The sequence below is a fragment of the Pseudopipra pipra genome, chromosome Z (assembly GCF_036250125.1).
Source record: "Pseudopipra pipra isolate bDixPip1 chromosome Z, bDixPip1.hap1, whole genome shotgun sequence".
Lineage (NCBI taxonomy): Eukaryota > Metazoa > Chordata > Aves > Passeriformes > Pipridae > Pseudopipra > Pseudopipra pipra.
The window spans coordinates 38,088,007-38,336,276 of NC_087581.1; the positions used below are offsets into that span (position 1 = coordinate 38,088,007).

A 248,270-nucleotide genomic window follows, 5' to 3' on the forward strand; every position below is an offset into this window, starting at 1 on the left:
ACACAGTTCCAGTACAGACCCCTGAGGGACACCACTGATATCCATTGGGACTCTGAGCTATTGACCACTACCCTCTGGATGCAACCATCCAACCATTTTCTTATCCATTGAACAGTCCACACCCATCAAATTTATCTCTCTCCGGTCCAGAGAGAAGGATGTTGTGGGGGACCATGTCAAAAACTTTACAGAAGTCCAGATAAATGACATCTGTAGCCCTTTCCTTGTCCACTGATGTTGTCACTCCATCATAGAAGGCCACTAGGTTGGTCAGGCAGGACTGGTCATTGTGAAGCTGTGTTGGCTGTCTTGAATCATCTCCCCATCCTCCCTGGCAACAGATGTCATGAGGTCTATGCTGCATGGGCTTGTTTATAGGTTGAGGTATCTGGTTGCTTGGACTATAGATTTCTAAGCCCACTAGTAGTAGCTGCAGGCATCAGTGCTGTGGATACAAAGTACAGATAATATTGCTTAAAACACATTGCAGTCTATGGGAAGGAAGGAGATCAGCTGGGTGATGTGCAGAAGCTTGAAAAGTCCTTTTGTTGGAATTAAGTGCATGTGCAACAGTTAAGACAAGACTTGCTCTTGGCAAGGCAATCAGCCTAGCTTTTTATTTTCTCAGGACTGACTAAATGAAAATACTGAGTACATCTTACTGTACTTACCTTTACCACTCCCAGTACTGCAAGGCATAGTCTGTGATTTGGCTCAAAAGCTTGCTTGCTGATGTCACTTGAATGATTTATAAGCTGAAGGTAAAGCAAATCATTGACTCTATTCTTGTTTTTCTTTCTTTGCAATAGTGGCTGGATTTCCCAGCTATGACCTGAACCAAAGCATCTTTGTCAGCCTCTTTGAATCCTCAAGTCTGCTCTTTGTGTTTCTCTTCTTTTGCTTCTCTCTAGTAAGGTATTTTCCATGATGCTTTCTGTAGCTGCTTATTCATTTTAATAATTTCTTAAAAATCAGCCAAACCTGAGAATACTTGATTTTACCATTGGTAAACAATCTTGGGTCTGGCTTCACAAGTATTATCCTTCTGAGCTGATTCACTCTATGTTCATAACAAAGGAATTGAACACAGTTTCTTATGCTAGTTACATCTGCACTAACAATGTTAGCAGATATTAAATGTCAATGTTAATCACTTAGAGTCTAATCCACAAACTCAGTGTAGCCCCTGTGGATGACATCTTGTACAAGGCTATATTTTATGGCTTCTCCCTGGAGACCTCTCAGGTTAGGCAAAAAAACCCATTGTTGATGTTTAATAGCTTAGACATTATTGTGGAGCTTGTAAAACCTCAACCCTGCTGTTATGTGGGTTCTTCAGCAACTGTACAATCAGCAAGTTATAGCTGCAAAATGTTTTCCTCAGTGAAGGGAGTCGTAATCTAAAATAAATATTTTAAACAAATATTAAGAAGGACTTATGTCTGCAGATGTTCACTTGTGTCATTGCAACAGTAAAATTACTTTAACTGAAGGTTTTTTGGCTGACTACTTATAGCTATACAAATGACAAAGTGAAAATAGTGACTTTTGATAGATATGTTCATTTAATAATTTGAAAACTGCTCATTCTTGTGTAGCTCAGAGCTGTAGCATGTCAGCAAAGGAAAAGCATTTCAGTGTTAACCGTGTCCCTTGTAATGCTACAGATAGTTACTGTGAGTGGAGTACTGCTGACCCTTTTGCAATTAGTGGTTATCATGACTTTGACCATAGGTTATGTGCACAAAATTATTATTAGATTACAAAGAATTAATTTCTGCCTCAGAACATGCTCCTTTCTGCTCTTAACCAAAAACAGGAGTAACTATAGAAATGTACCATATTTTAGTAGTGCTCTGCAAAGGAAACAACTGGCTTTGGTCTGGCAAACTTTCCCTCTGTAGAAATAGAGATGACAGTTTTTTATCACAACTGCATGGTTTACATATTAATGCAGTCTACCAACACAATAGGAAGATCTGTACTGAAGCAAAAGTAAACTGACATAATATCTGTTAATTTGATCCAAACCCAACATTAAATACACCTTACCCCCAGCAAAATGTGATTGCCAAAGCAATAGAAAATAGTTAAAATGGGGGGCACTAGAAATAAGCACTTTTATGTAGTATGTCCCTGTCTGTATAGGATTATGTGCATATTCCATGTAGATACACTTTTTGAATAGTACAGGGCAGAAAGAAAAGTCATGTATGAATATAAAATTTACATGAACAAATATATGTACATTTATACATGTTGTATACATATATGCACACATACATATACACATATGCCAAAATCACTCCAATTTTCATAAGAATGTATAATGCTGAAACATGGCCAGCAGAATACAGCAGAAAATAGGGTAAGGCTTCAGAAAGATTGCCCCAGTAAATGCTAAGTACTACACTCTGACTTAGACAGCCAGAGTAATTCTGTTGTGTGTAGTTACAGGTGTGTTCATTGACACTCAGTGGTGGGTTTGTAACTGATGACTGAAACTGCTTAATTTAAACTGGCAATCTGAAAGAAACAGATGAAAGTAGAGATGCGTCTGAGCTTCTTGAAGTCTGCTGCAGAGCATGAGCTTTATGTTTTACAAAATGCTCACCGATGTGACTTAGCAGATATTTCTTCTAAATAGACTCAACGCGGAAACCAATGTTTTGACGACTACTACAGTCTCAGACACTGAAATCCTCAAAAAAGAGGCAAATTGCTTGATTCCTCACAATTCCACTGTCGTGGGAAAGCATGTATAGAAAGAAAATGAAAAAGCCAACATGGCTCGGTAATACAGCCCAGCTCAGTAATACAGGCTGTATATGATACAACACCATCTCAGGAAGACACAAGACTGCAAATAAAATCAGTGGAAGCAGCATGAAGCAGCTATCCAGCAGGACTGGGTTAGCAGAGAAAAAAAAATCATCAGTACATTTAACTGCAATTTCTTCATATTATTTTTTTCTGATGGCTTCCACTAAAAAGACAAAAATATAATAGTGTTGCCGTATAAGTAGATCTACATGTGTCCTTCATCAGAGTATAGTACCGGCATCGCATTTAATACAGAGAAAATGAAGGTTAGGAGTGAACTCCTGGCCCAAGAAAGGTCAGTGGGAGCTTTGCCATGGCCTTTAGAGGACCAGCTTGTTACCACAGGTATTCAGCCTGGGTCAGTATAACCCATTCTTATTTACGGACTTTATTTGTGAGCACATTCTTTCTTTAGTAGTTAGAGTGTGTTGAAAATACTGACCTTCTGAGCTAAAGAAAAACGAAAAAAGGAAGAGGAAAAAAAAGAAGTAAAGTGATTTGTGTGCTTGATAAAAGTGTTTCTCTGCAATAACACAGCATGTGGTCAAGAATTACACAGGTTGCATTTGCCACTTTATATCTCCTGCCAGATGAATACAATTCAGGGCCTGTTACCCCTGCCTGCAGTACTGTTTCATAGTTATGAAGTCATGACAGCTGTGATTGCTGGTGTGGAGAATAAAGTCTGTGGAAAAAGCCTGGATAGCTTCCCACTGTACGCCAGCCAAAAATAAGTTAGCTGGAATTAAAACAGAAGAGGAGAAAGCTGGTAGGGGGAGAAAAGCAAGGAAACCAATCGACATTTTATATCGGGGCACAAGCTGATGCAAAGAGGCTCCAGGACAGATCCTGGCTCCATTCCCATCTCAGCAGGATCCTTGAACTGATAAAAAGTCTGAGGTGTAACCAAGAACCCATTTTTGGCGAAGTGCGCACTACCTCATGGAAATTGGTCCTTCCCATTTCCTGCCTCCCCGGAGATTCGCAAGTCATTTGAATTAATTTCATTCCCAGCTTAACAATAACTGTTCAAATACACCACCTCAGACCTTGCACCTGAGGAAACATTGTGATCTATAAACTCACAATGTCCCACTTGAATGTGGGGAGCAGGTGCTAATCAATAGTGTGTTGCTGACACTTAAACAAGGGGTCTCCATAGGCATAGTCTCCCATAGCTGTGACAAACACCATACCTCCCTCCCCCTGCAGGTTCAGGGCTGTATGCATTTGCAAAGCAGGATCTGATTTTCTCTTCCTTCATCTACCACCTGTGGAAAAGTCTTCTCATATCACCAAAGCAACAATGTTTTGCAAATGAATATCAATGGAAAATGTTTCAGTTATGTTTGTAAAAAACAACGCCAGGGTATCCGGAACAGTATAATGATCAGTACATACAGTTTGGTTCTGCATGTTGCTGTGTAAGTACCAGGGAGAAGAATGCCAATATTTTTTCTCTTTTGCAACTCTGTAACTGATACTTGCTACAACAAGAGATTTATCATGGGAGTGAGATGTGTGTTCTTCAGAATGCCGTAGAGGAATCTTGCAGAGAGGCTGTTTCTTCTAGGGATCACAATGAAATGCCTAGAGAGGGTGATGTGTTGGATACACAGAGATGAAAGTTGATTGCAGACCTTTTATGGGCCATGAAGAACCTCTCTGATGCATCTGCATCTCTGACTGATCTAGGTTGACATTATATTTGAATATTTGAATATTTTAATTCAATCAGGTTATGTTGATTGCAATGGCATTTAACAGGATCTTCCCACTCACACCAGGAGGCAGCAAGTACAGTGACGCAAGATACATGGCAAAAGCTCCTGAGAAAAAGGTTTAGTTAAGAAAGAACAAAAGGAGGACAAAAAAGATGACCAGCTGTTACATTTTAAATTCAACTAAGATGTCCATGACCGTAATCAAAGGTAGGGATGTACTTCTGCCTGATATGTGGAGGAGAGCATTTACTCATTCTCACAAGGACAATTTACAGGGGCTTAACATTATGCTGATGACCTATTTCACTTGCATGATTCAGAAACTGTCTTTTGCCTCAAACCTCTGCAAGACAGTGATCAAGTTCACTAGCACATATTGGTGACAACAGCAATGATGATTTTTTTCTTTTTGTTGCTCCAGTTTATGTGGTCAGAACTCCTCTTTGCCTTATTTAGAAATAAACTTTTATATTATGAAAGTATCTACTATGTTAAACACAGAAGCAGACTCAGACTGTTTGACTTTTCTAATCTTTATTTGTTTATGATTTTAAAATATTTAAAGCCAGAAAAAAAAATAGATTAGAAAATTAAACACTGTGAAAGCCACATACAAGGGAAAGATTAGAGAAATAAGCATTCCCCTTCTGTATGTCCTCCCTCAGTGATTACATCATCACTATAGCACCTCCTTCTTGCAAGTCCATCAGCTTTTGGGAAATAGCTAGCAGCCACCAAAGTAAACAGATTAATGGGTAATTTTAAATACTTGTTAAAAGCTTTTTCTTCAATGCCACATAAAACTAGGGGCTCATTCAGGGCTAAAGGACATGTAAGAAAACAAGAACTGTTTGCACTTTGAAATTGGCTGTAGACAGGACAACTAAGAGTCAGTAGCAAAGCTGGAGAAATATCTCCAAGGGTAAATCTTGACTCATTCTGTAGCTGTAACTACACAACAGCCAACAACAAGTAATGCTAGAGACAAAGCCAACCTTTACTGTGTCAGGAAGCTGACAGATATTTCCACTCCCAAATCTGCCATCTAAACAATGCATTAAATATAAATACCTAAACCTCTTTTCCTTGCTGTTTTCCTTCACTTTTTTTTCATTTGCATTTGGTTTCTCCCTCTATCTTATCTTGAGCTTTTGGAAGAGAAACGAAGTCTCTGAAGTAAAAATACTTTCCCATCTCATCCAGAGGACAGCACCAGGGCTGCATTTGATCAGCGCTCGACACCTAAGTCAGCAGCCTAAAGCCAGAGTGTGATTGTTTCCAGCTCTGGACAAAGCTCTCAACCATCAGAGTTGGTCACTGTTCCCAGGTTAGTCCCTGCTATAAATGGCATAGCATAGGAGGAGAACAAAGAATTGAATTGAAGTGAAAGGAATTGAAGCAGTGGATTTTAAGACAATGAACATATGCAGCCTTATTTCAAAATGAACACCAGCACACTTGAGCAATTGGATGGGGAAAGGCAAGAAAGTAACATAATGAGGAGTATTCAGATGGTAGAAGTAGAATTGCATTACCCTGACACTGCATCTACAGGCTGAGATGTTTTATTTATTTGCAATTATGCTGATCCCCAGTCTGCTAGATCAGACTAAGAGAAAAGCTAGAACATCACTTGCTCTGCAACCTCTTTCTGTTAATCACAGAGACGTCCTTGGACTATTTTTCATTTTAAAGATTGTTAGTAGTCTGAATATCTTTGATTTATGTGAGACTACCGCTTGCTTCTCTGAACCCTTAGGATTACAGCAGAAGGAAGTTGGGTTGTACAAAGGTATTTTTCCCTAAGGCAGTTGACAGGGCATCAGGGTTGAATGAAGACGGGGAAGGATAGACTTGGTGCTTGTCAAGCCCACAGGGCAGCACTTTGCTTTTTCCTGTCTTAAGGGTTTTGTTCTGTATCATGGCTTCTCCTCTGCTTCTGGGACTGGCATTTTCAGAGGCAATTTCTGTACAGGCACTGTAAATAGAAATGGATGTGATTGTTTGCTATATGGGACATGGTCCATTTGTATTTGCTTAAATTACAAATCATAGGCAGGCTTCCTTTCCCTTCCTGTTTTCCCATTGATCTTGCTTTCATGCATTGTATTTGCTGTGCATTGCACAGCTGCCTTAGCTTTAGTCTGGAGTCTGCAGCTGATCAGTGATCAGTGTGCCCTTTCCCCTGCTTGATCTTGGTTAGGATTTGGTTGAACTAATTAATGCAGCCGAAGTCAACAGGTGGGCACAAAAGGTAATATAAACCTCATGTATTTTCCCTATATGCTGTTTTCTACCCATATACAAAAGCATTAGATCTCCATCTCCCTTGTTACGCATTATGTTCTGTGGGCCTGGAGTCTCTGGTATTTGTGAATGACTGTACACAAAGAAACACTGGGTAAGATCAATGCTGACTTCTTCTCATAAACACGAGTTCTCAAATTCTCATGTTTCACATAATCTATAATCCCTTGAAATAGTAATCCAGGGAAGGCCAATTAAATAAAAAGCAAAAATGCTGCCTTTTTTTTTCTGAGGAGAAAAGAAATTAAATTAACGAAACAATTTTCCCATTCCTTGTCCACCAGAAGAAGTTTCCAAACTGACTAGGTTTCTATTTTGAGCAAGAAATACCCACACTTACTTATTAATTGTTTTGGAAAGTCTAGGCAAATTTTCTCCACTTTTGTTACCCAACACTATGAAGGATGACTGGAGCAGAGGACAGGTCACAAGCTGTTGTGATTGACAATTTCTGTGTCATTTTACTTACACAACCAAACAAAAGAAATGCCAAAACACTGAAAAACAGTACGACGTCAACAAGCAGAGCTGGATCTCCATTTGCTATGTTTCTCTATAGGCTACTGGTTTTATGTATGTTTGTCCACAAGTACAGGGCAGGTCAATGTACTGTCCTTATCAATGTCCATGTGACTCTCACTTCAAGAGTCATGACATAAAACCCCTTTAAAAATCATGTTTCCCTTCTGTGCAAAACACTAGTTCACTGGAGGAAGACCTCAGTCTTTTCCTTTAAAACTGCTAGACAGCGGAGAAGAAAAAGATCCCTGCAGTGTGCTGTGAGCTGTATGAGCTGTATACTGTACTCATTAGTGACTTCATCCTGTGAGCTGCCTTCTCTGGCCGACATCCAGGAAAACACAAAGTATATATTTAATTTTCAGCATGTGTGTAGAGTCATTAATTTCAAGCACATTCTTACATGCCTTTCTCATGGCTTCTTTTCATTCTGTTATTGAATATAAAAGGCAGCAGTGGCTTTTAGGGGTTGAGAGTGCTCTGGAGGGGACTTAAATGAAAGTACTGAAGGCTCCTCACTGTATATAAGAATAGCAAGACAGTAATATTTTTCTGATTGACATGATATTCCTACCTTGAATACTGTATTTTGTTTAAGCTTTGTCGGGCAACATTCTATCTGTTTGAATACATGCTGACTCACGCAACCAAACTGGGCCATGTGCGGAGAAGGCAAAAACTAACTGGTGTATTTTCAGACACAGCCTGAAAAACAGAGACTGTCCCTTCTGGCATATGTGTATCATGTGAAAGCCAGTAATTTTTTATTATCTTGGTATTCCTAGAAATGACATTAAGCTGAAACACAGATTCAGCTAACATAAGCATCAAGTATATACTCAAACCTTTTAATGCTAGAACAATAAGCTAGCTTATTACACTGATTATTGATAATATGAGGGTTGTTCTGGAATTTAGTCATAACTACATAAAATTATTGGTTTTCTGTCATAATTGTTGGCTACACAATTACAAGGGACCAGTAATAAGTTTGCAAGTAATTAGTGACAAAGATTTCCTTTGTTGTATATAAATGTGGTAAAGCCTCAGGCTAATTTTACCAGCATGTTCATATGATATCACTTCCTGAAAACACATGAAAGTTAAAAAAATAAGTTTATACACAAAGCAGAGGCTGTACAAGTCCTGCAGAAAATAAGTGACCTCAAGAAATATTCTGGGTTTCTACCCCAGAAACCTGTTTTAACATTGAGGTCATTGCAAGAATTCAAGTAAAAACCCTGTTTCTATATTGCTGCAAGGCTAGAGAACATTTCTTTTGCAATGACTAGCCTGCTTAGAGGATCATAATTCAACAGCAATATTTTCTGAGTCACATTATTGATTTGGCGAGACTTTTTTCCCCCATTTTTCCACACTGTCTCTTTGGTGATATTAGGTCGAAGCCAACTGCATTCAACCTCTGCTCTAAATTACCAGTAGGCAAATCTGAATCACTTCAGCTGATTTTATAGGTTATCTACTGAGTTTACAGGCTTCACTCTGAATTTATCCCAACAAAGCCAGGTGCAGAGTTTGGCCAGTTTTATATTTGTAAGAAAATGTAATTAAGCATGTTTATCCTAGAAAATATTACTATACAGTAAAAAAGATGGCAAAGACATTTAAACCGCTCCTTTAAATCCACAAAGCCTTTTTATCATGTCCTAAAATCTAACTTTTTTCTTATCCAGATACACCACAAATTTTTTAAAGGATTTCTAAACTCTGGATGACTTAGGCTTGTGATTGAACTGAAAAGCTTTTTTTAATTTTTTTTTTCTGGCAGAAATATCTCATATCTAGTCTTTGGCCAAAAGCGTCTATTTTCCTTGGATGGAAATGCCACTAAATTGCTTTTTGCATGGGAAACTCATTTTATTCTTGCATCTTTGTGCAGAATAGTGTCAAATTTCCTGTAAACCCTTGAGCTATTCAGAAGAATGTAAGAACCAGCCCTGATCCAACCTCAAAATCAGTGATTCCATTGAAACTAGCTAGAGTGAACTTATTTGTTATTTCCATTTCTTCTCTACTCTCTGGATTTGGCTAGCAACAGAGCTTCTGTAGTGCTGTGAAGAATGTTGAGGTCAAAAAAACTCAGATGAGATTTTCCATCAGTTCACCTTTAAGTATATGGTCTTTTCATGAATGCTACTGGCTAAAATGAACTAGAGTAAAGGTGTGAAAACTCCCAACTTTTAAGTGTGACTCCCTGTTAATTATGAGAACCTAGTTTTTCTTCACATGGGTCATAAAAGTATTATTTTTAAATATTTCCCAAGAAAACAAAATGCCGAATGCTTTCTGTCAAAGCACTAGCAATAAGGTAAAATGTTGTGGCATTTTTGGGTCATTCAGGCATTCTTCTAATGAGGGTTGCAAAACTGAGACATTTTTGTGACTCTTTTGATAAAGAAAATGAGAATGATACTGGTGTTTGCTCTAAGGAAATCTCTTTTCAGATTAATAGCTGAATATTTAACTTCAAATTTAAACACTATGAAGATAATATTTCCCCTCTGGACATACACTACAGGTCTGTAAACTACAAGGGGTCTGTAGAATGGTATCAAGAAACTGTTGTTCCAGAGATTTGATGTACCCAGGTAGCCTGGGACACATTTTAGCAACATACCATGTGCATCTTCGGTTTCTTGTAGATCTCTTAATACAGAGCCATGACGTAATACAGCAAAACCATGCTTCTCAACCTGGGTACTTTTTTATCCTCATTGTCTGAGCTATACTTCCGCTTTCTGTCCAGAAAGGAAAATATAGCATAATGTATTACAATACAATAAAATAAATGCAGACAACACTATATACAAAGAAGGCCCCACTCTAATGTGTCACTCTGAGCACTCACTATTGTAATTGCACAGGTCTACAAAAAATACTGGAAGCAGTTTCACAGAAAATGACATTAGGAATTCATTACCAGCATGAGTGGAAGTATACTAAATCATGCCCAACACAGACACAATTGCTATGTTTGTCAAGATGTGGCAAAAACATATTTTGATTAAAGGAACAGTTCTGACAGGTGCACCAATTTTCTGACATAAAGCACATCTTCTCCTAAGGACATTGACCAGAAAAGTGCTGCCAGTCAGAGCTTGCACCCTGACATCACACCTGTACCCTGACTGACACAGTTATTTTGGTATATGTTCGTGATGGTGAGCATCACAGAAGGAAATTTTTCATACTCTTTTACAGACCTCGATGGTTGCTGAGTAGTGCAGAATTTAAAACAGTCAAATGATCATAAAAGCAGTAGATCCCAGAAACACAGTATCTCAAAATTGTTATGGTTGGAAGGAACCTCTGGAGATAACCCAGTCCAAACCCTCTGCAAAAGCAGGGTCGGCTAAAGCAGGTTATGTAGGAATGTGTCCACGTGGGTTTTGAATATCACTAGAGAGGGAGACTCCATGGCCTCTCTCGGCAGCACGTTCCAGTGCTCTACCATCCTCACTGTAAAGAAGTTTCCTCTCATGTTGAGATGGAACTTCCTGTCATTTTGTTTATGTCTGTTACTCTTTGTTCTGCCACTGAACACTGCTGAAAAGAGCCTGGCACCATCCTCTTGACATCCACCTTTGAGATATTTGTATGCATTAATGAGATTCCCTCTCAGTCTTGTCTTCTCCAGACTAAACAGGCCCAGCTCCTGCAGTCTCTCCTCATAGGAGAGACATTTCAGACCCCAAACCATTTTTGTGGCCCTCCACTGGACCTCCTCCAGTAGTTCCTTGTCTTTCTTGTACTGAGAAGCCCAGAACTGGACACAGTACTCAGGATGTGGCCTCACTAGGGCTGTCAGTAAACTTGTTCAGGGTACATTCCATCCATTCATCCACATCATTGATTAAACAAGTTGAATAAGGCTGGACCCAGTATTGATTCCTGTGGAATGCCACTGACTGTAGACCTCCAGCTGGATTTTACTTGTCTGATCACAACCCTCTGAGTTCTGTCATTCAGGCAGTTCTTGATCCACTTCACTGTCCATTCATCTAACTCACATTCCCTGACCTTACCTACAAGGATGTTACAGGAGTCAGTGTCCAAAGCCTTGCTGAAGTCAAGCTAGACAACATTCACTGCTTTCCCCTCATCGACCCATCCTGCCATGTCAACCAGATATACGACCATGTTCATGACTCTGTTTTATTCCTTTAAATCTCTGTAGATATGAATTTTAAAATAGGAATAAATTAAATATTCATACAATTTATTCACTGCTTTCCTGGATATATTGGAAGGTGTTGTGCAATGCCAAAATCAGGTCTCTTTTGGGCTCACAAATAAATGAGTATCCTTGCCATTAAGATTCCTGCACACTGATAGCCAGGATGTGTAGGATATCAAGCCTTGCCAGTTTGCTTCACAGCCAGTTATGCAGTCAAATGCTTTCCGGGGGGTTCTGCAGCTGAAGCACAGGCTTCGCTCTTCAGAAACTTGACCTAGTGCTCAATTAAAGTCACATGTAGTTGTCAAACTGGTATTCATATGCTAGCTCTCAAGTGAGTTCTCACTTCTTATACTCTTCTGCATTTCTTTCTGCAGCACTTTCCCAGTGGCTGAGAGCAGAGCCCCTGACGTGTCCAGCAAAGGGCTGGATAGGAGGGTGCCGCAGTTAGCTCAGCAGCCAGGGCACAGCGCCACAGTACCTGCACCAGCCCCACACCAGTGTGTGCAACTACTGTTTTCCATTACAGTTGGTGCAGCAATGCTGGGCTCTGGCATTCCAGTGGAGATTGGTACCTATATTAAATTAAACACACATGCACAAAAAATGAAAGTTAAATAACTTAGAGGGTCTGAGCAAAACCAACACAAGCCAGCCATCTCTGCTCTCTGCTGTCTGTGCTGGGGAAGAAACACCATGAGCATCAACAACAGAGAACTGGTTAGTGTTACAGTACTTGGCCAGCACAGTAGGGTCAGGAAACTTCTTGCTCTAGTTCCCCCAGTGCACTGGAGGCTGCTCAGGCTGCCTGTCTGATTTCTCAGAGAGAAACAAGAGTTAAGTATTAGGAACTACATTTTAGGAACTTTCACAAATGATTAGAAAGAGTATTAATTACGATGCTTATTTGTACTGTATCAAGTATCACAGTGGCTTCTTGAAACTTTAAAACCCTACTTACTATCAAACGTTACCAGAGCAACAAGAGTTGAAGGACGTTTAGGGTTTGCCACCAGCTGCTGTTCTATTGAATTTCTATTCGAAATTGCTTTGGCTTCCAGCTTTCTAAAGTCTACAAAAAACCCCACCCCCTCAAAAAAACCAGCATCTGAACAGGAGGATTTACAAACATAGTGAATGTTTTCTACCAATTCTGAAAGGGCTTTGAGTAGAGACTTCTGGAGTACTACTTTAATTTTTTAAATTTTTTTTAAAATGTTTTGTTGGTGTGAAGAAAAAAAAGAGACAGAAAATTAAAGTGAATTTGTCCCCTTTGGCTGAAATATTGCAGTGAATGCTGGTGTTCACTTAACTAATCTTCCATAACAAACATTATTAATGTTGTATGCTTTATTTAAGTATATTAAAGAGCCTAGACAGCTTTTTGTGCATGATGAGTAATAATACCAGAACTGTAGGTTTTTCTATGAAAAAAACCCTTCTCCTTTTTATGTAAAGACAAAAATGCAAGATAAAATAAAATATACGATAAATTAGCAAGGAAGAGGTCATTATGGAAGAAAGATTGGCTAACACTTTCAGAAATTCTGCTGTCATCCCAGGTGAATCGAGTTTACAGGTCACTCAATGGAAGCATATGATCAAAGCAATTTTAGTCTTGCATAATTTCTACTATCTCTCTAGGCTTGCAAATGAACTGGAAGGTTTTGGGATATAATTAGATGTCCTGAACATTTTTTAGGAAAACCAGCATTTTTGAACTGTTGTCACAGGACATTCTAGTTCATTTGTCCAAGGAACATTTTTTTGAAGTCTGACTGAATAAAAAAAAATAAAATCCGTTGTAGATCTTAGCCAAATGTAGCCACTTAGAAACCTATCCATAACTATTCCACACCACTATTAATTTTTATATGAAATCTAGTCAATTACCAGGTATGCAAGAACCACAGTACAGCTGCCAGCAGAAGTACAGGACTTGCTGCAGCTATAAAAGCAGCCTGGACACATTCAAATAGAAAATTGCAGTGTTGAACCTTTCAAAAATTGAGTGCAAACCACCCTGTAGAGGGACCTATGGAAACACTTTTAGCACTAGACTCATATAGAGCTCAGGGGCAAGAGAGGCTTTGTCTGACCAAAGACCTTCTGCATCTGCATTTGCTGGTTGGAAAAATGGAATCCCCTGAGCATTTTAAGTGCATCAACCAATTTTGTATTTCATCTATGATCTAATGAGTAGTTTAGACCTGCTGCTTCCAATGTATTATTCTGCAAGGTGCTATATTTTTTGACCTAACGATGAATATTGCATGCATAAGGCCAGACAAAGACCCTCTTGGTTGTCTCACATGCTGACTGCAGAAACTACATCCTAGAAGCTCTACAAATCTTATCATTCCTTTCAGTGAGGGAGATTAGGTAAGTACACCAAGAACAAATCAATCCAAGGGGAGGACTGGACTATTTGCCAGGGATAGTAGAGGGTGCATATTCCTCATTTCACCTCATTTTGAGGTGATCAACTGGAGCCAGATCTCCCTGTTACAGCTACGTACAACTTGGCAGACAAGTAACTCTGAAACCTCCTCTGCCTGCAGCATGGAAGAGGGATGTGTCTTACCAGCTAGAAGGGTCTTCAGAGACGGTGGTGGAGAGAAATGTAAGCAACATGCCTTCTCACAGCCTCCCTGCTCTCATCACTCTCTCTAGTCTCATGGGCCACTATCCAGTGCATGTCTGTCTGCTGCTCAACAAGCTCTAGCTGTGGTTTCCAGGTAGATAAACAATTATGCTAATTAACAGGTTGAAGGAAAATGTGATGTTGTTTCTGTGGAATGTTCTGAGAGACTGGAAACACTTAACTGCCAAAATGACATGTGGTGAAATAACCAATAATTTGCTTAAGAAACCCACATCTGGTATGCTTGCTAGAAACAGGGGTTAATAGTCTGTCAGGGGCAGGCAGTGGCAGTGAGTAGCCCTAGGATAAACAAAAAAGCCTTAACAGCAGGAAATGGGCTTGTTCTTCTAGCATAAGCATTTACATTGGCTGCTGGCCAGCAAGAGATATAAAAGGAGTTGTTTAGTTTACACTTGGAAAAAAAAATAAAGAGAGACGGAAACAAACAGACTTTTGCATTTTGTGTATCTGTGAAAAAAAAATAAACCCCACCAAATACAGCTAAAAATGGCAATAATATATATGCTGCACAGTCTTGGAAGAAGCCATAGATTCAGCTCAAGATTTCAGTCATAGAAAGGGAGAGGCATTATTGAACTTATATTTGTATTATTGAAATAACTGTCAGAGAATTACATGCATGACTTTAAGGGATACTCATGCAGAAAAGGGGGAAGGGCAAGAGAAGACAGAATCATAGAATCAATTAGGTTGGAAAAGACCTCTGAGATCATCAAGTTCAACGTATGACCCAACACCACCTTGTCAACTAGATCATGGCACTGAGTGCCACATCCAGTCTTTTCTTAAGCACCTTCAGGGATGGTGACTCCACCACTTCCCTGGGCAGCCCATTCCAATGCCCAATCACCCTTTCTGTGAACAAACTCTTCCTAATGTCCAACCTAAACCTCCCCTGGCACAGCTTAAGACTGTGTCCTCCTGTTCTATTTCTCATTTCCTGGGAGAAGAGACCAATACCCACCTGGCTACAGCCTTCTTTTAGGTAGTTGTAGAGAGTGATGAGGTCTCCCCTGAGCCTCCTCTTCTCCATGCTAAACAGTCCTAGATCCCTCAGCCTCTCCTCATAGGACTTGTGCTCCAAATTGTTCACCAGCTTCGCTGCCCTTCTCTGGACACTCTCCAGCACCTCAATATCCTTCCTGAACTGAGGGGCCCAGAACAGGACACAGCACTCGAGGTGAGGCCTCACCAGTGCTGAGTACAGGGGAAGAATCACTTCCCTGGTCCTGCTGGCCACACTGTTCCTGATCCAGGCCAGGATGCCATTGGCCTTCTTGGCCACCTGGGCACACTGCTGGCTCATGTTCAGCTTCCTGTCAATCCAAACTCCCAGGTCCCTTTCTGCCTGGCTGCTCTCCAGCCACTCTGCCCAGCCTGTAGCACTGCAGGGGGTTGTTGTGGCCAAAGTGCAGGACCCGGCACTTGGCCTTGTTGAGCCTCATCCTGTTGGATTCAGCCCATCTATCCAGCCTGTCCAGGTCCCTCTGCAGAGCCCTCCTGCCTTCCAGCAGACTGACACTCCCCTCCAGCTTGGTGTCATCTGCAAACTTACTAATGGTAGACTTGATCCCCTTATCCAGATCATCAATAAATATTTAAACAGGACTGGGCCCAAAGTGATTCCTTGGGGACACCACTACTGCCAACTAGATGCAACACCATTTGTCACCACTATGACAAATGAGGAAACTTGGTTAACTGATGTAGTTTGAGATTTTGATTTTTTTTTTTTTAATAAAAAGATTGATCCTGAGGTTTGTTTTGAGAATGGAAATACAACTTGATAAGGAAGGCATTTGCATTTAACAACACAGTAGTTGATAAAGGATATGGTGTGCAATGTAGTAACCCACACTTGGGTTGGCGTAGCATTGCCACAGCACTTAAAAGCTCAAAAGAGAAAGCCACATTTTAAGATGGGATGAAATGTAAATAATGTATTCATTTGACAAGATTCAGATGAAGTGCTCTGTGTGTGGCAAGCTGAATCTGTATTTATAGCAGTTAAAGAAACACACGAGATTCTCTGGATACACTGAAGACCATGAATAATACATTGTTGGTTCCTAATTTTGTTTTAAATAAACAGACAATGTTCTACCTTAGTTGGTGTTTTTCTGCAGAAATGGTGCAACCCTTGCAAAGATTGCTGCTATATCTGAGTTGTAATTTTCACGCAAGAAAGCATGACACCTCAGCAGATGTTAGAGGCTTTCTGTTGCATGTTGGACTGCTTGACATCTCAAGCTAAATTTTCTTTCATGATCACTCTCAAAGATATATATTATCCCTTGTCAAAATAAAGAGTTGTGGCTCTTTCCAGACTAGAGAAATACAGTAAGTGCACATTACCGCCATAGCATCTAAGTTACTCTTTCACTACATTAGTGCATATTACAGTCTTGCAAATGACAGGCTTTCACAGCCTCATATTTTAGTATCACATCTTGTTCTATAATGACAGTGTGTTTTTTCTAGTGATCCTAGCACACAGCAATCAACGTGACCCCGCAGCTTTGCAACCTTTCTCAAAACAGCAAGATCTCCAGGCCACATGTTGATACCTGAGGTGGGAAGCAACAGCAATGAAATGACTCAAAAGTCTCATCTGTCACCAAAACCAACTAGTATGGCTCAGCTAATATGGATGTAGGCAGCGCTACCCATCTTCCACCGTGTGATGTGTTCTGGTCTGAGGCTGAAGCCTCCAGTGCAAAAGTTGAATCAATTCTGGTGCTTTTTCAAGCTTTCAGTAGGCATCTAAGGCACTCAGCTGCAGAAGGAGTTTGTCCTCTAGCACTGCTCTCCTATGAAACAGTAGATCAGAGGAGCTTGCTCCTTGTAAACAGGAGATGTCAGGGAGAGGCCATCTCAGACAGTGGTGCTTCCATTTTTTCACCATGCTGTTCTTACACTAGGCTGTGACCACACAGCCCTCAGTGTGCAATATGTACTCATGGGCTCATATGTACCTGAGTTGTCTCTGAATCCTCACTTAAACAGCATGAGGAGACAATAAATGCAGCCTTCCAGGAACAGAAGGGGAGAAGGGAAACATGAAATCTATGCTTGATATTTTGTTCCTCTGTGTTCTGGTTCAGACATGTAAATAAAAGTGAGACAGTCCATTTTTGAAACCAAAACTACATCTTATTTGTGAATGTATAAATGCGGTAATTCCAATAAGGACAAAGCTGCTAATGCTGAGAATTTCTGTTCACCAGAGACTGATATCCTGGATCTAAATGGCTAGCAACAACATGAAAGTGCAGGTGACAAAAATAAAGTAAGTTTTAGGAATGGCAATTAGTTCTTAAATTTATTTTTTTAACTTCAATAAGCTCTTCTTATATCAAATTCTGCTGAGTTGTGGATACTGTTTTGCCTTTTGCATATTCCCAGTCTGAGCACATCCATCATACTTTTACTCATAAGAAAAATTCTGTGTGATGGAGAGGGCAAGAAAAGAATGGAAAATGAACAGGAAAAATACGGAAAATGAACATTAGCATGGCAGCAAAGATCAATCATTAAAAATTGTAAATCTAGCTGCATACTTTTCTCTGAAAGGATTACTCAAGGAATTCACCACAGAAAAAAAAATACTCACCAAATAGCTGTACCTGTCTTTATTTTTCATAGTACTTCCATCAGCCATCAAAGTGCTATCAAAATGGTGTTCTAGTATGATTTGGTAGATTTGCATAATTTCATATGGTTTATGCATAACTTGGATAAATTATGAGTTAACTAATCTGTGAAACTTTTGGGAATCTACCACAAGCAGCCCCAGTGCTTGAGAAGGGAAGCAAAAACAGTCCTCATGCTTCACTAAAGACCTTTGGGGAGAGGACCACAAGGAGAGGCAAGGGCAGCATTTCTTTTCTCCTGTCAACCAGTGTGGGGGTGTTTTATTTAGGCTGGCATGCAGTGAAGGCAGAGAGTAGCAAGCAAGGACTCACTACCAGCCCATGGCACCCTCAAAGCTCACGGAGCTTATAGCCAGGCCCTCAACCTCTTAATGCTCACAGTGCCCATTTCTCCCCACCAGCCCTAGAGGGAAGCTAAGTTTTGATATATGATGAGGTATTTAGTCTTAGGATCTAAACGGAAGTGTTTTAAATGTTTTCCCTTCTCTCCCAAAATGTCTTGGACTGCAGATAATATTTGGATCTAAATATGTGGTGTTCATATTCATAAACATCTAATACTTTCAATAACCTTTTCAAAAAGGTTATTTTCATTAATATTGAACCATGTCAAACACCATCTTCTAATCTTGACATTTAAAATTAATGTCCTTACATATGTGCAAAGTGTAATAGCATTTGTTAGAACACTCTACCTCTTTCTTCTCCAGAAGACTGGTTTTAAATTTTAATAATTTTTAAATGGTAGTCTTCCCCTTTATTTAGAGTTTACAGTATATATTTCTTGGTCCTGTTGAAACAGGATCAAGAGAAATAATTCATTATTCTACATTTTAATTAAAATATTGATAGCAGTATCGGACATATTCTGGTAAAGATAATACCACAAATTTTCTTTTATATTTCTAAGTCAGTCAGGGCCATTCTGAAGTGGACATATTTGGAGAAATTATCAGGAACACAAAGAAGCTCAAATCAAAATCAGAAATCATCCCTGAACATGTTTAGGTTGGAAAGGCAGTCTTTACACATACCACATCCCTAGTATCCCATCTGAGTTTTGGCACATCTGGGCAGATCAGAGCTCTCTGACATCAGGATGTGACCCTGTGCAGAAAAAACCTCCTTTAGGGCTGGGGATAGTTCAGTCCATCAATCATCCCGCCTTGCCCTCTGCGCACTGTGACTGCTAACAGCTTTGCCAGGTATCCAATCCTATGGTCAGTTGTCTTCCTGAAAATGGGCTGAAACTCTTTGAAAGAGAATAAAACACCTTGCTGCTATTCAGTCTAACCTGGGAAGTCAGTGAGGCCTTTCTTCCATGTCTGGGCAAAGATGAGCCTCACTGATGGGGGATCCCAAAGCTGATGAGGTATGCTCTCACACCTGCAGGGCTTGCTTTCTTTCTTGGCCATCTGCTTCCATCTATACTGCCATGACATTATTGAAACAGCAGTAAAGATTTGAATGCAGTAAAGAACATGTTTTGTTTTGTTTTGTTTTGTTCTGTTTTCCCCCTGGAACTCCAAAAGTCATGAAAAATGCAGGTTTTGTGGGGGAGAGTGGGAGAGGGACTAAATCTCTTCCCAGAACTAATCTTTTCACTAGCCCCTTGCAGCTCAGACTAAGAGTAGCTGTTGAAAAGTGTAACTGTCTTTTCCATACGTGATTAAATATAGTCAAATATCAAGTGCTATCCTCAAGGGGTCATTTAATCGTAATTTCTTTCCATTCTGCATATATGCACAGAGGGAGCTCAAGGCCTTTCTCATCTGGTTTCTTCATCCTTAAAAAAACCAAAAGCGCACTGTACAGTATTTTCTAATTTGATAGTATCTTTATAGGATTTTAATATCCTCCTCCTCCTTGCCAGCTACAAATGCAGCTACAGTTATGAGCTGCAGCTGTTTGGAGCCTGTAAAGGTCTATCCACAGCCTGGAAATTTCCAATCAGTGGAAACACAGGACAGGCTCCAGCACTATTAGCAAAAGTTTCAATTTTTGCAGGCAAAACATTTGCTACCACAAGCAAAGTCCTGTCAAAATTGAACCTGCTTAAGCAAGCAGTCTAGCATTGAAAGAGTAGGGACAGCCAGCTGCCAGGGTGGAGCAGGGATCCTGGCAGTATTAAACACATAAACTGTGTTGTAAGCCAGGGAAAATCCCATCTGCAAAAACTGCTCTGAATGGCAATTGTAATGGTTGTCATGCAGCACGATGCACTTGAAGAATATGAAGGATTTGGGTTGCTCATCCACTGAGCAGGCCTATTTCCTCTTTCCGTTCTTCTTGAGGTCAGGAAGGGTTTGCAATAGCAATGACAACAGACTTGGGAGAGTGCGACTGAGTCTTAAAAGATTCAGCCATTATCTTTTTTGTATCGCTTATAATATGCATAATACTTGCATAGAATTTTCATTACCATAGGTAATACAATTCCCTGTGAGAAGTTTCAGTTGCTTTAAGAAACAACCTATATAAAAACCCTCAAGTTAACTGAACCGTGTGGTATACCACACTCTTATTTTGTGATCCTGCTGCAGCTCAAATGTTTCTCACCATCCTTGACATGACAGTTACAACATCTTCCCACATTCCCAAACCTGCACAGGAAAAAAAGCACTCTTCTTCCTGGTTCTAAATAAATAAATAAATAAATAAATAAATAAAATAAAAAAAAATCTAATCATCTTCAAGCTCACTTTTATCCTGGGGGTGGTTTTTTTTCTCTCTTGGCTGAGCTGTTCATTTCATGGAGCTTTATTACCCTATGCAAACCCTGCTCAACTTATTCAGCATGCTGGAAACGCTGGCAAAGGGATTAGCTGCTGAGGCTGGCACAATGAAACCTAGGGAAATACAGAAGTTTTAGCCACTTGCTCAGATGGCTAAAATGTTTATCAATCCCCAGGATTTAGCTTAGCCCACAACTGCTACCTCAATATGTTATTGACAGCACAGGGTAGTGCAGTAATACCGGTTGTGTCACTGTAGAGACAGATCCATCCTCCCTCACCTTGGCTGGTAGCATCTGTACACACAGTTTCACTGAAGAATTTGAATACCTGTCTTCTGCTGATGGCTTTCACTTCAGAGAGGAATCAGTTGGAAAAGGATTCAGGTAACACAAGATATGAAGACAAACTTGCAGCATGAGGATGAAGAATTCTCAACACTTCCTCAGGTTTGATGCACTTTCTATAGAATATAATCTATACCCACTCAAAGGGACAAAAGAGAAATTTTTTGGCTTTTTATTATGTCTGAAAAATACAAATTAATTTTAATTCCATAATACCATTCTGCAGCTATTGTTAAAGTTGAAAGAGAGATTATTGAAACAAAAATTCGCCATTCTGTAAGCCAAAGACCTCAGTCATAGTATTTTACAATTAAATCTCTGCTTATTCAATGTATTAGTGGTAATATCTCTGTCAAACAAGCTCTTTTTGCCTGAAGGTTCAGCATTAATTCTCCCTTAAGTCTCTTTTAAATGCAGGTAGCTCAGTGCCCTCATCCATAATAGCTTCGATAGTTGCTTGGCTTCACACAACAAACTGTGCCTGTATTTCTGCCCTTAACTGTTCTTTCATTAGCTGCTGATGTGCACATTAGACAGAACATGTGAGTGCAGACAGACTGGAAAAGTGGTTTGTAAAAGTATTTTGAGACAGCTGCTTTTAAGGGTCAAAAACACTAAATCATATGTTATAAAATCCTTTTTTAAATTACTAAAATCATTTAAATAGAGCAAGTTTAGGATATGGTTTTGGACACAAATATTTGTGAGCCAATACTTTTTGTTGATCATCATCTAAAAACAGGAGTACAAGCACACTGGCAGATCAGACATGAAGGCTTGTATCAAACTGACATTCCTTTAAGAGAAATCAGATGTTTTCTTTGGCAGAAAAGAAACAAAATATCTCCTTTAAACCATAACTAGATAGGTTTATCTGGGTTCTTAACATGAGTAAACTAAGGATTATGGGAATTTAGTTCCAAAACTGTCATAAAAAACTTATCCTAATAAGAAAAGTAGCTGAAATAGATATCTAAAATAACAGCACATGTCAACGTACCATAATGAGACAAATTATTTTGATTTATACCTTTGATTTCTGCATCATTAGACACAGTGGAGCATTAAAAAGGCTTTTCTGATTTCTATTGCCAATGAAATTGTTTAACAAAATTTATAAAACATTTAAAATATTTCTTTTAGCAATTGTTATCAGTTATTGCTCATGCATACTCTTGGAAGTTTATGAGAGTTACATGCCAGAGTGTTTTTGGAGGGAGAAAATTATTTTTCTGTTATTTATACATAATGTAATTTTTGTAAAAATAGAAAATAATGAATTTGGAATATAATCTGTTTAATGGCTGACAAAACAGCCTTTCGTCACTAGTTTCAGCCTAAGATCATCTTCCCCATTTTTTTTTCTGAGTAAAAAAGAAAAATTATGTAAACTAATGCCAAAAGGTAGATATTTTGGTCAGAAATATATTTTATTTTATTATCTATTGAGTGTTAGCAGATATATATGCATTTCAACTTCTGTATTTCAAGCCATCAACAAATCTCATTCAACCTATTATAACCCTGCCACATCACTTGGAACTATCAGTAGATAGTTAACTGTTATAGGTTAGAAATCTGAGAGAGGGAATTTTTTCTTCCCCCTGCCCCCCACTGTAGGAAAGACAGAGTTTGAATGGAAAGATGGAAAGGAGGGCGATTAGCGTTACAAAGGACCTACGGCAAAGCTGAATTCCTAGCTAATGGCCCATCAAGGCTGGAGGGGGGGGAGGAGTTTTTGAGATTTTGGTAGCTGGCCCAGGCTCACGGGCAGGGGGCTGGGGGGGCGTGGGGAGGAGGGTTGCCGGGGAGGGGGGGGGGGGGGGGGGAAAGTTGCTGGCCACCTCACACAGGACAGGTCAGTTTTGCTGGGTGCTCTCTCTCTGGAACAGAGACAGGGTCCGTGTGCAGGCATTTTTAGAGAAAAAGCCTGGAAGCCAGGCTTTCTGGCTTCTCGCCCTGGTGAAGCCGGATCACTGGTCTCGGCTGGCTTTGCACACTGCCTCGTGACTCCAGCCAGAGCCTACTGTGTTTTCATCGGAGAGCTCTGTGCCCACTGAGGGAGAGAGAAGAGGAGCCTTGAGACACCGTCATCTGGGAACAACAGTGAGTTCTGTTGGGGGTGGACTGCTTTCCTTTTCCCCTTTTCTTCCACTGGGGGAAGGGTCCCCATTTTCTCTTCAGTTTCTCCCTTGATCCCAGACCCCCCCCAGACCCCTTCCCGCGCGGTGACCGCCAGAGCCCGACAGCGCCCCCTGCAGGCCAACACAGAGCACTGCAGGCTCTGCACCTCCAGTGACCCAACAGCGCCCCCTGCCGGCCGTGATTGGAACTGCGCTGAAGGACAGAGAAGTGTTCAGACTTTTTCTTTTGTTTGAAGGGGACTTTTTGGGTATAAGACTATTGTCTAGTTTTTTTGTGTTCTGTTACTGTTCTTGCCAACATACATGTATCTTTTAATAAGGGGTTGTTATTTCTTCTGTTTTTTCCACACTTCCTCGATTAAAGCCCCCTTAATTTTGAATTCACAATTGCTGAGAGAGAAGAGTTTGGTTTGTCTCATAACTCATCCTCTTTAGCAAACTTTCCAGTCTCTTCAAATTGAGACATTAACTAGTTAATCAAAAGCAGTCAAGATAATATTGTGTGTAAAAAAATCTGAAATAATTTAAAAAGCTAACAGAATATGTGTACATTAATTTTCAGGGAAATTAGGATATAGGTTTTTTTCATAACAAAACTTTTAACAAGTGTATGAAAATAAACCAGTTCAGTTTCTAAGCTCAGCCCCTTGCAATGACTCCAGCTAGTCCCTCTCATTGCTTTCTCCAGCACTCTGCCTTTGGGGCCACATTTCTATGGTGCTCTACGCTGCAGCTGCGTTACGTGATCCTGCAGTGCACCAATGCTAACGTGCAAACTCTGGTGCAGAGCATTGTGCCAGAGTCTGGAACTCATGACTCCAGGGATGTTCCAGGTACCTCATACAAGGCACCTAATCTGTCTGTCCAAAGTGCCCGGAATAAGATAGCAGGAGGTACCTGGTTTCTCTTCCAATAGTTCCTCCTGGGATATGCTGGTGTGACCCCAGAGATATCCCCTAAGCTGGTGCAGTGGGCCAGTGAGATGAGAGGTCCTGATCCTGGCTCCAGGGCTTCATTTACACATCAGAGGCATAACCATGGTGTCATTGCATGGAACAGAAGCAATAGTGGCAGAGGTTCCTGAAGGACAGTTGAGAGGATGAGGGTGCTGAAGTTGATAATGTGCTCAGTGGCTGTGATCACAAGGTTCATGAGCCCTAACCATAAGATATGATGATTTCTCAGCATGCCACCAACCTGCAGCCTTCAAAACCTGCTGGATAATACTTTTTTCAGTGCTGGTCTCAAGACTGTCACAGTTCAGTGATGGCACCCAGAAGGCATATCCCAAGTCCCCCCTCTCGGAGGAACTGCAAGAGAAGTGTTTTGCTGGTTTTGTTTTTGAGGATTACAGTGGCTCCTCAGGCATCTCCACCATGTATGCAGTGGGATTTGAGCTGCATGGTGGATGTACTTCCTGTGTTCATTGCTCTGGTCCAGTGGGACAGCACAGACAGGGAAATACACATATATTTGTGATCTTTGGCAAGGGTTTCTGTGATTTTTAAATTGGTACAGTCATCACACTGTTTGGTGAGTTAACTCAAGAGACACTGCTCTTATTCAAAAAGTAATTGGAAAAGAAAAGCATTTAGAAAATTACTCCACTTGGCTGGATGGTGCTAGCTAACATCCTCTTCTTATAAATATGCCCTAGGTCAAAGTTGTTTCCCTAATGATAAGAGGCAACGTGTTGCTGCAACAGACATGAAAAAAGGAGCTCATCACTCTCCTGGAGCTGATGGTTACCGCACTATCCTCTCACACTGCTTAATATCTGCCCTATCCCTACAATGTTGCTGCTCACTGTCTGCAGAGCGTACAAGAAATCAGCAGCAAAAAAAGCACATACTGCGGTCACGTAAACACATAAACACTTTGACTCACAGTAGTGCTCTCGTTATCTGGCCATCGGAGGCAGCTAAGGCTGAGACAGGAGAGATGTTACAGGATCCTGTCTGGCTAGTGTGTTCACGGTCCACTCCAGCCAGGAATGACTTCCAGATGTTGGTGCACTGCAAATGTGCCTCAAGCCCACAGTCTGACCCCTTATCAATCACACTGGACAATATTGGCACTGAGCAGGAGAAGACGTGGATCATTCAGCCCAAAAGGTGTTGGTAGACTTGATCAGGGGAAGGACAAGCTCTTCAGGGAAGTTGGCTGTGGAAAACCTCTATTTCTGCTGCACGAGAAAGGTTTCTTTTATTACAAAATTAACCATAAAAATGAAACACAGAAACAAAAACACCCTAAAAGCCCAAGAGTGTATGCGATCTACCTTGAAGCCTTTGTATGAATTCTGGCTTACATAAGTGCCTTTCTGAAAGAAACTGCTATTAGAAGGTTACCTGTTAAAGAAAGGAAATGGTTGGGTGTTTTTGTGTTGGTTTGCTTCTTTATGATGGCTCAGTTGTCAGAGACAGAAAAGTCTGAATAGTTACTCATTTTGATTTTAAATGGCATGGCCCAGGTTACCTTAACTGCACGCCAAAGATTAGCTGAAGCAATGCGGAAATAATCAGAATCTGCACCACAAACAACTGTTTCTGTGTGCAGCCAACTCCTGTTAAGTATTATGTAGGATTTTCTGAAGAAATTATGTTCTTGAGGTCTTTCTGTTTGTGAACAACTTTTTAACACTAATGTCTAAAATAAACACTGAAACAAATTCACTGTAAGAAATGTTGCTTTCTTTCCAAGGTGGATCAGGCTCCACTTACTGAAGGAAATAATTTATTCTTCTAGTGACGATCTTTATTTTTTTTCCCCCTTTTTAAAATGAACAGCATACAAAACCTTTTCCTTTTTTTTTCCTAATGTATTTCAAGACCTGCTGTAATTTCAAGACCTCTCTATGCAATATTGCAAAGCATAAAGGGTTACAGATTCCCTTCTTAATTCACATCTCCAGTGATGTTTTGGAGGGATTGATTTATAATTTTCTGGCAAGACATTTTTAATCATTTACTGTGGTCTTTTTATAACTGTACGGATTCTGCTCCAGAATGTGTGTCACATTGCAGCCCACACCTGCACGGACTCACAAAAATTATACATCTATACACTCAGCCAAGTCAATTCCTTTGTGGCAAATGTGTACCTATTTTGAAACTAAGACCAAAGTGTACAAGTATTTAGCAACCTAAAGTTGTAAATTGGACACCTTTTGGGTTTTTCAAAAGAACACAGGCATAAATCTCCCACTAGATGCTTATCTGCATCATTAAGCCCCTAAACTGCATTATAAACTTGTTGCTTAGCCTCTTTCTTTTTCCTCAGCAAATTACTTAGAAACCAGATGTGCCTTTACCTGAATGTATTATTTGCAAGTATACTTAGGCAGAATTATGTTCATGCTTCAAGCTATTTGGGAAATGTTGATTTAATCTACTCTCTTTTTGTTATTCATGTGGGCAGCCAGTCACCTAAATCACATTATCATTTCTGCCTTCTCACTGGTTGCCTAAATGTTTTTACTAGGAGAATTATGAGTATTGAAGGCAGTAAGAGGCAAAGCCCAGGTGATTTGCTGCTGATAGGAATTTGAAGATAATAGTTATCCCTGTTTAAATTCATTAAACTTGTAGTTGATCTAGGCATATTTGTGGCTTCCACCTCTTTACATCTAATATAAACTCTGTCACCACAAATCACAGTTACCGCATGCTTATCCACAGGAGTGTTTGCCAGACACTTTTCTTTTACTGTTGGTTGCTTCACCTGGCAGATGGTCCAATAAAGCATGCATTGACAAAGCTGGACTCTTAACATTAGTGCCTTATCCTGTGCTTTGGAATTAAAAGTAATATTTAGATGCGATACATACATTTAGGGGTTTAATGACAGACTTATGAGCCTACTAGTAACTCAGTGTTGAAGACTAGTGTGTGCTGTCTGGACATATGTGTCCATTAATTCATTTTTATTACCAAATTGAATTTTAAATTGTGGTAATTTCTTACTTTTTAAAATTGATCAAGATAATAAAAATGAACTAACATCCAGGTAACAGTAAGGCCCAAAGCAGTGTTGACACTTTGTGGTAAGAAAGGTAAATATTTACTTCATGAAAGACCTGCCAACCACACAATTTCTGTGGAAACTTTAGATTTTAGTTAAGTAAGGAACAGACTTACTTTCACAAAAAGAGCGTTCTGGCAACATTTTATTTTCATGGGCACTTTTCAGCAGAATTGCAGCATTCTATTTCACAGAGAAAAGGAATATGTTTGAAGAAGTGCTTGGAATGACTTGTCTCTTTTGATCAGATTGGAAGATAAGCACGTACATTTTTGTCTGTTCTGTAGTTTTTCCAAAGATTACATCTATTTTTCAAATGTTCCAACCTTGGTGCATCATTAAGATAACAAGTACTCAGTCTCCACAGCATCACTCCCTGTGTCCTCTGGCACAATATTTCCCTGTAAATGCATCTGAAGCCTTGTTTCTCTGGATAAGGAGGCTAGGCCAAGAAGAAAGGTGCTGCTCTTTTTACACATGTCTGTTGTAAAGAATTGTGCATCATTCAAGTTTGTTTGCTCTTTACCAAAATTCGGGGTGTGAGTTGTCTGGGGACTTTTTTGTATTTTATGACTTTTACCTCCAGACACAGAATTACTGAATTCCCTTACAGAAGAGAATTGCCACATTTGAACAGATGTGCTTAAGAAAGTGAAAAAACCCACAGAATTCTGTTTTCTTATCCATTTGTGATTGTCTGGGTGAAAATGCCATCTTCTTTTTGACAGAATAATACCAACTTATAGAGAAAGCCAAGAGTGGTCATACAGAGGTAAAACAGAGCCACTAAGGCAGGTTAGGGGAGCAGAGGGGGATTTCACTTGTGCATATTCCTAATTTCCTGTTTCAAATGTGTTTTAGTACTTTAAAATTACCAGGCAGACCGATTCTGCAGACTGGTCAGTTCAGAGCCTCTCTGTAAATCAGCTCCTTCGTGACCACAGCAAAAAACCTCACTTCAGCCTAATTCAACAGAAGAAGGTTTGGCAAGTGCATGCACAGCCCCCTTGCCAAGGGTCTGTGGTTCTCATCAAATCAATCACCACCACTGCTGGCAACGTGAAGACGATCCCACTCACAAGTCAGCTGTGTTTCAGAAGTGCAAAATCTGGGCTGTATATTTAACTCAAGTGAGACGGGTCAGGTTGGAAGTGGAGTAGAAGAGCAGCATGACTTTCCACTGGTGCTTCTGCTGTGGTTTGGGGATTTAAAGAGGACTTCAGTCTCTCACCCTCCCTGTGCCACAGTACAGACTCTAATGTTACCACTAGGAAAGGATAGGAAACATTTTTATGACTTTGGAGTGAGAGCAGAAAGGAAAAAAGAAACTCTGCAGCTCTATGTCTCTGCAAAGCACAGTATCTTCCAGTACTGGTACAAACCGTGGTTACCTTCATCATTCCTCACCAGCCCTGAGGAAGAAGACCTTCCTGTTCCTGTAAAGCGGTGCTCTTGTCAGACTAGCCAGGCACATGAAAAAAGCTACATTTGGGCAAGCAGAAGTGCAAATTTCATATTGCACTGGCTACTCAATGGTACCTTAGTTTACCAGCTTGTCAGACCTATGGTAAATGTGAGGTACATGATCCTTTCTTGCCTGAGGAGAAAAACACCACAAATCACAGAGGAATAGAACAGGTAGCAGGGTACAAAATAGGCAGCTGTGTCTAGGAGCCTGCAGGCTGAGTGCAGAGTATCCTAAAGGCTTTTCTGTATTTATCTGCTAACACTAGGTCCCTTCAGTGTAGCTGCACACTGCACTGTGAAACATAACACAGCAGAAAAACAGAACACTAGCAATGCATATAGAAATGGTTTGGTTTGGTTTCCCTGTCTTTTCTTTACCTACCTCAGTTCAAATTAGATGATCTCTACAGCTATTGGCTTCATTCCATACCATACTACTGACCAGCTCCCAGGAGATTTAGTTTCCAAACCTCAAGTTATTTCCTTTAAATTTAAAATAAATTAAAGAGCCAGAAGAGGGAAAAGTGAGTGGTGGTCTCTTAGATAAAAAGGTGTCCACATTCCAAATTTCCCAAGAGGTTGTATTTCAATTAAAGAACAGCAGTTCTGGAGAGGAGAGGGGAGACACATGATGAAAGGCCTTCCCAAAGCCAGTACCTCAGTTCTTTTGCCTCTTTATGAATTTGCAATTGTAGAAAAGTCTCTGTTGCATGCTAACTGTCCTGACTAACACCTGCACAGTGGGTTTAGGTTTTTTCCCTCCAGAGCCTGGCTTTTGGGGAGTGATCAGGCTAGCTAAAAGGACAAAGCAACTGAGGAATAGAATTTTACAGAAATTTGGCAAAAAGGTGAGCGCATTCCTGCCAGGTTCCTCGCAAGTTGGATGTCTGCAACAGATGCAGGGTGAGCCTGGAAAGGCAGTCAGCTCACTCTTTTCAGCCCTACTGAAAGGGATTTTTCCCAGGCTTTCTGCCCAAAGCCCTAACCCCATGAGACATCTCAAGAGTGATCCATGAAAGACACCCACTTTCCCTACTGAAGCACTGAGCAGCATGAAGGTGGAGGCAAGTGAAAGTGGTCACTCCTGCCCACCATCACCACATCCAGGAAGAATGAAGGAAGAGCCTTTCTCCCTGTGCTCTTAATGCACTGCTAGGCAGACAACTTTGATGTCTTTACTTAGTTGCCCACTTCCCTCCTGCTTCTCCCTGGCTTGTTTTGCCATCTGTAATAAATATAAGCCTCAGGAGAAGGACAGCTTGCCATATACATGTACCTAAATTGCTGTTATCATCTACAGAGCCCTTTCTCTGATTTCATGTCTCCATAGTTTGCCCCTTTAGTGACTACAGCCTTTATTTTCACTGTGCTTTAATTCCGCCCCACAGACCAAACATTTACCATGTTTGGAATACCAATGTATTCCAACCACAATTTCCACTGCCCAGTGCATACTGGGAAAATGTCCCCCTCCCTAGCATGTTTTAAGGTCACTTGCATCAGTTCAAACACGGATTATTCATCGTATCAGGTATCTGAGCTGATAGCTGATGACAGCCAGGAAACCATAAGCTGCCTTGAGGATTGTTTTCCTATCAGTTCCTGCAGCTGGGAGATGAGGGACTTTTTTTTCTGCTATTGAAACTATTAGGTTGCTGCATTTTGTTTGGTTTCAGCTTACCATAATTGCTGCCATTTCCATGGTTGATTTGAGCTATGTTTGAAGTTGACATACAATACAAAGTGTGCTGCATGTGTAGCTGCTCTCCATGTGCCAAGAAACTAGAGAGAGTGAGTGTGTGTATATGTGTACGTCTGCATACATATAAACATCTGCCATGTAGCTGTATTCTACTTACACGTCTCTGAGGGGTTTACTCTACCAAAGGCAACTGAGTGTCTTAGCTGTTCTCACAGTGATAATCATTCAGGTTCCTGCTACTGGGGAGATTAACTTTGGTTGAGTGGGAGCAGACACTGCAAGAAGGGGAGAAGTGGGATAACTTGCAGGGAGTAATGTATATAGTGTTACAGACCACAAATCTCATTAACAGGGAGCTATACACGGTTGTAAGGCCATGTTTGTTCATCATCCTTGGGCTCCTGTCCCTCTTTGAGGAACTGTAACTCAGTGTAGTCCCAGAGCTAGTCTTTCCATAGGCGGCAAGGCCAATGGATATTTATGGCCCATAGACCTGGAGAGAGCCCTAGCCCATGAAAGAACAGGCAACAGCTAGCATGGGAGAAAGGGCTTCTTTGGAGCTGCTGCCACAAGACTTCAGGACAATGAGATAAAAACCCTTTCTTGGGTAACTCTTGCTGTGTCTCAGGTTCTCATTTGCAACTGAAGGATAATAAAGGTGCTTCCCACCACCTTCTGACACATTTGTGCCTCAAGTTCCTTCAGGAGAGAACTGTCCTCAACTGTAATGTTGAAGCATTACCCAGTGTGATGGCAAAAAGGCACTGACCACAAGTGTGTTACATAGGCACCAGAAGAGTACCTGATGAAAAGGAGAATAGCAAAACATGTGGGAGTGCATTTTCATTAACAGAAACAAGACAAATAATCATAAGGTGGACTAGGTTTCTTATTATCCATTAATAAAAATATATACACTCTTTCTATGAATCTTACTTGCCCTGTGCTGACCTATGCTGACGACAATCAGTTTGTCCCTCTGAATCTCCAGGAAGTACTTATATGAGGTGAAGAGGATGGAGGAAGCCAGGGGCTTTTTTGAAACCATACGAGGACCAGAGGAGAAGGAAAAAGTGCTCATGGGTGGGAGGACAACTCTTCACTAAATCTCATTCTTTTCTGCAGTCGTTTGCAGCTTGTAGCACGTCTGGGATGCATAGTAGTGTATCATCAGGCAAAAATAAATACAACTAGGTAGGCAATATGAGAGACATGTAGAAACACAATATGTTGAACTAGCTGTAGTGATTATACTAGAAGCGGTGTTTCATGTGTGTCTGAAAGCCCTGCCCATGACAGTTAACTGGATGCAGGCTGCCATGTTTTGCTTCACACCCTCGTATTCCTTGATGGTGTTGAGGAATACATTTAGTGCAGATAGCTCGGTGTGCAACTGGAGTGCAATGTGAAGGCTGAGCCTGAAGCCAAAGGTCATGAATTGGTGCCAACCCTTTGTATAACAAAGGGCATGGGGACCTGTGGCCCAGTCAGGTGAACGGACACTCAGAGACACAGCCATGTGACCAGACACTTGGAGACATAGCAGGAACCATGCACTTGGGAGGAAGAGCCAGAACTTTTACATGCTTAGACTCTGAGCTTATAAAAGCCCAGGGTTTCCTTTGTTTGGGTCCCTTCTTGGAGGCAGCACCTGAAGTTGCTTCTGTATTACTGCACGGTAAATAAATGGTTTTATGGAACAAGACGTCTGAGACTCTGCCATAGGAAACCTGGGCTTAAACAGGTAAGAAAACCTAGTGTGGCATCAGTGAGAGTGGGATGTGCAGGGCGTCAAGCAGGGTACGCATTGTGTCACTGGAGCCACCTGCTGCAAAGGGGCTTTGGTGCCAGAAGTTACATCTCTGGTAGTGGGAGTGTGACTGCTAGAGTGCCTCCTGAATTGTCAGACAAGAAAGTTTCCTAAACAGATGGGAAGAAACAGATATTTCAGGGCAAATCTCTTGCTGAAGAAAACAGGGGTTCCACTGTCACATGTGTAAGGGGGGTGCTTTTGAATTAGATGATCAATGGAGCATAGAGGTGTGAGAAAGGAATCATATTAGGATGTGAAACCGGTTAGAGTATGGTACAATGTAACTTCATGGCACAAGGTAATTGTAAGGTCCATTGTGCCTTTTAGCAAGTCAGCTTGATATCCCCTATTATCAGAGCTGAGTTCTTCCTTGGTTTTGCTACATACTGCAAGACAGATACATCTACCCTTGAAACACAATGGTAGAGGTCATACATAGGGGTGAGAAAGATGATGATGGGAGGAAGATTATGTGGGCAGGAGTTGCTCCCCCCTTGCCCCACAAGTAGGGCATGCGCAGACTGTCGCCATGAGGTAATGATTAGGCGGTGTTTGGCTGCCATTCAGGCATCACCTTATACTGCGTACTGGCCCTACGTAGTGTAATGTGGAACTGATAAAAATGGGGTGTCGGGACTGCTGAGTTGAGCGATACTCATCCTGCCACCAAGACTGTGTTGCTCCGCAGGGACGCCCGCTAAGCATGGATACCGACCAGCTGCTGCAGATCCTGACAGCCCTGGCCTGTCTGTGTGGGTAAGCACAGGTTATTGATAGGAAGCAACCGAGAGAACAAACTTTTTAATATCCCTTTAGTAGTCCCTTTAATTCTCCTTTTATGTTCATAGTATTTTTCCTTTAATTTCCCTTTTTACTAACCAATATCGTGTTAATAGTTATCCATAATATTGTGTTAAGATCCCTTTTTGGTATCCTTTTAAACTCCCTTTTTACTAGATAATATCGTATTATAAATGCTGTTCATAGTATTTGTTTTTAAGGCCACACAATAAGGTAGTTATTTTGTATCCTTTTTTAGTTTTTTATTCTCTTTGCTAAGTTTATTATTATTATTATTCTCACTGTAATAAAAGATATTTTGCGTGTTTGAATATTTCTGGCACTTGTCTTTATTCCGGACATGTATCCAAACGAACTGTTACACAATGTCACTGGTGGAATATGCTGAGTGCAATTCCTTGTGCCTGGCACCCCCCAGCCTCACAGAGTGCACCGAGGCAGGACTTCAGGAGGTGCACATGGCAAGCAACAGACCTCCTTAAGCTGACAGCAGTTGTACATATGTCTCCTCTGTGACTGTAACTAAATTACTTATGAAGACTCAAGGACACATCTCCTGAGTGTGTGTTGCACTAGCCCAACACCCTGCCTCCAGCTCTGTCCAAGAGCAGATGCAAGCCGAGGAGCGGAGGAACAGGACATGAGAACAAGAATCAAATGGTTACAGCTCTGAAGGCTGCTCTTGGGGCTCTCAGTGACCATGGCCACAGAGCTGCGCCTTGATGTGGCTCAGGCAGAAGGAGGCCGGAGGCTGAACCTTAGCTCTGCTCCAGAGGTGAGCTGTTTTGCCTCCCTTCATCTCTCTTTGGATAATTGGGATAACTGGACCTCGGTACCTCAGTCAAGTGTGTGCTTTCAGATCCATAGTTTCAATACCACACAGGGACTGAACATCAGTGTTTAACATGGTGTAGCATAGTACAGGGATGTGAAAACTCAGTGCCTGGCTTCAGAATAATTCAGGTCTCCCAGATGAATCCATGTGCTTTGTCATCCACCATCTTTTGTGTGCAAGCCTGCAGTCCTGCTCCCACAGACGCTGATCCACCTTTCCTGTCCCCTCTCTCACCACCTAGCCCTCTGTCCCTTCTCATCTCCTCCCTGTTTACTGACGTCTACTTCTCCCAAATGCCCTGCCTCCCTCCTACACAAGCTACCTCTGTCCCTTGCAGCCTATCTTGTTGTGCTGGCCTGAGACAGCAAGTGAGCTGATTACAGACTGCTTTTTTGTGTATGAAACCTGAACCATGTCTAAGCAGCATCTAATGTAACTCTGCAAGTTTATATTTATTTTCACCTGCACTCTTACTTTCAGGATTCGCTGGGTTGAGGAAGTTCCACTGATGAAAAGCTGTCTTTGGTAGAGCAAGAATTTGAGCCCTAATCCCCCTGGGGTGGGACCAGTGCTCTCTTGCCTGTCTTCCCCACTCTGAGATCTCTGCTGATACAGCAGGGACCAGCAGCACCTACCTGCCTATTCAAAAAATACCATAGGAGCCAAATGCAGGTGACAGTTTCAGTTATGCTGCAAAATCATGGTGGCTAGCTAACACAAACTCTCCTTGCCAGTATCACCTTTACCAGAGCCTCCTTTCCTCCCCACTCAGTGAATGGTTCATGTCAGCGTCTTATGACACACGATCTGTAGCCCTCCCTATGACCACAACTGCAGGGGCAGGCAGGAGTGTGATCCATTGCTAAGGATGTATTTTCAAAGCACAATAACAAAGCACAGTCTATAAAGAGAAACAATTCAGTCCCTTACTGTGAGCAGTGTTTGCTGAGACAAATGAAAAAGCAGGTTGCAAAGCCTTTTGTTCCTCAGATTGACATTCAGACATTTTTGCATTTTGATCTGGTAGTCCTCTGTTCAGGCTAACAAATTTTTGGAAACTACAGAGGGGCTGCAGACACTGTATTTGCTGACACCAACTATAATCAGGAGCATTTCACATGAACAACTGCTAGCAGCTGCAATGCTGACTGTGGAAAAGGGCTGTGAATGTAAAAAAGTTGCAGTAACAAAAACCAGTTTAAAACAACGGCTAATGCCCCACACACATATGCAACTGTTTTTCCATTCACATGAGGCTCTGTTTCAAGCAGTCTTTTTCCTCCATCATGTCCTCCCAGAGGACCTTCTGAGCCCCCAGCTTGGACCTGACACTTCAGCTCAGGACAGGGTGCCCCAGCCAGACCTGCAGTCACACTAAAGAAGGCAAGGAGTGACCACCAGCCTACCATGCAGTTGTCCTGTAACAAGCCATATTACATTTCCTCACATCACAAAAAAACAGTCATCTCCAGAAGTGTGTCATCTGCAGTTTCTCTGTTTTTTTGCTCCTGCTGCTGCTGTTTGGCCCTGTGCTCATCCGTGTCCTGAAATGGAGTGTGTGGACCTTGCTCCTCCAGCAGCACAGGAGATGGTTCTTGGTAGTCATAGCCAGACCAAGCTGAGCAGAGCAACCAGGTCTACAATAGCACAATAATTTTGATTTCCTGCGTTTTTTTAAAAAAGGGAAATATTTCATTTGTTGGAGAGGGAAGAGATCTTTTCTTTGGCTTAGCAGGAAGTGGGTGCAAAATCAAATGAAGATTAAGGAGATTAAACTGGAGTGGATGTCAAGCAACGAAAAGGTGAAATACTTAAGTATGCCTCTGAAATACTTTTTTCCAGAGAGAGTAAAGGATAAGAAAGTCAGTTCCCCATTTAAATTTATCTCACTGTTCGTGACTCTGAAGTTTCTGTGTTCAGGGGATAAAAAGAAGAAATAATGAAGAGAAATAGACTTTACAAAGTCCTAATCTGAAGAAACCAAAACCCACATGTCGAATGGAGGATAACTCATTTTCACATTCAAATAATTGTTCAAGGGAAATATGCTTCTTCCTACATGCCCATACATTCACAAAGTGTTCTCTCTAAGCATCAGAAATGACGTAAAATCCACCAAAGCATCAGGATTTTACAGCAAAAGCATGGTTCAAAGCAACAGTCCCAATGACCCATCTCAGAAGGACCTACACATTATTTGTTGATGAATTAATGGGGGGTTTTATGAACATCATGTAGTTTTACATGCACCTTCATTAAGAAATGGGCATAATGGGCCCAAAGGAGTGTAAATATAAAGCAGACTGGAGTTTCATGTTAGGAGCTAAAAGGAAATCTAGAGCTTACCTCAACCTGATAACTCATGTTAAAACTAATTGCAACACTGGCATTATGATGTTGTGTTATGCACAAGTTACATGGTACAGGCAGACCAACCTGGAGCAGAGCGCTTTAAACAGGAGCTACTGGGGCTTGTTGACAGAGCTTTAAACTAGCTTGGAAAGAGGAAAGGGACAAAAGCAGGCCTGCCAGGGATGAGTGACGTGATGGTGTGCCAAAACTCGAAGAAAAGAGCACTGGTGGGATTTCTCAATCTGCTTCACAAGGTATTGGCTACAATGTACCACACCTGAAATATTTCTACACCAGTGCACACAGCACGAAGAAAAAGGGGAGCTCAAAGCTTTGGCCCAGCCCCAGAGATTCAACATCATTAGCATAAGGGAAACCTGACGGGATGAGACCTGTGACTGGAGTGCCCTATTGGATGGTTCCAGCTCTTCAGGAGGAATAGCCAAGGCAGAAGAGGTGGAGGGGTGGCACTGTATGTAATAGAGGGGCTAGAATGTATGGAGCTCACAGTGGGCAATCGCACAGTTGAGAGCCTCTGGGTAAGAATCAAGGAGCAAAAAATAATGCAGGTGTCATTGTGGGATTCTGCTATAGACCTTCGAGCTAGGACAACTGTGTCAATGAATTATTCTTTGAGGAACTGAGGGACATTTCCAAGCCAACTGCTTGTTCTTATGGAGGACTTTACCAGAAATCAACTGGGAGCATCACACAGATGGTACAACTCAGGTCAGAAGATTCCTAAAAACCTGGATGACAACTCTATTGAACAGGACCTAAGGGAGCCGACTCAGAAAGATGCTCCCTTGATCTGCTGCTTCTCAACAGAGTGGACCTCATGAGCAAAGTGGAGATTAGTGACTGTCTTGGCCACAGCGTCCAGGAAGCGATAATGCCAGTTGATATAATCTTTTTGGATTTCAGTAAAGCTTTTGACACTTTCTCTCCCAGGATCCTTCTGGACAAAATGCCCAGTACAGAGCTGGATAAACACATCATGTACTGGGTGAGCAATTGGCTCACAGGTCGAGCACAGAGGGTAATAGTGAATGGGGTAACATCAGGCTGGTGACCTGTCAGTACTGGGGTTCCACAGGGCTCCACCTTGGGCCCTCTGCTCTTCAACATCTTCATAAATGACTTGGACACAGGACTGGAAGGGACACTAAGCAAATTCGCAGATGACACAAAACTGGGAGGAGCTGCTGACTCCCTCAAAGGCAGGGAGGCCCTGCAGAGAGACCTCAACAAATGAGAGGACTGGGCAATCACCAACCAGATGAAGTTCAACAAGGGAAAGTGCCAGATTCTGCATCTGGGATGGGGCAACCCAGGATGTATGGACAGACTGGGGAAAGAGATGCTGCAAAGCAGTGCCACAGAAAGGGACCCGGGGGTCCTGGTCGATGGTAAGTTGAATAGGAGTCAGTAGTGCCCTGGCAGCCAGGAGGGCCAACCATGTCCTGGCAGGGAACAGGTAAAGCATCACCAGCCAGTCGAGGAAGGTGATTATCCCGCTCTTCTCTGCACTGGTGAGGCCTCACCTTAAATATTATGTGCCGTTTTGGGCACTGCAATATAAGAAAGATACACAATCCAGCAAATAGTTAATAAATTAGGATTAGAAAATTAACCAGTTTGGGCAATGTTGTCATTTTGTCAGCTATTTCTGCCTACTAATGAAGAGGCAGATGAGATCTTCTTTTTTTAACAGGAAGAAACCTCTCTTCAGGAAGTTGTCCTCATGGGGAACTTCAACCACTCTAATAATATTTGAAAGAGTAGTGCAGTGGGGCACAGACAATCCAGGAGGTTTCTGGAATGTGTTGATGTCAACTTCTTGGCTCGGTGTTGAAAGCTGGAGATACTCTGCTGAACTCATACTTTGAGGAAGGAAGACTTGTTTGGGAATGTGAAGGTCAGCAGCAGCCTAGGCCACAGTAACCATGAGGAGTGAAGTGCAGGTTCCTGACAGTAGCCAGTTCCACAAAAAGCATGAATAAATGATGAGTCAATTGGATTTAGCCACATCCTGAAGTGAGGAATTAAAGGAGATGGACCTCAATAGTGCCTAGAGACAGGATAAGAGGAAATGGATGCAAACTGAAATGAAGGCAATTCCACTTAAAATTAAAAAAAACCCCAACATAATGCCCCTAAAAAAAACAAACACCCCCACACCTTCTTTAGCATTACAGTGATCAAACCATTGGCACAGGTTTCCCACATCTCCATCCTGGGAATACCAAAATCTGTCACAAGGAGGCATGGAGCAGCTTGATGTGCCTGATTCTGTGCCAGCAGAGGGGGTTGGACAAGATAATCTCCATAAATGCCTGCCTAGCCTCAGCTTCTCTGTGACTGTAACACAACGAAGGAAAGTTTTTCTATAGTAAAACAAGACACTTCCTGGAAATCAAAAGTTGCCTTAAGCAGATCTGACCTATATCACTTTAAATATAATTTGTTAAAAGAACACACTTCTTTAGTTTTAAAGGAGAGCAAGAATACAATCTTTACTCACTAATAATTTCTAATGAATTCCCATAAACCAGCATGGAAAATTGCTCCCTAACAATGACAGAACTATTAATGTATGAAATAATAAGGTTCTCCTTGAGGCAGAGTGGTTAAAAATTACTGAGGAAGGGATCCCCTAATGGCTGTACTCCTAATCTCTTCCATTTGTATCTAGGTTGCACATTCTCCCTTGAGTAATGTCTATGGGCATAGACTGAGCTGTGGAAAAAAAATATATTTTTAGTATGACTGTCTCAACATTAATAGAGCTAAAGGTTTCTGAATTCAGCATGAAAATACATTATGTCAGGAACTAGTGACAAATCCTACTCCAATGTCAGGTGGATTGAGTAATGTCTGGAAAGACTGTACTTCTAAAATGAGCATCTGGACATGTCAAAACAAGTTAAATATCCTTTCCAGAGTGTGCAAAATGAAGTTAAGTATTCATTTAAAATATTCTTCATATTCCCATGAAACTATTACTTACCATATTGTAAATATTTCCATTTTATGAATGCTCCCAGCAGCCAAAACTTGTTTAATACAACAAGAACTTAGGGGAAGAGGTGTGAAGTAAACACTTTTTTTTTACCTGCTTTCATAGTGGAATAGAGATTTTTTTTAACATTGAAATCAGGACACTCTTTCTTAATTTGCATTTGTTATATGCTAACAAGAGCATTACTAATTATTTGCACAGATCAGTAGAATTTGGATAACAAATATGGTTTATCTCTCTCAAAGTACCCGTACATGGATGAAAGCTAAGTTATCTTTGATCAAGTGGAGCCTAAGCTGAAATAAAGGCAATAAGAATGTGTGGAATTTCAGTTCACACAAGTACAAACACCATGGAGAAAACCAATTACAGGCTTCTAGGAGTGCAATTCAATTTCCAGATTTCAAATGTCCTTGTTTGACATATCAGATGGTCAGCACCTTCAGAGATCTCTCCTTTCTCATTTCTGTTTCAAAAAGCCGTGTTGGCATATGCCTGGATGGCTTCACCATGAGTCCAGGAGACCCATGATGCAGCTAGTGCCCTTGGGAGTATGCATCATTCAAATTAACCTTAATATTAACCAAAGTGTTAATAACAAAATTTTGAAGCAATCTAAGGTTTTAGTTATTCAGTTCTGTCTTGTTGACTGTTTTTCTTTTGTTACTTTTCCAAATTTCTTTGCTCTTCTCTCCACTGGAAAGGCATCCTGGGAAAAATTAAAATCTCCAACCTCCCTTCCTCTTCCTGTAACAACAAAAACACATTTTCAAGCCACAGGAGTTGTAAGCATTATAATTTAACTGTATGTGGCAGTGACAATTCCTCAAACAGATATGCTTTAAACATCTCGATGCTCTAGAAATAATTTTCAAGTGCATCAAGAACACTTCTGCTATGTGAAAAGTTCTGCAAACATCTCATTCTCTCTTCACTTTTTCCCATTCTCTCATGTGTATATTTGGGTAAGGCACATTAAACAACCTCCAAGCACATAAAAATGTGCTCCAAGCACTGATTTTGGCTCCCCCACCAAAACCTATTTTTCATTCTGAAAAAATGTGAAAGATCCAATACTAACATTCCTTTTAATGAAATATCAAACATTCTGGTCTACAGTAATCCTTCTCCCCTCCAAAATCAAGTTCTTTTGCATTTTTGACATATGAAACAAAGATGAAACAAAATGTTATTGCTATCAAGTTTTAATCAAGAAGATTTTTACTGCATTGTCAGATTCTCAGGTATGTAAATACAAAATCCAAGCCAAATTTTTATAATTTTAAGACTGCTACTGAGCAAAGACTCACATTTTTGTAATTCACTTTTACTGATTTAAGCTCTGTTCTAGAAGAATACATAAATATTTGTCTGTGTGCTTCAAATGGTTCAACCCAGTAAAAATATGAGCAATTTTCCCCTCCTGAATCTTCTTTTTTTCTCTTCTAGTTTTAGAGTTGAGAGTTTTCATCTCATAGCAGTGAACAAAAAGCAGGACATTATGAAATGTACATAGAATGCTGGCTTATGGGAAGATATTATGTGAAAAGCTTCTGTTCTTTACCTTCCCTCACAAGAAGGTTTATATGAAACTGAATGAAAATAAGCATTCTGATAAAAAAATTTTCATGCAAGATAGAATTAAACCTTGGGATTTGTTCCCATAGTCAGACCCCAAGGTCTGACAAAGGGCTAGATGCTTATATAAACTTTGAAAACATCAAGGACAAGTATTTTGGAAGATGTATTAAAACATACTCTCCAGAGCTTAAGCAAAATTATAACTATCAGTAATCAAGACAAGTTTTTTACACTTTGATCTGAAGCAGCTGGCACTGACAGCTCTTAGATGTGGGATGCCAGACTAGATGGATGATGTACATAATCCAGTCTAAGAGTCTCTACATTCCTGTTTCACTGTATAGAGGCAACGAGGGCCTTTTCTCCTCCATGCAGAACTTGAAATTTTCCCTTGCAGCCTTCTGCACTGCCTTGTCCCATAACAGATACAACACAAAGCAGATTTTACAAGCATAATGTTATGAAGCACAAAGGTGCGATGCTATCGCTTAAGTCAATTATTATGCCCTTTATACATTTTTCTTCTTTAAAAGAGATTCTCAGTATGAAAAGCAACTGTGAAAAGCAAGGGTTAACCAATCAAGATTTATTCACCAATACTATGTTAAAAATAATAGAAAAATGAAATTATTTTCTAGAGCTCTTCTAGAATCTGTGCTTGCAACAAATGTTCTTTCACAAAAAACTCTTTTTTTCTTTTTTTTTAATAATAAATATTTTAAAATCAGCATTTTAACCCAGTATCTATTTCTAAACTTTAGGCTCCAGTTTTAACTGATGTGACTCCACATGTCTGTATCTACGTCACTAGAGCCATCACAAACCCAAAGGATCAGTAAGAAACTCCAAAGGCGTCTAGTCCCTGTCCCACCTGAATGGTAAGAACGACTGAAGGACATTCCCAACATGTGCTTGTCTATGCTCTTTCTAAAGGTGAAATGCCAGCTTGTCACTTCATCCTCACACATCAGCTGTCATGGTGAGTATTCCATTGCTTCACAGTCCTTGACAGTCCCTTGAATTACAGGAAAGCAGTGTCTGCGAGAGAGCAAAAGTGGATTTTCCTAATCTGTTGAGGTGGTGGTGGAAGCCCCAGGTGGTAAGAAAAGCCTCTTGTGGTGAGGGAAAAAAATCCAGCATAGACTGAAATCTGTGTGTGGTATTTTATTGGGCTTAGGCTAGGTGGGAATGCCCCTGACACATCCCTTGGGTCTCTCACAGATTCCTTCTGGACAGAACGCCCAGCACACAGCTGGATAAACACATCATGTGGTGGGTGAGCAATTGGCTCATGGGTCAAGCACAGAGGGTAACAGTGAATGGGGTAACATCAGGCTGGTGACCTGTCAGTACTGGGGTTCCACAGGGCTCCACCTTGGGCCCTCTGCTCTTCAACATCTTCATAAATGACTTGGACACAGGACTAGAAGGGACACTAAGCAAATTCGCAGATGACACAAAACTGGGAGGAGCTGCTGACTCCCTCGAAGGCAGGGAGGCCCTGCAGAGAGACCTCAACAAATGAGAGGACTGGGCAATCACCAACCAGATGAAGTTCAACAAGGGAAAGTACCGGATTCTGCATCTGGGATGGGGCAACCCGGGAAGTATGGACAGATTGGGTGTAGCAGGGTGAATTTATGCTGATACTTTTGGGTTGTGTTTGGCCCCAGTCACCTGTAGTAGTTTATATTCTCCCTGCCAAGTTCACTGATAAAACAGTGAATTCGTCCTTGGAGGGAGAACTTCTGTATAAACCATTTTAATTGGTGTTCTACTATTGGTTCATTGTCTGCCAAGGGCATTTGAAGGAGAAATCGAAGAGGAAGGGAGGAAGGCTCGACCCCCAACTCAGTTAAGAAAGACCCCAAAGCATACTGCGCGTGCGTCGGGGGATTTCCGATGTTCTCACGCATGTGCTGAAGGGATGAACTTACATAACTGGGAGGTGGGACTGAGGGCCTCGGGCTGGGCGGTGCTGGCCACACCTGGGAGGTTGTGGTCACTCAATTAATTGTATGAAAAGCAGATAGTACTTTCTTGGAGGGAGCTAACTTCACAACAAGGACAACATTGCCTTTGGCAGGGCCGCCTGCCAGTTTGTGAACTTACTGACTCTCCAAGGATGCAGCTTCTGCTATGGGTAATTATAGGTATGCTAGGTCGGTAAGATAACTTTATGGGCAACAGTTGGGTAACTGAGGAGGTCGTGCTGGGGGCTTATTTCTCTCCTCCTTCCTCCTTTTTGGGTTTGTTTGTTTTGTTGGCCACCTCTTAGTAATAAATATCTGTTTTGTTGAGCTTTCAACGGTGTTGTGGTTTTCAAGATTCAGTATGGTCCGAATCCTCCTTGATACACTGGGGAAAGAGATGCTGCAAAGCAGTGCCACAGAAAGAGACCTGGGGGTCCTGGTCGATGGCAAGTTGAATAGGAGTCAGCAGTGCCCTGGCAGCCAGGAGGGCCAACCTGTTCCTGGCGGGGAACAGGTAAAGCATCACCAGCCAGTCGAGGAAGTGGATTGTCCCACTCTGCATTGGTGAGGCCTCACCTTGAATATTGTGTGCAGTTTTGGGCACTGTAATATAAGAAAGATATTATCTCTTAGAGAGCATCCAAAGGAGGGCAACAAAGATGGTGAAGGGCCTTGAGGGGAAGCCATATGAGGAGAGGCTGAGGTCACTTGGTCTGTTCAGCCTGGAGGAGACTGAGGGGAGATTTCATTGGAGCCTACAACTTCCTTGTGAGGGGAAGAGGAGGGACAGGCACTGATCTCTTCTTTGTGGTAACCAGTGACAGCACCCAAGGGAACGGCCTGAAGTTGTGCCAGGGGAGGTTTAGGTTAGGTATTAGAAGAAGGTTTTTCACCCAGAGGGTGATTGGGCACTGGAACAGGCTCCCCAGGGAAGTGGTCACAGCACCAAGCCTGACAGAGTTCAAGAAGCATTTGGATGACACCCTCAGGCACATGATCTGACTCTTGGAGATGGTTCTGTGCAGTGTTAAGGATTCGATGATCCTTGTGGGTCCATTCCAACTCAGCATACTCTGTGATTCCGTGACTTATCTGAGGCTGCAATCCTTTTTGACAGCCTACTAAAGGCTTCCTTGCCTATTTTAATGATGCCAACATTTTCTAATCCCTTAATAGAACTCTTTAAAAAAAGCCCCTTAATATTCAATTTTCTGAAGCATATCTGGTATGATCCTAAAATTGAAATACGCACTTGGTGAACTTAATTGAAAGCATTGTCTTCTCCAGTGACATGCACTTTCTGTCTGCAGCAAAAGAAAAGGTGGAAGTCTCTCACAATACAGTATTATTCAGAGACATCCAGATTTGGCTTATCCTGTCCTTAGTAATATTAGACACATCAGGACACAGATCAACTATAAAGCATTCCTTAGGACAACTGCTGAGACAAGCAGCTGCTTTTCAGATAGAAAATTAAGGTTATTCCAGACTTTCCCTCAGTCATACAGTAACAAGTTGCTTAGCACTGTGTGGCAGGGAGGCACAGAGTTATGTGAGATGCCTGGGAGAGCAAGAGAGCATGCTACAATGCTGGGAATTTTAAAAATGCCTCAGAGATAAGGAGTAGGCTGCATATATACAGCAACAAGCAATTGTGAAATAAATGTCACTATTTTTCACCAAGGGCAAAACATTTCTCCTCAGGCTCTGGGGATGGGCTCTGCAGCATACAAATGCTAGGATCTTATGGGGGACAGGGTGGCACAGGGATTGCTGTAAGGCATGGACCCCTATGTCCTTGGGACCAATTGCTCAAGTCCCATTAAGTTGAACATCCGGTGTCTTTTACATTAGTGCTCTAGGTAGGGCCAGGAGAGCATCGCCACCTCCCACCCATTAATTCTCCATGGCAAGAGCACTCCTAGAGGGCATCAGCTGGTTTCTTTGGGGAAAGACCAACAAAGGCATTCCAGGAAGTCAACTTATGCAGTCCAGCTACTCCTCTACACCTTGTCCCAAAGAAAATCCCTCAAGCATATCGTCAGTGGGCCTCTGCACTACCACTTTCACTATGCTGGTCTGCTCTTCCTATGTCGCACTTCTTGCAGCTGATGGAAGCTTGTCACCCTGCAACAGTCCAGGCAGGTAGTATTAATTTACAGAAGACTTGGCTAGTCCTCATTCACCATTATCAGTTCTGATTGCTACATTTTCAGTAGCATCAGCAACCGAGGCACAAAATATATGAGCAATTACTTATTTTTGCTAGTTATGAGTGGTCCATACCAGCCCATTGACTGTCCTCCAAGGGGGGCTTGTGCTGCTCCACAGCCTGAAGTGTCATGCTGTTTAAAACCCAATTTTAGCCACCATCTGAAAATGTACCCTTTAGATCTTATAGATGAATGGCGTGATTGGGCCAAATGAACGTGGTGGAGCCTGCTTAGAGCAGAGGCTGCACTGTGTGATAACCTGCAGTCTCCTTACCCTTTCTGCAGGGCAATGCAGAAAGTTTTATTTCTGTTTCTCTCCAGCATCACTTCAGTAGGCCTTGTGCAACAGCATGATGTTGTTGGTATAGTTTCCCAAAATTGCAAGGAGATGTTTAAATTTTAAAACAATGTGGTCATTTATGAAAACAAGTGTTCCTTTTATATTTTGCCATAATATTTTTCACATTTTCTTTTTCACATATGTCCCTTCAAAAACAATCAGTACCAAGCATAAATCAGCTGTCAGTATCCATTTAAAGATATTCTACTTGAGAATATCAGGATGTTTATGGTGCAGCATATTTAGACAAAAAACATCTTTATCCTTCACACAATATTAATTTTTTCCCTTCTCTTTTTTTTCCTTTTCCTCTTTCATCATAAAATACAGACCATAAAGTGCATATAGGGCTTCAGTTGAAAGCAATCGGGGAAAAGCTGAATAAACCAATTACAGCAGAAAATAATAAAGAGGAAGCCCACGTTAATTGTAAGGGGGTTGTTTTTAGGAGAGGAAACTGATGAGCTGGATGAAGAGCAGCATGGCAGTGCAGGCAGCTGCCAAGGGCCTGGCCAGCAATCAGCAAAGCCCTACAATCGGAAAGTAGAGTATGGGGAAGGACAGCCTCTGACTCCAGGGAAGCACAGTGACTGATGACGGCACCCCTATTCTTTCCTAACTGTGAATACTGTAGCTCACCATCATCACTATATCCCGATGTCTGGCATGTATACCTCCGGCTTTTGTCAGTAAAGTGCCAACATACATCCTCCCTTCCAAGGCCTCCCCACCCAGCAGAAAAAGCGATCAGAAATATCTCTTCCACAATTGGACTGATTTATACCTCTCCTTTTCAAACTTGCAGTAAACCACAGGAATAGAGAGGGCCTTCTGTAATTTTTTACTCTGCATCCTCCAGGAGACAGTGCCACAAGAGCCTGTACCAGTCCCCATCTTGCTGCAAGATGGTCACCCACTCTGTACAGAGCTGGTGCTTGGCGCCAGATGAAGGCACCAGCAGGTGCATGAACACCAAGGAAGTGGGCAGAGAGAAACTAATTCCAATTACAGCTGACCCACGCCTGGCTGAAAGGAGACAATAACAAAAATGGGGTTGAGACCCAGCCCAAATCACTGTCAGGGAAAAATGCAGTCCAGATGGTGCATCTTGCTGGAACAGGATGAGGATGGTGTGCTCTTTCTTCAATCAGCACTGTGAAACCATTCAACCCAAAATGAGAAGAATCTTTACCCTCCTTTAATAGATCTGTGTTTCCATGGTTGCATCTTTTAAACTATAAACACTTCATGCTTTAAAGATTTAAGGAATGATCGTGTTACATGGACAGTTTTCTTTTACAGAAACCCCATAAAATACCAACATGTTTAGTTCTGCCTAGCTGTCCTGCTGCTACTTTGAAATAGCCAGTAATCTCCACTAAACAGTCATCTTCTCTCCCACAGGGTCTGACATGAAAATGGGTTCATCAGAAAAACAAATTACAGATTATTTTTGCAGAAAAAAATGTTAGTTATGTATCCTTGCAATCGGCTCCATTAGGTTTTCACACTCCCTCTACCCTCTTGCTTTCTCCCTGCCTCCCTCCCTCTTTTCAAGAGCAATTTTTAAAGCAGCAAATGGCAGGATTCCAGGGGTTATGTTACTGCCAAAAATTAATTTAAAAAACAAGAGGGAGGCTGTGAGCTGAAAAAAAAAGGAGTGGGAAATGCATTCTCTCTGCATGTGGGACCTTCGATCTTGGCCACATAACTGGCATTTTACCTTGGAAATGGCTCCCCATCCTCTGTCTCCCCTGTCCACCTGAGATGGCTGATTGCACTAAGATTCTCCCTTTTTCTGCTACAGGGGCATAAAACTTCACTTCTGCAATGCACCTTGCTGGTTTACATGGAGGTGATGAAGTCTAGTGTAAAAGGTGGTTCACAAACTATTCCTAGGTTTTACATGCTATTTGTTTACAGTAGTGAGACTGTGGCTGAGAAGGATATGGAAAACTAGCTTTTAAGAAAAAGATTTTGGAAAAAAAGAAACTGGATGTGTTTACAAAAGAGTTGATTCTGCCACTACGTAGTGGAGTGGATACTTTCAACAAAATTACTCCTGTTTATTTTTACAGCTCTGTCCTCACGTCCACTAAAAATGAGTGCCTTTCACGGCAGCTCTCTGGGGCAAGTCTGAAACAAATTAGGCAGAAGTTAGCTCCAGTCATAGCCTCAGCAGACCCTGGGAAAGGCCTGGCACACCACTCCACTGACCTCGTAGGGTGTCCCTGACATCATTAGTGACAACTCATTAGGAAGATGCTCTGTACCCTTGCTGACCTTCTCTGGCTCTTTTGCAGTTCTGCTGCACCCTGCATAATATGAAATAACTAAAACATTGACAGATTTATGGTTGGTTTTTCTCCAGTAATAACTGCCACCATTTTATATGCTTCCTCGACCTGTGTTGAGCTGATATGGTCTTAGATCTGTTGTATCCACAATCTTAATCCTGAGTTGTAATGGTCAGCTCAGAAATTGCTGTTTAACAGATTAATTTAAGACCATTTCCCCCCTATTTGTATCATTTTTATCTATCTTGAATACCATCCTGTAGATCCGTCTACAACTCTTCACAGAGGTGCCTCAGCTGGTTTGAGTAATTCCATTTCATGAGCAAATTTTCTTATGTTGCTGCTCACTGAATGTAAAACGTCCCCCCACAGATCACCATTCAATCCACCTGCTGACATGACCGTGCTCCAAGAATTGGTGATTTATTCATACATCTCATTTTTTACCCTTTACCAAGTATTTATCCATTCAAGGATCTTCTTTGTCATGTTATGTTCCTTACAAGTTTTTGGTGAAAACAGTCTGTCAAAAGTCTCTGGAAGAAACTAACATTAGTTGGTCAACAGAATGCCTCTTTTCCACGTGCCTCTAAGCCTCTTTTGAGAGTGTTATCAGGTTTGTGCGGATGAGCTTCCTTTTACAAAGGCAATGTTGAACCTCACTAGAATGGGCATTATTCAAGCATCCACCAGTTTTATTGAGTGTGCCCCACTTGCAAATCTTTCTATGGTCTTGACAGGCTAAGAAATCAACAGGCCTTTGAACACATTTAAGTTCAGTAAATTAGTCTTCCAAATCCAGAGTTTGGAACAAGGACCAAAGTTGGTATCCTAATGGCAAAGTACTTTTAGTTTAATGTCTTTTGTACTTCCAGATGAGTCTTAAAACCCTTCGTACCTCTGCCATGGCGTTCCAGAACAGAAAGGAGGGATGGCTGGCCAAGAGACAGGTCCCAGGCAGTGTAAAGGATAAACTCTACCCAGTAACCTGCAGAATGAACTGCAAGTATTTACATCATGAGCTCCTTGAGAAATGCAGCTTGGAAAAAAAAACAAAATCAAGCTGCCAAATGTGACATTGGTACTTTCCAGATAAGTTTAGAATGTAGCCTCATGTTGCATTATCGAAATAGTATTGCAACAGTCTAATCACCAGTGACACTTGCAAAGGTTGCAGCACAATACACTCATTGTAACTTAGCGATAATTAAATGCAAAACAGGGAACCTGGCTTTCCACTTGAACTTTTTGGAGCACAACCAGATGTCTAGATTGACCACAGATGGCCAGCAAATCTTCTCTGAAGTCAGATTTCTGTGCAAAGTTCTTCACATAGCAACAAGCAAATATTTTTCTGTCAGGAAGAAAGATGGATACAAGATGGATACAAAATGAGTGAAAGCTGAGTCCTGAGTCCACCAGCATGAGGATTTCTTCCCTCAATCTACCTACTAACAAGAAAGAACCAGAGTAGTTTGTTGCCTCCAAAGAGACAAATGGCTCCAAATTGCATTTACAAATAGCACTAGCTGAGCTACGGAATTTGAGTAAGATTGAGCTTTTCCAAAGGGTGTGCCTGATGATAAACTTTTAATGTTTGAGGTCATTGTAGCAACTCTAACCTTTTAGCACTTCTGAAAATCAGATGCTTTTCTAGATAACAAATACAGAGAAGTGGCATAAACTGTAGATACTCATCTTTCATAAACATTTGAATTCTTTCTTTTTTCTTGAATTGTCTATGCCACTTCCTTTCCCCTCTATATCCAACACACCGCTTCCCTTTCCCCTGGTGAGCTGAATCTGTGAGTCAGGAGATCTGTGCTGCAGAGTGCAAGGTCCCATCATTTTCTAACCTTCCTACTTAAGATCCAGGACATCTCAAAAGCCACAAAGGCCCCACTCTCCAAATCACTTTCACTCTCAGCCTCCAAAGTGACATCCTCATGATTTCTGGGATAAGCAGCTCTTCCAGGACATCACTCCCATGAGAGAGGTGCTGCCTCAGCTGACACTGCCAAGTCCTGAGGATCCTGAAGATTACCACTGAGACCTTGAATACAACTTTGTATTTCACGGGGAGCCAATGTAACAAGTAACAAATCAAGATGACAGTTACTTGGCAAAAGGGACACTTACTTAGCCCAAATGGAGGGCTGCTCCACACAAAAGCTTCCTCCATGCAGCAATGCTTATTTCTAGGTGTAATTCATACTGCTACCTGGGGGTGCAGACCTGTTGCACAGCACCAACCTCTGGGTAAAAGGAGACACCAGCAATCACAAATGGAGAAAATATCGGAGAATTTTCCTGCTGTTGCTGTCCTGAGTCCCTTAGGAGGTGGCTGTGTTTCAAAGACAGAAATTGGGGCAAAAAATGTAAATAAGGTCATAGCATCTGGAATGTCTTCACAGTGTTCTCTTTTTTCCATCTGTGTTACCTTCCTTTCTCCACTGTAACTAACAGCCAGGTGCTAGTTCCAAGTGTGTGAGAGGAAATGGTAGGAACTCATGTGTCCTCTATTTTAAGAACATGGTTGGCCAGACATGGCAAAGCATTTTCCTAAATGTAACTGTAATGGAGTACACTGGATTTTAGCTATTCCTCCACTTCCTTTTGAAGAGCATTTGGGCTACAATTTGTGCTCTAACTACTGATTACTGAGTATTTTAAGAGATAGTGATTACATTACACAGCATTTTCTGTATACATGCCCAGGCTTACAGTGAAAGGACCCTTGAAAATTACTTTTCTTGCCATCCTCCCTTGAATTTGCAGCATTCTTCTTTAAAACAAGTGACAAACCTATTTATTCATGGTCACACTGATAGAGAGGGGAGGAAAATTAGCCACAGCATAACTGTTTTTCTTTGAAACTTATTTCAGTGGTACTGAAATACCACTGTCCTGTTACATGTACCTGTACCTAAGAACACTATAAAATAGGGGACTCACAGGATTCCTAACAAAATTTTTCTAGTATAAATCAAACCAGAATTGTGGACTTTTACAACATTTTCTTTTAAACAACAAACAAACAAAAAATCACAAAGGCATAAAGGGAAGATGGATAATGAAGTATACAAAAAAGTGAAAAAGAGCATGTACAAACAGTGATGTCACCCACATCCACGACAAAGAAAAGTATGTCTGTAATCCTGAAGAACAAATGCCACACACTTTTGTTTTCAGACCTGGCCTGTTCCTGTATAGGAGTGTGCAGAATTCTAAGAAATAAGAAAAAAATATAAAAATTAACCACAGTAGACATCAGCACCTAGAAAAAAAAGAGAGAGCAGACAGACTGACAGTCTAAAAAGCCACATCAGGACTGGCTCTCTGTCCCGAACACAATAAGATCGAAAGGGAGAAGTGGTCCTAAAGAGAAGATGACCTGGGATGACTCATATTTCATTTTATATGCCTTATGCCCCAGGCATTTCAAAACAACTCAGACACTGCTAGCAGCATGTCTTTAATCCTGCCAGCAATAGTTTTGCCTGCTTACTATTTGCTTTAATAGAAAATGAAGTATGTTACTAATGCTCCTCTCCATGTTTGCTCCTATGAGTTTTTTTCTAATGCCATAAAAGCCTCCTGCAGGTCTGTAGCACAAAGAGATAGAAGTAGCAAAAAGGTGTGGTGTAACCATCTTAAAAGCACTTTCTTTTTATATAGTTTTCTATTTTCCTGTGATATTGCCAACCAAGCATCAAAGAGCAGAGAGAAATACTTATGCTCCTTGAATTCCCAGCATGTTCCTCCCTGCGTCATTACAGACATTGTTGAAGGACATGATAAAGCTGAGCTGACCTGCTTCAATCTCATCCATCAGCACAGGCACAACTGGAAACAAGCCCTTCTGGAGTAATGTCAGCACTTTCATTGACAGCAAATGTAAACTACACAAGGGCAGAAGGCAAAACACCAGAAAATCCTATTTGGTGTACAAGAAAACCCTATTTGGTACCCAAGAAACCCCTCTGTCTCTCTCTTTCGGCCCCCTTTACCACATGTGATGTAGTTGTTAGCAGTGCACATCAGTGCACACTGAAAACAGGACTTGCCCATACACTCATTACAGCAGGAACGTGTAATTGCAAACAGTGTTTGCAGAAAAGTTATTTTATGCACTGGTGGTGGAAATGCGCAAAAGGTTTGAGAGCTGGGTTGGATTCTTAGCTGGCATTAGTGTTTGAGGTCAACAGGAAGGCACCACTGAGCATCAACTGAGTCCAGGATGTAGCAGTACTTCAGATGAGGGATGTCAACAGCAATGCTGTCTTTCCTACACACATGCAAATATACAGAAGCACTCATGCCTTTAATTTTCACCTGTTTAATACTCTTTCTTAAAAGCCATAACATCCATCCTATACAGCCCTTCACAGCAAGCCAAGTCTCAAGAGAAAAGGGTTTTTAGCAGAGGTTTTGACACCCTGTACAGGCTTTTCTGAGGCACAGGAAACCATGCAGAGACCCAGAAGCTGGGATCCCAAAGGCATTGATCTGCAGCCAAGCAGTAAGGATTAAGGCAGGAAGAAAGCAAAACTAAAGGACACATTTGAGGGTTTGGAGGTTCAGGCTTCTCAGGACAGGTTTTGTCCCTGTAACCCATGAACCCTGATGCGGGATCCAACTCATAACATCTCCACTGTCCTTGTCCAGATGAATTTGTGAGGGGGCTAGGTGCGTGAGGGGTAGATATGGTTTTTTCACCATGGTTTTTTCCAGGCTTACTCCCCAGATTGGCTGGGAAACCCACAGCACCAGAATCAGCCCTGTATCACGACCTGGAAGAGGATGCCATCACCCCCATTGCATCCTCCTGTGGAATGAGGCAGAAGAAAACTACCCACTGAGAGGCAGATTTCCTTTGGTGTAAAATCTTCATTGTGTTTGTCTTAATGGACATCATTTCATTCCAGATGAAATTTCTTCCTTTATGCTCAAACATGATATGGTGTGATCAATAGAAATTAGCTGCATAGATCTTCTTAAATCTCATCACCAGCATGCATAAAAATCGGTTAGGGCAAAGCTAGGTTGTTTTCACCTGATATGAACTGATAACTCAGCAAGTTTTCAGTGTCAGCTTTGAGGCCCTGTAGAGGGCCTTGGCCAGATTTCCAAACACTATCATTTGGAAGCACACAGTGCATTTTTCAGTTGGGTGAGGCTGACAGCAAGGCAAATGTCAGCAGAAATTATGAAGATGTCCAGTTGCAACTGTGGCTGTGCTGCATAGTATCTATATGTCATAGATAGCAAAATACATATAAAACCAGCATGCAAACACATAGAAAGCATGCGAAAGTGTACACTTCAAAGGCGTATGCTCTGGGTAGGCAACCAGTGTAAGCAATAACTGACTTCTGAATTTGTTAAACAAAATGAACCACAAGTGATAAATGGGGAGAAATCCACAATTTTACTTAATCACACTCAACAGTACTCAGAGTCTGTTACCATGACTCCATCTCTTTTAATTCTGACAGCCATGTTTTATTTATTATAGGCACTGACTGCAGATTTGAATGGAGGACTATTTCTGACTTTGGGAGATATAATGAGTTGCAACTGTTTCACTAAAATCATAGCCACTTGCATGGCAATTCTAATTCCAGGGAGAAGGCAGTACTTAAACCAGTGTGTGCATGCTTGTAAACAGCAAATCCAGTGCAAATTACACAGCAAAGTTTGCAGAGGGGCATAATTTTGTTCACAAGTAAATAAACAAACAACATTTGGTTCTCTCTGTGGCTACTAGAGTTATTATGAAAGTCCAAAACCAACAGTAATGCTTTTTATCATAAAATCATAAGGCAAGAAAAAGGATTTAGATAATAGTAAGGATCTTAATTGTATGTTTGTAAACTTACAGGCAAGCTTTTCTTTATTTACAGCTTTAAATACTATAGCTCATATAAAGCCCATATTCTCTTTTCCCTTGTCTCCTTCCATTCCTCTCCCGGTGACATACCATCAGATAATGCTGTGCTTGCCAGAAGGGCTGAAACACATAGCAAAGTTTTACAAAAGCCATCACTCCACACTGAATTTCAACACTTGGGTCATTTACTAGGATGATAATGTGTCAAAGTACCATGGCAGTACTCCAGCACTGTCCTCATACAGTCACAAGACTTCCAATAACAGAATTTCCTCCAACTTCTCCTTTAAGAAGGAACCTTAAAAAAGAGATAACAAAAAAGGTAATTTGGGTGAACAAAATAATGTATTGTAAATTTCATCTCATATACTAAAGTAATTTCTTTCTTTTAAAGATGTTTCTACAACTGTTTACCTATGGGAAACCTAACAGATCTTCTTCACCTTCTCCAGGCCACTCTATCAGTTCAAAAGAAGACAAAATTTGTCTGGCTTATGAAAAAAAAAAAAATCAAAAATTCCTTCATCTTGGCATTTTGTATAAATATTACCAGTCTCTGTCCTCTGTTAACCTGCATTTTAGGCTGAAAAAACCTTCAATTCCTTTGGAAACTTCAATAGAACCAGAAGTTGACCATCAACTGCTGAGTGCATGTTTGTTTTCCAAGTGTTTGTTGCATAGCATCTGGCTATTGACAATATGTTTCCTCTGTAATACTTTTCAACTACACAGATTTTCATAAATCAAGCTCTGAGACATTTGAGAGAGCAGCATGACTTACGATGAAAGAAAGCCTTTCTGAATGTGAGCAGACTATGAAAGGTAGAAAGCTGATGTTAGTTGATGTTAGATCTCAATGTTTAGTTTGATTCAAGCTGTCTTCCACAATTTAGGTGAAAACAGGTAATATTAGAGTGCCTGTGTTGGACACCAGCAGCTTAGCAATGATAAAGAAACATTTCATCTATCTGCATGATAAAAAAAAAAGAAGGTGAAAAGATAATTACATGAGGAAAAATAAGAGAGGAAAAGTCAGAAGTGGGAATAGAGGATTCATCTTCACAGTCAGATTAAATAATATCAGACCATGGTGGGAACTCTTTTATCCCATCAGGCATCAAAAGTGTCTTTTTCCATTAAGGTAGTGGATGGTAGATCTTATCAAAGATTTGGAGAGGACACAGGAGTCCCATATGTTTCTAGAAGGCTCACATGTGTATTCTCAAATAATATAAGATAGTCTCCAAGATCATCATCGCAAGTCCTATCAAAGAAAATTACTATTCATCACCTTAAGAGCAATGGCTACCCAGGCAAAGGTTGATGGCTGGTATCCAGAATAATATAGTGGTTTGCGTAGCTGCAAAATGCTCTTTCAGAGCTTCATCTCCTAGAATGACTGGAAGGTACCTTCATTTTCCTGCAGGTAAATGTCTGGAAACATATGGTTGGTGGGCATGAAAGCAAGATTCGGGCGCAAATTTCATAGTCTAAGGAAAATGGTACTTTGAGTTTGCAACTCAGTAAAGCACTTTGAAATTTTGGGCCATTTGGTAGGAATGCAGCTTGGTCAGCTAGATTCTTTTGTAAGGCTAATTGACTTTTTTTCCATTCAGATTCTGTCTTTCTTACAGTGGAGGGCAGGGGGAATAAAATTCTCCTGGATTTCTAACCTATAACAATGGCCTACATCCATGTTTTACTTCTATATCTACATAGATGACAGCGTTTTCTGGGAGTAACTGATAAACAAGACAGCTAAATATGATGTGTACTTGTGGTATTTTATGCTTCCCATGGCTGATGATAACCTGGAAACTGAGAAAGCCAGCCAACCTAGTCAAACAAGCAAAATTTTAGACAAAAGTAATAGAAATACTTTTCTCCACAACACTGAAATGCAAATGTCACAAGTCTGAGTTTTTTCACAGCATCCTAGATATTGCCTACTGCCATTTTTAACTGTGTGTGAAACTCCAAAACAGTCTGAGCCCACATCACTTTATGGTAATACTCAGTCCCATCCATCTCTAACTCTGAAACCTACCAATAGCTCACTGCTGCTCCTGGCTACTTGGTGCAAGGGAAGAACCAACTTCTCTCTGATTACTCCTGGTCTCGGATCCAGGCTCTGAGTGCAGCCTGGGAGGGGCAAATGGGCTGTGAGGGACAGATCTAGATCCAAGTTCTCATGTCATTTTCACAATTTTTTTGTAACTACCAACACACACAGAGATACACATACACCCCCAAAAAACCACAAGCATAAATACAGTGGCACAACTGCAAAGAGCATCTCCTAATTATCATCAGTCAGTATGGTAACACATGCTTTTGTTATTAGTATACTCAAAGCTATGACCTAACCACTGGGAAATTTGGGGTCTCCCTTCCTACAGGAAAGAAAACCACTTGAGCCAAGGAGGTCTGAATAGCTAATCTCAGGACAATGCTTTAAGCAAAACAATTCAGTTCTTCAAAATCATGATTTTTTCCCCCACCTCATGGCAACCTCTGACCTCATGTCTGGAGGTGACGGATGAGGTGAGACAGAGCCATGAGAGAAGACCTGAGGATAGTTGCAGTCATGCTTCAGCTAGCAGTCATTAACAGGCAAGTTTTACTCACAGGGAAATAAGAATTATTTCAAATCAAGAAAAATAAACACCAGAAGAATCAGTTATGCAGAATGGCTCACATAAAATATGAATGTGATCAAGGTTTGCAAGTCTGAAGGGAATCCAACCTTGTGAGCTTACTGCAGAAGAATGCAGGCCCCAGCCCCGAGGTCTTATAAAAGCGCTGAAAGGAAAGAGTAAAGTCCTTTCCAAACATAGAGAGAACATTGCATTAAGGATTGCAGCCCACAACTTTTCAGGCAGTCCTCCAGTACCAACATGCTCACTGATTGTTGCTATCTGCAGTGCTCTTTATTTGTCCACTATAGGCAGAAGACTGGAGAAGTGAAAAGTGTTCCCCGGCAAGTACTAAAGTGAGACTTCAGGATACGGAAAAGAAATCTCTCCTGGTGTTTGTTTTGGCAGGAATAGTTTCAGCAGACACTATTACAGTCCTGCCTGCTTGCAAAGCAAAACTACAGCTCACATATTATTAAAAACTCCAGGACTGATTGCTTTCCACCCAGCAGTGTTATTGGAGCTAACAGAACGCAAGCAAACCTGTTTGGTCAGCAAAGACTTTTTTCATTAAAAGATACAATAACATTTTCTTAGAATACAGCAAGTTGGTTGGCTAAAAGCAAGGGGGAAAACAGGGTCTCTCTAAATGACAGTGCTGGGCATCAAAGTTGAAGCCCCATATCTATCCTTTCCAGCATTGGAATTTCCAGCAGCTGCGCTACCTCATTGCCAGACCTTGCACAAGTGAGTAGGGAGCCCGGGAGAGGCAGATGATCCCGGTATACCATGCACTTCATGGTAAGGCTGCTCCAAAATGTTGCTGAACCACGGCCAGTTAATTCCCTGCACATCCAGGGGAGCTACAGGGGTTGAGAGTACCTTATACACTCTAACCCAGTTTTGTGCCTATTAGAATGAAATGGCAACAGAGGCCCATGTTTCTGCAGCTTCCTAGTGGCTGGAATCTCTGGTTATCCATCCTACTTCCAGTCCTAAGTAGCAGGTCGTGGATGCTGTTGTAGGCTATTCCAATGCAGGCCTGCCTAGTTCTTGGCAAATCTCTCTGGGATCTCACCCTGGACCTCTAAGCTTCCCCATGCTCTGATGGAGATGGGGCAGAGAAGTTTCTAGGACTGGAGGAAAGTGCCCTTTCCGTTTCGCACAAGCCACCTGCCCCATGCCTCCTCTCAGACACAAGTAGCTCTCTTAGGAGACAGTTTTCCCTCCAAGTCCTCCAGCATGCAGCGTCCTCTGCTCACAGACTAAGCTGCTGAGCTTAGGATCCAGAAATAGCCATTCCACATAAAGCATACAGCTCACTTACCAGCTCTTGTATATACGCTGCTACATTGCCTTTATTTCACATCAGTTAAAATATGCCTCACTGGCCGATTATCCTGGAGTATCATACAGGGTGTAGTGTTAGTGAAACAGTGACATAAAAGAATAATATTCATCACATGTGAATGAAAAAATCACAGTCTTTCTTGGTCAAACTTATCACAATGTTTATTTACCAATGTCAAATACTGAAGTGCTGCCTTTCTCCTGAAACATGTTCTTCACTCCATGGCCTTGAAGCCAGAGCGTTTTGTGTTATTTTACTTTTCGATAGTCTGTAGAGCTAAAGTGAGAGTAAATAATTGGTTTCCATTAGTTAGTATATCCTCAGAGAGATCAGCCTTTCTCTTATGAATGCAAAGGTCAAAATCAGAACCAGTGACCCAGAGTTTTTTTACACTTTAGGCCTATAACTGGTAAGAACTCAAAACATCCATCTCTCACTTGTGCAAATAAAAGCCACTTCTGGAAAATGTATTTACCCATGTCTGTTCCAAACAGTTTTCTATGCAGGGATCAGATTCAGCATTTTTTCAGACTGCATTACTGGACCATTACTTGCTTCCGAGATTTCTCCCTTTCTAGTGCACCAATAGCTGCCTCACTTTAGGAAATATTTTGCAGGTTTCACTGAAAGCCAAGATCCTCTTTGCACAGAAAGTCTGGGAGTAGCTGTATAAACCTGATAAAAACATCTCTGCACTCAGTGTATGCTGTGATTTACTGTCATTTTCTTGCCTATGAGAACTTCAAAAGACAAAGTAAGAAAAGGCTGACCGATATTAATCATTGAACAGAACCAAATCTTTTAAAAATCATACCACTACAAAACCATGAACTTTTTTGGCGAACTAGTGGAAAAGTTGCTGAAGAGTTATTTGCATTGATGGTTTAAACTCAGTACACCTCCCAGTCCTCTATTAATAAAAAAACCAAAACCCCAAGAAAACCAAACAGAACCCAGCAAGTCACGTGATCTCAAGTCCCTGAAGTCGAGGAACAGGGATGCAAAGACTTTTAGGCATGCTAGAAACAATTATACAAGCACTACTTCAGCCCAGTATTTCTTTTTTTCCAGTACAATTACAGAGTTTCCAAATGAATACAGCAACAAAAATATTTACATATATTAGGATTCACAGAAGTACAAATTTCCTGTACTACCTACCCACATTAAAAGTAAAACCAGACAATTTTTTTGCAGATGGCAAATGAACTGGTTTATGCTTGTACAAACCTGCTAAAATACATGTTGTAAATATTTATTTAAAAATATCAATAATTTTTATTTTTCATTGGCCCTTCCTACTCCCATCTGTTTATGCAAAAGCATTCCCTCTAAGAGAAGAAAATTTTTTTCTTTCCCACCAGTGTTCCTCTTGTAATACTTTATAATAAAAGACATGTCACCCATATGACCTCACTTCAAGCTACATAGAAGCATTTGGAAAGCTTTATGTCCTTAACTCTCCTGAGGTGCCTGGTTTGGCAAAGAGGGGCCCACGTGAGAAAAAGAATTCTTTTTACAAATTTAAAATTAAAATGGTTTTGTACTTTAGAGAGCTAAAAAAAGCAGAGCTGTTCATTTCCATATTTCTCACTTTAAAAAAAGCCTTAAATGGATCACGTATTTTACAAAGAAGTTGGTCTGATCATAAAGTGGCTGAACCTGTAATAATATTTAATAATACAATTAAAATAGCCAGGTTGGAAGAGTATAGAGCTTTCCTCGACTGAAAATTAAACAGGGACACATCCAAGAATTTTTATTTTCCACTTCTGCATATGCCAAAACAAATAATGATAGGACACTACTAATCCTTCTTGTTGAGCTGTCCCTGACTCTTGGAAGTGCCCCTATTCCAGTTCTCAACAAAAAAGACACAATTAACCTGTGCTTAATAACAACACCTTCCAGTATATGGCTCCCAGGATAGCCTATGCTGTTGTACAGTGGCACAGGGAATGAAACTACCAGAGGCACTTTCTGGGTAAATCACTGCACATCCTGACCCCAGCATGGGCTCTCCTTACACAGAGACCCTCCAAGATTAGCACATCAGAAAAACGACCAGGGCTAATCATGTCTACATCTCCTAGAGGGCCTCTTGAAGCTTTATTTCCTGACAGGGCTTCCCAGTATTTGGATTTCTCCTTGATACTACCTCAGCCCTGCAAAGTGCCACTCATCTACACTGCCCACCTATGTGAAGATCTAAATGAAATCACAATTCACAGGGAGGATGGCCACTGCTGTCACAGTGTAGATTTTTTGAGCCTTGTGCCATGATGGCACTACATATGCCCCCCATAAGGACAACTTTAGGAAAGTAGAAACCTGTACCAATTACAATAGGACTGAAAATGAAGAAATTAAATGAGAGGAGTTTATTATGGAAAGAAAATGTAGAAATTACAGCTGCAGATACCAATAAAGGAAGCTAGGAGGAGGGAAGAAGAATAGAGGTCAAATACCTCCATGTACCAAGCACATTCAAGATAAGGAAGTGAAATAATACCCAAGGCGATAAGAAGAGTATGTAAACATCATAGGAAAATCAAGTCTGCTGACTCTGGACTTCCAGAAAGTATTGGTGTAACCCGCAAATGATGTATGAGAGAAGCAACCATCAGGCATGATACTTCAGGAAACAGAGCTCAGCAAATGGAATATTCCATCTTCTAGGGCAGACCCTGATCTCCCTGCCAACCCAGAAGCTGCTCAGCAAAGCTCCCCTCACAAAGGCTCTCTGGTGGCTTTGCTGGAAAACACAAGGCTGCCGAGCCTCTGCATACATAGAGTTGTCATGTCAGGAGTGGAGTCCCTTGTGGACATCAGCAATAAAGTACTGAGCCTGCAGCAAATTGACTGAATGCTAATCCCCATTCTGGGGCACGTTCTCAGTGCTAGATGCTTTTAAGACCTCCAGTTCATTAAGAAGAAGATTTTTTTACTCAACTGGATTCTCCTTGTGCTCCAGAAGGCAGCATTTCATTGTCATGAGGACAGTTTTTGTGGGATGAAGAGAACAGGGAAAAGGTCTAGTGATGTACTGCCTGTATCAGGTAAAAAAGGACAGAGCAGGAGGAAGAACCTTCTCTCTGAAGCCTGAGTAGACACTGACAGTCACAGCACAAAGACAGTCATCTTGGGTGCTGTTGATATTGAGTCCAAATTAAGATGCTGCCTTACAGTACAGAAGTTGACACATCTGTCTGCATGACCATGGTTTCTCTAAAGTCCTTGGGAGATTTGCTGTGAGGGTCAAGAATTTACTGTGTCATTTCCAAATGCCCAGATTGCCTCTTCACTGTCAGGGAATGATTAATGTAGAATAACCATTACCCTTCCTAATGTTGTCCAGAGGTTAAAAATGAGGTAAAACACAAGCCAAGTAGAGTCATCAGCCACTGAACAATACAAAAGTTTGCATAAAATTTACTCCTTGGGGCTGTGGTGTCTCAAATAGTTCTGGGTTAAGCCACAGCAAACAGACATCCCTGAATCATCATTTTTCTTAATGGTTTCCCAAGTAGCTTTATTAAATCTCTTCTACAAAATGACATATATTGCACAAGTTTTTCCAAATCTTGATACCCTTATTTCAAAAAACAGAACCTATCATCTCTGCTGATAGAGCAAATTGAAAGCTGTGAACCTTCCTAAAAAGGAATTTCTGGTCCAATTTCTACTGTCAAAGATTTGTAGTATATTAACCATTGCCCAGCTATGCAAACATTCTCAAAAATAATGTCAAAAGCAAGATGTTCAAAAGTATTTAGTTTTCTCTGAAGTCAATGGCCAATCTTCTAATCCTACAATTATCATATATTCACTTCCCTATAATTTATTTAATCTTCTCATTTATGGATGAACAGGTTATGTGCAAAGACTCTTCACAAAACACACTGTATGTAATTTTGCAATTAACACCCCTCATCAGTATTAAATGGTCCAAACAGGCCAAATTGGATCCAAAATCTCTTTCACTAGAAACACAGTACTCCCAAGTCTGCATTTCAAACAGTGGAGCCACTTATACCTTTGCAGAGAAATAGCTAAATATTACCCATGATGGATGATCAGTCCAGAAGAAATACAAAAGCAGAGTTTTTCCTATGAACCATGTGTCATTTGTCTGTCATTCAGTATACTCCCTACTGTAACACACACAAAAATGTAAGAACTTATATTTTCAATTAAAAATATTAATTACACATAACTTTTGTGATAAGATATTAAATAATTCTAGCCTGTCTGGCATGATGAATGATTGAACTTCAAACAAAAAAATTGAATTTATGAATGCAATTATATAGTAAACTGAAGAACATAAATAGCCACTGAAAGTTGTTCCATTTAAAGAGAAATGAGCATGCTTAAAATGGTTGAGTTTGCAGGGCATGTATTACTCCAAAATAACTTTCAGAGTCATTACACACTATCTGCAAAATGGACAAAAGATGGGCAACAGCTTTAACATTTTGCAAAGTTTCACAAGTAAATTAACCAAAAAAAATGCAGAGCAGCACACAGAGGGAATGAAGGAGGGAAATATTAAAGCATACCAAATGGAAAGCTGGAATTTGAAGAAAGGCAGAGAAATCCAGAAAGGGAGAAAAAAAACCCCAGTTGTCCCAATGCTATCTGAGCCAAAAAAATCCATAAAGGCAGAAATCAGGATACTGAGCTGGAACGAGAAATTTCAGTAAAGACAAAACATCCAAAGCACTGTATGAAGATATGCCTCAAAAAAAGCACCAGCCCCACTATAAGAAAAAAAAACAGTAATGAGCTCAGAATGCTGAACAACCCAAAACCATGGGACCAAATGTAATAAAAAAATCTTCCCCACTATAGAAAATCCACAACCTATAAAGTGTCTTACACCAAAAAATGCTATAGATTTCATTAAAGAAGGCCTTTCTTCCCTAGGAATAACCAAACACAGGTTAAGTGTCTTGAACTAAAGTAGATGCATCACTCATGCAAGTCAAACAGCTGTTTAACATTGAGTTTTAATAGAAAAGAAGGCAGAACAAAGACCAAAGCATAGTAAAATTACTCAATTCACTTGTGTGAAACTGAAGAATAATTCATACCACAGTTTCCATATCTCTTAGATTATTTGCACGGGCAGAAGGAGAAAAACAAAATGCCAGCTGAAAAAGTTTATTCACAAAATAACAAAAAAATACCCACATGGACAGCTAAGAGCACATCAGAACTTTATGGCACCAACATTCCTGCAAAGCAAATTAGAATTTACTAACTTGATTTCTACACACAGAAAACCAAAATTCCTCCAGCTGATTGGCCTTTTCCTCTGGGGAAGAAATTAATTTCAATTAATACCAATTCATCTTAAAGGGTCTCATAGTTTAACTTGTTTTTTGGAATACAGAAGACGTCTCTGTGAAAAAAACTGTTTCTCTTTTATTTGAAATCTCCCCAAATGAAATGGAGATGCAGGCAACATGTAATTCCTGGGAAGATTCCACCAAAAAAGTACAGGAAGAACTTGAAAGTCATCACTCTCAGTAGCAAGAGGTGAAGCTGAGCAGCCTGAAGACTTGAAGATTTCAGGGAAGGAAAGGATGGATGAAAGAACGCAGCTGTCTCTACCATAAAGACTCTCAGTATAACATCATGCCTATGAAGATAGTCACCCTACTATGGGGAACAGGTCTTCGTAAGAAACCTCTCAGCCTTTTACTTATCAATTCATTGGCATGAGCAGCCTTATTACAGACTTTCTCTAGGCTGTAATACCAGAAAAATTTCTGGGAGAAAGCAGAAAAAGAAGGAGGGTAACCCCAGAGCTCAGGGAAGCAAAGGGTTTTATTTTAAACAAACCACATTTAGTAAAGTCAGATTTTCAAAAACAGATGCATAAAGACCATGTCTGAGAACTGAGATGTGTAGCCCAGTTTTTAAAAGAGTTAAGAGTCCTCTAGTAGGCATTAACACAAAAGCGGACATACTGGGTGTTCGGCCATTCAGAAATTTGATCAATGTTGGATATTCAACTAACCCTACAGGCTGGCAAATAGTTGGTATTCTGTTTAATGATACTGGCTGTCCTTTCTTGGTTTTGTATCACAATGCCAGAATAGGTAGGTTGGGTTAACTACACATGCACAAGTACACTGTGGAGCTTGCACCTGAATATGCCGTTTATGCTTGGAAATACTTTGTGAACAGCCAAGCAATAGGACAATGATGCCAGCTCAGGCAAAAACAACTCGTCTTCCTTCGCAGTATTCTGGTTTCTGCATTTGAACAAGGAAAAAAGGGGTATCGTGGACCTCTCACGGCAGATAAACTTATGATGATTGCAAATAACAGCAGTGTCAAGGCTGTTATCTCTTCATATATAGGTGGGACAAGAAGCAGAGAAAAGATCCTCCACTTTCAGACACCATGGCCAGATAGTATATCAGGGCAGTTGATCACACTGAACCTGACTGTGGAATTATCACTTTTGGCTAAATTACACACACTCAGTGGCATCCCTAGGCACAGGATGGGAATGAACAGCCCTCTTCTGCAACAGTCAAGCTCATATGAACAGCCTATTAGAAATGATCCCTGGGCCTTTTGATCTGCCAAGTTTTGTCCAGGAACAGCTTGGCTAGAACCCTAGTTGGAGTGGGCCAAATCCACAGCAAGGAAGGCTCTAAGACTCTCAACACAAGCAACCCCCCTCAGTAGCTGATGCTCCAGCTGAATTTCATAGCTTAGCTATAACTACAGTCATTCTAGGCTGCTCTTTGAGTAGGGCAATTTGGTAAGAGCAGGTATACATGGACACAAAAGCTCATATAGGCTGTAAAGGCAGCTTATGGCTCAGGAACAGTAAGCAAGTTCATTTGGAGTCAGACAGAACGGCAATTCTTGTCCACCTTCATCAGTAATAAGAGAAACCTCCAGACACTTCAGTTGCCTCTCTGTACTCTCTCCCTTTTGGCCTTATCCTTAAAAAGTCTTCTTAATACTTTTGAGAAAAAAATGTCTAGTGTTATAGGCAAGTCAAAGACTCTCCTGAAGGAAATCTGTCTTGATCATAATCTGTGGCACAAGATCATGCCGAACATATTATTCACATCAATCAAAGACATCATTAAAACTAGAAATAACAGCAGGGTCAACAAAGCGTTCTCATTTGCTGCTGATAAAAACTGTGTGTTACATGGTAGCGAAAAGGCATAACAGTGATTAAAAATAAAAAGGATTCAAACTTGTGCAAATGGGCTTTGATGACTGGAAAATCCCAGTTTCATACTGAAAAATGCTCCCTGCACTGAGTCCACAACCTAATATCCAGGGTAAATACTGTCTGAAGTATACGATCTTTTAGGATGCTCCATCTGCCCAAGACTACAAACAGTGCTCTCAGCTCTCTTCCTAATACTAATGACTGTTATGTAGACTGCCCTGAGCACACGCTGGCAACAGCACACCAGAGATATAGAGGTAGTTCTCCACTAATGACACAAGGATGTCTCATTTATTATTTGTTAATCAACTTGTAGGGAAAGATTTGGAATCCCACACAGTTTCCACAGCTCTCTATAGATATTCCTCAGGAGAATGAATAGTAGACATGGCACCATCTTTTCCTTCTCAGGGTCTGTGCCTCTATGATATGTGGTATACTTTTTTCGAAGTCAGGTAAGAGATTTGTTAGAGATAAAGGATAGATGTATCAAGCAGACTTGTAAAGATGATTCATGTGAATGCTTTCAAATGTCAATGCAAGTTGACAAAGAGAGAAATAACTCTCACAAATGCATTTCTTCTGCCTGAACTTTGTAAATAAGATTTTAGCCCTGTTCTGTGAGTACACACACCACACACAAACATGCTTAATACTGTCACTACAATCACTTCTATTCTATTTCAATATTTATCAGCATTTAAATTGTCATCTAATTCCAAACTACTTTGTTTTTATGATTGATATTGATAAAGCAGGCAGAAAAAATACTACAGGCTCTCCAGCAATCTGCTTGAGTTGGCAGAGCTTCCAGTACAGGAGAAACTCTTCTTGAGTCGTTGAGAAGATCTGTGACCCAGCCATTGCTGGAGATTCCAGTTTTTTAATTCCATGCTAAGGAAGGCTTTCAGACCTTTAAACACATTCTAAGAGTTGTCAAACATTTGTGCTGGAATACGCTTGCTCTGGACTACATGACCTCCTCCAGCAACATTAAAAACCTTAGTTTCCTCACACAGAGGGAGCCACTCTGACCCCTTTCAATCTAAGCCTAGGCCTCACAGCCCACACTTTTGTTCTTTAGTGTACAACCAGAAATGCAAACCTCTTCTGATATTGGAAGTTAAACCTCAGTAATCAATATGGAGTTAGAGGGAAGCAGGAGACCACTTCCAAAATAAACCAATCTTTATTGGCTCTTTGGATACTAAAAGTCAACTCTGGAGTAAGCTGCCCGACATTTCCAAAATCTGAAGCATGTCCTAGGTGTCCATTCAGTTGAGCCATGGTATTCACTGGTGATTGAGAAAATCACAATGCAAAGATTATATGAATTTAGACATAATCTCTTTTATCATACCCACCTCAATGAAGGGTCATCAAGTTGCAGGGAACAAAAGAAGCTTCAGATTATAATCATTACCATTGAAGCTAAACACCATGAGTCTAACTGCCTGCCTGAGAGGCCAGTTTGCACATGGCCACTACAGTGTGGCAATGCAGGAGTCTGGCCCTATGTATAACAACAACAGTAGCAACAACAACAGCAGCAGCAGCAACAACAACAAACCACCAAAAAAATGCTTCTTTTCTATCAAACAGATAAATGTTTTGGATATCAAAACTGATAAGACCTACAGAAACATCTTCAACCATAAGTACATTGTTCTGTGACATACTGCAGCCATATCCCATATCCACAAAAGCCTAAAGATTGCCTCAAAGAGAAGAGATTCAAAAATGATGAGGTGAACAAAGGCAATGGTTGCTTAGCTGAGTACCCCTTGCCCATAAGCTACCCTCTCCTGCATGTTGGAGATGATGGTGGGGCAGCACTGAAAGGTAAAAAGGACCTATCTCCTATTTGTGACATGTATTCCTTATATTAAAAAATCTTGTCTCCTTTGAAAGCCTGGGGGAAGATGACCTCTCATTGATCCACTCAGTTGCCCACTATTAAGTGGCTTTTCTCCAGCTGCAGCTTTTGCCTTGCTCTTTATCTCCTCTCGCAGGGCCTTTCTACTTACAAGAACCCAGTCTCCAGGTTTGGTTGGATTATTGACAAATTATCCACCACACTGGGAGGAGTTGATGAATGAATAGGATCATATCACTCAGATGTATAAGATCCTATGAGTGAAGAAACAGTACTCAAAATCTGTATCTTAAATTGTCCTTAAACTGGCTTGCATTCTTAACTGACTTTAGCATTTATACACACACACAACAGACAGAATGCACCACGGTAAGGACTTTAGCAGTAAATGACTACATTCATAACTCGATAGGTCTTTGCTCTGCTTGATCTAATAAAATAATCAGATTTGGATATTTGCCTGTGCAGAATCCAGAGACAAATGCTTTACCGTCATCTCTGTTACCAAGGCACAGCTGTCAGGGATTCAGCTTCTGAATAACATCATCTAGAAGAATGAATCTATACGCCCACTGTTGGCATAAGCACCCCATTTAACCTTTCCTGTGCAGAATGTAGCATTTTATATAGCAATGATTTCAGTGAACAACTGGGCTATGGGTTAGCATAGATATGCATTTACTCATCTTTTAGACTTTTCCGCATTGGGCTAGAAAGTCACAAATGCCTATGTCATTAATGTTTTTGACTCTGACAAAGCCAAGATACTATGGCATTTTTCTTATTTCTATCAATATAAAACATTTCCTTAGAACTGCAAAGGGACATGGCACATTACAGTCCTAGAAAAAAACCTGTTCCCTGCTCTGGGAGAACTAGAAATTGAAGTCATGCACGAAACATTTTGACCAGTATTGGACAACTTCTCAGAGCACTCCAGAAACTCTGTTTATGAGTTCTCTGATTACTTCTTTAAACATCTTCTCAGGCAGCAGCAAAACTTAATTCAAGACTCAGAGACCACGTTCATCTCTACAGCAAAGTCTTCCTATATCGATGGCTTTCAGTCATCAGAACAAAGTCACACATCCTCTGGTCATGAAATAGAAGTTTCAGGATCATGTGAGTATATGCTATCCAACTACACTGGAGCACCCATCTCAGTCTTATGTATTTTAGATTTTAAGATTCTTCTCCTCAGTTCTACCCTTCTGGTACAAGAAGACTAACCTATAAGATGGAAGACAAACAATTGGGCTACTTCTTTCCTATTTATTTTCAGAATCTAAGTTTTTGCTTTTGACTTAGAGGATGGATTCTTCAGACTATGAAATGCCTGCCAAATTTAACATGAATGGCATTTAGCTGGCAAAGAGTGCATTACTGCCGAATGCCTAACACACTGGGCATATTGTATTTATACCATCTGGGAGAGTAAACAGTGACAGGAAATAACCACAAACAGGTGTTAATGTTAGCCCCTTAAGGGTCATTAATGAAGTACGGCAACTGACAGCATTGAAAGAGCCCACACACAAGTCCTGACAACTGGAGAAAGTGGGATTCCAGGGACTGTAAGAGTGTATTAATTTGTCACACATGAAAAATCTGTTCTTGATTGCATCTCCTCTACATGACCTCCTTTATCCTCTTGCCATACCACATCCTTCAGCTGAGCTCCTGTTGAATAGTCCTTCCTTTTTCCCTTTTAGACACCAAGCTCTATCCTTACCCCAGCCAGCCAAGACAAACACAATCCTGAAACACTGATCTTTCTCAGAAGCCTATCATCCTCTGAAGACAACTACATGCTTTCATGCATTCTTCAGAAAAGAAATACTGTCTCAATTCCCCTTTAGACATTCTCAGAGACATTTCCACCTTCACTAAAATAAAAGGACTCTGGCTTCTACAAACTGTGACCCAAATCGCACATCAGTATTTCCCCAGTGCATCTCCAAGGCTAATTCCCCTGTCCCAGAAGAGACCTGAAAAAGGATGTGTGACAGTAACACCACCTGCCTTTACAACAGTATCACACAAATCCAGAGTAGAGAAGGTCCAGACTACCACAGGGGAATGCAATGGGTACTGTGAGACAGTCTCATAGGTGAATTGAGCCTGATTAACATAACTAGTCAAATTCTTCTGAAAACTTCAAAGCAGAATATATGGAGTATTGTCCTTCATCTTCACAGAAGCTTACTAGATTTCCAAAGCAAATGTTAATACTTAGGCAAAGTCATCAAAAAAAAAAAAATTAACATTTTATAATAAACTATGAAGCAAAACAGACTAATCTCCAGCCAGTTCCCTACTCTCTGTCCCATCCTATGCAAAAAGATGAACTTTCCCAAAATGATGCTGTTTTCAGACAAACGTTACCTGGCTAATATGAAGTGTTAATGCTGCCTCAAGGGAACGTGAGAGACAGAAAAGACACACAAGGAAGGAGAGGCCAATGGAGCCTTTCCCTTTAGACAGTGGACACTAAACCATCAGTTTCACATTGCAAAACTTCAGACTCTCTCTAATTCAGGCCACTAGTGTCACAAAGAATACTGGTGGGCATGTGAATTTAGCCATTCACTAATAACAAAGCCTAACTGCTGAATAGATTAAATGTTTCCAAAGATACTCTCATTGATTCTGGCTAGCGTTTAGGAATGGGAAAGAACAATATTTTAAAGGCCAGAATATAGTTTCCTTTCTTTACATCTTTGTTAAAAGACTACATGAAACACAGTCATAGATACACTTACCAATTCAAGAGGTGACCATAAAATTAAGAAATGTAACAACTGCTAACAGAGAATTACTGTCACTGTTTAACTCTGCACAGCTGTGTACAATACTCCCCACCTGCAATCCTGGGGCTTTCCACCAGTATGTGTCAGAGCCCTGCAGGATCAGAGATGCAGCCATGCCAAATTCCATTTTGAAAGAAAAGAAAGTAAAAACAGCTGGAATGTATTTGGGCTTATTCAGGGGAGTCAATGGAGTTGTGTCTGCAAAGACCGTACCCCCAGGAACCGGCCAGTGCCAAATACCTTGTTGTCACTTGAACTGAAACAGATGCACGCTTTTTTGCACCAGTCATTTTCTAAACTTAGGTACTTACAAAAATTAGGTCCTCACCTTTCTGTAAAATTGCAGTTCACCTTTCAGTTCTCCATGAATTATAACCAGAGAGGAAAGGAAACAAAATGGAATTTAAAGGATATTGGATAAACATTTAAAGGGAGAAACCTGCTCAAATTTCACTGTTCCTTTAGCTCTGATACTTCCTTTACTTCCACTTCAAACAGGATGATAATTATATTGTATCACTACTTCGGTTTTCTTCAGTTATCTTACAACCTCTTCTTTATCTCTCAAGCTACATTAAACTAAGGAAAAACAAACACCCTGCAGTATAAAACTTCAGATAGAAGCTAAGAATACTAAGGTTGCTGAAACTTGGCCCCTTTGTGCATATGCTATTCTGCTGTTTTAAAGTACATGTGCGCATTCTGTTTTTCCAAACAGCCTCTGCAAAATTCTGGGAAGAGGACAGAGAGTTTGGGAATGTAGGAAAGCTATCCAACAAATAAAGCTGCTCTCTTCAGAAAATAAGGCAAGAGGAAGAATCACAAATCTGTAGTGCTTAACTTTGGAGTGTTACATTTCTTTTAATGTTATTAACTTCACTCTTTTGCTGCAAAAATAGAATACCAGACCATATAGATTCTAATTCTGGGCTAAAACGGCAATTCATTATGCACGTGAATTGTTAACCTTAAACTAGATAAACCAGTGGAAGAAAATACGAAACATATTTTGCCTGTGTATTTCAAGGTTGTTTTCTGGCCATGAAGAAAGGTAGAGATTGGAAATCCCACATTCAACTCTCAAGTTCTGGCAGAAACCATTTTCTACCTGGGGAAATGGTCCTTCAACAAGCTCTTTATGCTCCTTTGAACAATAGTGGTGAGAGCTTTCCTGCCCCAGTTTACTACCTGTTCTAGTATCTAATCTGGAAGAGGCCCTCCACATACCCAGTGAGAGCAAGTACTGAACAGTGCTCATCTTGGAAGTAAGCACAGTCTGCCATTTTGTGGGCCTGGTACTGGTATACAGGGCAGCTGAAAAGAAGTGACAGAGGATGCAGCACCCTCATTGCAAGTTGAAATCTCTAGGCTAAATTTAGCCCTGGGCTCTGAAAAAGGTTTTATTGAGTAAGTACAAATCAAGGGTTTTTGAAAGTGATGATTTATCTGACAAGGTAAAAAGAACTTGATTCTTGCGAACTTGCAGCTGATAAGTCAGCAATTCAGGTAAAGGCAGCATAATTCTCCACATTGTGTGCCCTGGCAGCCAGGAGGGCCAACTGCGTCCTGGGAGGCATCACCAGCCAGTCGAGGGAGGGGATTGTCCCGCTCTACTTGGCACTGGTGCGGCCTCGCCTTGAATATTGTGTGCAGTTTTGGGCACTGCAATATAGGAAAGATATTAAGCCATTAGAGAGTGTCCAAAGGAGGGCAATGAAGATGAGAAGCAGCTGAGGTCACTTGGTCTGTTCAGCCTGGAGAAGAGGAGACTGCAGGGACACCTCATTGCAGTCTACAAGTTCCTTGTGAGGGGAAGAGGCGGGGCAGACACTGATCTCTGTGGTGACCAGTGACAGGACCCAAGGGAATGGCTGAAGTTGTGTCAGGGGAGGCTTACATTGGATAGTAGAAAAAGGATCCACACCCAGGGGGTGGTTGGGTACTGGGACAAGCTCCCCAGGGAAGTGGTCACAGCACCAAGCGTGACAGAGTTGAAGATGTGTTTGGATGATACCCTCAGGCACATGGTGTGACCTTTTAGGATGGCCCTGTGCAGGGCTAAGGGTTGGACTTGATGATCCTCATGGGTCCCTTCCAACTCAGCATATTCTGTGACTCTGTGAATAACTAAAACAGCAGTAAATTTTAAAGGAGTAAGAGTAATTTTAGTAGGGTGGTACAGAATGGTATAAACAGAATTCATTGGCAATCACCTCAGAAAAGCCAGGAGTTTATGGGCATCAGAATCAAAATATTCTCTTATTCTCAGAGAGTTACACTGTCATGGCAGAATTTAGGTAAGAGCATGTGGTGGCATATGTAGAGGAATTTGACCCAGTATCAACTGTGTTGTTTCTGCACAGTCAGGAAGTAGAGAACAGAGAACAGCAATGACTATCACACACAACCTTGGCGAGCAAGAGGTGTTACCCTGGCTTCTGCACTTGGCTTCCCTGCATGCAGAACCTCACACTGAAGGAAGCCTTTCCAGACTGCAGAGTCCCCAGCTGTCATCTAAAACCCTCAGGTCACGTCATTTCATACACTGAGTGACAAAAGACATGACAAGGACAGACAGACCTCTCCAGTCCTGCACTGTGTCGAAGAACACTAACTTCACTTATAAACAACAATAATATGACATAAGCATGGTGGAAAAAAAACAAAAACTGATCTGGATACATGGAATTGCAATTAGAAAAGAACCCTTATTTTTCAGAGAGACTGAGTGCATGGAGAAGTAAAGTATTTTGTTTAAATTCTGTCCTTAGTTACAATGCCACCTGGACAAAAATTTAGCTAAATTAAACAGTCTTAAGACATTTCTATATTCTGCTGCAGTACATCCAGAATACACCAACAGCACCACTCTGTGGATTAACAGTGAATGTTCTGTAAACTCACAAGTTGGCTTCCCAAGCCTCAGACCAATCACACTAAAGAAAAATACAAATACATTTTTAAATATATTCTTAAATTAGACTAAATTACTGTATCAGTGGTATAAACCTGGCACCACTAGAATTTAATGAAGTACCTTACCTTTACAGGAGTATAATTGAGAATATAAATTGCTTGCTTAGTTCACGTATGTGGCATGCCTTCTAGTCGTTCACATAACTTAGTATCAGTGAGAGAGGTTGCATGTGCTGAATTCATAACAGATGCTATACACTGCACCAAAATGAGAACTTGACTCTCTGAATCATATCCTAGATTTACACTTGTAGCTCTCATTAGTGGTAGCTGCAGCACAATCCACGAGATTGTAGATCAAAGTACTATAATTTAAATACTTTAGCTAATCTTCAACTTAATTTCTTGAGTCTGCAAAAATGGCCTAGGAGCTTTGCTTCCTGCTCTGGGAAGAAATCAGGGCTGAGGCCAGGAGAAGAAACTGCAACATGAGCAACTACAAAATTTTCCATGCAGACTGACTGTCCCCCACATTGGACACTTCAGCTTGACAGTCAGCTGTCAACTCAATATTGAGTTGAGCTGTAGATGTCAGCCAGTAACCCCTGATGGAGCTCAGTGGGATATAAGAAATATTTCCTACTTTGCCATCTCCAGCTACCGCAGCTTCAAGTGGTGAGTCCACACACCAAGTGGTGGTGTGGCAGATCACTGCAGGACTGCATGCTGGCCTTCTGTAGTCCTTGTGAATCCCATGGAGCCTTTCACACATAAAAAAAGGGGGTGGTTACAGGCATTACAAGGCCGTGCTTTTGCACATAAATCTTACCACTTGTGCCATGCAAAACTCAAGTTCGTAGCATCATAGAATATCCTGAGTTGGAAGGGACTCACAAGGATCATCGAGTCCAACTCCTGGCCCTACACAGGACAGTCACAAGAGTCACACCATGTGCCCAAAAGCATTGTCCAAATGCTTCTTGTACTCCATCAGGCTTAGTGCTGTGACCACTTCCCTGGGGAGTTACCAGCCATGCTCTGGGTGTAGAACCTTTTTCTACTATCCAGTCTAAATCTCCTCTGACGCAGCTTCATGCTATTCCCTTAGGACGTGTTGCTGGTCACCAGAGCAGTTCAAGTCCTTTGAGAAACCAGGGCAAAAATAAGGGTTCTTGAGGATCTCAAAATTCCTGTTATCAAGTGCAAGGCATAGTCATATCATTTGAGGAGCAGTTACCTTCTGGGGTCCCAAAATCATAGATAAAAATGACAGGAAGGAAAAGCCGTTGTACCACTAGGTTATATGTGGCATATTAGTTTCTGTCTGTAAATCTGAAGGAAATAAGAAAACAAACAAACAAACAAACAAACAAACAAACCACCCCAAACCATGTTTGAGTCTAGTTTTGGTTTGGATTAGAGTGGCCACCTCTATTTCAGCTTGTCTCTGCTCCTCCAATACAAAAGCATCCAACACATAAGCATCTCTCCTGCTGTTATGTATCTGAAAGCTTGGGCATTATATTAGAGACAATATGCCTTTCTTCGAGTGGATGCACAGAACATGAATAACTCTCATCAAGGTTAGCATTTTTATCAGTCAAGCAGATAATTCTGCTACCTGGTCTGTTTACTATTTTCCAAAGTGTAAATACAAGGCTCAACTTACAGGAAAACCTGAAGGCAGCATCTTTTACACTAGAATAGAGCGGACTTCTTTCTGCTCCAAGATGCACTACAGTGCAAAGGCGGTGCACGGCCCCCACCACTGCCAAAGGAGCAGTTTGAGAGCACACGCCTTTTTTAGAGGCCAGGCCAAACTCGGTCACCGATTCTTAGCCGGTACTTTGTTGAAATTGTTAATAACTATTCTCTCGGCTGCGCCTTTCCCCAACACAAGCGAGATTCCCAAGCTGGCTCTGCCACCCGCTGCTCCGGGTGGAGAGGGAGGGAAGGCTGCAACGGCCGCATGCCCCTGCTCTCCCCCTTCGCGCCCTCCGCAGGGTGGTAGGTGCTTGGCAGCTACTCAGCACGGCCTCAGCTCCCCCCTTCACGTCAACGCAGTCTACATGCCTGTCGGGAGGGTCCGTGGGCGCCCATGCAAGGACAGCTCTCACCCTCCTCGCGGCTCGCCCGTCGCCATTCTAAGGCCCTTGAGGTGCTGAGAAAAGCCGCCGCCGCCGCGCCCTCGCCCTCACAGGGAGAGCGGAAGCGTCACCGGCTGTGACGGCCGGCTTTTTGTTCCCGCGTTGTGTCATGGTTGTTAAAATTACATAGAGTTATTTCTTGTAGTGGAACCTCTCCTGAGTTAGTGGCTGGTCTCAAAGCAGCAGTGAGCTCCTCAAGGCAGGTTGCCTGAGGAGGGCAGCACGCTCTTCCCAAGTGCTGCTGTGATCTTTGCCGTTCCCTTCAGGTTTTGCCGTTTCTTAATAAAACAGTCACCAGGGGGAAGAGCACAGGGAAGTAGCAGCTTTCTGAATTTCTCCATGTAAATGATTCTCTAGGTTATTTCTAGATCTCCTTTGAACTCCTAGTTCAAGATCAGAACAAGATCAGTACTACTCAGTTTCAAGAGAGAAAAAAAAATGTCCAAATGTAGCCAGATGCTATTTACCTTTTTGTCTTTCCATGAAATGGACAACTCAAAACTGAACATATGTTTCTGCATATTTGTTGTAAACAGCAATGTGTACAGTTATGTTTGGAGAGATCTGTGAAGCGCAGTGCGGCAGAGGGCCTCCCCCAAGCTCCTGAGGTAAATGGATTTTTTTAATGGGGCTTCCTCATATTGACAAGCAATTTTTCATTAACTTGGCCAACTCTAAATGCAGTGTCTAGCTGTTCTTTGGTATCTAAGGAAGGAGGGCTAATAAGTCTGTGAAACTCATCTTGTCTAAGATTTTTTTTTCCTGGGGAGTTTTAGACTCTGTACATATATATATATATGTACGCATATCTGAGTTGCAAACTTAACGAATTATGACTCCTGAACTTAACATTGCTAGTAAAGTTTGGCATCTCTTAGCCATTAGCAAAGTACCTCTTGCACTTAACAAATACCTGGAAATACAATTTCCTTTTAACACACGACTTCCAATGCCTGGGCTAGAAATGTCAAGCAGGCTGTATAAAGATCAGTTTCAGTGAATGGCTCAATCAAGTCATCTTGAAAACTCATCTGTAATTTCCTACTCATATCCCTCTTCTGTTATCTTGCCTTAGTGTTCAAGTTCCTCCTTTGCCTTCAGTATCATAACCCCAAGTGTATTCTATGCAACTTTCCACACCACCATTTCTTTACAGCTGCTAATTAATGATCCCTCTGAATAAAGCCCTCTGCTTGAACAGTTGGAGTGCCCCTCTGAAAGGCCCCTTTTGTGGGAGACCATCTTGTGGATCACAACAAAGACAAGGCACTTCAGAAAAGAAACTCTTTTACTTTGTAGCCACTTCTCTGTCTCAAATTAATTAGCACTGCTCTGTTTTCAAGTGTAATAACACTCTGGAGAGGTGAATGGAACCTTTCAGGGAGTAAACTACAGCACACCCTCCCACCAGCCTTGAGCAACAAAGCAGACTATAAAGAGTGGTCATAAGAGGTGATAGCTGATTAGGAGTGAGGTGGAACTCAGGTGACTGGAACTGTAATTCACACACACCACACACACCCCAACCTCCTAAAGTATTAGCATTTCTATTACACTCGATTAAAAAAGAGGCCCAGGATTAAAAAAGAGGCCCAGAGTGATCCTCACGTTGGCAATTTGTAAATAAAATACAATTAAAGTTATTTTGCCTGAAAAAAATCCCACATTCTAATCCATCACTTCCTGATGACTGTTTCTTGTCCTGCCTGTGCTTTAAATTTACCCTGTATCCCTGGACACCTTAGCATGTGAACATATGCATCACTAGTGAAGAGGCTACATTCATCTAAGACCATATGCTCGTGTCCATATTAGAGCTGCTGAATTTTCTCCATGAATTAAATGCTCTTGAAAACCGTGTACAGTCAGAACCTATACTGAAAGACTGCCAAAATCCCAGGCCTACATCCATAGGGTTGTACGGGTCAATACTTTATGCTTGTGGGATGAACGTGATAGAGACAAGTTGCCCTGAAGATACCCCAGCTTCTCTGACCAGCATTCACCCATGAAGCAACTCTTTTGGAACCCTCCTGAGAACAATTCTTTCTGTTGCAATCATTCTTCATGTCTTGCTCACAGAAGCTAAGTATAGCACAGTGGGTATAGCACAGTGAGTACTGCAGCTTTCATTCATACCAAAGGCAATCATCTCTGTATTCTCTTTGAGTAAATCTCCAGAGATGCATAAATTCACCATAATTTGCATTTGCTCATGAACAGCATCCCTGTAGGGTTATTGAAATTGCATGTTGTATTATTTGAATCGTTTTGGCTTAGCTGAAGGCCACAAAACTTGAAAGGTGGTTTGTTATTGGTTCTTGGCCTTCCTGCCTTGTGTCAAATTTTGCTGTTAAATATATGAATGTAAAACAACCATTGGCTACAAGTGAATTATACTTCTCATACTCAGATCTAACAAAGAAGAGGAATTGACCTATGCATTTTGTTGTCATGTCCTCCATGTATATGTAACCTTTTGGACAGGAAAATTCATGCATGTGGATTATAAACTCCTCTGAGGCTTTGTTTTTATTTTCCGTGTGAGTACCTGTGCTGCAGTGATTTGATTTGAGCATATGACTCCAGGATATTATTTCATATCATTCAAGTCAATGGGGATCCTGGAGAAAATTCAATTGCAGCAGGACCAGTCTTTGAAGAATGTCACTCTCCGTGTAAGGTGACAGAAAACAGGTATGGTTTTATGGTCAAAAGTAGCCAGTGCAGCTGATCAGTCTGCATAGTGAATGCTAACTCTGTCTCCAATGATGGCAAACAACCTCACTGGCAGAAACCAACCTGGATCTTTTTTTCCCTCAGAAAATTAACAGGAAAACAATAAGCCTGCTGTCAGACAATCTATAAAGAATGAGAATAGTGAAGCGTATCATATTAATTATTCAACATAAACTGTTCACCCTGCTCTTCCAGCAGGCACTGTCTTCTCCTACTCCTACTCTTTTTGGTTTAGCCTGCATCTGCCTAAAGTTCTGACTGGACAATGTTGCAACTGACCCCAGTGAAACATTTTCCAGCCACCTCTGTTTGTTGCATTCATGATTTAGTATTCAGCATATTCAGTTCTGCTTTTTTTTTTTTTCTGTGCTTGTCTAGTGTCTATGAAGGCAAGATGCTGAGAAATGTGGAAAATAGAGGAGCACAACTGCGGGGAGTGGAGAGCGATGTGGAGCAGGTTCAGCTGTGGCTGGCAAAGAGTCATGGAGCCTGATCAAGCAGTCTGTTCAACCCACACGTGTCCCAAGAACTTCAGGGGAATAGCCTTTGTGATTTTTTTTTTCCACATAATTAAGATTGTATTGGGTTCTTAAACCTCTGTATAATCCAACAAAGAAAAAAATTAAAAGTTCGTTAAATCCCCTGCATTAAAAGAAATCCTGCAACCTAGCTGTTTACCTCAAAAAGCTCTTTGTAGTGCCTGATGCTCATGTTTTGTAAGTGTTCCCTGAAGACCAATATTCATCAGCACAGAGTTCAGCACAGTCAAATGAGAGACTCACGGTTTGGAACTGTATTTCTGAAAAATCTTGCATGTCCATTTCTTCCCTTGGCCAATTAATATAACTGACCCAGACATCTCTCTGTTCCTGCCTGTTCTTGCCTCCTTACCCTTATCATGCATGACATGAAACAGTATATGAGCTGACAACAAATCTAGATGTTTATGTCTTCAGTAGCATTATTTAAATGAGCTACTCTGACCAAGAGACTTCTGTTTGTCTTCCAGGGACAGATATTTCCATGCTCTTACTGCCCTTCATGCTGCAATTTCATGGTTCTGCTTCTAAAAATAATTTGCTTTAATTTCTCTCTGTGAAGCCAGTCTAAGGCCTCAGTCTTAAGTTTACGTGTTGTAAGAGAAACTCTGCCTTGATTTTGATTGTTACTTGCACCAGCAGAGAGGTACCAGTGTACACCACAACTGTGAAAGTGACAGATCACTGTGTGTTTAACAAAGACCCATCTGCAAGTTGCTAGTTGCACCAGATGTGTTTAAAATTATTAGAAATAGGCTTGTTTGTTTGTTTGTTTTGTTGGGTTTTTTATCTCAGAGATTATAAATCTTTTAATAAAACCAAAGTGGGTGTATTGATTTCTCAAGTATTACCACACTTTCACAAACGGATTTCTGCAACTATTTCCCTGTTTCCAAGCAACCTTGCTGAGGAGAAAGACAAATTGAACATTGTGCTAACAGATTGACATAAGACTTTGACAGCTATTTTTAATGAATGTGAATCTAAATTACTGCACCAACCAGCTTCATTCAAAATCTGTGGTCTCGGCTAATATAATACTTCTAGTTTATTTCTTTTCACTTTTGCCCAAGACACACAATCCACAGAAATCAATCCAGATCTATAATTATTGGCAGGGTGATATGGGCAGCCATGGTACTTATGCCTCTGACAGCTCCTTTCACAAACTGAGGATAATCTGAACTGAAAAGACAAATTGATTATGCAAGTGAAGATAGACAAATGAAGGCAAGAGTGGATTCAGTCTGCAGAGAACAGAAACATTGAAATTTAGTTCCTTTTCTCTTTTGTAGACACTTGTGAGCTCAGTATCTACACAAGTGTGATCAGTCATAGATAGAGATAGGGGAACAGCAGTAAGTGTCGAGATCAAACAAAAGTCCTGCTTCCCTCAACACAGGAGAACAAGCCTCAGTAGACGGTTCACTACACCCACATAATTTTGTTCCCTGGGGAGCCCACTTACTCTTTCCTGCTTCTTGAACCAAACTGTTTCCTTCTGCCTGCTGGCATCTTCCCTACAGTTTTCTGCTGTACACATAAAACTTGCCAAATAATCCTATAAGGCCTTTATAATGAGAAAGCCCTTCTGTCTGTTGTTGCCTTAGATGGTGGTCCTGTTGTTTCAGCTCTGACCTTGTCACTGTGTAAAGTCCAGTAATTGTTCTTTGTGCTGAAGTGGAAATATGAATGCTTACTATATGTTGTAACTACATCTGTGATTATGAGCTGACATAGGTCCTCATTAATACTGGCCAGAAGGATGCTTTCACTTGAGACCCAACGGACAATTGTTTGTTGTTATCTGAGTGCGACCCCAGTCAGCCAGCACCAGTTCTTGACCTGTCCAAGGGGCCAGGCAGGGCGAAGCAGGGATTAGGAGCCCTAATTGAGGCTAGGTTTCTCCCAGTTTTGTGATAACTAGAGCATTGTCTCAAACAAAACTATTAGTTAGTATAGTATACTATCCTATATTAAAAATATAATAATGAAACATAATATAATATTTTATTCTGATGAACATTTGCTTCAAAATGTCAGTAGAATATTATGTATTGTACCTCAGAATGGGTCTGTGGTGCAAGCAGCTCAGAACAGATGATCACCACCAAAACCAGTAAGTCTTATTCTCTTCCTTCTGTACGGGCTATCTAGCAAGACAAGATCAGCAGTACTTTTCATGCTATTTAAGAGTACTGTCCCTATAATGATCAGAACATGAATTCAGGAATGAGCACTCTTGCTTAGGTGGTAAGGCAGTATGAGCATCTGATGTCCATGAGTTATCTGGACATGTGATACAGAAGGGGCTGTAATTACTCCTAGCAGAATATTAGATGTTCTTTATAAAAAGGCCATGCTTTCATGTGAACATGGAAATATGAGGTAACATATTAATGCCTTATATTAAATAAAAATCAGTGATGATTATGTTCTTTCCCAGCTTAAAATAGAAACTGTGGATCTGTTAATTGCTTTTAATACAGGGGGAGAGGTTTTATGTTTTTCTGTAAAACTATAGAAGTTTTTCAAAACATTTTAAGTGCACAATAGGCCTGTTTGAGTAGTATCATTTTCATTTTCAAAACAAAAAAATAACTTGTGAGGAATGGAATTGCAAAAATAAGTTTTGTTACTTAATGTTAGTGCTCCCATGGACAAGACAACATACAAAGTCTGTAACATGCAAAGCACAGCCTTAAGACATTAACATCGAAATTGGAAAGGCAATTTCCAGCCTGTGGAAATTCCTTTTCTCACATTTGGTATTAACTCATATAGGGAGGTAAGTAGAACCTAAGGCCTCCCATGTCTAAATTTTGATTTTAGAATATGCAGCCTCACTTTAGATAGCTATGTGGTCACAATTAAATGTGTAATGGTCTTAGCCATCTAAGGCATGGGTCATTCATAGCTTCCTTTTAATGCCAGTGGAAAAAACTCATCTCTCTTAAATATGAGTCAAAGTTCATGATAAGTTCAGCAGCCCCGTGGTACTCAGGATAGGTGTGACCCAGCTAGGTTGAGTGCTGGATGGCCTCTTAAGCACTCCTTAAGCAACACTTAGTTTAGACAAACTTCTCCATTTTGGAAAAGTACAGATGGCACATTGAAGTAATGTTTTGTTTGCTGTAAATATGCTTCATGTGGGCCTGTTTCAAATAATCAATTTAATGTAGGTAGGAAAATCATTTTGGTCTTGCACTATGCAGTCTCTGCACTTTATTCCTTCTCAGAAATAAAGAGGCTGGTGGGTGGCAGAGCAGCACATCACAGGCCAGGAATCAAGTAGCACTGGTGAAGAATGGTGAGCTCAGGCTGCGGCAGAAAGTCTCACATGAAACATGATTCTTAATGCATCTGTGTGTTTGGGATTGAGAAAAAATGGTACTTTGCACCAAGCATCCAGGTTGTTTCGTCATTATTCTGAATTGGTTGTCCTATTTTTAAGTAAATTAAATTTTTTTAAACATAACTTATGATTTTCAAAGAATTTTCTTCTCTCTATGTCTTACCTGGTTAATGTGACAAAGACATAAGCATAATAGTAGGTTTCCTGACAATCTAAGGCAGAAAAATACTCTGAGATACCATTTAGGCTTCTGAGGAGTTGTTGTATTCAGCATAGTGTGAAGACCTCTCTCCAGACAGTGTAGCAGTCTTGGCTTTCTGTCCTGAGCATAGTAGATTAAAGGTTTTCACAGATATTTTCTGTCACCAGAGCATTAGATACAGATATTAAGTACTGATTCCCCTGAAGTAAATTCAATCTTTTTGTTAAACACTGAAAATACTAGTTTTTAGACACTCATCTGTGTATCTGCAGGAGGAATGTTTTTAGTGGAAATCCATGTTTTTCCTTGGTAAAACAAACAAACAAACAAGCAAAACAAACCTGTTCTAACTTCAAACCTTAAAATATAAGGGCTTCTTTCTTATCTTTACCACAGGCAGCTGACTTTCTTCACCTCCCAAGTTCCATGGAAAATATTACCTTGAGTCATGGTTTGTCTTTTTCTTTCCTTTTCTTCCTTAAAGACTCTTTAAGTTATTCTTCCTAGTATTCTTTATCCTGAAAAAAATGTGGTACCTGACAGGCTGCTTTAGTTGCAGAGAGGAATAAGTTCAATGGAAAGACTGAACTGGATGCATGTAACAGTCTAAAATGCTTTTTAAGTGCATTTAAGTGGAAAAAAAGCACCTTTTATTTCCACAAATAAGATAATTAACTGAGTCTGTTCCGTTTTGAAGGAAAATCAGTATTTAAGGAAGGAACAGAACTGCATTTCTGTGGGGTGGAGCGCTGACATTGCCCTGCATTCTTCTGTGCAAAAAAGAGCATTGAGAACAGTATCTTTATGCTATCAATTGCAGTAGACGGTGCAGCCCTCAAAGTGAAGCTGTCTGGATGCAAGTGGAAAATGCTGCAGAAATTCAATTTGTCAACATAAATCTTCAGTGAATACATCCTAGTAAACCAGTTTCAGTAATATTAAGTGACTTTTACCTAAGGTTTGTTTCTCAAGGTTGTTTCAGAAAGGGTTAAACAAGGGTACTGGTTTTTAACTTCCAGTGCCAGAATATGTACATTTCCAGTAATCCATACATTGAGAAATCCACTTACAGCGATCAGTGGGAGCAAAATACACAGAATCATGGAACTCCTTGACAGCTGGTCTGCAGCACTTGCTGGCAGCAATTTCCTCAACCTTCATAATCTGAATAGAGTGAGCACGGGCATGGTGACGGGCTCTCATATCATGGTAGCATTGAGTGACAGCACTAGCCATGGTCAAATCTCTGTATTCCCTGTACACGGAAAGCAGCTGTATCTGTGCTATGTATTAGGTCAAACTGTAGTAGAAATTTCTAATTTCTCTGAAGTTCTAAGGAATCATCATGAAATATGGAAACAGATTTTCTTGGTTTGAGATAAACAAAAAATATATATTAGAAAGGAGCCAACAAAATAATAAGAAAGAAGATTATTAAAACCCTAGACATATTAAGAAAAAAATGTGTATGTAGTGCATCACATATTTTATCATATCATATTTATTATATTAATTACCTGAAGGAAGACTCCAGATTATATGACCTCGTCAGCTGCCCACAGTTCAAGATGCAATCACTCAACTCTGAGAGTAGAATTGCTGTGGGAGATCCTGAAAAAAGTAATACATATTAATTATAAAAAAAGGGGACAGTTTAAAAACATACTTTGATATTCTTGCCTGGGCGGAAGTCCCATTGTCACTCTGACTAATAAATCAAATGCACTAAGGCTGACTCATATCCAGGAGAAGGATTCAGTTTTAGAGATACAAAGCAAAGTTTGTATTTCAAAACCAAGAATTCCCAAGTTTGTGTAGCTACAGCTAACTAATCCAGTAACCTGAATCTTACTTATCAGAATTCCTGTGCTTTTCACTTTAAAAAAGTTGCAATTAATGAAGCAAGACTTTGACCTTTGATGTTTCACTTCATTAAGGATTCCTCAAAGTCCTATGAGGAAGGAGGCACAACTTATTTGTTAAAAAACTACTGATCTGCAGTTCACCTAAAGTATTTTATGCCACCTGCTTTCACACTCTTAACAGCACAATTAACATACCTTACAATGAAGCATACAAAGAAATAAAGACTACAACATGAAGCCAGAGAAAACAACCATTCTGTCTCAAAATATGTGTTTATTGAGGAGTGCAAGCTTATTGAAAAGATTGACATAATAGAAATGTGCCCCTCTAGTATTCTTGTGGTTTAAAAATTGCTTGCATATCGTCAGCCACTATTGCCAATGGCAAAGATATGTTGCCATGGCATTTCAGTTGTCCTTTTTCATTATCTTATTGCTTTTTGGCCACTTAAAAAGCCTTCAATAAAACATTAAACAAAAAGCTTTGGACCATAACACACTACACTCTGTAAATGTTGCACAAATATTCTTTGATTAAACCATACATCATATTTCAGAGGCAAGTAATTACTTGTATCATTTACTATTCCAAATGTATGGAATCTGAGTAGAACATATTAACTAGTAGTGGAGGCCTTTGGTCTCAAGTTCACAGTATATCCAATTGTTGTATATCCAATTTATCAAGGCTGGAGATGCTCATACAAAAATTCTACACATTATATATCATAAACTTAAGAATTTTTACATGTAATGCACCAAATGAGTGTGGAAAGCTGCCTATGATTTGCTCTAATTCTAGGTTATGAAAGCCCTCAGAGTTCCTATAGCATTCTGTGCGTATTTCATTATCTTTCTGAGCTAACAAGAATTTTAACCTGTATTTTGCAAATTGAAAAAAAGAGCTCTGTTTCTAAAAGGGGAAAGATATCAGCTATAAATAGTTTAAAATGCTCATACCCTTCAATTGTAACCATTATAATTGGCTCATACGGCTCTTCTTTTAACCTTCCCTGTACTCTTTCATGTGAAGTGTAGAGGATAAACAAAAATGCCTTTATATTATGTTTCAGGAAATTTACAGTAAGTTTCCCCAAGGCTGTAGGCTAGCCAGTCTGGAATATTAAAAACAAACTACTATGTAATACAGAGAACAGATTACATAGCTTTTGTCAGCTGTAGAACAGTCTGCGACTGAAGTCTGCTGCAGAGTTCCTGCTGAAGGACTGGCAGAAAGTTATTACTTGGAGCTGGGCAGCAGAACAACTCTGAGAGAGCAGTCTACCATTTTGGTAACTGTTTCAAACCTGAGTTGGGTTTTATTTTGTCAAACCAAGCCTTGTTTACATTTGTAGTACTACATAAAATTGGCCAGGAACCATTCTCTGGCCTTGAGGACAGCAGGCATGGCTTGGCCTAAATCCATGTAACTAATCTCTTTTATCCTCCCAGGTTGTTTATGTTCACCTGTGCATCCCCTTTAGAGCAGTTAATGTCCTATGGTTATTCCAAGGCATGCCAAAATATTGCTTTGGAGAGGACTAGCTGATGGCAGACAAGTCAGGCCAATATGCAGACACACCTGCCCCAGCCTTATTCTCTGTACTTAATTTGGGGCAATTTTTCACTCAGGTCCCACTCTGTAAGTGAATATAGTATATAGAGTGGATGCAGTATAAATAGTTCTTTTTTTTTTCTACTTGTTTAAATTTTTTTAAAGTGTAAGCCAAAAGACTATGCTGAAAAAGAAGCAACACCTACTAATCTTTCAATTTCTAATCTTTATAGTCAGAATTAATGTCACAAAACTGGCAAAAAGAGCTTTTCAAAATACTTCCCCAGGGTAGGAACTATTTGGCCTTAAAGAACAAGAGTGGATAACTTTCCCTCTTAAAATAACTCAAGGTAATCTTGCACAATTTTGATGTATTAAACCAGAATTTTATGAAAACATATACAAGATTTCAGGTGGGGGTAGGGGGTCTTGTGTACTAAATTCCAGCCCTCTGACAATGGATATATTTCCCTCACCTTTGTAGATCCTTAGAAATAGTCCCTAAATCTTCAAGACTAAAATACTTAGGATAGGATAGGATAGGATAGGATAGGATAGGATAGGATAGGATAGGATAGGATAGGATAGGATAGGATAGGATAGGATAGGATAGGATAGAATCATTGCAGTTGGAGTGAACCTAAAATGATCATCTAGTCCTACTGCTTGACCAATTCAGGGCTGACCAAAAGTTAAGCAAATTATGAAGGGCATTGTCCAAATGCCTCCTAAACACTGACAGGTTTGGGATCTCAACCACCTCCCAGGGAAGCCTGTTTCTGTGTTTGACCAGCCTTTTGGTAAAGAAATGTTTCCTCATGTCCAGTCTGAACCTCCATTGGTGCAGCTTTGAACTATTCCCATCCTGGGTTGCTGCATCTCAGGACCAGTATCTCCCTCTCCACATCTCTCTTAAGGAAGCTGTACAGAGCAATGAGGCCACCCCCCAGCCCCTTCTCTCCAAACTAGACAACCCCAGGGTCCTCAGCTGCTCCTCACAGGACATGCCTTCCAGCCCTTCCACCAGTGTTGTTGCCCTTCCGTGGACCATTCAAGGACCTTCACGTCCTTCTCAAACTGTGGGGCCCAGCGCTGCACACAGGACTCAGGGTGAGGCCACACCATGGCTGAGTACAGCGGGATGATCCGCTTTTGGCAGGTGCTGATGCTGTGCCTGATGCACCCCAGGATGGGGTTTGCCCTCCTGGCTGCCCCGGCACACTGCTGACTCACACTGAGCTGCTGCCCACCAGCATCCCCAGATCCCTCTGTAGGGTGTAGTGGCTGCTCTCCAGACACTCCTCTCCCAGTTTATACCTGTGTCCAGCGGTACTCCATCCCAGGGGCAGAATCCAGCATTTGTTCTTGTTAAATTTCACGCCATTGATAAGTGCTCAGTGCTCCAATCTATGCAGATCTTTGCACTTGTCCCTCAAGCACCTCTCAGTCAACAGCACCTCTCAGTTTGGTATTGTCACCGTACTTGCTAATGGTCCATTCAAGTCCTGTATCCAGACCATAGATAAACATGCTGAACACAACTGGCCCAAAATCTGAGCCCCGAGGAACACCGCTGGTGACTGCTCACCAGCCAGATGTAGCCCAACACACCACAAGCCCTGGAGCCCTGCTGTTCAACTAGTTCTTCATCCAACACAGTGTCTTCTCACAGCTGGACAACTTGTCCAGAAGCATACTGTGAGGAAGAGTATCTAAAGCTTTACTACAGTCTGGGAAATCTACATCCACCAATTATGATGAAACACTTATAATCAAATCATCTAGAGGCTTAGGGATATGTGGCTACATTGTACTGACTTTTCAAACACATTTTTCTGAATTAGCAAAACAAAGAAACTCATAGGAATTCATTACTCATCATGCTTTGTTAGCATTTTTTTCTGATGTTGTGCTGCAAGGAACATCTGGCAATATTTTTACACAGGTGCTTAGCTTTCATGCTTTTTTTTTTCTCGAGGAGCTATTTGCTATATGACTCCTTTCTTGATTTTTCATCTGTCTTACTGACCAATCAAATACTCTCAGCCAATCTAAAGACTCAGAGAAAGATTATTCGTTGGTGTTGGTGCTGAGAAGGGAAATCGTCTATACATGTGTGATTCAAGAATGAACAGCAGTTGATTTGATCTCAGACATTAACTAAGACACTGTAATAACTACCGAGAAACAGAACATCTCTCTGTAGGAAATAAAAAAGTCTTCACCATGAAGCCTTGAAGCTGAAATGGCTTTTCAGCGTTAGAGTGGAATTCCTTCACTAGCACTGTTCTCTATGCTTCCCTTACATTTCTGACCAAGCTGTCACAAACCTGCAGGTTTCTTTCATATTTTCCCTTCAGATAAGATTCCTGTACGTACTCTTCCTCTGTAAAATAAATACCCTGATTAAAAGTAGGAGGTGATTAAGCTACTGATGAAAGAAGGGCTTGAAAGTATAAATAGCTGCTTTTGTTCTGTCACTCTGACCAACACACTAGAAACTTCTGGCAATGTAAGTTTCAATAACATACCATAGCACGTGGTATATTCCATCATATTTAAAAGAGTCATTCTCCACAGTGAAGCAGACATATAAAAATTTGTTTCATTAAAGAAGCATAAGACATTTTTCAATGCTTTTGGGGTCCACTCCACAGTCCCATTGCAAAGATTATGCTAAATCATCCTCATAAAATCCTGAGAAAGAGAACCCAAGATAAAAGTTAGTGTTGATACAGAAGGTAACAGCAGCCCTGTATCAGTGATTAAAGAAACTATGCATGCAGTTAAAACAAAGCATTCCCTAATTTTGGTCTATTTCAGATCTGTTTTCCATCTTCGCTAGGACTAGTCTAAGAGAAGCTCATGATTGCTTGAAATATTACTCTTTGACTACCTTCTCCCCAGCTTTCTTTTTTTAACATAGGTTCTTCTGATATCTGGATCCTCTCTCATGAGATATGCCACATGCCTGGAAAGGAAAAGTTACTTTCTAGTGGGGCCTGGTGAGCATAGCTCTTGGTAGGCTTGCCACAACTGCAAGGTAATGTGTTGCAGTTTTCTGTTGCCCTGGCTGGCCAGGCTGTCCTGTTGATATCTACTGCATTTGACAGCATCCACAGAACAGGAAAGAGGATGTGGCCCTGCAACTACCAGGATGACTCTGGGCAAGGCTGCAAATATTTCTATCTGCAGCTTTCAAGAAATTAAATAGTATTCATGGGGGTTACAGGGAACCTGTCAATCAAAAAAAGGCCAGGTCCTGGAAGTGAAGAAACAATGTACGATGGGTCCAACTTCAGCAGTACAGAAAATGGAACAGGAAATACAGAAAATGGAGAAAGAGGAACATACATTGTATTGGAGTCACAGTTTAGAGCAAGGCAGGAGACCTTAAGGGTGGGGAGTCTGAGAGCAAAGTCTTAGTTTGGGAAGATGCACCATATGTATCTAGGGTTTATAGATAGTTTTTACTTTTTTCCACAAATATTTGTGCAAGTTACATGGCTTAGCAGCAAGGTTTGCTTGTCAGCAAGGAAGTAGCTCTTCAAACGATTTTTCTTTCATGAGGTCTTGTCTAACTTTTTTCCCATTGTTGTGACCCAAATCAGGAGGAGAGATGATGAGCACTCCAGCATGAAGTCCTGTAAAATCACAGCTCTTTCATGATAAAGTCATTTCTGAAATGCAGAAATAGAACAGAGACAGGACAAGTAGAAAGTAGGACTGTGTCCTTCTGTCTAGATATGACTTCATGCTCAAGCTACTGCCAAAAAAGCAGTTTGTACCATGTAGAGCAGAAGCACTTGCAAGGAAGGCAAATTATTTGTGTGGCTTTCATCTCCCTATAATGTCAGACCTTTCTTGAACTTACATTACCTTACTCTTCTGAATTGCTTTCTGTCCAGCAGGGTTTTTCCATAGTAGATCTGCCATGATAACATTTTGTATTGATGGGTACAAAGAATTTAATTCAAGTGATAATATCTCTTGAAGGCAAAGCTGGTTTTTTTCCATTTGCCAGTATGAGACTGGTAGGTCTTTAAAGGAGAAATCCATAACCCAGTGAACATCTTAGTCCTTGCATCTGTCTAGTAAACAATGAATTATGATATGAGAAGTAGGATGTTGTTGCAATTATATGTAGAAGAAAACCTCTTGTAGAATACTACAAAGGAATATCCAGGTAAAAAAGGAGCCTGTAACTCCAAAAATAATTTTTTTAGTCAAACAGGACGAAATGCCTAGCCAAGAGGTGTGCCTGAGCCAAGTGGTCAATCTAAACTTGGAAAAGCTAAACATGGGCCAGAATACAAAGTTAAGTGTTGATAAAATGCAGCCACAGTTAATGGTGCCATGGTTTCTGCTCTCATGACAAACGCTTACAAGGCTTTCTTACCTCCAGGCATGCTATGTCAGGATGATCGGAGAACAGCTACAACTTTTAGGATGTTGCCAGACAGAAGCCTCTGCTACCTTGGTTTCTGCTCTGTGTCACCCATCTTGCGAAATGACACATTTCCATAAGTTCTGCTGCTGCTGCTATCATTAAGCCAGAAGAACTACCATCCTTGAAAGTGCCACATGATGGTCAACAATGTGGTTCACCTTCTGTCATTGTTTTGTGTACATCTTCTGTGCTTTACAAAGCTAAATGGTTCCCACGGCAGTTTGCAGTAACCCTAGCCAGGATATGTTGCCTAGAATTGAAGAAATAGTTCTCTGGACAATTTTGAATATAGAAAGGCAAAAAGCAGTTCTTTAATTGATGCGCTGTAGCTGCATCTCCAGAAATAGATGGAACTGCACTATCTCTTTCATGGCTGTTTCTAAAGCATGTAAGGAGACAAGGGATCTTCTCTTATGGTATTGACATGTGAGATTGTGTAGCTTCATTGCAAGGCAACTTTTTTTTTAATCACACCATGCTTACTTACAATTTTCCAGGTTGGTTGTTTTGGGGTTTTTTTCTCAGCATCTTGGATGTAAGATAAATTTGCCCAGTATCTGTGACAAAACAGATACTCCATTATGAAATGAAATACAGAAAGGAAGTGTTTCTCTACACTCTTACTGCCACCAATACTCTTCCCGATATGGCACCTTCTCTCTAAAGACAAGGAATGTTAGTAAAGGAACACATTACTTGATATCCTCTGATAACTCTGAAGACTGCAGGTTGGCGTTTGAGGAAGCAGGACATGGGACAGTGATAAATACAGCAAGAATTCTTGGAAGAGAAAGATGGCAATGTTAGGAGTGCTGGTCCGGTCCTATGCAATAACATGCTATGTTTGCCAGCATACGTTGCTGTACCAGTGGTATCTTATGCAGACACAAGCTGCTGACATACTTCTCATACGCAGAGCAAACTTGCCTCTTGAAATTCTGTGAGAGTAAGAAAAGTGTCTCTGTCTGCTTTAAATGTGTATCTGAAAACAAGCTGATCATCTCTTTGATGACAGTACATGATATTGTTTCCAGGAGGAAGAAAATAAAATATCTTACCTATTTTAAAACTGAAGGTGTGTGATAAGAAGGAATTACAAAAAACTCTAAATAAGCCCCACTCCACTATCACTTTTTGGAAAAAACATCTGTAAGGAAATTTACCATCATTCTAATTGCAGGAAACTATTTTTCCTGAGAGATCAAAAAATAAGCATGTTTTATGGGGAAAAGATGCTATCAGCTTCACTTTTCTTGAAAAGTTATCTTACCTCAACAGAAGAAGAAAGTATATTGTCTCTCAAATATTTCACTATTTGTTGTCAAACTGTGCTGAAAAATCTCACTGGACAATACTTGAACCTATGTAAAATGACCCTACTAACGAATTTGAAAAACTGTAACTTGTGCTTTCCTGTATATATGTGCCACTCATTTTCTCAAAAAAACAGAAATAAATAAGTATGCCTAAATACTAGCCCACATACAGTACTATTCTGTTTCTTGTGACAATTAGTGTACCAGAATTTAAGCATTTACTTATTTTGATGGGGTATTGACTATCAGTGTAGAGTGCACAACATAGAAAACAGAAAAAAAGGATTAAACAATAAGTCAGAAGAGAATATAAATTGTCTAAATGTAAATGAACTCAGCCTCAATGTCTTTTAAGTTTTTGAAACAAGTTTGACACAATTAAGTGAATATTCATTCTCCAAAGCAAGGATTTGTGAAGGGAGTTGAAAGAATGCATGTCCATGAACACTAACGGAATTGCAGGCATCTTGTCTGATAGAAACTGATAATCCTGCCATCTTCAACGGCAGAGTTACATACAGAGGTAGAGTTGCACAGCTGGCACCTTATAATAACAACCTAAATGAATGGCGAGGGATCAAATAATCTCAATCTTCAGGAGAGGGGCCTGAAAGTGAAGAAGAGTGTCTGGTGTCTTTCGTGCTTGCAACAAGAACCCTTACGGTTGATGGTTGCGCAGACTCTTTGTCTCAAAAGAGAATGAGTGGAGGGTTGATTCTCCACATTATTTTCTTCCCTCCAGCAAAGAGGAAATGTCCACAAGACAGATAGGGACCAAAGGAGCAAAGGACTCATTCTGTCCAGGCAGCAAGAACTCTTTATTGTGAGCAAACAGAAGGAGGCAGAGTGAGTAGAAAATACAATAGGTTTAGATAGAAATAACTCTTCCTTGGTTGACAGAGTAGTTAAAAACATGGGATTAGGAGTATTACAGTCTCCTAATCTTTTGCATTTTTCTCATTTTTTAATACGCAGAGGTTAGAGCACTGTTTTTTTAAAAGCAAATCCTCCATCTCCAGTGAGCTCTGATTCAGGCTTACTCTCAGAATCTTACTAATAAAAGGATTTTCTGAATTCAAACAGTATAAAATAAATCTGTACTTATGTAAGAGTTTTCCACTTTTACATTAGGCTTATTAATTAAATGCTCTATTTACCAAATGCAACAATTATAGGGCAATAATTCACCACTTAGTAGGGATTGACCTGCCTTTGTCCTTATGTTTCCTTTCTATTCATTTATTCTGACTTCCACTCAGGAAAAAGTGTTAAAACTATCTTATTTCATGTACTTATTTTCTTCAAATTAAATATTTATACAATGAAATGCATAGAAATACAGTATTTGAAAATCTAGCTACTCAAAAATAACACTCAGTATCTTTTGGAAGAGCCCAGGTAAGCACATAATAACAACTGATAATAGTGATCTAGATGATTGCTTTAATCTACTAAATAGTCATTCTATTCTGACAGTAGGCAGAATATTGTATCAATTGATTTTCAGTATGTAAAAGTATGTCTGAAATCACCTGAATTGAATTCTGTTTCATTTTGAACTAATTCTGTCATTTTTGTAGAGCCTTGCTTTAGATTTTGGAAATAAATATTCAGTATGACATAGATTAAATAGTCACACAATAGTTGCCACTTCGTAATAGTCCAATGACTGTTTTCCCTTTGTATCAACAGTACTGCAGGAAGTGGTTTGGACTTATATTTGTTCTTCATGTATTTTTTCTACTTTAAAAACAGTCAAACAGCATTAGCATGTACTTTTTCTTAATATTGCACAGCAAGACAGAGAAGAAAATAACAGCTCTGAATCTCTAAGATAAATCGTCACTCAAGAAGGTCAGGGACTTGTCATGGACAGTTTGTCTATATATTTTGCTATCCAGGTATCTTTTTTTTGTGACTGTTAAATCTACAGTGGGATCCACAACTACCTTGCACAGCAGAAATCATTTACTAAGAGAGCTGAAACTTTCTGAGACTTGATCATATAGCCAGCCTTAAAACTACTGTCAGATTTCAACTTGTGAAAGATGATTTTCTCTCTTGTCACTGGCAAGACCTATGAGGAAGGGGAACATTAGCTACACTGCTGTGCTTTACTTTCTGGGCACTTTTGGAATAGCAAATACCTCCTTACCATGACTGGACATGCAGGGGAGCAGCCTTGCTCTTTGAGGCAGATACTGCTATCCCTTCCCTCCAGAGAGACTCAGAAGTGCCTTTTTGCAAGCATCAAGGAAAACACACAGGCCAGACTTTTCACAGGTGTCTTCACTAATCTAGCAGTGCAGCTCTGATGGTCAGGGTTAACCATAGATGATCAAATACAGAACAATTTGCAAAATGCAAGTCTTAACCCACCTTAATTTGTGTCCTGAGCTACTAAACAAGAACACACGCAGAGTTCTTTTAGAAGCAGGGAACAGTTTTTCATAAAAGGCGTACCACTTTTTGTCAGAAGATCTTAGCAAACAGTAAGGAAGCAGTTTATTTTTGCCTGCCTACATAAAAGATCTTCATTTCATGCTATGCTTTACATTCTTTCAGACCTGTACAAGGACAGTGGGTTCTGGGCTTTTTTTTCTTATCAAAGAAAGCATGAATTCAACATCAGTCTTTAAGCCATGACAATTTTTGAACACATACTGTAAATTGCAACAACAAAAAAGATACGCCTGTTCCTCCTGCAAACCTGAGTTCAAATCCCTTCCTAGGCTACAAGCAAACACAAACATGTGACTCTGATCCTGGTTTTCCTCTTTTGCATACATCACAGGGGCTGTTGCAAACCAGTATGACTTGCAACTTCTCTATTAAAGCAGCCAAATGATAGAAAAGAAGGGCAGTTTATAAAGGGCAAGATGCAGCTGTAGTAAAATGCCTGGGAATAGGAAAGTAAATGGGCAAGGAGAGTGGTGCTACAGTGGGAGTGATGTAGGAAGTAGGTGGATGTTTTTTGCCTTCCATAGGAAACATTCAGTCCTTTTCATCAATTAATGATCAATTTTACATAGCTTGTATTTTTTAATCCTTCAGTCAACATCCAAACCTGAACAATCTGTGCTGGCAGCAAATGCTGCAAGCTGTTTTGAATTACAGAAATTATAGAGAATTTCCTTTCAATTTATGCCTGGTAGCATTTAACTACTGCAAACATGAAGTCATGTGACCTTCCTGCATATAGACACTAAAACAAACTTGTTAGCAATTTACCTGAGAGCACTGGTGTTTTACCTTGCTTCCTGATATCCTGGGCAAGGATTAAGACTTGTCTGGCCATCCAGAAGGTACATATTCATCAAAGTGGATGTGCACTGCTTTATAAGTGACTGTAGCACATTAATAAAAATAAAGGGAAAAAGCTGCTAGATTCTGTATTCCATAATTTGATTGACTTCTGGTTTCACGTTCTGGAAAGAACTAAACTTGGGACCTATTAGGCCCAATAGCACCTGAAATACATAGGAATGGGAATCTGGAACCCACAAGAGCAGAATAGTTCTAAAGACGAATAAATGGTATTTGCTAAGGAGTAAATGGTACTTTACGGGAAGTGTAGAGGGAAGAAAAATGAGCAATTTTTAGCCATTTGCCCACCACCAAAACTTTCTCAGAATCTTATATTCACTGGTGGAGAGCAGGCTGACCTCATTGAAACGGCTCTTCTCCTTACTTCTTACGCATCAAGGTGAATTAAATCCTGCTAGAAATATGTTTCATTCCTTTATAATGTTAAGTTTCCTTGTAAGTAATCCCCACAAGTGTGGTATACAATGATGAACAACAGAGATCTTTAGGTTCAGGAAGTAAAATATCTTAGTAGCACAAAATGAGCAAGTCTGAAGACCAAGTTGCACCTTTTCCATTGCTGACATTTTTCTCTCTTTTGTATAAAAATGCAAAGCAACTTCAGGATTGCATCTTGTGTCAACAGCTAATGGTGAAGACAGAATATAATAAATTTTTTCTTTAACAAGCTGTTATCCCGGACCAAGTAAACAAATCTGATAGTGTAACACTAAGATTGACTCAGAAGCAAGATATGAAAGCAGGATGACACAGTTTCTGGAGAAGCAATTACCCTACTCATATTGCACATTGCACAATCTGATCAAGACATATTTGGGGTATAGTTTCTTGGGAGTCAAAACAACTCATGATAGTCCCATGGGTTGGGTGGGAGTCATATGCCCCAAAACAGTGCTGACAAACCTTTGTTAGTCTGGAGGCCAGAGCCATGCACAAATATGTTAACTGGGGATCTCTCCTTCTGCTGCTATTAGGTCTTCCAACTGTATTGCCACCTTAGGATATTTAACCTGGAAAAATATATTAATAACTCATTCATGGAACACAGCAGCATCTAGCAATACTCAAATGTACCTCTGGAAATGTTCAAGCCAGGGTTGGATGCGGCTTTGAGCAACCTGGTGTAGTGGGAGGTGTCTCTCCCCATGGCAGGGGTTGAAAATAAGTGATCTTTAAGGTCCCTTTCAACCCAAACCATTCTTGAATCTATGATACAGAGAGACATAGAGATCCTGGAGAGAGTTCAGTGGAGGAATACAAAGATGGTTAGGGAACTGGAGCATCTCTCTTCTGAGGGAGCTGAGCCTGTTCAGCCTCAAGAAGAGACATCAGAGACAGTACCTCCTGAATATCTATAAGTGTCTGAAGGGAGGGTGCCAAGATGATGGAGGCAGGCTCTTCTCAGTGGTGCTAAGCAATAGGACAACAGGCAACAAGCAGAAACTGATGCACAGGAAATTCCACTTGGACATGAGGAAGAACTTCTTCACTGTGCAGTTGACTGCACACTGGAACAGACTCCTCAGAAAGGTTATGGAGTTTCCCTCACTGGAGATATTCCAGAAGTGCTTGGATGCAATCCTGTGCCATGTGCTCTAGGATAACCCTGCTTGAGCAGGGAGGTTGGATCAGATGACTCACTATGATCCCTTCCAACCTGATCCATTCTGTAAGTCTATGATATGTAGAGTGTTGAACAAACCTCTGAATGAAGTTGATAGATCCCACTGTCACTACAGCCAGAGCAACTGATTGTTTTCTGGTTCTCAGTCTTGTTTTTCATTGTACACATTTAAATAGGTTTTATGCTTCCCTGTAGCAGAGGTGTAGGCACTCCTTAATCACTGATAATTTTCCCAGCAGGAAGCAAAGCTTTTTTGGCATACACAGTTATCTATGTTTACACAGTCATTCAACTTAATTATTGACCATGACAGCATTTCTTTCAAGGCATTACCTTTCTTAGATGGATTCCCCTTCTCCAGGAGGATGATGTTATGCTGTGTATTAAGAGGTATTCAACTAATCTGGAACATAGGACTTTTTGATTTTGGATAGTGAGAGGATAATGAATGGCCCATTGCTTCTTAAGGCTTCAGAGTCCTTTTCACCTCCTTATAAGAAAATGTGTGTCTTGAACATCTCTATGCAAGAGTATTCCATTGCCCCTTCCCACCTCGCTGCTTCCTGTATCACATAATTTTCTTCTTAAGTTCTTTCTAACACAGAAGGGTACGGTGCCATCCCCTGTGATTCTGTTAAGTTCAGATCTCTCATAAGACAACAGAGTGTAGGAAGTTTGCTGTAAATAGAAAGGCACTGAGTTCACTGCTAGTGAATAATTGCAGTTGTAAGGTATTTGTCCCAAAACATCAACTAAGATTAGCTTTCACAGGAGGGAAGAACAGCGTGACTCACCACTAGAAGGCAAAGGTACTAATCAAAGGCAACTTTAGCAGCCCTGAAATGCAGCTTCCTCAGTGAGAAATGTTCTCTCATGCTGGGGCAGAAGTATAGAGCCTAACATAACCTACCTCATTTGGAAGTTAACTGCATCTCCCAGTCTGAACTGCACAGAAAATAGAAGAAAATATGATGTAGAAAGTGTAGTCTAACTGAAGGGAGAAGAAAGCAGGAGTTGCATGTTGGACTAAATGATTTAAACTGTATAACCACATGGTTGTGGTTCCCCCTCACTTCTAAGTTTCCCAAATTAAATGATGAAAATATTCAAGCCTAACTACAAGGAGAGGTGCTGGCTTCCTGCAGCCCTACGAACAGGCATCAGGGGTCTTTTATCAGCATACTTTCTCTAATAGGCTAACAGGCCTTATGGACTTCCAGGTCTGGAAACAGGCAACAAATAGTCTCATCCTGGACAAGAAAGACCTTTCCAGCTCCATCCTTTCTGCTCCTTCACCCTGCCTAATTAGTGAAAGGAAATCATCTGTTTTGGTGAAGCAACGGTTGTCAACTCTTTTCATAAGTGTTGAAACAAAATTAATTATTTCTGTTACTACAGCCATTATCTACACTCTACAGCAGCCAGTCACAACAGTCAAGAAGGCCAAATGTCTGAGTAGGAAAGAACTTGAAATGGACATTACTGTCCTCCTTTCCTCACAGAAGGTCCACTGGGTCCTTTTAAGACCTGTGTAGGAGACTTTGCTGAGAAGCATGATGGCTAAAGGAGTCAAGAGGTAAACTGTGGCAACTATGGGTACAACTTCTGTTATCTTGTTCTTCTATCCAGAAACTACATAAAATCCTCCTCTCTTTTATGGTCTGCAACTGACACCATGTTGTAGAAACACCAGAAGTAATCTCTTATGTCAAGAACATGGTATTAATCATTTATCTTTTCTATTCTTCTATTGGAGGCACCAAATTCATTCTTGTATGAATGGTCACGTGAAAATCTGATGCTCCATGTCTTGATTAATCTGCAAATGCTGAACTGAGGTTGCTCTTTGTATCCTTTACAACTACATCTGAGGCAAGAGATTCTCCAGAAGCTCTTTTGCCGTCAAAACGTATATAACATATATTATACATATATAACATATATAACCACAATGGAAATCTGACTCATTTGATAAATTTGGTTTTGTTACCAACTTCCTGAATGCTATCTACTTTATTCATGAGGCATCAATTTTTTTCCATGGTCTCATCATCATTATAAACACCTGTTTTTCTCATTCCCATTTATCTGTCAGTGGCATTGCTCCTGTGTTTCCCTTTAGATTCATAAAGAGCCAGGTGCTACAGTGTGCCCTCATTCTGTGATCAAGGACACCAGCTTCCTATGAAGCAAATAGGTTTTCACAAGCTGTAAACAGATTACACCTTCAGAGTGACTGATAAATGTCAGGAAGAAGAAAGGTCAGGTGTCTGGTACTGCAAGGTTGCTCTAATGAGCTCTGTTAACAGAGAAAATCAGAGATCAGGAATTCATCATTGTCTTCTAGAAATAGTGTCTGAAAAGTAGAATTAAAATAGGAAAGGGCTCAACGTGTTTTGTATTAGGATTTTCACAGAAAATCCAGACAGATGCTGTCAGTGTACTGTCTGATTTCTAGGATTACTGAAAAGGGGAAGAGGATCACAGGCCACAGTTCCAAGTTCCTTGTTCCCAGATCTGATAGACCAAGAGCAGTTCATAACTCATGGTCTAAGGCTAGAGGAAGGAAGCACAGGGCTGTACTAGGCTGCAGCTCTGGCCCTGGTCTGTGTGATCAGGCAGTGCACTGTGTCCTAGCTGCCTGAGACAGAGCTCAGACGCTGGAAAGTGGTCAAGGCAGAAAGAGCCTCTAGCAACCAAAAATAGGAAGGTATAGGATAGGAAACCAAGCCAGATGAAGAAATACACAGGAAATAAACTGGGTGAAAGGGAGATAAAAACAATATACTATAGAAATAAAAGAACAAATTTCAAAATAAAAGAGAGTTACACAGCATTGACTCTAGATAGCGCACCTGTAATTCCAGAGTGAAGAAATCTCAGTGGAGTCATCAAGGGCACACACTGGTCCGTGGAAGATTTCTGTTACCTCTCTCATTTCCTCAGGATGCCCCTACCTTGTTGAGAACCAATAAATGTAGTTCAGACTGTAAGGAACTGTGACTTACATGCCGCAACTCTCTAAAATATTTCATAAATGCAATTGATGCGGCAGATATAAAAGACACACTCGTGTAGATAAAATTGCATGAGAAAAGTGTTTATTTTACCAGTTTCACACTGGGGTGAAGGGGAAAGAACTGCTTAAAAAATCTGGAGCTATGACCACACCAGAATGCTCAGCAGTAAACTATGTTAGCGTTTCCCTGGAAGCAAAACACTTGGTTCAGGCATGATCACAGCATCTGACCTCTCTGTTAACAACAAAAATGAAAGTGTGAAGTGTGGATGTGGCTTGCTCACTGTAGAATGCTAGGCCTAATGTTTAACTACCCATAGCCCAGCTGACCTGAAATCCTGGAACTGAGGTTAATGTATGCATGTGTGGAGCCACCACGTATCTCTGCACAAGAATGCATAGGGTAATCTTTCTTGTAGCACTGACAAGAACATTTACATTTTTTTTCCAGGTTCTGTAGTTATGATCTGAAATGTCAGAATCAGTAACTTCAATTTAAAAAGGCTCTACCCTCTTATGAAAATTTATGAGGTATTTAATGTAATACTCCCTCTGTTTTATTTTAAAAAAGTCAGTATGTTTTTGTTGCCCTATACAGAATTCAAAGATTTTAAGGTATGTTCTTCCTTTTCAGGGCAATACTATCTAAACACAGTGGCTTTAAGAACTGGTGTCCTGGTTCTGGCCCAGATCAGAAGGAAGGGATGTGACCAAGCCACATTACTCTTTCCAGTAAATTGTTGTTTCCAGTAAATTTCTGTTTCCAGTAAATTATTCTTATTTCAACCCATGATTTTTACCCTTTTGTGCCTTCAAGTCTCAACTTCATCCCTAGATCAGGAAGGGGGAAGGGAACTGGGGGGGGGGAGCAAGCGAGTGTCTTCTGGCTTGAGACAGTCTTCTTGGGGGCACTGAATTAGGGAGTACTATCCCTAAACCACAACAGCTGGTTATTTTACACATTGAACAAATGAATGAACTAATACCAATGACTGCAGAGAAAATGAAATAAATAGAAATTTATGGCTAGCCAGTCTTGTCCTGCTTGGTCTCCTCTCCATGAAATAGTTGACATTGTGGTAGATTATCATTTCATAGGGAAACTGCTGATGAAAGGCTTTTCTCTTGCACAGAAGTTTCAGGGCCAAATGGAAACAGTAGCTTGAGCAAAAGTTTTAAGACCAAGGACTCTACAAGGGCACTATGATTATTCTTCTACAGAGCATTGTTTTCCTGTGTTCCTATATAAGACCAAATTCCAGCATCACCTTCTTTGTGTTTACCTGCCAAAGAGGGAGTAAAAAAAGCCTCACTATGTCAATCTCACCCCTTTGCTTGCTTGGTAGTCCTGATTTAAAGTCGTGTCTCTGTTCCCTAATCCTACTGCACTCGGGAGGGAGGAAGTGAAGCTCAGTGAGGAGTGTGTAGAACTGAGGTTCCCTTCTCCAACCTCAGAAGCAGGATACAAGCATAAACAAAGCAAACAGCTCACTGTCAGGTGCTGAAGGAGTTTACCTTCTCCTGAGTTACATTCTCCTGAGCGGTGAATGCAGTGTGACCTGGTGAGCACAAAGACTAGCTACATAGCATTACTGTGTGCAAGCATAATAATTCCTTAAATTCCTTCATATTCCTAGGAGAGGTCATTTGGGAAGTACTGTTTTAAGTGATGTTTCTTTATTTTCTGTACCATTGCAAAACTAAGCCTTTTCATTATTAAAACTCTGTGGGTGTACAGACACGTAGCACAAAGTGATTCCCGCCACGAAGAACTGCCCCATGGCTCATGCTGAAGATGGTGGGACCACTTCTGCAGTCTTTCTTTTCACTGTGGTGAAGAAACCACTAGCAGTGGTTTTTATATAAACAAGTCTCAGAAACAAAGATCATTACTCATGGATGTTGCTGTGATACTAGGGTCGCATGGACCCTAGTCATTCATGGGAGTGCAATCCCTGAATGTACACTAGAGTTTCCTTCTGCAGCCCACAGGTAAACACAATTCCAGCACTCACACCAAAATATTTATTAAAACGCACCAATCTAATAGTATGTTCATTTGCTGAACCCTGAACAATACCAATGCTGAAGTAGCGTAGCTGTGCCATATAATGTGGGTCATACTACTGATTTGGGGTTAAAGATTAGAGTGAACATCCATCCTATTTCTCTTCTTTCTACCAGGGTAAAGCTGTAACTACACACCCACCCACTCGTTCCCCACCTTCCCCCTCCCCATTACAGTGGTGCTGCTGGGTAAGTGCACAACCATAATTCCAGGTTTGAATTGTTTTGTGGTCCCAGAAGAATGACACCTATGTAAGGCAGACTAAATGATAACTTCTGATAGTCTAATAAAATGATAATGCTTCCTAATGCTTAGAGTCTACTTCCAGTCCAGCATTTAGGAGAAATTCCTATGGAGTTTAATAGGGAAGGACAAGCTTTCAATAGAATGCTTAGAACAACCCAGAGAGCACTGCAACAGGAATGTAATTCTCCATTCATAGCTATTAGATGATAAATTTCTATGGAATCTTACTGATTTTTTTCCTTGTTCAATTCAATAAGACTTAGCCGTAGGAAAAACCTGTGCTTTTACTGCAGCCTACACAGACACAAGGCAGAGTAAATCTGTATTGTTTAACAGGAAGTAAAATTGCTACTGTTCTGTTACATACAAGGTGGGAGGTCTCTGCTGCATAAATTCCAAGCACTGATACTCAACAAAAATCAGTTCATACTAAACACAGCTGGTTTCAAAGAAATATCATTATAAGTTAGGCTTAAAACAAACAGCAACCTAAAAGTACTCCATGGTATTCACAGAGGTCTCTCTAATAACTGTCAGCCTTGATTAGTATTTAAAAAAAAAAAAAGACAACTCTGAAAAAAACAGTGTGAAGTTACTGTACAAACACATAGGAGAGCCATGCTCATTTTAAGCTCCATTAGCAACACAAAGGGATAGAAGCTGATACTCCACTTGACACTAGCAGCAGTGCCAAAGCTTCCTCACATCAGAGGGTCCGGGGCTCCTGCCAGAGGGCCTGCCAGCAGGAAAACTGGTAGTGATGTTGTGCGAACAAGAAGAGCAAATAAATATTAAAAGCAGATACCAGGCCAAAAAAGCACATGAGGCTGTCCTTGTTCTTTGTGCAGCAAGAACTCTGAGACCAATATGCATTTCTTCTGTGTTGTGGAAATGTAATTTAGTCACTCTCCATCCAGATACAACAGTTGCAATTACTGTGAACAGTAATTATGTGGTGGAATCTTTGTCTGTGGGACAGAGTCCTATGATTGCAAATTCATAATTTATAGGCAAGACACTTGAAGAGAGAGAAAAAATTGGTCTCAGAAAAATTTCTCAGCAGCACTGATCCTTACAGATGGTTTTTCCAACCAAAGACTGCCACATCTATATACGCCTTAAGAAGACTTCCCTCTTTGTCCTATCTTCTCATCTCAGGACACCCCACACATGCTAAAGTTTGTTTGCAGCCTTGCTTGCGAACAAAGGTGAGGAAGTGTTCAGTTCTGGGCCCCTCAGTTCAGGAAGGACATTGAGGTGCTGGAGCGGGTCCAGAGAAGAGCAACAAGGCTGGTGAAGGGACTTGAGCACAAGTCCTCTGAGGAGAGGCTGAGGGAGCTGGGGTTGTTTAGTCTGGAGAAGAGAAGGCTTAGAGGCGACCTCATCACTCTCTTCAACTACCTGAAGGGAGGTTATAGCCAGGCGGGGGTTGGTCTCTTCTCCCGGGCAACCAACAATAGGACAAGGGGACATGGGCTCGAGCTCTGCCAGGGGAGGTTTAGGTTAGATGTTAGGAAGAAATTCTTTACAGAGAGGGTTATCAGGCATTGGAACTGGCTACCCAGAGAGGTGGTGGATTCACCATCCCTGGAGGTTTTTAAAAAGAGATTGGACGTGGCCCTTAGTGCCATGATATAGTAATTGGAGTTGGATCAGGGGTTGGACTTGGTGATCTTGGAGGTCTTTTCCAACCCAATCTATTCTATGATTCTATGATTCTAAGTGGGTGCTCCAGAGCCATCTGAGTAAGGTCAATGTCAGCCACAGATTCTTATATACAATACAGGTCCCAACCAGCTTTCCAAAATGGTCCAAAGATGAGCGATGACTGGCAATCTGATTTACTATATATGTAAGATAAATATAATGAAAAGATGGTACATCAGTATTTCAGCACCTCTCAGCCTGGTAGGTGCTTCTAAACTGAATTTTAAACAGAACGGCATCCTTTCTTTTCCTATTGGCACATTGGAGGAAAAAACCCTTAGGATCCCATCGCTGCGTTTAGTTTTGTCTCCTCTCGAATTCAGTCCCTGGTTCTCATTTGTTCTTTCTCTGTTTCTTGTTTTGATTTTGAGTTTGGTTTGTTTGTGTTTTGTACAAACTAGTCATACAGAGAGAAATTGCTTTGTTTGATTCAATGTCTCTTGCTGTAGGCATGCTGCCTTTCTTCACTAAATTTGTATTTTGACTATCAATATTATTGATGGTCCCAGAGGTTTTTGTGCATGGAGTTCAGGGTATCTCACAACAGCAGATGTCTCTTTTTCAAGTTCTATGTAAGAAGAAAGATGTGGGAAAAGATCATTTTCATATAATACAAAAAACAGATATTGCAAAATACATAATCAATATAATGAAAAAATAATTATGCCTGGTGTAGAGCTAAAATAGTGTAAACATGAGTGAGCAATGGAAATTAACATCATATCTCAGCAAAGAAACAGCAAATGTGATTCCCATAGTGCAGACATTAGGAAAATGGTGAGATGAAGCCTAAAATCATGAAATGAAGATGTCTTCAAGGGGAAACAGGGAGCACATCTCCAGTACAGGATAATCCTTGGCTCATCTAGCTAGTATCTCACAATGCTCATTTAAACCCTGAAGAAGGAAAGAACTGGTCACTCTTCCTTGTACCAGAAGCTTCTCTCCAGCAGATACAGAGTGGTTATTCCAGGGTTTTGGCAGGCAGTTCTGGCACAGAGCCATACAGTATTCATCTGGCCTTCTGACAAAAGACTTTAATTCTTCCTGTAGAGGGGTGATTAGCACTGCTCCTTCAGTTAATGTTACTGCAAATCTTTAACCTTTCTCACACAGAAAATGTAGAAAATTGCCTCCCCAAGCACCTATTCACCAGCCCAAGGTGCTGCAATTCCTGAAGTGAAATGCTGCTGCCAGAGTGTCTTGTAATGGCCATGAAAAGCTACTTCGGTAGCTTTAAGCAAAAGTAATTGTTCCAGTCTTCATCTATATAAAACAGAAAATGCTTCAGGCCCAATCCTGATCTCAGGTACATTTTGTTGAATCTGAAGGAACACTTCAATAGCTGTAAAAGGAAGGTAAACTGCAAGTGGTCAGTAGCCTGAACAGGGTTTTTACTGGGACTTCACAGCAAGTCAATAAAGCTAACACAACAGTACTTTATTTCATTTAGGAGAAATATTAGTGGCCACAAACATATATTTGTCATGCTTACAAATATTTCAGTAACAATACGCCTGAATAAAATACAAGCAAAAACAAGAAAAGGTTTCTCAGAAATCTTATTTCTGCTTTTGTGATAATTTTGTATTGAACCCTAATTAAAAAAAAAAAAGAAAGAAAGAAAGAAAGAAAAATCTCTCCTTTGTTGCCATAGCAATAGATTCCCAGGGTGAAATTATATCATACTGCCTTTCTTCTAGGTTTCTGCTATCTGCAATCACCACCCACTCTCGTTCATTACAGTCAATAATCAGCAAAACCTCCCCACCCCCAGCCTCTATTAATCTGCATGTTTTGGGGTGGAGGATGTAATAGTTATTGTTTTGACATATGTAGAGAAGCCAAGTGAATTCTCAGTGTGCTGAGGAAGCACAGGGTGTGCTACCTGAAATGTTTCCAGTCAGGTGCCCTCTGACAATGCCTGTGAGCACCCGTCCCTCTGCAGTCCCCATCTCTTCTGCATATGCACTAAGTGCTGGTGTCAGCTCTACAGCACTGCACTGTGTCTGTTTGGAGGGGTGGGAACAAGAACCTATGCTAGCCTGGCACTGCCAAAGCAATGTCAAATTTGAAGTAGAACCCTGATTTTCTTAGGTAAAGTACTATTGCATTAACTCAGTGGGTCACTTCTCCCTTGCACCACAGCAACTTCAAAATTGACACCTCCATAGCAGATCAGCAGGCCAAGCAGAGCTTGCAGAACACACATCACGGTCTGAACACTGGAACACAATGTAATCTAATTTAACAGGCTTGTACCATGGGAGAAAAAAATAAATCCTGGCTTCCATGCAATTATTCTGAAACAGTGTTCAGTTATCATTCTCACACTGAGTATCTGGCCCCACATTTGGCTGTATGGATATTTCTCCAAGGTTGGATTCACACATGGTTTTTTTAACAGTAAATCCCCAAGTCATAGTAAGAGGTAAAGTTAAAGAATTAATTCATATTAAATACTGACCTTGTTTAAGTTACCCTGATTCCATTACTTTTGGGGGATGAAACCAATTTATCATATTGATTCACACCAGCTGAAGAACTAGCCCTGGATAACTTTCTGACATTTAATATTACAGAATAGTTTTCACTTCATTTGGAATAGAGGTTAGTGTTCTCTAGTGTTTCTTAATGTTCTCACTACTCATAAAAAGCAATGCAGCTGCAGACTTAGCAAGAGCATTGAAGGGACATGAGTTTCCTCCGTCCTCCTCCTCCAAATCCAGTCCTTTTCCGTTACCATTGCTTTTGCTCCAGAGTCAGAGGTCCTGGCTGTATAGCTGAGACACCAACCCACCCACTTCCCTCACTTGGATTCAGAACTGCCTCTCCCCTTGAGCAATATTCACCAGATTTTAGTAGTAATTTTGTATATTTAATCTGAATTTCCTGGTATGTCTTTGTTGTTTCTTTCATGTATCCTGACCATATTTTTCTCTCATTGGACAGCTTCTAAAATACTTTTGTTTTCTAAATATTGATGTGTACTGTTAAAAAAAAAAGTGCTTTAAAAGTGTTTTGCATAGTATTATGCATTAGATCTTTGCAACAGCATGATAGCTGAAGGTCAAAAAAAAAAAAGAACTGCATGGTAGAACTCTCTCTTTGCTTGTTGGTCAAATTAGTTGCTAAATACCTGGTTTCAGGTATAAGATACATCATTGTTAATGCATGTCTTTGTTAATTCAGGAATAAGATATTTTTAGTGTTTACTTCCCATTTAGTAATTCTCTGTGGATACAATGGTATCTATTTAAGCAATATGCATATAAATAAAGTATAATTTTCGTAATGTAGTTAGGAATGAAACATGTCTGAGAATACTAGAATAACATTCTGTATTTTAATGGTGGGCCCATGCTACTCCCTATGTCTTGAAGTCACAAATCTGGATTTGAAAAGGAGTCACTTTATTTAAAAACATAAGTGAGAATTTCACCCATCATTCATCAGGATGTTGCATGCTTATATGCTAACCCAGCGGAGTGATTGCAAACTCTCCAGCCTGTAAGCAGTGGTTTACTCCACCAGACTAGGAGTTCACGATGTTGTGTCTAGCAGCTAGAACTCCAGATTTGCTCTGGTGAATCTCAGCTACAGATTCCTGAAAGAAGTTTTCATCCTAATGGGGGACTGTGACAATCACTAATAAACAATATACTGTTTTTTTGCAATACAGCAGTAGCCCCACTTGTCACGCTTGTTCTATTTATAGTTGACAAACCTCTACGGTATTTGGAGAAGGAAGGTCCTTGAGTCAGGATGTAAAATCCTACTGGGACGGTTGAGTGTGTAGGTATATGACCCCTGCTTTTCCTTTGAAAATTGCACAGAAAGAAAATAATCACTAGTACATATAACAAATAACCCATCATCCTAGAAGCTGAATTCATTAAGTCACTTGTTCAGCTTTATCTGTGATACAACAGTAATTAAGAGATGCTGGGAAGAATTAATTAGGCTGAGAAAAATGGCTTCTGCCCTCCTTTTAACCTTGAATCACATGACATGGGAAGTGCTCACTGCTGGTCCTCAACACCACAGGTGCACTCTGTCTTACTTCAGAAATTATTATTTTGCCCCAGAGTCCCGCCTCCACCATTTTTACTCCCAGCGTACCCCTAGCAAAGAGGTGCTATCAGATAAACTGTCATGACCCTCTGATCCTAGGCAGGTTGTTGTAGCCATCTATAGCAAGGTCGAACATGGTTAGGTTGTGTTACCTTGAGCTAACAATGCAACTAGGGAAAATAAAGTGGGTGGGGAGGGCAAGGGAAACAAAATTCAGGAGGTGATGGCTTGGCATCACAGCCAGTACTCTTAATGCCACATAAAGTTAGAGATCAACCTCAGAAATTGGAATTTCATTAGGACAGATTTTTTTCTATACCATAGGTAACTTAACTGACTGGAATACAGTACTTAAGCAATATGCAGTAAATCAGCTCACCAAGATTATGTGTCATTTACATAACAGAAGCCTCTTGTATTTTTTTTTTCCATATCCTTTTTCTTGATGAATCCACCAGTTTACAAAAGTTTTGTTGTGCTTCTGCCTAGCTCTCTGCATGGCTCCCGCACGCGTATACACACACACACACACACAAAAACACTCTGCAGTGTCAGAGTATGTCATGGGCAGTATGTTGGCAAAGGAATCACACACAAAGGAAACTGAGTGCAAACTTTTAATTTCTCTCATCAGAAATTAGAGCACAACTGTTTCATTGCCTGCTGTAAGCAAGACAGGCAGATGGAATACATGGGCAAAAGGCATGCCAAACATGATTATCTCCCTAACATCTAGATGACAATTCCATGCAACTCCTGTTTGTTGTACATTCATGCTTAGAGTTGTTTTGTTTTCAGAAATGCCCAAATACACTGAGCAAATGCTGCAAAACAGTTAAACATACATCTTTTTTTGTATGACAATTATTTCACACGTAGGCATTTCATGAATAGATGGAGAATGCTACTCTTTTAACACTCCATCTATAACTAGTCAGGGTGCCAGGCAGCTGATACATTCAGCCCATTTCATGATTTTTAAACTGCTGCCCTTGGTTCCCCACTATATTGAGGAACCTGGATCATATACTCCAACAAAAGAAATCTCCCACACTTTTACCTTTAAATATCACCTGCTATATCTGTTCTGTCAAGTCTTGCATTATGAGCTTTCTCCAACAAAAATTGTGACAGGTACATGCAAGCACCAGTGTGAAGATAGAGTTTTGGATCAGTGTACAGATTTTGAGATTCTCTTGGCAAATGTTCTTTCAAAATAGAAGACATAATAATGCTAGCTGTAGTAACGAGGTATTTAATGTGGACTCCACAGCAGTATATCTGTCATGCCATACCTACTGAGACAAGAAAAATCTGGGGCAGCATTAAAAGCATTAATTTAATTAAAAGCATTAATGGTTTTACATCCAGATTTTCACAGTGCATCCTCAAAGGAAAGAAACATCATCATGTAGGTGTCTTGGCTCATAAGAGCTGACAGAGGCACTCTTAGAGTCTAACTGGAATAAGAAGTTAAGTGTTAGGATAACATCTTTTTTCAGTCATCATCACTTATTTCAAGTCCGATAGTCCGACAGATCCTAGAGACATTCTGCATGTACACTTTAGTCACGTTTAGCTGACATGAAAAGAAAAAATACTTTCTACCATTAAATACCATCCTTGGCTTTGGAGTTAAACCTCATGTGCAGCCTGCACTTCCAACGCCTTATCTGTAAAATGATTACATTAAATACTACTCAGCATTTGTTTCTCAGGATAAGGTTATAACAACCATATTAGCATACTATGCCAAAGGAGTTTGAACCCACAGGTGGCTTTGGTAGGCAGTGAGCCAAGGCCAAGTGTCAGCAAGCACATTTCCCTTCTAACAGCTAACATCAGCAGGAAAGTGGTGAGAGAGGTTTGGCTGATTACGGCACCAAAAGATACTGCCACAGGCACTATCCTACCAACCTGTATCTGCCCTCCATGTGGCTTTCTCTAAAGCTGGTTCTTGTCTCTGATGAGAGCATTGAGTATCTACGCAGTATCTACTACCATAATTACTTAATACCTCACCGTTACAGAGATGTAGCAAAGGATAATTAAAGGAAACAATGTTGGCAAAGCATTGGGAAGCATTGAGCATTAAATATATTTAATTACCCTTCTTTTTTCTTCTGTATATATATACTTTGATATTTTTATTTGCCTTGTGACTGGGATTGTAGAGCCTTCCTTAGAAAAATAAAAAAAAATAAATTGGCTTAAAGACAGGACAGCAAGAGCCACTCATGCTGTCATCCATTACCCCTGGACACCTAGTGATCTGAGTAAATATATTTTTGTTGTATCATATATTACTGATAGGTCTGATGAAATTCTACATTTCAAAGCTGAGTGGCAGGAAATCCAATGCATATTGCACAAAATCTAATGCAAAGCTTATTGTTTTATTGTAGCAAATGTTATAAAATATTATTATTATACATACATATCACAATACTGAGATGTCAATCAAGTTATAGTGCAATATACTGAACAAATACGTCCTTCAATTTCCCTGTAAAATTCTTGAAGTAGCGTGGGAATTATAAAGGATTTCCAGCAAGAACTTTCTTGATTTCCTTCTAATGTGAGTGTAGAATATACTTTGGTTTGACTGAAGAAAATTTACCAAACATTCAGTTACATATTTGGTTGGCTTTGTTTTTGTAGGAAATCAAAGTTTTTGAGCTCAAAATTAAAAAGCCAAAAAACCAAAGAACTTACTCATGCTACTTCAAAACATATATTTTTGCCCCATGGGATATGTAATCCTATATGTAACAAAAAGATATACAATTAAAAGTAATATTGTAACTAAATGTAACAAAATTTACCTTACTGAAATTACACATCAACACAGTCTTTGTCAAAATGTTTTGACTTGAAGTAAACCTTGTTTTCAGAAGGAAATAGTTCTGCCAAAAATTTAATCATTTGCACTTTGTTATTTATTAAATAAACATACAATAACATGTATTTGCTATTTAGCCCTGATTTTGTTTAGTGATTATTCTTGGGTCATTTGTGAGAGGCTTTCATAATCATAGTTCAGCTTCAGGAAAAGACGCAGCCACTGTAGACATGAATTTTCCTTTTTCCATTGACAGCTTGCATACTTCAGTGGAGAAGAGCTTCCCTGTGGAGGCATCATCACAGAAGGAATGGCATACATCTTTGTAACACAGACTCTGTAAATGCTTTTGCCCATTACTCCAGGCTTGGGCTTAGTTTCAGAAAGATGCTCGAATATATGCATTTAAGCAGTCAAGTAGTTAATCTACTGTTCACTGGTCCAAGATAAGCATTCAATTAATCGACTTGCCAGATAGGGGCTTCACTGGGTTATGTACATGGAGTCCCTGATCAATAAACAAATGAATTGACAGATCCTAGATTAGCTGTAAGTTTCTTGGAAGATGAAACACCTTTTCTTTTTTTTTTTTTTAAATGATGAACTGACATTAATACCTAGAGTATAAAAGAAGCACTAATTATCCCAAGATGCTTTCAGAAGAGTGATGTTGATAATGTTCTATGAACTTGACTTCTATGTGTCTTCCAAAATACAGCAATCAAATGAGTTTTTGCAATTTTAAACAAAATAGTGTTTTGTTTATTGATTGAAAGGCTAGAAAATTATTTTTCTAGCCTGCAAAATTTATTCTCCGCCACTTAGTTGAGTCCAGTTAGAGTGCTAAAAGTATTGCCCTGAGAAGCCACAGGTCCCACCTTTTCAGCAGCTTCAGGTCTTTGTGAGAGGAATTGACGTATTCAGTCTACTTTCTGAAGGATGCCTGACCTAATCGCAAAAGTTACCAGCACATCTGGAGCTCCTTTTGCGGGAAAAGTGCTTTGAGTTTACAAAAACTGAATGGCTCTGTGACACTAATGGTGGCCTTCCAATTCTGGTGTCGTCTCTGATGTCTTTGATGGATAAGGAAGAGCAACTTTCAGGGGTAGTACTAGACTGCCTTGTGAGAAATTAAAATAGGGATGAAAAACCTATGAATCAGCACAGAGAACATCACACACAGCCCAGGAAATTGCTTCTATAGTCACGTAGAAAACAAATGCTGGTCTCTTAAAGAGAAAACTATACACAGAAGAAATAATAGCCAGCCTAAGTAATTTATATTTGTTGCCATATTAGTGTCTTACGTTATTAGAAGAGACATCTTACCTGGATGTCAGAAACTAATCAGACAATGATTTTGAAAAGATTTATCCTGAATCAATACACTTAGTATTCCTCCTTGTCTGTTAACTTCACATAGAAAAGGCAAAGATTCAGGAGCAAAGTGGATGAAGAGTGCTACGAACCATTTGACTTGAAGAAACAATGTAGCTTTCTTTTCACTTAACATTGGTTGAGGATACAGATACTCTCTGCAGATTTGAATTTTTTGTAATATTTGCTAATGAACAAAATGCTTTTCTACACAGAAGAATGTGTAAGAGGCACTTGACATGGTAAGCTGACAGGCACAAATCACTCCTTTGAAAACACATTTGTTGTTATAAGTCTTGCTCCTGAGCCTCTTTCACATTGAAATAATTGGTATCACTCCTGATTTACAATGATGTAAGTAAGGAGTTAATCTCACTTTTATTATTTCTGTTCTATTAAAATAAGTGAAAAATACACATTAGCTTGAAATCCTGGAACCATGAAACCATAGAGATTTTGCTACTGAGTTTATTAGGGTTGGATTTCATCCATTCTGCTATTAAACCTGTAAGAGTAAACCACAACCACAATTGCTGTATTGCATTGGACAGAAATTTAAAATTATTTATCCCATTTACTACATGTATAATCCAATATAATTCTCATGAAAGTCTATGAGCATTTTGAAGGCATAGCAATAGCACTGGGTTTTCACCCAGGTTAAGTGTTCCCAGACTGCAAGATGAGTGCCAACAGGAATCAGCAAGCCCTTCAAAAGTTGACTGCATCATACACAATGAGCTGAGTATTCCCCTGCTTCATCCGGCAAACCTCTTCTTTTGTACCTGTGTATCATGGCACAGACATGCCATTCCGGCTGTCTTCACTGGAGTGGGCCATGACTCCTCCTCATGCATACAAAATTGTGATGTGTTCTGTTGCTGCTGCCACAAGAATATTCGAACATAACTCTCAGGTCCACTGAAGGGCCTGAACAACGGAATTCAGGCATCCCAGACCTAGATGGACAGGTGACAGCTGCAAGTTTTCCCCCTTCAGATATGGTTATTAAATAAAAGGGAAAAGAGAAACAGTTTAAGCAATTAATTTTTCTGTTGTTCCTTTGCATCTTGGTAATTATCTCAGTTATAGTGTATTGATTCCAGTGTGCACCTGCTTTACTTGAATCAATAGCAAAATTTCATTTGCTTCAGTTGCTTCAGAAGCAGGCCTGGGACATAAGGAGTAATACTGAATTGCACATATGGGCAATGCTTGCAATGCAAAAGACATAAAAGGTACAGAAAATTTTATTCTTGTATGAGGTCAGAACCACCATAAAATGTACCAAAACAAAGAAGTGAAAAACATCTGAAGATCAAGCAAGGCTAGAGTGCTGGAAATTCCATGGGCTGGCTACAGTGGTTGTCCTCATTTTCAGCAAAGGAACGATCTCCAAAACCAAAATGAACTTCTGAACCCATATCCACTGTTTGTTAAAAGCCTTGAGCTGTGCTGAAAATCCAACAGCCTAAAGTGTGTGAGTCATAACTTTGAAAACCTGTTAGCAATAAATGTGTAGAAGATGGGCTAAAGGAAAAGCAGAGCATCATACTCCTGCATGTCAGGCTATAAATGAAAGAGGGGTGCATAGTTCTTGATCTAAACTCAGCCTGAAGAGATGCCACTGTACTGCCCTCTTTGCAGGTGGCTTTATGTAACTTCGCATCTAGCAATCCATCCAAATACTCTCCATTTTACAGATGACCTCGCTGGAGGCAAAAAAAAAATTTTTATGCTTGCCCAAGGTCTGTGACTCACTCAGAAAATACTGGGGATTCTGTTCTTGTTGCCCTGTACCTGACGAAGGCCAGGTTCTGTGAAGTGCTAAGTCAAGTAAGTGTAAAATCATATGAATGCATTCAACTTTTCACCTTAGATGAGCAATTCTTTTCCTGAGAGACCTCAAGAGTTCAAGTGGAACTTAAAAGCTGCCCTGTTACCTGACATCACGTACTCTTTCAAGACTGAACAAAATGGATGGGAGGAAAATAGAGCAACCAGGAAAAAACTTGTCTCCAGAATGTAATCAGTACTCAAAGCTACAACTTGGCATAGGTCCAGTACACTACAGAAAACATCATACACTGAGAAAGCTGAGCCAGAGCAGCAATACCAGCACATGCGAGGACAGGAAACGTTAACAAAAGCCAAATATAAGGTGTAACGCTCTGTAGGAGAGTTGAATGTATCTTGTATTTAAAAAAAAAAAAAAAAAAAAAAGGCTCATTACTGTGGCCTGGTAAGCGAATACCTGCAAACGGCACGTAAGCGTTCGCTTTCTGAGGTGCCCGAGCGGCGGCAGCGGCCTCCGCTCGGTATGCCCGGGGCGGGTGCCTGTGCCAGGCTGCACTGCCCTGATGAGCTCGCCACTGCTGGCGGCGGCCCGGGGGCTCCGGACGGGGCGGGAGCCAGTACTGCTTTTTCGCGGAGCAGGGTGCCGGCAGCGGGTGGGCGGATGGCAGCGGCCGCCAGCCCCTCGGCTGTCCCCGGCCCCAGCCCCCCTGCCCGGCGGTGCCGCGGGCTGCGGGAGGGCGCGGCCGGCCGGCGCGCACACAATGGCCGTATCGGGAGCCGCCCTCAGACCCGCGGTGGGCGGGTCCCGCCGCCGCCGGTTCCCGGGCCGTGCCGGGCGGGACGGCGCACCGGGGAGCCGGTCGGGCACACCTGGCCGGGGCGCCCGGCAGCGGCGGCGGCGGGGCAGTGGCGGGAGGCCGCGGCGAGAGGCCGCGGCGAGGGGAGGGGGCGGCTCCTCATTGGCCGCGCCGCGGAGCCGCGAGGTGCCTGCGCGCCGGCCGGGAGCGGCCGCGGCGCTGTCGCCGCTTCCCAGGTCGCGGAGCGGCGGGAGTCGCAGCAGGAGCGGCGAGAGGGTGAGTGGGTGGCGCCGCGGGAGGGGTGAGCCGGTGCCGCCAGCCCCAGCCCAGCGGCGCCCAGGGGTCCTCCGCCTCGCCGAGGGTCAGGTGCGGGGATGCCGGGGGGATACTCCCCCTGCAGGCCCGGCGGCACGTCCTGGTTGACCGGGCAACGGAGCCACGGAGGAATGCGGCGAGCGGGCGGGCGGCTGGGCGCTGGCGGCCACCGCAGCAGCTGGGCGGCTGCCGCTACGGGGAAGGGGCGGGGGCGAGGGCCCCTTTCTTCTCCCGGCGCTCGGGCAGGGGCAGGGGAGGCGCCCTCCGGCCCGCGGGTGCCGCTTCCTCCGGGGGTAGGGAGGGCAGGGAGCGCCTCTGGCGTCGGGAGGCACCGCGGGCAGGGCATTCACCTCCGCGCTGCTCCGCAGGGCGCGCAGCCGCGCGCGGGGCGGCTCCGGGGCACTGGTGATGAGGGCGCCGAGCAGAGGCTGAAGCCGGCGGCGGGCGGCGACCATGACGGTGTTCCGGCAGGAGAACCTGGAGGAGCACTACGAGACGGGCGAGGACCTCGGCAGGTGGGTGCGGGGGGGGAGCCGTGAGCGCGGCGGGGCAAGGGACGAGAGCGGGTGCGCCCCTGCGTTGCCTCCACGTCTCCTAAGGTGCTCCTAAGGTGCCTGAAGACGCGAAAGGGAGTTGGATTTGAAGTTACCGCGTGTTTGCCTTTTTAATACGGGTCTGATGGGGTTTTTGGACCTGGACAGTTCCTAACCGGTGCCTTCTAAGCTTGATGCCCGCCCGGGTGCTGTGCGGCGCGTACGGACGTCCCTGCTGCCACCGGGCAGCCGTGGCAGTGCGAGCCTTGCTGCTGTACAGGCGGGTGACTGGAAACGTGTTGGGTTTGAAGGAGAGAAGTTTGCGTTGTTAGTAGAGTGAAGGACTCCGTGTGCATTGCATGTTGGATTTTGATTTAATAACAAGATTAAAGAAGTGAGAGAAGCTCTGTATGTCATCGATAGTACTGTGGCGAAGACCACTGTCTGGGCATCAGTGTTGGACCTAGAAATCAGATCACGGGATGTGAGCAGAGCTCTGCAGATGCAGAGCTGCCTGCTTGAACCTTGATTCTTGAATGCTGTGTGGCTGTGCGCTCCTCTGAGCTCGCACTATTAGCCATGCCTTGTTTTTTTCGGTATTTTCCTTGTTTTAAACTATTACTTTAACGCCGAATTGTGTTACGTGCGATTTCTTTTCAGCTTCGTTCGCCCATCTCTAAGGGGGAATCCAGTGAAGTTCTACCACACCAGTATGGCAGAATCCTTTTCTAGTGTTTGTCTTGGTGATTTCCAAGCTCAGGATCAGTGTTAAATTAACATAGGACATTCAGTGCACACGTGCTCCAGTGTCTTCCTGTTCGTATATTTCCAGTGAAGGGTCCAGTCCTATCAAATGGTGTGAACAAGGTACTTGAATGGGCAGGTACTTAAAAATCCATCACTGTTTCTTAAAGAACTCCCCCCAAAACCCAAAAAACACAATCCAAACCCCCCGCAAAACCCCACCCCACCATGACCACAACCAACGAAAAAGCCCCTCACATTGTAAGAAAGTTAATTGGACTGTATTTAAAATAAACTTCATCCCGTTTTTGTGCAAGCTTGTTGATGTGACTTGATGAATGTGTACTTTTATTTTCACAATAGTGTGCTGGGTTGACATTTTTATACATCTGGAATAACAGGCTGTGTAGGACAGTGAAGTCATATTAACTTACTATATAACTTCATTGATGTGTTATGATGCTAAAGCATAAATTTATATTGTGTGGTCTAAACATTCTTTTGGGGGGGGCACCTAAAATTAATTTATTTGACTTCCAGTCTTTTTGACAAGAACATGTAGTGTTTCAAAATTCAGGTTTACGTTTCTGGACTCTTAAAAGTAAAACCCTTGTTGTGCTTACAGGTACTGATTTATACAAGAAAGTAAAGACACGGATATATCGGTGGGTTTTTAAGGTTCTTCAGGGAGAAGACAATGTCACTATTCAAGTTCAGAAAGTATTTAAAAAAAATACTTCTCTTGTATTTATTTTAAAGAGAAAGCATCAATGCAAAGTTTGGTCCCCAGTACATGTTTATGACATAGAACAATTGCCCTTAGGCCAATTATCTAAGAAATATTTAAATTTGTGGAGGTTTTTTCCAAACAGATGTGCTTTGGAAGTCCCGTGTTATCTCTGGAACACAGCACTGGAGACAAGGCATTTCATTTTTACAGTATGGGAAGTGCAAACACTGAAAATGTTAGGTAGTAAAAGAACAACAAAAACTCAAAACACATAGAGTGTTGTAAATTAGTAGAATAACAGGTAATGATGTTCACTTTAAAAGTGGTATATTAATATGATACAGACAGGGTATTACAGTACTAATCATTCATCCTGATGCTATATAAGCTGGGCATGCAGTCTGAACCTGTAATATTTTACAGCTTTTAAAGAATGTTAAAGTCTGCTCTAGTTTTTACTTGAAAAAAAGTAAAGAAATATAAGAGCCTTGTCAATTTTGTCTACTTTTGTGAGAAAATACCAGTGGATGGGAAAACACTGTGAAATGTTTGAGAAGGCTTTTGCTTTAAAAATGGAATACAGTTATTTAAAAGGGCCAAAGCTTTCACTTCAACATCATTTTAAGAGACCAGGATTATTCCACTGTTTTTAACTTATTTTTGAACTTAAATTTCTAGGGTTGCACAAAATACTTTTTTGTGAATCTGTCGTTTTCCATTCCTCTTTTATGCCTTAGATAGGTTTCTGACTGTTAGATTTGCATATAAATGTAGTTACCCCGAGGCTCAAAACTTAGAAAGTAGTGAATATTAAAAACACCTTTGACTTTAAAATTTCCTGTATTCATTAGGGAACCCAAATTGTAATTTAATACTTGAGCTAAGCAATGATGAAGATTAATTTTGCAAAATAAAGCTATTTTCCCCTTATGGAAGAATTCTTTTATTTTCCTCTTACTTAGCTGCAGGCATGAAGCAAACAAGGTGAATAAATTAACAGGCGAGTATTTACTGACAAAGTTGTGTTCAAATAAAAGGATCCTGAAATTCCTTGGCCACTCTGCCTTCTGAGAAAGCTCAGTGAAAATGCGAATACTCAGATATTTTAATAATCTTCACTATTTTCCCTTGTAAATTTTTCAAGTCTTTATTACATTATAATACTTCTGACATAGAATAAAAAAATTCATTTGAATAAGAAAGGTGTTTTGAAGAAAGCAAATGGGCTATGTAAGTGAAATTTATGATTGAAAGTAATAAAGGAGGTTTAAGTATTGCTTAACATAAAATCTAGAGTTGTGGGAAACAAGGAGAAGAGAATATGATGTGTCTGGGCTACAAAAAAAAGCATTTTCTACTTTTTTGGTATTTCACAGTGCTTTCACAGAAGTAGTAATAAACGGTCTTTGTCCTTTTACTGAACTGTTTAATTCCATTCTTTGGTTTGTTTTCATTTATGCCTGGGGAGAATAAGAAAAAAGAAACTTGGGATGGTGAATGATGACAGGATCACCCTTATTTATTTTTCTTGCCCGTATGTGATTTCTTCCAACACGTTTGTGGCTGTTCAGGTTGCTTTATCTTAAGCTTTTGTACGAAAGCGGTCTTGTGAGACTTATGGATCCAATGCTGTCTTTAGAACATATAAGAAAATTGTGCTGTTGATTAGTGTATGGTACATTGCATACACTTTTTTTTTTCATCTTATAAATTTGAAATGATACGTATTATTACTTGCACTGGTCAGATGCAGGCTGTCTACAGATGTGTTACATAATCATCTAACCATGATATTTCAAGGAGTGGTAAATGTTATCACAGAAGAGCAAAAAAATTACTAAAGCTATTTTGTCATTTTAATTCTGCGTGCAGTTTCAGGTGGAGTGACTGTGCATTTTAAATACCCTGTTGCAGCGCTTTCACTTCAGTCTGCCCAAAAGGCAGGAGTTCAAGTTGATCAGTTTTAATAACCTCACCATGGTGATAAAGCAAGTAAAGATCTTGAAACCACACCAAACTATTAAAAATATTTTTTTAATCTCCTGTGAACTGGCCTTGGGAATTCATACAGTATTGTGAGAAATGTAGTGTTGCTTAAATAATTTTAGGGAGAGGTACCCAATCAAAGCTATGGTATAGATATATACCGTGTTCGTCTATGTGGATTGAAAGGATTTATTTCCTGTTTTTACAGACAGCTCCTTCTTCCTTCAACCCTTACCACCACACTTTCCTTTTAGTTGTTTTATTTTCTTTTAAACTTCCATGTGCTTTCTAAAAGAGATGCAGACTGTTGAAATTAAGTTTTGGAATTAAAGAACAGTATTTGCATTTCACTCTGATTTGTAATTTTTAGATTCTTCTTGATTCAGAAAGTAGGAAGAGGTATCTTAACAGTTTTGAACGTCAAGCTTGTTTGGACCTGTTGGGCTCACTAGGGAAACATTTGCACCTTGTCGAATGAAAGCTACAATGAATTTTTTTTCTTGCCATTTTTGAAGACTGCTCTGCTTCTGCTTGGGTACCTTACTAAACAGAGAAGTTAGTAGTAAAAAGCAGTGAGTTAACCCTGCTATCTAATGTACCTAGTTGCTTTATCAGTTGTGAGAGAAAAATGCATAGAAGATGTTGCTGAAGGTGTTGATAAGAGAGAACAGAGCTTTGTGCAAATGTGTGTTTACATTCTGGAAAATGTTCTTTTATGTTTCAGAGTTGAGTGAAAAGGGATTTTTTTTTTTTTTTAATTTTTTCCCAGATGCTGGAAAATTATTCCCATAGTAAGCAGGGAGCATGTAGGCTGAACGTGCATACTTACCCACATATATATATATATACACATCTATATTTATGCATGTATGTACTTTTGATTATTCACATACCAGTTTTCAGTAACAGTGCTTTTTACAAGTGCGGAGGCTGTCCATCATCTACCCAAACACTGTAACCTTAACTACACTGCAATTCTGTATTGGGAGGAAAGTAAAAACATGGGAGGGGAGGGAACCAAACAAATTGAATGGCGGCTAGAATTTGACCTTCATGACACTTTTCAGGCTTGACAATCTAAGCTAATCTTGCTAACTAGCCAGTGTGCTAAAATTATGTGAGTATTGTCAGGCTCTGTTGTGAGACGTACAGAATGTTAAACTCCTTTGAGGTGATACTTCTTTTTAAAATGGTCACATTTAAAACCCATGACAACCATCTTTACTAATATTATAGTATAATATTTTTTCCTGTGAATTATCAGATTAGAAATAATATGGAAGGAAGGAGAAATGTGAAAAGTATTTTATGTAAGCTATAAAAATTTTAACTGTGGTACACTGGAATTTCCAGTTTCAGTTTCCTTGGATATTCTTGCTGTAACCTTATTTCTATTACCCCATTAAAAGGCGTGTGTTAACCTTCCTTCTCATACAGCAGTTGAATGGTTAAGCTCTGTAAAGACAGAAGGTGCAGACCTCTGCAGTGCCATTTCCTGTGTTATTCTTACAGACACGGTGATAAATACTACAAGTGTGTGATTCACTGTTTTTATAATTACTTTGTGCAAATTCCAGTAGAACATGATTATTAATTAAATTGAGTGGACTATATGAGTTTTTCAGGGACAAGGACCTTGAAAAGAACTCTAGAAATGTTGGCCCCAAAGCTGCTGTTTGACTGGGAAACATGGTTGATTGGTGTCCTTGTGTGCTCTTTTATTTTTATTTGAAGAATTAAAAATTGTGAAATTCAAATTACAGCAAAGAATCAGTTCAAATTACTGTACTGTTTGTGAACCACATACATGTTTTATCAGTCTTGTTAACTCTCAGAGGAGAAGTTGGTTATTCTGTGCTTGTCTGCAAGTCCTGGCCTTGGTGGTTGCATGGGTACTGAAAAGGAAGATTTCTTAGCTGGAAAACATGTTGGAAAAAGTAGGCATCTCATCTCATCTTTACCTCCCTCAAAATGCCTTGTTTTCACAAATGCATGATAACCTAAAAGCTGGTGATGGCACAGGCTGCAAGAGACTGTTCACCATACAGTGCCAGTGTTGACAATTGCTGATGTGTCGAGAGGCTGGCTTCATGAAAAGCACAGGAAGTGCTGATGCTTTTTTAGGTATAACTTGGTCCTGCTTACTTTATTTCTCGCTCTGTGAGAGAATAATGACTGCTTTGTACGTCTTTTAAAACATGGTGTAATAAAAACTACAGCTTGCTGATTATTCTGTGCTTTCCATTTAAATGCACAAATCTTTGTAAATCTAAGCTCATCAGGAAGCAGATAAAAATGCTCATCTGATTTTTCTTCTGGCCAGGCTCAGTGATCAGTACCAGAGTAGGTATGTTAGGGGTGTGCTGAAACTTTGATTCTGTCTTTTCAGGCTTTCTTTTTTTGTTATTTTGTGTTTGTGGGGTTTTTTTGGTGTTTGTTTTTTTCCCTCCCCATTATCTCCCTTAGCGATATTTGAGTATGTTAGTTTCTCTGCTGAAGCTATGCATACCGAACAGAAGTTGACCTCTTTAGCCTAGGAAAAGGCAGGCTGACACTGTGTTTTCATGAGAGCTTTGTGCCAAGCTCACACCGCACTGTCAGTGGCTGAAAGGACCAGTATCACTTTCCTCTCCTCTGTGTTTCTGTGTAGGTTGGGTTTTTTTGATGTACTGCTGCTGTCAAAGGGAAGGAAAAAACCCACCTTATATCTAATTTATGGCAGCAGTACACTCTCAGATCCGCTGAAACCACTGTGAAATCTCACCCTACATGGAGTTGTGATTGCCTCCGTAAATCTACCTCAAGTTAAATATGCAGGAGGGACAGAGATAAAGAGTCACTTTACCACAAAGGCAGAAGAACATAAACCAACAACAAGGAAGTTTAAGCTAGAAATTAGGAGAACTATGGGTGGTGCAATAGTTCTGTAATCTTCACAAATGGTTGTCGCAGTTAGTCAGAGGTATTCAAATGTGTACCAGTTTTTTGGAGGAGATTGCATATATCTTGCGAGACTCTAGCTTAATGTCCAGATGTCCTTCTGTTTTTAACTGGCTTGGTTAGCATACCTGTGCAACTTGGTATGATTTTATATCCTGAAGAAAAGTTGCCAGTTAAAGCAGCTGCTCAGTAGCTTGTTTCCTGGATGGTGGTGGCTTGTGTAGCAGTTCCGTCTCAAATAAGACTGTTATTTCTCAAACTGTATTTTGACCCCTGCGCAGGAAAATAGGTGACACAAAGGAGGATTATCTGCCAAACCTGAAAAATGTTCACTGACTTGCCATGCAGTATAGTAAATCTTACCCATCATGAGTTCATGGCTAAGATAGCTGTCAGCTGAGAGAAGTATGGACAAAGCCTAAAGATCTTCAAGCCTGAACTGTTTGGTTCATGTTTTGTTTATGTCATGCCAAGTGAACTTTGGCATGACATAAATGGTGTGAAATTTAGCAGAACTGGGCACAAAGGCCTGTGCCAAGGAGTCTAATACAATTGATGTTGTTAAACTCTGACATCTTGTCATTTAGGAGGTGATACAGTAAGAGTGAAGCCTGCATATTTTGGTCAATTGCTCGTTGACGATCCTGTTTGTTTTTAATGCAGTTATGGGACAGCCTAATGCCAGAGATGAATTGTAGGAGCAGGTTTCTTCCCCTATCCTGGTGCAAATCTTGCTCTGTCCTCCTTTACGTGATACTTGCAGCTCTTGTCCCTCAGTTTCAAAGAGATTGCTGCTGTTCTGTTATAAAACGAAGAAGACATTCTAAGCTAAGGTAGTGAAACTATGGGGAGAAGCTTCCTAAGAAAGAAGACTTAAGACTTCGGTACATTTAGCTTTGCACCACTAAGCTTGGAGTAGTATGATTTTTTTAATACACTGGAAGAATTAAAATGGTTGGTGAAACATAGAAACTTTATAAACTAAATGTATATTTACAGTATTGTAGTGGTTTTCTGTAGCTGGGTTTTGGTAGCAGAGGGTCTACAGGGGTGGCTTCTGTTAGAAGCTGCTAGAAATTTCCCCTGTCCTGTGGAGCCAATGCCAGCCGGCTCCAGGATGGACTTCCTGCCGCTGGCCAAGGCCGAGCCAATCAGGAGTAATAGTAACACCTCTGTGATAACATACTTAAAAACAGAAGATTGTTGAACAGAAGAAATTCCAGCCAGGGAAGAGCTAAGTGAGAACATGGGAATAACAACGTAGACACCAAGGTCAGTGCAGAAGGAGGGGCAGGAGGTGCTCCAGGCCCCTGCAGCCCGTGGTGCAGCCCATGGTGGAGCAGCTGTGCCCCTGCAGCCCATGGAGGACCATTGGGGTGCAGAGACCCACCTGCAGCCCATGGAGGAGCCCATGCTGGAGCAAGTGGATACATGAAAGAAGCTGTGATCCTGTGGCAGGCCCAAGATGGAGCAGAATCCTGCTGGAGACCTGCAGCCTGTGGAGAGGGAAGCCCATGCTGGACCAGGTTTTTTCCGGGTAGGACTTGTGACCCCTGTGGGGGACCCACAGTGGAGCAGCTCATTCATGAAGGACTGCACCCATGGAGGAGTGACCCATGGGACAGTGGTTTGGGAAGAACTGTTGCCCATGGGATGGACTCACATTGGAGAGGTCCATCAAGGACTGTCTCCCATGGAAGGGACCCCACAGGAGCAGGGGAAGGACTCCTCTCCCTGAGCAGCAGCAGAAACAACAACTGACCGTAACCCCCATTCCAGTCCCCCTGCACTGCTGAGGGGGAGGAGGGAGAACATGGAAGAAAGGAGGGGTGGGGGGGAAGGTGTTTTTAAGACTGTTTTATTTCCCACTCTTTGGCTCTTATCTTGAGAGCAATAAATTTAAATAATATCCCCACTTTGAGTCTGTTTTGCCCATGAAGGTAATCAGTAAGTGACCTCTCCCAGCTGTTATCTCAATTCATGAATCCTTAGCTGTTTTTTTTTTCTCTCTCCTCTATCCAGTTGCAGAGTGAGAGAGTGGCTTTAGTGGGTACCTGGTATCCAGCCAGACTCAACCCACTTCAAGTGTTCACAGAAGGTTCTGCAGGCTGGAAATTGAAAGGCTGCTTGCCTGAAGGAGAGTGACCTTACGGGACTTGTTGAAATAAAATCAGTATGAACAGGGAACCTAAACTGTATCAAGGTTGAGTTTTTAAAATTAGAGGGAAGAATTGCATGATACTGTTCTGGAGAAGGAGAAAGCTGATAAGAGTACAGTCATTGTGCATATCTCAGATCAGTTTTAACTCTTTCAGAGTTTCCAGGCATATTGTAGTCCTTGAGGATGTTGTCCTGTTGTGCTAGAAGTGCTATATTTCTGGTGTGTTGGAGCTTGGTGGTTTTTTTTGGTTGTGGCACACACTGATGTTGGGGTGAATGTCTTATAATATGTGCTTTTCATACAAATCCGGAATAGTTCATATGGTTTCGGATTGCTGTAAAACAGTGTGCTGATTAATCCACATCATGGTCTGCAACCTTATTCTGTTGGTTTGAGATGTTTTATTTCCTTCCCCTTATTCCCTCCTGTTTTTGCAAGCTAATGTGCCAGACAATTTCCCCTTCAAAAGGCAATACTATTGAGGAGGAAGCATTGTTGCATGGCTGCAACGATGTGTGTGCCTTGAGCAGCAGCAGGGTCCCTGCACTGTGGTGGTGGGCCACTCTACTAGAGCAAGTCTTCCCCAGTACCATCTGCTTGCAGGTTCAAATCTTTTATATGAATCCTAGATGGTCTTGCTTGTGTTTAACTGAAAGAAAACAGCCTGAAAGAAAGCTGAAAGAAAAATAGCCTACTAAGTGGTCACAAACATACGAGGACATATCCAAAGCTTTGGAGAGTTCACAGTCAGTGTAAATTATAACTGTACATTAAGTGAATTTTTTGCTGAATTATACATAGGAGTGAGCTTTTTGAAAGGAATAAAATTGCTTGTGGCAGTAGCATTCTGTCTGTGCACTTCTTGCTACTAAAAGCCTGTAACTGAACTGGTGTACTGAAAATATTTATTTCCACTGTGCCTTTATTTGTGAGCAATTAATACTATGTTTCTAAGTTTTCAAAGGTTACTTAAGGAACCCTGCTTTCTGTCTGGGATATAAATTGGCTTCTGCACTCTTGTACCTTTCCTCAGTCTTCTCTCAAGTATCAGTAAGTGGTTGTTTTAAGACTTGAGGTACTGGGTGGGTGTGCCTGTAGAAGTGTTCACTTAGACTACCTGCTTATGAGCTATGAGAACTGATAAGCAGAGAGACATTTTTCCAGGTCACATAGTCTGTTGGACCTATGGTATTCTGAAGTTGTTACTGTTACAGGACAGAGAAAGGCTGCTCATTTTCTAAAATCTGGTGACTTTTGACTGTCTTGTGATTATAGAGAAGTGGTATGGATCGTTGTAGTGGGTTTGTGTAGCTAAATAACATTTCTTTTTCCAGGGAGGAAACTAGGATAAGTCACCTGACTCGAACAGGAAGATATTCCATACCATGTTACGTCAGCTAAAATATAAAAAGGGGAGGAAGAGATAGCTTGCTCTCTTCTCTTCTGGGGTAGCTGTGTGGAGCGGTTGGGCAGTTCCATTGGGAGAGGAGATCATTGGTTGTGGGGAAGTATCTTTATTTTTAGTTCTTCTCTGCATGCATATTGCTTATAGTGTTTTCTATCTTTGTGTAAATATAAATAATCTTTCTTAGCAGCTCCGATCTAGTAGTTTTTCCCTTCCCTCTTTTCCCTCTCTCCCCCCCCCCCCCCCACTTTCCTCTGGAGGGACTTGGGCACAGGCCCAGTGGATACCTAGTGTTCAGCCAAAGTAAACAATAACAAATTTGGTGCTGAAACCCTGGAGGACCGCCAAGAAGGATTGTTTATATAAACAACTGCCTCACTTACCTGTTTTTGCTAACCTGGGAACATTTAACATAAACATGGCTATATGCCCAGCTTTAGTGGCTATGCCGGTACTTTTACTTAACACTTTTGCTGGGATATGGAACTTATCCCCTAAAGGACCTACAAGGAGATAAAATCAATTTTTTTTTCCCTTCTTAATTTTGACATAGAGGGTCTTGTAATGAAGGCGCTCACGATCCTTACTAATCCTTACCTGAGCTGTCTGGCTATTTTACTGCTTATAATGAACGCTCTTAAAACAGTATGGGGAGTGGGGAAGGTAGTGGTGTCTTTCTTGCCTTGTGTTAGAACAAAACCAATTTCAAGAGAGAATTTACTGGGATGTTCTCTAAAGGGGCCAGTTCTTGGATGGCAAGGAATGTGAATGAATTTAGGCAGGTTCTTATTGTGTCTAACACCCCCTGTTGCTTGGGACTTCACACCAGAACAAGTATTCAACCCCAACAAACTGCCACATCGTTTAATGGGAGGATGCCTTGCCTACCCTGATCAAAACTAGCAACTTCTCACCCTATAGTGGGGCCTGGCCTGTGCCTATCGAGCTGCTGTTCAGTACTCTAAAAAGACTATGACTGAGACAGGAACCCAAACTACGACATCTGAAGTCTTTATTGCCCCTGTACTGAAAAGGAAGACATGGATAAGGAGATCTACAGGACCTACAGGCCAACCTCTGTGATTAGTAAGGGAGGAAGGAGGAGAAGGATCTATCCCGCCCACACTTCCAAGAGAAGAATTAATGGAAGTTACAACAGGAGAAGAAGATGAGGCAAGGCAAAGAGCCAGTTCACAAAGAGCCAGTTCATCAATAGAAGAAGGTCAATCAATTAGAGAAGAAATTAGACAGGAAAGTGAAGTTACTCGGTCCCTGAGCCCATCAGAACTTCGGGACTTGCGGAGAGATTACAGCCACCAGCCTGGTGAACAAATTCTTACCTCTCTGCTCCGATGATGGGTTACGGGGCTAGAAGTCACCTGTTAGAAGGTCATGAAGCACAGCAACTAGGATCTATTGCCAGAGATCATGAAATTGAACAGGAAATTGGAAGGGAGAGATTTATTCGCAGTCTTCGGCTCTAGATCCTCTTTGCTGTGAGAGAAAGGTACCCGTTCAAGGAAGATCTAATGAGCTCCCCGAGAAGGTGGACTACTGCAGAGGAAGGTGTCCAGTACCCGCGGGAATTGCCCATGCTGGAAATGATTTACAGTGACCCAGATGATAAAAACTTACTAACTCCAGAGCTTGTTCCTTGCATGCTGCCATGTGGAGAAAAGTAATTCAAGTGCCCCTGCATCGTATGTTAACTGCTTGTTGACAATATATCATCCAAGGATGGATGAATCAACTGTGGACACAATGTGTGCCTGGATATGGAGTATAGCAGAAGATATGGAAGCCTCCTTACTCCCACAGGCCAGCCAGTTAGATTTCAGAGACAGCTCCCATGTCTACCAACCGTGCATCCACACTGGGGAGAGGAGGGAGAGGCCTTACAAATGCCCCAAATATGAGAATCGCCACAGAGACAGCCCAAGAGATTGGTCTCGGTCTCCTTCTGTCCCACTCAGAAGGAAAGGAATCCCCAAGAGCAGGCCATATGGTGAGCTATGGTTCTTTCTGTGTGACCAAGGGGAACACATGAAGAAGTGGGATGGTGAACCTACCTATAAACTTGAAGCCCGGGTATGAGAATTGAGGGGGAAGAAACCTAGTAAGAAGGCTGTCCATGTAGTTGATGCAGAGGCCCCAGAAAGAGATCAGTGACCTCTGAGACACAGGAAGACCAAGATTCCTGTGATCCTGATGAGGGGACTTCTGATTGGGCAATGGAAAGATACCTGGTGTTCAGCCAAAGTAAGCAATATCAATCGTCTCATCTCTTCTTTCCTATCATCTCCTTTTTCTGTAGTTTTTAGACTCATTGAATATTGAAGAGTTGTCTACAACTTGAGAGGATTGGACTTCTTTGCTGAGATGGTACTTTGTAATCCTGTATTTCTAGATGAAACTAAGAGGGCCAATGCTTAAAACTTGAAATCATATGTACCCTTGGTGGTGTCTATTATTTGGTAACATGCTTACTTTGCCCAGCTATATAGGTATAACTGGGTGGAGCTAACTTTTATGTTAATTGACAATGTTGTATTCTATTCTGGCATGATTTACAATTAAGTTATTCTGCCAAGTGTAATGCATGTTGAGGTGTGGGTTTTCCCCTTTATCCACAGGGGAAAATAGTCGGTGTCTTACTTGGGTCCAACAACTTTGAGGCCAAGAACTCAGCACTTACAATAACTTTATCAACAAAACTGGCAGTTTATTATTTTATAAGAAAAAAAAAGTTCGTGGGAGTCTTGAATTTTAACATTTTAGCCTTCTTTCAATACCTTTCTTCTTGCTGACTCAGACTCCTTTATTGGGACACTTGGCTCCTGTTACCTTTAATGAGGGTGATGCAGATGTAATCCCAGAGACAGATATTTCAATTTGTCTCCTTCAGCTTTCTTTATCTTTTGGGAGTTTTATTTTGGTTTAGGGTTGGTTTTGGTTTTGGGGTTTGGGGTTTTTTTTGGTGTGTGTGGTGGGGGTTTTGTTTTGTTATGGTTTTTTCCCCCCTTCAAACAGACTTCAAACACTTTGGTATGGGAGTTTGAACTTCGTTGGTATATTGTCTGTCTGGCAGTATTTGCTCATCTCCATAGGCAGGGCCATCTGAATAGAATTACCATTGATTCCCTGGGAAAGGAAAGCATGTCACAGAATGGCTTAGTTCCTTATGTATCACCTTTTCTCATTGCCTTTTATTTGAAAGGGCTTTCCGATACTATTTACTTCACATTCTTGTCTAAAAGAAGGATCTCTTTTCGTGGTTTTATTGCCAGTTATAACATTAACTGAAAAATAAATCATTCCAGATTCTATTTTACAAAGGTAGTCTACTTCTACTGCCTCTTTTGTTCCTCTAGAAAGAAACCTTTACATTACTGTTTCTTCCAAGGGTGTGTCAGTTCCTAGTCAGTGCTGCCCTTGCTGCCTGCCAGCCCACCTGGGTGTTTTTAGGGTGGCTAAGCCAGCCTAATGCAAGGGTCAGTGAGTGAGATGGTCTTGTTTCTCACCTGCTGAGCTGCATTCTCCTGCTGCTTCTCCACTGCTAGTGCTGGCACCATCTTGAGTGCAGCCTGGAAGTAGAAGGGGATTACAGATTGAGCTCCCTGAACTGGGTCACCGTGGGCATGTCAGGGAAGGTTCAGTGCCAGCCACCAGTATAGGAGTTCATGGCCAGTGGGATGGGGAAGCCTCTGTTTGGGACAGATGCTGGCTCAGCCTACTGAACCACACTGTGTCCTCCATGCCAGTGTCCTGCAGGTGTGACCAGCTGATTATGGAGTCATGGAAAAGCTGCTCTGAAATGGGAAGCAAAACCTGACTGTGATTAACCCTGGACAACAAGACTGGTTACAGCACAGTCTGTTTTCCTGTGGCAGCAGCTGTAGGGTAGCCAGACAAGCCCTCCTTTGCACAGCTGTCAGAGGCACAACTAGGTGCCCAAGCTTGTATGTGGGAGTGAATAGTCGTGAGTGAAAGCTGAAGATCTAGGGAAGCAAACAATTTGACTGTAAATAGTGGCTCATAAAACCATAATGTTTATGGAGGTTACTAAGGCACTTGTTATGAGATTTGTGTTTGTGACAAAAACCGCTTTGTTTATAATGCTGTGTTGTCTTAAAAAGCTGCCTTTAAGTCAAGAAAAAGCAGTATTTTCGTCACTGGTTTAAATCATATGTTTATAGCTTGGTGAGTTTCTTATGTATTTAGCTAAAACCAAATTATTAATTGAAGAAGAAAACCCAGAATTTTTCTACACAAAAAATTATTCCACCATCTTCTGCGGAGCATAAGCTTGAGGTTGTTTCTACTTGTGCACTCATACTGAAAGGTTAGTAATACCTGTGACTTTTATAGTGGTTCTTCATACATGGAAGAAATAGGAAGTAATGAAATACTGTGAAATCTCTTCCACACCTTTAATTTGTATCATTTCTTGGGAAAGCTGAGCCATAATCTGTTTGGGGCTTTGCAGTCCATCCTCACTTCTGCTTTCAGTGATAGCGTTTGAATGTTACGTACCCTATGACTTAAAACATTAAATGATTTTTCAAGTATACGGAAAAAGCAGCATTTTCTTACATTAAACATTGTTTAATGTATCTGACAGGTGCAGCTGTGCTGCAAATATCATGCATTTGTGTGGTTTTATATGTGGCCATGTAACGTAGATATCTTCTAGAGTCAAAATCTGCACAGGAATGCTGCTTATAGACATAATGGTATTGCTCATTAAGATCATAGGTCATATGCTATAAAACAGGGAGTTTCTGAAAGGGTGAAATAAATCACCTTTTCATTGTGATGAAAGAGTGGATCGCGTAAGTGAGAACTGATAAGAGTTGTCACTAAAGTCTTCCTCCTCACGCTGAAGGACAAATACCCAGTCAGCCATGCTTCAGAACTCATTGCTAAAATGAGAAGCATGAAACTCAAAATACTTTTTATGAAGTAGCAGCAAGAACAATCTTTAACATCACCAAAATCAAATGTTTGTTCTGCTCATATGTTTTAGTTTTCACCCCAGGCTCCTGGTTTAAGATCTTCTGAGCAAGTGATGATTGAGCTTTTATGTTCAGTTCTGAGTTGGATTTATGTCACATGTGTCTTTTAACATTTAGCTAGATTAACTTATGATTTAATGTTAATTGCTGAGCTGGTTTAAAAATTTCATGAAAAGTCCAAAAGAAGGGGAAAATTAATTACTAAACAACAGTAGAAGCATTAATTACTAAAGAGCAGTAGAAGCATTAAGACTCTACCTCTGGTATTAAGTACTTGTATATCATGTCCTTTATTTATATGGATATGTACTTTGGCATTGATTCTTTTAAGTACCTGTATGTGTACATGTACTTTTTAATACTATACATGGTAGTCAGTGTGGTGCTTTTGCTGTTTACAAGTGCAGATACTTTGCTTTTCATATTATAAGATGATTTCTGAAAAGGCTTTAGCAGATGTACATGTATTCAGAACAAAGGGGTTTCTGCAAGCTCTAGCCCAGGCATTGTTAATAGGAAATGGCTGACATCCAGCTGCCTTGGAAGTTTTACAGCCATACACATTCCCCCGGCTTATACATTAAATACCACGACATTTCAGCATGGACTTCACATCGGTATTTTAAACTACCGTGTCTATGAGTAGACTTCTGTTAGAAGTATTTTCTTGAGTATTGCCTAGCTCTTTGCATTCTGTGGTTTGATAATTGGCTCTTGAGCTTTGCAATATGGCTTAATCTCATACTAAAAATAAAAATTAAAAAAAGTTTGAACATACCATGGAGAAGACTGTTTAAAAACTAACTCTCAGGCTTTCAATCTGTCTGTATGATAGCTGTGCATTTATCTCACATTGAACTGTATTAGACAAAATTTAAGAGTGAAACATAATCATACGGTAAAACAAATTCTCAACAAGGAACCATGAAAAATATTTAATTTCCTGAGCAGTGAGAAGTTTTACAGCTCCTAAAATGCAGAAGTCACAGCATTTAGATATATGCTTTTCCTTACAGAGGAATAGCCAACAATGTGATTTTTTCATTTTCCCTGTTAATGTAATTGCTGTTCCTGCTAGGGAATAACTGGATTGGAGAGCAGAAAAATAGTGTCTGACCATTGCTCAGTCTTTTGTATTAAGTTTCAATGACATTGATTACTTGCATTTCTTGTCTTATCTGCTGGCACAGTGACAAGCATGCATGTCTGGTGTTACCCAGACTGTACAAGTGAGTGCTGGGTAGATAATATGAAACTAAAGACAGAGCTGAATTGTTTATATACATACAGGAAGCTGGGCAGGTTTTGTCTATGCCTGTCAGTGTTTGCCTCTTACCCACCTATTCTAACCATTCAAAGCACTAGAAAAAGCAGGAAAGAGAATTTAGTCTTTGTTGGGCTACACTCAGAAAAATAATTCAGTCAACTTCTTATAGCAATCTGTAGAACTCTTAGTATGCTTCTGTTTTGTATCTGCAGTAATTCATGGGTTTCCAGGAGGACAGAATCATCAAACCTTCAGGAATGCTTCCAGCTTTTTCAGCGTGCCTTTTTTTCTGAACATCTGCTGCCAACATAGACCCTGAGTACTTTTCTCATTAAAATTTGCATTCCAAAACCCAAATGTGAATATAATAAAAAGAATCTGACATCAGAATTTCAGCTTATGCAAGAGAGTCTGTTCTTAAAAAAAGAATTACAGAACTCTGTAAAAGCATGTAATCTCTTTGTTCTGGTTAACAGTAATGAAAATATACTTGTTTACCTGAAAACTAAGCCACATCAATCCGTTGACAAAAGTATAATTTAGAATGAACAAGACAGTACCGGTGAGCACACTGATGCGAAGGAGTTCCTTTTTGGTGTTGTATACAGCTTGTAACTTGGAACAAAACTTTTTGTACACAGATGCCAGTTTTTCAGTGCCAAGAATGTTTCTTTCATACACTATAAACTTCTAACAGCAGTGCAACTCCTCTTTCTGGCAAGGGCTTCATATGTGCTTGAGACTTAAATCCTTCTACTTCTTTTCTGCTTCATCTCCTCCCCCACATGCTTTCATTCCTTAACCTTCAGTTGCGCTAAACTAATTTTCAAGAGCACAGTTTGACCTAATTGCTTAGCAGAGTATGATCATGGAGAAATCTCATATATTGTCTGATAACCCTGTGGTCATAACTTCTTTAAAGTCATGTGCTCCTTTGAAAGACGACCACGTTGATGGAAGGCAGGGCTCTGTTCTGGTGCTGTCTGTGGAGGATTTAGCTGCTGCAAGACTTTTCCTTTCTTTTTCTTTCATTGTCTGAAATACCATTGTCAGTGCTACCTTTTCTTCTTGAAAACCCGTATCCTTCATGCTTCACAGCACTTTAGAAAGACAGAAACTCTCGAATCTGTGCTTGATTGAATCATGAATCCGTACCTTCCCCAAATAAAATTTACCTAAGTGTGTGTTTCTGCACATTGTTCCTTAGAAGGCTTATGTGCAGGGATGGTGTACATTTGAAATGCTCTGATTTGGAAGCAGGTAACTAATAAGAGACCAGAAGACAAAGTAAAGCAGGAGACACAATGACAGCTATTAGCCCCCTAGTTCTGAAAATCTTCGAAGCACAGCACGAAGCAAATGTGGGGGGAATGTGATTGGCTCATGCCAGCAGTGCCCTCCTTACCTGCACCTCGCTGCAAACCTTCAGGCGCCGTTTCAATGCTGGTGGTACTTTCCTACTAGCTTATCAGAGCCATCTCTAAAAAAAACTGAAGCTGTATGCTGCTGCAGAGTGAATCCTTCACCTGTGTTAGCTGCTGTTGTTCATTACAGTGATGAATGTGGAGCTACACTGTGAAGAGTCCCTTCTGGTTTAATCTGTAAGAGTAACATAAATGAGAGTCAAGTGAAAAAGATGTTTTCTCTGTCTCCTTTGTAAAGCAGATGGAAATTACTTTCGAGTGCCTTGTATATGTCTATCTGTACTAAAACAAGTCCCAAATTAAGTGGGGGCGCAGGACTTTTTCAAGCTTATGGAGTAGCCTAGTGACAGGAAAATTCATTTGCTAAAAGAAGACCTTCACTGTCAAGTTGAAGTGTTTAAGGATTATTGAAGATGGTGATCTGCAAAGTATGGTGCAATGAAGAACATTGTTTCCTAGCTGCTGTTGGATTCATTAGCTAGATAAAATAATTGTAAGCCATTAATTTTTATATTTTTCCTGGGCAGTGATTGTACCTCTGTGAGAGATTTCTCCATCGTTGTGTAAATCCTCCTGAATTCAAAGAAGGAGCTTTAAATTGTATTGAATTGTATGTGAATTGTAGCACTTAGTACTATCCTTTATGGTGTCATCTTGCCTGTGTTTTGCAGACAAAAAGAAATCTGAGGTGAGAGAACTCTTCTGACTGTCGCTTTCAGTTGAAAATTAATATGGAAACTATACTGATTTTTTTGCTTGCAACTTCCAGTATTAGCCAGTTTTTCTGTCTTATTTTGTTAAAAAAAGTTAGGGACGAGAAGGTGACTGCACTTTTGAGTGTTATGTTACTGCGTGCCATGTGTTATCAAGGATGTCTTTTCAAATTAATATTATTCACTTCATGCAATTCTTTTGGTCTCTAATTTGTGCTGTACAGTTTTATGGCCCACAGCCTTTGACCATATTACCTAAAGTACCCCTGTAGTAGGTGTTTTAGAGGTAATGAGAGGTAATGGCAAATGAGAATATATTTGAGAAGGAGCTTACTCACTTCTTTTCTTAAAAATAAGGGGAATGGAGGGAAAGAGGAAAAAGACTGTGCCCGTTTGTGGAGACATACAGGATGTATGGGTTTTGGGTTTCTGTGCTTGTTTTTTCTTCCATTTTTACCCCATAGACTGTACTGTAATTGACAGGTTTTGAGAGGGCTGGTGTTTAGTCAGCTGCATAAAATGACTTAATAATAAAGTTCTGTTCCTTTATTCAATTCTCTTGTTCATTTGGGGGGTGACTATGAATTTTTAAAAGACTTTTAAGATGTTTAATTTGAACACAACTTTTTTCTGTCTACTAAGTTATGTTTTCTTTAATAATGTTTGTGTGCTGGTGGTCCTTCATACATTCTGTTAAACAGCCGACACAGAGAAAAAGAAGGATCTTTTGAAACAGTTTCCCAACTGCAGCTTGACCTGAAGCACTTCAAAAAGCAAGATAACATAATGTGATGCTCATTGAACTGAGAACTCAATCCATGCTTTAAGGAAAAGGATGAACGGTATGGATATGGTTACTGTCATCCTGTTGGTAGTTATAAAGTGCGCAAGAGTGTGTTTGGGTTGCAGGTACCTGCACAGAGATGGTAGTTAATGCACATTTATCAGATTCACCATGTAGCCTTATGGTGGCGTAAGAGCAGGTTTACTCTAGTTTTACAGTATATATTTGTAATGGCTTTGTCCTTGTATTGTGTGGAACAGCGTGCTTAGTTTATCAAAAGTGAAGAAGAGCTGCAAGTTTCAGGTGCTGCCTCGGGTGCTGGTCTTCACCTTATCTTTTCAATAGCTTCCCGGTACTTCAGGTTTGCACACGAGAGAGTGGTTAGTCTTTGTAAAGCTCAATCCAGGTTCTTAAGTACATTTGACAGCTTGCTTGTATGTGTAGCTTTGTTTAAATCTTGTTCTTCCTATTGTTCTCCTTTCTTCCTCCTTGTACTAAGTTTCAGTTGTTTCTGTATGCTATCAGAAGAAACATATCACTGCCTTCTGGTCTGTCTTGGATGTTGTCTTTGCTTATATTTGGTTTTTGTCCTCTGCACTTTGGCAGCTATTCAATCTCAACACAATATTGACTTCCTGCTGCCTGTTGGATATTTTCCTTGACTTTATCTTCAAGTGTCAAAATGCACCGTGCTGTCATTAATCACTCAAAAAACAGACAAGTTGGAATTTTTCAAGATGTTTATAGTTACGAAAGGTTGGAAACCTCTTCAGTATTTTAGTCTGAAAGCATCTCCTTTGCCTGTGCTGTGCTCTTCGGCTTTCTTGTTCCAGCATCCTGACTGTATTATCTGCCTCAGAAAGTTGTCTTCTGTGGTAACAAGCTCACCTTGATACACTGTGAATTCTTGTCAGTTGACTTTTGTGGTTGCTTTTTTCTGAAAGCAGTCATAAATGTTGTTACCCAAAAATATTGTAATATAAAAAAAAATCCAAAAAATGCAAAACTTCAGCTTACAAATCAGTCACAAAACAACAGTGAAGCTGGGATCATTAGAATCACAAGACATCTTACAGTGAATTCTTATATCTATATTAATTTAAACATTGCTAATTATTATTATTCATCTCGGTTATTCGTATGTAACTGTGATGGAAAATTTAATTTCTCAGTAGCCATTTAGAATCTTCATTCTGAAAATTGGAAGGTAACTTTTTTTACATAGGGTAGCAAGATATTCAGGAAAGAATTAATTTGAATATCTTAACATTTTTCACATGCATGTGCTTTTGAGAGGTTTTTAAAGGTCAGTGTACTGTCTCTTCCTTGCCATTTGCAGTAGCTGCATTGCTTTTAACCAGTGCAGCTTTAGGTGTTTAGGATGAGCATTCCATTTCCATTTCTTTTTTAGGTTAGAGGAGGTTAGTCTGAATCTGAATGGAGAACTATTTCAGAGGTCGGGCTATAAGGTGCCCTTTTTATCTGTTCATAATGAAGCAACAGTTGAGTTAATCATTTTTTTTTGTTTGGAGACACTAAAGTTTGTCTTTCATACAACTTCACTGTTGTCTGTGCAAGCCTTCCTGCGGAAGTTCCCGACCATCCAAGCTGCACATCAATACTTCCCTGGGATAATGATGACACAATAAAGGGGTATCTTTATTATATTAGGCATTTCTATTGGATTGAAAGTTACAGGGACGTTGTGGGTTTTGACCATTCTGCTCACTTGAAATGGCCTCTATAACCATTGCAAGGTGGCTCTTTTGCTTGTTTTGTGTGGAATTTGGGTGTAACTTGTCAGCAGTGAAAGCTGATGAAAATATTTGGAATTAACTTTGCACTTTTTAACATAGATAGTTTTGGTATTTCTTCTGGAAAGTAGTGTAACAAAGTGTACTCTTTTTAATTCTGTCTTCTCAACTTCATAATTCAGGGAGGAAATTTTCTGACTTGTTTTGTGTATTCTCTCTGTCTTAAATCAGTAAGCTTATATTTAATTTTAGATGATCCATCTCTGTAACTGCCTTGTACAAAAATCAAATTTAATACTTCCAAAATAGTATCCCAAATGTAGCAAAGTAGCTGTAATTTATTTCAGTTTTGTTTCTTAAAATGAAGTAATTAATTTTCTGAGGTTAGAAGAAACTGAGCACTGTGGAAAAGTACCAGAGCTTTTGACTGAACCCCACGTATGTCCAAGTAAAACTCTCCTTAGTTACATCATACTGCATGGCAAACAGCCTTATCTTTGTCTTTGGTGGAAATCTTAAAGGAAATGAAAGTTCAGAAAATTATGCTGCATAACTACTAGTTGCTGAGAAGAAAAAAAAAATTTCCTATCAATAATGAAAACAGGAAGTAGAAAAGGACAATTCTAGAAGTATATGCTGACACCCTATCTTGTTCAAAAGACAGGGAGTAGAAAAGAAGTTGAAACAATCTCTGGTATATTCATGTTCTGGTTTGCCTATCCTTATTGCATCTCTTCAGCCTCTTTTAGAGTACTGGCTTTCCAAGTCTAGCTGACTTGATGAAGCCTTTTTGCTCCAGCTAGAGGAGGCATCATGCTTGCAGGCTTTTGTCCTGCTGGGGAACTTCAACACCCCGAAATCTGCTGCGAAAGTAGCACAGCAAGCTGTAGGCAATCCAGGAGACTGCTGGAGGATAAGTTCTTGAGCCAGGCAATAGACAGCCCTACCAGAAGTGATGTGATACTGGATCTGATGATCACCAAGCTAACTGGGGACATAAGATTGGAGGCAGCCAGGGCTGAAGTGATCATGCACTGGTGGAGTTTGCAGTCCTGAGGGATATGGGTCGGGTAAGGAGTAAAGTTAGGATTCTGAACTTTAGAAAAGCAAACGGCTATTTCTTCAGGGAGATCCTCTGTGAGATCCTATGGAAGACTGCCCTCAGGAACAGAGGAGTGGAAGAGAGCTGTTAGATCTTTAAGGAAGTCTTACAGAGAGCACAAGAGCTAGAAATACCCAAGAGCAAGAAATCAGGCAAGGAAGGAAAGAGACAGACTTGGTTGAGTAGGGACATGCTGGTCAAACTAAAGGGAAAGAAGCAAATGCATAGGCCATGGAAAGAAGGACAGTTGACCTGGGAACGGCATAGAGATGAAGTTTTATTTTGTAGGGATAGGGTGAGGAAGGCCAAGGTGTGCCCTCCCTGATAAACAATTCTGGAAAACTGGTAACAATGAATGAGGAGAAGGCTGAGTTACTCAACAGCTTTTTTGCCTCAGTCTTCAATGGCAACCTCTCTTCTTAAACCTCTCAAGTAGATGAACAGCAGGATGAAGACTGAAGGAGCAAAGTCCCCCCCCCACTGTAATAAAGATCAGATTCTGGACCACCTGAGGAACCTGCATGTACAAAAGTGTATAGGACCTGATGAGATGCATCCCAGAGTCTTGAGTGTCACTTGTGCTCATGTAATTGCAATGCCCCTGTACTTGCAGTTGTGAGAACGCTGTGTTTATGCTTAGGTAGTTCTAGCAGTTGGCACCTACAGCCTGAGCAGGGCATGTTATCTTTCGCTTTGTTGCCGCTTCAAGGCCTTCTGTCACCTAGTTTGATCGTATTTTGTTCCCATGTCTGATAAATTCTCTTCTTTTAGCACCATGGTGAAATAGTTGTGTGCAGGGCTGATCTACAGCTGCACGGTAGCTTTTCTTTTCCCGTGGAGCTACTGCTGTGTTGCATCTTCTAAAGGGACCTGGATTGAGGAACCTTTGCTGGGAGGAGTTTATACTCACTGTGAAGTCAGTTTGTATTTACATCCCTGACAAAGGATGTGTTTGGCTCTTTGAAGCAATGCCTGTACTTACCCTGTTTATTCTCAAGGAGAAGCCTGGGCCTACGCACATATTGGGATTTCATCTTGTTTACTCAAAGGTTCTTTGATGCGAAGTTTGAAAAAAGCTTTCTCTGATGCTGAAGTTTTGCTTTTTTTTAATTCCATGGTTTGAGAAAGCTTTCAAAAAGAGCAATAAATATCTTCAGTTGTACCTAGTGAGTGCATTGAGAATGGAAGTGAATTTAAGCCTGAAAGCTGTTAATAAAAAAGCTGAAACTCACTGTTGTTGTTGCCAAGATAATGAAAATTGATTCAGAAGCTTTTCTGACTCTGGGTGTGACTGTACAGCTTCAGACAAGAAGGTATTGAAGGATTCCCTGTTCCATTTGACAGATTTCTATGTCAAGCCTACAAGTTGACTTTTGACTGCCAACCCTGCAGTAGTTACTGTGCACTTGAGGCAGCTGAGCTCAGCTTCCTTTTTCTGTCACCATCAACACACTATCGCTTCTGCCAGCTAGACAGTTACACTTGACTAACACCTGTGCAAACTCATTAATTGCTAGAAAAAAATTCACTGGTGTCACTCTAGGAAACAGGAAGAGAGCAGTCTTTGTTTTCTGGCAATCTTTTTTTGTTTTGCCTCCAAAAACTCATTTTCCTTCTGGTACGTTGTCAGCATTCAGACATGATAAAGCTGTGAGGACAAAGCAGCTCTTGCTGTGAATATGAACGAAACATCTGACCTGTGAGGGAAGGGGGACTTTGACACGTGATTGTTGCTCTGCAGATGCAAACTTGATTGCTGCCACATTTTCTGGACAGGCTGCTAAGATCATGAGTGTCTTCCGTCAATTATTTTGTGACTGCCAAGGAGTATGCCACATGGTTGCTCGCACCCCGTCAGAATGGTTGTACTCTACAGGTTGCCATAACAAAACAGTCTTTCCTGCAGTGACAGCCAGTCCATCCTGAATGCTATTTGCACACCAGCACATTTACTTTCCTGACATGTTGTGAGGAGCTTCACTTCGAAGCGCAGGGCAGTCATGACCACTGTAAGAAACCAAGACATTGTGGAAGTCTGGTCTTACTTTCTTTGGGCAAATGCGGTTTGGTTTTTGACTCCATACTCTAAAACTACACAGCAATAAAGACATTCCCCCTGCTCTGGGAGGCGCCACCTGGCACCAAGGGCCATAGTCTCAAGAGGGTGGCACTGCCTGTGGAGTGCTGCCTGCTGGACACTTGGCTCTTGCTGGCCAAATGCTTTGTTGCATTCCTTGGTGCATGCTGGACTCTCAGCAGTTGCCCGAGCAGGAGGGAGTGATCCAGAGGTGGTACTGACCCCATCTGCAAGTTATCTCCCTTCCGTTATCAGAGGGGCTTGCCTCAAGGCTCCCAAGTCTGTCAGGGGTGGTCTGTAAGCTGGCTTCACCACCTCCTCAGCAGTGCAGGAAAGAAAGTATGATTTCTGGCATCCAGTGTTTTGGAACTTGGTGAAATTGACTAAGCAACTAAAATAGTTTCAGAAATATAGTAGGGTAGAGGGATAGCAGGACTCTGGTTTGACTTTTGCGTACTGAACAACTGAGAAGCAGAAATACACAGTGGACTTGAAGCAGGTTACTGAGACATTATTAGCAGGGAGGTAGCCCTCCTAAAAAACATGAGGCTGTCGCTATGCTTCAAGGAGCCATGTTCAAGTGTTGACTTCCTAGGGAGCAGCTACTGCTACCTTCTCTGACTGGGCATGACACTTTTATGGGAGGTAAAACAAGAAAATGCTACTTGTTCCACCCTGGCAGCACAGGTTTTCTTACCTGGTACAATAAATCCTTCTTAAAAGACCTCTTTCCCTAGAATAAAAAAGAACAATTAAAATTTGCTGTTCTTCATCAAACTATTTTGCAAGGTCATTTGTAGCAAATGCACTACCACATGGGTCTCTTTCTTTATTGTAGTTCCTCAATGACATTTCCGTGTGTAAAGAGCCAAGGAAAGCCCTCGTCAGAGCAGTTTTTCTTTGTCTGACATTTTAACATGAAAAAGAAGAAAATGAAGCATGTGGTTGGGGGAGAGCACATTGCGCTGGCCTCCCTGAGACAATTGTATTAGCCTGAAAATCTGGTGGCTGGCAGTAGGAAAGACAGGCTGCTTACAGTTTCACTGGCAGAGGGGGTCCATGCAGAAAGGAATTGAGAGGCACATGGTCATCTGACATAGTGTTTTTATTAGGGATTCATGCTTCTGTGAAAGAAGCAATAGCAATCCCTGCTAAGAGAAACCTTGCTTCAGGTATTATTTCAAGTAGATGCAACTTATGCAGATAAATGGTGCTTTATGACAGAAAAGAAGGAAAGAAATGCATGAGAGGCATTTGTGTTCTTTAGACAAAAATAAAATGCCTTTGTGAACTGGATTTGTAAGAAAAAATGCAGCAAAAATTAGTTACAGCTTTGCTTGCACTGCTGGAGCTGAGTCATTTCTATCTGTTTCCTTTGTCAAGAAGGGAAAAGATACAAGAAAAGTTAAGGAATCTGTGCTGTTTAATATTTGAAGTCTTTGCTTGAGAAGTCTGTATCTGGAAAATCAAAGACCAAAGTAGGCCGTGACTTGTGAAGTGAAATATTTCAGGATTGTCTTTCATTCATTTTTGTGTGCAAAAGTATGAAGTACAACAAATATATCTTCCATAAGGCAGACTGTCACTTGTGGGCAATTTTTTTTTATTAGAATACCATATCATACAGAAACACCTGACCAAAACTTTCCAAAAACAGCTTCAGTGCAGAGTTAAAATCAACCAAAAGTCCTTTGTCCCCTTCCAGCATGTCGAGACTACTCATGCCTAAGCCTAGAAAAAGAGTTAATGCTTTTAGGAAGTGAATTTCTGTTTGAGGAAGTCACGGCAGCAAAGAGGGTGCAATAAAATACCTCTTGAAGAATGGAGAGGGAAGTGATGTGCACAGAAAGTTCATTGGAAATACTGAAATGCCACTGGGTGACTGGTTCTGCTTTTTTTTTTCCAGGGCCCTGCTCATCTTCAGTTTGGAGGTCCTTTGCTAGGGAGGTCCTAAGTAGAGGCAAGATGAGGAACTGAATTTAGAGACTCATTGCTGATGGTAGCAATGAGGAAGAAGCTTAAATTTCCTACTTATGTATACCTCTCAGGAGCAGAGCACAGCTGAGGGATGGACTTGGATACTGCTCTCTAGAGAGGTACTATGTTCTTGTTTGACAACTGTAATGAGAACACCAGCTTTCTGGAAAAATACACTTGTTGAAGCTCCATTTAGAAATTAATTTATGAATTCAAAAATGATTGCATATTTTGGAGCTGTGTTGAGACACTTCATTTCTCCACAAAGTGTCCCCAAGTTACCTCACTTGCTTTATCTCTGGTGTAGTGTAGCCATAATATATAAAGCAAAAGCATGGAGAGTGTCAAGACCAGGTTATGTAAGACAGTTCCAATTCTGCAGTGCAAAAGTCTACAGAAGTGCCCCTTGATTAAAACTGTAATTTCCAAAGAGTTTCCTGTACTTTGTGCACTCCTTTTTTCTCAAACCTTGTAAAAGGGGAAGAAAGAATTTCAACTCTAGTTTGCAGTGACTGTTAAGCTGATGTCCACATCAGAATAAAAATGCATGAACGTTTAGTCAAGACCAAACCTAGAAAAAACCCCTCTGTTGTGACACAGAAGCTGAATTTTAGGAAACTACTCTTTTTAGCAATGCTGATATGGACTTGTAAATATTTTTTCCCTTGTTTTAGTTGTATTTATTATTGCTGTTAATATTTATTGAGCATACTGCTTGCATTAAAAGCATCTGCATTGGTTACAACAGTCTCCAACCTTGTCTTCAATGTAATCGTTTTCATAGCTTTCATAGAGATCATTGAAGTAGGCATGTGGGCTTTGGACTGCTTCAAAATACTGACTTCTGAAGTCAGAAATCGAGGTGGCATTAGGTCAAAGCTTACACACAGGAGAGAATTTCTGTGCACAGCATCCAGTTGCAGAAGTGAAGTGATTTATATAAAGCTAGAACGTGAAGACACCTCTAGAAATCACTTAATCCATTTCTCTGCTTTAAAAGAAGATCAACTCAGCTGCCTATAAAAATAAAAAAAGGTTAATGGTATTCTCTCCATAGCTGATGAGCCTCTAGACTGATTTTGAGTATAGAAAGCCGAAAAGCACACACATTTATTTCAGCTCCGGGTGCATCGGAAAAAATCTCAAAGGATGCACCCCAAATCACAGGCTTCATAACTTTATACAACTCTCTAATTGCAGATTCAAGGATTATCTCACCTGTTCGATTCCATTTTCCACTCACCCTATGCCCCCCTCGAATTGCTTTGCAGGTTGTAAAGTGACCCCTGGTGCCAGGCATCAATCTCTTTCTTGCTGTGTTCTTCTCTTGATTCCTTGTTTCTGGCACAGTTTCCTGCCTTCTGGAATTGGTTCAAGTCCTAAACCCAGTCTTGTGGATTGCCTATTGCTGGCTTTTTCATGACGGATCAAAGTAAGTGCTTATAGGCAGAAAATGTGTTAAAAAACATGCAAGGAAGATTTGATGATTTTTGAGAGAAGGTCCATCCCACTAAGAATCTGGAACGCAAGTGGATGGAATCCCAAGAGATGGTGGTAACGTTGCTATTTTATTTCAAGAAATGAAAGAGATCCAACAGATGAATAAGATGATGTGGCACTTATTTCTCATATTAATTTGATACAAGCTTTTTAACGATCTGCTCTTATTTCTCATTTAAGTTCTGAACAAATTAGCTAATCAGCCCTCCAAAAACTTGATGTGTCCCCTCTTCTCGAATTCCATCTGGAAATCTAACTGGAAATTTCATTCCTGTTCCACAAGGAGCACTTATGCAAATAAAATGCGTGCTTAACCTGAGCCCATGTAATTATTCAGCAGTCATGCTCCTAATTTGCTGTCTCTAGTGCTGTACAATAACACTTTCAAATCCTACCAGAGGAAGAGAACACTGTGTTTTTAATGAAATGAATTGTTGTTGTCATTGGTGATTTTCATCTATTACTTTCACAAGTACACTGCAATTGTTTGTTAGCACAAAGTTCTAATACAACATATTTCTGTGTTAAACTAAACCAATATCAAACTAATAAAGAGAAGACATGTTCAGTTCAGCATATTTTAACATAAAGATGCATAGATTGAATTGTTACATCACAGGCTCTATTTCTCCTATAAGGGAGTTAGAGAGTTACGTTAGAGAGTTAGAGGAATTTGGCTAGAAATTGGTTTTATAAAAAGAAAAATAAAATGCTTGTCACTGTCTTTTTTCTCCCTTCCTCCAGCTATTAAATCTGTTCTATGATCTCAGATTGGAGAGTATACAAATGCTACAGCCCTCTCTATCTTTGGAATAGCTTTTGAGAAAAATTTAAATGCTCCGAGTTAGAGCTACATGCATGCAGGAAGCCAAAGAAAAATTATTTTACTCTGTTTCTGAATAATTTTTCCTTTTAGTTCAGTTACGATGAGACTGTTGATACCAATGGAATAATTTGGTGTGGGAGAGAGAGGAGGTAAAAAAATCTAAAGGAATTATATTTACATCTTGGGTAGAATAGAGGATTATTATTAGCAAAGAGATGTGAAGCTTCATACATAGTAGAATTTCTGTTGGCAAATACAGGAACTCAGATGGTTTGTACTTTAAATGAGGCAGTGCTTAAAATGAACTGGCCTAGACCCAAAAGCAAATGGGTAGGTAAATGTCCAAGAATTTCCTACTGAAATACTATTGCCTAAGGGACAGAATTATTTTTTTAATATACATGTGAGATGGGGAGGACATGGGGGACGGAAAGGCAGATAGTTTCTATATGGATGCTGGTTATACAGCAAGATTTGTAGATTAATCCTTCTGCCAGTGTTCCAGATTGATTGGTAACCACATGATGTGCCATCTGCCACTTAACTGATAAGTTAAACTTAGTCTTTGTTCATGTATGTTTTTACTTTTTATTTATTCCTTAAAGGACTTACTACAAGTGTCCTTCAGCTATCTTAATAAAAGAGAGTAAATAACTTAGAAAGTAGTAGATTTATATTTTTAATGAGGTATGTAGAAGCTTCAAATTATTAACTTAGTTTACTGTTTATTCCTTTTTCATAGATTATAATAAAGAATGTGTAATTCTGTGTGTGTTAGCTTGGACATGCTATGAATCCATACATCCATAGTTGAGAACTTAATAGGTTCTGAAGAATTGTTTATGTCTACGTAATGAATTAACTCTACTGAGCATTAAAGGTGCTGGGTAAGTGTGAATGTCATTTTTGAGATGCAGCACTCTGATTAATCCAGATCAGAAGCATAATTGTTAGGGTGGTTTGGAGGTTTTTTCCAGTTACGTTTCTGGTATACTTTACCATTTTATTGTGAGCTAGATTACTCCAGCTGGGTAAGTTGGAAGGAAACCAAGTGTCATGCTCAGGCAGAAAGGGGGTGATTTGGAGAAGGGCATTTATCCTAGGGAGACTTTGTGGGGAGTATTGATTCATTTCTTTAGTAGAGCTTGAGGATGAGATCTGAGTACCTGGCCATCCCACTGGAGTCAGGTGAATGTGTAAGGACAAGGAAGAGAAGTAAAGAAGAGAGCAGGGGTGGAAGTAGTTAGGTGGAATTTGTAATTTTTTGCAAGTTTTGGACACAATGGCTTAAATGCCTAGATTTAGACACAAGAGAAGGTGGACTTGGAAGTGCTGAGGCTGGAGATGAAGGTGGAGATCATAAAAATCCGGCTAAGTGAGGGAAATAAATGCACTGGACTGTCAGTGCTGAAAATCACGAGAAGGAAACCTTTCAGTTGTATTAAAAGAGCACAGTGAATGGAATGAAAAGGGCTGAAGGTAGTAAACACCACAGATAAACAGCCTATGAAACCATGCAGCTTTTTCAAAAGTTAGTGTTTAAAAAAAGGTGAAAGGAAATGAGTGGTGTTTCATTAGTATTGCAGAACTTTGACCAAGAGAGACTATTAACTATACAGAAAAAAAAAAGTTACATATTTCATTGTCTCATCATTTTGCTACAGTAGGCCACCTGATGAGAGAGAATAAGGCTAGTGTATCCAATGTATTGTAACCAGGAAAACCAGTCACCATTGGAGTGAGAGTGAGTAGTGGAAGGTGGCACGCTCCAAACTCTTAACTTTTGGACTTGTCAGGTTTGTTGCCCCTGCCATTATTCTAATCAAGAGATGCAGTAAACTCATCACATGGTTGCAGCCATGTTTAAAGCGATAAAACATTTTATTCAAAGGTCTTCATTGGAAAGCAGGCACGGTATTACGTTTAACAGATGGGAGCTATTTCCATGAATTTTCAAGTGCTTTCCAAAACAATTCCTTTGTATCAGTGTGAAAAGAGAAATCTACCCAGAGAAATGGTTTGAAGACTTCTGAGTGATTGCTTAAATCTTCTAATGTATCCATTGGCATTAAGTCTTAGACACTTAGATAACATTTTGTGTGAGATTGTTGTATCATGTCTTGATCATAAAGTAATGATTTCATGTGTGTTATTTTTAATATCATAAAAAATTTGAAGACAACTTGGGAGAATAGAACTTAAATTCAGTTTACAGTTACCTAAATTGAGGGCAATTAAGCCATCGGAAGTTTTTATTGCCCTTAGAAAGGATGAAAAATCAATAAAAATGTTAAGCTGAATTTAAGGCTAAGTAATTTAGTATGTAGAAACACATGATTTAGGCAATATCTGAGGTTGAGCTTGAGGACTTAAAGCAGAGGTTTTAAGATGTATCTTTCTTGCAAAGCATTTTCTTCTGAGCAGGCAGCTTCCAAAGGGCTTAGTGAAATTTCTATTACATTATTGAGTCATCTGCCAATTTGAATTTATGGGCATTAACTCTTCTTTAAAATCCAAGGTAAACTTCATTGTGTAATATTTTTAAACAATTATGAAATGCCTTCATAAGCCTTGACTGCCTTACAATTAAATTCTTTGTGTGCTGATTCAGTTTAGGTAATAAATATTTGTTGAAGTATTGTACATACAAAGATCCTTATTTGGTTTGTACAGAGCTTTCCATTCTTGGCTGTAACTCCCATATTCTTCTTCCACATTATTTTGAACCAATAGTATCTTTAAAGAGAGATAAATTTGAGTTCAGTGCAGATAAAGTCATCAGAGGTGATGTTCTTCATGTGATTTGTTTATATTACATTTGTGATACATGTTTCTGGTTTAATGCTTGGTTGTAATTTATTATCTTTACGCTTATTTTGGCAATTAAAATGGCCTTGAACATTAATAATGTTCATAGAATCACAGAATATGCTGAGTTGGAAGGCACCCAACAGGATCACGAAGTCCAACTCCTGACCCTGCACAGGACATCTCAAGAATAATTCCATGTGCCCGAGAGCATTGTCCAAACACTTCTTGGACTCCGTCAGGCTTGGTACTGTGACCACTTCCCTGGGGAGCCTGTCCCAGTGCCCAGCCACCCTCTGGGTGAGGAACTTCTTCCGTAATATGCAAACTAAATCTGCCCAAACTCAGCTTCATGCTGTTTCCTTGAGTCTTGTCACTGGTCACAAGAGTGAAGAGATTGGTTTTTGTCCCTCAGCTTCCCTTCATCAGGAAGTTGTAGACTGCAATGAGGTATCTCCTCAATCTTCTCCAGGCTGAACAAACCAAGTGACCTCAGCCATTCTTCGTAAGGCTTCCCCTCCAGACCCTTCACCATCCTCAAGGCCCTCCTTTGGATGCTCCCTAACAGCCTAATGTCTTTTTTATATTGTGGTTGAACAACATTTACTTGTTCCTATACTGTAATCTTCCTATCCTGTAATGGCAGGCTGAAGTAATATACTGTACTGTATACTGTCAGACTGAGAGAGTTGGGGCTGTTCAGCCTGGGGAAGAGAAGGCCCTGGAGGGACCTTTAGCAGCCTTTCAGTACCTGAAGGGGGGCCCTACAGGAAGGCTGGAGAGAGACTTTTCACAAGGGCATGTAATGAAGGACAAGAGGAATAGCTTTAACCTGAAAGAAGATAAGTTTAGATTAGATATCAGGAGGAAGTTCTTTACTCTGAGGGTGGCGAAGCACTGGAACAGGTTGTCCAGAGAAGCTGTGGATGCCCCTCACTGAAAGTGTTCAAGGCCAGGTTGGATGGGACTTCAGGCGAACCTGGTCTGGTGGAAGACATCCCTGCCCATGGCAGGGGCATTGGAACTGTATGATCTTTAAGCTCCCTTCCGACCCAAACCATTCTATGATTCTATTAATGTGTGGTGCATCGTGACTCAAGTACTTACCTAAACATCCCTCTAAAGTGGTGAAGCAAACCACAGTTCAGTCATGTCTAATCAAATATGAAAGATGTGGACTACATAAGGAAAATACAAATGATGCAAATGGCCTCTGTTTCAAATAGAACTTATGTCACTGTTTGTTCAAGTGTTTTCATAATTGTTTTCACATTGAGTCACGTATTAAAGTATCTCTTACTTTTCATAATTCCTTCCACTCTTCTCCCCACTTCAAGGTCATACATCAAGTCTTAGGAATCACACAGAGCAGAACTATTTGCAGCTCCATAGGGAGAATAGGTGTAATGCAGTCAGAACACACTTCACTGAAATCCTGTTCAGTTTCGAGCCCTGAATTGAAACAAAACCATCCTTAAAGGGAAAAAATTCAAAGGTGCTCTCGTTGGATAAAAGAGGGCTGCACTCTCATCTGGTTACATAGCAGCTGTACTTGGCAAGGGCTGTGCATTAGCCTTCAGACAAAGTACATCAGCAGAATGCAAATATTGCAGGCTTTTTGACTCTTTTAATTTCTTTTTCAAGGTGCTATGTTTCTAATTAAAACCCTTTTCAAGGACAGAAGCTCACTGCTTATGATAAAATATATCAGATATCTATTCATTTCATGATATAGTTTGTATAAAACAAACTAAAACCAAAATAACATCTATTCTTTTATCCTGTTTTTACAACACTTATAGTGATGTATAGAGAGATATTGTACATATTTATATGTACACAGAGAGTAGCTGAAACTTGTCTTTTGTTCCACTGCATAAAATTCAGTCTAATTATCATGAGATTACATTTTTTCTAAACTTCTTGTTTCTAAGTGCGAACAGTTCTTCAGTCATCTGCTGTTGATATTTACTGCCAAATCGCTGATACATAGGATTCACTTTCCATCATCTCTGCCTGATGGACTGTACTAGTTAATAAGTGCTTTTTACTTCAGCAAATGTATGCACAGGTGTGTGCATACTCTCACGCTTCAACAGTTTAACTTGTTTGACATTAACTATATTGGAAAAACTTTATTGTTGTTCTCTGAGTAGAATAAGAAAATCCAAGCAGATCAGCCCCTTGCCTTTAGGTGAGGGTGTTGTGGAAGGCACATGGAAAGGAGTACGGGTGTGCTTGGTCTTACTTTAAACATATAGGCACAATACAGTGGCTGTCTTTCTTCATCCCGTTTTCCATGAGCCAACCAGAGCCATCTGATTAATCTGCTCATGCTTAACAGTAATTAGTGTAGTGGGGGGCTATGTTCAATGAGATGTGTTCTTGACCCAATCTGTAAATGGATAAATGGTCTGTGCAGTGAGCCTTGGCAGTGGCTGTCACTTGTCTTTTTAAATGTGTGGCCCAGAAAGTGGCTGAATTCTATAATAAACATTAAAACACTTTGTAGCATAGTCTTCCACTCAGTGTTGGATACACATGCATGTCTGTACACAGATGTAGTAGTCTTCTGTCTTTTCATCTCTCTCTTTCCTTCCCCGACACCCCCTGCAATGTAATTATTCTCCTAAAATTTTTCATACACTACTTGTAGTAATATGAAGCACTTAAGAAATAATAATAAACGTAAACAATGTGTATCTTTCAGAGGTACCTTACTTAGATCTGTCATAAAATTTTTTATCATGCTGTTACATCCTTCCTTAGGCCTAGTGGCTCCTCTAGGTTTCTAGGAAAACAGTGAAGAAAATCACTAGCTTAGTAAACGTCTAGAGAAGTCTGTTAGCAGCCTAATGAAATTGCGGAAATCTGCAGAGCAACAGAGACCTCCAATTTCATCAGTGTTATGTGCAGAGGTTGACAGCACAAGAGGATTTCTGCAGGAGATAAATACATAGCTAAAAGGCATGATGAGTAACCAAACCACAAAAGTATGAGGCACAAGCTTATAAAATGCTGGAGAAAAGAATATACTGGACAAATTCCCTGCTTCAATGTGTCTGTTTTCAGCTGTGATAGAGTTAGTTTTCTTCTTAGTAGCTGGTACGGTGCTGTGGTTTGGATTTAGTATGAGAATAACGTTGATAACACACTGATGTTTTAGTTGTTAAGTAGTGCTTACCCTGAGTCAAGGACTTTCCAGTTTCCCATGCTCTGTTTTGCAGCGAGCAGGTGAGGAAGCCATGAGGAAGCACAGCCAGGACAGCTGACCCAAACTGGCTGAAGGGATATTCCACACTATGCAATATCATGGGAGTTGGCCATAAGGGGAGGGCAGTCACTGCTGGGGGAGGGATTGGATGTTGGTCACTGTGTGCTGAGCAATTGTACTGTGCATCTCTTGTTTTCGTTTGGTTTTATTTCTCTCTCTCTCCCTCTTCTTTTCATTGCTATTGTTATTGTCTAGTCATATTTTATTTTACTTTCTTACAGCTGTTAAACTGTTTTTATCTCAACCAATGAGTTTTTACATTTTTTTCTGATTCTCCTCCCCATCTCACCATGGAGGGGCTGAGAAGTGAGTGAGGCAGGGGCTGCACGCTACTTGATTGCCATCAGGGGTTAAGCCACAACAGTGTAATTCTTTACATTCTGGTTCATCCTGCAATCTGACTTCAGTTATATGAAGTTATGGTAGGTAGTTTAGTCTGTAAATATGCTTGAAAAGATAACTTAGACCACCTGCTTTTTATACTGTTTGAAACCTCAGATTCTGACTGCTTCCCATTGTCATCTGTTATCAGAGTACTTCTATTAATTTAATTAATAAGTTTACAGTTACACTGTTCAAACTGTATTTCAGTATGTAGGACAGTAGAAGTTTCAGTTGATCTATAGAGACAAAAAGGGTATTTGGTAATGCAATGTTTTTTTATAACTGGAAATATTTTATATGGTAATAAGAGAGTTTATTTTGAAAGTTGGGGGTTTTTTTGCTTAAAATATTATATAAAAGAAGAGGTATTTTTTATATTTCAGATATTTTGGTAAAATAACTTTAAATATTTGATGTATTTATACTGAGGGATAAACAAACTTATGATCACGTACACTGAGTCACTGTAGTGGAATTGGGGTACTTTGGGAACTTGGTAATTAGACACCAAAAGATATTGTAAGTTAGAAATTAGGAAAGGGAATTTAAAAGATGTGAAGTTTGTAAGTGTATAAACATATCTGTGAATAACAGGGAACTGAGAAATTGGGAAATACCAGCTGTGAGTACGTCTGTTTACTTTATAAATCTGTCTGATTTTTCCCTTTGCTTCCCCTTCCTTGCTGTCCTTGCTCTTTTTATCTTTGTTGCTTTTCCAAGATATTTCTAAGGGAAGTGTATCAGCATGCATTTTACTGCGTAAATTGCAGCTTCATTTTGACTCTGCACATGTTGGAAATGTACTGCACAATTGCCTAACACGTGTTACTCTCCTGCCTTTGTAGTTGCAGCACTACTTTTTATAGTTTCCTAGTCAAATTTAGTTGAGCCCTCATGTTTGCTTTTCTGTAGTAGTAGTACTTGAAAAAAGACAATTCCTAACAGTAATCTCTGTGGTACACCATCAGATTTCAGCTGGCTTATTCTCCTGCTTAGTCACTCATATATCATTTGAGGACTATTTTCTCTTTAGCTCAAATGCTAAAGAGAATTGACTCCTCTTTTGCCTTTTTTTCTTTAGGATTGCGTTTTTCACATGTCTCCCAAAGTTATTAAGTATTGGTATGCTATGGCCACCATGCCCCTTCCTGTTACAAGATTTTATGCGCAGCTGAAAGCTTATGGTGTTTTATAAGCTTCAGGTGCTTGCAGCTCTTTCTTCTACCAGGAATATCCATGCTGTTCCTTCATGTTACCAAGGGGTCGAGTACTTCGAGTGCTGCCACTTGCACTCAACTGTGGACTGTGAAAATGCGTTTCTCCACCATGAACAGAAAGCAGACAGTTGCACTAGCAAGTGAAAGTTGTATGTCTGTGTCAGCACTGAATATGTAAACTTGTTACTTACATTGAAAACTGGTTTTTTAGAGCTGTTAAAAAAAGAAAAATATGTATATAAATAAACTAATCATCTGTTCAGCATCCACGTATCTTTCAGATACAGCTGTGATGTTCTAATGTTCGTGTTCTTTGCCATTTCTTTCCAAAGCTCTCCAGTGTTTGGAGGCTGGCAGCTAAAAAATTCTTCTGGCATTCTCTCAGCTTCTGTGCTAGAGAATTAAACATTGCAGGGCAAGGGAGGAGCACAAAAATGGTGAGCACAGTACTCTGACTTGCCAGCTTTCAGAGCCTAAACAAATATGGTAGGAGCTTATCAGTTGGTCCTGCATTCATTCACTATCTGCCTGTACTGTTAAGTTGGCTGCACAATTAAAAATCTGATTTGGGAAAAGTGCCCTTATGTTCCCTAACATGTCCTCTGTGGGAAGAGATGTGCATGCACACTTAGAGAAACTACCTGACGAGATACCTTGCTTTAGGTTTCTTTATCTGTCAAGACAAATGAAGGTTTTTTTCTTGCGGGCATAATCCTGGTAGCTAGCACTAAAGCTGATATTCCATGAAACAGATTCTCTTTTGAGTGTGTTCTACATGAAATACAATTGCTTCCCAGTTTCATTGCTTGGAGTGCTCTATTAGCCTTTTAACCAAGACTTACCCCACTTTTGCAAGACCGTAAAGATAGAGGAAGGAGGGCAAAAAGTTTGTCTCTAGTTTGGCTTTGCAGCTGAACTGAAGTTGTTATTTTAGAAGGTTTAGAAGGTAGAGAGTGACTTAATGTAGCTATGACTCTTCATGTTTTGTGGAATAGCCTTCCTTTTCTTTGGAAAAGACTTGGATACTGCTGCCTCACCAGCAGGTTTTGTGAAAGTTAACCTTATGAGCAGTCGTGGCTCAGATGCCCGCAGACACTGGTACATGGATAGCAGTGGGGACTGCAGAGTTGGCTAAGGTTAGGATGCTGCTGTGGCTGGAAATCCCCTGCTTGGTTGGCCTTCCCTGCAGCAGAAAGACAGAAAGTGTCCGCGGTATGCTAGTAAATGTTCTATTGGAGAAAACAAATCACTCTGTGGTTGAGTTGCAGTTTCTTTCACAGGCTAATATAATAGTATTATGTAAATCTCTTTCTGTTGGATTAGTGTAATTTTAAAAAGGAAAGTAGTTGAACAAATAGTGAAAGCAGTTGGATCTGTGTTTTCAGAGTTGTGTACTGAATACTAAATTTTTAAAATAGAAAAAAAAAGTTGTCAGAAACATACCAAGACATCTTACTACTCTGATAGCAACATAATGACTTTTCTTTATTCCTGTTTCCTTGGAAGTTGACCCATTGCCAACTTCCAAACTTTGTCTTTGGAATCCAGTCCTTAGAAGATGGCATGGAAATTTACGCCATTCTTGACCTATTGTGGCAATAAATACTAGAAAATTTGTTCTTGGGGGTTACTTGAGCACCTCTTTGTCCAGCTTGGACCTTGTTCAGAGAGTTCTTGGGGCAAGAGTTTTACTCCTCACAGAAGGAACTATCTGGGAAGAGCTGGTGCAGACAGCTGGGGTTGGGAAGGAATACAGGTCTGCCACCCTAATCACTGTGATCAACCTTGTGGAAAAAATGAAAAGACTTTTTTGTGTTTTCCTTTTGATTCTGAAACAACTTTCATTATTTAAAACTCTCCTTAATTCATGCTAATGAGTAGTTGTTTTGTGATGCCACTAAGCCAGGACCAATAAAGGTTGACATATGGGTGCTTTATTGGTGCTTCCATCCCCTAACTGCATAACTTCTGCATATACATATATGTATTGTAAAGGAAGGACAATGTGTGTCATCTTATGGTATAAAGGGGATGCAGAATTGTCATGATTAGGTAATGGGTTAGTACTTGTTCTGAAGTGGGTCTGAATGTGGATGTGAAGGTATGCCTAGTGTCCTAAAAAGAGTTGGTTTAGGATAGTAATTCAATGCTAGTTGAGTAAGAATTACAAGATCACAAAACAGATTACTGTTAACAGAAGTATTTTTTCTCATATCAAACTGTCATCCTGCTTTGCTGTTTAACCTGATTCTGCCATGTGGGACAAAAATTACATCAGATACTTTATGAAATGTGAATTTGTAATTTACTTCGGGGGGGGTGGGGAGACTAGAGGGGGGGTTGGGGTAATTGTCTCATAAAACTGCAATCATTTTTTTACTCTATACACATTAAATCAAACCTACTTAAAAGGAACTTAAAAAACTAAAGGGCTTTTCTGGCTTTGAAGACACTGTATGAATGAATGCTGAATCTGAAACTGTAGAATCTGTGGGAGGATATTACTGGATATTAGATGAGTATTAGACTATAGAGAGCTGACTTATAACAGCTTGTCACTGCAGTTCTACAGGGGAATGCCCAGTAAATACCTTTGCTTTACACAACCCCTCTGCTTTTAAAACAGGAGCTTAGAGAGAGTTGTAAAATGGTATGGCTTGGGGATCCTAGGCATGAAATAGCTCCTTTGATTGCAGCTTAAGTGTGATCTGCGTGTACAGCATTTAATAACAAACAACTGATTGTGCAGTTGTGTGCTGAATACCACAACAACAACAATAAGAAGGTTATTTGGTTTATAAGTGGCACTTACTCTAGATAGTTGTTAGTTGACAACCTTCTTACAATCTTGAGCAATGTCAAAGATTTTTGGAGCCTCACATCCTATAAATGGTGGATAAGACCAATCTATAAAGTCATGTGCTTTTAAACAATGTATTGGTACTCTGATAATACTTCTATATTGAATTGTGATAGATCAGGACATCCTTCAAACATGTTGTGGATGAAGGAAAAAAGAAAAAGACTGAAAAAATAAATTGCATAGCTCAGAAGAGGAAAGAGATCTGCTTGTCTTATGTGGTCCCCTTTGTTTCAGTAGGTCAGCCTCGTGCTGTAACATCATAGTTGACCCATTGCCAAAATAAGATTAAACAGCCTTAGCCTTAAAGGCTTTGTAAGCATGAAGTGGGTTTGGGGAATGATGTAATTCAAATACGAGTAATAATATGGAAAAATCATCATGTCAATGAAACACAGACAACTCTTAATCCCCACCAACTTTTATAATTAAATCTTCTTGGATATCAAAATATTTTGTATGTTTGTGTAGTTCATAGTTACCTTTTTACTTTTTTACTCCAGAGCTATTGTTAGAAGTAATTTTGGATTTAATATTTTGGGTTTGTGGTTGCTGAATTTGTTTAATTTGTATTGTGGGGATTTTGGTTTTTTAGGTGCAGGGAGGTTTCTGGTTTTATGTTGGAATTTTTTGGGTTTTTTCGGATTTTTTTTTGTTGCTGTTTGTTTTTCATAATGAAGCCATGGGTTTTGCTAAATTTACAGGATAAGCATTGATAAGAAGGTAATTAGTCACTCAGCATTCAAGCCTATCGATGAGCAGAAACATTTTTCTTCCTCTGTCAGGCAGTTTAGACTTCTAGGCTGAAAGCCAGTCAGATGGTCAAAAGACAAACAGCAGCTTTTTTCTTCGTTGTGGTCCATGAGCTTCAGTACCTGTTCAGAGTTGTAATGATGCCTGCGTCTGTCTACTGCTCAGCTTTGTTGTTTCTCTGAAACTGTGAACTTCCTGCAGAGCTGGCTGCTTTTTAAATAAAGCTTTATATCTCTCTGGAGGTGTGCATGCTGTGGGGAAGAGTGTGAGAATCACTGCTTTCTCACAGTAAACAAGGGCCAGAAAGACTGTGTTTTCACTTCTAAGCAGCAGTGCAAATACCTCTATTCTGACTGGCTATCCCACAGTGCAAAATTGCTCAGACCTTGGAGATCAAACTCAGAGGTGCTGTTGCAGGAAGATTTTTTGTGAAATTGAATTGAACCAAGCAGAGAAGGCTGATGTACCTTAGGTTATCTTGTCTAGCTCTTTGCTGCCAGTTCAGGATGACGCAGATATTCCTGAGATCTATGCCTTCTCTGCCAGTCAAATATGAATGTCTTAGGTGTCTAAGAGCATCTCTAATAACACTAGCAGACCAAGTCTGGGCAAGTGAAGCAGGTCTTCCAGCCTACATGTGATAGAGAAGAGGATATAATGAAGCAGGTCTTCCAGCTTACATGTGATAGAGAAGAGGATATGATGTGGTCTAAAGCATGCCCTGTCCACTGCAGTTTGCAATAATGTGTAGATCCCCCTATGGTAAATCTGACCCTTGACAACTTTGTGCAGAATTGCTGGGGGGTGGAATTTAAGGCAAGGACTTTTGTTATGCAAAATAACATCATCTCAGGTTCATGAACTGATTTCATTAAATAATGAATAATGAAACTTGAATGGTGATGGTAACATTGAAATAAAACCAAACCTCAGCTTAAGACTGTTGATTGCTTCTCTTTGAGTTTACTTCTCTCATGCATGGCTGCATTCAAAGATTTCACAACTGGTAGTGGCTTCTTTACAATCACTTTCTAGGAATTCATAGGGGTCAGCATAGAAATGATGTCATGAAATGTGTAGCTTCGAGTGATTCCCACTTGGCAAATTGTCATTATGTGATGCCCTTTTTCTGGGTGATGCATCTTCCTAGAGATCTCCCTGTCAACTGTAATTAGTTAACTACTAATAAAGTTAGCTCCTCTTCCGGGTACTGGGTGCAATTATACATGCCTAAATGTTATACAGCTGTTCAGGTAGTCAAGCCTACTAGGGTCAGCTTTGACTTAACTGCTGCTCTAAGTCTGCTTTAGAGAACAGCACTTGCTCGGTTAACAGGGTAGGCTAACTTAAGAAAATTTTCTCATTATTATAATTCAGTAATTCTACCATTTCTTCTTATGGTATAAAAAACAAGAACAGAATTTCTAGAGAATCTTCTGCAAGAGATTAGGGAAACATAAGAGGAAAACTCAGCAGTATTAGAAATCCCATTCTGGCTTTAGTTCAACTAGATTCCTGGAGATTTCTGATCTAAATCAATGGGTACATCTAGCAACAGCAGGCTTATACATCAGTGATAACATGCTGGAGTTAGAAACTACCTTGAGTTTCTTCTGGTTTGTAACAGAAACATAGGTTTTTGCTTCTCAGGATCTTGGTATTTTTCTTATCTTCAAAGTCATTATCCTTAACAACATGGTACAATAACTGTAATTATTGATATTACTGTATTTAGTCAGTGCTTTTGAAGCTAAAAACCAAAGCTGTGTCATGAAATGCAGTGTCGTTTCAAAAACTTTTTAAAAAACAAACTTGAGGATAGAGTAAAGTGAATATTGACAGATCATATTGTAAGAAAGTAAAATTGTAAGAAGCTAAAATTTTAAGAAACTAAGAACTTTCTCACTTGCAGAACACACACAAAAAAATCTTCAACATGCGTATGGAAGGAGAAATCCAGAAAACATTCTTTTGCCCATTAATTCCCACTGCAAGTATTCGTCAAAAATCCAGTGATGCTCACAGATGTTGTCTTTTACTTACAGACATGCTGAAATGTGTACATTTGTGTGATATAAAAGCCATATCTTAACTTACCTTCTCTACCTCTTCCAAGGTTTTTTTTAAGTATTACTCTAGATAGCATAAAAAGCAGTAATATACTGTAGTCAAGCAGAGTTAACAGCTAGTTTTCCCCACCACAGTAAACAGAGGCAGCTCTTAACTCTAAATTTTCTTTAACCAAATATCCATTTTTTTATTTTTTTTTTTATTTTAGTGGGCAATTTGCTGTAGTGAAAAAATGCCGCGAGAAAAGTACTGGTCAGCAGTTTGCAGCTAAATTCATCAAAAAAAGGAGAACGAAATCCAGCCGGCGTGGAGTAAGCCGGGAAGATATTGAGCGAGAAGTTGGCATACTAAAAGAGATTCGACATCCTAATGTGATTACGCTTCATGATGTTTATGAGAACAAAACAGATGTCATTCTTATTCTGGAACTGTAAGTAGCTCTAGAGACCTAGCAGAATATTTCTTTCTTTGTTTTTTTAAAAACATATACTTTGAAAATTGTGTGATTTAATGGAAGTTCCTTATCGTCCCACAAGAAGATAGGTAATAGCCTTAGAATTCTTTATTTCTAAGTCAGTGTTGTAGCCTCCTGATTTCTACACGTATTTTTCACTCTAAATGCACTACAAGGTTTAAAAAAAAAAAAAAGAAATCTGTGTATTTAGGATTTTTCTATGCTTATTACTTTAATCATTGTTGATGTTACGGATCCAGAAGAATACCCTGGAACTAAATAAACTAATTTGAAGATAAGACCGGAAGGAAATAGAGATTCTAAGTAGAGGTAGTTTAGCAAATTTTGCTGTGTTTTCATGTTGGTATAAAGTGGCCTCAGTGAATGTTTTTTCTCTTTTTTTTTTTAACCCACATTAAACAGAACAGAATTTTTCCAGTTCTGTCTTGTTGAAATGTGAACTGCACTCTCACATTGCTTCATATTGTCTTAGTTCCCGATTTTTCATTCAATGTCATTGCTAGATTGAGGTGAATATGTCAGGAGGGACTATTTCTGCATTTTTTCAAGTGTGCCTTCCAGTTCCTCATAGACTGCAAGTGTAGACCCAAGCATTATTCACCTTTAAGAGTTTGTGAATGCCTGCTGGTGGCATGTGCATGTCATTACATAGGTTGAATGCCTGACACTGTATTATTGCCATACTTGCTCTGTATCAGTTAAATATGCTTGAGAGTAAGTATTTTGTGCAAGCAGAATATTTGGTACCAGAGTCTTGGGCAGCACTTGTGTCTTTTCCTTGTTCATGTGTTTTTTTCTTATGTAGGTTATGTTTTCCTGTTTATTAGCTTTGTTAAATGGTATTTCTACTTACCTTATAAAGATACTTCAGTGTTGTATGCCTTCAGTAGCATGTGTAGATTTGCAGTATAGATTTTAAAAGAAAACTGGTAGGTTCTTCTTTTCTATGGTATACGCATCTATGATGCTGCTTTTTTATGTTTATATAAACGTATTTTTACACTTCTAGTTCAGCACATGATGGTTTGTTGTAATACTTATCATCTGGATTGGTTTTTCTAGTTCCAGAAATATACACTTCCATTGGTTTGTCACATCTGAATACTTTAAAGTATTTTTTTTAAAGCTAAATTATCCTGTATAAAGTAGAAATTCTTTATATTCTTGCTACTTTTGGTATTTGTTCAGAACTCTTTTAAGTGTGTTGTGCATACACAGCAAAATTAATGTGATGCTTCTTCCTCCCCCCGGTTAATATTAACTCTCTCATTCTTTTGCTCTATAACCTTATTCTCAGTATATTATTCTGCATCACTTTTTGCTCTGTAATCTGTCCAGATGAGATCAGGCCCGTGTCTGTACTTGAAAGCCATGAGGAATATTGGTAATTGTGGACAGTGGTAGGAGTGATGGGACTGTTCCACCCTCCCCACTTTGTACATGAAATAGGAGCTCTTTTGGCAGCAAGGTTGCTGTGTGTGTCAGTGTATACCCACTACTGTCTATTAAATAGAAGAAGATGTCGCTTCTGACAACCTGTGTTAGTATTTCATAAGCTTGATGGCATGAAGCTCAGCAAACTATTTACATTAAAATTTAGCTAATTATTTTGCCTAGTTAAAAATCCCTGTATTGTTTCAATTGGAGATTTTTTTTTCCACTTTTCCAAACTGCTTTGTGAGTCTTTCAAGTTGAAGAAGTGCTATTTTGGATTTCACAAAGGTAATGCATTTATTTGTTTAAACAGTTGAAGAGGAAAAGATGAGGTTAGCAAACCCTTTGTAAACTGAATATACTAATTGCTACAAAGTTTCGTATCTCTCAAAATCACTATGATATTATGTAAAGCTATTGAAAAGACAAGACTGTCATTCTAATCTTAGGCTTAGACACTTAAATATGTAATCTCTTTTCTCTAATGTTCTAAATTCATATTTTGCTTAGGGATCTACCCTTTTGACAGTCTTTTTTCTTACGGAAGAATTTCGTACAAACAGAAATAAAGCTGAAAGCTCATTATATAACCTGTTTTGCCATTCTCAGAATCCATCCTAAGTATCCCTTTCCCCTTCTAATTAGAACATCATATATTTCCTGGGAATTGTGTTCCTTTCTGGCTACAATATGGAGCCAGTATACCACATAAAGACACCATTTTGTATAACTGAGCTACTGCCACTGCCCTTTTGTTGCCAGATGTTAACATGTGCAGTCCCAGGGCAACAGGGTCTGTGGGCTATTCACTATTGATTTTAATTTCCTACTTTAGCAAGAGGTTTGCTGTATTGCAAACAGCCTTATAAACATTTAGAGTAGTCAGGGATGTTATCAAAATTCTGGGTCTTAGTAACAGGTGTCTCCTTCTGTGATTTAGAAATAACCTTTGAAATTCCCGCTCAATGGACTATTTCATCATCTTGAAAGGAATGTTACACATATTACATACAAACTGGAAGACAATGTCTTTTCATCATCTAACTTAAAATCTTAATAGTTTTCTTTTTTTTTGTTTTGTCACACAAATAAATGAATTAGTAGTACTTTTTTCTATCCGGCTGCAGCAATTAGAGTCTGTTGTATGTTAGCAATACTAAGCTACTTCTAGTGAGCTCTGCTGAAACCATCATTTTATCAGTCTTCGCAGACTAGGAAACACAGATATCTCTGCACAGTGATAATTATTTTCTTTCCTTAAGCCTGTTTTGCACCTACTTGGTTCCCCTTTTGCCAGCCTGGGATGCATAATTTCTCTCTTCAATTTTGCGTTCCCTTGCACTTTATTATGTCTTTATTTAGACTGCAGACCTGCAAAATATACTCAGTTGGTGGTGCTTTGTAGGGCCTTCTTTATAGTTTCTTGGTGCAACACAAAGAAAAAATGCTTTCATCCTAAATTATATAGTAATTCCTTAGAATGTGCAGAAGCAATACAGCTGTTCTCACCTTTTAAAATGGCTTGATAGCAATAGCTGACTCCTTTCACTTGGAAGCTGTGGATGGAGTTAGGTATTCATATTTTTCTCTGCAAACAATATACCTTCATTTCTGAATTTGAAATCTTAATTTAAGGTGATTGGCTCTCGTAGCGTGGTTCTGAGTGATAAGTATCTGGTTTTAAAATTAAAAAAAAATAGAAAGCTTTGAAAGCATTAGCTCAGAAAGAAAGGAATAACGTTAACGTACAAGTGATTATGCATTAAATACTGGGATTTATGCTTTATTTAAAAACTTTCTATAAAACTTAGTCCTGTGCATCCCAGTGTCTCAGAGAGTGTTTCCACTTCATTGGTACCTTCATAATATTAGCCGTAACAGAACAGTGCAAGGAGACGATCATAGATCCCTGTATAAAAATTATGACAAAATCATGAGTTTCTCGTTGAAGAGTAAATCAAAGCAAATAATGATGAACTCTGAATTCCTCTTCTATCTTATTGGGGTGTTAATTTAACCTGATACACTGGAAGACAGTAATAGCTTGTTTTCCACAGAAGATTGAAGTCTTCACACTGTTTCTTTAATTTTCAGTTATCTTTTGATAGAAACAACTCTGAGATTTTTGTTAATTTTACCTGTAAGTAAATAAGACAGTTGTTTTCGACTGGCTTTGCACTGAAATTTGAGAGGGGGATTAAATATTTGCTGCTTTCTGGGATGTATCAGCAGATTAGCAAACTGTGACACTAATCTGTAGATCTTGTGCCACCGTTAGATTTCAAAATCCTAATTCCAGGCCCACAGGCAGATGCACAGGGGATGTGTAGAAAGATAAGAACAAAGGCTTGACAGGGCTGAAAAGAAAGACACTAGAGCTGGTGTGACTCTGCCACACACTGAGCACATCTTGAGGGGAGAACTGATGGAATTCTTCTTTAACTTAGTTTATGTTGTTTTGAAATCTAAGCAAGATAAATGTTTTTTCAAGGGGTTTGGGCCTAGGTTTTGGGGCTTGTTTGTGGATTTTTAAATTCACTAGAAATCCTTAGATAATCATTAATTATAATTAAGGTGCTATTACATTAAAGCAATGTGATCATAGCATATGACCGAGTCATTACGAGGTGACCATGCTAACTTTGAAGGTTAATTGTTTCTAAGTTCCCTGAGCCGGTTTCCATAATGACTTCCTCTGAGATCTGGTGATCAGTTCTGTTTCGTAGTTAGGAAAGCCTGGCAGCTTGCAAAAGCACTATCCAGAAATCCTTTTTCCACAGGTGTGATGTATTTTCTTTCCCAGAGGGAGATATTTGAGTTGCAATCACATCTGTCAGCCTTCCTTTTGGGAAGGCTGGGAAATGCTTTTACCACTATTGCATTTTATAAAAAAGAATGTAGTTGACCAAAAGCTTTAATTTACTTGTCTCATTTCAGGAAAACTATCACTTCTCCCTAGAAATACAAGTGAAACAACACATACCAGCTTTGCTCTTAGTGAAAATGTTTATACAAAATATTTCTAAAAACATGTGCTCTGCTACTTGAAAACAGTATAAGAGGTAGTCATGTTATAAACATGAAAATAGATTTACTCAGCCCTTATGACTTTCTCTGTTATAACATGGTCTATAATGTAACGTCCTTTAGGATTGTGACTGTCATAAAGCATAAATTCATATTTTATTGAGCAAGATATTTGAACAACCTATTATGACTGCAAAACTATTACTTAATTTAAATGTAAACAGAAAGGAACATTAAAAAAGTAACATTTTAAAGGAAAACAGTACGTGAAGATGAACAGATACAGCCATAAAGGAATATAGCTGTGACTTGACTTGTAATCAAGCTTCTGTGTTAATCTGAAGGGGTATAGGTTGTTGTCCATCACCTTAGGGCATAGAAGAAGAGACTGGGAAACTGTTTGGTAATTCCTACCAGCAAACAGAGAAATTGAACAGTGAGGAGCTCTGTGCTTTCAGAGGATACCAGGTACAGATACTCCAAAGTGCTCTACAGGACGAAGCCGCAGTGCTTGGTGAACCTCTTGCCTCTACTCCCTTTAGGAAGCCATCTTTATCCAGCCAGTGGTTGGGGCAACAGTCTTTAAGATGCTGGCTGCGTGTGCCCTTCTGTAGAGCCCCAAGGGCAGGCTGGGAGCAAGTTTCTGTGGCTCAGAAAACTTGTGGGTTGGTCTGGTTTCAGTCAGATTTCAGCAAGGTGTTTGTGCACCTGCAACCCCAAAGCTAACTTAGAAAGAAGACTCTGTTGTAATGGAGGTGGAAACAGTGTACTTCTTGGGAGAAGATGACATTCAAAAAGATCCATGAAAGGGGCTGTTGTCTCTGCCACCTTCTTTAGATTAACACTGCTTCTGTGTGTGAAATGGGATATACACAGGTACAGTGGTGGAATGGGACTCTCTGCTTGGCTTCTGACTCCTCTTCTGAAGGTGACTGGGTTAATAAAATGTGCAGAGTTTGTATATTATGGGACTGTGTTGACCTGGCTGAGGCACAGGACTAGACTGGAAAACTCAGCAGCATTTTAGGAGGTTTGTGAAGACTGCAATAACTTACATAGCCAGTGTCTTTACTGGATTCTTATAACCCATTTCTTGATCTGCAATATCTGGAAATCCAGTCAAGATCATTTAGTTATTCTGGATATGTAATCTGATTAGGAAATCTCTAAAACCAGGCTCTGTTGATATATCTGAGAACACTGTAATTCCATGAATTAATTCTGGAAATTAAAGTTGTAACATATATGGAGTGTGGACCTGTATTAACACTCCGTGACTCGCTTGAAGTAATTGCCTTGCAGTGATACTATGGTTGTCTGTATACCTGTGATAACACAGCTTAATATCAGACCTGCCAGAGTCAGCAAAAGGGTAGGGAATAAGCAGTCTCCTGACAAGCAAGCTAAGAAACACAACCACCATTACTGATCTCCCATGGGGATGTGGGTCGCAGCCCCTACACGGTGAGAAAGGGAGGTTGCCTGGAGCAGAGGGACCTTTCAGGGAAGCCAGGCTTTTCTGAGCTTCCAGGTGAAGCTGCTTATGCATGCTAGTTTAACATTTTAGTCATCATTGCTATAGAAACCTTTTTCTCTTATGCCTTATGTCCCTACCAGTAAAAGTAAGCAGCAGACACAGCTAGATGCGCACTGTACTTGCCAGCAATGGTAGCACCCAGAGGGAGGACATGGGTTACTGAACTTGCCCCCCACCCCAATTCAGGAGTTACCAGCAGGAGAATTCACAGTGGCCCACTCTCTGAGGTCAGCCTGCATAGAATCTCAACTGAGACATTAAGGGCAAGATGTGTAACATGAAGGAGCACACCAAAGTCCCATAGACCAGAGGTACTGGAACAAACCTTTGAATGCTTACAGGCAGTCCCTCCTCACTCATCTACTCATTAAACAAGGGCTGCCAAGTCACTTAGGGAGGCAATACTTAGGCAACAAAAGAAGCACACAATATTTCAGAAAAATCTACTGCTTTTGCCAATGAACTTCCAGTTTAAAAAAAAAAAACAAAACAAAACAAAACAAAAAAAAACCAACAAACAACATTTCAGGCCTTTTAGCTTCCTTGGCCCCAGCTTCAAGATTTGCAAGCACCAGGTATATTACCTGTGAAATACAGATAACATTTTATTTCATGCTATTATAAGGCTTATGATATAACCATTAAAGAAATGTCACAACAACTAACCTGTGGCAAAGACAGAAGGATAATATTCAGCAGTGCTGAAGAAAAGCTATATGTGATCTGATGCAATTAACTTCACAAATGTCATGCCTTTGATAAGTGTAAAAATGCATATACATCAAACTTGTAATGTCGTGCAAACTTTTAGGGTATGAAATTGCACAAATCAGAATAATTGCAGATAAGAAGAAGCTTAAGATGCAGAGGCTCTTTCCATTTTGCATAAATGCAGTTAAGTTTCTTTTACTAGCTATCTTGAAAAGATATAAACCTTGGGAATTATATCTTTCTCTTGGGGTCTAAAAGGGATATGTGTAATCAGTGCTAATATTCATAGGTGACTAATAAGTTTCACAGACTGCATTAAAATGCCAACAGGAGTAAGAGCAATCTTGACCAGCCATAAAACATGTCAATACCTGTGTGGCACTGTCACAGTCTGTTTGAGACTGCGGAGTGGACAGCACGGTGCTTCGAGTTGGCATTGCTGCAAATGCCTGTCCTGAGTACTTCTCTTGTATCTCTGATGGCTGATGAAGGCTTTAGGCATCAGCTGTTTTAGGCACTTTTGCTGTTTAACTGGGTGGGCAATCTTCATGAAAAGTAATCTGGATACAGTCTTTTGGTGCAGTTTCCGAGGCTTTTCCTCAGCTGAGGATCCAGCTTTGCTGGTTTCCCAGACTCTGGTGGCTAGCTCAGTGCCAAACCGTGCTGAGTGCATAAAGATGCTGATGCCCGCGGCTGGGGCAGTAGCCACAGTGAGTCTGCCGGCTCCACGTGGCATGGGGAGCTCCAGTAAACTGTAAACTGTGCTCCAGTTTACATCCTCCTGGCAACTGCAGCAAGCATCCACTTGTAAATATGTGGAAGCAAGTTTCACATGATGCGTAAGTCCTTTAGTCCAATAATTGGAAAGGAAGAGAAATGCCGGCACTGTGTCACCATCCAGTGCTGCGTTCATCATCACAAAATGCTGCAGAGATACAGGCCTTAGCCTGAAAACATCTTCTTATTGTTTTCAGTCAGAAGCAAAGAATGAGAGAATATGCATATGTGTCTGTTTGCAAGATGCTTCTGACCAGCCTCTCTAAAATAACAAGTTGTATTTAATCATTAGGAATTCCATTTTAATGTCTCTGCAACAAGAAAAAAATTATTGAAATGACCTCTCGTCCCTCCAGTCTATAATTCTTATATTTTAATGGCACTTCATTTCAATAATTGCTTTCATGCAGAAAATACTACAACACAAATAATATCCAAAACAATACTCTCATTATTGTCTAGGCAGTTCAATGACAGCTCCAAGAACTCATTAAAATGCACTTTTCATGCAATTTGCATTACAATAATGCAGATTAAGTCTCTTAAAAAGTAGACATGATAAAGAAGTCAAATATATTTCCAGAAATCTGCCCCAGCTGTTTAGCTGTTGTCACATGTGAATCCCATAATGTTTCATAATCAGAGCTTTAAATTGTGAATAAATTATTTTTTCCTTAGAGAAAAGCAATATAAGTTAGGGTACACTTTTTGAATTTGTTTTAATATCAATACAATGCAAAATATAGGGGGATGTTATAACCATCTTTGCAGTCTCTAAGACATTTCTAGAGAATAATTCTGCTTTTATAGATGGGGAAAACAGTTTCCCACAGTGGGAAGTCATCTCCTTATATGTCCTTAAACAGAGTTATTATCTGTTATTTAAGAATAAGTGTACTTCCTGTTTTCTATCATTTCAGTATCTCTTATGCTGTTGAGTGAGTCAACAGCTGCTTGTTTGAGCTGAGAAGAGGGTCATCTTCAGTTTGTTCCTCTCTCTTTCACATGCAAAATCTAGATGTGCTTCTGTACCCTCTCTTACCTCTTTTCTTTCTGTCTGTGCAGCTAGAACATGTGCTGGAAATAGTCTTAAGGGCTTTTTCTTGTAAAAAGCTGTGGTAATACAGCATAGGTACTGAATGTATACACTACTTCAAAGAATAGAATATATTTTGAAAGAATAGAATTTATTTTCAAAGATTTAAATGCTTTGAGGAGTTTAGAAACTGAATAGTAGAACAGCTGCCAGTAATTATTTCAAAGTAAGCTTTAAATTTTGTATTTTTGGATGAGGGTGTGGAAATCTGATGTTTTACTGATATGAGCTAATTCATGTTTTATTTTCTAGATAATGTCCCACTACATTAGTATGTTTTGAGTATACTTACTTCACATTTGATTTTATTCTTTTAAATGAGTATACAGAGAGGAGGGGTTTACTTAATTTAAATTTAAATACTGTCAACCGTGTTTGTTTGTGTTTTTTAAACTTTTTTTGTCTGAAAATAAAACTCTTTTTAATGTATTCTTTTCAGGGAGAGGAAGGGGAGTTACTAACTATTTTGGGTATTGAATTAAGTAATTTTCATAATCTTTTCTGGTATTGACAGCCTTTAAAGTATATGGATCCTTTTTCAAGGCTGGTTTGAGAACAGCTATGCTAAAAGGAACTTGTTAGTTAAAACAAGCTTGTCAGTAACTCTGCTTCTGCTCTCCAAGGGTTGCAGGGGGAGAGCTCTTCGACTTCTTAGCCGAGAAAGAATCTCTCACGGAGGAAGAAGCCACAGAATTTCTCAAACAGATACTTAATGGCGTTCAGTATCTCCACTCTCTGCAAATCGCCCACTTTGATCTTAAGGTGTGTTGAGTTGATAAAAACTTCAACAGCTGTAAGCAACATCCGTTAAAATCCTCTGTAATGCTAGCCACAAATCAGCCATCATGCAGATCTCGGGCTAGCTTTGTTTTGCTAGCTTTGTTTTATGTAGACAGAGAAAAGCTCAGCCATCGGAAAGAAGTTACTGAACTGTAAATAGTTCCCGTCTGTTTTTAATGTAAGATTCTTCAGGGGAAATGGCGGCTTCTGACGGAATTAAACTATTCTGAGAAAACAAACCTGAAATAAAAATGAGAACTATGATTTTTTTTTTTTTTTTGAATGAGAATGGGATCTAGATGAAACATTCTGAACAGGATGATTTTTTTAACTGATGGTTTTGGGGTTTTTTGTTTGCTGTTCATGTAAACATGTTCACATGAATGTTATTTATAGGCACTACATTGAAAATGTACATAGTTAAGTATGAAGATTTTTGTGGAGAAGACAGCAGATAATTTCCTCTTCTGTTTTTTTCCTTTTAGGGCTTTAATGTTTGTTTTCAGAAAAGCTGTTAAATGCATCCTTTTTGGTAATGAAAGCAGAGCTTTTTGTATCTAAACTCAGCTACTGCTTTTTAATGTTTCAGAATCTTTTCCTCTGTAAGATCTCTTTCAGAGGTAGGCAACTAAACTTCTCATGAAGTCTGCTGAAATTGGCAGTTATATCTATAATAGGAAAAGGAGTCATGATATTACATTGAAGTGTAGTTCTGAAAGGGTTTGCGGTGTTTTGGGGGTGAGGTAGGGAAAGGAATGGATTTCAGGGTAAGCACACCTTTTCCAGTTTCCTCTACATTACCTCAGTAATATATTTGGTCTTTGTGTGACAGTCAGCAAGAGAAAAGAATTGTAAAGCTAGTAAGGAATATATTTCTTACAGTGTGAAATGTGAATTTTTGCCAAGATGTTTGTAATAAAACAAGTCATCCTTACACTGGATACCAAAAATTTGTAAATTAAAAGAGGCAGCAAAAATTAAAATGTGCAGAACAATAAAAGTATGCAATAGAAATGCAAGGAGGAAATGAAGAAAATTGCATTTGCGCATATCAGCTCCTGTGTTTGGGAAAGAGAGGCTAAAGGGTGAAGAAGAAGAGTTGTCCTTAATGACTTCAGAAGTCCTTAACAATGTGAACAGAATGGATGTATCTCCAGGACCTCTTCAGAGCACACCATCTTATGGACATGACAGGATATGGAGATTAAGTAGCTCGTTCTGTATGGTAGTTAAAGTGATGCAGTGTAGAAGCAGGCTCTGTTGCTGATAATCTTGACATTTTATCTTTTTTGTTCTGGTTTTGCAAATCTTTGGTGTAAAGTAATCTAAAGTCCATATTTCAAAATAAGGTAGAAAAGACAGGACATCCTGCTCTTTTTCCTTTTTTGAAAGTATGTTGAGCCTTAAAATTCGGGAGCCAGACCACTCCAAAAGTTTCCCTGGGAGATCCAAAGGCAATAAGATGTACCTGCCTGATTGCTTATGTGGTGTGAAAGAAAACTCTTTTGGGGACTAATATAAACCTAGCCTGCTAACTAGGTCTTAGTTTCTTGCAAGCTCCCAACACTGCTAAAATGGCTGTAGGGAGGGGCTGTGGTCTTTACTGGAGATAGTGTGTTTCATTTAGGGTCAGTCCACATGAAAACTGCAACTGTGGTATGTACAAGAAGTAAAGTCATGGCTCTGTGGAAATCATAACACTCCAGCATCAACACGAAGCCCTATTTTACCGTAGTTAATTTTTAGCATATGTTAGATCATAATAGGAAAAGACGGGATTTTTCTGAAGGTCTAAAGGAGGTAAAGAGAAGTGTTCAGTGCTGACAAATACTGATACCTATGTGTAATCTCTCTTTCTTTCCCCCTTCCTCCTTCTCAAAGCCTGAAAATATAATGTTGTTGGACAGGAATGTACCAAAGCCTCGAATCAAGATTATTGACTTTGGCTTAGCCCACAAAATTGACTTTGGAAATGAATTCAAAAATATCTTCGGAACGCCAGAGTTTGTTGGTGAGAAAACTGTTTTTATTTCAAACTATTTTTTCTCAGTTTCTGAAGCAGAATTTGTGGCTTAGCTTGGTTTACTGATTTACAGATTATGTAATTTGTGTGTAATTCATGACATTTTGAAATTTAAATAAGCAATGTGCAGCATTCGTTTTCAACTTAGACTTGCATTAAGGTGTTCATCTATCAGCATCTTAGCTTATTACCTGTGACATAGATAGGCTCAGAGTCAGACCTAGATCTGTTCTTTGGCTAGGTACTGATCTTCCTGCTTTTTCCTTTAGCTCCTGAAATAGTAAATTATGAACCTCTTGGTCTTGAAGCAGATATGTGGTAAGTTATTGGACCTTACCTGAAATAAATCTCTCATGGTTATTCTTATGTTCTAACCTTTTTTTTTCTCTCCTCTCTCTCTTTTCATCTGTTTCTCTCTCCTCTCCCACATCCTTTTTTTATTTGTTTTTCCTTCAATCCAGGAGCATTGGTGTAATAACTTATATTCTGTAAGTACCAAAATCTGTGGGTGGTTCTTGCAAATGCTGTTGTTTTTTAATTCTGATTCTATGATCTGGGTTTTTGGTGGTGTCTGTACAAGTCAAGCCATTTTGACTGCACATTCTGATTCAAGTTGTATGAGAATAAAACCTATAGTGTAATTATTGAAAGAATTGCCATTGATCAGCATTGAGATAGCATTGGAAACTCTTCAAATCTGTAGGTGACTGTCCTACATCTTTATCTTGACCAGTATTCTTTGAAATTACAGCAAAGCTTTTTGCCCTGCTAAGTCACATCTTCCTGAAAGCACGTTTGCAGCCTTAAAGCGGAAAATAGAAATGTTCGCTTCGTGCTGTTATTTGTTCTCAGAGGGTTGAAGCAGCAATGATACAATATGTAATGAGAGAAATGTTCTGCCTTTCTTGCAGTCTCAGTGGTGCATCTCCATTTCTTGGAGAAACCAAACAGGAAACATTAGCAAATGTGTCTGCTGTGAATTATGAATTTGAAGAAGAATTCTTCAGTAATACCAGTGCCCTAGCTAAAGATTTCATACGAAGACTTCTTGTCAAGGATCCAAAGTGAGTTGTTTTACATGTGTATGCACTTTTGCTGCATATGTATCTAGTATTTCAAATTACATGATATTTTGAGATGTTAGTTTAATGAACATAAGGCAGTATATATTTTTTACTGTCTGAACAGTTCTGTCTTTTATTGTCTTAAAGGAAGAGAATGACTATTCAAGACAGTTTGCTGCATCCTTGGATCAAGGTTAGCATGTAATTCATTCTCTGTCCTGTTTTTAATCATTCCTCATTTCATACTATGCATTCACTTTTCAAGTTCCTTAACAAGGAAGATTGGCATAATTGTTTAATATAACTTACTGTTTTGGAAAGCTGTCTGAATGAAATCTAACACAAGCAGAATGTGGGCTTCATTAATATATGCTCTGTGTAAGTTAGCAATAGGGAAGTAGTCCACCACTGAGTTTAAAAACGTGCTAAGGCAAAGAAGCTAAGCTTCAGAGGACATTGTGTTGACAAAGATACATTCTCTGTATCTGAATCCAGTCCAATGTCCTCTAATTTTTCATCTTCTAACCCCCTTATTTAGATTAAGGAAAAAAGAGCAATCTCTCTCTTGTCCTTCCCCTTTAGACTGAAGAAAGCAGTTGGTGGCCCACTTCTTCAGTGTTTCAGTGTTTGGAGCAAGCGGTTGTGGTGCTACTGGGCTGAGAGGGAGAAAATGGCACCTATCATCCTTTTTAATGTGTATAGTAATACCTGGCAGTTAATTTTTTTAATTCCATATCCTACTCTGATTGTGACTAGTAAACTCCTTCAGTGCCATTGATTTCCCAGGTCTTGGAGATGCACAGTGGGTATTTGACTCTATTCCACTTCCTAGAGAACCAGTTAGCAGAATATTTATCTGTGTCACAGCTGCTCCAGTTCACAGTACAACATCCTAGAGCAGACATTTCTGCATCAGTATGCCAAACACTACACTCTGCTGAGTTTTTGCTTAGGTGATCTTAAATAGTTGAAATGTGTTGAACATATTGAAATGATATTTTAAACCACTGCAGCAGGAATTGTCCAGGTTTGTCTCTCAAGGACCAAGGCCCACACTGCTGCAAAGAGACAGGTTGTTTTGTACCCTGTTACTTTGCCTTATATCTTAACTTTCCAGGCATTCTACTCACACCCCACTGGTCTTATCCTCTTTTCCCCTTTCCCATCACTATCTTTACCTATATTTCCATGGCGGTTAAAACCAGATGATCTTTAAAGTTCATCCCAACCCATGATTTCTCCATAAAAATGACATCAAATATGGGGTCATAAAATTGAAAATTTCATATGCTCCACTAGTCATTGGTTGTTAGTATTAGCCATGAGAAAGTTCAAAGGATGCAGCCTTAGAGCTTGCTGCACTGGTAGGTGTGATATGTTGTTTTTGGTTTTTTTTACTGGGTAGGGGGGTGTTCAGCAGCATCCAGGTGATTACACTGAGACTGTAACAAAGTTTGACTGCATTTAAAATCAGCTGGGAAACCTTCCCAGAAGACAAGATTTATCTTAGAAATCAAATGCCTCCATCAGAGAGGGAGATGAAGGACAAAGCTGAATGTTCTGATGAATGGTTTTTTGTTGTACTTAAAATGAAAAAAACACGTTTCTGTTTTGTATTGCATAGAATATTCTTAGGTCTGGGTTTCCTTTAGGGTATTTTCTTGGGAAATTCCATCTGTATGCTACGCTATACTGTGGATGTTAAAATTATGTGCTTACAATTACTTCATTATTGTAGTATGATTAGGATACTATTATACTATGAGCGGAAACCATCACTGAAGGACAGAGTCTCACATACAGAAATTATGGGATATTTTAGAATAGCTTTTTTCTTTTGCTTGTAGCCTAAAGACACCCAGCAAGCACTTAGCAGAAAAGCTTCTGCAGTGAATATGGAGAAGTTCAAAAAGTTTGCAGCACGACGAAAATGGAAAGTGAGTAATTCAATAATGCATCAAAATGTTGCACATACAAATGTAGTAGCATTGCCTGCTCCAGGGAAACATCAGTGCATGTAAGAAGAAAGAAGAAGCACATTCCTCTGTCATTTGGAATAAATTAAGTGTTTGAGCATGGTAGTATGGGAGAAGACTTCTTTGTAAATGATCTGCATACAAATGCTTGTGTGTGGATTGTTTGTTTTGTGCTTCTGTTTGGATTATAAATGCCAAAAGAAGTTGAAGTTTCAAATGCAATATACAAAGCAGATGGGGGTGTTGAAGTCAAACTTCAGTTTGTTTTGCTAAGTCCTTTAAAATGTCTGCAATAGCATCTTATCACAAGTATCTGTTTTAATTTTTTTACATATGGCTTTTTTCTTACTGTTTTTACAAAGCAATCAGTGCGCTTAATATCCTTGTGCCAAAGATTATCGAGATCTTTTTTGTCCAGAAGTAACATGAGTGTCGCTAGAAGTGATGATACTCTGGTAAGTGTGTTTTTATATGTTTAGAATGTTTTACTGCAGATGAAATTTACAAGTTTCCAGTTAATAGAAGTATTGGGCTATTGAAAATGTACACAATTAATTAATTTCATATGTAGGAAGAAATCGATTTTAAGGCTACAGAGGTCATTTATCCATAGTATGATCTTCTACATGGCACAAACCTTGAAATTTACCTTATTAATTACCATGCTGAGACTGATAACTAGTGTCAGAAATTCATCTGTCTTGATTTTGAAATTTGATTCAGGAGCATTTTTTGTACTGTAGCAACTGTAATGTGAAAAAGTGGCATTTGAATTTTACTGTACTCATTGTGTACAGTAAAATAATATTCCTTATATTTCTTTTTTTTTTTAACTGAATACTCAAAATCATCGAGTCCCTCTTGAATCCAATGAATGCTAGACAGCAGTATCACAACAAGCAGTTATTTAAGGAGGAAATTGTAAAGTTGGCCAGTATTCAGTTTCTGGTATTATATGTGACTACTAGTGTTGAGTAGCTAAGAGCAACTGCTGTATGTTTTGCAATTGCAAATGCTTGTAAATCCAAAAGCATTCTTGCTCCACAAGTTCTAATACACACTTCATAAATTTCCTGTAATCAGAAAAGAATGTGTGTCAATATGTTTAGATCTGGGTAATATCATCTTTTCTGTGCATTGACAGGATCAAACTTCAAAAATTCTGCAGAGCCCTTTTTATGCATATTATCTTCTCCGTGTCCCTTCTGTGCAACTTGGTGTTCATGTTTCCACTTTTCCTTCTCTTTCTGCTTCTGTGCTCTTTATTCTATCTTCTTGCCCTCCCTTCCCTACCCTCTCCCCCACCTCAGCTATCTGTATGTCTTTTAACACTGGATCAGCATTTCACTCCTGTGTTCCAGCAGAAAGGATTGTAGCCTAATGTTAAGTGTCCTAAAAAAATCTGAAACCTCAGGAGAGAGGAGGTAAGACCAAACCAAATAATGGGCTCTGTGAATTTTAGTTCTTTTAGTGTATAGGAGAAAAATAAAGTTATACCTGCAGAGGTATCTACATTCTAGATTTTTAACTGATCCATTTGAATAGATGAAAGTTTGGTCCAAAGTACCTCTCCTGTGTTGTATTCATGGATGGCACAAAACCTGATACTTAGTTGGTATTCGTGTACCTCTTGGTTTTTTTAGTGTTCACATATATGCATTGAATTAGTTTCCTGTCATGCAAGTATTCTATCTATTGAAAGTCCTAGGAGGAAAAAAAGAATACACCTAATAAAAGAACCTATTTGGAATCTCCGTGAGTAATGGGGATTTATGTGAAGAAGAGGGAAGCAAATTGTACTAGAAAAAGTGTGGGGGTTTTTGGTGTGGGTTTTCGAATAACATACATACACGTTAGCCATATGTTTCATGAAGGATTACAGCTTGCAGCTGAAGAACTCTTTTATAAAAAAATACTTTGAAAATTTTAGGTTTTAATTTTTTTAGACGTCTTGGCAACTGTTGAGATAGAGATTTTTTTTCTTGAAGCTAAAAATTTTTCTTCTTTCTTATTTAATTGCAAGGATGAAGAAGATTCTTTTGTGATGAAAGCTATTATTCATGCCATCAATGATGACAATGTACCTGGATTGCAGCACCTTCTGGGATCTCTGACAAATTACGATGTCAATCAACCCAACAAGGTAGTGTGGGTCTGTGTTGAGGTGTGTGGGGGACTAGCTATAACCCTGTTGGATAGAGCAACATGGTTGTAAAATAGAAATGTAACACCTGAACTGAAAAGACAAGGGGATGGGAAATAATTCTGCCTTTTTTTTAGGAGAAATTTTATCGTGTTTTGTGTTCAATCTTCTTAAGCTACATTAAAATGGAGCCCAAAATGGAATTTTTTGCCTAGGCCTTTGAAAGGTTTTACTCAAGACTATTGTCAAGAACTGTAGTAAATCAGATATCAGCTTTGCTTTTTTTTGCAGTTGTTGTTTCTTGTGGCAGATGAAGATGGCAGAACATATAGGAATAACCAGACTGCCAAAACTGATTTTGCAAAGTGTTGCTAGAAACAGAAGTTCCGAACTGCAAAAAAAGGTTATATGAACCTAATGTTAGATGGTAGTGTTCATTTTCAGTAAAGAAATTGCTTGCCCACTGTGGTATTTCAGTGCACTGCTGCTGCAGTAATGGGACTCCTGGAGCTGAGGCCAAGAGACCAAATTTCACGTACTTATTCTGCTGTTAAACCTTGCATAAATCATCTCTGCCCTAATTTTCACTTTTTTTGAATGGTTACACTGACCTTCATTACAAAGTACTTTGAGAAATATTCATGAAGAGCAATATAAAAGTGAAGTGTCTGTTATTTTACTGTGTTGAGGTCTTGAACCATTTAAGAAATCACTGTGGTTTTTGTTTTAATGGTGCAGTCCGATTTAACTTTCCTAGATGTTGCTGATGGCTTTGAGGTGGTGTAGTAGCTACAAAGAAATTGCAAAGGGGAATGTTCTTGCCGAACTAGTCTAATGAGAGCTTAACATTAATATTCATAATTTGAAAAGCATACATTTAGTGTGTGATACATCATTTAGTGTGAACTCCTCTCAAAAATATGGAAAATTGCTGTGCAATAATTTTTTTTAATAAAGGAATAAATTATTTTCATACAGTATTTCCTGAAGACTTAATTTGAAAGTGGAAATCCAGAGATAACATTCAATGCCTGCCTTCTCTTCCTCTCTTTCCTTAATCCTTCAAAAGTTAATTATATCATTCTTGCTTGTATTTTGTTGTTAGCATGGAACACCTCCACTACTGATTGCTGCCGGCTGTGGAAACATTCAGATGCTTCAGTTGCTTTTAAAGCGTGGATCTCGTATTGATGTTCAAGATAAGGTTGGGGTTCTGCTTTGTCAACTGTTCTTTATAAGGTTTTCAGTACAGTTAGCAGGAGACAAGTAGTTCAGACTGTAGATCAGCTGTAGATCCTGTTTTCTGTCTTCCACAGCAAAAACTTAAAGACAAATCTTCGGTAATGTCATTTGTTATGAGTGCATATCCTCTGATTTTGATCACTTTATTAGCTGAAGTAATTCGAAGAATATGAACCTTAAAATGTAGTTCATGTTTACAAAACTGCCTCAATTAGTTCGAATTAGTGATTGCCCTAAAATACAAGTGTGAACTTTATTTAGTATGAAATGATAAATACACACGTTAGCCATGGGGGATATCACAACTAAAACTCATATTTGATGGAGGATATGCTTTGCAATGAACTTTTTTTTCCAAATGTGCTTTAACAGCCTGGTTTTCATTTAGAGCAAACTCGAAGAACTGTCTGCTTCTCCATCTAGTAGATGGCAAAGTAAGCAGAAGAAAGGTTTTTATCTCATGACTGTTAGTTCTAAAAAACTCCCTAACAAGGGAGAAGAGGATTATCCTTGCAAACAGTTAGTAATCCTGTTAATCATCCTTGCATAGAGGTTTTTGTTGTCACTGTTGGTATGTGGGGTTGTTGAACCAATTTGAAATTTTTTTCAGAAGTGAATGTGTTCATATAAGCTTGAATAGCTTTTCAGTGTATCTGTGTACATCTAAGTGCATGTATACCTCAGCTGAACCTCTAGAATTAGGATTCTAAATTCATCAATAACTTTTGAAATCAAATGTTTTTGGCAGGCTGGATCTAATGCAATCTACTGGGCTTCTCGACATGGTCATGTAGAAACACTGAAATTTCTCAATGATAATGAATGTCCTTTGGATGTTAAGGATAAGGTAAGAAAATAGCTCCCTTTTCATGCAGAGAGCCTTTTTCTATAACTTTATCTTAGCAAAGAGAGAGGTTGGAATGATTTTCAACTGGGCCATAATTCCACGAGTTTGACTGGCTTTCTGAGTGTGGTTTTCTGAGCTGACATAGAGGGCTGTGATAACAGAGCTTTACAGGAGCTGGATGTACTGATTATTTTCCTGACAAATGTTAGCCAAGCATGCATGTTAAATATGGTGAGTACATGGTGGGTAGGTGGAGAAGTACAAATCTAAATTAATTTTCACTTGAAGACTAGATTTCTCATTGGAACTAAGGGTGAAATCGTGATTCTGTTTTTCATTCCTTTTGATTGAAAATCACTTTTGTCTGACAAGTAAATTTGACTGTTATTAAGTTGAGTATAAGGAAACCTAACAATTTATAGCTGATGAGCACTTACCTTGTCTTCAGCAGTGTTATTTGAGCAACATTTGCCCTAGAAACTAGTTGCTGTTAGTCTTGTACCATAGCAATGTTTTTATACTAGCCAAAGCTCCAGTACAGAAGCAATTAGACTTGTGAAACAGTTTGCTTTGTTGAGGAAACTAGTGCAAGGCAAGGTACATTAAGAAAGTTAGTGTTTGACTCCTGATAGGGCTACAACGAAAGAGGTTACTCTCTTAATAAAAATACCATTTCTTTTTCATATAATTTCAAAAAAGTGTTGTAAATAATTAGGCATAATGACCAAAATGCACCAGGATGTACCAAGGTGTGTTAGGCCAGTTCCTTACATTTGAATATGCAGGAGGGGGTGGAGGTGCATATGGAAATAGTATGAATAGAAATAGGACATCTGTTTCAACGCCAATTGTACACACAGCTTCCTCCTCATATTGGTCAGAAATCCCATTGTGACTGTGATTTGGAACTAATAATGTAGAAAAATAGGTTCTGAAAAAAGAAAGCCTTTGAAGAAATAACTGCTTGTCAGGTGGTGGTGTATCATGTACAGCTGGTTTGTAAGCTCTGCTGACCAGAGCTGCGCATCTGGGTTATGGAGAGGGAGGAGTATCCCATGCAGCACACAGGCACTCAGGTTGTACACGGTGTACAGGCAGTGTATATCTAGGGGTGACATATGAAATTACACTGACGTGTTCTGTAATTGCAGTCTGGGGAGACCGCTCTCCATGTTGCAGCTCGGTATGGGCACGTGGATGTGGTTCAATTTCTCTGTCGCATTGGATCCAATCCAAACTTTCAAGACAAGGTGAGTCATGAACACTGTCTGGGTTTTTTCAACAAATAAGGCTTTGTATGAGTGGTCAAAACTTTAAGTCTTGCCTTGTAGCCTCTGGCATGTTTGCATTTGAAAAAAAACAACAGAATTATGGAGATTTTGATAGCTCTTAATAGATGAAGACTATGCAAAAAACCTGCAAGAACCTGACACTGTTATGAAACATAGGTTCTCTCAAAAAATGAAAGCTTAAAGATGGAGAAACTCAGCACTGCAAAGGAATGGATAGTCGTGTCAGTTCAGCTAAAGATTTTTATTAGTTTTTGCCTTGATTTCTGCTTAGTTTAGGTGCCATGGGATTTTTCTGCAGTGTCAAGCTCATTTTTGAAAATGAGTGGAGTGCTTGGGAGAGTTTCTTTAAAGCTCTGAACTGTTGTCAAAAAAACAAGAAGGAAGAGGCTTAATAGAAAAAGGAAATCTATTTGACACAAACTTAACTGTGACCCAAATTTTAAGCCTCCCCAAGTGCTACATCCTCTAGGACTACCTTTATATTTTTCAAGCAGCCCTAGGCCAAAGAATCACAGGACATGCTCTTTGTCTATTTCTTTATGCTCAGATTTTTACAGAAACCTTGAGTACAGTCAAAGTCCTCTGCTATTATCAGCATCAGTTGTCTCCTTATTGATATTTGCCAGGTACAGAAAGGAGATCCCACTTCTTAGAATTTGATCCAGTTACTTCTTTGGTGGGTTTTAGTCCTCCCTGCTTTTCAGTGGGCTACTTTTAGCATATTTTTGTGAAACATTTGAGTTTCTTAATGGTGTTCCACCTAACTGTTCTGATGTACAATGAAATTGAAGGGGAATGTTTTGAAGTTTCCTGGGTTCAAGCAAAAACCCTAGTAAGCAGGGTGATCTGCCTCAAACTGCAAGTCTAGTGGGATTTGCATCTCCTTAGTGATCCATCTGTTTTAAACACTGGATTAGTCTCTCAACACACAGGATGTAGAAGCTGCTTGTGAATTAGGATCAGTTTTCAAGTGAGAGACCAAGACAGTTAGCTTCAGGAGCACCGATACATTTAAAGTAGGTTCGCTGACATGGAAGGTATCATAATCACTTGGTATGTCAGCTGAAGTTATTCTTGCTTTGAGAATGTCAGCATTAGAAATTACAACATCTTTTTATAGGGCTTACTTAGCAGACTGTCTTTTTTTTCATGTCATCTTTCTGCATTTTAAAGCTGGGAATTGTTCTCCCTCGTATTTGGTTCAGCTCTGGTTTTTTTTGATTTTTCATGTTGGCAGGAAGAAGAAACCCCACTGCATTGTGCTGCTTGGCACGGCTACTATTCTGTTGCCAAAGCACTCTGTGAAGCAGGTTGCAATGTGAACATTAAAAACAAAGAAGGGGAGACTGCACTCTTGACAGCCTCTGCTAGGGGTTACCATGATATTGTGGAATGCTTGGCAGAACACAGGGCTGACCTTCATGCTACAGACAAGGTTAGTTACGTTAAGAGGTCACAAGTGTCACAGAGACATATCTTGGAATTGCTTCGAGTGCTGCCAAGTCAGCAGTGTTTCTGTGACATGAATTTTCTTTCTTAGCAGTTCACACAGGGACTGTTGATGGCTGCGGTAGTCTTTAAGGTTGTCCACTGATTATTTTTCTGTGCTTGGGTTTTTGCAGATTGTAGTGGGTTCCTGTAGCTGGGTTTTGGTAGTGGAGAGGCTACAGGAGTGCCTTCTGTTAGAAGCTGCTAGAAGCTTCCCCTGTCCTGTGGAGCCAATGCCAGCTGGCTCCAGGACAGGCTTCCTGCCGCTGGCCAAGGCCGAGCCAATCAGGAGTGATAGTAACACCTCTGTGATAACATATTTAAGAACAGAAGGTGGTTAAGCAGAAAGAATTCCAGCCAGGGAAGAGCAGAGTGAGAATATGTGAACAACAAGGTGGACACCAAGGTCAGTGCAGAAGGAGGGGCAGGAGGTGCTCCAGGCCCCTGTGGCCTGTGGTGCAGCCCATGGTGGAGCAGCTGTGCCCCTGCAGCCCATGGAGGACCATTGGGGTGCAGAGACCCACCTGCAGCCCATGGAGGAGCCCATGCTGGAGCAGGTGGATACATGAAAGAAGCTGTGATCCTGTGGCAGGCCCAAGATGGAGCAGAATCCTGCTGGAGACCTGCAGCCTGTGGAGAGGGAAGCCCATGCTGGACCAGGTTTTTTCCGGGTAGGACTTGTGACCCCTGTGGGGGACCCACAGTGGAGCAGCTCATTCATGAAGGACTGCACCCATGGAGGAGTGACCCACAGGACAGTGGTTTGGGAAGAACTGTTGCCCATGGGATGGACTCACATAGGAGAGGTCCATCAAGGACTGTCTCCCATGGAAGGGACCCCACAGGAGCAGGGGAAGGACTCCTCTCCCTGAGCAGCGGCAGAAACAACAACTGACCATAACCCCCGTTCCAGTCCCCCTGCACCGCTGAGGGGGAGGAGGGAGAACATGGAAGAAAGAGGGGTGGGGGGAAGGTGTTTTTAAGACTGTTTTATTTCTCACTCTTTGACTCTTATTGTGAGAGTAATAAATTTAAATAATATCCCCACTTTGAGTCTGTTTTGCCCATGAAGGTAATCAGTAAGTGACCTCTCCCAGCTGTTATCTCAACTCATGAATCCTTAGCTGGTTTGTTTTTCTCTCTCCTCTATCCAGTTGCAGAGGGAGAGTGAGAGAGTGGCTTTAGTGGGTACCTGATATCCAGCCAGGCCCAACCCACTACACTGATTCATTAGCTCCTTATCAGTTACCACTTCATGAGTGACACTCTCTGAAAAATGGTAGGAACATTGGGTTCTGTAATTGGCAACAAACTATCAACCTAAAAGAGCTGGATATGCTGGTTACCTTTGATTCCTATGGATTGGACAAATCATGCTTATTTCCAATAAGAACTATTTAAAAATATGATTCCATTTGATTCAGAATAAGTATTTGTCTTTCATGGTGTAATCCCAACAAATAAATTTGGAATTTCATTGCTTCTAGTTTTGGTATGGTTGTCCTTTTAGCTACCTTTATTGCTCACATTAACTAAATAGTTATTAAAGTGAGTTCAGAAAAAACTTTTTTCTTCTAAAGCAATTAAATTGGTTTTTCCAGTTACATTGTCTCTTTAAGTTGTTACACAGTTGTCTATCTCTAAAATTACTGATCACTGAGCAGATTGCATGACTGGCATCACTAACTTCTATCAGTAAACACTGAAGTTTTCAATAGAACTTACAATATTCATCTGGTTGTTACAGTTGGTCACTATCTCCTAGGAAAGCTGTTAGTAGAGAATGTGTATTTGCATTTCATCCATTCCCCTGCAAAGCCCAGTGGCTTAATAGAAATATGCTTTTATCGCATGGTTTATTTGTTCCAACAGATACCGTACATCTCTCTGCCTCCACCTTCAAATTAAAAACCATTGTATTTCTTGAGGCAAGGTGATGCATCCAGTTACATGAGATTGATTAGCACTTTGCTAAATTACTTTGATTTTTAGCATTATTAGATTTCACTTACAAGCTGTCTTGTGATTTCAGGATGGTCATATAGCCCTGCATCTTGCTGTGAGAAGATGTCAAACAGAAGTAGTTAAAACTCTCATCAGTCAAGGATGTTTTGTAGATTTCCAGGACAGACATGGCAACACTCCCTTGCATGTGGCCTGCAAAGATGGGAACGTGCCTATTGTGATGGCACTCTGTGAAGCAAATTGTAGTTTGGATGTCACTAATAAGGTAGGTAAATGGAATATGAGTGCTGTACTACATTGTTTAATAGCTCATCTATTGCATTAGATGACCTTTTAAAGTTCTCTAATATGAAAAGGTCTTTCCTTTGATTTTCTGTCTCTTAAAATGGCCAAATGCAAAGCATTAAATTACTTGCCTCACAAATTTACCTAAGATGTTTCAGTTGAATAAATTATTAAAGATCCATGAAGAAAGAACCCAGGTGAATTATCACAGTATATTTTGCCACTCAACTCTTAATGTTGAAAGATATGCCAGCCTTCTTCCCTAGCCATATAACTTTGCTTTATGCAGATTGCATCTGGGTGCTGAAGAACAGATAATGAAATGCATTGCTGCTGGCCTTGATTTCATATGTAACAGTAATTTATACACAGAATTGAAGACTGGTACATTTATCTGAAAAATCTGCTAAATGTTGGAAGTCTAAAAATATTGATTGCAGTGATTATTGGTGGCTGACTGCCAGCTAGAAATGCAAGCAATCCATAATTGTTGTAAGCGCTTCCCAAAAAGAATGTTTAATTACCTGCCCCTGAACTTCGAGATACTAGTGCCTTGTTTGCTGCTTTTCTTGTGCTGGTGCTGCAGTGTATGGGATTAACTAAATGTGATGCTTTACAGGTTTAACATTGTGGCTTTTCTTCTAGAGATCTTTAAGAGAAAAGTAAGCTGTTTCAGGAAACTTTAGTTTGAATAGGTCAAGGTCAGCCACTGAACTCTGCTGACAGGCTGTTGTGCTTAGGGCTTGATATTTAAGTCTGAATGTCTTTCTCTGCCCTATTTAAATTTTATGTATGCTTCAAAGTTTAAAAGTTACTTATAGGGATCTTTATGTTGCTATCTACAATTTGTTTGATTCAGGTATTGTAGCTTCTTTGTGGTTTTTTTTTCTGGGAAAGTACATATTCTGGCAATAACACTTTGCTAATTAACACTTCTATTTATTTCCAAAACACTGGCAGTTTATTAGCCAGCTAAAAAGAGTAATAAGGCTTTTGGCTTGAGGATTGTCCAGTGCAGTCACTTTTGGTTTCAATAATTAAAATCATCAGCTGTCAAATGAAAAAAGTTAAAACCAGAAGTGGATGCTGTCAGGACATGTTATTAGTGAAGAAATTAATGAAAAAAAGAAAAAAATTGGGGAAGCAATACTTTACAGCACTCTCCCTCTGTCACCAAAAAACCCATAACCTTTCAGGCTGTCTTCTTTCATTCATTCTTTTTATTGCTTTGGATGGAAGGGAGAGACTGCAGATGTGTAATCTTCAGTAATACTTAGATTGAAACAGAACCTAGGGTTTTAAAGGTTAAGGAATTTGTGTTGTTTAAGTGGTTCATATTTAATTAAGAAAAATGCTATTAAATTTTCTGGAATTAGAAAGACATTCTCAAATATAGCCAAAAAAACTCTAAAGGATTCCTCCACAGTTGCGAGGGATTTTGCTATAAAGTTGTTTCTCATTTTTTAAATAGTCGTTGTATCCTTTGTTTTTAATTGCACTTTAGGTAGCTGTGCTTAAGATGTAATCAAAAGTACTTTTTTTTGCAGCTTTGCAAGACCTTTGCTTTGTATCAGGATGTATAATTGTATAATATTTTTGATTATTAGTAATAAAATTTGAAGTGAAATTCTTTAGCTAATGTAATGACACTTGTTTCCCCATGTTAGTATGGAAGAACACCTTTACATCTGTCAGCAAACAATGGCATTCTTGATGTTGTCCGGTTCCTTTGTGTTACCGGTGCCAATGTAGAAGCATTAACCTCTGTAAGTATTGAGAATTGTTGTTATTCTTGCTTCTTTTATGCATGACAGTAGGAAATGAATAGAGAGGTGTAGGAAAAGGACAATACATTTTGAAATTAAAAAAAAGAAGTCTGTTGACTGTCATACCACGTGAGTAGTATATGTTATATCTCAGTTGTCTACTTTTTCCCTTCTTACAACTGAATTTGGAACTGATTATGGTACAGTACAGCTACTACTTTGTCTACACATAATAATTTCTTCACCTAAGAATTACTTTTATGTATCATTGCATTTTCTATAAGTACAGTGGGCCACTGTCATTAATATGTACATCATTTCACATCACATTTAAGATATATACAAATGCATTGTATGTATCTTAAATATTTTCCTTGCTTTCATGGGCTTAAAAAGTTCTATTTTTATGATGGGCGAGTGTGGTTGCATGGATAAGTTAACTAGCCTGCAAGTATCCTTGTAAAACAAATCGTTCATGTCAGATCATCCAGCACTACTGTGGCTTCCAATTAGTATCACTGAAGGTATTTTTGATTCTCAGTAAGGTGAGAGACGTCCTCCTAACTGACATATCCATGGCAGGATTGAAGTGTCCTTCATCGTGCATAGCTCATAAACACATGATGCATTATAGACATCATACACACCATTATGTGCGTTTTGAACAAAATAGCATATTTTATTTTCGGATCCATTGGATCACATAGCATTGCTACTCACCGTAACCGGTGTATTCTGATCAGAAATAACTTTTGGTCTGTATATTGAAAACACGTTGTCATTAGATTTTAGTTGAGTTCAAGTTTTTCAGAGTTCTTGTCTAACAAATTATTCCTGGGACAGCTGCAGTGGAGGGGAAAAAGGAGAAAACTTCTGTATCGTTTGGTAGAAAATACAAAAATTTTTGTTGTTTTCCTCTAGATTTAGCACTGCAGTTTTTTTCTCTAAGCATGTGTCTTACGTAGCAGGAGAATACCAGTGCACTTGGAATTGTGGCTTAAACAAGTTTAGCACCTCATTACTTTTTGATAACTACTGGATTGTAATTGCCATGTCTCGTATTAATCAATAGTAATGAAATGTGCATGCAGTGCACTTGGTGAGATGTTCTACAGATTTCCTTTGTCACCTGTTTTTGTCTTTTTTGGTTTTTTGTTTTGGACTATTGTGTATATGTATTTTCGCTACTACATACTGTAGAAATGAGATAAAAAGGCGATGGGGGAATTCTTGAGCTGTTGCACTTCATTTATGCCATAATGGCTGTGTTGGTATAATTGCCTGTGTGGATGCTGCCCTTCCAAGATAAAAATACTTTTTATCTCTTTAGTTTAGATCAGTTTGAAGGAGATAACAAAGTAAATATTGCTGATGCTAAATCTATCAGGAGAAGCAGACTGAATATATGCATTATTCCAGGAGTGTGGTGGCAGAGAGAAGGCAAAAGGAGGGGAGAACAGGAGGATCTTGCATGTTGTGATGTTAAGATTTCACTTTTGCATAAGTTTGCTAGGTGGATGTTAAACTGTTCTGAAAAGCTTACTGACAACTCCTTCTGAGCCAGTGCAGTAGAATTAATTACCTTTTTCTTCTTTCAGTATGCCATTTCTCAGGAGTTCACTTTTCTGGCACTGTTAAGTAATCGAGCTGTATTCCCTACCTCCTTCCTAGGCAAAAGCCTATTTTGGGACTACTTTGATTTTGAATTTGATTGCATGAACATTGTCAGGTAACCTTTAAAAATCATAGAATCATAGAATCAACTGGGTTGGAAAAGACCTCTGAGGTCATCAAGTCCAACCCTTGATCCAACACCGCCGTAGTTACTAGACCATGGCACTCAGTGCCACATCCTTCTCATCTTAAAAACCTCCAGGGACAGTGAATCCACCACCTCCCTGGACAGCTCATTCCAATGACTGATTACTCTCTCTGTAAAAAATTCCATCCTAATATCCAACCTAAACTTCCCCTGGCACAGCTGAAGACTGTGCCCTCTTGTCCTACTGCTGGTAGTAGGAGAGACTGATGCCCACCTGGCTACAACCTCCTTTCAGGGAGTTGTAGAGAGTGATGAGGTCTCCCCTGAGCCTCCTCTTCTCCAGGCTGAACAACCCCAGCCACTCCTCATAGGACTTATGCTCAAGTTCCTTCACCAACCTTGTTGCTCTTCTCTGGACCTGCTCCAGCACCTCAATATCCTTCCTGAACTGAGGGGCCCAGAACTGGACACAGCACTCCAGGTGTGGCCTCACCAGTGCTGAGTACAGGGGAAGAATCACTTCCCTGGTCCTGCTGGCCACACTGTTCCTGATCCAGGCCAGGATGCCACTGGCCTTCTTGGCCACCTGGGCACACTGCTGGCTCATGTTCAGCTTCCTGTCAATCCAGACTCCCAGGTCCCTTTCTGCCTGGCTGCTCTCCAGCCACTCTGTGCCCAGCCTGTAGCACTGCAGGGGGTTGTTGTGGCCAAAGTGCAGGACCCAGCTCTTGGCCTTGTTGAACCTCATCCCGTTGGAATCAGACCATCTCTCCAGCTTGTCCAGGTCCCTCTGCAGAGCCCTCCTGCCTTCCAGCAGATCAACACTCCCCCCCAACTTAGTGTCACCTGCAAATTTACTAGTGGTACATTCGATCATCTCATCCAGATCGTCAGTAAAGATATTAAACAGAACTGGGCCCAACACTGATCCCCGGGGGACACCACTAGTGACCGGCTGCCAACTGGATGCAGCCCCGTTCACCACCACTCTCTGGGCCCAGCCCTCCAGACAGTTCCTGACCCAGCACAGAGTGCCCTTGTCCAGGCCATGGGCTGCAGCTTTTCCAGGAGTGTGCTGTGGGAGACGGTGTCAAAGGCTTTGCTGAAGTGCAGGTAGACACATCCACAGCCTTCCCCTCATCTACCAGGCGCGTCACGTGATCTTAAAAGAAGATCAGGTTGGTCAGACAGGACCTGCCCTTCCTAAACCTGTGTTGCCTGGGTCTGATCCCATGTCCATCCTGTAGGTGCTGTATGATTGCACTTAGGATGATCTGCTCCATAACTTTGCCAGGCACTGAGGTCAGGCTGACAGGCCTGTAGTTTCCCAGGTTCTCCTTGCAGCCCTTTTTGTGGATTGGTGTGACATTCACCAACTTCCAATCATCTGGGACCTCCCCAGTGAGCCAGGACTGTTGGTAGATGATGGAGAGTGGCTTGGCAAGCTCTTCTGCCAGCTCCCTCATCACCCTAGGATGGATCCCATCTGGTCCCATAGACTTGTGAGGATCCAAGTGGCTCAGCAGGTCTCTAACTGTTTCCTCCTGGATTACAGGGGGGCTATTTGGCTTCCTGTCTCTGTCTACCAGCTCTGGAGGCCAGTTGTTCTGAGAACAACCTGTCTTCTTGTTGAAAACTGAGGTAAAGAAGGTGTTAAGTACCTCAGCCTTTACCTCATCTTTGGTTACTATGTTCCCTCCCATGTCCAACAAAGAATGGAGATTTTCCTTGCCCCTCCTTTTGCTTGAAGTCCTTTTTAATTACCCTGGCACCTCTGTCATTAATGTCATCACTGCCAGCCTGGACCACCAGCCTGGACAGAGGGCTGGATTAGCTCAGGGAGTCTCCTACTAATGTTCCTCACCGTGGCCCAGGGAAGGCAGCAGACTTCCCTGTGGGATGGGTCTGGTTGGCACATAGGGTCCTCAGTTCCTCTCAGAAGGGAGTCGCCTATTACAACTACCCTTCTTTTTTTCTTTATAGCTGTGGTTGTAATCCATCTGGTGGCGTGCATCCGGGAGACCCTCCAGACAGATCCTCTTCTTGACAGCCCTCTGCCTGACTCTCTGGGTCCAGGCCCTCATACCTGTTCTTTAAGGGCACCGTGGGAGGCGATGGGGGTCAGGAGGAGATTCCTTTACCTCTTCGATCAGAGACCTGTTTCCATTCCTCCCCACCTACTTGGTTTGCTCCATTTGCCTGATGGCAGGAGGAGCAGGGCTTCACCATCTCCTGCTGGACTTCTTTTGGGGTCAAAAGGGTATAGACTGCACCAGTCTATTTCTCTTTCACTCTCCCAAATACTTCTTAGCCTCTCCACTTCTTCCTTGAGCTCTGCCATCAGGCACAGCAAATCATTCACCTGCTCACATCATAGGCAGGCGTCTCTCACACTGTCTTGTGGTACTAACACCAGGCTCAGACACTCTGTGCAGCCAGAGACCTGAACAGCTGCGTCCTTCCTGGGGGGTTCTGTCTGGGTTAGCACACTGCTCCTGATAGCAGCAGCAACTGCTTTCGCTCATTCGGAAACCACTGCTGGGTTGAGTTGACTTGCAGAAAAAACAAAACAAACAAACAAAACCCAAACCAAACAAAACCAACCAAACAAAACCGAACCACATCCACACACCATCCACACAACCCACCAGAGAGAGCTGGGAGAGTGGCTGTGCCCTACCTGCACTAACTGCCATGCCACAACCTCAGTGCCATGCCACACCCCTGTTTGCCCACTCCGGGTCCCTTGTGCTCCCTGCAGCAGTTTAAATCTCCTGCCAGTGACCTCAACTCCACCCCCTGGTCAGCTGATTAGGCCTCACACGGCATCTTCCGCTCCTGGCATATACAATCATGTCAAATGTTTGAAAATTACCCTAAAAAATTTATTGTGCTCACTTGCTAACTGGCACCATGTTCTTGGCTTCTCCTTATAGAAGTTTTAAAATTATCAGATTGCTTAAAAATTTTTCATGAAGATGCTTGCAAATGCCAGTTTAACTCCTATCCAGCTCTTGCAGGCATAGCTGTCTGATTTGCAACATAGGGGCTAGTCAGCAATTGTGATGAAATATTACCACTAGGTGTAATGGATCCTGTAACCAACCCTTTCTAGATATCAGTTTTGCTTACATATTGTTATTGCAATGCATAGATACTCTATACTTTTCAGGAAACCTTGAACAGGAAAATAACTTGCTATTTTGCTTGTGGATGTAGTTTCTAAATCTTGTTGTGCTCTATAGTGGACATTCATCCTGCAGTAGATATGCGGAGAATTAAACAGCATCATCTTGTTCATAGTTTTGGACAAAAAAAGGAAACTTTGTTCTGTTAATTTCTTTTCCTTTCTTCCTGTCCTGTTTACTGTGTGGACTGGTGACTGTGTACTTCAAAAATCATGCTTGTCAGGCAATGCCTTTGCAAAGGCATTGCTCCATAAGGGAAGGTGAACTGGGAACAAGGAGTAAACAAGGCAAGTAGGGACGATGTCCTCTTCAGAAAGGGCCCCATCCCATAGAACCCAAGCAAGGCAAGCAGAGAGGGTCTAGTGATGACAACCAGCTTCAACAAAGAGTCTGGGTAACCAGACAAGTCCATAACAATGAGGCAAGTCTGTAGTTAAGTCAAGGTTAGGAACTGAGCTCAGTGACCATGATCAGCCAAAGCTTGAGTGTTCACCAGGCAAATCCATAGTGAAGAGACAGGTTCAAAGTCAAATGCAGAAGTTAGGTGCCAGTCAGAGGGATACATGGCCATGCAGGCATATAACTGTAGTGTTGCTCAGGTAAGAACCAGAGGCAAAAGGCTTAACGTACAAGCAATATCTGAGCAAAAGGTTTTGTGAAAGCCCTGATGGGTGATCTTCTAAGATTTTCTTCCTTCACAACAGTCTGAACCAAGATTATTCTTGAGTTCGGATACTGTTACAAAGTGTAAGAGAGCTCTGGGTCATGGCCATGCCATCCTGCTGGTACAGGTAGGCTTGCTCTGTGCACACATCTACTTAGATGTTTAGCAATTGGAACCATTCCTTTTGCCATTGTTCAAGTTTTTGGAGCAGTCGCCTCCATCCCTTTACAACCCTGCTCATCGATCACACTCTGGCTGAGCCACTACCACTCACACTCTTTGCTGAATACTCACCAGATGGTTATTTCCATTGTGTTTGTGTCCAAATAGCTGTGCCTGAGCTAGCCAAATGGTGTACCAGAGTACAGCTGTTTAGCCAAAGTCAGGCTTGAAGCCAGAACACCCATGGACCAATGAGATAAAGCAAACAAGGGTGTGAAGTTTGGAATGTCAAGCCATTCCAAACCAGTTGTGGTGCACCAATCAGATGTGGGACATGCTCTGATTCAAAGGGACAGTGCCTATGCAGGGATCTGGTACTGCATATGTGCTTCGTGCTGGAGTTTGCCAGGCCCTCTCTAACCTTATGTCACAACAGGAACATACTGCACTCTGGAAGAGCACAATGCCAAGGCTGTACCAGTCTGGCTTTGGGGACTTCTCTTAAGAGGAAGCCAAAAATTTCGGGATTGGGATAAAATTCACACTTTAGTTGGTGTAGGCTGCATCCTTTTTCCATGCAGATTCTCAAGAAGGGGACCATGATTTCTCCTCTGTTTGAAGGTGTTTAATTCCCCAGCACATGCCCAAGACCAAAAACTTGGGAAACACCACATGTATTGAAGCAGTTCTGCTGATGGCAGGCGAGCTGCCCAGCCGCTAGACCACTCTTCCTCTCATACAACAGGCACTCAGGATTAACTGGCATTTGGAGGTGAGAGTCAGCACAGACAAAGAGATTCCTCCCCTTTGATACATCTTCTCTAAGGAAAACTAATTTAAAAAAATGTGTTGAGATGTTTCTTTACTAAAGTTGCAATAACATATCAACTATAGTAGGAATTTAAGGGTAAGGTACTGGTGCAAATTTAGTCAGTTCATGCCACCAACTACAATTTTGACTTTTTTTTGCTAAAGCTCTGGTCCTGTTCTGACTGCACTATTTGAAGTGCCTAACAAATTTTACGGAAGTCTGAAAATAGCTTCTGCGGGTACTGAAGATGTTTATTTCATATGTAGAGATAATAGCTAAAGTAACCTCAGGAACTTCTTAATACAATGCAGGTTTTGCAAGAAAAATTAGTAAAATCAAAGATAGAAAACAAAAAAAAAGAAATCTTAATTTTCTGGTAATGCTACTTAATTATTGAGAGTTCTTATCTGAGAAAGTGAAATAAGCAAAGTGCTCCTAAATTACTTACCTCTAACCAGAATTTAAAACGATAGCATTAATGTTGCTGTAAGAGTCAAAGTAGTGAACAATTTTTCTTTCAATCTTTTTAATATTAAACTTCTGATCTGTGAAACATAGGTAATTAAGTGGCAAGACCAGAATGATGAAGGCAACTTTGCTTCTCCTTTTAAATTTGCTGATGCAATTTAAACTGCAGTTCTTAGAAAGTTTCTGAAATCCTCCAGTGACAGGTGTGCCACTGTCAGTTTTTATCCATTGGTAAACAAACATTCACCTGCTATTTGTGTGAGTGAATATTCTGATGTGTCCCCTCTTTGTAAACTTCTAGATCTGTTCAGTGGGTAATATCTAGAAATCGCTATCATCCTATAACGGATGTGAAGAAGAGTTCAGAGGGAGGAGTACTGATTTTGCTCTCAGGCTCTGAATTCAAAGTATCTTGTTACAGTGGCATCCAGATGCCAATCTGTAAAAGAAATGTTATTGTTCTGCATTGCACACAGGTTTTTTTGATAAATTAAAAAACCGAAAGGGGTTCTGGTGGAGCTTAATCATTACTGGTTGTTGATTGAGGGTTTTTTTTTTCTCCCTATTTCATCTGCATCTGACAGCAGTTCTGTTACTGTGTTGAGCAGCTACAGGATGTTGTACACAATTTTTTTATTGTGGGCGAAAGGAAGGAACTGCTACTAATAATTTGTGTTTTAACAGGATGGGAAAACAGCAGAAGATCTCGCCAGAGCAGAGCAACATGAACATGTAGCCAATCTGCTTGCAAGACTTAAAAAGGTTGGGAATGCATAAATTTTAACTGAGATTTTGATGTTTTTAAGATACTAATGAGCCATTCTAAAAAGCTGTTGCAAAATTCCTTACTAGAATTGTGTCTTTTTTTTTAATCCTTTTCATATTTTTAATAGTTGGAGTGTGTGTATTAAAGAAGGTGGCTAAGCAAGTCTGCACCACTGATCTGTATCTATTTGTCTCTGACAACGCCTAGTAAAGCATCTAAGGTGTTCAGTAGAAAATAAACTATTAAGAATTAGCACATCCCACAAGATGACTTATTTCCCCACCATCACCATTTCACTTAGATTAAGCTTATGCAGTATAAGGGTTTGTGCCCTTTATGAAAACTCTAATACCATATGGAATAGTTGCGTAAGTTCCCAATGTCATGTTTTAATTCTGCAGTTTCAGTATATCCAAATCTCCCGACAACTAGAACAGAAAGCTGACCTGGGCTTGTTGTCAGGCAGTATATCTGCCACATCTGACACGCATTGATTATTTGGATAGGTGGCATCATTCATGCTGGAAAGGTTCAGAGACTACTTGCCTGGAGATTACAGGCAAGAGCCAGACCAATTAAAATAATTGTGTTATAATTATGCTGATGGGTCTGTGGAAAACTGAAATAAATGACCATTTCAGAGTAGTAATAGAAGATGGTATGCACCAGGCATTGCCAAGGTGGAAGTAGAATCTCTTATGCCTGCCAGCAAATCTATACTTGGTAGGATTGTAAAATATATATCCGTTAAGATGTGAGAAAGTGCAAAGTTCAGGCTTCCTTTGCAATGATAACTTCTGTAAATATTTGTTGTAACAGACTCCATTTTGTATAGTTGTATCCTCACACCAAATCCTTACCTGTGTCTGCATGCAGGGGGGTAAATTTGTGGTTTAGTCACAGTGTAAATGTAGAAATACAAACTGGCCTAGAACAAAGGGAGAAGATCAGAAAATCTCTTTTGAAAGAGACATTAGTAACTGTAATTCTCTTCTTGATAAGATTATATTATATTATGTTATAGCGGAATATGTTATTGAAGGCCTATCTATATATATGTGGGAAAAATGTATGGTAACCATATACTTCATTAGACTATACTTTGCAACAGAGAATCTGATCTATTGAAATCAATGGATTAGATCAAACCACCAAAAATATTATAGTACTACACAGAATGGTCAATATACAATGTACAGAATATACCTGACACTTATTTCATTTTCAGTGCTTGTGAAGAGTTTTGTCTCTACTAACACACACATCAGGAACCTACTGTCATAATGGCTCTTGTGGAGGATTCAGTATTATCTGTGAGGGCGCAGTATTTGCATTTAGTTTGCATTAACAAACTAATTTTATGCACTACTGTTTCTGCCAAATTTCTCAGCTCAGTTGCAGCATGCTTATAATTTAGGGGGGCTGTAGGCTCTCATTTAATGATTCATCCTACCTGTTAAATTCAGTACAAATGCAGAGCAACAGAGCTTCTCTCTCAGCTCCCAATGGAGGAGTGAAGAAAGGACAGATGAAGCTAGTTCCTTTGCTCTTTCACATTTCTTCTTTCTCCGTGTTTCCTTAAAATTCTCCCAAATATGAGAAGAATAGAAAAAGGTAAAGAAGAGGAAAAACGCACATCAAGTTTTCAGATTACTCAGGTGATAGAAGTCCCAGCAAAATTCTTCAGTGCTGCATGTATATTATATAAGATTATGGATATTGATTATGCTGAGACTGATGGTAAGGAGACTGAGTACTGAAAGATGCTAGTTTTTCCTCCTTTGACCTCTCCATGTGATTTTCATGAAACATGTGTGATTTTCATGAAACCTCAAGGTGGTTCTTGAGAGAGACCATTGAGCTATGCCTTGTCTACCTCTCACTGCCCTTCTGCCAGTAACTGATTGCTTGAATGATGAACCAGATGAACATCAGTCTGGCAAGAAAGTACCTGTGTTTTGAGTTTGATGGAGGCAGAAGTTCCCTGCCACATGTTCTGATTTCTTCTTTATGTTAAATTTTAGGATACACACCGGGGGCTGTTTATCCAGCAGTTGAGGCACACACAGAATCCACAGCCTCGAATCAAACTGAAGTTGTTTGGTCACTCTGGTGCTGGGAAAACCACTCTTGTGGAGTCTCTCAAGTGCGGCCTGATACGAAGCTTTTTCCGAAGACGTAGGCCAAGGCTTTCCTCCACAAGCTCAAGCAGATTCCCCCCATCTCCTTTGTCTTCCAAGCCTTCAGGTATGGTTTTGATGAGAAAACATTTGCATGAGAAAACATTTTCCTCTTAGTCTCTTGTAGCTCCTAAGGAAGAACTGTTGGCTGCACTACAAGACACAGGACAGCGTAAGTATGTAAGAAACCAGAACAAAGCAGAGAGGGACTGACTTCTCTGTGCATAGGCTTGTACCTAAAATAAGAGGGAGAGGACCAGCAAGTGTGTTGGATGCATGCTGCGTAAGTGAACTTGGAGAGTGGAGGACAGGACTTGTAAACATGGTGTTTATTTTTCACCAAAAGTCCTAGGCTGTAACTGCCTGTGTCATAACCAGATTCCTTTTTGCTGGAGGAGCTTCAATAAATGGTGTGCAAAATTGAAACAATTGTGATTTTTAAGTAATAGTAGGATTCAGAACTTCCTCTGATGCTTTGGAGTGCTTTTCCATAAGGTACAGGATTGAATTACCCTGGTTAGAGGTGTCTAAACTTATCTCCAAACAAGGTGAAGATGAACCTTTTTGTAAACTGAAATAAATGGAAATATTAGGGAAATATATTACCTGTGTAGCACCAGTTGGTCTGTGGTAAGTGGGGAGACCTACAAGATGAGGAGGAACTAGTTAGGTTTGTACTTAAGCATGTACCCAGCTTTGGAAAAACCCACAGAAGGACAGTGGAAAGAGCAGTGAACTATTTGTCCAGGTCCCTTTTCTAATCTGAGAGGCTGCGCAATGTATACAAGCTAAGTGTGTCGAGGAGCTCAAATTTAAACTGATATTTAGTAGTCTTATTATATAAGTGTTAGTTTAGTTGCCTTTTAAAAAAAAAAAACAACTTCTGGATAATACTTGTAAGTTTGGGTTTCATTCATCATTTTTAAGTCATGTTAGAACAGTAGTAGCAGTAGATTTCATCTCTACTTTCTCTCTAGTCACCTAAGGAAGCTATAAGGCATTCACAGAGTGACTTAACAAGACAAGATCCTTGGCACAGAAGTTGTTATTGCATTTGTTGTTTACTTAATACGAGGGGCTCACATCTGTGACACCAGAATAAAGAACTTGCAGGAAGGTTTTGACTGAAGATTGTTTTTTTTTTTTTTAATGTCAATTGGTAACGGAACAAAAGGAGAGGTGTTGTGTGCTCACACCATCATAAAATCAGAAAGACAGCCAGTCACATTGGCAAATCAAGGTAGAAGTAATGGTCAGTTTTAAGCATGGACTTGAAAATAGCTTACCTGGATATAAAGCCAGAAAGCTGTGCAGTTCTATGCAAACAAAGCTACTATGGTGTTATTTTAACATTTGGAAGTTTCTTTTTTGCTTTTTACAGTAGATGTTCTTTTTGGATGTAAATAATTACATAACATGTAAATGATGTTATGTGTTGAATGACATAATCAGATAAATATTTAAATCAGCACAACTTGGTCTATACTTGATCACATTATTTATTTGTTTATGTGTTTTTTAAATTCTGTAAAAATAAGTGTATTTACCCTGTATTTATTTACGAGAGCCCAAATATTTTAAATATTACAGTAGGAGATCAAACATGAAAGTATAGTTTTACTGCTAACAGGTAATTTCTTTCTATAGTAAAACCCAAATATTAGAATTTGCCATCTAGTGGAGGAAAGAAATCTTTGCCTTATCCACTAGATGGTGCAGGTCAGTTAAAAAGCCCTTTCACTTCTCATTTACATTCTGGGAATCTGAACTAAGCATGAACTAAAAATATTGGGTATTAGTAAAACAGTTTTGGTTAGGGGCCTGCTTTTCTTCCCCACGTCCCCAGAAACAGTTGTTACACAGTGATATTTTTTATCATTACTTACAGGAATCAATGATATGAATACGTAACATTTCCATGTCAATAATAATAGACCATGCTATGAAATTGCAGCCCTTAGCTAAAAAAACCCCACCAGTATATTTTTGCAATATAGAACTTTAACTATTGAAACCATTTGTACACATATAATTCAGGTTTTTCTATCCTTCCCACTCCATGGTATATCTGCTAATGGACGTAAGTGCTGTATGGGATCATTGTAGTATTTTCCTTTTAATCATTCAGAATAAGGATGTAGTTGCGTATGCTCACAGCTTCACAGTCATCTCCTTTCTTTGAAGAGTACCTTGGGGTTTTTAATCTGCTTTTATGTCTTGCATACTTGTTTTGAAGTGATCTGGTAGTGATTTTCACATGGTTTGTAATCTCATTTTCTTTTCCCTGACCCAGTTTCAGTAAGTATTACGAATCTGTATCCTGGTTGTGAAAATGTCAGCGTGAGAAGCCGCAGTATGATGTTTGAGCCAGGCCTGACCAAAGGAGTATTAGGAACTTTTGTTTCACCTGCTCATCACTCTCACTTCTCTGCTGATGACCAGTCCACCAAGGCCATTGACATTCAAAATGCGTGCTTGCATGGTAAGCAGAGTCCTAGGCTGGGGTGCCTTAATGCTGCAGAATAGTTTATGCCATTTTGCTTGTTTTTAAAAATAAAAGTGGGAAAAAATCTGACCCGGTATAGTAGTGTTTGACAATGCAACACTGTAAGGACTTGATTTGTTTTGGGGAGAAAGTAAATCTGCCTGATATTCTGTAGCTCTAGTATACATAGTAATCACTCGTGTCATAATCTTCATAGTATCACATAGAAACATTTTTGACATGAGTAAATGGGGGAGAAGAAAGGAGGGATTTGGTATAACAGGAGCAGGTTGGCAAAGTGACTGCTAGTGTGAAGGCTCTTTCACCTCTATGTCCTTTGGGAATTTTATCAGATTTAATCTGGTCCCTTAAAGCCAAGTGTTCTCACCATTTAAGTGGTTCCCAGCTATACAAAGGACCTACTGTTCCCCCTCCCATGACAGGGCTAGAGCATGTTTGGTGAGCCCTGAAGCACATCAGTCATGGTGAGTGGAGCTTCTGATTTCATTTGTTTTTTTCCAAGGAAGCTAAATGCTTTGCAGTTGAAACCAGTTAGCAGGTTTCAACTAAAGAGAGATCAGTCAAAGAAGTTGTCATAAGTACTTATATGGCTTTTGACTCTGATCACACAAGTGGTGCTTATCATCCACTAGCCATACCAACTGTTATTTATATAGCTGGTAATATCTCTCCCAGTAGGATCTCTTCATTATAAGGAAAATGCGTGTCATACAATTTTGAGGCTGAGTTAGTATTAATCAAGATTTTTATTTTGGAGAGAGAAACCTATTTATGAATGCAATATATGCACAGTAACAAATGCAGTGACAAAAAACATTTATTCTAGATGCTGAAGAGTTTGCCATGTAGCTAAAGCTTGTTCTTTGTCCAGGCTAATTTCTTCTTTTGGTATAGTTTGAAACCATGTCAAATTCTGCAGGGGAACAGAATTGTGACAGACTGTCAGAAGGGTTTTCTTATATCTTTCTCTGTGCTATCTTGATGTAGAATGAAAGAGTACACATGGGTGAACTCTGAATATCTGTACTCATAACAGTACATTGGTGGCTTCTTTCCCTCTAGAAGTTTGAGGCACATCTTAATGAGCATTTATTTAACTAGAAGTAGTACAGGTGCATCAGACTTCACCATGATGTGAAGTGTATCTGGGAAGTGCCATACAGTGGAACACACTAATACTTTTATCACCTGAAGCTAAAGGAAATGGCAAAAAGAAGCATGGGGCTTTTAGGATTCTTAGCATGGTGATTCTTCAGTCCTGGTTTACCAATGCACTGAGAATAGTACAATTCTGTAAAGCAAAGTGGCTTCTTTGAGAATGTGCTCAACTGTTTTTAACATCAGCAGTGTCATGTTAAGAAGAAAAATTAATAAAAATACAAAGCTTTTTAGGGGTGAGCAGGAAAAGAATGGGAACTGTTATTCTTGATTTTCAAGGCAATTACAACATCTGTTGCTGTTGTGCAAGGCAAAGCCCAATTTAATGCATAAGACTGCGTGCATATAACACAGGTGCTTCCATGTGGCATCCAGCTGAATGTCCTAGAGAGGAATGTGAGAGAGTAACAGATTATGAGGACCCAGCTTCTAAGCCTCTGAAACTCTACTCCCTTTGTTCATGAGTGCTTTTGCAGTCTTGTTTTCTCACGTGCATACGGTTTATCTTTGTGAAAGTTTAAATCAGATTAACTCTTGTTTGTCTTTCGCTGGCTAGATGTTTCTTGTTGATGAAGTGTGATCTCTTAATTGGTGTCTGTTTTTCAGGAGTTGGTGATTTCAGCATCTGGGAATTCTCTGGGAATCCTGTGTACTTCTGCTGTTATGATTATTTTGCTGCAAATGATCACACTGCAATTCACATAGTGCTTTTTAGTCTCGAGGAGCCTTATGAAATCCAATTAAACCAAGTGACCTTTTGGCTCAATTTCCTGAAATCATTGGTCCCAGTTGAGGAGCCAATAGGTATGTTCTTCTGCCTGCTAATGAAGTTTTAAATAACTGTAGAATAAAGGTTCTTGTATTTCTCTGCAACTTTGTACATCATCCATGTTGCATTGCTGTTATGTGTCTTCATCCCCATGTGTTGAAACAAACTTTACACAAGGTTTCTTACAAAAAGCTAATTTTATCTGTGGAAGAAGCTGGAAGAGTTGTACACCCCACTTAGCCCAATTATAAAGGGTCATGAGGTTCAGTGCAACCTCTTGTGGCACTGGAATTTAGACCTGTACATAGCAGACCAAGTTTTATATCAGATAAGCTGTATGGAAGAGTGTTTCAGAGGGTTGGAACCATTTAAAGCAACACATTACTTAAATTCTGCTTTTATCTAGTCCCAGTTAACAGTGTTTTCAGCATAAATTTTTGACTCTTGTCAGTGAGAAAAGGACAGAACAGTATTGTAAAATACCCTTCAGTATGTGCAACTTTAATGTGTTTAACTAGAACTGTATTTGGACTTCAAATATGATAACTTCTTGGTGCATCAGGGTGTACAGAAATAAATATTTCTTGTAAATTTCAACTTCACCTATTCTCCAATTTTGCACAGGGTTTAAGTAATTTTACTTGGTTTATATTCAAGCTTTCTAACACAGTGAACATCACTTGCCAGGCAAACCAATTAACGTTTTTTCTTAAAATATCTGTTAGTCTAGGTGTATATATACTATGTAACTGTTTGTAGCTGAATATTGGTCGGCAGACTTTGACAGTTTCATGGATTAACCAAGCTCTGACATGCGTCTTGGGTCTGTGATCTGAAAGATTATTCCAGACAGTGGACCTAATTTAGCACTCATGGACATTTGTAACACTGCTAGGGATTCACCAGACAAGTGTATTAAATACTTACATAGTGCAAAGAGTATTTCCTCTCTCTTTCTGTGTTCTGCTTGAAGCTGTATGCATTATCTCAGCCAGATAATGATAATGAACCAAGTTCAACCTTCAGTTTTCAGTTCAGGCACTGTATTCTTTTATTTTCTCTTTACGATCAAATCTAAGTTTCACAATATGAGCATTTGGATCTAACCAGCAATCAATTGACTCTGGAAGTAAAAGCTCAGAAATTTGCAGAAAAGTGTCAAAGCTGCAAGTACAGTTAATTTGCAGTTGCTGAAAGTTCTTCATGGCTCATCAGTCTAGCAAGGAAACTTAGTTCTTCAGAGTCAGAATTTCAGTTAATTTTTTCTTCTTGCTGATCTGATTATCCGGATTATTTAGATACTTTGCTTAAATCTGTCTTCATACTGATCAGCTCAATTTGGGCACCCATGCAGCTTTATATTGTTACAGATCTCTCAAGTAATATCTATTAACTGATGTTAGCAGAAAAGTTAAAACCTTTGGAATTATTTTCTAGTTATTTTGTCTAAGTCCTTTAACTGCCAAAAAAAAAAAAGAAAAAAAAAAGATAATTACAAAATACTCACCTGGAAGTGCTATGCAGAGATTTGGGGAAATGTGGCTTTTTAAGAAAGAATCAAGATTATGTAGCTCTTAATTGATGAGAACTGAGCAGCGATGTAACCATATTTATCCCATATGAAGTGTATTTCAGGCTAAAACAGCAGGATTGGGTGTATTGTCTCTTTTGAAAAAAGTCTAATGATGTCTTCTCTTTTTTGGAAAATCAGTTTGAGAAAAGATTGAAAACTCTGTGTTCCGTACTGTCACCTCATTCATGCCATTTGTATCTTTCTTTCTTTTTCATTCTTTTTCATGGTTTCTGCCAGACTTTCCTACTTAACTCTCACATATGTGAGAGGTCATTGTTTGTGTAAGTACTGCAAAGTAGCATTCATATTAACATATGAATGTTGTAGACATTTTGTGTTCTACTTACAATCCTCTACTCTACAACTCTAGTATTAAGGACCATCCAAAGATTATGCAAAACCCTTTCAAAAAGCTGTTATTTCTGAATATTTTTTTCCTCACACTATCATAGTTTGTAGTTAATAGATGTATCATTAGTGCTATTGATTACTGGTTTTGTGGAAAAAAAAAACAACTAATGTAATATAACTGTATCTGATGTTATTCAAATAGTCTAGCTATTAATATATAGACAGTCCTATAAGCAGATAATAGCCAAAGCACCAGCAGTTACACTATTAATGGCTATGCTAAGAGTTGGTAAATCCACCATAAAAGTGCTTGATATGAAGAATGTAAAATGTATTTCTGCTTTTCTGGCTCAGTAAGACAGCCATCTCTATAGGCATGTCTCACAGTGAGGGAGTCCTCTTATTTCTCTTCTAGCATTTGGTGGAAAGCTGAAAAGACCCCTGCATGTTGTTTTGGTTGCCACACATGCTGACATAGTGAATCTTCCTCGGCCTACTGGGGGAGAGTTCTACTATGACAAAGACATGTCATTGTTGAAAGAAATCAAAAACAGGTAAGTGGGAGTGCATTTATATGTAGTGTTTAAACATGTTAATTGGAAAGAAAAAATACCAAAATGCATATGTAAAAGGTTTTTATGTGGCTTAAGCGTTATGATATTATGATATTTTGAATATGTTCAGGAAGCCTGTATTGTGCTAAAATTGAAATATTTACCTCTAAAATGAGCCAAGTGTTGTCAAAATGAACTGTGGCTTAGGAGGTCTCACCCTGTAAACACTAGGGTACATCCAAAGGCCCATTTCAGCTTTCTTTCTAATGTGCTGGTGTTCAGGTTTTGCACAGTCTCAGAAAAGTGACCAGTTCTCAGCTAAAAATTCTGGATGCAAAAGAAGCAACTTTACGAGAGAACCACGCTTTGCTCTGAAGTGATTTAGGGATAGGTATGAAAAAAGCCTAAATGAGACCTGGAGGTACTCCCTACACAGTTTGCAAAAAGCTGGACATTATAGAGTCACACAGGTGACAAGGTCATCCAAGAGGTACTTAGAAGTTAGGGAAACTTCCAGCATTCTTCAGCAAATATCTGGAGCACGTACTAATGGGAATTTTTCATGAACATGCTGTTGTTTAAAGTTGTTGTTTAAACGATAACTTGTGTTCACAGTGAGCACACAAGTGGGTAGCACGTGCTATGAGAAACCATTCATACCTGTGAGCACAGACATTTGTCTGGACTGTACAAGAAACAGATGTAGGAATTCCAGCACAATACTGGTAGGGCAGTATCTTGATCTATTGAAATAAACTGATAGAAAATACCTGTATGTAGTCTTTGGTGTTGGAATTCTTTTAAATGCAAATCTCTTCAGAACTCAGAAAACAGATTTGTCTGGTTGAAAAGTCAAAAGCAAGTGAGAAAGAGAGCTGGTGTCAAGAGCAATGACAGCTGGACTATTTAAAGTAAGAAGAAAGAAAGCAACAAACACTAAAATAGACCTTAAAAATAATTAATTCCTGTAATCCTTTCTCTAGTAAAACATTTTGGTTTGTATTTCCAAGTCATGTGATGCAGTTATAATTTTCTTCCACATCTTCAGCCATCATCCTGAGAGAAAACAATTTTCTCTCAATATCTGCTTATTTTCAAGACAATTAGAAGCAGCTATGCTGTCTGTTATTATAAAATATCTTAGCACAATCATAACTTTATCATTCCTTGAAGAAAAATATCTCTTGTGAAATTTAAGACTGAAGTACAACGGTATTAAGAAATAAACTGGATTTGAGACTAAATAAACAATAATTTTTGTCTTTTAGATTTGGAAATGATTTGCAAATTTCAGAAAAGTTATTTGTCTTGGATGCTGGAGCATCAGGGTCTAAAGATATGAAGCTTCTCCGAAATCACTTGCAAGAAATAAGAAGCCAGATAATTTCTGTAAGTAATGTCCTATGTCCTGTGTTGGATCAGCCCAAATGTGAACATCATGTTTAATAATTTACTGTAAATTTCGAACTTACATTGTGAAGCATCTAGAAATAAGTGCTGTTCCAATATTTTTAGCAGCATGCTTTACAGGTCAGGTGATAAACAAACTCCTGACATCAAAGATTCAGTCTTTATTTTGAAAATTGTAGCTGTTTTCAGCAGGTCACCAAAATGCTCTCTACTGAAAGAAAACAATTTGAGATTTTCAGTTCAAAGTAATAGTTTTATATTTTGATTGGCAGTGATTGGATTCCAGCATTGGCCCTTTTTTGTTATTTTTTTTTTTATCAGCATTGTATTACAGAGAAACAGAGAAATATATTATAAATATATTTCAGGCAAATACATTTTTCTTAAATTAAACATCAGAGTAGGACAGTTTCCTCAACTGTTATAAAGATAATGAATATGTATTAACTTCTAACTGCCTTTTTTAACTGAAAATTTTTGCAGTTGTATATGTATGTGTAGGTATATGTATATGAGACCAAAGGTAAAGTAACCATGGTTTGCTGTTAGCATCATGAATCCACAGAAACTTCCATACTAAGGGTAACCAAGTCAAATTTTTATGTAACCTGTGCTAAATGGATTTCTATTACTTCATACCAAGGCCCTTCTTAGTTGTGTTACACACTAACAAGATTTTCTGCAGCTACTTCTGATAGGTATTTTTTAAAGTTAATTAAAAATGAATGTTTTACTGAATTCATTCTGTGGGTTGAGGAAAATATTTAGTTTTATGCAAAATTCAGCCTACTTTACATTCCCAATGGTCTCTTGATTTAATAGGCTTTCCTTCTCTGAAAAAACTTTATTGTAGCTGTGATCACTGGCTTGAAATCTAAAAAGGGTTTTGCTGCATAAGAAGTGCATGCTGTGGCTTGAGAGTGTAGGAAGAAGGTATCAGTGAAGTCTAAGACAGTCAATACATGAAAGTACCATTTTTGCTCTTTGTCTGGTACCGTGCTTTCTCACCTTTTGAAGTAAATTGGTCCTGCAGAGGTATTTATGGCTACAAATTTTAAATAAATTTTGATAATTTCAGTAATAAGAGCAACTTAAAAATGCATGAAGGCAACTCATGGTGATATTAGGAAAGTTTGCTTATTTCAGCCTTTCCCAAATCTTTGTTCGCGAAGCCTAGCCATGATGACGATGACGATTGCTTATTTCAGTGAAAAAGTGGTTTCTGGAGTTCATTTTTTTAAGAAGAGGTAAATTGATCTTGTGGAAAGTGAATGCCAGATGATAAAGGTCCAGCACAAGGGGAACTCTTTAGGTCTAAATATACATTATGAATGCATTAGACTACCATTAAAAAAACAAAACCAAAAACAACAGCATCATCAACAACAACAAAACCATCAGCACCAAACCAATAGTACCATTATTCTCAAATGGATGTTTTGTGTGCTTCATTTAAGACTTGCCCACCTATGACTCATCTCTGTGAAAAAATAATCTCCACACTGCCTTCATGGAGAAAAATTAATGGACCCAACCAGCTGATGTCCTTGCAGCAGTTTGTGTATGATGTACAGGAACATCTTAATCCCCTAGCAAGTGAAAACGACCTACGGCATATTGCACAGCAGTTGCATAGTATAGGAGAGGTAAGTGTTTTTATCTAAATTGAATCTCTTCATTAGCAAGGTACTCTTCTGGTAGAATATTGCTTTATGAGTTTAAGCAAATGTCTGAAGTTGGGGTTTTTTCTCTCCCTCTTAAGACATCATAAGAAGTAGAGACTGGTTATTAATGCTTTTTGTTATTATTATTGTCTTCTGGCTTCTATTTCATTCAACATAATCTCTTTGAGACAGAAAGAATTACAGTTTATAGCTACAGCTGTAAGAATATAAAATGCCCAGAAAGGATCCATATGCCATCACCTTCATTGAAGTGTTCACTGCATATGAGAAATTTATATGTGTCCATTAGAAATTGAATCATAGAATAACACCTTTGCATAAACAGCTTGCAGAGCATGACTAGGCTTTCCAGCTGTTGGGCTCTAATCATTCCATTACTAGTGGAAATCAAGAACCAAATATGTGTTTTTTTTCTGAGCACTTGCCAGATATTAAAATGCACTGTTTGTTTTTCTCCCGTGAGCAGTGTTAATCAAATTATTTGGTTATGTTAGGAACGTTAGGAAGGAGAGAATGTGGGCTATTACCTTGTAATACAGTATGTAATACAGATGTAAACAGTAACTTTCATATTTATAAACAGATAAACATTATGCAGAGTGAAACTGTCCAAGATGTTGTGCTTCTGGATCCTCGCTGGCTCTGTTCAAATGTCCTTGGAAAAATCTTGTCAGTGGAGAACCCAAAAGCCCTCCATCACTATAGAGGCCGATACACTATAGAGGACATCCAGCGTCTGGTGACAGATAGTGATGTGGAAGAACTGATACAGATTTTGGATGCCATGGATATTTGTGCAAGGGACCTTAGTAGTGGAGCAATGGTGGATATTCCTGCTCTCATAAAGACTGACAATCTCCATAGGTCTTGGACAGATGAGGAGGATGAAGTGCTGATTTATGGTGGTGTTAGAATCGTTCCTGTGGAACATCTTACCCCATTTCCTTGTGGAATTTTTCATAAAGTTCAGGTGAATCTATGCAGGTGGATTCATCAGCAGAGCACAGAGGGAGATGCTGATATACGTTTGTGGGTAAACGGATCAAAGATTATGAATCGCGGAACTGAGCTTCTAGTGCTGCTAGTCAATCATGGTCAGGGTATAGAGGTCCAAGTTAGAGGACTGGAAACAGAGAAGATCAAGTGTTGTTTACTTCTGGATTCTGTGTGCAGCACCATTGATAACTTAATAGCAACAACCTTACCAGGTCTTCTGACTGTGAAATACTACCTTAGTCCTCAGCAGCTGAGGGAACATCATGAGCCAGTAATGGTCTACCAGCCTAGAGACTTCTTCCGTGCACAGAGTCAAAAGGAGACATCACTAACTAACACTATGGGAGGATATAAAGAGAGCTTTAGCAGTATACTGTGTTTTGGGTGTCTTGATGTCTACTCCCAGGGAAGTCTAGGAATGGATATTCATGTTTCCGATCTGAATCTACTTACCAGGAGAAAATTAAGTCGACTTTTGGATCCACCTGATCCTATGGGCAAAGATTGGTGCCTTCTGGCCATGAACCTGGGCCTCCCTGATCTTGTTGCAAAGTACAATACAAATAATGGAACACAAAATTACTTTCTTTCAAGTCCAGTTCATGCCCTTCTGCAGGAATGGAGTAATGCACCTGAGAGTACTGTAGGTATCCTGATGTCTAAGCTGAGGGAATTAGGTCGGAGAGATGCAGCAGATTTTTTACTGAAGGCATCTTCTGTATTCAAAATTAATTTAGATGCTAACGGTCAAGAGGCTTATGCTTCCAGTTGCAACAGTGGCACATCTTATAACTCAATTAGCTCTGTAGTGTCACGGTAAGAGGAAGTGTTTTGCATGGACATCCTTTTAAACTGCTGAAAGGATAAAAGATACAGTATAAGAGTTACAGTGCATACTAATTTATGAGATTTTACGTCAAAGGATCCTTCTCTAGTGCCACCTTTTATGTGCATAACCTTTCTGCTCCTAACTGTGAATTGTTGCTCTTTATTAAAAAGACTGTTGTACTTCTGGTGGTTTAAAGCTATTCCTGATACAGAATGTGCTGCTTAATACTGCCATTTCAACTGGAAAGTCTTAACTTTTGGATTATATACTGCAACTGTTTTATATAATTCTCCCCATAAAAGGTAGGGGGAGAATAATAGCACATATTACCTTAAATGTGTATTTCTTACACCCTTTTTTTTCTTTTGACTGTGTCCCCTGCTTGAAATTTTTTAATATTTTTAAGGAGCAAAATCCACCATTTGTGATCAATCTGACCAAATCTAAGCGCATTGTTTTTAGCTGAAAAAGCGAGTGCCTTTTGCAGAAGGGAGGGTGCAGTTGATTTGAATGACCCTGCTGGAGTTACAAGAACATGCTACCTCTGTTTCACTTAAATTGTCTGCATGCTTATCATTGCAAGTGGTGCTTGCCTGTTAATTTTTCCTGCACTTCTAAGACATTGGTGATGACTCACACAGAGCATTCCTGTGCCAGTACTATGGGTATAGACATGTGATACCTAATCAAATTCAATTACAGTCAGATCATAATGTGAAAATCTCTTAAACTTGCCAATTATCATGCTTCATTATTTCCATGCACCTCAGGTAAAAGTTCATATCATTACAGAGTTCAAAAAACACAAGTGTTGGATACTGCAGAATAATATTGTCTAGCTGTCAGTTGTAATTCGTGTATAACAAAGGTTTTCTACTATTAGATCCTGCGTTACTTACTTCCTGTACTTGAAAACTTTGATGGGGATAAAAAAAAAAGGAAGCAAGGTTTCTTGCAGTGATAACTTTAAAATTGATATGAGGGAATATGACCCATTCTCTGTTCTAAAAAGCATGTAATTTTCATGGTGCGATATGTGTTTGTTTATATATATTGTATGTACATACATTAAGACTATTTTTTCCTTAATCTTACAATGTAGTAAAATTTTAAAGGACTTTTCTACAAATAAACTGTTGCTTGTTGCATCTTAGTTGATCGTATTCTGTTGCTGAAGAGTACTGAACCTTCTTTTTTCCTTAGAGTCACGATTGTGGAGAGGCATTGCCTGCCTTCTGAAGCTCTGGGAACCTCCTGTTTCACTTCAGAGGGATATCTTAGTACACTGCAGCAATATTTATTTATTTGTTAGCTGCAGAGGTGGTCCCCATGCAGCATAGGGATTTGCATTCATTTTGACAAATGGCAAGGCAAAGCAGATTGGTACATAGCCTTTTTCTTTGTGTTTTTTTACAAAGGAAACTAAAACAGCAGATGCGACATTGTCATCAGGAATCCTCCAGATTATGCTGTGCTGCAGAGGGAAAGAACACTGCATTAGAGCCTGTGCTGCAGTAATGCTCCTTTACGTTAAAGATCCCCTCATCACACAAGGAACTGTGCTGGTGCTGCTTATTTAAACTCCCAGCATCACTCCCTGATAGCTGCACAGTCTCAATATGACACTTTATGCAGGCAGCTTTGCACAATACCTCTACCCTGTGTATGATGGAAAGAAATTAAGTGGGCCCTTCTTAAAATGCTAGTTGCTGTTTCCCAGTGCCTTTCTTTGCATATTGTACCCTTGCTTTATTAAATACTTCTCTGGGTATCACTAGGCTCCTTAGTTAAACATTTTTTTGAAGTCTAGTCCTCAGTAAGAGGTATGGTTAATGAGAAGTCCTACCCTGAGGTGTTTGTGCTTTGATATTCTGCCTCTGACAAACTGCATTCAGCATCTTCCACTGCTGCTCAAAGTGGTTCTGGGCAGAGCCCAGCTCTATGCAGCCCATATTTGCCTGTCAATTTATGGCCACCACCATGCTTCCCCTTCCAGCTGTGGACATGTTCTGTACTTCTGTCAGATTCTGGTATGTGATGGGTTCTTCATGTCATAAAACTTTATACTTTTCAACCAGAAAAGTATTCCTCCCCTGTCTGCTTCCCCAGATGCTTTATGTGCGCTCAAGATGCATGGTTGACTTACCAACACTGATTCATTACTTCTTTTACTTTTGTTTGTTTGTTTGTTTTATCCCTCCCAACAGCATGTTCCTGACAGTTCTCTGCTTTCATTTACTGTAAAATGCAGCCCTGGGAGTATAAATGACTTAGTGGATGCTATGATGGATCTTTGACCAGCAGTAACAGCCTCTTGCAACATTTCCAGTTTTCATGGTAATTGGCTCAGGAAAGTGAGTCACAGTCATAGGATAGCTTTGGATTGCTTTGTTATAAATCCTGTGCCACAGACTAAAAAAAAAATTTTGTTTCCTAAATTACAGTTAAATAAAAGAAAAGGCTGACAACGTGATACAAGTGGGCATCTCTTCAGTTGCTTCACTTTTATTGATTCTCTGTTTTGTTTTGTGAATGCAGCTAGGAGCAGAGCTACATTCCAGGACTGTGTTTAAAAAATACACTGATCCTCCCTGACTTACTCCAGAAACGGAGAAAATGCAGGTCTTTGCAAAATCAAAAAGTTTAGCCATAAATGTACAGAATGTATAGTTCATGCAAAGAAGATGCTAAGCTCAGCTCCTGACAGTGAAATTACTGAAGCTAGATACTTATCATCCTTGTAGCTTCAGAGCAGAGCTGCTGAAACACAACTTTGAGCATAAAGCAGATGAGGCCCAACTTTAATTTTGTCTTCAAAATCCATAATACAGACAAACTCAAGCTTGCAACACAGCTGCTCAAGGCCAAGGTGCATTGCAGGTTGTCTTGCAGTTTAGAAATGTCAATTCTATTGACACCTGTACTCAAATTCTGAAGAAATTTTCTGAAGAAGATAGGGAGGGAGCAAGCATTTTGGTGCAAATCAGTTTTCCAGTGTTTTCTCCCTGGCATGCAGCAGCATGCATAGGATAGGAAAATATTGCTATTTGTATTGGGTTTTACTTGTTGTATTGTTTCTGGGAGTTCTGCTGCTGACCAGACTGCTGAGTTTGGAAAGACACACGAGATCGGTGGCAAATGATTTTGAGGGTGGGACAGGGGCATCCAGGGGTGGCCTTGGGTAGAGGTAAATATATACAATTCGTGTCACTTTTAAAGGGTGTAAACTGGAGACAGCCACAGGTTTTAAGATCTTTGGGATTGAAGTGATTGAGAAAGAATTATGAGACTATGGTGATATAGAAACACCCAAATGTCAAGAGATTGACAGAGCCAGGAGGCTTAGAAAGGAGACAGAGCACAGTTTCCTAAATGGTCAGGTCTTTACAGAGAGCAACAGTGAAGCTGTGCTGGAACCAGTTCCAGGTCCTAAACTCTGCTGTCTGCATTCCTCACTCTAAGGAGTTAATTCAATGCAACCTTTTTATTGCAGAGATGCTGTGTTGCTACATCATTGTTTAAAACGGGTGCCTCAACTTGAATCACATCATTATTTCAGCTTTGCCAGTGGAATGGAGGAGTAATCCCCAAGCTGTAACTCCAAAGAAAGTAAATGAAGCATGCTGCTGGCTGAAACCTCTCTTTAAGTCAGAGGAAATGGAGCAGTGCAGTACCTTCTTTGAAGGTGGCCTGAAAGCACTCTGCACAATATGAAAATTTATTTCTATTTGACTTTTTGTTGTTAAACTCATTCCAGCAGGTCACAAAAAAACACCAGGATCAGAAATTCACTCGCCTTTCTTTTCAGTCATTGTCTGACTCAGAAGTCAAGAAAATCAGTTTCTAACAGTGCCTAAGGTACTTGGTTTCCAAAAGAGTTACTGCCAAGCCATTCAGACTTTTCATGTAGAAGTATTTGGATCTCCAAGAGTCAGATGAGCTGTATATAGAAGAGGACTGATTGTGTTCCTCTGTGTGGCTATACCATTTATCATAACAAGCTCTACAGGAACAGTGGGACCAGCAGCTAATACTGCCTCAAATCCAGATGAAGATCTTGGTGGACCTGTTTCAGTTTTGCATCAGCCAAACTGACCTAGCATTTCTGCACCAGCCAGAGTACTCTGGGTGAGGTCCAGACACAACACATGCATATTTGAAGATTGTTCTTCAGAATGCTGCTGAGTCAGTTGGTTGTACCTTAAAAATCACAGGCCTACCATGAGAAAGGGCAAACCTGGACCATCTTGTCCAAACTCTGGGTCCTGCTGTCACCAAGCCTAGGACATCTACACTGCTAATATGCACTTGCATCACCTAGGCAGAGAGGAAGACTAAGATGTGGGCAGGGTGATAAGGGGCTTCAAACAGGAGTGAATGCATGGACACGCTGCATCTTACATGGATTTCTTGACAGCCTGGGCCCACACTTACTTCTGCAGAAATGTGTAACACCTGCTGCAATGGTGAAGACATTTCTGGTGGCTATGTGTCGAGGCTCATGAATACACATTCTGTTGTATCTGCACAGGATCCAGAGTGCAGCTTGGTGAGGCATCTTCCTTGTGAGCTTGGGCTAGGTCACAGCTGAGTGTAACAAACTGACAGAAGCTCTGGGCCTTATGTGTTGGAAATACAGTCAGGATGCTTCTGCTGCACCTCAGCAGATTAGAGGGGGAGGGAGGATTGGAATTTGCGTGCTGTGTGAGACACCAGCATGTTGTGCACAGGGAGGGGAGGGTAGAGTTGTGCTGTTCAAAACTTCTGTCAGGGAAACATGGGAAAGAGGGAAGGACTCTTGCATTAGGGGGGTTAGACTGCTGATGTTAAAAGATGGTGTGTGTATGACTCTTTGAGTCACCTCGTGCTTGACTTTTTGAGCTAAGCTGCTCACTGCATTGCAAATTCTGCTATTTTAGCCTGGCCATAAAGAAGTATAATTTGATTAGTCTGTTTCTCCCTAAATATGAATCAGTCTCACTTGCACACCCCCTACACAGGACTGCTTACAAGTCAAAATGTATGTAGCAATCAGTTAAGCAAAGGGAGTGCAAAGAGAAGGTCAGCAGCAAATCCTACTATCACTAAATTTACCTAAAAAGGACTATAACTTTGTAGCATTTAGCATATTTTTTTAGTTGTTTCTATTGGTTGCAAATGTGAGAAAAAATATTCTGTGCAGTGTTGAGTGTAATCAATTATTGCTAAGCCAAAACTTCTATTATTGGAAAAACAGAGGGAGGGTAAGGTCTGGAATTTTGTGCCAAAGGCAAGGTATCAATGCATATGAAATCCAGTACCAAGCCCAGGACAGAAGCAGATCCTACTTTCCTAAACCTATAGTGTGGATTATTTCATCATTCCTAAGGTATGTATCTGCAGAAGAAGCAGGAAAGATATTACTTTGGAGGCATTTTTCATTAAAGGCTTTGATAGCTAGGATTAGACTCTGATTTGGTTATACATAAGGAATTAACCACCATCCTCTATAACTAGAACAATTTGAAAAAAGTTTTCTACAGACCCGTGGGACTGTGTTGGCAGCTGGAGAATGTTGTAGCAACTTAGCCTGGAAAACATGGAAGGAGGTGAGTCACCATAACCAACTTAGCATCAGATAGGCTGAGATAAATTTCCTCAGTTGTTCATGGTCAGAAGGAAATATCGCTTGCAGCTGCTACACCTGGTAGTCAAGTGCCAGTAAAGATTCTGGAGGAAGCTTAAGGCATGACCTGCAATATCAGTCTGATTATAGAGGTTTAGAAAGCAGCTGCATGAATATTTAAACTGATGGATTAACACAGTTTCTATGTATGTGTCAGGAACTGAATCAAGGCCCAGAGCTTGCAAGTGCTACTGGGAAAAGGATTTCCATACCATTTTACCCCAGGTAATAAGACACAGCTGAGAAGTGTTTTGCAAAGAACTTGTTGCTGCCTTCCCAGGAAAATATGAAACCTAATCTATTGCTGTCAATTTGGGTGTACAGGACAGATATAAAGACAGAATACAAAGTAACCACATGACTTCCCATTTGCCATTCATTCTCTAAGACCCAGTGTTGGTTTGTACCTACCAAAATAGGGAGAGTAACTTTCAGGAGTGTTACAGGAAGAAGTACTTCCACAGTTGTGATTTAGCTCTATGCAGTTATCCTATTTGTTGCTATCATAGCTAGGAAAGTGCTATAGGAATTCCCATGGCCACCAAAAAAAACATATCAGGTGAGAAATTCCAGCTTGTTTTATACATTCTTCTTCAGTAAGGATATTTAGTTATTTAAACAGTCTAGTCTTCTGTGCTGGTGCAGCAGCTTCACAGTTCCCTTATGGGACCCACCTTTCTGCTTTAAATTACTCGCTGCAGGGAAGAGTGCTATATCACTCATGGGAAATGCCATCTGTGGCACCTGGTGAGCCAGGGGTTGCATGGAAAAAGAGCAAATGGATGGGGTGCCTGTTGTTACTGGCCAGATAAAAAAAATGGTCCCGAGGCCTCTCTCTACCATCAGTTCAACCATGGTCCCAACTCCAACAAAATTCAGCTGTGCAGTGTGGATGTGATCTCTGAATTTCCTGTGGCTTTACCTGTGAATACAAAATACCACATTGGAGAGAACAGGGGTGCAACTGCTTTATGTTTTTCTTCATGGTGTTATTGACTTAATGCAATCTTTCACATTCCACCAGTGAGCTCAGGAACAGACTTTGTAAGCACAAAGGGATCTCACTAAACTCAGGTTTGACATTCATATGTAGCTGTGTAAAGCCCAATGCCACTTCATTAAGCAGTAAGGGGAACATTCTGCTTCTTTTAGTGTTCATTGTGCTCCATTTTTTCATTCCCAGAAGTGAAGCTGATTTCTGTAACAGTGCTGGAAACCACTTCTTTTCAGCAAATAGTTATCATCTTCATCTCTGATCCACGTTGTTTTTAGGATGTGGCTTCAGTGATATCTCTAAAAGAAAAGTTTTCTCCGATGGAGAAACATAACCTCTGGCAGCAATTTTCTATAAGCTACTAATAGAGACTGCTGCTGACTGTTCACTTTGACTAGTAAGTGAAGTAATATGCAAATTGTTTCTGTCATTAGAAGAATTAGTTTCAAAATCTGATAGAAAAAAACCTCCTTTAATCCACTATCAATCTGGAGCCACAACTCCCTGTTACACATCTACATAGTGACTGCCACAGCAGGCACATGACTTGGGTGTGCTTTTGTATAACAGATAGAAGTGAATGAAGACTACCTTCCCAAACATGTCTTTAGAGTCTTGTGGATCCATGCATACACAGTAAGCATGAAGCTTATGGTTCTTTTACAGTGGTTAGACCTACAAGGACCACTTATGCTGCTACAACCTTATTCTTAATATCCAACAGGTCCAGAGCCACATTTTGCATAAGCTGAAGCCAATTTCCTGTTGTAACTTGGAGGAACTGTCCTGCAGACCTAGTCTGAGTCCTACTCAAGGGCTTACATTTCTCTGCCTATCCTTTTACTCCTGTTATCTGCCCACAACACTACATGTTTATCCAGCTGAGGTTAACCTCAGAAAGTAAAGTGTGCAAACAATGCTAATGACAATTTTGGGAAGCAGTAAGGTCATGCAAATATAGTCATTTCTGATGGGACAAAAAGGTGTTTGTATCCTCTTTCTGCAACTTCCACTTTTAAAACTTATCTGCCAAGTAAATTCAATTGTCTTTTTCAAATCTAGAAAATGTAATGAAGTATGGAAAGCTTGTAGTGTAAGTGATTTAGGCTATATTCTGAAATAGGACTAAGAAATTCAGCTGGAATTGCTCATTGGAAACACTGTCCAAGAGCACTCACTGTCTCACATAAAGACTGTGTGACTTCTGCCTTCTCTGCTGATAGAAGTGTTTCCTGTATCTGCCCAGCAGAAGACTCCCTACTGTGGACCAGAGGGTGCTTCCCAACACTTAAAAATCCCAACTGGAGACATACTATATCATATTTGTAATTCAGGCAGGGCCTCCATTAGCATGGCCAACAACAGGGATTTCTTGAGTGCTCTGTTGACATCACGCAGGGTGTGGTGCAAGGTTATTAAACTGCCTCTGCCACTTAGTTTTCATCTGACACATGCTTAATTGTGAGGATGTCCTTCCTCTTATTAGTGTTTGAATCAGTCCCACTGTTGATGAGAGATATTGTCCAAATCATGTTATACAGTAAAAAGTATTTAAAGCCACAGCCATAATATTATGGTAGACACAAGTTTAGATGACATGTTGTCTCCTCACATTTCCCATCATTAGCCATGGATAGCACTGTCTTATTGCTGATGGGCAGAGATGCAGTAGTTGACATGGGATGGTGGCCTGGACACCACTGTGGAGAAAGGAGGGCTGCAGCATAGCTATAAGTGAGAGAGGGACTTTATTCAATGTTCTCTGTCATCTCCTGCTATTTCTATTAATTAAATGATAGGAGATTGGTGATGAAGGTAGAATGGGAATGTGAAAAAGAAGGAAACGTGTGAAACGAGTGGCTTCTTGACCTTGTTTAATGATTGAGGATGTTATACACTAGTAACTGTTGATCAAAGGTGCAGTGTTCAGATGCCAAACACTGAAATTAGAGTCTCGGGTCAAAAAAATGTTGATGTTCTTGCACGAGGAACAAATTTCATAAGCTACGTGGCTTTGCTATATCATAAATAGCTATAGTCCTTCCTTTCAGCTTTTAGTCCATCAGGGCACCAAATTGCAGTAACAGTTTCAAATCAGGGAAGCTCCTCCTAACCTCTGCTCCCCGAAGCCTACTTGTGAGTGCCAGCTCCAAGGAGCCAGGTAAATAAAGCACCTTGGGGAGTGGGAATGGAATAATTAAGTGTTGAAATAACCAGACTGGAAAACATATTGATGGCATTCACCTTTGCAAAACATCTACACTGCTTTCTGTAGGGAGCAGAGGCAGTTTTAAATGGCAGCTGGAGGCAATGACAGATCCTCTTCATTACTCCCCTCTGCATTACTGATGCAGACAGGGTCCTGAGAGAGGAAGGCCCTGGTTCATCCACAGTCCTGGTAAACAAGGCACATGGAAAATAAGATAAGCCATTCTTTCTAAAGCCAACCCATGTTCTGGTATGGGTTCCTGGAGAGCTCTGTACGTCCTGTTCTGGCAGAGTCCCTTTACATTAATTCCTAGAGGGAGTGTAATTCTCCCTACAGCTTAGTAAGTGCTGTGTTCAGCTTTATCTAAGCTCTCTTTTAAAAGAAGCACTGTTAGAGGTTAGTGGGAAACAGTAAACAAAAATAAGCATGCAGCAGCTAACGTAATTACGTGTTTGGGGCAGAGAGGAGCAGGTGCTCTTCTGGATGATAGCCACAGTTCAAAGCCTTAGTCCATCTGTTTTGTTGGGAGACTGCTGGCAGCTGATCTACAAATCTGGCCAATGCTGACAACTCTTATTTGGAGAGTAGCTGGCATGTGAGAGTGCATTTATGTTTGTAACTACAGTCAGGACAGCTAACAGGGTTAGGTACTCAATTGCAGCAACTTCTGCGTTGTTTATGTTTTGCTTTTTCTATTTTTTATTTTTACTTTAGTCCAGAATATTTTGGCAAAAATGGAAAGAGATAAACAGAAATTATATATGTGTATGTAAGTGTAGGTGTATGTGATTCTGGCTGGTGTGAACCTCTGCTTGGCTTGACACAGAAGAGTCTTTAACCAAGTTCTGCCATATCTCAGGTTAGCACTCTAGTCTCGACACTAAGTTTTGATGGTTCATTTTTCCCAAGTATTTTTCACTAATCTAAAGCTGTGTTGCACTAAAAGGGGGGAGACCTGTCCTCTCCACCTTTGCTTTGCAGACTTTTGGGCTCACACTAGTACCTGGCATGTTCAGCCAGTTCAGCTCACTAATCCAGCAAGAACCTGTCACTTGGCTTTGAAGGCTTTGTCTGCAGCCCAATCAGCTTGCTTCTACAGCTTAGAGAAGGAATGAGAAGTGACAGGAGAGGGAAGGGCCAGAATGTCTTTTTTCAGCAGTAATGCTGGTTCAAATCAGCTAAACTGCTTCGTAAACCACACACATAAATAGTTTCAACCTCTGTAAAGGTTTGAGTTCAATAGTTGTTTTAGCTAAAAACATTTCTGTAAGCTCTGGTAAAACTCTGTCTAGGTGCCAGTGGCCCTTAGCAGGAACTAAAACAGTTCTCTACCTGCTTATAGGGAAACAGCAGCTATCCCAAACCCAGAAACACTGGCAAATGTGAGCTGGGAGAGCCTGTACCCTGGGGAATGTTTAACCAGGAAGGCAAGCCCTGAACACCAAGTACCTCTGCTCTGCTGTGGAGGAAAGGGCAGCATGGCAAATGCACCACTGTGGTATTGACCTCTCCTGACTCAGGACCCTCTCTCTTCAGTACTGGGTTACTCCAGTTAGCAAATGGAGGAATGGCATCCATTGGTCTTTCCTTCTCTTCTCAAGTTCCCTGGGTACAGCTAATTCTGGTCCATCTGGTGATGATACAGCGTCAGTACTGAAGCAAGAAAAAGGAAGTTTGCTGTGCTCCTGCCTGTGCCACAGGATTCCTGTGGCACTGGTGAAGTCACAGAATCCACCCTTGAGCCAGCCCTCTGGTGTGCAGGCAGATAATAGTCCTACCCCGCCTGTGAGGGTTGGGCTGCAGCTCAGCACAGGGAGTGTTTCTAAAACTGGTTCAAGTCTCAGTGCTGCAGGAGCTCTCATCCTTCAAGCGACCATTACTTTTGCTAAACTCCTGAGAGCTGTACAGGGTCTGATGTGTTCCTGCAGCACTATGACAGATGTGGACCATACCACCCCACCTCAACAGGACCTAGGCTTTACATGCTGCAAAAAAACAAGCACTGGGAGGAGAGAGGCTAGCTGGAAATGAGGATGGAAAGGCACAGAACATGAAGAAGAAATATGGTATTACTCACCATTAAACATTTTTGAGCAAAACTCATCTGTGTGTCATCTGACCCCTTTCATCTCTTTCATTATACCCACTGGATATTTTTAGTCTATTGACATTTGGACTTGTTGCTTTCCTTCAGTTTGAAAAGAAGGGGGAAAAAATCCCTGATTTTACAGATATGCAGCAGCTGCTGCAAATGTTGCTTCCTAAACCAACATAATAAGCAAATTTAATTTAAATTCAAAGTACTGTTACAAAGCAAGTCTCAGTTTTCCATTTCTTGCACACCAAATACCACTGATAGTTTCAAGACCTGAATCTAGATCACTATGACTGGGAAAGCATTACAAAAACAAGCCAACAAATCATACTGTTTCTGTAAGTGAATCAGAAAGCATTTTCCCTAGTATTTTAACAAATCCTATGAATTTAAAGGATTCTCTGTAATCCTGCATTTGAAGAACAGTCTTCATTTAATCTGTTCACTCTGCACCCTCAAAGCAGCAGAATTGCCATGCGGTGGCTGACACATGGCCCAGGTTGTTTGCAGGGACCATTCTCCAGGGCAAGCCTTCCCAAGAAGGCACGTTTGCATTGACTTAGAAGACAGAAAATCAGCTTTATTGTCTGAAATGGAAAGGAAAAGAAACAAAAATTCCTCTGAGTGGAAAATTAAAGACAGGTGAGAAGGGCAAAACATGAGTGAGCAAATTTCCCAAAATAAACAGTTCTTCCAGGTTTTTGGATAGGCATTTGTGTATTTGAACAACTGTTTTATTCTTATTTCCCCTCTCCCCCTTAAGTGTTTGAAAGTGTTTTCTTTAAACTGTTCCAAACTAACTCTAGTAGTAAAGTACAGGGAAAAACCAAAAGAACATGTGTAGTGCTAAGCAGAGGAGTCTTCCAACCAGTCTGTTTGAAGACTCTTCCCTGCACTTTCAAGTATTTTATGCCCTTGTAGGAAAGAAACACTGAGTACCTTTGAGGACTGAACTGAGAAGTCTGAATGTTGAAGATTTTGTTGGAAGCAAAGATCTTCTCAGAGGAAATAATCTGTAGACACTTTCTTTCCTGATCTCATTTTCTTCTGCTAACATGGCCAGTAAGCCAGGCATTTTCACTGGTTAGGTATTAGTGATATTATTAGGGCAGGAGTGGGAGTGCAGTCCCATATTCTGAAGCCTAGTTTTTGTAAAGTAACAGGAACCTGACTTTTTGATTCCCCAAGAAGAGCTGTTTTTGCAGTGTTACCACATGCAGCTCCCACTGGTAGCCACTGGAATTTGATGAGTTTCTAAAGGCTGCCTTCCAACATCATCAACAACCAGGCATACAAAGCAGTGACCACCTCTGACCTCTTCCTGGCTGTAGCGGTTTGTTTATCAGTAGTGCTGAGAGAATAACATGCATGTCTGTCTGCAAGGACTCCTGTAAGGAGGCTGCTAGTAGCTGCCAGGAGCCTACAGACAGAGACAGATGTTGTCGCCCGACAATCTAAGCAGATAAGAAAGTTCAGTCTTGTCATCCAGGAGGAGTGGAAGGCAGTGTAAGGGACTTTCTGAGGGCATCCTTAGAGCTCTAATGTGGTCAGATATATGCCAGCTGAGTTTCTTGTAATTGCAATGGTCACGTAAAAAAGAAGAGGAAGTGCAAGTGCATACAGAGAGAGAAACGACTGTGTGAACCCTTGTCCGCTGAGAGTCAGTTACAAGCAACAGGCACCTGGCAGTGGAAAGATGCTTCCAGACACCCCTTACACAAGTTCTACTTTAAGTTAATGCAGAACTAGAGCCAAGAGCGGCTTTAATGCTTGCTTTCTCATCATTAAATGTTAGAATAGAATTTGCTGCTGCTTCTGTCCTAAAAGCCATCCACGCTAAAACTGCAGGTGCTGCACTTTGGAATGAATCATAGCGTAAATATTGCCACAGTCACTGCTCGTCACAAACAGGTTTATTTCAAAATGACCGTTGCAACATTCTTCCTTTGTTTGGCTGTTTTACAATTCTTCCTCGACTCCTGTCAGCACACTTGCTGTTTTGAGGTGAGATGGTCTTGTTTTGTCCCCTGTCACTCTTGGAGGTACAATCTGTACAAGTCACCCAAGAAAGGAGTTGAGGGCTCTTTCACACAGTTATTTTTTTTCCTCAATATATCCAGATATCTATTACATCCAATTTCCTGCACAACCTGCATGTGATGCATTCTGGTAAAATAAGGGGAGGTGTCTGGTGCAGGGAGACACTGGAGTGCACTGCTTCACTGACTTAAGTCTCTGCCTGGGGACACGGCATTGCACAATCACCAACTTGCATAGCACAACTCTGACCCCCAACTTCTCCCCTCACTGACCTCCTGTCAGTCTGCACAGGGGCTTCTGTAGAGATACAAAGGGTATTGCAACAGGAGGGATACATCTCATTAGAGGACCTTCAGCCATCCCACTGTCCCTTTGCAACACTATGCCTTCAGGCTATCTGTCAGCCAGGGTAAGAATCCAGTAAACAAGAACACAAATTGAAAAACAATGTTGTGACCTATTTAATGGGGAAAAGACTATGTGGACCCAAGCTACTGGCAAAACTTGTTTCGTTGCTGTAGCTGCTAGCCAAGTAAGTCATGCGTGGACACATGCATTTGAAGTCACTGTGCTAGTGGGGCTCCTGCTTCTCACATTTAAACCTCTCTGGAAATGCATGGTTGGACAGAAATATATGTAGGCACATGCTACTTCTGCTACAGTGACAAGTGTCTGAGAGTTGTGTCATCTTTCAAAGGGAAAGCATAATGCCTTTCTTGGTCAAGCACTGAGTGCCACCTCCATCCATGTTTGTGGTGTGTGAATTTAACCCTTTCTGACCAGACTCCATAATGAAGGTGGCTCTACAGAGAATGTCCTCCACACCATTTTCTGCCTCATGTTTTCAGTTACCTCCTCTGTGTAGATAGATAGCTGGACAACAATTTGAGAAGAAGGAAAACAAAAGTTTTCAGGTATGTTTAGAGCATAGGAGATGACTTTTTAGTCAAAAGGAGAGGGGGATGTGGAAAAAAACAAACACATCTGTTCCAGTCTGAGGAAACTCAGAAGAAATCAAGTTATTCCAGTGACAAAAGAAAACTCTACAGAGGCTGTAGGACAAGCAAGCATACAAAGCAAATTTTTCACTGTCTTCAGAACTGGGATGGCTGGATGTTCCTGCCAATGGCACCTACAGAAATGGGAAAGTGTTCTATTTTTAAAATGTGTATTAAATAATGGATTCCTCATGCAATATGTTGACCTTTAGTGATGATTCTTTCAGAATCTGTCAGACTACAGTAAAGACACAGAGGTAGCTGTGGGATCTTCTGCAAGAAATGAGAAAACCAGCTGTGGAGACAGGTGGCCAACATGGATGGCAGAAAAAGTAGTGGAAGGGCAGAACCAATGAATTTTCATTATTGTTGGAACTCTGTTTTGTCTCCTGTTCATTCTTTCCTCTCCATATCTCTTCCCATCCCCACTGAGCAAAAGAGAGCTGCGCCAGTCTGGAGCTGTAGGTGCTCAAATGGGGGAACACTGCAGTGCAGATGCCAAGCACATTTTGTGGCAGCTGTGGTCTCCCTGGCTTTTCTCCAGCAGAGGCTCTGGTTTGGTTTTCTTCTCTCCTATCAAACTGCTGCCTTCCAGGCAAGTTGGAGACTTCTCCCTTTCACACCTGACTTGCAATGGCCAATGTCCTCAAAAGATATAGGAGGAAAATAGACACATGGATGATGTGATGCCCTAGGTGTCATATTCTTCAGGGAAGAAAAACAAAGAGAATATACTGATAGTCTGTCTAAGGAGTGGGGCAGGACAAGTGTAAATCTCACCATTTATTTTGCATTGCCTACCTAGCAAAACTCTTACTCTTACTTCCACACTTTCATCTCAGCCTATGAAAGGATGCACAATAACATTGTGTGTGCTTCACTATGATTCATGTGAAACTTGAGTATTTTCCAATTTCCATAACAGGAATATGGAAAAAACTAGTTCTGCTGAATTTCTGCTCGCACTCCCTGTTTATTAAAAGTCCCTGCTTTGTGGCACACTCAGCAATTTAGTGAGAAAACACTGGGGTTAACTTCAAAAACCTGTTTGAGAAATGTGAGGTAACCCTAGTGGTTCCCAGAACCAGTGGGAGGGAGGAACAAAGTGGAAACACAGAGGAAAACAACAGGCAACAGGCACATGAATTATGCAGATACACAACTGCAAGTACATAACTGAAGGAAAGGATAAGGTTGTCCAGAGACTTGAGGATAAAACTGTTCCTGTATGATATATCTCACCTGCTTAGCATTCATAGAGCCACGGCCCGACTATCTGCAGTCTTATCAGAAAAAAAAACAAACCCACTGCACTCTGCAGCTGAGTTTCCGTGAATGTACCTTTGCTCTAGTATGTAAGAACAAGTAACCAGCATCCTCTTGAATTCCTCTGCTTGAGGAGGAGAACAGCAACAAGTCAGTCAAGACCTCATTGGGCCATAGACTGTTTTTTTCTCCTCTGAGCCTGTAGTGAATTCAAGATGCAGAAACTACATCTGAGTGAATTAATTACAAAGCCAGCTGATGAATTCTTGTTGTCTTTTTTTTTTTTTTGCATAAAACAAATGGTTCAGGGCCTTTTCAAAGAACGTACTAACAATTTATCTTAAAAAAGGGTGGGAGGGGGGAAAGTCAGCTTCAGAATTGGCTTTCATCTTCTGCCCCTAAAGTTTAGGCAGTGCTGCAGTGACACATATGCTGATTTGTCAGCCCAAGGAATTTATCTCCGCAACCAGGCTTTAGCTAGGAAAATATGTAGAAAATAGTCCTGACAGCTGTGTGAGGGTTTTATGGAGATGCTAGTCCTGAATTATTTTCAGGACTGATCCCCTACTCTCTCACAGGACTTAATTAACTTAATTAACATCGTTAGTTAATGTTGGTGGAAGAGGAAGGTATTCAATCAATGCAAAGCATTACCTTTTCTAGTGATACCATTACAGTGAGGTATTTTGTTATCTCCTTTTTATTTTGTTTTGATTATCTTCAATCAAGATCTAGCTGAAAAGATACAATGTTCATTAACACAATATCTAGGGTGGCTGCTGACATCTGCTTTTCTCAAAAGCTAGTGATAAGGTAGTGACACTTAATGAAATCAAATTTTATAGAGTCAATGGTCTTGCTGGAAAAGCTTGTGGACAGGAAAGAGGAAGAGATTATTTCTTCTCCTTTTTGCTTTGAAGAATTTGAGGCATAAAAGTGCATTATAAAGGCTTATGAACTGACTTGATGGGTGGAAAACTTAGGGAAAATGTTAAAAAATCCCATGTATTCTGCTTAAGCCAACTGTCAGTCGCTTCCAGGAACTCTGTCTTCATTTTCACTCTGCATGAGGAGCCATCAGCACACAACCTTTGTCATATGAGAAAAGGTTAAGAGAAAGACCACTGGCAGCAGAGGAGACTGTGGCTGAGGAAATGGACTTCCACCTCAATGAGGTTACCACGGGAGGAGCAAACAACCTTGGTGGCACTGGATTTGACAGGATCATCAGCAAGGCACAAAATTTGCCCCAAGTCCAGGTTAAAAGGGCATGTTACAGCCAGAACTAAAACATGCAGAGATCCATGCTAGCCATTCTACTATCATTTAAAAACATGTTTGTATCAATTCCAGTTTGCAAAGCTAATATGAAAAGCCAGACAGTTATCTGAGTCAGAATTTTCTAAACTGATTTAATGTTTCCAGTCCCCTTCAGACAAACAAGGCAACCAAAGACTTGAACACTGGGCAATCAGCAATGTTTTACATGTAGTTTTTAACTGTAGCCAAATACAGAAAGAAGTATGGGCCAGTCCCAGCTGGATTTTGCCACTTCTGCTTGGCTTGTCTTTCAGTGAGAAGTAAAGAAGAGGAGGAGAAAACAAATTTCTCCGTGGTATTGGGAATCTTACAAGCCAGCTCAACCAAGTCTAATCCAGTATTTGATTAGAGAATTCTGTAGTTTTAGTTTTAACTTCTGCTTCAAGGGGAGAAATTTTTAATACTATTATGAAGGACCATTTTAATTTAAATCATAGTATACTAAATGCAGAACATCACTAAAGTATATTTTTCCATTAATAATTTACTATTCTTTCTAGGCATTTTGATTTAAAATCTGTGAATGGTTTAGGACAGTACAAATTCAGTCCATCAAAGAACAGATGAAACAATGTGCGTGAACTTATATTTGAGTTATGGATATATTATTCCATGAAACAATTCCTGGTAACACAAAAAAACCCCACACTTCAAAGCCAATTCCAAAAATACTCTTCTTCTAGGAAAAATGAATAATTATAAAAAATATTTTAATATTTACATTGATATTTGCCACTGTACATATTGTCAAAATAGTCACAAAATAAGGTAAACTCTAGACTTCTAGTGAGTTGATTCTTTTGTATGTTTCTTCCTTTCTTCCTCCTTTTCTTTCTTTCTCTCTGTCTTCATCATAGTATTTGGAGATCAACATTTTGCGGACAGACTGTGAATGTACCTAGTTCCAGATCCAAGTGTCAGGACTGAGGGCCTCTGAAAATTTGCATTGAAACATGCAGCAAGGAAAGCCTCTGTCAGCAGATGTGGTAGCTAGAGCAGACTGTGTTCACCCTGGCAAACTAATTGTCCTACTGCATTCTCCTGACACATCTGCCAGCAGCTCCTGTGCCACCCCCCACCCCAGAGGGGCTTCCCTAGCTTTTGCCAATTAAAGAGCACTGAAGAGAGTCCAAACTCTTCTCCCTTAAACATAGCCTCTGTTTTGAACAGTTTTGAACAGTTGAACACAAAGTCTTTTAAAAAAAGTCAGCTGGGGGAGAGGAAGCAGCCAGTGCTGTTTGAATTGCAGTGTGTGCTCAACTGTCTGCCCTTTATGCTAATGGAAGGGTTTGGAACCACTATCAGGAGGCAAGAGAGCAGAAGGCAATCCAGGTACACAGCATCCGGACAGCCTCTGAACAAAGGGGTGTCATCAAACACCTTTCCAGCCATGGGCAAAGACCAAATTTTTGCATTAAATCATGGATATTGTAGGTAATGAGTTGGTTGCAAGCCAGTGTGTAAAACAGCTTACTTGGCTCATACCCAAGTCTTACTTTGAGTGATATAGCTCAGGGATGGAGGAATCTGCAAGTAAAGGACTCTGAGATGGGAATAGTGAGGCTTGGCTTGAACAGGTCTGACTATTAGGCAGCTGAGCCACAGTCCAGCACAGCTGTATGGTACTGTAGGCACGACAGTGACCACCCCATGCCAGCGCACTTTTCTAGTAATGCATGACCACACACCAAGCAATAGCCTGTTAAGAACAGAGGAAGACTCCGGTGACAAGATGAGAAGTGATCATATGAATGTTGTGTCAGTCACTCATGCTTTTCTACAAGCCCAAGGGCAAGGTCTAGTGAAATCCCTGTGGATGTTTCCCTATGGAGCAAGAGGAAATTGCAAAGGCTTATATATAGCTGTTCATAGACAAGTCAGAGAAGCAGCATTCAGCTGTCAGTTCTGCAGCTGCTGCACTATGTATGGCCTTGTCATGGAACCATCAAATCACTGCTGAGATGTGAAACAGTTTGCTAAAATATCTTGTTTCATGCTGGCCACTAACTGAAACAGCTTCATCTTACACCCAGATGAATGTCCTCTTGCACACACTCACAGTGGCTCATAGAGAACCATCACAGAAGTCCTTTACCTTTGCTGTACTGTCCTGAAGCTTAGGGTGTACATTTAGGATGCTTCACAGGTTGAGGGTGATCAAAGAAGGACAGATCAAAAGAAACTCTGCTCTCTTGATAGTGAGAAGATTCAAATCAAGCAGGTCCTTGGTGGCCAGAAAGACTTGGTGTAGTGTGTGCCTGCCACAGTGACTAAGCAGTTATTAAAATATATGAAATTATTATGTAAATCTGACAGCAGTTGCCACCATCCTGGGGGTCAATGGGCTGAGAATGCTTCTACTGAATCTCAGAGACTGGCAGGTGTGCTTTTCACTGATTTATACAATGTGTTCGCATTCCGCAAACTAGGTAACCCTTCCATTTATCTTGATTAGCAGAAATAGGAAAAAAGATGAATTATGATTTAACAAGGCTAATCGCAGTGTTGAAGAGCCTAGAGTTATCTCTCCATAGGTCATTCATTTGATTTCAGTGGCCACAACAGCATGGTACTGCTCCTTTTTCCTCAGTCCTGCTGTTTGTGAAGTAGGAATGGCAGCAGTTGTGAGTCACCACTGCTCTTACCCCAAAAGCAGATGCACTCATTTTCCTCTTACCTGATTTTCAGGAAAACAAACTTAAGATCCATATTTGATTGTTTCAATTGCCTCTCTCCTCTTCTGCAAGCACCTTTGTTTAACCTTCTCTCACATGATCTGTTAATGGAGCCCAGCCTGTAACTTCAAAGTTTAAAAATAATTCCTCACCTCACTCACAGTCTCTAACCTTATCATGGGAAATGCTTTCCAGCATGTCAGCTTGCCCTTTAGACACTACTGCTCCAAGAACAACAGGAGACAGACAGATCTGTCTTTCATGCTTTGCAACTGTTGACAATGGCTTGCAAAAGAACGAACATTTTACTCAAGCACTTAAAGATTTATAATTCTCTAACTTTATTACTGCTTCCATTTCAAAAAAGGAATGTTGGATCATTGTTTAAAACAAAATGTGAGTTCATATATTAAATAGTATATGAAATCCTCTCGAAACCTTTGAAATCTGCCAAAATGCCTTCACTCTGATCTCTAGAGTACACATGGGCAGTAAAAAAATAGTCTTGGTCAGAGGAACTTTACAATACAGACAAGATTTGCAATTTCCAACTTGTTACAATAAAATTTTAAATTAGGAGAGTCAGGAAATGGTAACTACTTTAGAGTAAAAATTATCTCTTAGTAAAAAATATCCTCCTTAGTATAAGGAGGATTTAAAGGACCAATGTCCTTTAAATTGTAGAGAAACATCAATACAACATGGAAATTGTTCTGTATTTGTGGGCTTCTACGTCAGCAATTCAAGACAATATTTCTCCGCATCCTCCCACTATTTCCCCTGGTTGACTTTCAAAATCATAAATCTCCCAAAACACAGAAATTACTACCTGCCAGAAATTAGGAGGAAACACTGAGTAATGAATGAGGAATCAATCAAACTGAAGTTTAAAATTTTAAGTATGTGAGTTACACCATGGTCAAAGCTTCAAAGCCGACTTCAGATATGACTCAGTATAAAAAATATGACCTCTATAAAAAAACCCAAAACACATTAAGGTAAAAGAAAAAGAAAAAAAGAAACCAAAAGAACTCTTTTTTTCCCCACATACAAAAAAATATTTTCATGAGAAAACTTCACAGGAAAGTAATACTGCTTTGCTTTTGAGAAATTCCTAACCCTGAAGTAGAGGTGGTACTAGGACTCCCACCCGCTCTTTCCTGCAGGGCAAGAAATCCGTTGCATCATTCCTCGACTCCTGTGACCAGGTAAGACATTGAGATGCAAACGAAGTTGTCTTTGCCTTGTGGACCAGCAAAGAAGCTGGAATGTGGTTTCTTATCTAGCACTTGGGTGAGGAAATGGTTATTCTGGGAGATCACAAGACCTGAAAACAAAGAGGAGTTTCAGAAGGATTGTGTCACTGCTCCCCAGCCATCTCCCAAGTTTTCAGAACTTTCACAGAACCCTATCTGTGTTCTCTCGAAGCAAATGCTGCTTCCTTTTCTAACCTAATAATGATGAAAGTAACTTCATTATGAGTGCTCCAGCTGAAGCACAGTTTAAATCTGATATTGTATTAGGGAGAATCCAAAACAAAGATTCTTAAGTAGGTACTTATGAACGAACCTTGTTAATGCCAGAGGGAAACTCCAGATCTCTGGTGAGGAATGCCTAAGTTGTGGAGGTAGGCTGGTTATTTTCATGGAGCTGCAAGGAAGAAGAGAAACCACTCATAGTTTTTTGGTAGCCTTTTTATCAGACATGTTCAAATCAATTTAGGTGAAAAAATATCTGCAGTTCCTAAAACTTTTCTGAACATGCTACTACAAATAAGTACAAAGTGAGCAGCATTTCTTATGGAAATGGAAGTTGGACAGTGAAAGCTTGCTGTGAAATACGCTAATTTGCATTTGAGGCTAGACAACACTTTAAGGTGCATCTTGAGAGACCATTCTGCTGTAGAAGTCCATTCTTAAGCTATAGTGTAGTAAGGTGAAATGACAGAAACCAAATTTAAGGCAGAGGACTTTAATCTGGTATAAACAAACCTGTTCACAGTCATAGCTTTTTCACAGATCAATGGTTTCACAGAATATTCAGAGCTGGAAGGGACCTGCAAGGATCATCAAGTCCAACTCTTAAGTGAATGGCCCATACGGGGTTCCTGTGACCTTGGCATTATTAGCACCATGCTCTAACTAACTCAGCTAATCTCTTGTTATCTCTTAAGTAAGCCAGTTCAGTATTTTAATTCCATCAATAAAAATCCTGAATTTAGTCTTCACAGTAATACTAAGATCCATGTTTGACTAAATAAAATGTCCTTCCTTTGCTGTTTAGATAAAATGTCATACAAACAAACCCCTTGTTTTTACTTCAGTAAGGATCATGGCTCATGAGTTACCTTGAGATTGCTGGTCCGTGGCAGCTGCTTGTGCACACAGAATTGTCACAGTTGAGTGTAACATAGCTTATTCTGTTTACATTGCTCAGATGTTTTTCACATATTGCCAGCCTCCTGTAGCTTTGCAAGTCAACTGCCATTGCAAAGGAGCTTAACTTCTCTGATTTCTGGGTTGCCAATATGCAGATTGGCCCTCTCCTCTGTGCATTCATATCAGGACAATAAAGAAGGGCGAGGATTTAAACGTACAAAACAAATTTCAAAAGCCTGGATTCTAATACGAAGAGCAGTTCCAAAGGGGGAGGACTGTGCTGCACACCTGCAACGTGCAGTGGTACATCTCATATTGATGAGATGTGTCCCTGGAAATCAATGCTTAATTGACTCCTCCAACTGCAGAGGCGACACACTGCTACACTAAGTTCTTGGGACTATTTAGAAATGCACAGCCTCTGTTATCTGGTAACTTGAAAGGCCTGATGGCTACAGGGAAATTGGCAAACCTTCAGCTGCTACAATGGTGACATGATCAGTTATTAAAAGGTGGTGTCCTTACATTTTAGAAGAGTAGTTGCCTTTGGCAAAACAGCTAGAGGTTTGCATATAGAGAGTTCCTCAAAAGCTGGTTTTTTTCAAAGCAATTTGGAAAGTTACCCTCCAAAAGGAAGAGATCTAAAGTAATGGGCAAGTGTCTTTTTGCTTCCAAGTTTTGATCTTTAGATTACTGCAGACAGAACTCTGACTACTGCGATTAGCATGGCTAGCTAGATCTCCTATGGACTGGATGGTATGGCTTCAGCTAAGCTTTTAAGCAAATGAAATGAAGGAGCTCTTGATTTCACTCCTTCTCTCTGCTAACCCAGAAGGTGTGCATTGCTCAGTCCCCACATAGATGTTTTCAACAGGGCAAAGGCCACTACAGCTGATGTGACTGCAGCATGCTGTCACAAGGTTGCACAGTTTGATAGAAAATTATTTCTAGCAGTATCTGCCCAGTTACCTGTAACTGCTGACACTGACCCTATTCTGTTGACTTCAGCAGACCACCAACACACTGGAATTGCAGTTTGGCTTCTGAACACATCATGGTGCACAGGCAGGAGCAGTAGGGACAGTGACAGGGGGCTGTCTAGTAGTTGTGTAATAACAGTGTTTTTACCTTGGCTGAACAGCTGCTGCAAAATGACGGGCAGCCTTTATGTTGATAACAATATAATACAGTTCTCAGAGAGCATATGTGCATCCAGGATTTGGAGGTAGTCCTAAGCCAGCTTCTTATCAAAGGTTTCTAAATGGCACCTTTGTGATGACCAAGTTCTGACCATGGCTGTTGCTGTGCAGATTTCCCTTGTATATGCTTACATGGTTCTGCACCTGGGGTCCTAGGCTTCCTTAGGAAAATACCTGGGGAACTGATATATCCACACAACAGTTATTACTCAGTACATGCCTAAGTAAACGTGCTGAAGGTGAAAGTATTCCTGTCTCCTTCAAGGATTTCAACAAATTGTCAGCTAAGGTTTCCCTATGTACAGCTAAACTTTTAGAGTGAACATACCTTCAGAGTAAAAATGGACTTGTGTGTGCATGTGTATGTGTGTGTGTACGTGCACTAAAAGTATTCACTAGGAGAGGTAGCACAGTGGTATCACATGCTAGCTGACTGCATGGTAACTTCCCCAAGGAGATACGACCTCATAACATCCAGAAGAGCATCAGTTTGTCTTAGTGCATCTTAGGGTGCATTACAGAGCAGCAGACATGTGATTTGTGGTGCCAGACCTTCTGTAATTTAGACCTTACCTCCTGTCATGCTAGCTAAACATCTTGTCCTTCTAGAAAAGAAGTCCTTGTCTGTAGTTTATTGATTTACTTGTAGCCTCTCAAAGCTCATTTGATTTTGATACTAGATACAATTGCAGAAACAAAGCTGACCTAAACAGGACTGAGAAATCTGATAGCATGGAAAATGTCAGCAAAAAGCTATTAAGTAAAAACTTTTCAAATGCCACACATTAAAAAAACAAAAAAACAAAACAAAACAAAACAAACAAACAAAAAACAAAACAAGCCCTAAAAAACCCTATTTATGAGTTAATCAAACTACAGGAAGTTCATCTAACTCTCCTGAGGTCTTCAAATGTGTCTTGATTATGCAGTAAAAACTTTCATGGTGGAAAGATACTAACAGAAAGGAGACTTGCACAAGTACTTTGAAAAGACAAGACAAACCCTCCAACACATCTTTATGTATTTGGCTCTGCGGGGCTTCCTTGGCCAAACACTGCTACTGAGATAATCTGGCTAAGGAAATCTATTGCTTGTTTTAGCAACACAACTATGTATACTGAGACATCAGAAAACGGAGAAGTTCATATAATATGATTTTTTTTTTGCTGTTGTGCAACAGTTCTACAAACCCTGTTTTTTACTCTAAATACACGCTCTCAAGTTTGTAAGCTACAGCCATCAGCTGGCTTTACAAGAGCTTAAAGATGAACCTCGCATAGCTCTTGCAGTTATTCTACTACTAGAAACTGTTAAACATCAAAGTTTATCTACTACTGCTTATTGCAATGCTGCGTACTGCTACCACAAGTCCATGTGTAAGCCTTTTAATATCTCACCTGTGCTGCAACTCTTGGTGTCATAGTGTTTTCCAGTAGGCATTAGTGGACGCTATGCATACAAACACTAGCCACATGGCAAAAAAAAAAGAAAAAAAAAGGCAGTTTTCAGATCTTAAATCACAGGGGAATAAAAAGGACTTTCATGGAAATGCTTCTGTTACCAGTGTCGCCGCCAAGCCACTGGGACGGTGCGCTCACACCTGCCTGGCCGCAGCCTCAGAGAAACGGCCCTGCCTGCCGTGTTCCACAAAGCCGCGCAGTTGCAGGGGCAGCAGCTCTCCCAGGGAGAAGGAGGGGGCTCGGGGTGTCGGAGGGACCGAGGGCCAGGGACAGCCAGGGCAGCACGGGAGCCGCCTCGCCAGCCTTCCCCGAGCAGGAGGTATTACCGGGAGCATGAGGACGGGGCTGGGGCTGCCAGCATCCGCCATTCATGTCTCTTTACCTCCAGACTTTGTTTTTCCTTCGCTCTGCCAGCTGCCCGCTTTAAGTTCCCCCGGGTTAAATTCCAGCAGGCTTAGCGTGCTGCCACCATCTCCGGTCCGACAGCGCTCAGAATAAATACTTAGACAAACATTGCCCAAAGTAGCAGCTCCGGCGGTGCGGAACGGTCCCGGGGCGACCCCGCATCGCCCGCTAGAACCCCCCGCCCGGTCCCCGCGGTGCTGCGGGGACAACCCGGGCAGACCCCGCCCCGGGCCCGGCGGGAGGTGCGGACCGGACCGGCCGCCAATGGGCGCGGCGGGGCGGGCACGGCCGCGGCGGGGATAAGAGGGGCCGCAGAGAAGGAGCGTTGTCGGATCTGGTAGTCTGTCGGTAAAGAGGTGGGCACTGTGGAGCGAGGCGAGAGGGGGCTGCGAGGCGGGGGAAGGGGGGCTGCGAGGCGGGGGAAGGGGGGCTGCGAGGCGGGGGAAGGGGGGCTGCGAGGCGGGGGAAGGGGGGCTGCGAGGCGGGGGAAGGGGGGCTGCGAGGCGGGGGAAGGGGGTCTGCGAGGCGGGGGGGGCTGGCCTCGGCTGTGTCCTTGTCCCTGTCCTTGTCCCGCAGTGGGGGCCTTGTCCTGCCGGGAAGGGGCCGCCATTCCAGCCGCCTCCTCGGGAGGCTGCCGGCTACCCGCCCGCATCCCGGCCGCGCCACCCGAGCTTGTTTACAGCCGCGGCGAGGGTGGCCGGCGCGGTGCGCGGGTGCTCGGCCCTGCCGATCGTGTGGCGGGGGCGCGGAGGGCGCGCGGTGCGGCCGCGGGTCCGGCTCCCCTTCCGTGCTTGGAGCTGTGGAGCTCAGGGAGCCCTGCCTGACCCCTCTTCCTCCGTCCCCGGCAGATCTGCCAGCATGAACCCGTTCCTAACTGCGCTCAGCCTCTGCTTGGGCCTGGCTCTCGGTGCGCCGAGGCTGGACCCCGATCTGGATGGGCACTGGCAGCTGTGGAAGTCGTGGCACAACAAGGACTACCATGAGGTGAGCCCCGGGGTTTGTGCTCGGCTGGGCCAGCACTGAGCGCACGCAGCTGGGCCCCGCCAGCTGAGTCATGTCTGCTTTGTTGCGACGCCGGCTGTGGGCTGCGCTTGGGAAGGATAAATCCCCCTCTTTTCAGCTCCCTTTCCTGTGCTTGTGCATAGACTCAGCCGCACTATACTCCTTTTTGTTACAAACGCGGCAAAAAGACCACCTCTTAAACAGTGTTCAGACTTCCCATTCGAGTAGTCTAAATTTGCCCGAGTATGGGAGCCTTAACAAAGCTCGTTGTCATAGAAGTGAACTTTGGACTGCCTCTCTAAAGTATGCTGGTTTTTTGCCCCTCAGAGAGAGGAGAGCTGGAGGAGAGTGGTGTGGGAGAAGAACTTGAAAATGATTGAACTCCATAATCTGGATCACACATTAGGAAAACACAGCTACAGGTTGGGAATGAATCAGTTTGGTGACATGGTATGTATAGAGGCATGAAATGTATTGTCCTAGATGGTAGTGTTTAATAGATGATGAATGCATACATTGAATTGTTTTTCAGACAACTGAGGAGTTCAGACAGCTGGTGAATGGTTATGTACACAAGAAGTCAGAAAGAAAGTACAGAGGATCCCAGTTTCTTGAGCCCAGTTTCCTGGAAGTACCACGATCAGTAGACTGGCGAGAGAAGGGATATGTAACTCCAGTTAAAGACCAGGTACTATCTGTTGGTAGATTTCTAACCAGTTACAGGTCGAGTTTCCTGAATGCTACATCCACTTCCATAGAGGAAAAACACTGTGTACCTGTTTAATGAAGCCTAGTACAAGCTTACTGGATTAAGTACCATTTTGTTAAAACTGATGTACCTCTTTAAGACTTTTTAGGACTTTTGTACTAAATGTCTCAGAATTCAGCAGCATCTTCATTTGTATGTGTTAAGAGTGTGCAAGCAGAATTGGTCTTGTGACTTTTGTCTTTCTTGCTTAGATAAGTGATAAGGGAAATATAATTGCCTAGTTTGTCTGGATTCGCAACTTGTGATTTCATTTTATACCTCAGGGTCAGTGTGGCTCTTGCTGGGCTTTCAGCACAACAGGAGCTCTTGAAGGGCAGCACTTCAGAAAAACTGGCAAACTTGTTTCACTGAGTGAGCAGAATCTAGTGGACTGTTCTCGCCCTGAAGGGAATCAAGGCTGCAATGGTGGTCTCATGGACCAGGCTTTCCAGTATGTGCAGGATAATGGGGGCATTGATTCTGAGGAATCCTACCCATACACTGCAAAGGTAAGTGTAATAGCTAAACTTGTATTGCCGGTGTCATGTTTTTTGTGTGGAGAAGCTGTGTGTTGGAAAACTCATACCTAGAAAGGAAAATGTCTTTGTAGTGATCAGTAAATCTGTTCTTCCTGTTGCATCTTTGCTAAGATAACTTAGCACAACTACTAGCTGTGATTCCAGTAGGAATCACATACTGCGCTGGTCTTTGTGGTCAAAGTCCAGCCAGACCAGTTAGAAAAACTGGAGCAAATATTTTTATTCCTCCCCCTCGTTGTTGCCTATCAGACATCATGCCTTATCTTGGTTGCCACACCAAACCAGGAACCCAGCCCTTGTCAATCATGCTACTTACTTGGTAGGGAAGCAATTTTTTTTCCCATAGTTGACCTGTTACAGAGTTGGTACCTATACACCACCTAATTCTTGTTGCTAGTGTCATTTTTTTGTAACAGTTGTTGGCAATGCCTTAAGTTCTACTTCTGGACTAAATGCACATAAATTAAGGTAATGGACAGACTTTTAAAATACCTCTAGTGATCCATCAAATGTTAAACAGATATAAGAGGACAAAAGAGCATAATAAATCGTGGTATCACCTGAGAGGACATGGTTTGAGGTTTTTGCCACTTAGGAGTTCTGCTCAAAATAGAGGATCTATTCTTGCAGCTTCTTTTGTGCTGTCTGAATGGGCAATAGGGATGCCATTTGTTGTGAACAACACAGAAGCCTTTGGATTTGGGTTCCTGTTCACCTGTGTCCTGAAATCTCAACTTTTCCTAATGTTGGCTGTTCTAGAGATCCCAGTTCATTATAGAAAATTCCTAACTTGTCAAGTACAAAAAGTAAGCAATTGAGCTGTACTCTGTTCCTTTAGTTGGAAAAACAATTTTAGTACTCATCTACAGTGCAGGTAAGGGAAGGATGTGCTTGCTTGAATCAGTTTCACATGACCTGACTTCCAAACTAGGCCTCGCCTCTCTCCTGAGGTAAATGTGTGTGGCACCAACAGTTTTGGCTTACTGTAAAAAAAAAAAAAAAAGTAATGTGAAGAAGCACAAAATACACAAATGTATTTTTGGAATGTAAGGTTATGTAATACAAATTACTAACATTTGAATCATTCTGTACGTAATTTCAAACTATCATAGTCTAAAATTGTGGATTTTAGTGCTTGCTCAACAAGCAGTTTCGGGATTGCTTTGTAATTAATGAATACTTGGCTCTCTTCCATTGGCCATTAGTGCATTCTGGATTCTTTCCTCCCTGGAAAGATATGTCCTGCCCACCAAAGAGGGCAGAGTTCCAGAATATTATGGTTTTCTGCATCCCAGTAAAGCTGCTTTTTTTTGGGGGGGGCGGGCTCCGCTGTCCTTTATTTTTCTGTACTTCTGAGAAACTCAGAAGCAGCTTCTGTATTCCCCTTCTGTTCTCCTTTCAAAGCACTGCTGAAGCAACTGGAACCTTTTCACTCCCTTGTTTTCAAGGCAGGAAAGTCTCAGAATGTCTGGTAGTTCTGTGCTCACCTGTGTGTTAAGTGGAGAACTGTGTAATAACTACAGCTTTTTATATTTAGGATGATGAAGACTGTCGCTACAAGGCAGAATACAATGCTGCTAATGACACTGGCTTTGTTGACATCCCTCAAGGACACGAAAGAGCTCTCATGAAAGCAGTTGCAGCTGTGGGTCCAGTGTCTGTTGCTATTGATGCAGGCCATACTTCATTCCAGTTCTATCAGTCAGGTGAGGATTTAATAACTTCCATTTCTCTTACATACATGTGTACTTGTCCCTCAGTTTCTGCCATGTTACACTTATGACTCCTTCCTCTAACTTTCAAGAGGCTGTGAACATTTAATTTGAAATATACAAAGCTTCTGGTGAGGGGAAAGGGTTTTCTGCTGATGAGCTTGATCACATGTGACCTTACGCCTTCACAGGTATCTACTATGAACCAGATTGCAGCAGTGAAGACTTGGACCATGGTGTTCTGGTTGTAGGTTATGGCTTTGAGGGGGAAGATGTAGATGGGAAGAAATACTGGATTGTTAAGAACAGGTAAGATCTGTCTGTCATGCACCCAGGAGAGAAGGGGAAGGTAGTTTGTCACTTGTAAGGGGGGGAGGTAGGGAGACTACAGTAGTTAAAAACCTATGTGTGGAAAATCTGGAGACTGTTTTCAGACTGTATTCTGTAACAAAGGTTAAATCCAACTCACACTGATGGCAGCCTAATAAAGTAAGCCCAAAGCAGCAAATTCAGTCTTCTGCTTTTTCAGTTAATTTAAGGAGGGTCAGTACTGAAACAACCTGTGCAGCTTGTAGATATTAAAGAAGTGGGGCAGAGGGGAGCAGGAGGAAACCGTATTGTGGGGGTGTAATGGATTTTTTTTTTTTGAAAGCAGGGTGCTTTTCACTTGTCTGAAATAGGATAACACCTGAACTTAATTAGCTCCTAAGTTGGGGAAAAACAATAAAGTAATGCCAAAGGGCACATCACATGAGCTTGTCTCATTTTCTCAGCCTTACTGGGGCACACCCTCAAATGCTGCTTGCAATCTCTGACTTCCCTTAAAGTTGGCTGGGAGCAGTCTGAGCTTCAGGCATCTGTAATTCAAAATTTGCACCTCAGTGTGACTACCTAGTGAGAGAATGGCTGTGTCCTTAATTTCTGTGAGCTTGGGGTGCCTTTTCTGTAACATGCATTTAATTGCTGGAAAACACTTTAGGTTTTGGCTGCAGCTATCTTGATTTTTCTCCATAAATGTGGAAGGCAGCAGTTTTCAGTTTAAACATTGGGGCAGTAAATAAGTATCTTCTGAATATATAAACAAACCCTTTGCTTTTGTTTTCAGCTGGGGTGAGAAGTGGGGTGACAAAGGATATATCTACATGGCCAAGGACAGGAAGAACCACTGTGGAATAGCAACAGCTGCTAGCTATCCACTTGTATAATTTGAAGACTGAACATTTCAGTACAAGAGGGGATTTAAACTGAATGACCAAACCCATGTTCACACATGTGGTAGACTTGTGTCTTTCAAAACTCAACTTGATTTTTTAACCTTTTGAAATATATTTTAAATGTTGGTGACATGCCACTTGTTTTAAATTAATGTAAATGTTGGTATGTAAACAGCTTGTAATATTGCTGGCTTTTGACTGCTTAATCCAATAGATTCTTTGTATTTTTCCTTTTTTTAAATTGCAATGTGCCCAACGGTTTACTTTTTAAATAAATACTTAAATTCCACTGTGTACAGATGACTTGGCTTTTTAGTCTGTGTTTTTTTCACTTGGGAACAGGCATCCTAAATCATACTCTCTGAGCTGAAGGCTATATGTGTGCCTGTCTTCATTTATCACTAAAATGCAATACTATCTGGGAATGGCTAATAGCTGTTATAAAAAGGAGTGTAGGATTTATTATTTATGGATTATTACATATTATTTAAAATGGGAAGTGGAAAAATAGTAATATCTCTGGTTCTTTGTGTCTCATAACAAAGATCTTCAGTCTTGTCATCTTCTGCATGAAGCATCTGATCTTCACTTGCTTTTCATTCTGTCAGTATTTTCTTAACAGCGCCTCAAAGTACCACACTGGTATAGTTTGATTGGCTGTATCCTTTTGAGCATTATAGGATAGAGTAGGAACACACAAAGCACACCTGGAGTGTTCAAAGAGCTTGTTTCTTAAATGATGCAGGACACTAAATACTGTCTTTCCCACCTGTACCAGCTTCAGCTGCGAAAAGAAGGGATGTGAGGGAGAAATTATGTCCCTGTGGAAAGTGAAGTTGGGCCCCTCTGTTTAATACCTGTATATATGCTGGCTGATTTAACTGAGGTAACTTATACTGTTCCCTGTACCTCCTTTTCTCCTCAGCAGGTTATCTCTGCTGCTGAAACATGAGTACTAGGTGTTACATACTACTGTTATGTATGTTTTGGGTACCAGTGGTTTCTGCAAAGGATGGCAAATTGGTAATACCAAAAACAGCAGAGGGTAGAAGACCTACCTTGGTTCTTGGGTGCTGGCATCCCCTCTTGCTTTTGGGGTGTAGTCAAAGGAGGGTAGATCTGCAGTGTAACTAGCACCAGTTCTGAGTTTATGGGCCAATAGGTTTTTATGTACAATATCTTTTCAGAATCTGATAGCCATGCAGACAAGGGAACACTTAGACCACAACTTGTGGAAGATGAATTTCCTTATTGTGGGTATTGTAAGTCTTAAGATTGCATTTAATAAACTTCCTTTTAAGGAAAAAAATAGGATGAGTTATCCATAACAATTTATAATTTTGAGCTGTGTATATGCTACTTATAGATGAATTATTTTGACCTGAATTTCCCTACAAGTTTGGGTTATTTATAAGAAGAGCCTCACTCAGCCAAGAGGCTATTTAACAAGCCACAGAGCAGAAATACTGGTTAGAATGTACCTATTAAGTTGACTTGCTAAACCTGTTATGAAGAGCATCCACACTGCTTGGGGAAGCTATGGAGGAAATTAATGTGGAGCTCAACAGGTGGTCCTCTAAAGGCTGATATTCAGAAGAAAACAGCAACGGTCAGTACATTCAAGATGGGAGGCAGGAGAAATGGCAGAAAATGCTACCAGAGAAGTGACTATGTAAACTCCATTCTTGCTGCCCTAGAACTGGAGATGGACTGAGACCTGTTTTCTGTGTTGGCTGGAAAAAGGGTGAGACCAGTATAGAGCCTGCCTGGACTTGAGCTCCTGAAAAAAAATGGGCAGCAGGAAAGGTGTTTAATTACAAAAGCTGAGGTTAAAAAAAGTTGCTGGGAAAACAAGATATTTTTATAAACAGATGGGAAGTGAAAAGGAAATAACTTTCCAAAGCACATGCACATGAATGGGCATGTAGCTCACAAAAGAGGCATCAGCCTCTGATTTTTTAGAAAAAAAAAAAGTGACATAGTGCAGTTATTTGCATGGATTAAAACTTGCTGACTGTTCTGGCTGAACATCCTCTCCTGAGTGGAATAATCAAGAAAGGGACAGGGTAAGTCAGGTCATGTAGATCACTTAATGTTTACACAGCCTTCTTAAGTAACAGCTTCACCCTGAATTGCCTTACATGACACAGTAAACACTAAAATTCTGTATAAGTTGCAGTTAAGCACACTGGTAGAAATTTAAAACCTGTTACATTTCAAGAATAACCTTAACTTTGGTTTTGTGATTCCATTGCAGTGGCCCTATCATCTGTAAAGCTCTTTCATTTACTTAACATGTACCGTTATAAAGTACCAAATGATTCCACAGTCCTATATGTCCTACTGGGGAAAGTGTCATCTCTCTTTAAAGTTGTTCCTTTCTGAAAATACAGCAAATGCATGTTATTGTGTGGACATAGAGAGCTTCTGAGTTCTTCCCAGAAAGCTATGGGTAATTAAAGCTTTTGTTTGCTGTTCCAGTATTTTTTTCCAAGGCATTCTTTGGTATTTATATTCCTACAGATACCTGAAGTTGCATTTATTACAAGATAATGTTTGTTGTATTGTTTTTAAAGATACTAGTGCACATGTGTTATCAGAAAAAATCCTATAATTACTTCCCTGTTTAGTCCCTGTGTAAATTACAGCCACTGTTGTTAATGGGGTCTTAATGCATATCTCAATATGGGAGCTGAGCACTGTTACATGCAGGGCTGATGGCAGTTCTGTACAGTGATAAACCTCTGCAGTCATTGTTTGCTAGCATTTTAATTGTGCAAATGAGCAGTTTTATTTAAATGTGGGAAGAAAAAAAGTTTTGTATTTGATTTCCATGTGTTGATGCTTCTTAGATAGATTGTTTTTGTCCTAAAGGTCTCTTAGCAGTTTCTATGATCGAACTGTTGAATGTATTCACAGTTGTTAAAGTCTGTGCTCTTGAGGCAAGGAAAGCCATGAAATTAAATTATTTAACTTACACCTGAAGTTTTTGAACTCTGGTGAGAAATGAACTTAACTATTATGTAGAAAACTATTTTCCCTTAAAAACAGTCAATTTCTCATCCTATCTGTGACTGCTAAGTAGAATGGAATTCTGGTGGTTTTTTTTTAATGTTCATTGGGTTTCGTCTTTGCAAATATTAAATCGATTTCCACACATTAACAGTGGAACAAGTAAGTTTATTATTCTGCTACACAATCCATGCAGCGATATAGGGGGCATGTCTAAGGTACAAGGGGATGTACCAGGGCAAGAGTGCCCGAGGGAGCATGTGCCGACATAGACAACCTTACTGGTCAAAGAAGTCACATGGTTTTAAGGGATAATAGCAGTGACGAATTTGAAATAAATCTCTTTGTTTTACCACCCCACAAAGAGCGTGTATTTTCTTTATTACATAAAGACATGTGCCACCCTACACAGCAAAGTAATTTTCAAAATAGTCTGAAGGACCGTGGTGACAAAATATGTCATTTCACACTGTGGAAACCTTATAAGGAAGGCAAATGTGATAAATTGTATCAGTGAAGATTTACTATAGTGAATGATTAACTGGTGGTCTGCATAACAGCACTCGTAGTTTTGAGACAACCACAGACATGGGAAAATGGGACTACCCACTTCAAAAAAAAACCAACACAAAAACTAGCTTCTGAACATCAGTTATGCTGTATTTGCTCTTTAATTAATCTCCTTGATCAAGTTAAAAATACTATCATGTATCTCTTCAGCTTAATACCAATTAACCAGTTTTTACTTATTAGAAATTGGCTGCAGTTTCTGGCTATTAACCAAGGAACTGAGCATACCCTGATGGCTGTCCTAATGTAAGCTGATGCTTCTGCTGTCTAGCTCTTTTTGGACTTTTTTAATTGCAGTCTGTCCGATACCCTTTAGTCTTTTTGTTGGAAATTCATAACAGGAAATGCTGACTTAACTAATATACTGTTTTGAAGAAATAATTGTTTCAGTCACTGATGGGGATGTTTTTATCTCATTCTCTAATCACAGTTTTATTGAATCAGTACTAAAATTTCAGGTAAGTACAGGGGCACCTAAAGTATTTGGAAGAACACAGACACAAAATTTCATCCACAATTCACAAAACCAAACCTAGGTGATACTCAGTAAGGCTCATCTGAAAACAGACAGGAGCCCAATCTGCAACTTCACTTTGGAGAGGAGGAGAGTAGGCCACATGGTGGAGACCTGATCCATGGATTGGTTAGTTTAGATAGTTTAGGAGCCTCAGAAGAAGTCACCTTTACTTGTGTGCACAGAGAACATGACTGCTTTATTTTTTTTTCCAAGCTGATTTGCATGAAGATTTGTTTTCCAGTAGTTTTAAAATAGGATGTCTGCAACAGTTTTTGTTTCCATCACGCCTGTTATTTGTTGTAGAGCTATCGTGAACCTTTGTGCATAAAGGAGCAAAGAAACCACGAAGATGGGCATTTGTGAAATACTTACTGGGTTCTTTCATACGATGCGTCTTCCTTGTTTTGTTCACTGACAGTTCTCACCACCTCCAGGAGATCCAAAACCTACTTCTGAGTGAAACCTGTTGCCTTTCCCAATAAAGGGTTGCTGGGAAATGTATTGTAAAAGTAACACCGTGTGTTGTCAGGTGTGGTGCTGCAGCTCTGATACCTGGTACCTTTGTAGCCCTGGTTTGGGAAGAAGTGGTCAAAGAATGGAGCAAGGTCAGAGGGTGAGCTATTCTCCTCCCCAACCACCTTCAGAAGGCTACTCTGGGTAAGGGTGGCTTTGTGAGGGCCCCCAGGGAAAGCTTGTGGTTGGCCTGAGATGTGAGCAAGGAAGAGATAACTTTCCAGCCTGGTAAGAGTTGTTCACATGCTTAGTAACACTTTGACATTCATCTGGAATTAACTTTGTCTTTCAAAGTTCTTTGTCTATGTTAATGTGTGTTCCCCTAGGGTGATAATGGTTTGGCTGTGCTCTCCAGGAGTGCCACCGAGGGACCTCTAAAGCTGTTACAGCTACTACTTTATGCCTCTACTAGGGAAAATTGCAGTCTCAGGAACCGATATGGAAATATTCTAATAAGTTGTTGTGTTTTTTTTTTTAATTACTAGTGAAAGTTTCCTGCACAGCATGCATGCCATGACATAGAACTGTTTAAAATAAATTCTGGGTTGTTAGACACCCAAACCGGTTTAGGGTGTCTGAGAAGTTTGTGCTGAAACGGGATATTGAGAACTCCTTGGGGCTGTAGCACATCTTGGAAAATTATTGCTTCTGCTTAGAATCCAAAGGTCAAATGAGGTGGCTTCAGGGCTGCCAAGTCACAGGTAGGTTTTCGCACTTAAAAAGAAAGTGTAAATGTATGTCTGTAATATATCAGTTTATGATCCTGGTGTAACAAATCACAAAAGAAAAAATTTATGTAGGGCTGCCCACAAAACTCACTGTGTCTGCAGGTATCCAGTTTTGTTAGATATGCTTGTGACCAAACATAGAGCACAATCTTTTGCCATAATAGCACAGCAATGCAAGAATTGTGAATGCAAGTACTTCTCAATAGCTGTCTTAAAATTCCATCTGCTCAGCCATGTTTAGCAGTATTGCTTTCCTTATTCAAGCATGAACCACTGTCTGACAGCAAGTTTTTTTTGGATCAGGAAATACATGCTGAAAATATCTATGCTATGTTGTGAAATTGCATTGGCTTTTGGAGATTTATAATAATACTCTCCTGTAGTTGAAATAAACTCTCTCTGTGTATATTGAAATTCCAACTGTGCAAGGGTTAAGAATAAATCATGCTGTCTTTTTGCTATTTGTTGCTTGCTAGTCACAGGAAGAATTGAAGGGGGCCTGTGTTTTCTGATTCAGTGCTGTTCCGAGCCTTGATCACATTTCTCTCACAATATTATAGAGCATTTTAGAAGCAAACCTGTGGTCACAGGATTGCCCATCAGGAATTGTTATGAAGTGTTAGTTGCAGTATTTCCAGACATCTCAACAAACTTTATAGCCCCTTTTTGTTAGGCACTCTGCAAACCAAGTGCAAAAGAAACTCCCTCCCCACTGAGTTTTTAATCTAAACTAACACAGAGCTGAAGAGTGGGAGAGGAAGAAGGCCAAAAGCAGTGAGGCCACCTGCCAGAGGCCATGCAGCTGATTAGCAGCTGTGTGTGTATATCTGAGAGAAGACAAGCCTTCCACTTTCACTTTGTTTTCTCCCAGTGTAGCTTTAACAAAGCTAAAAGGTAAACATCCCTGTTCTTGTTCTTTTACCGAGTTTAAATTTCAGATCTACATTTACCTGTATGGCCCTTTCTACTTATCCTCCCTGCTTTATTTTCATTTGCGAGGTATCCTTTTTCCCTTCCTGTGCTGGAATAATAAATCACGCTGCATTGTTAAAAGGGAGAAAATTGTCCATGTGGGAACAAAACAGGAAACCTGGCAATCAAAAGGGCAAAACCCAGATGGTGCATCACCTGGTACAGTGTCTCAGAGCTATGCTCCTCAGAGCATGTGATGATGGGGCCAGTGCCACAGCAGCTGGGCGTGTAAAAAAGATGACCTCCTTTTTTTCAAGGCATGTGCCGACAGTGCTTTGGAGTGTCATGCTGAATCAATGAGACAGATGAGACATCATGAACAGTCATGCTCTGGGCTGAGATTAGGCTGGCCTTGCACATTCAGCTGGAGTACAGCTGATCAGGTAACTGAGCAGGTGTATTATCTCCTTCATGGAGGTGTCTTTTCAAAAGTAATAGAATATTTACCAGGTAATATGCTCTGCTGCTGACAAGAATTCTTAGACCAAACTCCGTTTATTGACGTAGGAGTACATAGCTGTCTTGGCCAACACCCTCTGCCAGCTGGCTCATCAAACTCAGTTCACTGATTGCAGTGGTCAGAACCACAAAAGCTGCTACCAGAAACCAGGTTGCTCATCTGCTGATGAACAGAATCCTGCAAAACCATGATGCAAATGATTGCATCAGGTGAGAGCAACCTCCTCAGGGCAGATCTCAGTGGGAAATACTATGTCCACATAGTATTGAAATCAGTTCAATGGAATTAGATCGCATGCTTGGTTTGAGGTTTTTACTTTTCTGTTTTATGAAACTTCATCTATTTGCAGAAAGCTAGGAACAAAAACCGAAGGTGTTTTCAGTAGCAATGCATGGGATTTGTGAGCATTGTCCATGATGATATGAAGCCTGAATGGGAGCGATTGTCTCTTCAAAACTTCAGGAATTCTGGGTAACTGTGTCCAGATCCTCTGCATCAGTGTTCATTTTATTCACCACTATAACCCTTTTTTGGGCCTTGGATACCTCTGGAAAATAGATACTTTTACCTTTGCAGTCCTACAGAAGTTAATGATTATGTAATCTTTCCTCTTGTTAAACCCCCTCTTCTGTTCCACAAGCACCAACCACCCTTTTCTCACAATGACTCTAACTGTGTAGTATAATCCATATAAACTAAGAGCTCTTTCTTGTTCTAATTAGCTTGCATTTTATAGATGAAGAAAAGTTTTGCCTGACTTTTCCAGAAATATAACTTTAATTTATCAAAAAACCCAGCAAAACTCCCTCTGTGTATGCTTTGTTGGAAACAGAATTAAGTAACAACTTTTGATACAAATGCTCGGAGACACACTTGATCCTACATTTCAAAGAACGCCTGCATTTCTGCTGTCTTGCTTTCTCAGGGAAGGGTGAGGTCCCACTGCGAGGGCCTGGCATCAGCTCCTCACAGTGCTGGCCTGGCAGGGCAGCAGCACAGGCAGGCTGCGTGCCACGAGACTGGTGGGATGCCTGCCAGCCCCAACCTGTTCTCTGATACCCCATCTTGTGATTGCAGTCACAAGGCTGCCTCTCTGCAGCTGGCTGCTCAGTCCAACTTAGTTCTCAAAGTAATTCATGAACAACTGTTCATTTATTAAAGACTAGTGGGGGGTTGTGTTTTCTTGTGTTATTGGATAACACCAAGTTTAAGTAGTTTGCCTTTGTTTTACTTCTGAAATAGGTGCAAAGGTGTTCAATGATTGGAAAGAAGAATTATGTTTGGCAACCAGTTTGGCAATCTGTGCTTTAACAACAGTCATATCTAGTATAATACAAAATAGTATACTTTCCACCTCTTCTTCCAAAAGTAATAGGAAATCTAATAGGCCTTGGTGTATTTATATATAATATTATGCCCAGAAGCTATTAAATTCTGATACAAAGGCACACGTGAAGTAATATTTAGATGCATGTCTGTTACTTCATGTACTTGATGTTTCCATGTATTTTCAATTTTCTATCATGTTGATGAGTATCTGAGGAATAATATCAGGTGTTGCTGACTTCTGTGTACGGAAGCAGAGTCAGAATACCTTCATCATGAAGACTACATGCTTCTCCTGGTGGTGTTGATGGCAGCTTGTGGTGTATCCCCTTTCACACCAACCACTATGTTGACTCTGATTCTTTAAAAAAAATAAAAATCTATGTCTTTGTTTTCTCAGCTGTACAAATGCCCTCAGATACCCTGGCAGCTGATCACGAGAGGAAGTTGTGGCTCAGTGTCACAAGGCCTTTGTAGGTTGTGTCCCCTCACCCTGCGGTTTTGTCAGAGAGCTCTGGAGAAATGGTCTGAACTGGTATCACTCTGGAAAGGGAAACTTTAAACGCCACCCTGAGCATTTAAGATGGACTCTGTGGAGGGCTGCAGGGTTGTTCAACATGTAGCAGAATACATATAAGTACTTAGGTAAGTGATGTAGGTCTAAGCCAGACTCCAGCAAACAAAGTCCACAGTTCACAGTGAATAAAGCTGGTGCTTTCCTTATCTTCATTTGAGGTTTGTATGGGTTGTTTACACAGGAGATACAGGTCTCTTCTAGGTATCAACCACATAGGATGCCTACTCCTACAAATTAGGAGCCTACAAATTAGGCTTTCATTTAAGCATCAACAGCCACCCCAAGAGCAGCTGTTTATCAGAGCAATCCCAGTGCTAGTCCCTCCACTAGCAGGTGCTTCTGGTCCAAACAGAGGAAAAAAAATAAATCTGGGAAGGCTAGCAGCTGGGTATATATGCAGGTTTTGCTCTGAAGCCATAGTGAAACGGAGACAACTTGGGTGCTGTTATGCTGACAGCAAATAGGGCACTGAATGACTGACACATTGCAGTACACAGGTATTAACATCCTGCCTGCAGGAACACATCTTAGTCACTAGACCATGTATACCCACTGCAATACAACCTTACTTTCAGCATTTCCCTAAAAAGCGGTGGTTTTTAGAGGCCCTATGGTTACACTGAGAAGTATCGAGTCCCTCTTCTTGCTGTTCCCTTAATCATCTCTCCTGACCCCTTGGGAACAGGACCAAGTTAAAAGTGATCCTGCCGATGTAGTACTGGTATAGTTAGTTTAATTAGACTGGCCTTGAATTATGCTTGGTTTTATGTTTCCAATTTAAAAAATGCAACAGAATTTCTCAATAAATTAGTGACATCAATGTCTGTTTGTGTTCCTATATAGAGACTGTAGAGAGAGAGAACGACTATATATAAAATATATGCATAAAAATAATATAGGCACACATATACCATGTCCTTTTTTTTTGGGAAAACTGATTTAGTAAATTTCATAGCCAGAGTGCACAATTGCATCATGCAGTAAAAAGCTGGCTATTACCTAAACCCTAGTAGTTTTTTCTGCTTCCTCTTCGATCACCAGGATTTAAGTGTTACCTATGTTCTGCTGTTGATAGCGGAGTTTTGGGAAGCACATGATAAGGAACAGAATAAACAAGTACACGCTGTTCTTGCTGATCCTGGGCAGTTGTTAGAGCTTCAGAAAGGGGGGAGGGAGGCATGGAGGGAGGGACAGGGAGAGGCAGAGGGGGAGAGGGAGGGGGACGGAGAAAGAGGGGAGGGAAGGAGTGGGTAGGGAGGGAGGTACAGTGGGATTAAGGGATTGAGAGGGAGTGGGGGAGGGAGGGGAGATGGGAGAGGGAGGGTTGGATTAAGGGATTAAGTAATAAAGGGAGGGAGGGAGGGCGAAGGAAGGGGAGCAGGGGTAAAGTGGGGAGGGGGAGGGAGGAGCAGAGGGGGAGGGAAGGAGGAAAAAGGGGGGGAGGGAGGGAGAATGGGATCAAGGGGAAGAGGGGAGGGGAAGGAAGGGAGGGAGATGGAGGAGGGAGGGATTAAGGGAGGGAAAGAGGGAGGGAAGGAGGGTGGCATTAAGAGGGGGAGAAGGGAGGGAGGAAGGGAGAGAGGGAGGGATGGAGGGTGGCATTAAGGGGGGGGAGAAGGGGAGGGAGGAAGGGAGAGAGGGAGGGATGGAGGGTGGCATTAAGGGAGGGAGGGTGGGAGAGGTGAAGGTGGAGGGGGAGGGAAGATGGGAAAGAGGGAGGGGGAGGGGGGAGGGTACCAGGGGGGAGGGAGGGAGGGAGGGAGGGAGATAAGGAGGGAAGGAGGAAAGGAGGGCATTAAGAGAGTGAGGCGGGGGGGGGGGGGGGGAGGGAGAGATGAGGGGAGGAGGGAGGGAGAGAAGGAGGGAGGGGGAGGGAAAGAGAGAAAAGGGAGCAATGGGGAGAGGGAGGAAGGCAGGGGAGGGAGGGAGGAAGGGGGAGAGGTGGGCTAGAGAAGGGGGGAGGAGGGGGAGAGGAAGGGAGGGAGTGGGGAAGGGGGGAGGGAGGGAGGGAGGGAGGGAGGGAGGGAAAACAGGTAGGAGGAGGGTAGATGGGGACTGAGGGAGGAGGGAAAGAGGGGGAAGGAGGGGGGAGGGGATAGAGAGGGACAGAGAGGGAGGGCAAGAGAGAGGGAGGGAGGGTGAGAGGGAGGGGGTGAGGGGGCAAGAGAAGGATGGAATGAGGGAGAGAGGCAAGCAGGGAGGGTGGGATTAAGGGATTAAAGGAGGGAGGTGGGGAAGGGGGAGGAGGGAGAGGGGTGAGAGGGAGATTAGGATTAAGGGAGGGAGGGAGAGAGGGAGGATGGGTGGGATTTACAAATTAAGGGAGGAGGGGAGGGAGGGAAGGAGGGTGGAATTAAGGGATTCAGGGATGGAGGCAGGAAACTATTAAGGAGGGAGGGTTGGCAGGAGGGATTAAGAGAGGGAGGAAGGGTTAGATTAAGTGATTAAGGGAGAGAGGGAGTGGGAGGCAGGAGGGAGGGATTAAGGAAGGGAGGGAGAGAGGTAGGGAATGGGTGAGGGAGGGATGGAGTGGGAGAGGAATCAAGCAGGGAGGGTGGGATTAAACGAGGGAGGGGGGAGAGGGGAAAGTGAGGAGGGTGGGAAGGGGGGAGGGAGGGGGAGGGATGGATGGTGGGATTAAGGGATTCAGGGAGGGATGGAAGGGCGAAGAGAGGGGGGAAGGAGGGGTGGAGGCTGGGAGGGATTAAGGAATTAAGGGAGGGAAGCAGGGAGGGAGGGTGGGATTAAGGAAGGGAGGGGGGGTGAGAGGGGGAGCAAGGAACGAGGGGGAGGGGAGAAAGGGGAAGGAAGAAGGGGAAGGGGAGGGGCAAGGAAGGAGGGAGGGGAGGAGGGAGGGAGGGAAGGAGGAGGGTGGAAAGGAGGGTTGGATGAAGGAATTAAGGGAGTGAGGGTGGGATTAATGTGCTAAGGGAGAAAGGGAGGGAGGCAGGGAGAGAGGGAGGGAGGATTAAGGGATTAATGGGGGAGGGGGGAAGGAGGGTGGGATTAGGGGATTAAGGGTTTAAGAGAGGGAGTGAGGGAGGGTGGGAGAGAGGAGGGAGAGGGGAAAGTGAGAGGGGTGGGGAGAAGGGAGGAAGGGAGGGAGGGAGGAGGGAAATTGGGATTAAGGGATTCAGGGGGGAGGGAGGCACCAAGGGAGGGAGGGAGGGAGGGAGGTGGGAAAGGTGAGAGAGGAAGGTAGGTAGGATGCAAGGGGGAGGGCGAGGGAGAAGGGGGAACAGTGAGTGGGAGAGGGGAGGGAGGGATGGTGGGATTAAGGAGTTGAGGCAGGGAGGGAGGGAGGGATGGAAGGAGGGGGAGGAGAGCGGGTGGGAAAGGAGGGGGGAGGGGGGGACGGGGAGGGAGGGATGGGGGTAAGGAGGAGAATAAAAGTGTACCATATTACATGCTTGATCACACAGTATATTCTGCATGATTGTTTACTAAGTGTAGAATCTACAGAATTGTTTCTTTTATATCCTAAGAAAAGGGAAGGACCTCTATACCCTACCACAGCCAATTGAAGCTTAACTATCCAAATTAGTACCAGGCAGCTACAACTTCCAGCCTTCCTTGTCAAAACATTGAGCTGTTTTTTGTAATGCCTACAACTTGCCATACTGTTAAAGCTGTAAGAAAAATAAATAAAATGTATTGGTGGAAGAGTTATCTCTTAAACACCATTCTTTGATGCAGAATTCTCCATACCCTCAGAAGAACACAGAATACATTATTCCCAGAATTGGAAAACATCTTCCAAGTTCCATTTATTTGATACCTATCATAGAAATCCAAAAGAGCAATTGTGTTTAATCAAATTACAAGCAAGACACCAATTCACACAACCAGAAAACACTAAGTCAGAATGAAACACACTAAAAAACTGGCACGTGTTAATTTGCAGTTGGTTAAAATGCGCACAAGCCTGCAGCCTTCACTACACGAAACCAACTTTCAGTATTATGGTATAGTCTCTCTAAGCTGACAGACATGCTCTTAAGGCTATCCATTTGTTTTTCCTTCTAGCGTGAAATGAATATACTAGTACTTTGAGATCCATCCATCAGCAGCATGGAAACAAAACTTTCTGGCTTTAAATGACACAAGACAAAATATCAACAAATTATTTCTTCCAAAGATGTTTTGTGGGAGGCATCTCTTGACTGCCAACTTTGGCCCCTCTACTGAAAGCACTGCTGAACAAGAAAGCAGGAAAAGTGCAGCCAGCTCTGTCTACTATGCTATACACAAAATCATTAGCTAACATTGAAAAGTGCCAAATAACTACAGACCTCTTGTGTCATACCTGTGTCATAAAATAAATGTGTTCTTATTTTGAAAGGTTTATTATTTCTATGTGTTCTAACACATAAAATATCAATGTCCACAACCTTTACTCAGCAATCCAAATTAAACAAATCACACAAAGCAAGCTCCAGTAAAAGAGAAAAAGAAGGAAGACAGGAAGACAAGAGATCAAATATCTGGAGGTCATAACTTTTCACAGATAAATTAGCTAAAAACCACATTTATCCCTTTTTCTTCTCTTGCAAATTTTCATCCACACTAGCTATGAGATAACAAACATTTGAGGAAGAATTAACTCTTAGAATTTTTTTTAACAGTTAATAACAAGAAAATAATCTTGTCCAGAGAAAGGCACGCACAAAAAGCCACAACAATTATTCTGAGGTTGATCTGAAAGAAAACAATTGAAAGCAGTTGTCAGATGCAAAAGTTTTCAAACTAAAAAAAATACAAGATAAGCATTCACATTATAAAGTACTAGCTGCTATTTTTTAGGAATCATTCAATAAAAACACTTTCTTGACAAAACCTGAAGAAAATTATGATTAGCTGCCCTGACCTCCTGTTTGCATACCCTGTTTTGCAAAATAAAGATGTTTGTGCCACCAGCTCTGGAAATGAAACAAATAGGAAACCATGCCTTACTCCACAATAGTCTGAGCAGCAATTTTGTCTACAACATGGGTAAACACTTCAGGTTAGATTCACTTCTGCATTTTCTTACATCATTTTTAAAGCTTTTAGCATGATCTGTAAGTAGGTACCATCCAACTCTCTACATTGTTTGACAAAGTTAATTCAAAGATGCAAGATGCTACAATAATGCATGGTCCATGGCTAGCCACAGGAATTGCTTTTTGGTAAGTGGAAATGTAAAAGCACAGTTTGCATGTTCAGCTATTACCAAGCACACAAATAGTTAATTCTTAATGTAATTTGGTTATGCACAGTTATGTTTGAATTATCCTTTTAACCACAGTAAATGTACAGGCAAATTATGTCTGCCTATTTTATGTACCTGGCTTTGAAAGAGATTCTATCTACCAGAAATTCCAATTCTGTCAATTAGATTATTTGGTTGTAGTAACTGATAAAACAAATATATGGACCACAGTGTTCTGTATTTGTCATATGAGGCCAAATCTCAAGATTAGATATGTATTTCTCAGACATCCACCATCATTAGGAAGAATCAATTAAGTTTTAAAATGTTAGGAGTATCAAAGATTTTAATAGACAGCAATAGGGTCACCCTGAAGCCTCATCCTCTTAAGGCTGAACAAACCAAGCTCCCTCAGTCACTCCTCATTGGTGATATTCTCCAGCTCCTGACAATCTTGTGGCCTTCTGCTGGAAGTCTGGAAGTATGTCAATGTCTTTCATACACTGAGAAGGTGAAAATTGGTCACCACATGTTATTTCACCCAAATTGGTGCAGAGTATTTCATTTTGGTTTTGAATATAGTTTACTTCCCTATCATGTAGCAATAACAAAAACCTTTTCAGAATTTTAAGTAACATATTTGTTTAACATTGCAGTAGCATAGCTATCTAAGGGTTACTTTTGAGGTACAGAAAGTTCACTTCTAGAATTCCACTGCAATACTTCTTAAAATACATGAGATGGCAGCAAACACCAGAAAAAAAAAAAAAAGAAAAAAAAGCACTGATGGCCCAGGGCAGAGAAGCTGTTGGCAATGAGACAGATTTTGCC

At 40.4% G+C, this 248,270-nt stretch overlaps 2 protein-coding genes and 5 long non-coding RNA genes across 9 annotated transcripts; 5 read left to right on the plus strand and 2 right to left on the minus strand.

Moving 5' to 3' along the window:
- Positions 1-53,590: 53,590 nt before the first annotated feature.
- Positions 53,591-74,431, minus strand: LOC135406611 (uncharacterized). Its single transcript, XR_010426372.1, has 2 exons — positions 74,347-74,431; positions 53,591-53,725 (listed from the first exon to the last, which is right to left on the minus strand). It is a non-coding gene; the product is annotated as an uncharacterized LOC135406611 (long non-coding RNA).
- Positions 74,432-74,622: 191 nt separating this feature from the next.
- LOC135406612 (uncharacterized) lies at positions 74,623-75,917 on the plus strand. The gene is made up of 2 exons (XR_010426373.1): positions 74,623-74,717; positions 74,913-75,917. It is a non-coding gene; the product is annotated as an uncharacterized LOC135406612 (long non-coding RNA).
- Positions 75,918-76,057: 140 nt separating this feature from the next.
- Positions 76,058-77,746, plus strand: LOC135406613 (uncharacterized). The gene is made up of 2 exons (XR_010426374.1): positions 76,058-77,073; positions 77,494-77,746. It is a non-coding gene; the product is annotated as an uncharacterized LOC135406613 (long non-coding RNA).
- A 19,598-nt stretch (positions 77,747-97,344) lies between these two features.
- On the plus strand, positions 97,345-99,121 carry LOC135406614 (uncharacterized). The gene is made up of 2 exons (XR_010426375.1): positions 97,345-98,898; positions 99,002-99,121. It is a non-coding gene; the product is annotated as an uncharacterized LOC135406614 (long non-coding RNA).
- Positions 99,122-113,966: 14,845 nt separating this feature from the next.
- Positions 113,967-204,807, plus strand: DAPK1 (death associated protein kinase 1). Of its 2 annotated transcripts, XM_064641303.1 has the most exons (25): positions 113,967-114,105; positions 156,103-156,324; positions 165,575-165,713; positions 167,613-167,742; positions 168,024-168,072; positions 168,216-168,242; positions 168,666-168,818; positions 168,966-169,011; positions 170,666-170,755; positions 171,157-171,249; positions 172,818-172,937; positions 174,043-174,141; positions 174,928-175,026; positions 176,178-176,276; positions 177,556-177,753; positions 179,839-180,036; positions 181,724-181,822; positions 189,562-189,639; positions 191,668-191,890; positions 194,117-194,305; positions 196,094-196,291; positions 198,596-198,734; positions 200,003-200,123; positions 201,602-201,790; positions 202,413-204,807. In XM_064641303.1, exons 1-25 carry the CDS (start codon positions 114,044-114,046, stop codon positions 203,643-203,645), a joined length of 4,293 nt encoding a protein of 1,430 aa, XP_064497373.1. In that variant the 5' UTR covers positions 113,967-114,043; the 3' UTR covers positions 203,646-204,807. The 2 variants fall into 2 exon arrangements, with proteins under 2 accessions (XP_064497373.1, XP_064497374.1); XM_064641304.1 differs by lacking the exon at positions 177,556-177,753.
- Positions 204,808-211,992: 7,185 nt separating this feature from the next.
- On the minus strand, positions 211,993-228,528 carry LOC135406838 (uncharacterized). Of its 2 annotated transcripts, XR_010426518.1 has the most exons (5): positions 228,336-228,528; positions 227,891-227,957; positions 224,486-224,566; positions 222,919-224,243; positions 211,993-212,708 (listed from the first exon to the last, which is right to left on the minus strand). It is a non-coding gene; the product is annotated as an uncharacterized LOC135406838 (long non-coding RNA). The 2 variants fall into 2 exon arrangements; XR_010426519.1 differs by lacking the exons at positions 222,919-224,243; positions 224,486-224,566; positions 227,891-227,957; positions 228,336-228,528 and adding exons at positions 213,972-214,152; positions 214,301-214,438.
- Positions 228,529-229,212: 684 nt separating this feature from the next.
- CTSL (cathepsin L) lies at positions 229,213-233,876 on the plus strand. The gene is made up of 7 exons (XM_064641305.1): positions 229,213-229,342; positions 229,688-229,810; positions 229,893-230,048; positions 230,393-230,617; positions 232,185-232,353; positions 232,551-232,668; positions 233,465-233,876. Exons 1-7 carry the CDS (start codon positions 229,217-229,219, stop codon positions 233,562-233,564), a joined length of 1,017 nt encoding a protein of 338 aa, XP_064497375.1. The 5' UTR covers positions 229,213-229,216; the 3' UTR covers positions 233,565-233,876.
- The last annotated feature ends 14,394 nt before the right edge of the window (positions 233,877-248,270 follow it).

Bases quoted from the DNA above. Each gene is read 5' to 3' on its own strand.
- CTSL (XM_064641305.1), top strand. From the start codon at position 229,217: ATGAACCCGTTCCTAACTGCGCTCAGCCTCTGCTTGGGCCTGGCTCTC. The intron at 229,811-229,892 runs GTATGTATAGAG...ATTGTTTTTCAG, and splicing joins TGAATCAGTTTGGTGACATG to ACAACTGAGGAGTTCAGACA. The intron at 230,618-232,184 runs GTAAGTGTAATA...TTTTATATTTAG, and splicing joins CCTACCCATACACTGCAAAG to GATGATGAAGACTGTCGCTA.
- DAPK1 (XM_064641303.1), top strand. From the start codon at position 114,044: ATGACGGTGTTCCGGCAGGAGAACCTGGAGGAGCACTACGAGACGGGC. The intron at 156,325-165,574 runs GTAAGTAGCTCT...CTGCTCTCCAAG, and splicing joins GTCATTCTTATTCTGGAACT to GGTTGCAGGGGGAGAGCTCT. The intron at 194,306-196,093 runs GTAAGCAGAGTC...TCTGTTTTTCAG, and splicing joins TCAAAATGCGTGCTTGCATG to GAGTTGGTGATTTCAGCATC.